The sequence below is a fragment of the Tachypleus tridentatus genome, chromosome 3, assembly GCF_004210375.1.
Source record: "Tachypleus tridentatus isolate NWPU-2018 chromosome 3, ASM421037v1, whole genome shotgun sequence".
Taxonomy (NCBI): Eukaryota; Metazoa; Arthropoda; class Merostomata; order Xiphosura; family Limulidae; genus Tachypleus; species Tachypleus tridentatus.
In genome coordinates, this window is record NC_134827.1 from 94622768 (window position 1) to 94903003 (window position 280236).

The following is a 280236-nucleotide window of genomic DNA, read 5'->3' on the forward strand; positions in this document are numbered from 1 at the left end:
CGAATAGTGGGATTGACCGTCACATTATAACCCACGACCCTCAGATTACGAGTCGCACGCCTTAACACGCTTGGCCATGCCGGGCCGCTGAGGAAAGTGATTTGTTTTTATATATACGAACTGAACTATAAAGATGAAATGTATTTACAGTGTAATGTATAATATCAATACTTGTAACATAACATGATATTTTAGGGACGACGAAGAACCTGTTGGCCCATCTTGACTGTTCTTTCTTCTGAAACTAAACTAGAAACAAAACTAAGAAAATTAAAAATATATATAATATAATTCTAAAACCACCCCTTATTATTCATATATCTGTCTAGTTTTCCTTTAAACGTATTTAAATGTACTGCTTCCACAACATCCGAAGGCAACCTAATCCATAAGCCAGTCACCCTGTCTGAAAAATAAAATTATCTTAGCTGAAGACGGTTTCTACCTTGGCTAAATCTATAATTTTGTCTCATAATTTTATAATTATCACTGTTAAGTACGACAATTGTCGATACATTTTATAGAACAGAAATTTGTGTAAACCAAAGAATAAGTTTAATTTGGTTGGCGTTAAACACAAAACAACACAATAAGCTATCTGTGCTCTGCCCACCACGAGTATCAAAACCCGGAGTTTACTGTCATAGGCCTTCAGACGTACCGCTGAATCACTGATTTGCTTGTTTCTTTGAAAGCAAAGCCACATTGAGCTATCTGCTGTTTCCACCGCGGGGTATCAGACCGCGGATTTTAGCGTTGTAAGTCCGTACGCTGATATCTGTCTCACGATAAGACCTATCAGATGGCCCGACACGGCCAGGTGGTTAAGGCGCTCGACTTCTAATCCGAGTGTCGCTAAACATTATAAACATGTATACTTGACTAAACACTATAAACGTGCATACTTGACTAAACACTATAAACATGTATCCTAAACTAAATACTATAAACATGCACACTTGACTAAACACTATAAACATGTATACTAAATTAAATACTATAAACATGCATACTTGAAAATGAAACAGGAACTTTAACCGCCTTGGCTAATCACTGGGATACAAAAAAAAAAAAGACTGACTGTTTATGATGTAACAGGAGATTGACCTGTAACCTCAACATACTGTTATGACTGAGAGACCGATTATGCTCTTACAAGAAAATCAATTTATCTTTCAGTTAATTTCTTATCCTTTGGCCCCTAGTGAAACGGTTTGATAATTATATTTATCTTTCGAGTTTTATTCGTGTAGGTTTCATTCAGTCACAAACTAGAAATCGGTTAGACTGACTCTTCTGTATGACTTTCGAAATGATATTGGTATATATATATATATATATATGTCAGTGTGTTACCATTTTCGCAGCTTACGTAAGAAATGAAACTGATTTACATAACGGTTTCCGCTGCTGACTTCTGAAATAACCTTTCTCCATTTCGGTTTTGTATCGTTTGTTTGTTTTTTTAATTTCGCGCAAAACTACTCAAGGGCTATCTGCGCTAGCCGTCCCTAATTTAGCAGTGTAAGACTAGAGGGAGGGCAGCTAGTCATCACCACCCACCGCCAACTCTTTGGTTACTCTTTTACCAACGAATAGTCGGATTGACCGTGACACTATAACGCCCCCACGACTGAAAGGCCGAGCATGTTTGGTGTGACAGGGATTCGAACCTGCAACCTTCAGATTACGAATCGAACGCCTTAACCCACCTGGCCATGCCGGGCTTTTCAATTTTGTACAGTTTTTATAACTTTACGACTGTTTTTATTAAATATCCAATATTATCAAATTTGCAATTACAAAGCATGAACTTTCTAATTACAAATGCTAATATGAAAATTACATCTAGTAAAGGCGAACAATATAATTAATGCCTGATCATTTAACTAAGTGATGCTTCCAGATTCGAAACAATAACAGGAGGTTGGCAAGATTCAGTTAGCGGGCTAGTGGGTCTCACAACCAAAATTAGATTTTCTTATCTTTGCGAGAGAGGAAACAAGTTTACAAAATAGTTAACGTATCAGAAGACAAAAGCAGAATCGAAGTCAAAAGAAGTTCTGAAACAAATCTTAACTGAAGTTTGAAATAAAATATGTGAAAAGAAAAATTTATATAAACGCAGAATGAGAAAAAAATTCAGTTTCTGTCAGACCATTTTGGTTCTTTGCTGTAAAGAAGAGTGTCCTGTCTTATATGTTGGAACGTAGAACACAGATAATCAGAGTCTGTGCCCTCTTGTAAGGCGCGACTCTAGTAGTTTATACTTTATGTTTCTACTTGTGAAGCGCTACTCTGATTCGTGTTCTATGTACTTAATTGTAAGACACGGCTGAGTTGATCTGTGTTTTACGTTTTTTTATTTGTAAGACACGACTCTATATGTTCTTGTGCCCACTTGTAAGACAAGCCTGTGGCAGTCTATTCTATTTTTCTACATGTAAGGCACGACCACTGGCGGAATGTGTTCTAATTTTCTATTTGTAAGGCACAGCTTCAGTGCTCTATGTTTATATTTGTAAGGCACAGCTCTAGTGCTCTGGGTTCTATTTTCCCACTTGTAAAACACATCTATAGTGATATATGGTCCTACTTACAAGGCACAATTCTGGTAGGTTTTTCCAAATTGTAACGCGCGACTCTGATGTTATGTTTTCTTACTAGTAAAGAAAACAGTGTACTATATTCCTGCTTTTAAGGCTCGACTTTCATAGTCTATGTTCAATTTTCTTACTTCTAAGGCACAAGTTCAGTGTTATGTTTTTCTACTTGTAAGGCAGAAGTTTAGTGTTATGTTTTTCTACTTGTAAGGCACAAGTTTAGTGTCATGTTTTTCTACTTGTAGAGCACAAGTTTAGTGTCATGTTTTTCTACTTGTAGAGCACAAGTTTAGTGTCATGTTTTTCTACTTGTAAGGCACAGCTCCGAGTTCTAATTACGTTAAACTGTTAGAAACTATAATGATTGAAGTATTGTATTATACACTTCTCTTACACAATATGAAAATTAAATAAGGAAGAAACTAAACAGTAGTTTATAACATCTATATAGGCCCCGGCATGGCCAGGTGGGTTAAGGCATTCGACTCGTAATCTGAGAGTCGCAGGTTCGAATCCCCATCACACCAAAAATGCTCGCCCTTTCAGCCGTGGGGGCGTTATAATGTGACGGTCAATCCCACTATTCGTTGGTAAAAGAGTAGCTCAAAAGTTGGCGGTGGGTGGTGATGACTAGCTGCCTTCCACCTAGTCTTACACTGCCAAATGAGGGACGGCTAGCACAGATAGCCCTCGAGTAGCTTTGTGCGAAATTCAAAAAACAAACATCCATACATTAATATTAACAGAGAAGAAAACTGAAATTCGAAAGCAAATTCAATGATATTTTCATCCTATAAATTGAATGAATGGTTTATTTCAAGGTTTTTTTTTTTCTTATGTCGGTTTTGCTCTTTTATTCCATTATTTGCTAATCTATTGGAGTGAAAACATTACTTCGAGGCATAGTTCCACATCCACGAAGATCCGTTGCTGTTTGTCTTGTTGTGTTTTTATTCACTCCTTATGTATTTGTGCAACAACCGTATGTAACAGGCTACTTTGTCCTAAAATTATTCAGTGTAGCTCTATATTTTCAAAGCTTGAGAATGTAAGAGGCTGTCAATTGAGATTGATGTTCCGATTAGGCGGCTACTAGTAAAACTGAAAAAAAAAAAAACTCCAGTAATGTCAAGCCTGTCTCAATCTCAAACCATCACTTACGGAGAGATGCTCTTGAACAGAGTTTGTACTGGCAGCCAGATGGGCAGAGGAGCATGCCCCACTGGTTAAACGACCACATTCTCATGAGGTCAGCCTCACAATGTCTACAGTTATTCATCACACACTTTTCAAAATGATCCCCTTTTTTTTTTCTTCCTTTTCTTCAGACTTCTGCTAATAGCGGCTACAGAGATTCGTCTAAAAGAAATAATGCCCAGCCAATAGAATTTGACCTGAAATATTCTGACACGATCATTGGCTATTGAAACTCGAGATACTTTAGTCGTTGGCAAGTGTTCTAAGCGCTAGTACGAATATAACGATTCCCACACATAAACACCACAACAGAATAAGAATAGGTTTGATAATTTATTCTTTTCTTTGATAATAACACACATTATCACGTTTGCAGTATTTATTTTAAATGTTATAAGCGGGAAAAGAATATATTGAATACGTTGTTAAAAAAAATAGTAAGTTTATACGTAGGGAGCAAAAAATGTTACTTTCCAAGAAATTACTTCAAGTAAGAAATGGTTATACAACCTATGTAAGAGTGAGACCACATGCCGTCTAATATGGTTATACAATCTACGTAAGAGTGAGAACACATACCATCTAATATGGTTGTTTATACAACCTATGCAAGAGTGAGACCACATACCATCTAATATGGTTGTACAACCTATGTAAGAGTGAGACCACATACCGTCTAATCATCACAAACGGTTTCATAAAATATGTTAAAAAAGCAGCTAAATAATAATATTACAGGCGATCAAGTAATATGCCAAGACAAGCCACCATGTTAAAACTGTTATTTATTACGAGCTTTCGGCGACTCCGATAGAGGGCCGCAAACTTGCAATAAATTAATTTTAATGTGGTGGAAAGTCCTAGCGTATCATTCAATCTTTCATTAATCCATATTACGAGATTTTTTTTATGAAGACATTTATAGATAGTTGGATAAATATATATAATATAGATTCCCTCACCCCCGTTAACTAAGTTCGTTCTTTTGTTTCATACAAGGAACGTATGGAGAATGCCTATCAAGTGTGTTATGAACACAAAACAGACCTACGTAATTTTCATAGTTCAATACGTCGGTGTTCAATAATATAAAAAGGTTACTCGAATGTGTATTTATATTCTATATCGGCGTGTACTAGCATATAATGTGGTTATCGTTCCTAGCAAGATACGGATGTCGTGTTAAACACAGCAGAGCCAAAGAGAGCTCAGTCTGTATGAAAAAAGAAAGTTACTAACGTTACATAGCATCGGTTATCTGCAGTGAAGATAAATATGTTATTGTTTGATTATACAGAGAGCTATATTTGAAGACCTATAAACCACGCTACAGAAAGCTGTAGCGTGCTTCTAGCGCGCGCAGCCTCCCTTAATAAGTTTTCTTTATTCATGTAGAAAATCTAATTTTACCATTTATGCACTAGGTATACTACAATAACTGTGATGTTTTGTTTAGGTAAAGACGCCAAATTACCGCTATTGTTTCCGCATGTGTACAGGGGAAGTTGTTTTCCAGGGCTATTTTCCTTCGTTAAGCAGACCAAAGAAGAGAAACAACCAGTTTAACTCGTTATTAAAAGGTTGTAAGTGATATTGAAGTGAAAAGCAGATTCGGTCCTTATCTGGCTTAATGCTTTGCTTGACTGGTTACTATAGCAACTAAGAGGGTTCGGACCGGTGAAGATATAAGAGATGTCCATTATCGAGCCCAGCATACATGGTTTGTGAACAATAGACCCATTTGATGAATCCATAAACGTTAACGTCCCACCAGGCCAATATATGCATTATGTAAAGTCGTCTGCCATTGAAATAAATAAAAAGTGTTATATTGTGAAAATAGCTAGGTGCTATTCGGAGATAAGGGAGTGTGCTATTGTAATGGAAATGCAAAATTTGCCTTTTTGTCTAATTTGGCTTTGTTTTCATGTTATTAGTGACCACAAATCTGTTGCTTTCTTCAAGGTTTTTCCTAATGAATTTCTTCAAGTAAGATTGGTGTTTTATCCTACTCAGTGCTTGATCCTACGTCCAAGTGTGTGTCAGAGAGAGGAAGAGAATTCTGATAACTGGTGTTTATTTAGTTCCAACTCCAGAAGCTGGGTGTGTGAAATCTGATAACTGGTGTTTATTTAGTCCCAACTCCAGAAGTTGGCTGTGTGAATTCTGATAACTGGTGTCTGTTTAGTCCCAACTTCAGAAGTTGGGTGTGTGAAATCTGATAACTGGTGTTTGTTTAGTCCCAACTTCAGAAGTTGTGTGTGTGAATTCTGATAACTGGTGTCTGTTTAGTCCCAACTTCAGAAGTTGGGTGTGTGAAATCTGATAACTGGTGTTTGTTTAGTCCCAACTTCAGAAGTTGGGTGTGTGAATTCTGATAACTGGTGTTTGTTTAGTCCCAACTCCAGAAGTTGGGTGTGTGAATTCTAATAACTGGTGTTTGTTTAATCCCAACTCCAGAAGTTGGGTGTGTGAAATCTGATAACTGGTGTTTGTTTAGTCCCAACTCCAGAAGTTGGGTGTGTGAAATCTGATAACTGGTGTTTGTTTAGTCCCAACTTCAGAAGTTGGGTGTGTGAATTCTGATAACTGGTGTTTGTTTAGTCCCAACTCCAGAAGTTGGGTGTGTGAATTCTGATAACTGGTGTTTGTTTAGTCCCAACTTCAGAAGTTGGGTGTGTGAATTCTGATAACTGGTGTTTGTTTAGTCCCAACTCCAGAAGTTGGGTGTGTGAATTCTAATAACTGGTGTTTGTTTAATCCCAACTCCAGAAGTTGGGTGTGTGAAATCTGATAACTGGTGTTTGTTTAGTCCCAACTCCAGAAGTTGGGTGTGTGAAATCTGATAACTGGTGTTTGTTTAGTCCCAACTTCAGAAGTTGGGTGTGTGAATTCTGATAACTGGTGTTTGTTTAGTCCCAACTCCAGAAGTTGGGTGTGTGAATTCTGATAACTGGTGTTTTTTAGTCACAACTCCAGAATTTGGGTGTGTGAATTCTGATAACTGGTGTTAGTTTAGTCCCAACTCCAGAAGTTGGGTGTGTGAATTCTGATAACTGGGGTTTGTTTAGTCCCAACTCCAGAAGTTGGGTGTGTGAATTCTAATAACTGATGTTTGTTTAATCCCAACTCCAGAAGTTGAGTGTGTGAAATCTGATAACTGGTGTTTGTTTAGTCCCAACTCCAAAAGTTGGGTGTGTGAATTCTGATGACTGGTGTTTGTTTAGTCCCAACTCCAGAAGTTGGGTGTGTGAAATCTGATAACTGGTGTTTGTTTAGTCCCAACTCCAGAAGTTGGGTGCGTGAAATCTGATAATTGGTGTTTTTTAGTCCCAACTTCAGAAGTTGGGTGTGTGAATTCTGATAACTGGTGTTTGTTTAGTCCCAAATTCAGAAGTTGGGTGTGTGAAATCTGATAACTGGTGTTTGTTTAGTCCCAACTCCAGAAGTTGGGTGCGTGAAATCTGATAATTGGTGTTTGTTTAGTCCCAACTTCAGAAGTTGGGTGTGTGAATTCTGATAACTGGTGTTTATTTAGTGTGTGTGAAAGAGAAAATGCTTATTATTGGTGTTTAGTCTGATAACTGGATGTGTGTGAAAGAGAGAGGGAAAGAAAGAGAGAATTATAATAATTGGTGTTTAGTCTTACCTCCAGATGTGTGTATGAGAGAGAAGGGGAGAGAAAGAGAGAATTCTGATAATTTGTGTTTAGTCTTATCTCCAGATGTGTGTATGAGAGAGAAGGGGAGAGAAAGAGAGAATTCTGATAATTTGTGTTTAGTCTTATCTCCAGATGTGTGTATGAGAGAGAAGGGGAAAAAAAGAGAGAATTCTGATAATTTGTGTTTAGTCTTATCTCCAGATGTGTGTATGAGAGAGAAGGGGAGAGAAAGAGAGAATTCTGATAATTGGTGTTTAGTCTTACCTCCAGATGTGTGTATGAGAGAGAAGGGGAGAGAAAGAGAGAATTCTGATAATTGGTGTTTAGTCTTACCTCCAGATGTGTGTATGAGAGAGAAGGGGAGAGAAAGAGAGAATTCTGATAATTTGTGTTTAGTCTTATCTCCAGATGTGTGTATGAGAGAGAAGGGAGAGAAAGAGAGAATTCTGATAATTTGTGTTTAGTCTTATCTCAGATGTGTGTATGAGAGAGAGGGGAGAGAAAGAGAAATTCTGATAATTTGTGTTTAGTCTTATCTCAGATGTGTGTATGAGAGAGAGAGGGAGAAAAGAGAATTCTGATAATTTGTGTTTAGTCTTATCTCAGATGTGTGTATGAGAGAGAAGGGGAGAAAGAGAGAATTCTGATAATTTGTGTTTAGTCTTATCTCAGATGTGTGTATGAGAGAGAAGGGGAGAAAAGAGAAATTCTGATAATTTGTGTTTAGTCTTATCTCAGATGTGTGTATGAGAGAGAAGGGGAGAGAAAGAGAGAATTCTGATAATTTGTGTTTAGTCTTATCTCCAGATGTGTGTATGAGAGAGAAGGGGAGAGAAAGGAGAATTCTGATAATTTGTGTTTAGTCTTATCTCAGATGTGTGTATGAGAGAGAGGGGAGAGAAAGAGAGAATTCTGATAATTTGTGTTTAGTCTTATCTCAGATGTGTGTATGAGAGAGAAGGGAGAGAAAGAGAGAATTCTGATAATTGGTGTTTAGTCTTACCTCAGATGTGTGTATGAGAGAGAGGGGAGAGAAAGAGAATTCTGATAATTTGTGTTTAGTCTTATCTCAGATGTGTGTATGAGAGAGAAGGGGAGAAAAGAGAGAATTCTGATAATTTGTGTTTAGTCTTATCTCAGATGTGTGTATGAGAGAGAAGGGGAGAGAAGAGAATTCTGATAATTGGTGTTTAGTCTTACCTCAGATGTGTGTATGAGAGAGAAGGGGAGAGAAAGAGAATTCTGATAATTTGTGTTTAGTCTTATCTCAGATGTGTGTATGAGAGAGAAGGGAGAGAAAAGAGAATTCTGATAATTTGTGTTTAGTCTTATCTCAGATGTGTGTATGAGAGAGAAGGGGAGAGAAAGAGAAATTCTGATAATTTGTGTTTAGTCTTATCTCAGATGTGTGTATGAGAGAGAGGGAGAGAAAGAGAGAATTCTGATAATTTGTGTTTAGTCTTATCTCAGATGTGTGTATGAGAGAAGGGGAGAGAAAGAGAGAATTCTGATAATTTGTGTTTAGTCTTATCTCAGATGTGTGTATGAGAGAGAAGGGAGAAAGAGAGAATTCTGATAACTTGTGTTTAGTCTTATCTCAGATGTGTGTATGAGAGAGTGGGGAGAGAAGAGAAATTCTGATAATTTGTGTTTAGTCTTATCTCAGGTGTGTGTATGAGAGAGAAGGGAGAGAAAGAGAGAATTCTGATAATTTGTGTTTAGTCTTATCTCAGATGTGTGTATGAGAGAGAAGGGGAGAGAAAGAGAATTCTGATAATTTGTGTTTAGTCTTATCTCAGATGTGTGTATGAGAGAGAGGGGAGAGAAAGAGAGAATTCTGATAATTTGTGTTTAGTCTTATCTCAGATGTGTGTATGATTGAGAGGGGAGAGAAAGAGAAATTCTGATAATTTGTGTTTAGTCTTATCTCAGATGTGTGTATAAGGGAGAAGGGGAGAGAAAGAGAATTCTGATAATTTGTGTTTAGTCTTATCTCCAGATGTGTGTATGAGAGAGAAGGGGAGAGAAAGAGAGAATTCTGATAATTTGTGTTTAGTCTTATCTCCAGATGTGTGTATGAGAGAGAGGGGGAGAGAAAGAGAGAATTCTGATAATTTGTGTTTAGTCTTATCTCCAGATGTGTGTATGAGAGAGAAGGGGAGAGAAAGAGAGAATTCTGATAATTTGTGTTTAGTCTTATCTCCAGATGTGTGTATGAGAGAGAAGGGGAGAGAAAGAGAGAATTCTGATAATTTGTGTTTAGTCTTATCTCCAGATGTGTGTATGAGAGAGAGAAAGCTTATTGTTGGTATTTCTTCAACATGTTTTATCTAATACCGAAAATACTAAATCCCCATTCGTCAATTCATAACCGTTTCGTTTGCTTTTTCCATAATCTGTCCGGAGCGACACCGTATGACTATAACTTGTAAGACAAGTTTAGCAGCACTAAGTCAAAAACACTTCGATTACTTAACCATCAAATTATAATTATTGAGTTATTTTTATGCCGACAACTGTAAACCATTTTGGTTACTTAAGTACTAAATTACCAAGTTTTATATATCAGCACTTAATTCTCAAGCTACTGACATATACCGTTCACTAGGATTGGATTCTTATATTATATTATATAGAGTAATTTTATATTTTTTACATGTTAAAACATTCAGAAATACGACCGAAAACAATCTTATGAAATCGCTTATTTTTTTAGGAAAACCGCGTAGAAATCCCCACAGTAATGATAGTATTTTGTTACGTAGTTATTACTCGATTCCTGTAACAAAACAAATTATGGCAAAAAATTTAGAAACATATGTTTAAAAAACTGTTATACGTCGGTAACATTACGGCCTGTATTGACTCGGCACAGCAATGACGTCTTTAGCGGTACAAGCGAGATTATAAAAGTTTTAAGAATTTTAACAACGGCAGTTGTTTGGGCCTAAAATCAGGCAGACTCTACGAGACCACTCTTACATTATTATAAAACAACGGTTTTGTCCGCACACATGACGTCTGCGGACGATCGGCAAAACTCTGGAAAGTTAATAATTTATAATAATATCTAACACAAACTCCATTAAACAGAACGAAACATTCATAGCAACGTTTCGTAACCATTGTTACTTAAAGCGAAAAACAGAAGAAAGATATTTAATAACTGTTATTATCTCTAATAATGTACGAAAACTTAATGCTATTTTGAGAACATTATCAGTACATAAGGTTTCTGTCAATATTAGAACAGACAGTAAGTTATACGATCTTGGAAATGTAACAGGTTCTGAATAAGATAACAAACAAAGATCCATCAAAACTGAACATATCGTTAATCTCCCAGGCAGAATCAGAACGAAGTTCCAGATAAAGTGTAACTATTTTAACCCTTCACAGAGTTCCTGAAAAACTCTACCTATTTTTACTTTTCACAAAGTTTCACATAAACTCTACCTATTTTTACTTTTCACAAAGTTTCACATAAACTCTACCTATTTTCACTCTTCACAAAGTTTCACATAAACTCTACCTATTTTTACTGATCACAAATTTTCAGATAAACTCTACCTATTTTTACTCTTCACAAAATTCCAGATAAATTGTACCTATTTTTACTCTTCACAAAGTTCCAGATAAATTGTACCTATTTTTACTCTTCACAGAGTTCCAGATAAATTCTACCTATTTTTACTCTTCACAAAATTCCAGATAAATTGTACCTATTTTTACTCTTCACAAAATTCCAGATAAATTGTACCTATTTTTACTCTTCACAGAGTTCCAGATAAATTGTACCTATTTTTGCTCTTCACAGAGTTCCAGATAAATTGTAGCTATTTTTATTCTTCACAGAGTTCCAGATAAATTGTACCTATTTTTACTCTTCACAGAGTTCCAGATAAATTGTACCTATTTTTACTCTTCACAGAGTTCCAGATAAATTGTACTTATTTTTACTCTTCACAGAGTTCCAGATAAATTGTACCTATTTTTACTCTTCACAGAGTTCCAGATAAATTGTACTTATTTTTACTCTTCACAGAGTTCCAGATAAATTGTACCTATTTTTATTCTTCACAGAGTTCCAGATAAATTGTACCTATTTTTACTGATCACAAAGTTCCGGATAAACTCTACCTATTTTCACTCTTCACAAAGTTCTAAAAAACTCAAAAGTTCAACTTTTGAATGATTTTAAGTCAGCGATACGTTGAATCCATTCTAACTGTAGTTAACGTAATTTTTGTGAATACATGTTTTGTCAGGTGCTAGTAGAAATAGAATAATATTATAACAATATAGTGTCATTGCTTATGACCAAAATTCACAAAAGTTTAATAATAACATATATAACATAAACTTACACAGTTTTGCAATGTCATCTCTCTCGTATAAGATTTTTACAAAGCTTTACTTTTGTTGTACAGTTAACTACTACCAAGGAAGAAATGACGTGCTTTTCACTTAATGGAAAATTATTACTATTGGTACATTTCAAACAAATTAACCAACCACCTTAAACATCGTTTTTATACCTCCTAGGCTCGGAAACCCAAAATCAGTTATAAATATTCTGAAATAACAATATTTTAATGAGATATATCGAATTACTGCTTAGTAACGTTATTTACTTTACGGCAGTTTAATTTTAAAATATTGTATTTTTTTTTGGGGGGGTATATTTCTTCTTCCACTGGTTCTTTTCACTAATTCCATTGTTAATATAAAATTCATAATGTTGAAATTTGATGTTGCATTATCAAAGATTGTATCACGTCCTCATCAGAGTCGTGTTTAGTGGTTGTTCGTTTTTTTTTTAAGTGACAAAATGTATATTTTAATTGTGTAAAAGTTTTATGTTGGATTTCTGATGCATTTTAGTAAATTATTTCAGTCTTTCACAATTATGTGGCGACCTGGCCTGGCCTGGCCTGGTGGTTTAGGGCGCTCGATTCATAATCTGATAGTCGCGCGTTCGAATTCTCATCGCACAAAACATGCTCTCCCTTTCAGCAGTGGAGGCGTTATAATATTTCGACGAATCCCACTATTCGTTCAGAAAAGAGTAGCCCAAGCGTTGACGGAGGGTGCTGATGACTAACCGCCTTTCCTCTAGTATTATACTGCTAAATTAGGGACGACTAACGCATTCAGTCCTCGTGTAGCTTCGCGCGAAATTCAAAAGAAATAAGCTGAACTCACTAGTAGAATTTAGTCAATCTTTTCATTTATGAAAGACAATGTATTTCAAAAAATTAGTTTTATATTTATTAACACTCTTTAAATGTGATTCACATGTTAATATAATTCATCTGATAGAACCTTTAACATCAAAATATTTCACAAGTTCACCTTTAATTCAAGCCCATTAAAAAAGAAAGAAATACTTTAGCCTATTTGGAGATGTTCTCTTCTTTTTTCTACTTGTTGAAATCTTAACTGTATTAAATAGAAACAGAATAGCTCATTAATTGGCTGGCAAGCAGTGTTCTGTGTTATCTCCCACATGGTTATGTTGTATACTTTGTTGTCAGGGAGTTCCTTAAAGCTATCAGCAGTCCACATAATCACATTTATATCAGTGTATAAATACTAATTAAACCTAGCAGCCCTTGTGCAGGCGGCCACACATCCAAACAGAGATGCTTCCCAGGGCTGCGTAAACAAACATGCTGGTTTCTCTAATTGCCTGTTTATAATGCGTACTGGTATGAAAGCTGGGAAACGTCAAGAGAAGCTCTACGAACGCTTTTAACTTTTCGTCGACTCCAGATGAACGTGCGCAGTACAAAGCGTTTAAAGTTGCTTCTACTAACGAATATTTATCAATAACTCTGAACACCCCTTTCCTTGTGAAATGTCTCTCTCTCAAGAGCACGAATGGAAATAGGAAAAAGTAACAATAATATTTTGACGGATGGAAATCCTGTTTAGAAACTAGTCCTAAACTTTTTTTTATCGTGTATGTCGTCAACTTGGTTAATTCTCTATTTTAAAAGGTCGAAAGTGTTTCAAGTTAACTGTTTTCTTCTCTACATTGTTGATGAAATACGTCAGTACCACACAGAAAAGACTTGCTAAGCCTTAATTGGTAACGAGAACAAACAGGGAAACAGTCTGGACAGAATTCCAGTAAAAGCTTTGATGTTCAGTTTAAAGTCACACATTAAATTGCATGTTAACAAATGAAATGGAATTTCACCCAGGACCAAAGATAAACTGTTGAAATATGACAAGAGAAAAGTAGATAAGTTCAGATTTCTTTTTCACACAAGATCAAAGATAAACTGTTGAAATTTTGGAAGAAGGGAGTAGATAAGTCCAATTTTGGGTGTGTGTGTTGTTTCTTTTCTGTGTTTTTACGCTCCATTAAGAATCATTTATATCGCTGCATATGCTGAGCTTTGAGGTGGAAGACGTTCGGTGACAGCCATCTGTTTGTTTCTTTGATTACATATTGCCTATAAAGTGGTTAACTAATATATAATATGAAAATAAAAATGTTTGTAGTTGTAGGTGTTGCTATAAGGAAAAAAATCAATAAAGATTTCATCCCTATTGTTATGTATTGTTAGGATCTTTCCAACAACTAGAGACTTCGTCAGAAAGATCTTTGGAACATTGAGAAGCAATAAAACTATGGCAAGTTGCTGCAGTGCAGTAGTAAACCTATTTTATTTTCCTGGAATCATTCTCCTGACTGTAAATGTTTGGTTTGTTTTGAATTTTGCGCAAAGCTACACGATGGCTATCTGCGCTAGCCGTTCCTAATTTAGCAGTGTAAGACTAGAGGGAAGGCAGCTAGTCATCACCACCCACCGCCATCTCTTGGGCTACTTTTTTACCAACGAATAGGGGGATTGACCGTCACATTATAACTCTCTCACGGCTGAAAGGGCGAGCATGTTTGGTGCGACGGGGATTGGAACCCGCCACCCTCAGATTCTTAACCATCTGGCCATGCCGAGGCCTTTTTTAAGAGTCTTATTGTATCGTCACTTCTGCACTCCCTGTTGATGTAGTTTCTTCTTTCGACTATTATTGGACAATAATGTAAGATAATTATATATTACAATGGAAGGTAAAATAATTTAATCAGATGAAAATATTCAAACAAAGCAGATGTGGTTATAAGATACAATTATAGAGTGGAACTCGATTTATAATCGAAGTAATCAACCAAATACAAACTCTTAAAATAATAAGTTAGTGCTATAGCAAACATTTCTTCTTGTGTCTTTTTTTGTTATTTTTGGCCACCTTTTCTTCCGTCTGTATCTGTTTTACCTTGTAGGGTTAATTTAGTAATCTTTCCTGCTGAAATAACTGGTTTTCGTTACTGTTCCTTAAGTGGTATAATATTTTCTTGTTTTAATCACGTTTCTTTCACAAAGCAGTTTTTAACGATATATATAATTACATAAATATATTTTTGTTTTCCGAAATACGTCTATGCACTGCATTAGAATTCGTTTCTAATAACATATAACAATTAAAGAACGTATCAGTGTTTTATATAACAATTAAAGAACGTATCAGTGTTTTATATAACATCTTGTATTCAGTCTATGGTGTTTATCAATAAATAAAGCATTTTTTTAACTTTGATATAGTATAGGTCAGTTTAAATTAGTGCGTGATTTATACCTCAACGAGACGGTTCATAATTGTGTATAGTGTGGATATCATTCAGTGTTCGGAAATGTAACTTACGTTCCAAAGGAAAACACTAAACAAGTAACTGGAAATGTGTTTCCTAATAATATATTTTTTATTATGAAATAAATTTATTATATATATATTATTATACTTCTTTAATAACCTAATATTTTTTGTACTTTTACAACAAAAGCAATTAATAAATAACACATACTATCCAGGAACAACGTTTGTGTTACATAGTGTAATAACACATACTATCCAGGAACAACGCTTGTATTACATAGTGTAACAACACATACTATCCATGAACAACGTTTGTGTTATTAATAACTTATCGTCTCGTCTTTGTTTCTATTCCTTAATCATAAAACTAAATATATTATAATATATAACAAAGACCTGTGTTGCTTGTCAGTACACTGAGTAACTAATAATAAATAACTGAATATATATTATAACATATAAGAAAACTAATAAAAACTTGCATGTATAATTAATATGTGCAATTACATTTTCATATCACAATCCCCGTCAAACCAAACATGCTCGCCCTTTCAGCCGCGTGGTCGTTATAATGTTACAGTCAATCCCACTATTCGTTGATAAAAGACTAGCCCAAGAGGTGGCGGTGGGTGGTGATGACTAGCTGCCTTCCCTCTAGTCTTACACTGCTAAATTAGGGACGGCTAGCGCAGATAGCCCTCGTGTAGCTTTGCGCGCAATTCAAAAACAAGTATATCACAAAACGACATTGTTTAATTAATATGAAAGCACCGTAATATTAAATAAACGTTTGAATGAATTAAAATTTTGAAATGATTAACAAAATTATCACAGACAAAAGAAACTAACTACGATAATTTTCAGGTTTACAACGTCGTTGGTCTTAAAGCCATTTGCAGATAATACGAAATATTAATTCATCAAAAAGATCTTAGAAAGTCTTAGATTATTAGAAATAATATTTTATTTTTATAGATTCTATGGAAAGATGCGTACTAGAATGCGTACGTCTTTAGAAGATGACCTAAGAAGGTCGAAACGTGACGCCCGGCATGGCCAATCGTGTTAAGGCGTTCGACTCGTAATACGAAGGTCGCGGGTTCGCATCCCGGTCGCACCAAACATGCTCGCCCTTTCAGCCGTGGGGGCGTTATAATGTGACGGTAAATCCCAGTATTCGTTGGTAAAAGAGTAGCCCACATAGTGCTAAATTAGGAACGGCTAGCACAGATAGCCCTCGAGTAGCTTTGCGCGAAATTCATAACAAACAAAGGAGACGAAACGTTGTTCTCTCCTTATCAGAAAAGTATTATTATCCATACCAGCCGTTCTGAGATACACTAACTAGTGAAATGTTTTAGAAGTAGCTAATTAACCAACACTCCAACCGAAATAATATAACTGGTGAAACATTACAGTTGTGACTAGTTCACCTATCTAACAAATGTTGTCTTCCTGGTAAAATGCCTTGGGAGTAGGAATTAACGAATCGTCTGGTTGAAGTATTATTTACTGTATTTTATGTTAGAAGAAACTGTAAAAATACTATGACACGCTAGTTACCTAGTCAGCCCTGTAAAGAGATATGTTACTTCATAAGTACAATCTCACTGGGAGAGTAAATTGTTTACATGGTTTCTGGATAATCCTTTGTATTTATGATGAAGCATCTCACTGATAGCTTATTAGCAAGCTGGAGAACTTAAGACGGTGAAATTATTATAGCTATTATAGATTTAAATTAATAACCTTCACGTTTTCTCACGATTGTGTCAGATCACCAGAGTTACCCTTGTTGGCTGGTAACCACAGTCACCCTATATTTTATCTTATGTAACATTGTCAATAAAGCTGATAACCACAGTGAATATGTTTTATTGTGTAACATTTTCAACAAGCTGGTAATTACAGTCAACGTATTTGTTATCTTGTGTGTCATTTTCAACAAAGCTGGTAACACAGTACAATCTGTTTTATTGTGTTACATTTTCAACAAAGCTGGCAATCACAATTATGTTATGTAACATTTTCAACAACATTGATAGCCGAACCTGTCTTGTCTTATTTAATCTACAGATTACAAACAAACAGAACTTCATTAATAAAAATTTAGTCTGTTTTTTTTCGAGATCAAAGTATATATTTTTATTTAACGAAGTGGTTAAAACCATATCATTCTCTTTCATGTCCATGAAATATACAAGATTCGTGTAGATTTCGTCTTATAATTAACAGCCATGACTGCTTCTCGCCTACATATACATATATTTCTCTTCTTAATGATAAAACCAACCTTGAAAATTTGTACACAGTGTAAGTTCGTTAGACTATCTCTAACGTAACGGATATGTGGCGTATACACAAGGTTTTCTTCTCAACCCCTACATGAAAATAAACAATCATTAAACCTCCCAACAAAATTGCACGTGACCTTCAAGTAGATGGTAGAGATTTTGATTTGACTTTGTTGTCATGTTCTTCTTCGAATTGTGCTAATCTAGCTGGGTTTTTTTTTCTTATCGACAATGTATCCAACATTCCTATAAGCTTGCAGCACAACCGGAATGTTTAAACACCCTCGATAATAGCTCTGTGGTGTGGTTTCGTAGACGTGCCCAATCAAAGTCGAATGTTTGACTTCATCTGGCCTCCAGTATGTTAAAACAAAGGGCTGGAATAGATAGCTAACAGGTTCCTACAGGATTCCACCAATAGACGCTCTTCCACACCTTCATAATTACTGGTCTTCAGGAGGATATGACGTGAATTCATCATCTCGAGATTATGATAGGGCCCGCACTGGCTCGTCTCTCTAAACCAAGGGATTGGACCACAGAGTAGAATGAAACGATACATTACAAGTGTCTGACTTCATAGAGGCTTGCCCATTTTGGGATTCTTATCATTGCGTGTAATTGTAGGCAATATTTTATGTAGCTTTGCCTCTTGTTACGAAGGCACACCCCACTGCTCTATCACGTATAACTTTTACTAGTGGGTGTCATGCACAGATCGGTCAAAGGAGGGGCGTGACAATGCCACAGTTAAAACTGGACATATCCAGCCATGAAATTAACTTGTTACATACGTTATCTTGGAAAATGTGAACTAAAGTTGGTCAGATGTCTCAGAAGGAAACGACAACAGAAACAGTGAAAATGTTTTTTTTTTAAACCTGAAGGTATATTTGTCGTTTTACAGTAAAAAACAAACAAACATCACCATTACACTCACCTTTCTTCAATCTGCTTGCTTCATATCACTGATCATTACCTATCACTTCAATACCAAAATTACGTTTTACACATTAATAAAAATTTATTCGCGCTGTTACTGTATATCGTATATCCTTAAGTGCATGCAGCACTTCACTCGAAAATCTTTCCTTATCACTTTTGTTTATCACTTCCCCTTAGCTGTCATTGCATTCCAAAAGTTCTAACTTACTTATATATATATATATATGTACCCTTTCACACTGTTATTACATTCTCTTTACCATTACTTGCCACTTTACTCGAGAAGTTCTACTTTACTTATATGTACCCTTTCATATTATTATTACATTCTCTTTGCCCTTAGTTGTAACTTTACTTCAGAAGTTCTGCTTTACTTATATGTACCCTTTCACACTGTTATTACATTCTCTTTGCCCTTAGTTTTTACTTTACTCTAGAATTTCTCCTTTACTTATATGTACCCTTTCAAACTGTTAATACATTCTCTTTGCCCTTACTTGTCAGTTTACTCCAGAAATTCTAGTTTACTTATATGTATCCTTTCACCTTGTTATTGCATTTTATTTGCTCTTTGCTGTTATTTCTTTCTAAAAGTTCTAGTTTACGTAGATGAACCCTTTCACACTGTTATTGCATTCTCTTTGCTTTTGTATTGCTTCACTTCAAAAGTTCCAGTTTTCTTCTCTGTACCGTATCGCGCTGCTATTACATTTCATTTGCTCTTAGCTTTCACTTATTATAATAATTTTTATGTTTTCCAGCCAGCCAGATTCCTTTACATCTTTACTAACACTCAATGTAAACAGATGCTTTTAAATATTAAATGTTTACATTCAAAGCCAAGCGTTGATTCTTCTTACTTGTATCTATTTACAGAACATGCTACATATTTGCTACTGTTTTTTAACTAATAAAACTAGATACATTTAGAATAGTGTAATATTTGTATTTACATTTAATAAAATGAATATGCAGATTCATTATTAGAACTATCAGCTCAACGTTAACTATTTTTTCCAGTGGATAGGTTTGTGTAAATAATTTCCTAACAATACACACAAAATATGTCATTTATTGTTGTTTTTACTCTGTATGTTAGACCTTATAGATAAGTGAAAATACACGCTAAACGAGTCATTTATTGTTGTTTTTACTCTGTATGTTAGATCTTGCAGCTAAGTAACAATACACACTAAACGAGTCATTTATTGTTGTTTTTACTCTGTATGTTAAATCTTACAGCTAAGTAACAATACACACTAAACGTGTCATTTATTGTTGTTTTTACTCTGTATGTCAGATCTTATAGCTAAATAACAATACACACTAAACGTATCATTTATTGTTGTTTTTACTCTGTATGTTAGATCTTACAGCTAAATAACAATACACACTAAACGTGTCATTTATTGTTGTTTTTACTCTGTATGTCAGATCTTATAGCTAAATAACAATACACACTAAACGTATCATTTATTCTTGTTTTTACTTTGTATGTTAGATCTTACAGCTAAGTAACAATACACACTAAATTGAAACTGTTGTTATGTGTGGTTTCACTTTGCAGAATATTTGTATTCACACCTTAATAATAATACACATTAAAAGGTACATTTACAGTTATCTGTTTCTTTTTATTCTATAGTATAATATTAACTTTACGATATCATTCTACTAATGTATGTTATTATAAGTCAAGTATCATTTTGTGTTTTTTTTTCTGAAACCTGTAGTTGACTATTATATTTTTTTAAAGTCGCATTTCGGACTTAGCTGGCTTTTGAAGCTTATGAATACATTTTGTATGTTTACATAATCTTTATTTATACATAATAAAAGTTTATTTTTAAATAACGAGTGATTCTGGCTTAAGTTCTAAATTATGTATTAAACATCCGCACTTTATAGGCTCATTTGTGGAAGAAATAAGTTTTAGAATTTTATCACCTTCAGGTTTAATTTATTTATATTATTTTACTTTTCATATAACTTAGGTGCACAGTAACTTCCTAACTTCTTGATAAATTCATTTTATTCGAAGTGTCTTTTAAATTAGAAATGTTTTATTGTAAACCCCTCTAACTGGAATAGAGGTGACTATAAGCTATCAATCACGCCATATTCAGTGCCGAATGTCCATCCTGATCTTATACAACAAACATAGTAGTGGTTGAAACTGTATTTCTGTCACTGTTTTCATGTGAAATATTCCAAATGTAATCTTCATCAGTTTTCTTTATTTCACTAACTACACATCAGAATTATTTGTTTTCGTTTGTTTGTTTTCGAATTTCGCACAAAGCTGCTCGAGGGCTATCTGTGCTAGCCGTCCCTAATTTAGCAGTGCAAGACTAGAGGGAAGGCAGCTAGTCATCACCACCAACCGCCAACTCATAGGCTACTCTTTTACCAACGAATAATGCGATTTACCGTAACATTATAACGCCCCCACGACTAAAAGGGGTGCGACCGGGATTCGAACCCGCGACCCTCAGATAACGAGTTGAACGCCTTAATCCACCTGGCCATGCCGGGCCACACATCAGAATTAAAGTTAGTATTTACTTCGCAAGTTACGGAATTTAATTTATTAAACAAACACCAGAGGGACACAAACCTAACAATTTTTATTGAAATTTCTGTGATATAACTTCTATCAACGTGGAAGAATACACCACAGGGATAAAAAAGTACCATATGTTTTTCATTATTACTGATACTAGAACACGATATGAATATCATGGCTAAATATGTATCACTTTCCTTACGAGTGTCTCATGGTTATATTACGAATTCAGATGAAACATTTCAAGGAAACTCATTTTCTTTATTCGGAGTGAAATCATTACCAGTAAGCGAATGATGAATCCAGATGAAAATTTCTATCGAAAATTCAACATTCTTTTCACGAAAAGTAAAACACTGAATTGCCGCTACCATTCATTGAAACGTGAATCCAGAGGAAACATTTTATCGGAAACTTAATATTATTTTCAACATCTCGTTTTCTATAAATATCTCATTGAATAAAATATCGAAGGAAGTCAGGAAAATGTCTTATTTTTAATGGTTCACATATGTTTGAACCTAACTTACTTATAACTGGGAATAAATGTGCATTTTATAATAATACTTTTATAATTAATTTTAACCCTAACGTATGTAATTGGATTAATTAAGAATGAAAAACAATTCGTGCTTTCAGCGACATCTAGCCCTCTGGTGATTTTTTAAGTTATTTTTATTAAATACTAATATTTATTCGTATTAATATCGGGATATCACTTTATAGTTTAAGTTCTTTTAGGTTAACTAATAATAGCATAATGTATTATGCTATTGAAATGTTCAATTATCATTCTGTCAGCCTCAGAGTGGCACAGCAGTATCTCTGCGGACTCACATTGCTAAAAATAGGCTTCAATACCTCTGTTGGGCAAACCTGTTATGCAGTTTTATGCTTAATTCCAAGTAACCAATCAAAAGCAAGCAAACAGTTCCTTCAAGAACACTCGTGATTTCCAAAATGTTGAGACATTTTATTTGTTTTTATATAAAATCAACTCTCTGAAATGTTATTTGAACTGGCGTTTTATTCTTCGCAGAATTTCATTCAACTTAGAAACCTGTATTTTTTTATTAGTACTGGTCTTTCACGATTTTTCAGCTCAATAAACACTTCTTGTAAGTTCTGGGCTTATAACGTTAACATCCAGGGGTCGATTCCCGAAACGGAGAAGGCACAGATAACCAATACGTTGTGCAAGTTTGTGTTGAAAACCGAGAACAACAACCACACTGCACAACAAAGTTTTTGCTTATTGAACACTGTTGGATGTTCCTTATAGATCACAAAAATCACATCCAAATTTGCCCATCACGTACCGTTTCATCGAAATCTTCAGTTTCACCAGGACATTGCTACAATGGAAAAACAATGTCAGGACAACTGGAATCCATCAATGCTTGCTGACTATTGTTGGACACTGCAACGTGATGCATCGGACATTGAATACAAACGAAAATCAGAAGCAAAACACTTTTAATTATGTTGAACTTAATAGCGTATTAGAAACATAAACGCAATTAAATACGTTATTGCCGGTAAACAGTTAACTGACTATTTCTCAGAGTTCCTACGTGATGAAGCAAAACCAAAACTATATTTATGTATACCCACCAGGTACCTGTCACAATCAGCAAAAACTTTTCAGGAAGCAAAACTTTTCAAACAAATTGTTGTGCAGTGTTATTAGAGTTATAAGTCAAACAAATTGTTGTGCAGTGTTATTAGAGTTATAAGTCAAACAAATTGTTGTGCAATGTTATTAGAGTTATAAGTCAAACAAATTGTTGTGCAGTGTTATTAGAGTTATAAGTCAAACAAATTGTTGTGCAGTGTTATTAGAGTTATAAGTCAAACAAATTGTTGTGCAGTGTTATTAGAGTTATAAGTCAAACAAATTGTTGTGCAGTGTTATTAGAGTTATAAGTCAAACAAATTGTTGTGCAGTGTTATTAGAGTTATAAGTCAAACAAATTGTTGTGTAGTGTTATTAGAGTTATAAGTTTGATGTTTCAACTCCTGATCCAGGTTCGAGAAACATTTATTATTTTAAATTTCTGTTGACGTCTACTAAGTCCTCACCTGTAATTTAATTTGTATTATCACCATTGTGTTTATTAATAATAACACGACGCAAACTAATGTGCAGGAAATGTGTTTTCATTTGCCAGTATAATTATGCTTGTAATTTCTCAGAATGTGCCACACAAAATAAACATTTTAAGGGGGGTGAGAGGATTATTTATATTGCTCACCTGATCACACGTGTAACTATAGATTTCAAGAAAAAATTCCACGTGTTTCCTTTCATGTTAGCCCCCCGCTAGTACAGCGGTATGTCTACGGATTTACAACGCTAAAATCAGGGGTTCGATTCCCTTCGGTGGGCTCAGCAGATAGCCCGATGTGGCTTTGCTATAAGAAAACACGAACACCTTTTATGTTAGTAACAAAAATGGAAGGCCCGGTGGTTAAGACACTCGATTCGATTCGTAATCTGAGAGTTGGGGGTTCGATTTGCCGTCGCACCAAATATGCTCGCCCTTTCGACCGTGGGGACGTTATAATGTGATGGTCAATCCGACTATTTATTGGTAAAATAGTAGCCCAAGAGTTGGCGATGGGTGGTGATGAATAGCTGTCTTCCCTCTAGTCTTACACTGCTAAATTAGGGACGGCTAGCGCAGATAGCCCTCGTGTAGCTTTGCTTGAAATTCAAAAGCAAACAAATAATGACAAACATGGGCTACCTAGAGCCACGTGAAAGGGTACATGTATTGTACTGGATCCGCTAAGGCTGAGTTTCATGAAATAAATAGAATAAATCGTTAATGACATACAAAATTTGTGATTGTATGTCCCCAAATTAATCCCTTCTTTTGTCTAATAAATTTATTTATTACAACGTAAAATTATTTAAAAACCAATAGACACACACAGACTATATAATTGATATTTATCATCCATTACCTTTTTAATGCGGTGTTGAAAAGATAATACGTAGATTACCATTTCATTAAGACAAATGAAAGACGGGACGTTGTTAACCTATTGGGAGGACCCTTCCCCCTTACTTTACAAGACAGTAAGACGGTTTCTTAATGTTCCAATGTAGATAGGTAAATTTTTTTATTAGTGGTTTTTGATTACAAAAAAGAAAACATAACTGAACTTTAAGAGTCAAGCACATTCAGCAAATAACAAACAACTGAATAGCATGAATTTGTTTTCGACATGAAAACCGTTATTAAAGTCGCCGGAATGGTGCCGAGTTTAATTTGGAATGATCTCATCTTTTTATGCATCATCACGTGTCTGCTTAGAAGTGAAATAAAGAAATTATACACTGTGTTCAGGTTCACAGCAAAGTAAAGAATGTTTGTGCATCAGATAAGAATGATATAAACAGAAAGGCTCGGTAGGTCCACGTGTATGGATGTTTTATTCAGATCACAAGGCACCTAAACGTTACAAAAATACATAAATACAATAAAACACACAGGATACAACAACGTCACTGTGATCGAACCTTCAGCTCAGAACAAGCTGCTCGTTCGTTTGTTCAACTCAAAAAATGTCTTTTCAATACACAAGAATACAAATAACAAACTCGCTATTCGCTGAACATTTTATCATACGGAAAGACATATTACGATAGTTACAGCCTATTTAATGAACATATCTAGATTCTCCCAAATTTACAAGTATGCATGCTTCTTATTAAAAGATGAGTGCTAGAGGGCGTTGTCTGATTATTGGCCTATGTATGGAGATAGAGATAAGGAGAGATAGAAATGTATTTTTCTGATACTAAGGCATTTCTTTGTTTGCAAAACGAATTTCGTGAGAGTGTTAAGCCTTTTTTTTTTTTTTTGGAAAACTAAAACGGCCGAACTCATTTTGTCTGTGTCTACATGATTTTTCGTGTTTAATGTCTTATCACTCTATCTCCTATTAAGGCGTGTCTTCCGGGCGTGGCTGGCAGATCAGGTCGTGTTTCACCAGGATTTTCCATTTCTGTGTGTACTTCATATTCAAACCCGCCTACAGGAATTAATTCACGTTATGATATCTTAGTCATATGTGTAAGAATTTCTAGAATAAGAAAAGCGATACCCAATAATAGTACGTCCTTCAATCGATGACTATTCGTGCAGAGACTGGATCTCGTAAAGCATTTTTTGTCACGTAAAATAACGTAAATTGATATCGGAAGCTACACCGGAATTTGTTATCATGCCAAATTTTAGTTCCACACTATTCTTTTTATTGGACCAACTTAAGAAACATTTTTCTTTCTACCATAACAAATTGTTAATAACAAATGAAACGGATGAATGCAATGATTACCAACCAACGAAATGTTATTTTTAAGTAAATGAGTGAAAGAACTCTATGAAACAAGGCTAAAGACTACACAGGTCTTGTCGCAATGAAATGCAACCAGGCATTCTGTAGTGCAGTCTCTTTTGTACATAATTATGTTTGTATGTGTGGGTTTTTGGTTTTTTCTGACAACACGTTTTGAGTTTTTCAGCGCATATACACTACAGGAATCAGTTAAACAAACCATAAGGTAAAACAACGAGAAACAACTTAAAATAGTAATCTGACCCGAATCTTCGGGCTTGGCACACAAATAAAAACATAATGAAACAATGGTGAATTCAAAGAGCTATGTCAAACCACAGTAAAGTTGCTAATATACTACACACATGCAAATGATTTACTAGTAGCTTATTTACATGAAGAGGGCAATTAGTTGCCCTGCCTCGTCAACCATCATTTCACATTATGTCTTATACAAAGGTACCGGTGTGACAAACTATCAAACATTTGTTTTTACCTTTCTTTCCTTGCGTATTTCTAACACAAACATTACAAAATCAATTTCGTCTCATGCGTGTGACATTTACTTAAGTTAACCTTGATGGTCAATAGAGAACTCGCATCTCACATCTTATTCATAACTGTCTGAAACTGGAAAACTTCAATCACTACACGAATAATGGCTGTGGAATAAAAACTGAGTCATATTAGGTTTATGGACAAATGGTCCCTCTGGAGTACAAGAACGGAAAACGTTTCCTCACATAACGTTCGCTTGAAGGTGTGTGTGTGTGTGTATGTATGTTTTTCTTACAGCAAAGCCACGTTGGGCTTTCTGCTGAGTCCACCGGTAGTTTGGATTGGTTTGTTTCGAATTTCGCGCAAAGCTACACAAGGGCTATCTGCGCTAGCCGTCCCTAATTTAGAAGTGTAAGACCAGAGGGAAGGCAGCTGCTAGTCATCACCACTAACTCTTGGGCTACTCTTTTACCAACGAATAGTGGGATTGACCATCACGTTATAACGCCCCCACGGTTGAAAGGGCGAGCATGTTTAGTGCGACGAGGATTCGAACCTGCTACCCTCAAATTACGAATCGAGTGCCTTAACCACCTGGCCATGTCAGGCCTCCACTGATAAAATATGTACCAAGTAAAAACATTTATAAAGTAATGTTAATTTGTGAGCTGTAGTTTATTATTGTCCTTGTTAAGGGCATAATTTAACGTCTGAGATAAGATACAAACATATAGTGAAATAGTTTTTTTACAATATCTCCCTCTACCTTATAAAAGCTAAGTTCATTTTGAGATGTGATAAACTAACACCAACTACGTATTTGATTAAACACACAAAACCCCCTTTTCCTCTCTCCCTATGTTTTACTTATAGGTTCTGGCCTGGCATAGCAAGGTGGTTAAGGCACTCGACTCGTAATCTGCAGGTTGATGGTTCGAATCCCCGTCCAACCAAACATGTTCGCCTTTTCAGCCGTGGGGGGCGTTATAATGTGATGGTCAATCCCACTATTCGTTGGTAAAAGAGTAGCCCAAGAGTTGGCGGTGGGTGGTGATAACTAGCTAGCTGCCTTTCCTCTAGTCGTACTCTGCAAAATTAAGGACGGCTAGCGCAGATAGTCCTCGTGTAGCTTTAGGCAAAATTAAAAACAAACCAAACCTATAGGTTCAGCCAGAAATTGTAAGGTATGCCAGAAAAATAACTGGGAGGTGGCGCTTAACATCATAAAATACTGGAATGTCAGTAAACTAAGGTACACGTTTTGCTTATATTCATGTTTACGATTACACTTTATCAGTGAACTTTAACCTTGAGTGTTATGTTGGAAATAAGACAGTTCGACTGTAATCAATGGAGTGTGTCCGGGTTAGAGAATCTAATCGTAAGAGTTCGACCATGTTTTGTGACGGGCGTGAAATCTAACGTAAATAATTTTGTGCCAAGGCAAGGAAATAAGGGATTTTTTCTAGGAATATATCCAACAAAGAATACTGTATGAATGCGTTTTAACTCCTAATTTTGTCAAATAATATAATGAAAACATATTTTCTTCGGTACAAACATCTGTCTCCAATAATGTTTCAATTTTTGTGAAAGATATTAATATATCAGAGTGCCATAAGAGAGACGAGTTTATTACACGTACCTTAAAATCACCTTACATATAGTTAACCAAAATCAGTGAAAATCATTTTCACTAAAGAAAGGGTGTTTTTTACAAGATAGCTTGCAATCAGAAAAAGGAACACAAAAAAGAAACAAGTGCAACGTTCGAAGAGCACTTCAATAAACATAAAGTGAACATTATTGTGTAGTATTATTGGCATTTGAAGTAGCCCCCTCAGATGAACGTAGTATTATCATAGTTTAAGGAAACCTCTTCATCAGCATGTAGTATTATCACGGTCTGAGGAAATCCCCTCATCAGCATGTAGTATTATCATAGTTTAAAGAAACCCCCTTATCAGCATGTGGTATTATCATGGTCTGAGGAAACCCCCCTCATCAGCATGTAGTATTATCATATTTTAAAGAAACCCCCTTATCAGCATGTGGTATTATCATGGTCTGAGGAAACCCCCCTCATCAGCATGTAGTATTATCATATTTTAAGGAAACCCCCTCATCAGCATGTAGTATTATCATAGTTTAAGGAAATCCCCTTTTCAGCATGTGGTATTATCATGGTCTGAGGAAACCCCCTCATCAGCATGTCGTATTATCATGGTCTGAGGAAAACCCCTCATCAGCATGTAGTATTATCCAAGTTTGAGAAAACCCCTAACCAGCATGTAGTATTATCATAGTTTGAGAAAACTCCTGAGCGGCATTTGGTATTATCAACATTTGATGAAACCCCCTAAATTACGTGTGTGTTTCATTAAGAGATGGATTATATCATACGAAAAATATACTATTGAGAATAAGCATCTATAACTGTTACACTGGTCCTCAGTTTCGTATTGATATTTATGTTTATAAAGAAAACTAAAGTAAATTACTTTCAAAACTTTGAAGACTTCTTTATCAACATTTCATTCTATATTTTACTACTCTCATCCTACACTGATCTGAGTGATTCATCTGATCGTCTGTTTATCCTTTTCTGGCCTCGCACAAGTTTACGGTTTTGTTTTTTTAATACTCTTTATGGCTTATCGTAATCTTGTCAGTTCTTGGTTCCAAAAATCTCTGAACGTCTTAACTTGATCTCTCAGCTTCTAGTTTCCCGACTTCAATTACACCATGTTCTTTGGTTGTCTAAGTGGTATTAATTATTCTATGATATAAATCAAACATAATGCAATACGTTATTAAAACACACGAAGAGACTGAACGTTAATATAGAACTCGGTTGGTTTTCACGTAGTCGGTTTTTTTTATTCAATATGTTAAAATGTGGAACATAATTCTAAGGACCTTAAACGTTACGTGTCCAATTTATTCACACATCTCGTGGAACTACGGGTACCATATACTCTACTATAATCGCCGTTTCACAATTCATGTGCTTCTACCATAAATTTAACGGGTACCATATACTCTACTATAATCACCGTTTCACAATTCATGTGCTTCTACCATAAATTTAACGGGTACCATATACTCTACTATAATCACCGTTTCACAATTCATGTGCTTCTACCATAAATTTAACATTTATTTCACAGAAGCGAGCCTATTTTCATTGTCTACGTTAACACCTACAAAGCTAAAGAATGAAGCTAGCCATCTTCGTAAGGTGATACAAAACATTAAATACCTTCAAGGTTTTGGACAACTATAACTTCAGCCAACTCATTTTAAACGCTTGCTGACCAAAACAATAATGTACATTTTTTTTTTTTTTACAATGATATATAAGTAGACTCGAGACATCACGTACACAGACACGTGAACAGTGGGAACCCTAAGGAAATTGTTTTTTTTTTCTAGTCTTACGTCAAGCGCCACCTGTACTTACTAGCAGCTATATTTGTGACAACAGGCTACGAAATTCGCTTGCACTGTGCGCACAGAAAAACAACAAACAGACAAGAGTTAAACAAATCAGCAAAGCACAGGTCAAGTATACCAATAACTCCTAGTTGATCGACGTGTTTTACGTTGTCATTTTTAAATGTTCGCTTTATTTTCCTTTTCTGAGTGACACGTGCCACTTCACATGACTTTGTTGTATTGGGTTCATTACTGTCAAAGTTTCCATCACGAGTGCAGCTGTAACACGTGGGACATCTAGCGACACAATGGTCGTCATTTGGCTTCTTCTTCTCAGAGCGACATCTGGCAGTCTGTTAAAAACGAAACATCTGTTATTTCTGATTAAATTTCAAATTATTACCACAGAAACAGATTATACGATTTTTTGCTTCAGGTATTTCGAAACTAATATTGAAAATATTATACCAGTATCGAAAATAAGTAAAGCAGGTATTCAATATGTTTTATTAAAAGAAGGGAAGGTAAATATATATATCTATATTAAACAACTAATCTCAGTTGATTCGTGTAATTAACACTAAATAATGTAAAGAATATATTCAGTAATTTAGTTTATTACTTATTCCTTGTATAACTGTCATATGTAAACCAAGATAGATACACATTAACAACAGTACGTGTGTTATTATTAAACTTATTTGCAATAATAAATTACATTTTTCATCTGTATCCTTTATCACGTTTTATGATTGGTAATTTAACGTTCTCATGCAATCTATAAACAAACATTACGTCGGTTTATGTAACCTTTTTTTTTTTCATTGTTTAGCGAAACGTTTCCACGTTTCCATTAAGAACAGGAGATTACAAAGTGCGGTCTTCGTTGCCTTAGGGATAGAGTTTTTGTTCGATGTTCGATGATCGTTAACCGACATATCAAATCGCATATAAGGCGTACGACAAAATTAGGAACAGGAGGGGGGGGTGAACGTAAAAGATTTAAAAACTTCATCAAACATCAGATTATTTGGGGCTGAAAGGCGTACGACGAAATCGTCACGTGTTATTACATTTATCACAAAGAAAGGCACTTCATTAATCTGTTTCTAAGTTCTAACTAACTGTGCATCGACGGCGAAAGGCTTAAAACCCGGAGGACTTTTGCTTTCTTTTTAAGTTGATTTTCATTGAGAAAGCACCTTAAATACATTATTTTATCTCGTTGTAAAATGAGCCAGGCCGTATCAAAGTGTCATAAATATGTGTGTGGCTTATCTTTGTTTCTTGAGGCAACAGTAACTGCTTTACTGTTGCATATAAATTAAGGGTATCTGTGTAAAGAGCTCTGAAAAAATGTAATGTTTTTGCATATATATATATATATTTACTGAATATACATTTTCTGAGATGAATAAAAAAGTAACAAGTAAACTCATTCCTTCCTACACTGGATGCGACTGCCGATGTCGCGTTTTTCGTAGTTGTGATTAAAGAATACGTGATAAAACTACCACGCCGTCTTTTCGCAGATGTAAGCCTATGCATAATGTCTCATTTAGAAAACTTCCTTGGCACAGGTAAGCCGTCCACCTTGGAACAGCCCACATTACAACTGATATATGTTCACTAATTGAACGTTATATCTACTACATTAAAACGGGATCGCCACACGAGTTTTGAATAATGAATATTTGTAATATTTACAGTGTGTAGGCACTTCTTAGGCCCGGCATGGCCAGATGGGTTAAGGCGTTCGACTCGTAAGCTGAAGGTCGCGGGTTCGAATCTCCGTCCCACCAAACACGATCGCCCTCTAAGCCGTGGGGGCGTTATAATGTGACGGTCAATCCCACCATTCGTTGGTAAAAGAGTAGCCCAAGAGTTGGCGGTGGGTAATAATGACTAGCTGCCTTCCCTCTAGTCTTATACTACTAAGTTAGGGACGGCTAGCGCAGATAGCCCTCGTGTAGCGTTGCGCAAAATTAAAAAGAAAATTATTCTATTATTATGATTATCCGTATAATGTTAATAAAATCCTTAGGTTAAAGAAGTCTTGATAGGTATGAATAAAAATCCTACACCTTTCGAAAGGTGGAGCTTCAGTACCAGCCCGTAACTTCTCAACTCTATTTGTTACTGTTCTCTCTCTTTATTTATTTATTTATGTTTTTCACTATAACAAATTTTATTGTTTGTTTTTTGAATTTCTCGCAAAGCTACTCGAGAGCTATCTGTGCTAGCCGTCCCTAAGTTAGCAGTGTAAGACTAGAGGGAAAGCAGCTAATCATCACCACCCACCGCCAACTCATGGGCTACTCTTTTACCAATGAATAGTGGGATTGGCCGTAACATTATGATGCCCTCACGGCTGAAAGGGCGAACATGTTTGGTACGATTGGGATTCGAACCCCGCGATCCTCAGATTACGAATCGAGTTTCTTAACCACCTGAATATGCCAGACCTTTTTAATAATCGAATTCTTGTACACTTTAATATTAGTCTAATACAGACAGGTTGAAATATGGTAATAATAAACATTTTAAGTTCACTCTATTTGGACATAAGTACTTTGTTAAATCATTTAACTTCTCAATATCATTAATGGTGTGAAACCATCCGTATCAAAAAACGTTATATCCTGACGCGGTTCCCTCTTTGGAAGTATATACAACTTGTCAAAATATGGCACCTCAAAGGTAATGCCTTAACAAACTTGAACTACTAGCATTCTCTGTTAAACAACTACAAAAATCTTTTTTTTTTTACAAAAAGTAAAATTTGAAGTCCCATTATTTGATTAGAATAGCCTAAGAGTTGGCGGAGATAGCTATTGAGTAGCTGCCTTTCTTCTAGTCTAACAGTTCATAATGAGGAACAGCTAGTCTTATATTTGTTTGGAATTAAGCACAAAGCTACACAATGTGCTATCTGTGCAATTCCTACTATGGGTATCGAAACTCGGTTTCTAGTGGTATGAGTCTGTAGACACAGAGCTGCGCCACTAGGGGGCAGAAACAAAATGAACATGCAATAAATGTTTGAGCAACAATTTAAAACGAACAAACAAGTAGTCTTTATCAAAAACATTACCTAACTCCACTCTAATTCGATTTATGCCCTTAGCGGAATAAAACAAACTAAAGTTTAATTAATGAAATTCTGAGTTTTTATTAATCATATTCGAAAACATTTATGTTTTTTTAAATGAAGTCAAATAGGGGGCAAAAATAAAGATATTTTCTAAGATAGAATGTTGTTACCTTGGTTTTTTCTTTCACTCTCATTTCGATTATGCCTCTCCTTCTCTAATTCTTCAGCTAAGGACTCTAGAAAACACCAAATTTATGCATATAGAAAACTCTTACAGGCGAAAGGTATATAGAAAATAAAATACATATCACGTTTTACATCTTTCTAATTGCCCCAGGTGGCTCGATGGTGACTCGGGTTTTCCTTTACTTTTATGGTGATAAGTGTATGCAAATAAAAGTCCTCATAGATATTGTTTCAGGCCAACAAACGATATCCCACGTGGTACTTGTGATTGGAAAATTATCAGACGATTCTTAAGTTATGCTCACTTTACCGAGTTTACAACATTGCTACGCACCCTTTTAAGCCGGCGGGGTATTTATTACCTTTTCAGACCCTGCACTGTGGCGGGTTTACACTCGGATATCCCCAAGGAATGATACACTGAACATGAACAGCAAAGGCATTTAAATTTAATAAGCAGCAAGTTATGGAGAAAATGGCTTTATAGCAATGGCGTCCATCAAGTAAAAGCCGTGTTCACATTGGAAACAACGTACAGAATCTGAGTAGTTTGACAACTGAAAACGTGAGATACGTGTTTGCGTAGAATATGATAGCACGTGTTTAAGTTATTTTATCCTTTGGCGACTAGAAACAAGTGAAAAAAATAACAGTTTTCTTTTCCTTCGCGAACAACTTTCTGATTTTTTGTTGCAAACTCACTTAACGGACAGAAAATCATTTTACAATTTTTAAAATCTTACGTCAACCCATTTGTGTGTCGTGAAGCATGCATGCGGGCCACTTTTCCAGCAGTTGCCAGCTGTCAAGACGGGAATACCATTAGTAATCCTGTTAAAAGGGTATCAAATAAGCTTTCTTCACATCAAGAATGGATTCCACATGCAGATGGCACTCCAACGAACCACGTGAGACAAACGGGTAAAAAAGAAAGAACCCACGGTGCATAAATGAAATCATTTTCTAGTGCCGACTAGCGTATGAAGCGATCATCGGTAATACAAGCTGCTAGAGGCAGCCATTACTCCGCTAAACGGTTGAACCGGGAAAATTAAAAATCACACTCTGCTTACGAAATTCATAAATCATTCCATACATATACACAACATTATACGGAAAAACCTAAGTACGCGAGAAAGGAAAATAAAATAAAGCAAAATTGGCAACAAAGAGAACACAGCGTATTACTCTTGTATCAAGACATCAAGTACGCGAACACCACAACCCACAATATTTGTAAGCACATGTTTATATACATGAGCCATTCGATCGTTTAGTCGATACAGCCGATCAGGAAATTTGACTAAAACTCGCAATTTCAATGTTGAGCTTCTGAACTGTTTCTCATCGCGCACGAATACATACAAGGTGTACGAATTTACCGTGAGTTGTCTGATGATTTTCTTAAAAGCTCTGCGGTTAAACGTTGGTTTTGTTATTAGTGGGTAAAATGACGTCAGAATAGGTTGTTACAAGGGTAATCTGTTTGTTTGTTGTTGTTGTTGTTTTCAAACAGTTTCCTTCTTTTGTTTTAGAAAGTGTTACCAAAATACTTTTACCCATTCAACAAAATAAACAGTTTCGGTTATCTTACCATTTAACAGACGCAAAGTTTCGGCTGAGGTATTGCGCAAAGCATCTTCATAGTGAGAACGTTTTTTCATTTCTACCTCGAGCTGTTCCTGAAATCTTCTACGTGATCGTTTCTCCCGTCGAAGGCGTTTCTGGTAGATAACTAGAGAAAAACAAAATTCATTTGTTTGTAACACAAAGCTACGCGATGGGCCAACTCTTGATCTATTCTTTTACCAATAAATAGTGGATTGAACAACAGATTACAATTCCCCCCGTGGCCGAGAGTCCGAAAATATTCGGTGACAATAATTCGAGCCCGCGACCCTCAGTCCAGCACCATAATAACCATTATATAATATTGTCATACAGTTTATTCTACACACAACGTGTACTAAAATAACAACACAGAGCAACACTTATTATCACTGGTATATCATGCCGAGATACATCTAATATTAACACCTTAAAACAACAGAATGCATCTTTGTAGATAGCACGATAAAGGAAAAAAATGGTCAGAGAAAGTTTCCCTGTTTTATTACACTATTATTCTATTATTATTATTATTACACTATTATTCTATTATTATTATTATTACACTATTATTCTATTATTATTATTATTATTATTATTACACTATTATTCTATTATTATTATTATTACACTCTTATTCTATTATTATTATTATTATTACACTATTATTCTATTATTATTATTATTATTACACTATTATTCTATTATTATTATTATTACACTATTATTCTATTATTATTATTATTATTACACTATTATTCTATTATTATTATTATTACACTATTATTCTATTATTATTATTATTATTATTACACTATTATTCTATTATTATTATTATTATTACACCATTTATTATTATTACACTATTATTCTATTATTATTATTATTATTACACCATTTATTATTATTACACTATTATTCTATTATTATTACACTATTATTCTATTATTATTACACTATTATTCTATTATTATTACACTATTATTCTATTATTATTATTATTATTATTACACCATTTATTATTATTATTCTATTATTATTATTATTACACTATTATTCTATTATTATTATTATTACACTATTATTCTATTATTATTATTATTACACTATTATTTCACCCAACGAAAAATTCGGAATTTAATAATACAACACTAGTATTAGAGAATGGAAAAACAGGAGATGTATGACAAAATATTTAATAGTTGAACAGCAGACTTCACTATTTTATCATCACCCTGATAAAACTTCAAATATAACTACTTTTATTGAAGAAAAAAATAGCTTGGCCATCAGAGCTCTGCCTAAAGAGTTATTAGAACAGTTGAAATTTTGTAAGAATGGGTTATGCCTAAAGAGTTATTAGAACAGTTGAAATTTTGTAAGAATGGGTTGTGCCTAAAGAGTTATTAGAACAGTTGAAATTTTGTAAGAATGGGTTGTGCCTAAAGAGTTATTAGAACATTTTAAATTTTGCGAGAATGGACTCTTTCTAAGGAGGTATTGGAACAGTTGAAATTTTGTAAGAATGGGCTGTACCTATAGTTATCGAAATGGTTGGAGTTTATTAAAGTTGAACCCATGTCATATATGTTATCAAAACAGCTTACGTTTAGAATTCCTTAGCTTCTTGTAATTTTGAGTTCATATAAACATCATCAAGAAAATGTTATTTCCATTTTAGTTGTAGTTCAAGCTAACCTTGTGTACTAATGGCAGATATTTACAGATCAGATGTTCATGACCATGTTCTACTTTGCAGAATATTCATATCTTCCATACATGTTGATTTCAGATGGATTGTTCTTTGAATTGGTTTAGACAGTGTCAATAGACGATCACTCTGTTTTCAATTAAATCATCCAACTAAAAGTATCGTACATGGCCCGGTACGGCCACGTGGTTAGGGCGCTCGACTCGTAAACTGAGGGTCGAGGGTTCAAATCCTCATCACACCAAACATGCTCGTTTTTCCTGCGATGGGAGCGTTGTAAGTCACGGTCAATCCCACTATTCGTTAGTAAAAGAGTAACCCAAGAGTTGGCGGTGGGTAGTGATGACTTGTTGCCTTCCCTCTAGTCTTACACTGCTAAATTAGGGACGGCTAACGCAGATAGCCCTCGTGTGACTTTGCGCGAAATTCAAAGACAAACATAAAAACAAAGTATCGTGCAACTGTTTCTTCACTGGGTTTCCTGTGGTTTAAACGTTAATAATGTGTAACTATAGGATAATACTAAGAATTGGCATTGAGAAACGATTACTACTCTTACTCAGCCTTACATTAAACGAAAGTCCTCGTGGACATTGGATATACCAAGTACGGAGCGGATACGGTCTTTTTTCATTTTCATTCAGATTTTATTAATAATTATAATTGTTGATGGTCATAAAATTAACTGCGCTGCTCATAATTATATTTATAAAACAACTTGATCACGATACGAAGTTTGTTATTCAGTGTTATTGGTTTGGTTTGAATTTCGCGCAAAGCTACTCGACGGCTATCTGAGCTAGCCGTCCCCAATTTAGCAGTGTAAGACTAGAGGGAAGGCTAGTAATCACCACCCACCGCCAACTCTTGGGCTTCTCTTTTACCAACGAATAGTGGGATTGACCATAACGTTATAACTCCCCCACGGCTGAAAGGAAGAGTATGTTTGGTATGACCGGGATTCGAACCCGCAACCTTCGGATTACGAGTCGAGTGCCTTAACTATCCGGCCACGCCGGCCTGTTCATTGCTATATTATAAAACAAATAAAACAACCTGATCACGAGAAGGCTAAATGAACCACGACTTTCAGGTATCTTCGAATATTGTAAATGGCCTCAACCATTCATTCACTATGACAGATTATCAAGGTAAACACATAAATAAAACTACACCCAGTACACTTTCACACCTAAGGTGTATAAAAACGTTGATGAAGAGAACTGATAACTCGGTTGTCAGCTCGACCTGGTGTTACTTTTACTATCCAGAATAAATGGGTTCATGGTTCACATTAAAAATAATAACAAAATAATAATTTTTTCGTTTTGAATTTCGCACAAAGTTACACGAGGGCTATCAGCGTTAGCCGTCCCTAATTTAGCAGTGTAAGACTAGAGGGAAGGCAGCTAGTCATCAACACCCACCGCCAACTCTTGTGCTTCTCTTTTACCAACGAATAGTGGGATTGAACGTCACGTTATAACTCCCCCACGGCTGAAAGGGAGAGCATGTTTGGTGCGAGCGGGATTCGAACCCGCGAACCTCAGATTACGAGCCGAACGTCTTAACCCACCTGGCCATGCCGGGCCTCTAAACTAATAATAATTTTACATATTACGTATATAATGCATATTCCATTTGTCACGGCAGAAACTAAACCAAACGCTTGACATAAAACAGACGCTTCTCGCAGTATGCTATTAAAAACGTAAAGCCTCCAGATAGGTACTCCCGATTCCACAGTGCATTATCATACAAAGAATGTACGAATGACGTCACATGACGAAAGAGAACTGACTGACTGAGGAATATGGGAAGAACTTCCGATGACCACGTGGGATGTCATCGTACTTGCTGAAAACAGTGTTAGAAAATAATCAAACCGAATCCGGGAGGGAAGGTTGCTTACGAAGTCTATCTCCTTCGACTTGTAAGTTTGCCGGTCATTAGGCCTGCAGCCACAAGCCTAGGCCGATAAATTATGCAAGGAAAAGGGAGTGGAGTGCCGGGATAATGAGGTAGCTAACCAGGGGAGTCGACCTGAAAATTCTTTCTTCAGACATTTATAGTGAGCCTAAATCACGCATGAAGCGGTTGAGGCAATGAGCATTGCTTGCGGTCCGTGGTGGACCACGTTAAATCGGGACTTTATTTTTATTTACGAGATTCAATCGTGTTTGTATTACCATTTTACAGTTGGCTTCGTCCGCACAGAAAGGTTGGAATGAAATTTGAAGCGAGCCTACCAAATGAAAAACGTGCCTTGTTCCTACAAATTTCACCGCTTATAAATTGCGAGAACAAAGTGGGCAAGCGTAACGGAAACCCCTGGAAGCAATTTGGTATCCGTCGTGTGGAATTGACAGTGATTGTAATGAATATTTCATTTTTAAATTTTTACTGCTCGCTGATCTGTCGGACTCTGGGGAAGCACAATCCGTTTTGTTACCTGGGAAACTGTGATAACGTAGACCACACTGCTAGCTGACTACTAAGGAAGACGTCCAGGCTTGCGACGCATATTTTTTTATTTTGTTTATTGAACATAAGATATGCCCGACATGTAAGACAAAAATCTGTTTTTTATCATCTTGACATTTTCTCGCCTATTATGACACACAGTAATGAACATATGAAGACTGTGATTGGATAGACCTGGTCTCCATGTGGTAATCATAGTTTCATTAAGTTTCTTTGTTTTACAGCAGGCGAAAACAGACAATAACACTTGAGAATAAGCAAGACAAGTGAAGAATAAACTTTATTTAAGATTATGATTGGATAGGCCTGATTACCACGAGGTGATTGATAGTGTCACTAAACTTCTTTGTTTCAAAGCACGTGAAAGAAAAATGGCACTTGAAAATAAACTAGAAACGTGAAACATGAAGCACTGATGAATAGCATACGAAATGATATACATATTTATCTCTGTTAAATCATTAGCAATGTTACCATAATTTCAGCGACATTTTAACAAATCGTCAGGCGTTGGACAAAATAATTGTTTCGCTGCAAGTTTTTCGGTTTATTTCTGGTATCTGATATGAACTGATGTTTGTGTAACACTTTTTTGTATTTCAAATGACGTGGTGTTTGTGTAACAATTTATTATATCTGAAATGACGTGGTATTTGTGAAGCACTTTATTATACCTAACATGAAGTGTTCTTTCTGTAACACTGTTATATCTATCATGAACTGGTGTTTGTGTAACACTTTATTATATCTGAAATGACGTGGTATTTGTGAAGCGCTTTATTATACCTAACATGAAGTGTTCTTTCTGTAACACTGTTATATCTATCATGAACTGATGTTTGTGTAACACTTTATTATATCTGAAATGACGTGGTATTTGTAAAGCACTTTATTATACCTAACATGAAGTGTTCTTTCTGTAACACTGTTATATCTATCATGAACTGTTGTTTGTGTAACACTTTATTATATCTGAAATGACGTGGTATTTGTGAAGCGCTTTATTATACCTAACATGAAGTGTTCTTTCTGTAACACTGTTATATCTATCATGAACTGTTGTTTGTGTAACACTTTATTATATCTGAAATGACGTGGTATTTGTGAAGCGCTTTATTATACCTAACATGAAGTGTTCTTTCTGTAACACTTTTATATCTATCATGAACTGTTGTTTGTGTAACACTTTATTATATCTGAAATGACGTGGTATTTGTGAAGCACTTTATTATACCTAACATGAAGTGTTCTTTCTGTAACACTGTTATATCTATCATGAACTGTTGTTTGTGTAACACTTTATTATATCTGAAATGACGTGGTATTTGTGAAGCACTTTATTATACCTAACATGAAGTGTTCTTTCTGTAACACTGTTATATCTATCATGAACTGTTGTTTGTGTAACACTTTATTATATCTGAAATGACGTGGTATTTGTGAAGCACTTTATTATACCTAACATGAAGTGTTCTTTCTGTAACACTGTTATATCTATCATGAACTGTTGTTTGTGTAACACTTTATTATATCTGAAATGACGTGGTATTTGTGAAGCACTTTATTATACCTAACATGAAGTGTTCTTTCTGTAACACTGTTATATCTATCATGAACTGTTGTTTGTGTAACACTTTATTATATCTGAAATGACGTGGTATTTGTGAAGCACTTTATTATACCTAACATGAAGTGTTCTTTCTGTAACACTTTTATATCTATCATGAACTGTTGTTTGTGTAACACTTTATTATATCTGAAATGACGTGGTATTTGTGAAGCACTTTATTATACCTAACATGAAGTGTTCTTTCTGTAACACTGTTATATCTATCATGAACTGTTGTTTGTGTAACACTTTATTATATCTGAAATGACGTGGTGTTTGTGTAAAACTTTATTATATTTGAAATAACGTGGTACTTGTGTAACAGGTTATTATAACTGGCACATAGTTGTGTTTGTTTGGACTGTTTATTTGTTATGTCTCACATGAAGTTGTATTTGGTTAAACACTGGTTACCTGTTACATCTGGCATAAAGCTATGTTTTTTTAGCACTGTTTATATGTTGTATATCTAGTTTATGTCAGCACTGTTTATATGCTGTATATCTAGTTTCTCTCAACACTGTTTATATGCTGTATATCTAGTTTATGTCAGCACTGTTTATATGCTGTATATCTAGTTTCTCTCAACACTGTTTATATGTTGTATATCTAGTTCATGTCAGCACTGTTTATATGCTGTATATCTAGTTTATATCAACACTGTTTATATGCTGTATATCTAGTTTATATCAGCACTATTTATATGCTGTATATCTAGTTTCTCTCAACATTGTTTATATGCTGTATATCTAGTTTATGTCAACACTGTTTATATGTTGTATATCTAGTTTATGTCAGCACTGTTTATATGCTGTATATCTAGTTTCTCTCAACATTGTTTATATGCTGTATGTCTCAAACAGTACAGTTTGTACAAACTGTTTACATGCTGTATATCTAGTTTCTCTCAACACTGTTTATATGCTGTATATCTAGTTTATATCAGCACTATTTATATGCTGTATATCTAGTTTCTCTCAACACTGTTTATATGCTGTATATCTAGTTTCTCTCAACACTGTTTATATGCTGTATATCTAGTTTATATCAGCACTGTTTATGTGCTGTATATCTAGTTTCTATCAACACTGTTTATATGCTGTATATCTAGTTTATGTCAACACTGTTTATATGCTGTATATCTAGTTTATGTCAGCACTGTTTATATGCTGTATATCTAGTTTATATCAGCACTGTTTATATGCTGTATATCTAGTTTGTATCAGCACTGTTTATATGCTGTATATCTAGTTTATATCAGCACTGTTTATATGCTGTATATCTAGTTTCTCTCAACACTGTTTATATGCTGTATATCTAGTTTCTCTCAACACTGTTTATATGCTGTATATCTAGTTTCTCTCAACACTGTTTATATGCTGTATATCTAGTTTATATCAGCACTGTTTATATGCTGTATATCTAGTTTCTCTCAACACTGTTTATATGCTGTATATCTAGTTTCTCTCAACACTGTTTATATGCTGTATATCTAGTTTCTCTCAACACTGTTTATATGCTGTATATCTAGTTTCTCTCTACACTGTTTATATGCTGTATATCTAGTTTCTCTCAACACTGTTTATATGCTGTATATCTAGTTTCTCTCAACACTGTTTATATGCTGTATATCTAGTTTCTCCCAACACTCATCAACTTCATCATAAAGCCTTAATGGCCAGTTTCGATGTTATATCCCTCTTTACAGAAGTTCCAACCACTGAAGCCTGCAAGATAGCCTTAGAACTCTATATCCGAGAGCCTAACCCATCTATAGACATTCCCAGCAACCAATTAGCAACCCTCATAGAATTCACCACGATAAAGACAAACTTCATGTTCAACAACCACAACTATATACAAACAAATGGCCTAAGTATGGGCAACCCAGTATCACCAGTTCTAGCCAATATTTTTATGACACAAGATAAAACACAAGCAATTAACACAGCATTACATCCACCACTATACTGGTATAGATATGTAGATGACACGGTTGCGGGATTCAGATCTACAGAACACACACTTAAATTTTTCAATCACATTAACTCTATACATCCCAACATTAACTTCACATGTGAACAGGAAGAAAGCAATCAAATATCATTTCTTAACCTCAAAATTACAAGAACCGATACACAATTCAAAACAGAAATCCACCGAAAAATCGCCCATACTGGACTATACATTCCTTGGGACTCAGCACATGAAACAAAACAAAAACTCAACATACTAAGAAACCAAATAAACACAGCCATAAAACTATGGTCACCAGATATAATTAACGATGAATTAGACAAAATAAAACAATACTTCATCAACATCAATAAGTTTCCTCCACAATCCGTAGAAAACATTATACACACACACCAAGACAGAAAGCAAAATCAACCAACTAAAGTAAATATATCTCACGATTCAAAAAATCACGAAACCATATACTGCTGCATACCATATATTTCCAACATCAGCAGAAAACTAACCAACACTTGGCAAAAACTAGTAACAAAATATGACATTCCAGTTAATACCAAATTTATTCAAAAACCAGGCACAAAACTAAGGTATATACTGTGTAAAAACTACACTGTCAAACACAACACCAACATTATTTATAAAATACAATGTGATAACTGCCACGACTTATATATTGGAGAAACAAGTAGAAAAATAGAAACTAAAATCAAAGAACACAAAAAGTCACCTTCACACGTTTTCGAACACTGCAAGTCAAATAAACACAACATAACCATAGAAAACACTCAAATACTAAATAAAGAAACAAACATAAACAAACGCAAAATTAAAAAAGCCTTACTTATACAACAACTCAAGCCCAAAATAAATCAATATAAAGGAACACCTTTATACCTATATTAAATATAATAAAATAAAATTATATATTCAAACATCTAACACCGCCCTCTGCATTCCGACACTCAATTACACAACCCCTTCCAAACATGTGGTCAGCTTCCGGTCAGTTACCTCAATCTTTCTTTGTGAACCTGACGATGACCGAAGAAGGTCGAAACGTTGTTCGCTCTTCTACGTAAAATATTTTCTCAACCCAAACGAGCCGTTTTTGCATATAAGCTGTAGTTTATGTTTACACTGTTTATCTGCTGTATCTGATACGAACTACATACAGCTCGTAGGAAAAATTTTTAGTGTGTTATTCTGGGTCTTTCTTGGAGCATTGTTTGTATAAATAAGATGAAATTACTGATACATCTATCCACTTAGTATTGTATCTATTTAAAGTTTTGTTAAATGAATAATAATGACTTCTACATGGCATTGTTATATAAAATTCATTCCTAGTAAACCTACTTCAGGCTAAGTCCGTCTTTTAAGTCGGAAATATGAGCATATTATGCACGATTTTGTTTGTTTTGGAATTTCGCACAAAGCAACTCGAGAACTATCTGTGCTAGCCGTCCCCAATTTAGCTGTGTAAGACTAGAGAGAAGGCAGCTAGTCATCACCACCCACCGCCAACTCTTGGGCTACTCTGTTACCAACGAATAGTGGGATTGACCGTAACATTATATACCCCCATGGCTGGGAGGGCGAGCATGTTTAGCGCGACGCGGGCGCGAACACGCGACCCTCGGATTACGAGTCGCACGCCTTACGCGCTTGGCCATGCCAGGCCAAATTATGCACGAATCAAACAAGATAGTTTTAATTTTGTGTAATTAATGCACCGCACGCTAGAGGGATTGTTTCACCCCATCACACAGTTAGACCAACGAAGGCCACTCTAAACCGAACCAGTCTCCTTTTGTTTTAGAATGGCGGGAAAGGTGAAAGTTACTTTGCATAGTTGTGACGTCATAGAATCATAAAGAAATCTTACTTTCAGACGGCTGGAACTAGCCGGACTTTTCTACCGTCTAACGTTTGAATTAAAAAAAATGAAAAATGCCAATCGTGGTTGGGCAGTCTCGTACAACAGACAGCAGGAAAATCCTGGGGTAACTTTCGTCAGCGAGGAGTTAATTTTATTTTGAATTGTTCTAAATTTCGCACAAAGCTACTCGAGGGCTATCTGCGCTGAGAGAAGTTTGTTTGTTTGTTTTTTGAATTTTGCGCAAAGCTACTCGAGGGCTATCTGCGCTAGCTGTCCCTAATTTAGCAGTCTAAGACTAGAGGGAAGACAGCTAGTCATCACTACCCACCGCCAACTCTTGGGCTACTCTTTTACCAACGAATAGTGGTATTGACCGTCACATTATAATGCTCCCACAGCTAAAAGGGCGAGCATGTTTGGCGCGACGGGGATGCGAACCCGCGACCCTCTGATTACGAGTCGCACGCCTTATCCCACCTGGCCATGCCGGGCTGAGAGAAGTTAAACGTAGGACTAGTGGTATAACCGGAAGAAACGAATTTCCAAGGCTACCTGTTCTTATTTTCAGCACCGAAACGATAGACTTGAGACACCTATTGTTGTTGTTATGATGACGAGGTTAAACAGATACACACTGTTGTTATTTTTGTTTTGTTTTGATGTTGGTCAACGTTAACTCTAGAGTTATTGATGGGTCATTTTACTTCAAACACATTCCTATCAACTATGTAGGTTCCGAACTGCAATGACTCTGTTGGTTATAGGATTCTTAATAACAAGCTAGTCACACAAAAATGTAATTATCCTAATAACATAGGAGTCACACAAAAATGCGTAACTATCCCAGTAACGTGCGAGTCACATAAAATACAGCTATCTTAATAACATACAAGTCACTGAAAAATGTAACTATCCTAATAATATACGAGTCATTAAAAAGTGTAAATACCCTAATAATACACGAGTCACTCAAAAATGTAACCAAAATATTTTCTATATTTAGATTCGTCACGCTCACTGCGGTGAGTCAAAGGTTGGTCTACAAACTAGAGAGAATGCAGCTAGTCGTCGCCACCCACCGCCAATTCTTGGGTTACTCTTTTACCAACGAATAGTGGGATTGACCTTCTCAATATAACGCCCCCACGGCTGAGAGGGCGAGCATGTTTGGTGCGACGGGGATTCGAACCCGCGACCTTCGGATTACGAATTGAGTGCCTTAACCACCTGGCCATGCCGGGCCGGCATCAATCACAGAATCTATTCTAAAACACGACGTCATATTTTGCCAGTGCGTTTTTGTTTTTTAAAGATTATCCGCTACAAATGTGTGATTCGAATGTTCACACTCATCAAACTGTGACAGGTTTAATATACACACCTACAAACACATTAAAACTAACCATTCGTTTGCTGCTACCACACCCACACGCGCAAAAATTCGCGAATTTTTTCTTCCGGCGAGCCATTCGTGATGTTGAGCGCAAAATGTTTGCATGACATGTTGTCAACAGCAGCTGAAGGATTATGAAAACTGAAACGCAGACGTGTTAAACAGAAAAAGACTCAAAATTAAACATTAGTAACATACAATGAGTGCAGAGATTGGACAGCTAAAATTCAAACCCACCAATCTGCAACTGATCATCAAGTATCGTCTGTCTCGCTCACCTCATTGGTTTAAACGGCACGAATAGCCGGTTGTAGTCTGGCTTTAGTGTGTTACACTGCGAATCGAAAGCCCGAGGTTCGCACCCAGCAGTTACAATGAATCTCATTATTTTATTTTTACCTTTATGACGATGAGTACCATTGTACCATTTACAAAGTGTCTGTCCCCCGGTAGTACAGCGGTACGTCTACGGATTTACAACACTAAAATCAAGGGTTCATTTCCCTTGGGTGGATTCAGTACATAGCCTAATGTGGCTTTGCTGTAAGAAAACACACGCACATAAAATCTCTGTCGTTCCTCTGGTCAGTAGTTCAAAAATAACCGACCGTTAAACCAGAACCTTAAAATATCCCTGAACTAGACATTTAGCCTACATACCCACAAGATGCTGTTCTAGTTTGAAATACCAATACAATTAGTAGAAAACAAATATGTAAAATTAAAACCGACTCACTATTACTTAAGGTAAAAATGTTTTCGAAATGATAAAAATAATTAACAACGGCCAAGTGGTTAGGACACTCGATTCATCACTTGAGGGTCCCGGGTTCGAATCGTCATCAGATCAAACATGCTCGCCCTTTCAGTCGTGGGGGCGTCATTATATGACGGTCAGTCCCACTATTCATTGATAAAAGAGTAGCGTAATAGTTGGCGGTGAGTGATGACTACTAGGTACCTTCCCTCTACTCTAGTTTCACACTGTTAATTAACGGACGGCTAGGGCAAATAGCCCTAATGTAGCTTTGCGCCTAATTTAAAACAAATAAACAAGTTTCATCCTTTAAGTCCTCGTTAGTGAACACCGCCACATTAAAAGTGGTTTAAAATGAAATCCTCATGGTTTTAGTCAACGTTAATATATTAACCCCACCAAGTAGATAAACACTTCGAAAGATGTAATTATTAATCGAGTTGTAGTTCATGAGCTTCCTGGAGCACACAATACGGACTACAATTTGAGGAATTTGTTTAAAAAGCTTATTTGGTTGCCAAATTAAAAACGGTTATATGACACAATGGGATGTAGATTTCTGATTACATTACGTACAACAACCATTTGGTAGTTTAGGAACTCAACAATGTGCCAAATATTTCATTGCAATGGTAAATTGTATTGAAAAACACACTGGGGAAAACTGAATTAATCTATCGAACAGTATCCGTAAAGACGTGTTTTTTTTTGGGTTTTTTCAAGCAAGATCATACGATAACTTCAAATATTGTTTGGGAGATAAACTACCATTAAATATCTAACGTGTAATTAAAACTAGTTAGTAAAGAAACTAAATTTTTCATTGTTTTATCTTTAAAATTCCGTTCATTTCGCCAAGAACAGGTTTTTCATTTTCTTTTGTCGTATTATGCTTCTCACATAACTTACTTTACAACGCTAAAATCAGGAGTTCGATTCCCCTCGGTGGACTCATCAGATAGCCTAATGTAGCTTTGCTATTAGAAAACACACACACACGCATAACTTACTAAAACGTCATATATGTGACAGAATTTTCCGTCTACGTGTCTGGTATCACAGATTGTGAAAAACGAATTTAAACAATTTCGATGAATTAGGCAGAAAAGCTTAGGTGGATCTCCTAAACAATGACTTTAAATTAAACGGTTTGTTTGTTGTTGTTTTTTAATTTCGCGCAAAGATACTCGAGGGCTATCTGCAGTGTAAGACTAAAGGGAAGGCAGCTTGTCATCACCACCCACCGCCAACTCTTGGGCTACTCTTTTACCAACAAATAGTGGGATCGACCGTCACATTATAACGCCCTCACGGCTGAAAAGGCGAGCATGTTTGGTGCGACGGGGATGCGAACCCGGTACCCTCAGATTACGAGCCACACGCCTTAATCCACCTGGCCATGCTGGGCCAAATTAAACGGACATGCAATCGGACGGACGATTCGCGTTATTTCATCGCGAATTTTGTCGTCCTGATACCGAAACTAAGGGGGCAAATGAGTAAGAAGGGCATTAGAGAAAAAAAAAGCGAAACCTACTCCAAATGGAAGTGATACGTAATGAGAGAAAAGTTTTCTGTGATATGGCTCAAAATAATGGTTGCACTATTTTTTTAAGCGGCACTGCCGGGTACCTTTCCAAGTTATGTATGATGCATTCTTATTAACAAACGTGTTACTTTTTACAATGTACTGCAATCTTTCACAAGTAGCGAGAAGACCCTTTTATTTCAAATGAGGCTATATTCTCTTAAACTAATCTATTCTATACGCAGGCTTTCCAGACTACATGTACATGTGTAACAGTGCGATATCAATACCGTATGTTCCTTTCTATTGTTTACTAGCAAATTTTCGTTTGCAGAATATACGTAAAGCATTGTTCACGTGAGTCGGAAGTGGTCTATTGGTTAGTATTCCGAACGGTGCATTTGAAAGTCCTTTAGGGCTATGGGTGTGTTATAAGAGTGATTGTCAAACCCAGCAGTTCGCTACTCGGGCTGACAAAAACAACAACATTTTCCTTTCTGAACTATGCCCGGCATGGCCAGGTGGGTTAAGGCGTTCGACTCGCAATCTGAGGGTCGCGAGTTCTAATCCCCGTGAAACCAAACATGCTCGCCCTTTCAGCCGTGAGGGCGTTATAATGTGACAGTCAATCCCACTATTCGTTGGTGAAAGAGTAGCCCAAGAGTTGGCGGTAGGTGGTAATAACTAGCTACCTTCCCTCTAGCCTTACACTGCTAAATTAGGGACGGCTAGTGCAGGTAGCACTCGAGTAGTCTTGGGCGAAATTCAAAAACAAACAAACAAACCTTTCTGTGTCATAATTTTTCATAACTCACAACCATACATTATTTTCCAGGTTCTGTTTATTTCGGTATTTATTCACTAATAAATATTTAACTTAGATTATATTTATTCATTGATCACAATAAACTGTTTATTGGATTATTTTGTTTGTCTGAACTTAAGCAAAAAACTACACACTGAGATAAATATCTGTGCTCTGCTAACCACGGCTATCAAAACCCGGTTTCTAACATTGTAAGTCCGCAGACATATTATATTTTGTGTTCATTAGCTAAATATTATTTACCCGTGATCCTTTGTTCACTATAAACTGTTAGTTTTTAAATATAGATCCTTATTACCTCATATTTCTATCTCAAGGTAGTTCTACGTTTTTCATTATCAAACGCTAGTTTTACGTTATTCTTATTATCTGAATGTTTTATATTATGTTTCTTATGCTTCCAATTAGTTTCTCCTCACAGTGGCTCCGCGGCAAAGTTAAGAGCCTATAACACTAAAATTAGAAGTCCGATTCATACGCGACTAGTTGTCAGGACTTGAAAGGCTTGGATTCTTTTTGAGTAAGAACAAAATAAATCGCAATTCTCATTTAATATTTTGAAGAACAAACCACATTTGATTTTGATAAAGCTTTAGTATTTAGATTTAAGATTTATTATTTGTTTAAGTACTATTTAGAAACGCCCCCCAGTGGCACAATTGTATACCTAAAAACTAACGCCGCTAAAAAGCGGGTTTCAATTGTGTAGCTTTGTGCTTAATTCTAAACAAATAAACAATTTAAAAATATCTAAAATAATGGTTTTATCACTTTTGTGGATATATATTTATTGTAAGAGAAAACGACTAAATACCTACGCTAAAAGTGCTACAATACAATATGATTAGCACACGAGAGATAAGATTATTTTTTTCTTCGGATGTAAGAAGTGTGTCAAAAGTCAAGAGTTAATGTGCAAAATATTATATTCCTGTAACGGTTGGGCGTATTAATTTTGTGTTAACGACGTTTAATAACATTGCAGTTAGTTCTGTCTTTTGATACATCGTTTAGTGGGTTTTGTCGCTAAAAAACACAATTACATATATTAGTTATACAGATCTTTACGTAATGATGCATCATTATACTAACTTACTTCTCGTTCTCTGTTCTTCCAGTAATTGCTTTTCCAGGTTTTCGCGAAGCTCACGCTCCCTGGTTATTTCCACTCGCAGTTCCACTGAAATAAATATAAAAATATTAAGTTTTAGTTTCTTTATCACAATAAATATTCCTATTCCTATTTGAGAATTGCACACGTCCTTAAATATACTGGTTTCGTGTCTGTGGAAAGATTAACATATATATATGTACAAGCAATATGCAGCTGTTATTTCCATATTAAGCCCCCTAGCGGCTCAGCGGTAAAACTGAGGAATCACGCCGTTAAAATTCAGGTTTCGATGCCCGTGGTAAGCGCAGGCTCGATCGACCACTGTGTAGCTTGCATATAGTAACGGACAGATCTCCATATTGCTTTGCCAAAGTTTCCAAAGATGGGATTTTATTTTAGGACGTCAAAACACATATTTCACTGCAATACTTAACATAGTACTAAGTTTGAAATACAGTTGAAAATTATATAACGTAATATATATTTATGTAGTTTTCACATGTAGATTTTGGGCTTTGTTATAGAAATTAACATGAAAGCAGTACCTTACTAGACCTACGTTATATTAGCACATTGACAATTTTATAACAGAAACAGACATATAATAACCTGTTCTGTGGTTATTCATGTATAGGTATTTCTTTTTTGAAACTAACCTTTTTCTAAGTTAAGTTGTCTTTCTTGATGTCTAGCGTTGTCAGCAGCCATTTTTAAAAGCCCTTGAATGTTTCTTAGTAACGTCTCTATTGAAAATACAGCCTGGCCCATGGTGGCGTTTCCATCATTTTGGAACGGCAGTCCATGATTGGATGTAAGCCTATCTGTATTTGCTGTGCTGCTGACGTCGGCGCTGTCACTATAATCTATTAACACAAGAATGAATTAATTTGGCACTGTATACTTGATGCGTAATTACCTACCTGTAAGGCAAGCATCATAAATATAAAATATCGAGTACCTAAAATACATGCGTGCATGTTTATGAAATGTTTCACAAAATCATTAGGATAAATTTACGCACATCAACTCTTGGTGATTTTACAACAACAAAACAAAAATATATTCCCTCTATTTAGGAATGGGGTACTTAGTGCCCCGATAAACATGAATAATAGCAAACTCATCAAATTCTTAATATAAACACAGAAATCAATAAATAATTATTAGGCTTAGCTAAACACATTTTTCTCATTTGCGTCATTCTATTTTCCAAACTCTTTCATATATTTTTCCTTTGTTAATTTTTCGTGAAGTTCGTAATGTATTCTTGTTTCTAAAAAACTGTATATCTCGTCTGTCCATTCGAGACAAAGGTTAATTACACAGTTTTAGCACTGGTTATTTTTCAATACAAACTATATATTCTAACTGAAGCAGCTTAGTTATATATATATATATTATTCAGGGTGATTTACTGATATCTTTGCTTTCCAGAAACCGTTTCGGTCCTATCTCCAGATATCATTCCCATCTTTATTTTTCTAGACTAATTACTTTCGTTATTTAACTCGTATGGATTTGCTACGTGTTTTTGTTTAACTTTTATCATTTGCTTCCTAACCACTTCACAATCAGTGTTACTTCATACAGATTTCCCATAAAGACTCTTTCGCCGCTAACAGTTATTCAGTCTATTTAGTGTCACCTTTTTTTTTCGCGCAAAGCTACTCAAGAGCTATCTGCTCTAGCCGTCCCTAATTTTGCAGTGTAAGACTAGAGGAAAGGCAGCTAGTCATCACCACCCACCGCCAACTCTTGGACTACTCTTTCACCAACGAATTCTGGGATTGACCGTCATATTATAACGCCCCCACGGCTGATAGGGCGAGCATGTTTGGTTCGACAGGGATTCGAACCCGCGATCCTCGGATTAAGAGTCGAACGCCTTAACCCACCTGCCATGTCAGGCCTTGTGTCGCTTCTAAATTAATATATTTTTTTCTTTTCTCAATCTAGAGTGTTTAGTCTCTCATTTAATTAGGTGGAACTGAGGTTCTTCTCTTTCGGCGTTACGTGTTTTTGTAATTTTCCTGCCTTAATTTTCTCCCATAAATGATACACCTGTTATACAAGCTCATAAAGAAAAAGTAACTTACTTTATTATTAACTATTTGCTGTCCTTCTTTTAAAGAAAAATGAATCATATTGGATCCATAAGTTGGATTGCAAGTAATTTTTGTTGTTATATGTAAAATATTGTATTTTACGATTATTACTGCAGGAAGGTGATATCTTTACCTCGTTCTCGTTCGTCATCTTCGTCAAAATCTGTTTCATTTTCATCTTCGTCGCCAAAATCATTGTATGCAACGTCACTTCCGCTGTGATCGCCACCAGCGTGGTTCGGACCTGTAATTCCAAGTCTGCTGCTGTTCTGGGATAGGTTTAGGACCGGACTGTGGCCATTTGTGGTGGCACCTGTTTAGAATAAAGTGAAAGAAACGGATTGTGGTCATTTGTGGCGGTACATGTTTAGAATAAACTGTAATAAACGGACTGTGGTTATTTGTGGCGGTACATGTTTAGAATAAACTGTAATAAACGGACTGTGGTTATTTGTGATGGTACATGTTTAGTATAAAGTGTAATAAACGCTAAAGTAGCGTGAATATGTGTGAAACTTAGATTCAGGTTTACAAAGAGGAAACCAAGAAGAAGACAAACCCAGGGGAAACGGGGGGACTATAACTAAAATTATCAACTACTTAAAAAGAAAGGCGGGGTTAATACATAATTCATTTTGTAACGTCAATATTTTTTTATCTACCTTTAACCTCCATCCCACCAAGATGCAACTGTAATATCAACATGTTTCGCGAAGAGCCAGACGGAAAACTGACTGGGCTGCGTATTGCAACGTCTGAAGTTCGAGTGTAACACACTCGCTACATTCAGCTGTAAGCACATTATAAAACTGACAGTCAGTATCGTTACTGGGTTAAGAGTCTTGTGCAAGCGGCGAGAGCTTATAATAGGTTACCTTCAACCTTTTAAATAGTTCTAAACTAGTGGCATCTATGTCTGAATCTCAGAGCCTTAGGCCTAGCCGTTTGGCTCATGAGTAACATAAGGCGGAAAATACCTGATATCTAAACTGAAGCAAGCCCCGATCTTTAAGCTCGCCCAGGCAAACATACAAATGTAGACAGGGCCCAGTAATTTTAGAATAATTATTTTTCATTTGGAAACAGTAGCATGTTGGTTGCTACCACAAACATCGTCGGACACTCGTTATAAATAACCTGGTCATTTCAAGTGAAACTTCATTTTCGTGAGAGAGATATCCACATCTGGGGTTTAAAAAGTAATATTCCTGTTATCTTTGGTGTGGATTACTTTTCACTATTCTACGTTTCATTACATTTGCAGCGTCCTCTATAACAGCTTCTATGAACTGAAAAGTATATCATGGGTATATATATGTATTTGTCTTATAGCAAAGCCACATAGGGCTATCCGCTCAGCCCACCGAGGGGAATCGAACCCCTGATTTTAGCGTTGTAAATCCGGAGACATACCGCTGTACTAGCGGGGGGCCCATGGGTATATTGTAGCTGCAATACCAAGAACTAATATCACGATATAATCACGAGAGTTTTATCGTTCAATGTAAACTGATGTTTTTAATTTCTCATTTTCAGAACACTCTTGTTACGCTTGGTAGCAAAAGTATAGTCATTATAATCCTAAATACATAATAGGTTGATTTTATAAATACAATGTAAGTGTCGGACGAATAGTTTATAAAACTTCCGGACGCTAGGTGCAAAAACAAAAATATTTTCTTTGGTACTTCAACGTATAGAATGAATTACGCAGAAAGCTTCATTTGCCGGACGCTAGGTGTAGAAACAAAAATATTTTATTTGATACTTCAACGTATAGAATGAATTACGTAAAAAGCTTCCTTTGCAGGACGCTAGGTGTAGAAAGAAAAATATTTTCTTCAATAACCTGTTTACGTGGTTTCTTCATTATCGTTGTGACGTCATAGAACTAGCTAGAATTTAAGTGGTCCATTTTTTATATTGTGACATCATATTATATACTACCATTTAATCAGGTTACGTTTATTATCTCATGACATAACAGTTCAAAATGTAATTATCAACCCAGTCACCTTCTTTCTAATTTTTCACATTATATGCTTACCATTCAAGTAACTTGCTTGCTTTAACCTTTGACTTTCAATATTGTAATGTTTTTCCTTCCCTCCGACTGCATCAGAACGTTCATCACGAATTCTGAAACATTATACAGTAATACTCATATGTACTTTATATTACTAATAGTGTACTAAAATATATTAGTAAATATTCTATCATTAACCTATTACTATTATAAAACAATCTGGAAGCAACCTACGCAACAATTGTCTCCAGAATAAAATACGTGGAAGTACTTAAGTAAGGAGCGCAATTGGTTCCAGTATCATTTTCATTTTATGTTCTTCACACAAATACCCGGTATTATTAATATTTGTTCTAATGAATACATAATTAATAATATAAATCATGAAGTTAAATTTCTTCCTCTGCGCAGGAATAACCTGATGTTTATTCACTTCTAATATATCTATAACTTTATAATTATCACTGAAAAAAGTTCCTATTATTTCCACCAGAGAGGCTACTTCCAAAGTGGACAAGTCGACATACTGTATTGGAATAAAAAAAACATAAATTATTAAAAAGATCCGTAGTATAAAAATGTAGAAACTCTCCCGCCACAAACTTGGCAAATATCTCTGTCTCTTTCTCATGTTGTGCTAATAGTTTGTTTGTTTTTTTGAATTTCGCGCAAAGCTACACAAGAGCTATCTGCGCTAGCCGTCCCTAATTTTGCAGTGTAAGACTAGAGGGAAGTCAGCTAGTCATTACCACCCACCGCCAACTCTTGGGCTACTCTTTTACAACGAAAAGTGGGATCGACCGTCACATTATAACGCCCCCACGGCTGAAAGGACGAGCATGTTTGGTGCGACCGGAATTCGATCCCGCGACACTTAAATTATGAGTCGAACGCCTTAACCCACCTGGCCATACCGGGTCAAGCTAATAGTTAGCATGTCCGAACTGTAAATTTGAGTATGTATGTTCGCGCCTCGCTGATGCACAAAGAAATACCCGGCATGACTAGGTGGTTAGGGCACTCAACTCCTAATCTGAGACTCGCGGATTAGAACCCCTGTCACACCAAATATCCTCGCCCTTTCAATCGTGGGGACGTTATAAGGTGACGGTCGATTCCAATGTTCGTTGGTAAAAGAGTAGCCCAAGAGTTGGCGGTGAGAGGTAATGACTAGCTTCCTTCCCTCTAGTCTTACACTACTAAATTAAGGACGGCTATCGCAAATAGCTTTCGTGTAGCTTTGCATGAAAATGAAAAAAAAAACAATCAAACAAACTGGTGCACAAGCGCCCTCTACATTTCCGGGGTAGGGGCGCATATAACAGTGGTGGAGGACTACATTATCTGCAAGGTCGGCGTTAGGTACTGTTAACTGGCCAGTTTTCCTACCTCTAGTCCGTAATTTATCAGTGATAAAATCTAGGTTTACAACTAGTTTGGGTTATACCCTGTTCCTGTGACTGTAAGGCAGTGCATCAACGTTTATGTTTTTTTTTATATAATTTCGAGAACAGTCATGACATTGTAAAATCAAACTGTCAACGCAAATCCGGACGCCTGGAGGAGAAGTTTGTTCCTAACTTTTTGTTCCTTATAAACGTTTTTTTTTTCGTTCTGTCCCAGTAATGTACTGATATAGTTTACCCACAAATCCATAAATATAATTGAAACTTTCTAGTTCGCGATTTTTATCACCTACTGGCTGAATTCCGGACCTATCGGATTACCAGTAAAAGTCTACACTAAAACGAACCTTATTTCAAACGAAAGAGGGAGAAATTGAATAGCAAGTTTCGTTTAATGATATTGCTATGTGCTTATCTTTTCAGATTATTACAGGTTGAATTAAGTCACTTCACAGAAGATTGTAAATATAACGAAATAAATAACATTTTAACGTCACAACACTGACGTTACACATAACGACACCCTCACTGTCGTCATTTTAGCCATTTATGTCAGACAGAAATGTTATACATCAAAATTAGTCTTAGAGCATCTGAAATATATTGAAAGGATTTTCCAGGTTCATCAACTCTAATCTAATAATTAATTATATTTCACTAACGATCTATTCTGATTGCGTGTACAAAATTTGAGCCCTCTCAACAACTAAAAAAAGACAGTTTGTCCGGTAATATTTTATCACACGCAACGGACAACTAAGTAAGAAACCCTACCTAATCAAATATCTTTTGTATTTTACTTACAGAGTCAGGTAATAGCGCATATGCAGAGAATTTTCAATTAATGTAGGCTTAGTAATACTTTTTTCCTTTTGAAACCGTAATCCGAGGGTCGCGGGTTCGAATACTCGTCACACTAAACATGCTCGCTATTTCAGCCGTTAGAGCGTTATAATGTGACGGTCAATCCCACTATTCTTGGCGGGTGGTGATGACTAGCTGTCTTTCCTCTGGTTTTACACTGCTAAATTAGGGACGGCTATCGCAGATAGCTCTTGTGTAGCTTTGCGCGAAATTCAAAACCAAAAAGAAAACAATCTTTTGAAACATTTCGCAACAAATAAAACTACTGTAACGCCCTCAAGTGATTCGTTAATAATATTTTCGTTCTTCGGGTTATGAATGACAGCAATTTCAGTTCTCATGCAATACCAAAAAACTTCATATGGGGACAGAGTGATTGAGTCTGTTTCATTCATAAACAGGACAGAACACATGGGGACACGTGGTGGGGGACTTGGATGAACAAGAGAAAACTGATGGAGGAGGCCCCACGTGACAGCGTCTGCATCGCGCGCAGGAAAATTACACGTGTTAGCAGGGTCGTAAGCCACAAAGAACCTCTTCCTTTGTTAACATTGGTTAATACCAGCCATTAATCTACACGTTGCTTGCGTTGTTCACAATTCCAACATCACATACACTCACTTTGTTGTAAAACGACTCTTGGTTTTATTTAAACCAACAAAAAATAAGAATTTCGTTTCAACGAATCCTCCGTTTTTGGCGTTGCGATAGTTATTTTTAACTTACAAAGTTTCGGGATTAAAACACCACAGGTTAATGGTGGTTAATCTCAGAACGAGAAAATGATTTAAGCACCTTAATTGTTAAATTTGTTCATGGAAACACCTTAACCCTTCAGTGGCTCAGCGGACTTACAGTGCTAAAAAACGGGTTTCGATATCCGTGATGGGAAGAGCTCGGATAACCATATGTGTAACTTCGTGCTTAATAAGAACAACCTAGTTATGACATGAAGACGAGAGACTTTCGAAACGTCCTCCTCTACATCTGTTTCTCCACAACAGGCAGTTGCCGTCCATTCTACAAAGTTTCATTATGAATACTCTGCCTAAACAGTCTATGAAAAAATGATTATGAAATTTATTGATGTCAGCACTTTAGTTGTTAAACTAAGCTTAATTTGTTTATTTTCACACATAAGTTAAACAGTTTTGCTATATGTGATATGCTTTTGAATTTCGCGCAAAGCTACACGTGGGCTATCTGCGCTAGCCGTCAGTAATTTAGCAGTGTAAGACTAGAGGGAAGACAGCTAGTCATCACCACCCACCGCCAACTCATGGGCTACTCTTTTACCAACGAATAGTGGGATTGACCGTCACATTATAACGCCCCCACGGTTGAAAGAGCGAGCTGTTTGGTGCGACCGGGATTCGAACCCGCGACCCTCAGATTATGAGTCGAACGCCTTAATCCACCTGGCCATGCCGGGCCACACATCAGAATTAAAGTTAGTATTTACTTCGCACGTTACAGAATTTAATTTAGTAAACAAACACCAGAGGGACACAAATCTAACAATTTTTATTGAAATTTCTGTGATATAGCTTCTATCAACGTGGAAGAATACACCACAGGGATAAAAAAAAAAGTACCATATAACGGGGATTCGAACCCGCGACCCTCATATTACTAGTCGAACGTCTTAACCCACCTTGCCATGCCGGGCCGTTTTGCTATCTTCAGAATACACAACTCGATGAAGTTTCCATACTATTGAGCTAGGAAAAAAAAAGTTCTTTAAACAGGTCTATTAGCATACACGTATTATGACACGACTTCTGACGTTCGGCTTTCATACACACATAATCACGAGTTTCGTGTCTAATCTAATAGTGAGCTTACGTAGGTTTCACTGATACCATTAAGAGCTTTTTTGTAATTTTTTTTCGAATTGCTTCCATGTCTGAAGGCTTATAACGCTAAAAAATCAAGTTTAGATATTCACGGTGGCCATAACACAGATCGCTCGTTTTCTAGTCTTTTGTTTAATATTAAAAAAAATTCGAATTAAAAAAGTACAGCTATGAACATATTCTCGTACCCTCGAGTCAACCAACTGAATTAGAATTGAAAATTAGATAAAAAAGAAAGAAGAGATAGTGTAATTTATTTCTAAGAAGAATTTTTATTTTAAGTTTTACATTTTAACCTTATAGCATAATATTTTTAGTTGTAAAGACTTAACTGAGAAATTGAGGCCCGGCATGGCCAGGTGGATTAAGGCGTTCGACTCGAAAACTTAGGATCGCGGGTTCGAATCTCCGTTGCACCAAACATGCTCGCCCTTTCAGCCGTGGGGGCGTTATAATGTTACGGTCAATCCCACTATTCGTTGGTAAAAGAGTAGCACAAGAGTTGGCGGTGGGTGGTGATGACTAGCTGCCTTCCCTCTAGTCTTAGACTGCTAAATTAGGGACGGCTAGCACAGATCGCTCTCGCGTAATTTTGCGCGAGATTCAGAACAAACAAACCAACATATTTGTGTGGTACGTACTTGTCCTAATAACTTTAGTTCAAGGACACATTTTATAACACCATTGTTTTCGTTGTATTCTTTTTTATACTATTCCACGTTTACATTATTACTTAATCAATGATATTTATATTACAATAACTCTTCGATTATATATGTATGTGTGGGTGGGTACCTATGTATGCATACACATATACAATATAATTTTAAGAGATCAGTATATGACATTCATACACACCTGTCCACGAGTGTGTGTTTTTTATAGCAGAGCCACATCGGACTATCTGCTGAGTCCACCGAGGGAAATCGAACCGCTAATTTTAGCGTTGTAAATCCGTAGACTTACCGCTGTACCAGCGAGGGACCCTGTCCACGAACAGAGAGCTATGTATGCATAGGTATTTATAACTCGTTTAAAATGCATGAATTATTTGTTGTTACTATTATTTGTTATTTTGTTTGCTGGAGTTAAACGTTTCCACAATTGAAATAGAACTAATGAAACTTAGAAGGAATTACTCTTGGAATCTGTGACATTTTACCAAAATAACAGAAAATGGCTGCTAACAAAAGCTCTTCGATTTTTATATCGTCGCCTCAATTTTATAATATTTTCCCTTTTTATTTTTTTTTCCCCCCTAATTTCGTAACATTTTCAGTGGCTCGGTAGTTAATTTGTAGACGTATAACGTTATATGTACATAACGTTTAATTTACGATACCAATGGTTTCTCTGTTCAAAAACAGTTCACTATGTAATATATTAAATTAAAATTACTTCTTTATAACACAAGTTGAACTATCCCTCCCTCATCAAACAAACACTCTACACGAAGTTACAATATATCGATCTCTTGTTGTTTCATTAGCTTAATGAAAACCTTACAACATTTTCCAGCTACCTTTGTCCTTGTTTCACGGGTGTTATAAATCAATAAATCATGTCTTAACCAGAAAAGAGTGCGTGTGTTTCTAAGCTGTCAACTAGCTGCTAATCTTTGTGTTGTGTCTGTTTATATGCACATTTTCTATAGTATCTTGTAGCTTCAAACTTACTTCTGAAGAAAGTGAAACGAGGTACGTAAAAGAGCCGTTCCAACGTTTGTTTTCTAGGAGGAGTTGGTAAAGACATAATACCAAGTCTTGCTACACGTTAAGTCCAGAGGTGGGCGGATATGTCAGTCCTGTAATTCCATGCAGATATTGTGGAATTTCGCATTTTATTTAATGACGTTCGCTTGCCTGACATAAATGAAAGACTTAATAAGACTAAACAACCAAGGCAGGGTAAAGTTTAAAAGGAATAAATGTATATTCCGAGAGAGTCTTCCTATTTGCATATCAATCCTTCATCTCGTTTGAGGATAAATAACTAGGTCCGGGAATTAGCGGAGAAAGTTAGCGTTTCAGAGAAAAAATAAAGATTTCTGGAAACTTAAGATTACCAAAATGACAGCAGTACCTTCTATTAATGCATTTTCCTAGTTCATAACCGGCCAAGGGTGACTGGATAAATTTGCACTATTTCGCGATGATCCGTCTTTGCAGTTTCGAGTAATTAAGCTAGCCTGACACTTGGGAGCGCTGTAAAACACAAATCGACCAATGGCAGCGCCTCTGTCTTACGAAGTGCCACTCCGATGATTAATGTCTTCGCTGAGTTGATTTCCCTTTTTGTTGTCGACTAGGTCCTGACTGTAATCCATCATTCCTCCAGCTTATATTAACTGGCAAGCAGATAAAAATCCGACCAGAAGCTCAACTGCAAACTGGTATTTTTTCATTTGTTTGTTTGATCGACTACTTTTCCGACCCATCTGTCGAATACGAAGAAACCCTTTTATTTTTTTTTACGAAACTGTTACAAATACGACATGTTAGTTTCGCTGAGGAGAGAGGGAAAAAAATGTTTTATGCGCATGCCTTATTTCTTTTATTGTTTCTAAAATGAGGAAATTACATAAATAATGAAATCGGTTCTTTATATTTGACGATGCTCAGAGAAACCCCTGTTTATTTTATTACTAAATGCATGCTTGTTGTTTCGCTATTTAATTCAGTGCAATAAATCTTGTGTACTATTATAACACTTTGAATCACAGTAATTGATATCTCTATGTTCACTTTCCTTAGAAAGCCGGTATGGTCAGGTGGTTAAGACACTCCACTTGTAATCTGAGGGTCGCGGGTTCAAATCTCCGTGGCACCAAAGACGTTCGCTCTTTCAGCGGTGGGGAGGTTATAATGTGCAGTCAATCCCCCTATTCGTTGCCAAAAGAGTAGCTCAAGGTTTGGCGGTGGGTGGTGATGACTAGCTACCTTCCCTCTAGTCTTACACTGCTAAATTAGAGATGGCTAGCGCAGACAGCCCTCGTGTTGCTTTGCGCGAAATTCAAGACAAACCCCATCTTCCGTAGAAAATGAGATTCGAAAACAGCTAAATTTTGATTATAATTGTGTTTAAGCAATACGATAAACTCGATAACGACCTAAGCAGTGGCATAATTTACCCGAGTATCATTAATTAGTGTATTTTATTCTTTTGGGATGCCCATTTTATTAGTCGTTGTGAGAGAGACGTGGCAGGATAGAGAACTCGCCGAACGAAAATATTTACTTCTTAAGAGAGAAGTTTATGTGTCACCAGTAGAGATATCTTTAATCAGAACGATCATTACAGTTAACGTCCTTCAATGTTCATATGCAAAACACCTAACCAGGCCAAAAAACACATAAACAAAAAACCCTCTACTGTCCTGCTTTGAGTGTGTGGGACTCGTAAAGAAAGTTGCCTTACGACTACGGATATTATGGAGGAGTGTTTGATGTCGCATCCATCAGGTGGGTTCTAAAAAGACTTGTCTGATCCACTAGTTAGGTTATAAAAAGATCTGTCTGATCCACTAGTTAGGTTCTAAAAAGACCTGTCGGATTCACTAGTTGGGTTATAAAAAAGATCTGTCGGATTCACTAGTTGGGTTATAAAATGACCCCAGTCTTATCCACTAGTTAAGTTCTAAAAAGACCAGTCTTATCCGCTAGTTAGGTTCTAAAAAGACCCCAGTATTATCCACTAGTTAGGTTCTAAAAGACCAGTCTTATCCACTAGTTAAGTTCTAAAAAGACCAGTCTTATCCGCTAGTTAGGTTCTAAAAAGACCCCAGTATTATCCACTAGTTAGGTTCTAAAAAGACCAGTCTTATCCGCTAGTTAGGTTCTAAAAAGACCCCAGTCTTATCCACTAGTTAGGTTCTAAAAAGACCTGTTGGATTCACTAGTTGGGTTGTAAAAAGACCTGTCTGGCCTATTTATTAGGTACTAAAAAGACCTTTTGTATCCACTAGTTGGGTAATTGTTATGAGTTTACGAGTTACCTGGTGATAAAGTTGACTTTTCTATGAACAGAAATAGACAATGTTTGAAACTAAAGACACTTCAGTTGTAAACTTCCTAACTTTCACGTTTATCCTCGTTGTCCAAGAACATTTGATCTATGATCACGTCCTCTTGTGGTAATATTTAACCATATGGAAACAAAAATAACTTGCACGGTTTGTCAAAATATCTGTTCAGTTGTGCAACCTTATACTGAGTTGTTTAGAGAAATATTTAGCAATTTATAATAGGCCTAACTTCATTTTTTATATATAAAGTAGTGCATAGGATAATTGTTCCAGAGGAAGTTAGAAATAATATAAATTTAAAAATCGAGCACTAGAGGGCGTAAATGTAACTTAAGTTTCATGCACTAAATTTATAAACGCAGCTCATACAATGAACAATAAGAAATGTTCGTTATATAAATTATTATCTTTGACAAAATAATAAAATCTAAAGTTACAAATGAATAAATTTTATGTGCTACCAGAGGGCGCTAAAAGGACCTTACTCACAACATGAATGACTTTCATCAGGGGAGCGTAAGTATGGCCTAAAGTTATAAACGTAATTTTCTTAAGAAGGCACAGAACAAACTTGGTGTTCAGGTTAATCCGAAGATCACCTGAGAAGGACGAAACGTTGTTCTGTACTTTATTTTAATTAAAGTGACAACACTCATACCAGCTGTCATGAGAATACATTTTTACTTCAAGTAGGGTTTTCGTCATCACGAAACTTGGTATTCATTTTGTATAACTTGTAAAAGTGTGTGTGTGTGTATATATGTTTTGCAGTTATAAGAAACGTCATGGAAGTATTTTAAAACTTTCAGTTGTTGAGTGACTAGTCTACGTATAACACCACAACTCATTCTGCATAAACTCCCTTACAACTCTAATATAATAGAGCTAAGTAATTTTCCTACTTTGTTTGAATTAACGTTACTTCCACACGTAGTGAACTTACTGTAGAGGTTGTTTATTAAATCAAGCACTGTAACGTTTCTGGCGAAACGCATTAGATAAACATTTTATTCCTGTTAACATTTATATCATGTTATATGATGTGTGCAATAAAACTGAAGGCCCAGTATGGCCAGGTGGTTAAGGTTCTCGACTCGTAATCTAAGGGTCGCGGGTTCGAATCCCCGTCACACTAAACATGCTCGACCTTTGAGCCGTGGGGCGTTTAATGTGACGATCAATCCCACTATTCGTTGGTAAAAGAGTAGTTCATGAGTTCACAGTGGGTGGTGATGACTAGTTACCTTCTCTCTAATCTTACAATGTTAAATTAGGGACGGCTAGTGCAGATAGCCCTCGAGTAGCTTTGCGCGAAATTCAAAATAAACAATAATCAGTCAAAATGGTTCCCCATGAAATATTATGTTTTTAATGTTCTGTATGCTGGTATTTACTATCAAAGCTGTACGAAGGTTTCAGTCAATCGCTAAACCCTCATTAAAACACGATAATCACGTATTTGTAATAAACACAATAACTGTATCCATATTTTATACAATCTGAGACAAACTAATGAGAAACATTTGAAAATATTTCAAAAACAATGCACGATGGAGAGTTTATTTGAAGTGAAGACAGCTTGTTGTCATCACCCACCGTCAATTCGTGGGTTACTCTTTGACCGTCATATTATAACGCCCCCACGGCTGAAAGGGCAAGCATGTTTGATGTGACGGGGATTCGAACCCGCAACCCTCGGATTACCAGTCAAGCGCCCTAACCACCTGGTCACGCCGGGCTGTAAGGAAGGTTTGCATTATATCTTTTTGTTAAATCATATTTTTTTTCCAACCAAAGAATATCATTTCACAATTACTCTGGGTGTGTCTCGTAACATGTATAGAAAGCCGTGCAGAATTTGCACTAGAAAGAATACGGTAACAAGGAAATTGACACCGGGATATGGACACCAATGATTCCACAAATACAATGGGCGGGTAGGCAATCTAATACTCGCATGTAAGAAAAATGAATTAGTCTTTCCGAGTTAATACAACGTTCGCTGTCTAATTATATATATATATATATATATGTATGTGTGTGCGTGTGTAACTAAAAGCACATTAGCACAGATTATCGCCCCCTCCCCATCAAAATTAAGACTCTTAAAAGTTGTAATTACACGTGTGAAAAGTGGTAAGACCAGGCTGAGTGTCTTTGACTCGTGTATATCTGTTTGCACTACTTAATTCAAATGGTTAAAATACAACTTTCTGGGTATTTTCATATACTTTTTACGACATTTAGTGGTAAAAAAAAATCTCTCAGTATTCTTCTTAACTTAGGCAAATGGTTAGCCGCTAAAGCATGTTCCAAATTTTGAGGCCATAGGCGCGTTATGAAAATGAACGTGAAATCCCCACTATTTAGTCAGAAAAGAAGTGATCCCAGAGATGACGGTGGGTTCTGTGAAGTTCTGAAACAAACACGATGTGCTAAACTATGACAACCATTTAACATTCCTAAAGTTTGTTTTTTTTCAATTAAAAAACAACAACAAACCAACTGTATACTTACCTGTTCGAAGAGTGAATGTCCGATCCATGTCCGGTTTTATCTTTGACGCCAGCGCCTTCGCTTCGGTGTGAAAGTCCATGAAGATGAGAATGACTAGATGGAACTGAGAGGGATGGAGATATTGTGCTAGGAATCATGCTGTGGTGCGACACCTGGTGGTTTAATGCCATAAATGGCATTGGACTGATGTGTGGAGGAGCCCCTGCCGCTGCCGCCGCTGCTGCTGCCACCGCTGCCACCATATGCTGGTTATAGCCATTGTGAAGCAATGACGCCTTGTCCAAATGGTCGCCTGTATAGAACAAGGATCTTTAGAGACACTTTAAATCCCAAAATTACCATATAATGTTGATAGTGTGGGCCAAACTTATAAACGGAAAGGATAATGTTATTAACTTTGTTGGTAAATGTTGAAGCCCATATTATCCCATCACCTTATTTTCCGTATTGACTATGTGTATTTGTGTATTTTTCTTATAGTAAAGCCACATCGGGCTATCTGCTCAGCTCATCCAGGGGAATCGAACCGCTGATTTTAGCGTTGTAAATCCGGAGACATACCGCTGTACTAGCGGAGGGACCGTATTGACTAATTTAGGGGTCTTTAAATATCTTTATTTTGAAATTATTACCATAAACTTTCAACAGATGTTGCACTATAGCACAATAGCTAAATACAATTCAGTATGGTTTTTCAAGAGTAACTTAACAATGCCGACAACAGGTGGAGGGTTGTGCTCAAATCCGTAGAAGTATTTCAGAATAACTTAAGTGTTTGTGTTTAAAATTAATAAAGTTTATACTTATAAACAACAAATCTATAATGTTAAAAAATGAGGTTCAGGATCCACCGCCAGGAAGCGCAGGCTTGTTCCGTGGAACTTAATTTACTTGCCAATTTTTGTTATTTTGTTTCTTATTCTCATCACCAGGAGTTTATGTTTAAAACTTTATGACACAATTCCTAAAAAAAAGAATTTTGAAACATTACGACACTTGTTTAGTAAGGACGATGTTGTTCTGTTTGGTTTATATTCTTGTAGGTTTGTTAACTTAGTACCATTAACCAAAAGACATACTCTGATAGAACAAAGTAGTTATAACTACAATTTATTAGTTATGCCTACAGAAGCTACTAGACGTAATAAACTGCTGAGTACTGTGGGAACTTTTGGCTGTGTCAGGAGATGGGGGGCGCCTATGACATGCTTCAGTTCCTTACAGAGTCAGGCCTACATTTATACACATGTGTGTACATAGGATATGGTAAACAGTACACGGTACAATTTTATATGTTTTACTACATCGACCTATGTGTTTGGACAACCTCGTACGTCAGTTGGTTATGACCATATTATTCTTGTATATTTCATGGTCTTATCGGTCCACTATGAATCTTAATAGCAGGATACGCTGTAAAATTCCTGTTAAGGCCAACCTTCAATTAAAGAGTTCAGTGATATACAGCCGACAAGGGAAGAGTAATCATACCTATAAAGCAGAGCAAACGGCAAATATTTCATATGTCCTGTAATGACTTCTCCTACGTCACATACGCAAGTGCCGTCTCTATCTTGTGCTGTATATTTATTCTGGCGTCAGCACATCCAGGTTACGTGTTCTTCAACAGCTGTACTATCTAGTGCACAAAATTCATTATAAAATTGGATCTTTCACAGAAGTGCCATATAAACAGTTGTAATATGCTATTTCTACTTAGTTATTAGCTCTGGATTGGTATGGTACAATAATTTTCCACCAGAGGACTAAACGTTATGAGGTCCTTGCTGTTGAAACAGGTAACAAACATACACGGATCTCACTTCTGAGTGCCTCGTATTGACCAAACGTAACAGTAAATCAATTACACGTTTGTTACTGACAAATTTCAACTTATGTTTGTCATACGATACTCAGTCAACATGGCCACACGCTAATTGTTACCAATAAGTTGACAATGGACGGAAATATGACAGATACATCTGTAACGGAGAAGGATTTCATTCCAATGTTTTATTATCCTTGGTTTACTTCTAGCCAAAATATATTAAGGCAAATGAAAAAGGAAACAAAAAACAAACACCAAAACAATTAACACGAAAGTTCGCGTTATGGATATGGTATTCAAAATATATCGTGACTGTATAAACATACGAATATAAATGTGGCGCCATCTTATAGATAATTTAAAAATTAATTCCCAGAATTCTACTCGCTAATTCGTTGAGCAGTATTGATTGAAAACCACTTACGCCACTTTCAACTTTTCTCTTTTGAAATATTATGTTTGCTTTCTGGGGAGAAGACTGAAATTCTTGAAGGAAAGATGGAAATTGTCATTCAAACCTTTTAGAAAGTAGCCCGCATATTTCTATTGATGGTATGAACCTTTATTGTAGCTCAACCAGTCAACCCACATAACTTTTTTTCTCCAAACGATTAAGAGGATTAGAAGGAAAAAAAAGAGCTGACCAACAATATGTTTTCATAGAGGGCGAGCAAATATGTGCATCAGATGCGCGAAATTCAGTTTGATCACATCTAAATATTTCTGTACAAATGTTTTCACACAAGAGTGTGACAATGAGGTGATGCTATGCCAATTGAGTAAAACATGTTTTGAAAAAAAAGAAGAAAAACCGTGCTTTGTTTAATTCGAAGTTTTTGAACCGATAAATTATTAAGGTGTACAGTTACAAGATTTAGTGATTCGGGATTCGATTCGGTAAAAGTTTCCGCGAAAAACGTTAAACCTTTAGAGAAATAATTCTCTAACTGTTCGATATTTAAAAAAACCAAAAAAACAAAACGAACACATCTAATTTCGAGAGTAATCAATTAGGATTTTTATTAGAACACCAGAAATCTTTGGGATTCCCTAGCAAATGCAAAACCTCGTAACGGACAAATCGTGACTGATTTTCTGTAGGCCCTGGCATGGTCAGGTGGTTAAGACGCTTGACTCGTAATCCGAGGGTCGCGAGTTCGAATCCCTGTTACACTAAACACTCGTCTTTTCGGCCGTGGGAACGTTATAATGTTATGGTCAATCCCACTATTCGTTAATAAAAGAGTAGCCCAAGAGTCGGCGGTGGGTGGTGATGACTAGCTGCCTTCCCTCTAGTCTTACACTGCTAAATTAGGGACGACTAGCGCAGATAGCCCTCGTGTAGTTTTGCGCGAAATTCAAAAACAAACTTTCTGCACCCCGACACACACATTTCACACAAAGCAACTATATAGCTTTGTGTGCGATAGATCCTTACCCATGTTTTGTTTTAATCCAGAACAATCAACAAACTACACATAAGAGCACTCACTAATGGTCAGCAGCTGACTCATCATGCACGATAATTATTGAAACGGAACGCTATCTACACCAGGAGAAACTGGCAAAAGACGACAGCTTTGAACTGAAGTTCTGCACGTGTCGGAAGTGATGGCACAATACGAACTGCGCGCATCACGCAGATCGTATGTCACGTGCAGAAAAATTTCAGAATTGATTCAAACGAAAATTAACCCGTTTGAGGTTCGGAATAAATGGAGAGGGTTAGTAATCTGTTGTTTGGGTTTGGGGAAGAACAGTGGATGATGTTATCTCTGGTTTCGTCCATTTAGTTTGTAGGAGAACATCATGTCAATAAGAACACGTGAAACACCAGATTTGTTTTTATCATTGGTGTTATTCGCAAATCTAGTTGTCTTTTTCCTTCGTCTGTATAAAAAAATCGCCTTCAATTAGATACAGAACTTTAAAACGAAAACCGAGTTTTTGACAAATATTTACATGCTAAGAAAGGGATGCAAGTGTCGGTGTTCTCTGTCATTTTTAGGGTTTAAACGCAACATTCGTTTCTTTGTTCTTATGCGCAAAACTACACAATGGGCTATATGTATCCTGCTCGCCGCAGGTATTGAAACCCGATTTTTAGCGGTAATAAAAATGTAAGATGTTTTTCTTTTATATATTTTACTCGTAAATCCGATACACAAACTACATGAATGATCAATCTCCAGTGAAGACACTATAATTTGAAGACAAAACACGTCTCCAAGCTTAGCTGTACGGAACTAAAGGCTAGTTATAATTCTAGGGCTAAATACAAATCTGTGTGCCCGGCATGGCCAGGTGGGTTTGGGCGTTCGACTCGTAATCTGATGGTCGCGGGTTCGGATCCCCCGTCACACCAAACATGCTCGCCCTTTCAGCCGTGGGGGCGTTATAATATGACGGTCAATACCACTATTCATTGGTAAAATAGTAGCCCAAGAGTCGACGGTGGGTGGTGATGACTAGCTGCCTTCCATCTAGTCTTACACTGCTAAATTAGGGACGGCGAGCGCAGATAGCCCTCGAGGAGCTTTGCGCGAAATTCAAAAACAAATAAACAAATCTTTCTAGCGAATTATCAATCAAATTGTGTGAGCACGTTTTTATCTTAGCTCCTTTGTAAAATAGTCAATAGGCATCTGTGTGTCTCTCACTCTGAGATCTGTAGCAACAAACAATATGGCTGAGCGAAATAAATTCTTATTATTTCATCTTCTGTTTTAGAAAACCTTATAATCGGTGTTTAACTCGAAACAGGCGTGGGTACAGTGTATAGCGAAATAGGGTTTTCTTAATGCGACGTAAACAGTGCTAAACTTTATTACATTAGACATTGAAAAATCACCCACGCCTTTTTGAAAACCTAGCATACAGTCTGAAGTTTCAACCTTATCACTTTCAACCACGCGCGCCTCTATTTTAAAAATTACTGTCAAAATTGAAGGATCGGATATTCGATTTCTGTATGTTTAGAGCAGAGTGTAATTGATATGGTTGTATCTAGTCTCAACCCAGATGTACGAAAACGACCCTGTTGTGCCGCTCGATTTTTGTTCATAGTTCGAATTAATTTAAATATGTATATATATATATACATATTTGTCAACTTAAGTTAATTTGAATCTAACACTTGCTTTGTTTGTTTGTTTTTTTAATTTCGCACAAAGCTACACGAGGGCTATCTGTGCTAGCCGTCCATAATTTAGTAGTGTAACACTAGAGGGAAAGCAACTAGTCATCACCACCCACCGTCGACTCTTGGGCTACTCTTTTACCAACGAATAGTGAGATTGACCGTCACATAATAACACCCCCGCGGCTGAAAGGGCGAGCATATTTGGTGCGACCGGGATTCGAACCCTCGCCCCTCGGATTATGAGTCGAACACAACGCGCTTGGCCATGCCGGGCCATACAGAAGTGCAATAAATAAAATTTGTTTGTTTGTGTGCATTTGCAAATAACGTTAACACGGAATTCGTGTATAACAAAGTGTACAATTTTAATATAAACTCCGTGTCACTTGTACTTGATTAAGCCATAAGAAAAAGGAGTGTGTTTAATAAACACATACGTGAGAAACGATAGCATAATTTTCATCAGTTGTGACAGAGCCCTCTGTTACTTTTATCACGCAACAGTCTGCAGCGAAGGCAAAGCTCTCTGTTACTTTTATTACGAAACAGTCTGCAGCGAAGGCAAAGCTCTCTGTTACTTTTATCACGAAACAGTCTGCAGCGAAGGCAAAGCTCTCTGTTACTTTTATCACGAAACAGTCTGCAGCGAAGGCAAAGCTCTCTGTTACTTTTATCGCGAAACAGTCTGCAGCGAAGGCAAAGCTCTCTGTTACTTTTATCGCGAAACAGTCTGCAGCGAAGGCAAAGCTCTCTGTTACTTTTATCACGAAACAGTCTGCAGCGAAAGGAGATGTGGTTCGTGAAACTCCGACCATTGCGGTAAACAGGAATTGGACGCCTGATTAATGGCTGTCTTGGAAAACGAAACGACCAACTCAAATGTTTAAAGCAGCCACTATAAAACATTGAGTGAGAATTGTCGAAAATGAAACTTAAAAATAAGAAACAGTATTTCGCGGAAATTCGTTAATAAAACTATATTAACTGTTTCGTAACATGTTTAATGAAATGGGTTAGCATGGAAAATAATTATTAATTCTAAGACTAAACGTTTAATCGTCAGAGGAGAATGCTTACCAGTTATGTGTCCGTTTTCATAGCCATGATACCCTCCGTCAAGCCTTCCTTTCTTCATTAAACTTGTTGGTGATGCGGGCATGCCAACCATCGAAGCCCTCTTCGGTGGTCTTCCAGGCCTGCAACTGGACAGTCAGAAAACCCGTTACGTCGAAAAACACAGGGGATTGTCCACCCTTACTGGGGTTGGGGGAATAAATCTTTACACCAATCTCTTTCCTTTAGAGATGCTAACTGTTGGACAGAACCATCAACGAGATGGTTAAAGTTAGCGTTTAAAATGAGGTAAAATTTCTTTAAAACAAAGTGTGGACAAAGTATGACACCATTTCTCACTATGAATCCCTTAATTTCATTATACTTCCTGACGATAAATTATATTTACAGAAACATTAAGCTACTGACTGGATATGTTTTCTTTATATACCTTTTATGAGTTACTACAAAAATCTAATACCTTTTGGTATTTCCAGTTCTAGAGCCATAATCCGTTTCAAACAAAAACTAAACGTTTCAAATATTCCTATTTATTTTACAAAATTATTACGGGCCTTTTGAGACAGAGTGGTTCAAAAATAAGAGCATTGTACTTGTTCCCACCTTTGTTTGTTCCGTATTAATATATATATAAACATAGAACATTGAATAAATAAACATAAATATACGATGTATGTAAAAATATCTGGAGACATCACTTTGTAATCCTGTTCATTTTACTTCTTCGTCATGCTATTAGACCTAGTTTTGAAATTATTACGTATAGAATAAAAAAGAGGTTTACGTTTAAAACAACAAATAAATATTGCATCATTAATTTCTCGGAAATTATTGTGCACAACTGAACCATGAAAACAATACTGTTGTTGAAGTCACTGTAGAGAAGAACTACACAGAGGAATGAACAGAGTTGTTGGGGTTATTCATTGTTCATAAAAATTGAATTAATAAAACAAATACTGAAGCTGGGGATTATTGTCTCTAACAAATACTTCAAGCTGGGGATTGTCTATAACAAAAACCTGAAGCTGGGGATTATTGTCTGTAACAAATACTTCAAGCTGGGGATTATTGTGTATAACAAATATTTGAAGCTGGGGAATATTGCCTATAACAAACACTAAAAGCTAGGGATTACTGTGTATAACAAATACTTCAAGCTGGAGATTATTGTGTATAACAAATATTTCAAGCAGAAGATTATTGTCTATATTAAATACTTCAACCTGGGGATTATTGTGTATAACAAATATTTGAAGCTGGGGAATATTGCCTATAACAAACACTACAAGCTAGGGATTATTGCCTATAACAAACACTACAAGCTAGGGATTACTGTGTATAACAAATCCGTCAAGCTGGGGATTAGTGTGTATAACAAATACTTCAAGCTGGGGATTAGTGTGTATAACAAATACTTCAAGCTGGGGATTATTGTGCATAACAAATATTTCAAGCAGAATATTATTGTCTATATTAAATACTTCAACCTGGGGATTATTGTGCATAACAAATATTTCAAGCAGAAGATTATTGTCTATATTAAATACTTCAACCTGGGGATTATTGTGCATAACAAATATTTCAAGCAGAAGATTAGTGTCTATATTAAATACCTCTAACCTGGGGATTATTGTGTATAACAAATATTTCAAGGAGAAGATTATTGTCTATATTAAATACTTCAACCTGGGGATTATTGTGCATAACAAATATTTCAAGCAGAAGATTATTGTCTATATTAAATACCTCTAACCTGGGGATTATTGTGTATAACAAATATTTCAAGCAGAAGATTATTGTCTATATTAAATACTTCAACCTGGGGATTATTGTGCATAACAAATATTTCAAGCAGAAGATTATTGTCTATATTAAATACCTCTAACCTGGAGATTATTGTGCATAACAAATATTTCAAGCAGAAGATTATTGTCTATATTAAATACCTCAAGCTGGGGATTACTGTGTATAACAAATATTTCAAGCAGAAGATTATTGTCTATATTAAATACCTCTAACCTGGGGATTATTGTGCATAACAAATATTTCAAGCAGAAGATTATTGTCTATATTAAATACCTCTAACCTGGGAATTATTGTGCATAACAAATATTTCAAGCAGAAGATTATTGTCTATATTAAATACTTCAACCTGGGGATTATTGTGCATAACAAATATTTCAAGCAGAAGATTATTGTCTATATTAAATACCTCTAACCTGGGGATTATTGTGTATAACAAATATTTCAAGCAGAAGATTATTGTCTATATTAAATACTTCAACCTGGGGATTATTGTGCATAACAAATATTTCAAGCAGAAGATTATTGTCTATATTAAATACCTCTAACCTGGAGATTATTGTGCATAACAAATATTTCAAGCAGAAGATTATTGTCTATATTAAATACCTCAAGCTGGGGATTACTGTGTATAACAAATATTTCAAGCAGAAGATTATTGTCTATATTAAATACCTCTAACCTGGGGATTATTGTGCATAACAAATATTTCAAGCAGAAGATTATTGTTTACATTAAATACCTCTAACCTGGGAATTATTGTGCATAACAAATATTTCAAGCAGAAGATTATTGTCTATATTAAATACTTCAACCTGGGGATTATTGTGCATAACAAATATTTCAAGCAGAAGATTATTGTCTATATTAAATACCTCTAACCTGGGGATTATTGTGCATAACAAATATTTCAAGCAGAAGATTATTGTCTATATTAAATACTTCAACCTGGGGATTATTGTGCATAACAAATATTTCAAGCAGAAGATTATTGTCTACATTAAATACTTCAACCTGGGGATTATTGTGTATAACAAATATTTGAAGCTGGGGAATATTGCCTATAACAAACACTACAAGCTAGGGATTATTGCCTATAACAAACACTAAAAGCTAGGGATTAGTGTGTATAACAAATATTTCAAGCTGGGGATTAGTGTGTATAACAAATACTTCAAGCTGGGGATTAGTGTGTACAACAAATACTTCAAGCTGGGGATTACTGTGTACAACAAATACTACAAGCTAGGGATTACTGTGTACAACAAATACTTCAAGCTGGGGATTAGTGTGTATAACAAATACTTCAAGCTGGGGATTACTGTGTACAACAAATACTTCAAGCTGGGGATTACTGTGTACAACAAATACTTCAAGCTGGGGATTAGTGTGTATAACAAACACTACAAGCTAGGGATTATTGCCTATAACAAACACTAAAAGCTAGGGATTAGTGTGTATAACAAATATTTCAAGCTGGGGATTAGTGTGTACAACAAATACTTCAAGCTGGGAATTAGTGTCTATAACAAATACCTCAAGCTGGGAATTAGTGTGTACAACAAATACTACAAGCTAGGGATTACTGTGTACAACAAATACTTCAATCTGGGGATTAGTGTGTATAACAAATACTTCAAGCTGGGGATTAGTGTGTATAACAAATACTTCAAGCTGGGGATTAGTGTGTATAACAAATACTTCAAGCTGGGGATTAGTGTGTATAACAAATACATCAAGCTGGGGGGATATTGTGTGTAAGTTCACTAACAAAACAATAATTATAAGAAGCTTATTGTGACCTTGACAGCTTACTTTGAATCGAGCATATACAAAACAGAGACTATAATATCCACTTTTTATCACGACAGAATGACATTATAGGAGAGGTAATAACCCCCAACATTGGCGCATGATCTGATATCAGGAAAGTGTTAACACTCAACACCGAAAATTTGCCAAGAATACGTAGTTTACATACATACACACTTCTGTATCTTTATACATTAAGATACCATCTTGTCCAGAATTTTGCAAGTGTAATCTGTCTGACCATAGGTTTGACTGGGTGGTTTACAAAAGTTAACAACAGCTAATAACGACTTATGTATTAACGGTACTCTAGTAACTTTAATAACAGATCATCTATGCATTCAAATAAAGATAACAGTCAAACTTTAATTAAGATTCAGAGAACCAGAAATATATGATACACATAAATCAAAACTTTCTAGTCCTAATGGTATGTTAGGAACATTTGAACTTTGGAAAACAAATGGATGGAAGATCTTTGACGCAGGTGGTAAGGTCTCACAAGGGCTTTGTGGAAGATTGTAATTGTTTTTGAATTTCGCGCAAAACTACTCGAGGGCTATCTGCGCTAGCCGTCCCTAATTTAGCAGTGTAAGACTAGAGGGAAGGCAGCTAGTCATCACCACCCACCGCCAACTCTTGAGCTACCCTTTTATCAACGAATAGTGAGATTGACCGTCACATTATAACGCCCCCACGGCTGAAAAAGGCGAACATGTTTGGTGCGACGGGGATGCGAACCCGCGACCCTCAGATTACGAGTCGCACGCCTCAACCCACCTGGCCATGCCGGGCCATTTTGTGGAAGAAGGCCCTGTAAAGAGTGAAAGGGCGGATGTACACAATTCACTATCTGTTCTCTACCCACTACGGGTATGGAAACCCGGTTTCTAGCGTTGTAAGTCTGCAGATATACCGATGGGGGCAAATTTCATCAATACCAAAGCGGGTCACAGTGGGAGAAATCTTTGGTTATTTTCAACTTTTATTCAGATGTCAGGTAAGGTCACTATATTAGCTCTGCGTATTCCAAAACTCTCGAAATATTTGTCATGGCGTAAGAATACTTTGTGATCAGTCTCTGAAATGACACCGAAAACGGCCTCTTTTCATTACTGACTCATGTCTTAACACAACAGTTGATCACGTATACCCACGTACGTGATGACAAAGGGTACCAGACACGTACGTATTCATAAAGGCCCTGTCGTACGATTAGGGTGGAACAATATGCCCTTACTCTAGGGGCCACCCAGTAATAAACATTCAGCAAGAATACACTCAGGAGTCTCTGTAAAACAAGTTATTAACAAAAACTAAAAAGATAAGCAGTATATTTACCTCTCGTCTGCAAATAACTTTATTTAAATGAGGGGCGGAACCTGTTATGTCATTAATAGGTACATACTCATGCACACCCACCTATAAGCCATTTCTGTACTTCTCAGTGAGTTTGTGTCCGTATCGTAGGATGGACACCTACGTATTAACATCTAGAGAAATAGATAAACGAATAAAAGATTTGAAAGAAACGTTTAGAAATTTTAACCAATGCAAGGACGAAAAACCTTAAAATTAGTGAACAATTAGTGATAGATTGGTAGATAACACCATATCTCACGCGCCACCTTGACCAAACTGTGACGTACTATTTTTAAAAGGAAACGTTCTAGTTAACGACCGCTTACAGAGTGGTCAGTGTTATAAATGAAGAGAAGGATATAATAGTTTTGTTTTTCATACACAAAATGGCACACACTTCACAATTATGTAAAAACATTATTAAAAGTTTAATCCCCTTTGGGTTGCGTTCATTATATACAACTTGGAACTCGCGTGCGAACAGAAAAAAAAAACACAACAAAAAACACAAATCCAAATCATTGTTCACGGCTGCGGATGCTTTAAAGGTTTGTGTTGTCATTATGAACCACGACAATGAACCGATTTGTTCGAAATAAAATGGCTGAACAGCAGTTTCAATAAAAGTACTGTTTTTGTGTGCGCTTTCGCTCGTGCGCACGCGCGTGTGTTCGTATTGGGAAAAAGAGGTGTGCTTTATTTGTATCCACACGGAATTGCATGTGGAGCAACATTCAATACAGGGTTAAGTTAGCAAGCCGTTCCCTGTCATATCCAAAATAAATAGAAAATCAAGCAGTTAACGATTAGCTATTGACGAAAATCACATGTTGTTATTACCTTGTATTGATGAAATTAATGTGTGTGTGTTTTCTAACAGCAAAGTCACATCGGACTATCTGCTGAGTCCACCGAGGGGAATCGAACCCCTCATTTTGGCGTTGTAAATCCGTAAACTTATCGCTAGTACCAGCGGTGAATATGAAATTAATAAAAAAAATATTTCTGAAAATAATAATAATAAAACTTATATGCAATCATATTACCACGTACTTTCAAAAATTACCAAAGGCTGTTTTCTGGCGGATTCATTGACTTTTCATATCTTTATCTGTACGAAAAACAATTGGAAGTAACATTTACAAAAAAAAACACAAAAAAACAACATAAAACAATCGTAAACTTAGCATCAAATCTTGGACACAGAGAAGAAGGTTTTCCGGTAACCGGATAGTAAGGTATAACTATGAAGTCTCACGATATCCGGATAGTAAAGAATAGCTATGAAGTCTGACGATATCCGGATAGTAAAGAATAGCTATGAAGTCTCACGATATCCGGATAGTAAAGAATAGCTATGAAGTCTCACGATATCCGGATAGTAAAGAATAGCTATGAAGTCTCACGATATCCGGATAGTAAGGTATAACTGTGAAGTCTGACGATATCCGGATAGTAAAGAATAGCTATGAAGTCTGACGATATCCGGATAGTAAAGAATAGCTATGAAGTCTCACGATATCCGGATAGTAAAGAATAGCTATGAAGTCTCACGATATCCGGATAGTAAAGAATAGCTATGAAGTCTCACGATATCCGGATAGTAAAGAATAGCTATGAAGTCTCACGATATCCGGATAGTAAGGTATAACTGTGAAGTCTCACGATATCCGGATAGTAAAGAATAGCTATGAAGTCTGACGATATCCGGATAGTAAAGAATAGCTATGAAGTCTGACGATATCCGGATAGTAAAGAATAGCTATGAAGTCTGACGATATCCGGATAGTAAAGAATAGCTATGAAGTCTGACGATATCCGGATAGTAAAGAATAGCTATGAAGTCTGACGATATCCGGATAGTAAAGAATAGCTATGAAGTCTCACGATATCCGGATAGTAAAGAATAGCTATGAAGTCTCACGATATCCGGATAGTAAGGTATAACTGTGAAGTCTCACGATATCCGAATAGTAAGGAATAACTATGAAGTCTCATGATATCCGGATAGTAAGGTATAACTACGAAGTTTCAAAAAAGTCTAGATATGTGAAACCCATGATATCCGTCAGTATAATTGTTAGGATAATCCGAATATGAAGTCTCAAAACAGTCTAAATATGTGAAACATTATGATAGTCCATATGTAACATGGACACAAACAACGTGGCGAAACTCCAAAATATTCTTTGATATAATTACTAAGCATTATAGAATGGATGGCAACTGCCTGTTGTGGAGACACAACAAGCAGTTGCTGTCCATTCTACTAAGTTTCATCATAAATACTGTGCCTAAACAGTCTATCAAAGACTTACTGAACTCTTTCTAGCATTACACAACTACAGATCCACTATTATATAACTGACCATTTCAACCACTAGAAGTACACAATTACAGACACATTAATACACTGTCTATATAGGTAAGTGAACATTTCAACCACTAGAAGTACACAATTACAGACACATTAATACACTGTCTATATAGGTAAGTGAACATTTCAACCACTAGAAGTACACAATTACAGACACATTAATACACTGTCTATATAGGTAAGTGAACATTTCAACGACTACAAGTAAACAACTACAAACTATTACACTGTTTACAAAAGTAAGTGAACATTTCAACCCATAGACATAAATAACTACAAAATATTACACTGTTTACACAAGTAAGTGAACATTTCAACCCATAGACATAAATAACTACAAAATATTACACTGTTTACAAAAGTAAGTGAACATTTCAACCCATAGACATAAATAACTACAAAATATTACACTGTTTACACAAGTAAGTGAACATTTCAACCCATAGACATAAATAACTACAAAATATTACACTGTTTACACAAGTAAGTGAACATTTCAACCCATAGACATAAATAACTACAAAATATTACACTGTTTACACAAGTGAACATTTCAACCCATAGACATAAACAACTACAAAATATTACACTCTTTACAAAAGTAAGTGAACATTTCAACCCATAGACATAAATAACTACAGACTATTACGCTGTTTACACAAGTAAGTGAATGTTTCAGCCACTACAACTAGTAAACAACTATAGATTATTACATTGTTTACACGAGTAAGTTTACATTTGAACTACTAGAAGTAAACAACTACGGATTATTACAGTACATGTGTTACATTAGGAACCGTCAATGAATGCATTTGTTGCTTTATGAGTGTTTAACGAATTTATACTTTATAAGCAGCTGATCGATTTTCATATTTAAACATCATGAACAACCAACTGATATAATTTTAACATTGTGAAGAGGCAGTTATTCACTTGTAACACCATGTAATATCATGTAACATACGTTTCCACTTATCACATTTCTCGTCTATCAGTACCTTACGACGTGGAAGTTTAGTGTTAAACTTAAGAATATATAGTACTCATGTCCCCTTTGTGACATAATCAGATTATAAATACTGATCAAGTAAACACTAACTATTTATCATCTGTTTTTGTAAATATTTTTTTGCCAGTGAAATATTTAACCTATGGAAAAGCCAGTGTGTGTCACGTCAAGCTTGAATTCTCGAATCAGGAGGAGTTATAAAATCTAACAATCATTTATCCAGATAGAATACTGTTCGCTCATTACGATTTAGTGACGGAGTGGAAGGATGCCGTGAGGAGGTAGGAGGTGACGTGAACCCTTATAAGTATAATGAGTGTTGGTATCATAAGCCTAAAGTAAGGATGTAGCGTGGAATTACCTAACCTACAGCTGAGTGCATATACTTTATCATTATAGAAAATAAATTAAGCTGTTTTCTGTTAAATTACTAACGTACTTAATTACACACACGTCTTTAATCTTAAATTAAGAAATGCACAAATATTGTTCCAATCTATACACTTCATTTCATATTTTCAATACAAAGACTAACAACAATATTACCTTATACTGTTGATTCTAAACAACGTTACATGAAAGGTATTGTTCGAAAGTAGCGTTACCAAAACCTACGGGCTTCGCTATATATTAAAAGTTGTTAATATAACCGACTTCCATCAATAATTATTCGATAAATACAATTAATTTCGTGAATAATCTGATTTTTTTTTATTAGCTCATAAAGGAATTTACCGACATTTGACTGCTTCAACTGCACTTTTCTGCTTCTTTGTTGGTCAAACTAGATTTCGCAAAATGTATATATTTCAGTCAGCTATGTATGTATGAAGTGTGAGGGTGGGGTTGGTTGTACTTACCCCGCCACTTTTAACGCTATACACCAGTCTATATATATAAAAATGAGCGTGTTCTAGACACTAAAACCTTCTGAACTATCAAAACACAGATGTATAAAATTATCACAAGCATGTTCTTTAGAAATCAGAAAATTATTTGTTTGGAAATCACGGAACCCGAGCAGACACTATCACAGCGCCATCTAGTGATTATAGATGACAACTTAATTTTTTATAGTCAGATTTTACTACTCAAAACGCTGTCACAATCGTATCACAATTGTTCGATACCTTTTAATTAAAATGGAGTAGCACATTTACTTTTTAATGTATACGCAAATGTTGTTACGATATTGCGTAAAATGTTTCGGAGTGGGTTTACCGATTGTTAAGTTTGTTTTGTTTTGTTTTGTTTTTGAATTTCGCGCAAAGCTACACGAGGGCTATCTGCGCTAGCCGTACCCTAATTTAGCACTGTAAGACTAGAGGAAAGGCAGATAGTCATCACCACCCACCGCAAACTCTTGGACTACTCTTTCACCAACGAAAAGATTGTTGGGTAATAGAGAATCCTGGAGATAAAAAAGCGTACTCAACTTATTATGTGAGATAGTTAGACAGACGGACTGACAGCACAGAAATAAAATGTGATTACCGTACATACACATAAGTTACCTAATAATATTCTACCCACAACATAACGCTTCAGTGAACGCAACTTTGACATATTTTTTGTAACCCTTTGGCTCCTGTAACAGATTTCATCGTAAGGCGCACTCTAGAGACGACAAGTAAAACCGGTCTGCCCTAGGATAAGAAAAGTGTAATACAGAATGATTACCCTGTTCGACTAGAGGAAGCCTATCTTAATCACGGGGTTCTATGTGTGTTCATAACAATGATAACATTGTGATTTTTATACACACACACACACACACACACCCCTTGTTGTTATACTCAGAAATCTTTATTTTTTTTTATCTGTTCACATTCTAAATGTATATAAAAATTAATTGTAATTACTTAAGAATATCTGTAAGTAAATTCCTTGAGAGTTTTTTTTTTTTTTGCTGGTGTTTTATTGCTCATTTGTGAGTTTATAATTATTTTAGACTTATGTAAGAATAAAAACTACAGTACAACACTACGAATCACGTGGGGTGAATACCATTGTATTTCAGCTAAAGCGTCACGAATCATTTAATTTTTAATCTTTTAAACTATTAGACAATTTCATTTAATATTACTATTTTTATTTTCACAGAACCTGATCAATACAATGTTATTGTGTTTTGTGTGGACTAACGTGTGCTCGTAATTCCTTTCTTTTATTACTTCCTTAAATTCCGGAAAGGTCAAGCCAGCATGACCTTGGGGTTAAAACGCTCGACTCACAGTCTGCTTGTCACGGATTCGAATCCCAATCATCAAACATGCTCGCCCTTTTGGTCGCGAGGCTTTATGATGTGTCGGTCGTTCCCGTTCTTCGTTGGTAAAAGAATCGTCCAACAGTTGGCGGTGTGTGATGTTGGCAAGTTGCCTAGTCTCCAGTCTATCACCATTGAATTAAGAACGGCTAAAACAGATAGCCCTTTGGTAGCTTTGCACGAAATTCAAACCAAACTCAACCAATATTCTTGTAATTTTTGGATTACTAGTTCTAAATCAACAGGAATTGTCCAGCCCGATTTGCAAGTTGTAGCACACAGAAATATTTCAAATAACCCTGCGTGGTTTTGGGCGAAAGCTAGTGGTTCCTAGACTGTTAATAATCTTAATAACCGTTCATCACGTACCACTAGGATTTATCTTCGAAAACAAATTTCACATCAGGTATAAACAGTACAAAAATTCTGCACCTGTGAAAATGCCTATACTATTTCGCATAAATAGTATAATATTATAACCAATAAGTCAACATCAGGAACAAATCACTCAGTGACGTAACAACAACGCTAATAATATAATCTTAGTGGTTTACAGAGGTAAAAAAAAAACTCATCTGTCATCACTTGTAAACATTGTTGCTTGTATTTCAATAATCTGACAAGAAACAATTCCCCATTACTGTCTGTAGCCTTACAACTCTATTTACACCGATTTCCACATCTTTCACCTGCACGGTATATTGGAAACCATTCTATTCTCGTGTAGAAACGAACTAGAAAAATCAGTGCACCGTAGGTCCTAAAGTATATGCTTAAGTGTTTCCAATGTGAGCACGCGACACTCGCGAGGTCTCCACCGTATCACATCAAACCGGCTGTGTCCCGGTCTTTACAGTTCATCGTCCAACTTTTTATTTACCTTGTCAAGGGGAATTGATAGGAATTTTGTAGTGTACTTTTATACGGTTGACAAGTAGAATAAACATCTGTTTCTTGCCTCAACAGCACGAACCTCACCAGGTTTGGCGTTTCCAGGCTGCAACATTTACAGCCCTCAATAAAAGTGTGCCTCGTTAATTGCAGTTATAAATTGGGGTCGTACTGTTATTTCTTTTTATTTTATGGTGCGTATGTGTGCGTGGGTAATTTATGAGAATAAATTTAAATGTATATTTAGTTACGTTAAGATATAGTAAAAAACAAATTCTCAAAAAGATAAATAGTATAAAAACTATTTGTGAGTGAAACCACTTTCAACTTGTACGTAAAAAAATGAATAGCGTTTCCTCAATAACATTGTTCAATTTTACTTCAAATTGGTGTCAGTAAAGGGTTTATTGTTGTTTTTACTTGTTCTTCAGAAAGTTTTACGTCACTAACCCTGAAAGTTATTGACTGATAGTTTCGTGTTTTCACTGTTCTGGATCTTGAAAACGCTGTTATCACTTTCTCTGCCCACCCGCAGAACCCCCGGTTAAGAAATAAAGTGGTTGAACAGCCTATTTAATCGGGTAATAAAATCATTCAGAAGGTTTGTGGCCTATTTGTATTATTCACGTGAACACAAGGTCGTAATTTCAGTTCTACTGTGCTAAACGTTTCGGCACTGGAAACGTTAGCTACACTGTCTTCTAACTACGTCATAACTTGCTTCTAGAGTTTTCTACATCAACCTGCCACTTTATTTTCAAAACTCGATACGAGAGATGTTTGCCAAGGTAGCAGACCCGACATGGCCAGTTGGGGTAAGGCGTTCGACTCGTAAGCTGACGGTCGCGGGTTCGAATCCCGGTCGCACCAAACATGCTCGCTACAAAGCTTACTGAAATTAACACAGTTCTCAATGTTTACTGAACATAGGTTACAACAAAAATATCTTAAAGTCCTCATTAGGTCTGTTGACTATCTCTCACGTAACCATCGACACTAACTAAGGTCTTGACGCAGCTGTAAAACCTGTTAAATATAACATGATTCACAAAATCCTGAACTTTGAGATCTTCTCAAAGCCTGTTATTAACATATAACTGTGGGTAGATTTACAGCTCTACTATTGGTTTAGGTCAAGGTCCGGCATGGCCAGGTGGTTAGCGCGCTCGACTCATAAACTCTAAGGGTCGCGGGTTCGATTCCCCGCCCCAGCTGTGGGGCATTATAACGTGTGGTCAATCCCAGGGCCGTAGATTTTGTACACCCGAGGGGGGGGATGATTTTTGCAACCACTTATGTGGACTGTTCAATTTGCAAATTGGTAATCTCTACGTGAACGTGAAAGTTGTAAACATGCAGTCACAAAGTAATCTTGTTGCCACGATACTTGCATATATACTTAGGCCTACTGACTGATACTTACGAACTATCGCTTAGATCGAAAAGCTTAGAAGCACGCCTATATTAAAGATGTACATTTCGGCTACTGAAAAAGCCTACATCTAGGCCTAATTATGTAATTCGATTGGTAAGAACACGAGAATCACAAGAACAAACACACAATTTGTAGGCCTGTGATGCAATAAAACAATTCAACAGACCAAACTGTAGGGGGAATGATTGTATGCACCATACCCCCACCTAACATGAAGGGGGGGACGTATACCACCCATCCCCTCCAGGATCTACGCCCCTACCTGTTAACTCTCAGTGAATCCTCAACAATGTTAGCTAACTTTTAAAACGTTTCAAAAGATTCAGTTCTTAAATAATCCTCAACACAGAAGATTTAATTTAACCCTTAGATAATGTTCAACATAGAGGACCTTAATTTAACCCTAATCCTCAACACAGGAGATTTCATTTAACCCTTAGATAATGTTCAACATAGAGGACCTTAATTTAACCCTAATCCTCAACACAGGAGATTTCATTTAACCCTTAGACAATGTTCAACATAGAGAACCTTGATTTGACCCTAATCCTCAGCACAGGAGATTTCATTTAACCCTTAGATAACGTTCAACATAGAGGACCTTAATTTAATCCTAATCCTCAACACAGGAGATTTCATTTAACCCTTAAATAACGTTCAACATAGAGGACCTTAATTTAACCATAATCCTCAACACAGGAAATTTCATTTAACCCTTAGATAATGTTCAACATAGAGGACCTTAATTTAACCATAATCCTCAACACAGGAAATTTCATTTAACCCTTAGACAATGTTCAACATAGAGGACCTTGATTTAACCCTAATCCTCAACCCAGGAGATTTCATTTAACCCTTAGACAATGTTCAACATAGAGGACCTTGATTTAACCCTAATCCTCAACACAGGAGATTTCATTTAACCCTTAGACAATGTTCAACATAGAGAACCTTGATTTAACCCTAATCCTCAGCATAAATTACTTTGATTTAATTCTTCTACAATTCTCAATAGGAAAGATATTGATTCAATCTTACATAATCCCCAACACAGTAGACCTTGATTTAACCTGTAGTTAACCCTCAACACAAAGGATCTCGATTTAACCCTTAGTCTTCAACACAAAAATATTGATCTAAGTTTTTAAAAAATTCGTTTTTACAAATACTTTTATTCCGAAACATCTTGACCTGAGATGTTTTTGTTGTCGTTTTTATAAAATAAGTTACACTACGTCTTATTATCATTGATAGCGTAGAAGCAACCTGTTCTGATTATTTAACACGGACGTGAGTTTCAGTCCTAGAAGTTGACGAAGGACGAAGAAACGTGGAAATGTAAGTAATGAATAATTGATTGATTGATTGTTTTGAATTTCGCACAAAGCTACTCGAGCTAACCGTCCCTAATTTAGCAGTGTAAGACTAGAGGGAAGGCAACTAGTCATCACCACCCACCGCCAACTCTTGGGCTACTCTTTTACCAACGAATAGTGGGATTGACCGAACATTATAACGCCCCCACGGCTGAAAGGGGGAGCATGTTTTGGCGCGACGGGGATGCGAACCCGCGACCCTCGGATTACGAGTTGCACGCCTTAACACGCTTGGCCATGCCGGGCCAAATCATTTTGAACATTTATAAACTCTTATTATTGCGCACAGCAAAAAAATAAAAGAAAATTTAAAAAATCGCGAAATACGTTAAGAAAGGAAAAGTGCACAATGAACAAAGAACACACTACTTAATAATAACAATACTCATTTAAGGAGTAGCTACCAAACATGGATAAAAATATATGTACATGTATCTTAATGTCACAATACACACCAGCAAAAACAATATGAAAAGAGACAAACATTCATCATTCTTTTTATACCCACAAAGCCATGAGAACTAAAAGTGCAGACGATGTAGGACTTGTACAGCAAGTAAAATAAAAATGTCGAAGGTAAAACTACCAAAAAGTAAACTACAGATATATATATTTAGATAGATATACTGTTGTCGATACAACGTTTCGGGCAATGTCCTTCTTCAGGTATGTTGTACAGCACGTGATATAGACACACCGTTTATTAAAATATCTGATGCAACGAGAAACATGGATATATTACCTACTAAAAGTCTCACCTAATTAGGCCTTGTACAGCAAGTGATGTGAATACAGAGTCTACTAAATGTCTCACCTAATTAGGCCTTGTACAGCAAGTGAGTGGATACACAGTCTACTAAAAGTCTCACCTAATTAGGCCTTGTACAGCAAGTGATGTGGATACACAGTCTACTAAAAATCTCCCATAATTAGGCCTTGTACAGCAAGTGATGTGGATACACAGTCTACTAAAAATCTCCCCTAATTAGGCCTTGTACAGCAAATGATGTAGATACACAATCTACTAAAATCTCCCCTAACTAGGCCTTGTACAGGCAAGTGATGTGGATACACAGTCTACTAAAAATCTCCCCTAATTAGGCCTTGTACAGGCAAGTGATGTGGTTACACAATCTACTAAAATCTCCCCTAACTAGGCCTTGTACAGGCAAGTGATGTGGTTACACAATCTACTAAAATCTCCCCTAACTAGGCCTTGTACAGGCAAGTGATGTGGTTATATAATCTAATAAAAGTCTGATGTAGACCTGCAGAGCATGCGATACAGTTACAGTGTCTGCTGAAATCCTGATGTAGGTCACGTGCAGGATGGGTCGTGGATACACCGTATATACAAGCCAATCCAATTTATTAATCATGCAAAAAGAGGTGCACTATCTTCTACCGTTTTATTTAACTATAATCTGAACAGACTCCTGAATAAAATCATTTATACGTGTGAATAGTTAGCTTGTTTTTGTTTGCCTTTCTAAAGTATTCGAATTTATCTATGCTTAATGGGTGATTAAAAAAACAACAAAAAACTTTTAGATATGAATAATACTAGTCGTGTATAGGTATCAACTGAACTAGTCAACAAAGCCCGAGGAAACGACGTATGGGTTGGGCTCTAACATTGAGTTATTATTTCTATTGGAAAAAGCGCGTGGTAAAAGTATCCAATAAGAACAAAACAAAACTCTCAGCACAAATCAAGTAGAAAAATAATGTTGACGTTCTTAAATACGGCTATAGAAGCAATTACAACAAGCTGTTGTCTCTCACCCCAAAAAAAAAAAAAAAACATTCTGCCTGGTATGTGGTTGCAAACAACTGTAGCTAGTATAGAGTTGCGTAACTATCTATCTGTGATAGTTAGGATGGATGAAAAGAAATGATGTCCAGTTTCTGTGAAAAGGGAAATTACAGCATTGGAGACTACATAATAACTAACACTTTAAAAAACACAAGGTATTCTGGGAAATAGAAGATGAGTCACGCGCTGGAAAAACAAAGGATCTAAAATCTTTCGGCGATTCAAAAACACCCTGGTAGGACTGAACAAAAGATATGATAAAACCGATATAACCACGCCATTTATTTTATTCGTTAACACTCAGATACAAAGATAATTGGTCACCAGTTCTGACGACACAAAGAAATGCGAGAGTTATAAGTTGTTGTTGTTTTTTTTAATGAATTAAAGTGAATTTACGGAGTTAAAAACGTACTATTATAACCTCATCTACGACCTCGTTACAAAGCCAGCAGTGCGGTACACAGAGACGGTTTATGCGCACTGTACAGTAAAACAAACGTTAATATTATGCGCACAGCGTCACTTAAATGAACACAAACTTTGGTATGGCCTTTTCAGTATATCATAATTTTCCACCTAATCTGGCTGTAATGATTGAGTCATGACCAATACTATGGAGCGCTGATTAAAAAGTAAAATATTTACTGCTAAGTTTTGTTTCGTTTGGATCGTTTCAGATTACGATGTTCTACATTTGGCTACTTTGTATTCGTTATATAAAAATATTTGTAGCATGTATTTCTTATTCTTCCTTCTTTATAAGTAAAATCGATGAGAATTAAAGTCTTTGTTGTGAATACTTTAAGTAAAGAGTATATATAAACCCCAAAGGTTAAATAATCATACCATTTACAGCAATTTGCATACCGAGAACTGAGATATACCCTAAAATATATTGAAAATTCAGACAGAATTGGAAACATAAATTACACGAGTCGGAAGTGAAACTTAAGAATATGAAACTGTACATGTTATAGGTCAAACTTAAGAATATGAAACTGTACATGTTATAGGTCAAACTTAAGAATATAAGACTGTACATGTTATAGGTCAAACTTAAGAATATAAAACTGTACATGTTATAGATCAAACTTAAGAATATAAGACTGTACATGTTATAGGTCAAACTTAAGAATATAAAACTGTACATGTTACAGGTCAAACTTAAGAATATAAAACTGTACATGTTACAGGTCAAACTTAAGAATATGAAACTGTACATGTTATAGGTCAAACTTAAGAATATAAAACTGTACATGTTATAAGTCAAACTTAATAATATAAAACTATATGTACCAGAGATCAATCTTGAGAATATAAAACTATACATGCTATAGGTCAAACTTAATAATATCAAACTGCACGTGTTATAAGTCAAACTTGAGCATATAAAACTATACATGTCGTAAGTCAAACTTGAGAATAGAACACTGTATATTAATAAATAAGAGTTTAATGTAAGGAAAAAACTGTACAATTAGAAGTTAAACTTGAATTTTAAACACAAAAGTGTACAAGTCAGAAGTTACTTTTAAATAAAAATAAAAACTGCATAAGAGAGAAATCAAATGTAACAATACAAAATGTACAAATTATAAGTGAAACTTACCTTTCCAAATAAAATTGCACAAGTCAGAGTTGGAAATCAAACGGAAGAATATAAAGCTAGAGCCAGGCTTAAGTATACTAAACTATATCACCGTAGTCAGTGTTTAGCAAAACTGTTATGAGAAGTAAGATTGGAGTATCTAAATTTCTGAAGCGCTGATTTTACCAATACAACGTTGTGTACTGTGAAATATCCTGAATAATTTAACAACGTACAACTAAAATCTTTAATTAAAGTCTCAGGAGGAAAATGAATGTTAACATTAATTACCAGCTCTAATTATAAAGAAACGGAAGCCCGGTAAAACCCTTTCCCCATACCCCAGTGACACACCGGCATACCTGCGGACTTGTAATGCCAGAAACGGGTTTCGATACTCGTGATGGAACTATTCATAACCCATTGTGTAGCTGTTGCTTTAACATAAAATAAACAAGCAAGTTCACTGTTTTTTGTTTGTTTGTTCGTTTTCTTTTGAAATATATATATGTTAAAAGGTTTACTGGTATTGCTCGACCTTTATACGATATAATACTTTCTTATAAAAACGAGACATATATATTATTAATTCTTGATCTTCTGACCAGGAGGATAGTCACCAAACAACACTCACCGCTACAAGGGCTTTGTCTGGCTCCTTGAACCGAATAATAGGACTGACTGTTAGTTTTGTAGCAATTCATAACTGAAAGTGAAGCATCACGGTTCAGGCTTTGGGCCTTGCGATCCGCAGACCAGCACGCTTACCACCTAGCTAAACTTTATCCACGTGTTTTTTTCTAATATTAATCTATGTATTTTATACCATAGTTCACAGCATTAGTGGAAAATCTGGGGATATTTTTTTTTGTAAAGATAGCAAACAAACTAAAACTAAGCCACTTTAAGTCAGTTATTTTTTATCATAATTTATCAAACAAACTAAAACTGAACTACTATCTGTCAGTTATATTTTATTCTAACTAACAAAACAAACTAAAACTAAGTCACTATATGTCAGCTATTTTTTATAGTAATTTATAAAACGAATTAAAACTAAATTACTGCTTGTCAGTTATTTTTTACTCTAATTTAAAACTGCATGTGATATAAAGTAAAAAATAAATAAATGAATTCCTGTTTCCTCTCGGGAAAGAAAGACAGCAGTTAGTTCTTTGTTTTACACGGAACTGGTGTTTATGTTTTGTTAGATAAGATCTGAAAATGTAAAGCTTGCACTCCGTCTTGTTTCTGTTCCATCATCGCAGGTGTGAGCCCGCACGAGAGAGGGTATAGGCCTAAAGTTAGCGTATAGTTGTGGCTGCCATCTGCCGCGTGTTCGGTAACTGTTGTCTTGGTGACATCTAGATGGGAGCACAGCAGGTCTCGACTAAAGAGACACTCAGACAAACAAAGAGGAAGCAGGGGAGGAAAAAAAAGGAAGAAAAAAAAGAGCTGTCACGTCCTGCACTAATCAAAGAAGGCATTCTGTATATTCAGGTATTGTCGTCAAACGAACCGTTATTAATTGACCTCAGTCACATCCTCTGACTTGAAAAAAAAATTAGTATAAATGTGTATTGGTCACCGACGCTGACGTGAAACTGACACTGTGCTCCATAATAAGGATTGTAGGTAAAGCTTTTCTTTTATGTGATTGGACACGCACACATCGAACGTTATTGTTATTAAGAAGAAGTTTACAGTTTAAATCACTGATTATTCTAAAAGAGAAATCACTTCTGAGTTTTTCTTCGTGCGAAAAGAAATGCATGGTATATTTTTTTGGCATGAGCACAATGGGCTACCTGTGGTGTGTCCACGGCAAGTATATAACCTAAGTTTAGGTTTCTTGAAGGGCAAACGTACAGATCTGCATAGTTGTCAGTTGCTTACGTTTTAAATAGATTAATTACCAACGAAATAAAAGAAAGACGGAATTAAACTTTATCAAATTTTCTGTTTAGAACCCGAGCTTCTAAACACATCATTAAAATGCAAATTCTTAATTAGACAACCATTATTGTTTTGTTTTTAAAATGTTTGATTAAAGTTTAAATAAAACTCTCTAAGTTATAAAAATCGTCGACAGATGGCAGTAAAGTTCGTCTGTAAGAAAAATAAATGCTAAGAAATTATCTCTGCTAATTATAAGATGAGGACAAAGCTACCATAACAGAGAATCTAACACCTCTTAATATTTTAAACACGTGTCAAGCATATAAAAGTGGCACAAAGAGTTTGGAAGTTATTCCACATAAAAAAATAAATACTACAAACTGACCCAGGTTTTCAGTGATGTCGAGAAACCCACTTGTTGAGAAATTTATATGCAAAAACGGCTCGTTTGGGTTGAGAAAATATTTTACATAGAAGAGCGAACAACGTTTCGACCTTCTTCGGTCATCGTCGGGTTCTTTGTGAGGTTTTCTTTAAAACAAATAGTGCTGGAAAAGGTACATTAAATGGAGGTTAACCGTGAATCATTCGACAAACTTGTTGTATGGTGAAAACTAAGTAGTCCAGTTATTTATGAAGTATCTTTATTGTTGCATAGTGAAAGTAAGTAAACAATAAGATGTAATACCGGTGTATACAGCTAGCTAAGTTAGAAACTATTTCAAGCCCAGAGTAATATAAATACGTACATAATTCTGAATTCCACTGGTTAACAAAAACAATACGTGGGGAAATTACTCCAGTTTCAAGGATCGACGTCATTCAAAGGTTTTTATTATTAAGCTAAAAACTTCAAAAGCGAATACTTGGATAAATAATGACATCACATCCGGAACTGATAAAACAGTTACAGGTTTGAAATTATACAGGTTTCTTTTGAACTTCGCGCAAAGCTACAGGAAGGCTATCTGCGCTAGCCGTCCCTGATTTAGCAGTGTAAGACTAGACGGAAGGCAGCTAATCATCACTACCCACCGCCAACTCTTGGGATACTCTTTTACCAACGAACTATATAATATAATCAATGACATCACATCCGGAACTGATAAAACAGTTCCAGGTTTTAAATCATACAGATTAGTAGAAAGTAGGACAGACGAGATCACTCTATAGGTTTAGCATTAACGTTAACACTTAAGTAGCACCTCATTGAAGAACATAAAGGAAACTTTTTTCACAGCAATTATAGGTCAATAGAAAGAAAATGGCGTATGTTCACATTTTGTCCGCTAGGATCCTGTCTAGTACATGAAATATATTTTCATATGAAAATAAAGTAATCACGAAAAATAATTTAAGCATGTTGGGAGACTTTTCTCTTATTTTTAAATAGTTTATCATTTTCTAGTATTATTTCTGAAAAAGAAATCTACAACTGAAAAGAACATTAAAAAAGAAAAGAAAAATCATTTACCAAATCACCATATTCATGGACTTCATTGTTAGATGGCACTGCATCCCAAGTGGGTTAAGGCGTTCGACTAGTAATCTGAGGGTCACGGGTTCGAATCCCCGTCACACCAAACATGCTCGCCCTTTCAACCGTGGGGACGCTATAATGTGATGGTCAATCCCACTATTCATTGGTAAAAGAGTAACCCAATAGTTAGCGTTAGGTGGTGAAAACTAGCTGACTTCCCTTTAGTCTTACACTTGCTGAATTAGGGACGGCTAGCGCAGATATCCCTCGCGTAGCTTTGCGCGAAATTCAAAAACAAAAACAAAACAAATCATTGTTAGACTTAGTTATTAGTACGTAAACCGTCTTCATACAGTACTGCAAGGCATGTAACAATATCTAAGCAATACAAACGGAGAATTATTGACATACCAAGGTCAAACGTTTGAGGACATATTGAAACAAAGCCATATGGTACATAATAGGCAACATAGTCGCCACTTAAAATAAACAATTTAAAACATTATTATGCAATTACGTGTTTTATAACACATTAAAATAACTCCCTTTTATCTGGGGACAGGGGTGGATTGGAAACTAAACTTTTACCGAGACGAAAGGTTAGTCCACGCCTGTCTGGAGATACTTCTGGGATCATAAAGGTCATTCTGGGCCGCCATTTTACTATTTTATTTTTTTGGTCCCGTTTTGTTTATCATTTGTTTATTCAGTAATGTATTACTTTTTGTTTTAGAAATAACGAACCAAAATATCTAACTACTATCATAAACTATATGGAATTGTCTTACATAGTTAAAGCGGTTAAGTTTCCTAAAATGCCTGTCTACGACAATCTAATTTCTTATGAGAATTTTATTTTGGTACACAACACCTTACCGTTTTCTAAATTGACTCCACTGACCTCAGTTATTTATTTCTATGTATTGCAACAAAGTAGTACTTCAGTGACCCCTCAATGGTACAGTGGAATGTCTTCGGACTTATATCTCTAGAAAACGGATTTCGATACTTGTAGTCGGCGGACCACAGATAGCTCTTTGTTCAGCTTTGCGCTCAACTACAAACAACAACAACTGCTCATGTACTCGCTCTTACAGTGATATCTGGTCACTGCTCGTGCCTGTCCTACTTCGATGCACGTGCAAGCAAACAATGTTTCGTTCTTATATAATTCACTGATCAGATTCTGTTTGAGCAAAAGTATTTTATTTGTTAGGGAAAACATCATACAATCTAAGTGTTGTGGACTACAATAGTAGAGATAATAGTACAATACGCCAAGTACTAGAGCTAAGACTCACAGAGATTTTGGATCACTGTAAAAACTAAGCTCATTTATAAAAAAAACTTGTTTATAACATCGGCTAATAATACGTCAATATATATTAACAATGTTAAACTCAGACTAAATATATCAGTAAGCATTAACACTATTAAACTCAAGTTCAATATATCAGTAAACATTGACACTATTAAACTCAAGATGAATACGTCAGTAAGCATTAACACTATAAAACTCAAGTTCAATATATCAGTAAACTTTAACACTATTAAAATCAAGATGAATATGTCAGTAAGCATTAACACTATTAAACTCAAGTTCAATATATCAGTAAACTTTAACACTATTAAACTCAAGATGAATATGTCAGTAAGCATTAACACTATTAAACTCAAGTTCAATATATCAGTAAACATTAACACTATTAAACTCAAGTTCAATATATCAGTAAACTTTAACACTATTAAACTCAAGATGAATATGTCAGTAAGCATTAACACTATTAAACTCAAGTTCAATATATCAGTAAACATTAACACTATTAAACTCAAGATGAATATGTCAGTAAGCATTAACACTATTAAACTCAAGTTCAATATATCAGTAAACATTAACACTATTAAACTCAAGTTCAATATATCAGTAAACTTTAACACTATTAAACTCAAGATGAATATGTCAGTAAGCATTAACACTATTAAACTCAAGTTCAATATATCAGTAAACATTAACACTATTAAACTCAAGATGAATATGTCAGTAAGCATTAACACTATTAAACTCAAGATCTGTTCCATAATCGTGGATGGTGTTATTAAACTTAGCCAGGCATTCCCAAGCACTTTATCTTTGATAACTGTATTACGCATAAGAAATAAATACACTTATAAAGCGTTGAAATACAGTGTTTAAAACATTTAACTTGTTACTTCACGAATTGAAATTAAAGTTATTACGTACTCTAGGAAATCACGAGCTTAGAAATAGTTATATAATGAGTTGATCACTTATTTTCTTTACTAACACGTGAATTTCAGTGAAGAAAAGATGATATATAGATTTAATTCATTCTGAAGTCTTGTAGGTTATTAGTGGCGGGTAAAGGCCTGTACATCGCAAGCAAATAGCAGTTGTATCCGGTATTATATATATGTCATGAAACCAACGATAGAGTCTTCGTTCGTTTCTTCATCAAGCATTATGCGACGAAAACAGCTTACGTCAACTAACTCCACATTGCGCTCTTCAAAATGATACCAGAGATCCCAGAGTTTCCAGATCAAAAGAACAGTTAAAACGATAAGAGAGCCTGGAATCGCTAAAAAAAAACTCTAAACGAAAGCGTTCGTAAGATAATTTTTGACGTACAAATAGACTGACGTACTTAGGCGAGTGCATTACTTACCTATCATTCTATCGTGGTGAATGTTTAAAAAAAGAACATGTTACTTAATCATAGAGTGTGATTTGTTTAAAACGTAACGTGAACTTCTGTATGCTAATTACAATACGTTATCTTTGCAGACAGTGAACAGATTCTGTGGTTGTGAAACTAACCGTGTTACTTGTTAATTCCAGACTCGAATAATCATAACACGTGTACACCACGCTTGGCTCGGTGACAAAGACATGTGTTTTACAATATATTTCTCATTTGTCGTGGCGCGAAGCTAACCCCGTAACAAGGACTTTCAGTCTGTCTAGTCAGGAATAGACGCGGTCGTAACAGCATTACCGTGTCTGTTTCTTCTCTGATAGCGGGAACTGATACCATCATATTGCACATCGGAACATAACTTTCTTAGCTATACATCTGAGTGGCTCTTGGAATTATCGACGAGAGCTGCAAATGCTAAATGTTCTAGCTCTTCTGTCGTGCTGTTCTCATCTCGGGATGCCTTCTCAATAACTCACGTGTCTGCCAGTAACTCATCCGGGTGATAATACTCAGCAAACCGAAGCAACTAATCCTTGGCGTTCTTTCCTTATCTCGCCACTTAGCCCGGACGTACACCACGATTCTCCAGACAGAAAACGAGGCAGCTTCCTTGAGAAACAGCGCTAGTGAATAAAAGTCCATTTATCCTATAGACTGGGCCGATTTGTGAGCCAATTTTGGTGATTGAAGAGACTCCAGAGCACTATAGTATTATCAGTTGAAAGCCTGGATTGACATTGGCCACAACTTGGAGCGACTCGTCAGATGCACTTCGGACTTCGTCTTGGTATTTTAGCTAAGCCCCTCTGTATAGTTTGATAGAAAACACCACTGAACAAGAGAAGACAGGAGACAATCTCATCGTTCTACTGACGTCTCTACAATCTGGGTATCATCGCAAAGCATGTTAAGGAGGAAAAACGCCATTTCTTTGACATCGGTTGCTATGTTTAATCATGTTGAAAAACAAAACATGAAAAGGTGGCTCGGTTAAGACTGATTTTAGTTTTATTTCACACAACACCAGTAAACAGTTTTCGTTTGTTCGAAGATAAAGTAACGGATTTCGTATTCTGGTACATCGTGAAAATATACTACTGCTAGTAGTCTGACGATGGTGAGAGTACAGTGAGGTAGATATAATACACAAAACTGACACCACCTCGGAACCTAAATACCAGTTTCTTTATAAATAATTTCCATAATCATGATACATATATGTCTGCATATAGATGGCGTAAGCTTCATAAAAAAGGAAAACAAAAAAGATTAACGTAACCTGATTGGATAATTGCTTTTCAAACATGAATATGTTTATACATACATAAAAACACGGAAATGTATATTTTTCTTTCATGTTTTTTTAATTAAATATATTGAAATTGTACCTCTACCCATCTTTATCACGGTTTTAATGCAGCGTGGTTATTCAATTAAAGGTTGAATGGTATTCTTCCTGATGTCGAATGTCTATGTGGCTCCACAGTCTGGTTTTGGATAGATAATTAAATTCTGTTCCCATACTGATTCAAATGTTTTATGGAACCATTCAAGGGTTAATATTTTATTGGGTTGAGGAATAATTCGTGAGCGTTTTTTCAAGTTAAAAAAATATATTCATACATGAAACGCTTTCGCAAAATATTTCATGTCATTTGGTAGATAATTTTTTGCTCTAATAGATGGTGTGTTTGATTTTCATATGTCTTTAATTTTTGCTTTCATTTTCAGCTCATTAAATGGAATGTCAAGTGGACAAAATCGAGCATTTTCGACACCATCTGCTTCTCGCATTTAATTTCTTGCAATTTCGTTTAAAACAATGCATACTATATACCTAGGTATTAAATAAAATAAAGTATCATAATAAATGTTTTGGGTGTAATGTGTTCATGCATTGAAGTATTGTATAGTCTTGCATGTAATGCTTGAATGAAATTATTTAAAAACGCTCACGAATTATTCCTCAACCTAATATTATACAGTCGGACCTAGCTAATGCCCTAGATGCATGTGTATAACAATCTATTTCATGTACATGCAATGTGGTCAAGTAGAAAAACAGCGTGTTGACTGGTGGTTTCAACAGGAGATAAACAAATATTGCAAGAAAGAGAAAAAGTCAGTTCCATATACTAGTGTAGACGTATGATTGAAGTTTTATATGTTATTGCGGTAATTTAGAATGTCTTACACCACGACGGTGTAGACAATCTCACATATTCCCTCTGGAGCCTCCAGTCTGGTAACAATTTCTGTGCACCATGATTCTGTAGATAATCTCACATATTACCTTTGAAGCCCCCAGTCTGATAATAGTTTCTATGCACCATGATAGTGCAGATAATCTCACATATTCCCTCTAGAGCCCCCAGTCTGGTAACAATTTCTGTGCACCATGATGATGTAGATAATCTCACATATTACCTTTGAAGCCCCCAGTCTGATAATAGTTTCTTTGCACCATGTTAGTGTAGATAAATTCTCGTATTCCCAGTCGAGCCTCAAGTCTGGTCACAGTTTCCGATTATGATGGCTAGAAAAACATCCCATCTGTTAATTCTACGAAGCGTTACTCAGTGTTTGTTTGTTTTGTCATTATTGCTCTGTTTAACTGTTTACATTAAGTTTGCTTTCACTTTGGAATGATGATGGAAAAATACTAATATCACAGAGTTTTCTTCGCAAACACAGCTAACGTAGAACATTTCAGAACCATCTGATGAGATTCGTAGACAAGCGCAAAGTTATCTAAATACATTCATAGGGGATCCACGTCTTTTGAAATGTCTAGTTCTAATAACAACGCGCAGATAGCTCTCGTGTAGTTTTGCGCGAAATTCCAAAACAAACAATCTAACAACAACATTTTAAGTCCGGCATCGCCAAATGGTTAAGGCATTCGACTCGTCATCTAAGGGTCGCGGGTTCGAATCCCAGTCACACCAAACATGCTCGCCCTTTCAACCGTGAGGGCATTACAATGATACGGTCAATTCCACTATTGGTTGGTAAAAGCCTAATAGTTGGTGGTGAGTGGTGATGACTAGTTGCCTTCCCTGAAGTCTTACACTGCTGGCTTAGGGGAGGCTAGCGCAGGTATCCCTCGTGTAACTTTGCGCGAAATTTAGAAACAAACAAACAAACAACATTTTATCGTTTGTGAAACTAAAGAATACAGACATACTTTCCAGAGATTCTTGATTCCCATTAGTTCCAGTTGTTCTGCTAAGTAATTTCAGCAGATAGCCCGATGTGGCTTTGCCGCATGAAAAACACTCACATATGTTTGTAATAATTATTATTTCCAAGAAAAGGTTGAGATGACTAATGGTGTCGTCATATCGATTTAAAAAAAAGGAATATAACTCATTTATTTTGTAGGATCAGTCATTACGACATAATTGTGAAAATCACACTAAGCCTAACTACGTTATTGGTTTCAATTGTAAAGCACAGACTTACAAAACTTCGTGAGTAATACACTTATCAAGCCTGAATTTTCCGAACGCTAGGCCTATTCAACGGTGATTGGTCGAACACGTAAAGTATAAAAGAAAAAAGCACACGCATGTTATCGAATTGTCCATAAGAATGTAATCACGCAGATGTGTATCTTAGTAATACATCATATTATATCTATATACACCAATGTGTACATGTAATACACATATACACATATATATATATGTATAGACTACGTCTGTTTTTTTCCTTTTACGTCATCATTAACCAAGCGATGATAGTTCACCGCCAACACTGTTTTTTTTGTTTGTTTTTTTAGCAGTGTAAATTAACCAAGTAAACTGCACTTGTCTGACCTTTTACTGAAACGAATTTTCCATGGATACATTGCTTTCCATAATAAAGCTATTATATTTGTCTTGCATTTGACACCAAGCAGAAAACAGGCACTACAGGGCGTGGTACATATTCGAAGAGACTCGACTTACTACGTGAAACTATAGTAAGTATTTGTTGTATCTTAACTGCTTTTCCCTTCATCTGTCTCTCTTAAAATGGCTTTAAACGGAAATGTATTTAGCAACTTCGTCAGTTGAGTTAAAAGTTCATAAAATACAACATAACTAAAAATGAAATCCCTAAAAGGACTGGTTTGCTTCGAATTTCGCACCAACCTGCACGAGAGCTATCTGCGCTGGCCGTCCCCGATTTTGCAGTGTAAGATGTAATGCTCATCACCACCCACCGCTAACTCTTGGGCTACTGTTTTACCAACGAATAGTGGAATTGACTGTCACATTATTATGCCCCCACGACTGAAATGGCGAGCTTGTTTGGTGTGTCAGGGATTCGAACCCGCGATCCTCAGATTACGAGTCGAGTGCTTTAACCACATGGCCATGCCTGGCCTGGAAGGAAGGTAATAGGAATTACGTTCGAAGACGTTCTCATAGAAAAACTTATGTTAATTAATTAATTAATCACGATAGTTACAGATACGTGTAAGCATTTTAAACCAATCTTTTTGTAACGGTTACTTGCAAGGTTATTCTTTTCCAATGCTATTTATTGTAGAAGTAATGTTTTTTACACCCTTCTTAAGAGCTATTCTTTTCTGATGCTAGGATTAATTGCTTTTAACATAATTATTCCTTTCAAAATTCATTCGTCACACAACTGTTTTCAAACTGTAGTGTGAAACTATTCAAAGCAATATTCAGATGACCCGGTATGGCCAGGTGGTTAAGGCGCTCGACTTGAAACCTGAGGGTTGCAGGTTCGAATCCCCATCACACCAAACATGCTCACCCTTTCAGCCGTAGGGACGTAATAATATGCCGGCCAATTCCACTATTCGTTGGTAAAAGAGTAGCCCAAGAGTTGGAGGTGGGTGGTGATGACTAGCTGCATAACCTCTTACACCGCAAAATTAGGGATGGCTAGCTCAGATAGCTCTCGTGTAGCTTTGCATGAAATTTAAAAACAAACAAGCAATACTCAGATACTTAAACATATTCACCTATTCTTTACAATAATGAACTCTGTTTTTATATCTATTTATTCATCTATAGCTGCGAGTATACCACAAATAACTGTCGTGTAGCTAAAACAGTTATCTCTCTACAATGATTAATATAACTACAACAGCAAGGAAAACATTTTTGTAATCAAATAGCAAATTAAAAAAAAAAAATTCTGTCCATTCGGTTCCAAACTGCCGTTATAGACCTGGCCATTGTGTCCCTAAGAGGAACGTATTTGATTAGTTGTTTGCGTTCCTACTGGATGATGGTGGAGAGTATTTTAGCTTGTTGACTCTTGTTAGGCGAAAAACAACAGAGTGGACAATATTTCCTCACTCATCTCTGGTATCAAACCCTGAATTCTAACGTTTTAAGCTCTCAGACCGACGAGCCTCTGAACAGTTACTTGTTTATCTGCATCTCTAAAGCGTGTTGTAATTACAAGGGTGAGCCTTCTGCAACAGCCGCGAAAACTTTAACGTAGGCAAAGCCCTTAAGGCAGAACGTCTTGCTTGTTTGATGATAAACACAGAATAGTCTATCTTTACACGACTGATATGGAAACCTGATTTTTAGCGTTATAAATCCTTAAACTTACCACTCAACAGCTCCTTTTCTTCCCTTTGGGGTGGGGTGGGGTGGGGGTTAGGGTATTGAGGCAGAACGAGCGCGCTATGTGTTATATTGTTTGTTTAATCTCAAAGCATCATTAATACAGAGATCACGTTTATTCGGAAAACAATTGGTGTTAACTTATATTAGTTACAATATAAAACAATAAACATTGCAACAGAAGTACTTTCTTTATTAGCGATATCTGCGAACACAGCTTGATTAATTATTATGTCTTGATATCGACGTGTTATTTGTTCTTTGTATTTTTGTTATTATTTTTAAGAATAGCTAAAAACACCAGGGACACTGTTGGTAATGTTATAGATAAAGTATGTTAATTCTATACCCACCACCAGGAGGTTTACGACTTGTCTGTCTTTGTTTTCCTTTCTTTTTTTTTTCTTTGTTTGTCCAGTGCCCTTTCCTAAGCCTTGCTATTACTGACGTGTTCCGTTGGAAATTATTCCACACGTCCAAGGTCCTAGAGTTAATCTTTCGATTACCGTTTAAAGGATATCGCTTGTTTTTCGTCAGAGAGTTATCCGATGTCATCTTACAAGCAGCGAAAGAGTACACTAAATTCCATCTTAATAAACATTTATCGAGATACACGGACTTCCGTCACACATATCTGACACATTGGTCAAGACAAGGATTAGTGTCTCTCCAATTTTCTGTGGATGTTTCGTTGCAAAATGCGAGGTCGGTTGGAGTCTTTTTTTCTTGAATGCTAGTGAGTTTCTCAGCATAAATATAATTAATATAACAAAATAAAATAATGAGTTATATGCAACTTTAGGGTCAGTGACAGAAGAAGCATCACCTTGAAAGTATCAATAACTTACAGTTGCTTATTGTTAACTAATATAATATTCGAATTCAGATACTGATTAATCTTATACCTTACAAATGTTTATATTTTTAGCTTTAAACTCTTGTTAAATTTGCTGTTTAATGTTCCATATGATGTTTAAAACCGGTTGTTGTTGTCTCTAATAATTTACATACATATGTATTTTGAATTCTCGTAACATTCACACCGTACAATTGTTGACTGCTTGTTATATATATAACGTTTAAATATATTTATTGTTCTGTCCCAATGTCCATATCTCGTTATCTTTTGACTTTCACAAAATACATTTTAAACAGCTAGTTACATTCTCGTGTAACATATATGGAGCAGTTAGGTCATTATCACACACATTCAACAGTTAGTTATAGTTACATATTACACACATTCAACAATAAGTTATCGTTATCTATCACACACATTGAACAGTTACAGTTATCTATCACACACATTCAACAGTTAGTCATAGTTATATATCACACACATTTAACAATTACAGTTATCTATCACACACATTCAACAGTTAGTCATAGTTATATATCACACACATTTAACAATTACAGTTATCTATCACACACATTCAACAGTTAGTCATAGTTATCTATCACACACATTGAACAGTTACAGTTATCTATCACACACATTGAACAGTTACAGTTATATATCACACACATTCAACAGTTAGTCATAGTTATCTATCACACACATTTAACAGTTAGTCATAGTTATATATCACACACATTTAACAGTTACAGTTATCTATCACACACATTCAACAGTTAGTCATAGTTATATATCACACACATTTAACAATTACAGTTATCTATCACACACATTCAACAATAAGTTATCGTTATATATCACACACATTGAACAGTTACAGTTATCTATCACACACATTCAACAGTTAGTCATAGTTATCTATCACACACATTTAACAGTTACAGTTATCTATCACACACATTCAACAGTTAGTCATAGTTATATATCACACACATTTAACAGTTAGTTACAGTTATGTATCACACACATTTAACAATTAGTTACAGTTATCTATTACACACATTCAACAATAAGTCATAGTTATCTATCACACACATTGAACAGTTACAGTTATGTATCACACACATTCAACAGTTAGTCATAGTTATATATCACACACATTGAACAGTTACAGTTATCTATCACACACATTCAACAGTTACAGTTATCTATCACACACATTCAACAATTAGTTACAGTTATCTATTACACACATTCAACAATTAGTTACAGTTAGCTATTACACACATTCAACAATTAGTTACAGTTATCTATCACACACATTGAACAGTTAGTCATAGTTATATATCACACACATTCAACAATTAGTTACAGTTAGCTATTACACACATTCAACAATTAGTTACAGTTATCTATTACACACATTCAACAGTTAGTCATAGTTATATATCACACACAGTTAGTCATAGTTATATATCACACACAGTTAGTCATAGTTATATATCACACACATTCAACAATTAGTTACAGTTATCTATCACACACATTCAACAGTTAGTCATAGTTATATATCACACACATTCAACAATTAGTTACAGTTATCTATCACACACATTCAACAGTTAGTTATGGTTTCATATTACACACATTCAACAGTTAGTTATACTTATCTATTACACACACTCAACAGCTAGTTACAGTTAACTATCACACACATTCAACAATTAGTTACAGTTATGTATCACACACATTCAACAATTAGTAACAGTTATCTATCACACACATTCAACAATTAGTTATGGTTTCATATTACACACATTCAACAGTTAGTTATACTTATCTATTACACACACTCAACAGCTAGTTACAGTTAACTATCACACACACATTCAACAGCTAGTTACAGTTAGCTATCACACACACATTCAACAGTTAGTTATGGTCACACATTACACACATTCAACAGATACTTATAGTTATCTATTACACACATTCAACATTGTTATAGTTATCCATCATGGGCCTTCAGCTGTTGGTTACAGTCGCTTATGACACAAATCATTGAGTTAGTTATAATTACCTATCACAAACTTTTAACACTTAGTTACAATTACCTATCATAGGCTTTCAATAGTTTTTTACAGTTATCTCTGAGATATTTCAGTGTTTGTTGAATTCTTGAAATATTACAACTGAAAGGTGTACTTGTTTGCTTAAGTGTGTAACAGAAGGAAGTAGTTATGTTGTAGAATATTAGAAATTGTAAACTGTTAATAAACTCACAAACATTCAACTCTCAGTTGCTTGTTCTACGTTTTTTTTGTCAGTTATATGTAATAAGCTGTAACAAACTTTTGTTGTAATTATCTGTTGCAGAATTTCGAGAGTTCTTGTCATATCTTAGCACAAACTGTCAGTTGTTTGTTGTTGTACCTGATAAAAACAATTTCGCCAATTTTCTGTGGTAAAATATTATAACTTTCAGCACATGTCTGTAGATAATTATAAATTTTGAAGAGTTACTTGTAATGACTAAAAGAGTTTTAACAATTATATTTGATTAAGGATTACAAACTTTTGATAATTATTCGTAGTAACTCGTCGTAAACTTTCAACAGTTGATTGTACTAAATAACTCGTTACAAACTTTCAACGGTTGTTCATAGTAACTCGTTATAAACTTTCAACAGTTGTTCGTACTAACTTGTTACAAACATTCAACAGTTGTTTGTACTAAATAACTATTTACAAACTTTTAACAGTTGTTCGTAGTAACTCGTTACAAATTTTCAACAGTTGTTTGTACTAAATAACTCGTTACAAACTTTCAACAGTTGTTCGTAAGAACTCGTTATAAACTTTCAACACTTGTTTGTACTAAATAAACTCGTTACAAACTTTCAACACTTGCTTGTACTAAGTAACTCGTTACAAACCTTAAACAGTTGCTTGTAGTTAACGTTAGTGAGTTTTTATAAACGGTTATATGTTGTGAGTACCTACCCACTTTGTGTAGTGGTGACTGTTAAAAATTAAACAGTAATTTCAATAATCTGTTAAAATGTTCTCTTCGAGTGGTCGCCGAGAACTAAAACGACTAAAGAGGAAATTCATCTTTCTAAAAACTGCGTTTCAAATACACTGAAGTGGCTTGAAGTATAAGGTGTTATTCTGGGGTTGCACATAAAGCTGTAATACTTTTCTAGACGTAGCTAATTTGCACAAAACACACAACAATTTCCTTTTCTACAACGTAACGTAATTTTCTCTTCAAACACTTTACATAAAAAAATGTATTTTTCTCACCGCCGTTTCGTGAGAATGACCGGACTTTACTGTTCATTTGATACGTACTGATACACAAACAAGATATTCGTAATTTCATATACTCATTCACATTTGTTCAGAGTACGAAGAAAAAAACGTCTCCAAGTGTTTTAAAGTAACCTATGAACAACGAAGAAACGCAAAGCAAAGTTACAGCCTCAGGTCCACTTATTACGTTGTCAAAACGCCACCAAACGAGCGATTTCGCCAAACTTTTCATACATACATCATCTATATATGAATATATATAGATAATATATATATGTTATCTATATATGAATGTATATAGATTATATATATATATATACATATGTGTGTGTGTAAACCTATGTCAAAGGTAAGAAAACTGCAATGTAACCCATAGCAGGTCTAATCGTTATTCTGTTCGTGTTCAAAGGCTTTTACAACCGTCAAGTTGATTTATAGTTTTTCCGTTTCGTGGAGTTCTTCGGTATAATTTTCATCAACGTCTGAGTTCTGGCCGAAGTAAAGCCACAAAGCCTTCGAAACTCTTCAACCTGGATCGTGTGGGAAAGGTGAGGGCTCGAAGTGAACATGATCAAAGACAATTACATAGTCTTGAAGAGTTAATACTTAAAAAAAAAAAAAAACTTAACACAATAACCATATCAGAACATGTTTTCGGAGCAAGGGCTTAGCACCGCCCCATTACGTATTTTAAGTAGGTTGGTTGTTTATTAGAAACCAATCAGAGAGAAGGAACTATGACCAACAACATTTGTAAATCAATGAACGTTGGTAAAAATCACGTCGTAACATTGGAGGTCGTGAAGTATTAGGTGCCATCGCAGAAGAACGTGACAATTACAAAACGCTCTAAGAAACTATGCGTGGTATAGCTGACTGAGCTCACGTGTGTATATTTATATGTATATTATATGTAAAGTTTGTTTGGTTTTTTTTTATTACAAGCATAGCAAGTTCTTCCATTTCGCGAAAACGAATGTTTGACTAGCAGGTAAAAATGTACACGTTTGACTCAAGAACGTTGGTGTGTGAGACTATAACTTACATAGTTTATAACATAGCGCTAAGTTACAGCATAAAACATAACATACGTTACTTGTCTTCGCTAATTTTCGAAGCATGTAAACTGAGTTATGACAAACTCCGTTTTGTTTCCCCTGCTATGCTTAACCCTAATGTTTGGACGTAGCCTTGTCGTTAACATGTTGGGCTATGGATTTGAAGGTTGGACAAATAGTATTGTTTTGTTTTGAATTAAGCACAAAACTACACAATAGACTATCTGTGCTCTGTCCACCATGGTACCGAAACCAGGATTTTAGCGTTGTGAGTCCGCAGGCATACCGCTGAGCCACTGGGAGGCGACAAATAGTGTCACTCACTGAACATACCCTACAGTTTTAGCTATGATCGCGTTATAAAAGTGTCATTCAGCCCCTTTATTCGGTTCAAAGTCTTTGTGACAGTAGCTGTTCCCCTGCTGGTCAATAGCTCAATATTAGAAACGGTTATATCTTAACCTTAGTGATTTCTGACCTGACCGTTTATCACACGTTTTTATAAGGTCCAATTTAGGTTGAAAATTCCAATTGCAATTGCTATAATTAGGGTTCATATTTTTCACTGTTAGTGTGTGTATTTTATCATGAGGAAATAATAAACATTGACAAAGTATTGTTACATGCGGGTTTTTATTAACCCTAATGTTGACACCCCATCACTTTCTGAACACGAACAACAGAAAACTCGTAGAAAAAATTATACGCACACACCTAGACCAACGAGAAACAAACAACAATAAATCTCAAGATACAACAAACTACAAAACTTTATACTGCTGCATACCATATCTTACTGACATCAGTGAACACATAACCACCATTTGGAAAAAAACTTATAACAAAACACAACATTCCAGTAAACACCAAATTTATTCTAAAACCAGATACAAAACTAATGTCGATGCAATGTAAAAACTACACTGACCACACCAACATTATTTATATAATACAATACAACAACTGCCACGACTTCTATATTGGAGAAACAAGTAGAAAAATAGAAACTAAACTCAAAGAACACAAAAAAACACCTTCACACGTTTTCGAACATTGCAAGTCAAACAAACACAACATAACTATACAAAACACCCAGATACTAAGAAGGGAAACAAATGCAATATCAAATAAGCTCTACTTATACAGCAGCTAAAGCCAAAATTAAACCAATATAAAGGAACACCTTTATACCTATACTAATTAATAACCTAACATCCAACTGTAGTCATCCTGGCGAGTTATAATTAAAATTTTACTACAAGTCTTTTAAAACTTTTATTATTTTACATTTTGAAAATAGCCATAACGTCAATTAACTCGGAACCAGAAATGGAGAGGCCAACTTCAGGTGACTATCGAGTTGTGATAATTGCAATAATGCTATAGAAAGTCCTTTACAACTTTATTACTGTAGTGTTTTATCTTACCACTGTACACTAGATGTAAAAATTAGTTTTAATGCTATTTATGTTTTTTGTTGTTTTGTTTTGTTTTGTTTTACCTTAATTTCCTTTTATGAATTTTACTAATTTTACTTTAATTTTAACCTTTTACCAGATGTTTGGCGCAGATAGCCTAGTTGCTTTGCGCCATAAAACACCAAACCAGCCAACCAACCATCCAACTGTAACGCCCCCTACAATCCCATACCCGTTTATACTTTCCTCCCTAAGACGTGTCTGGTCACTTGCAAACTCTCACTTTCTTTACCTAAAGGTGACCTAGGAAGGTCGAAACGTTGTTCTCTCCTTATCAGTAAAAGTGTTAATACCCATACCAGCCGCTCTGAGATACATTTTTATTTCAAGTGGGTTTCTCGTCATCAAGAACAGAAAACTCAGTTGTTTGACCGTAGCTCTCGCCCAAAGGCCCAGCATGGCCAGGTGGGTTAAGGCGTTCGACTCGTAGTCTGAAGGTCACGGGTTCGAATCCCCATCGCACTAAACATGCTCGCTCTTTCAGCTGTGGAGGCGTTACAATGTGATGGTCAATCTCACTATTCGTTGGTAAAAGAGGGGGCTTTTACCAACTCTTATAGAGTTGGGCTCCAAGAGTTGGCGGTGTGTGGTGATAACTAGCTGCCTTCCCTCTAGTCTTACACTGCTATATTAGGGACGGCTAGCGCAGGTAGCCCTTGAGTAGCTCTGCGCGAAATTAAAAACAAAACAAATAAAAGCTCTCGACCTCTAACTGGAGTTGTATCGAGCCTGTATATCATGTTATTTCAAAAACTATTTCGTACTTAGAACAAGTTTTCTTCATTTGGTGAACCAATGCAACTGAATCAATGGGAGGTTCTAATTAAGGAGTTGGTATTACAGAATGCTTTGTGCTCATGACTTTACACTAATGATTAGTTTGAAAATTTTCGTCTTCCATTCTAAACTATTCCTAAGCCTAAGACAATTTTTCTTCTTATTACGTTTTCTACTATTTTAATTTAATATCAAGTTGTGTTTGTTACGTCTTCATTATTATTAATTTTAGTTCAGACAAGAACGTATGGTTTGTGTGTGATAATCTACCTTAATGAATAACGTTGCACTAACCTTAAACAGTTTATATTACCATTGTATCCCATGATCGCTGTCCTTGATACTTGTTACTGTGTCACTTGGATAGTTTTATAATGTTCTAGTTGAGGTCTGTTGCTGCAACACATGGAAAGTACCTTCCTCGTGGACTACAGATCTGACACATGAAAAGCCTTTCAACATATTTGTTGGGACTTGCTACTGTGACACATGCAAAGTTCTATAAGCGTCTTTTTTGTGATCTACTCCTGTGACACAGGAAAAGTCTCATAACTATATATGTGGCACATAGAAAGTATCATTATCGTGTTTCTTTTTGTACACTGCTACTGCGACGCAGGCAAGGACACTAAACTATCTTCCCTGTGACACATTGATAGCCTGATAATTGTTTTCCCCGTTGACAATGGCTCAGAGTCTATCTCAAATACATAATTATTTTTATATCTGTGCCAACAATGACTGATAACGAACTCCACATCAAACAGAAGAGCTAGACATTGAAAAACCAATCTCGTTTGTTTCTTCGTAAAAACGTATAACTGTCAGTTCACTCTACCACTTTGAGCAAAATTTCGTATTTGTTACTCCCAACAAGCAAATTTCGGCAAGTAATTATGCTTCTGTTGGCTATAATTCACTTTCGGACATACTCCTAAGGATTTTTTGTTTCTTTTACAACTGGGTCAGAAGCTTAGACCTGTTTTGCTGCTGTAGAAGCCATGATTTGATGGAGTGGAGGTATAAAGTGATAATTAATGATCAACCTATAAGATCCTATAATAGTTATCTTAATCTTTTTATTCTAACTTTTCACCTTTTTAACCTCCAGTTATGATGTTCATTTCAGAATATTTATTTGTTTATTGTAAGCCATTATTTTGGACCGAAAAAGTCAACTACAGATGGGAAAATCATAAACCCATCAAATATAACAGAACTGACAAAGTGTCTAACCCTCTTTTCACTATAGGAGATGGAAGCCCCTTTGTTCTGACGCCTTTCTCATTTATTTCTTGGCACGGCATGGCCAAGCGTGTTAAGGCGTTCGACTTGTAATCCGAAGGTCGCGGGTTCGAATCCCGGTCCTACCAAATATGCTCGCCCTTTCAGCCGTGGGGGCGTTATAACGTGATGGTCAATCTCACTATTTGTTGGTAAAAGAGTAGCCCAAGAGTTGGCGGTCGGTGGTGATGACTAGCTGCCTTTCCTCTTGTCTTACACTGCTAAATTAGAGACGGCTAGCGCAGATAGCCCTTGCGTAGATTTGCGCGAAATTAAAACAAACAAACAATTTATTTCTAAATTCTCGGATTAAGAGCTGTAACAACTTGGAAAATAACTATGAAACATAAATATGAAGATAAAATTGATTGTTTGGTTTATGCGTTGTACAAATTGTTTTGAGCCCAAACTGTGATGGAACGTCAGAGTATTTAAAACAATTCTATTATTAGTTTCATATCAACGTATACAGAATATGAACCATATATATGATTTAAAGCGGCCAATATTTGCAGCATGTCTCCGCCACGCAATCCTAAAATGGTAGATTTTTACATCATGAAAATCGTAAAAAAAAAAAAAAAACAGAAAAATCAAAAGTTGTCTATACATCTGTTCGGAAAATTATATATTTGCACCAAATCCCAAGTAAATTGGCCGAAATACAGCGGAGGAATTGTCAAAAAATCCTAATAGGATGCTCGTTTGTTTTTTAATTTCGCGCAAAGCTACACGAGGGCTATCTGCGCTAGCTAATTTAGCACTGTAACACTAGATGGAAGGCAGCTAGTCATCACCCCCACCGCCAACTCTTGGGCTATTCTTTTACCAACGAATAGTGGGATTGATCGTAACGTTATAACGACCCCACGGCTAAAAGGGCGAGCATGTTTGGTGGTGAGGGGAATTCGTTGGCACGTATTTTAACGTACATGATATTTTCAAAACGTTATGGCTGACAGACATCATACAGAATATCCGAAAAGTCTGGAATCATAAACACTTCAATTAATTCTACAGAAGCTGATTCACATGTTGTCCTTGTGTTTCGAAATAAGTTTGGATTAACAACAGAAGTAACTCGACCTTCTCGTGCATTGTAAGCGCCATAATGAGTTACGTCTCTGAAATTGAAAGTGTTTGCAAATCACGTATGGTTTGAGTCTTTTCGGTCATCTCGCATATCTATTGTACTTGTGTAAAAACCTAGTCATATTTGGTGTGGGCGATACGTTCTGTTGAACACAGATGTGTTAATGTATTCTAACGTGCAAATCTGTTACGGTAGGAAAAGTTAACCCACCCACCACGCAAAATTCATAATCCTATAAGAAGTATTGTCGTTGTTGTTTCAGAATTTCTTCGCAAAGATACAGAAGTGGCTATCTACACATAGCCGTCATTAATTTTCATTTGATGAACTGGAGGGAAAGCAGATAGTCAATAGAACCGACCGCAAACTCTTGGACTGTTTCTGCCTGATCAATAAGTGGAATTTGACCATCAGTCTTGTACAAGAAGTGAACAAAAGTTAAATCGTTCCGTTGTATCTCAGAAAGGCTGGTGTGGGTATTAATAATTTTACTGATAAGCAGAGAACAACATTTCGACCTTTCTAAGCAATAATACCCATACCAGCCGTTCTGAGATACATTTTTATTTCAAGTGGGTTTTTCGTCATCAAATATTAAATCATTCTGTTTTAATTATACGTCGTGTGAGCGTATAGCCTACCACAGTTGTAGCTACTTTTACTTAACACTACTTCTTCGACCGGAATTTTCAATTTCACACAATAAACCAAACATTATATGCATCTGAAAGGTAACGTGAGATTGTCTGAACATTTATGGTGCCCCCCGCTAGGACAGCGGTATGTCCACGGATTTACAACGCTAAAATCAGGGGTTCGATTCCCCTCGGTGGGCTCAGCAGATAGCCCGATGTGGCTTTGCTATAAGAAAAACACACACAATCATTTATGGTGCAATATTTTCATTCAAACGCTATAATGTACTGACCATAGTTATCTACTAGCATCTATGATTTAGGAATATCCATTGTCCCTAAATTTCTGGTTAGATCACGCCACTGGGCGTCTAGATAACAATGTCGAACTATTAACGACAGAAGGAAGAACGAAATTGTACGTTAGTTTCTTTTCTCGAGGCCTTTAGGCTTAGCACAGAAGGGAAGGGGAGGTATACATCACTGCTTATTCTGAACACATCAGAAACAAAAAAATGACAGAGGACGTCAAGCGCACATTCCAAAGGTAGCGTAACAAACAACAGAAATTTCCATATGAAACTGTAATTAATTACTTTGCCCCCCATGTAGAGGCAAATTCGTCTATTTTCTCATCATTTTCATTTAGCGCAAAATCACCATTATTCATTATAATATTCAATTTGAATTGCATTTCTCTAGCGAATTATCTCATTCAAATGCTTTCAAACACGTTCTGCAGTGATGAGTAAAACCATGTACTCGTTTTGGAGCTTCTAATATAACGTCCTCATAACTTCAAAACGTAGTAACTATCAGCTAGCCGAAGAAAAAGCCAGAAACAAGCCTAAATTGACACTGAAACATGTCATAAATGATTTGCGCCTACAATACACCGATCTGCATATACGAATGCACAGTTTAAAGGGATAATTTGCTCAGCTTCGATTATATATATATTTGATAAGCTGATCGACATTCAGATTGAATAAAAACGTGTATATTTTTTGTATTGTCGTAAATGAATATTTTAATCAGAGTGTTTATTTAGGAAGGCAAAACATTTCCCTTTCTTTTCAAGTACAACTTTATTTTTAAAAAAATATTTTTTACTTAACTGACGTGCTAAACTTCATCTTAATTTTTTTAGGTGCCCTTTAATTATGCAAAATTACATTAGAATGCATAATATAATCGACGCCTGCTCTATGGATTTACAACCCAAAAATCCGGGATTCGATTACCAATGCAGATAGCCCATTGTGGCTTTGCTTTTTGAAAAAAACAACAAAAAAAAAACCATTAAACAAACAGGCGACATCTGGTGAAGAAACGACTTTTTTGTTTTCAATAGGCTATTATATTTAGATAATAAGAAATAATTTTGACATCTTTAACAGAATTCAATAACTTTACATAATGATTTCTTATGAACTTATAGAAGTTGTTATGATATAAATAAATAAGCTTAAAATAGGCAAGAAGTTGAACTCTCTGCGAACTATACCGAAAAACAGGTCCAGGGTTAGTTTTACTTCCAACTCCCAGTCCATAAGTAATAAGCCTAAACAACTTTTTCAACCCTTGAGAAACCAGTACACTAAATTTATGGTTTATGGGTGACGTCTTTATGACAAACATGCCTGGCCAGCCCTCCTGCATGTACTTTGCATTTAATTACTTATTCGAACACACATTTAGGTTGACAAAATAGGTGCTTTTACTTCTATGTACATAGTCGTTTATGCAAGGACGGATATTTTATGCAGTATTTAAATACTCTTCGTGCGTCTATTCGTTTGTGAGGAGTGGATAATAAAATTTAAAAACCGGTAGGCCTAATTAAAGAAATAATCAAGTTTTAACCAATAACTGAATCCCTATTTTATACACAGTTTGCCTGAGGTTAATAAAAATTAAACAAAAATGTATTTCTTCAAATTATCCAAGATAGCAACAAAGCAACTAAGTCAGACTACATATATCTAAAATAAGTTCGTTTGTTTATGGTACCAACCCTCTACTGTTCTACCTAATTAAAATAACGAAGTACACAATTAATTCATATTCATATCGTAAGTTATAACGCAGTAAGTCTGAAACATAAACTATAACAATCTAGGCGTCTCTTTTTCACTGGCATACTAGTATGAGTACCTGTACACAGGTCTGGCTTTGCAGACGCCAGACTTGACGATGAAAAAGATTGTAATACGACTTACCCTATTAAAAGCTAGGCCTAACTGAGTGACCTCATCCTATGTATTAAAGGCAGAATTTTCGTACCGCTGAACTTGTTGATGGTCACAATGATTGCCTGCACACTACTCCCTATAATCCCAAATGTCTTTGGAAATTACTAATTTACTTTTGATAACGTTTTTAGAAACCATATTCGAATTTATATTGGGCCATACCAACAGGAAACGTGACGTACATTGGAAGCGCTATAGGCCTTGATTAGATACCTTAAGTAAAGACGTTCTCAAGTTACAGTTGCGATAAAAATCGTTTAATGGTCTGAAAGCTTCTCACGATTTTGGAATTAATCATCAAAGAACATAAACAGTGACTTTTTACAAGAATATTTCGATAGAACTTTAACGCGAGTACGTGATAAAGTATTAATACGAAACTCATGCAGAATAAACGTCGACACGTTCATTAATTATACGATTAACTATCTTCGCGTATTTCTAAAGTTTTGATCATTGAGGGCGTTATCCTCTTCAGCATAAAATTTAAAAATTAGAGCATTAGTTTTGTTTTTTCTCTGCAAATGCAATATACAACTTACACTAAAACTATTACTTTCACCTATTTTTAATAAATCGTTTGTTTGTTTTGAATTTCGCGTAAAACTACACGAGAGCTATCTGTTGCACTAGCCATCCTTAACTTAGCGGTGTAAGACTAGTGGGAATACAGCTAGTCTTTACTACCCACCGCCCACTCTTGGACAAGTGGACTTATTATAATGGACAGAGCTGGATAATTTGTGCGACTGAAATAAAACTCAGATTTTTCTCAATACATATATATTTACTCTTCACGATTTAGTTTATGGAGAATTTTAGGGCCGAGTATGGCCTGGTGATTATCACGCCAAACTGTAGATCCGCGGATCCACTAATTGCATCCCGTTTATTGCAAGAAATATATGCGCTACTCACTTAGCAGTCATGGATATGTTATAAGGATGATGATCCAATACCATTATTTAGTCGAACAAAAGTAGCCAAAGTATGGGTGCTGTTGACTAGTTAGTTACTTTTGCTCTAGTAATAATAGGCGGAGCCACTGTATTTCTGAAATACTTAATAAAACGAAGATCCGTAAAAATTGTTCTGGCTCACTGGTACTTTAAAGTGTGACTTTGTTGAAGCTTTAAATTTGCACATTAGTAATGTTATTTTGCCTTCGTAAGATTTATCAAATTATTTATAGTTTATTATAATAACTTTTATATTAAGATATTGTTTTAATGGCTTCTATACAATATGGAGTCGTTGCAGCTTGAAATAGTCGATTTTAGAAATAAACGTTGTTACCAGTCTGTATTTCACTATCTATCTTTGAGAAGCCACCGAATTTATTAATCGTCTTGTTCAAACATTAAATATTGTGCAATTATACGGAATATAATTACATTAATTATAGGTGAGATAGGTAAAGCTACATTAAGCCTATCTGCAATAACCATCGCTAATATAACAGTAACGGACACTAACAGGGAAGGTAACTAGTCAACACCACTCACTGAAAACTCTTGGGCTACTATTTTATCAACGAATAATGGGATAAACTGTAACATTATAGCGCCCCTACACCTGAAATGGTGAGCATGATCGCGAGTCGAGCGCCCTAACCACCTAGCCATGCCAGACCCGTAGAAATGAGGTAAGATAAGTTTGTAATGTGAATAAAACCGTGAAAGCTTTTGATACTGCAGCTAATCTTAAAATAATCCATGTAATTTTTTGTACTGAAATAAATTTTACATACAACTTCCTTAAAGAATGTCTTTAAAAGATTTGTTTACATCAACATTTTACTACAGAATGCATTTGTAACGTTTCTGGAATGAATACAAACGTATTTCCTAAAATGTAGAAATCCCCCCACCCTTTAAAATGGAGATGGAGTGATGGTGTTTCTTCTTTCCAGCTTTCAGTGACCTTTCAGCACAAAAATCGAATAAATTTCATTATCATTAGTAAGGTCATTTTTGTTTTAGGTTCTTTAGAGTCTTACAAGTTTCAATCTTATTACTTTCAAGCATGTATTTCATTTTTAGAATGTGCAACTCTGGCGTTTTCCCATCTATAAATTTTGGCATGTATGTTGTCCTACCACAGAAGGAAAGAGTCACGATTTCAGGTTGGGGGCGTGGACAGAAGGCGGGTGCCTGGGGATGATCCACAGCAGTTCTGGAGGGGTTAATTTTAACTAGTGTGGTATTAGTGTTCCCCCCACGTCTTAAAAACAACGAACCAGCTAAGCCAATTCTTACTTATAACCTTGTTTTTGTAGGCTTACAAGCATCTGCTCTGTACTCACTCAAATGGGTCGCCAACTGTTGTATTATTGAAAGAAACTATATGATTCTAAACCCATTTCTTATGTTTAAAAAAGCTCGTATAAAACTTCTGTAGGAAATAATATTTCACCCTGAGAGTGTTTGAAATTCAAATTTATAAGAAAATTATAACAGATAAAGATAAACTTTCAGTGAAAAATCAATGTGACATATATTAGCATACGTAACCAGGAATGTAGGTTTCCATTTAAAACCCATAACTGACGTATTACAATTGTTCAGTCAAAATTATGTTTCACTATACAAAGAGTAAAAGCTTCAGAAAAACAGAATCTTTTCAACGTAACCCAAAACAGTTTAGTTAGTTACAAAACCCAAAAGAATATCAACACACTTCGAATGAAAAAAAAAGAAACACAATAAGTGTTAGGCCTAATCCACATCTGAATTATACGAGCATGCCACTAATTGAGTAGCCTTGTCCACAAATAATAAAGAATAATATTTTGAGCAAATTTTGTGCGAAAACTTACATATTTTACAGCACAGGACTAAACTGTCTTGTGGTGTTTCTTAAATATTACATTACAGATCTCCAAATCGAATAAATAAAAATGCATTGAAATTACACTTTCTTTTTATGAGTCATAACACGCAGCGTTTGGTTGAAATATAATCTTGTTTGATGTTTGTTTGTTTGTCTTTTGAATTTCGCGCAAAGCTACTCGAGGATTATCTGCGCTAATCGTCCCTAATATAGCAGTGTAAGACTAGAGGGAAGGTAGCTAGTCATTACCACCCACCGCCAACTCTTGGGCTACTCTTTCACCAACGAATACTGGGATTGACCGTCATATTATAACGCCCCCACGGCTGATAGGGCGAGCATGTTTGATGCGACCGGGATTCAAACCCGTGACCATCTTACACTGCTAAATTAGGAAAGGCTTAACACACTTGGCCGTGCCGGGCTCAATCTTGCTTGAAACACCAGTGACATCTGTTAGGAACAAATAGTATTTCTTACCTTTTTGTAAGATGTCGTTACACTTTGAAGTACAAAAGGATTCACATTTCATCGTATTCGTTACTATATACGGACACAAACTTAGCATTCTTTACGAGTTGTTATTTACATTTAGTAAATGTGATAATAATAAAGTTTATTTGAAGAAAATCAAGTATTTATATTCTCGCAGTCAAATTTATCAGATATTACAATGTGTAAATGGATAAATAGAAAAGGAGTCATCCACAAGAAATCTAGAAGAGATTTGAAATCTATGCTGACGAGATTATAGCTTACTGAAACGGAGGTTACCCCTGCTGAGAAAACTGGCCATTTAGCCGCTTTTGAGGAAAACTAACGTTGTTTCTCGAAATCTAGTGTAAAACTTATCTTGTTTCATGAGTGTATTGCTCAACTGTCAACTTGTATTTTTAATTGTCGATCCAGCAAGTTCAACCCTTTGATAGGAACATTGTTTACGATACAAGAGTTCTGGACTGAGTTCAGCTAAGAGACACAGCTTCAGGCTTTTGAAGCTGCCTGTAGATATATATTATTTACAGATTTCAAAGATATTGGCTTTCACTGAGACTTCGTGTTGAACAACGAAAAAAACGAAACAGCAGACGAAGTTTTTGGTTATTTTCCTACATATATATGTATGTGTGTAAGTTTGCTGCATAGGGTCTATATACTGATATATATTTACTTTCAGGTGTCTGTCAGTTTTCATTTACTGTGTAAAAATTGTTTAAAATTCAGACCAAAACTTCGAATGTGTAGGAATCAATGTTTAGAAATTCAACCAGAAGTGTGAGGTAGAACCAGTGGAAGCACGTGCTATACGTGAGAGGAGTGTGTGTATTTCGTATAGCAAAGCCACACAGAGCTATCTGCTCAGCCCACCGAGGGGAATCGAACCGCTGATTTTAGCGTTGTAAATCCAGAGACATACCGCTGTACTAGCGTGGGGCATACGCAAGAGGAAGAAATTAGTTTGTTTGTTTGTTTTGAATTTCGTGCAAAGCTGCACGAGGGCTATCGGCGCTACCCGTCCCTAATTTAGCAGTGTAAGGCTAGAGGGAAAGCAGATAGTCTTCACCACCCTCCGCCAACTCTTGACTACTCTTTTTACCAATGAATAGTGGGAGTGACTATCACATTATAACGCCCCCACGACTGAAAGGGCGACCTCAAATTACGAGTCGAGCGTCTTGACCATCTGGCCATGCCGGGCCTCATCAGGAAGCTTTAGAATATCAACACAAATGTTAAAGTGTGATACGTACACTACAATGTTTAGAATTTCAACTGACACTGTGAGACATAATATGGATACCGGGTAAGCGAAGGGCTGTTTTAGACGAACGTTGGTCTGGCTCAAAATTCAAAACCGTAGCGATAAAAATCGTTGCGTGTAGAAAATACATTCACTAACACATCTGTCGTCTTACGTAAATTAATGCACGAACATTTGCTGAGCATGTCTGTCCACAATCCTACCTTACAGAAGCAGTTTATCGTTCTTATTTTAAATCTTGTTTAGGTAACGATGACGAAAAAAAAACCAGCAAAAACTCTTGATATAAAAGGCATAAAAGTCAATCCCTCTGGACAGCTCTATGCATAGAATGTCAACCTTCGTTAATCCTCGGACCAAAGATATTGTCTCTCTGTACTAACCCGAGATTTCCGGTTAGCTCGTAAAACCGAAATCTAAAACTGTCCGGCTTTAATCAAACAGGCGCAAGGATACAATTGTTTGTTTTGATCTGGACGACAAACGTCCAAAATTATTGAACAGGTGAAACGATAAAATCTTGACAAGAAAGTAGTTCGTGATTGATGAATCTGAGTTGTTTCGCGGTTACTCTTTCTTTCTAATCCCGCTTCGTCATGAAAAACGAATTTTAAAGTTGAGTTTATCTATAAACTGAATGACAGAAAGTGGTCGTAAATAACTACGAAGTTCATTCTGTTTAGGTTTCGTTATTTAAAGCAAGATGATCAACAATATAGTCAGAAGCCAAGCTTATCGAGTTACTCAGAGGTGAACCGCTACGAAACAGTCTTTGGAAGTAATTAATGGTTTTGCAACATCTTACACATTCCGTTTTACAAATGCTTCAATCATTCCGCCTCATCAAATAGTTATTAACGGAAGTGTAAATTACTTATTACTAGCTGCCTTTCAGCGAACCAACGTATATCAGACGTAAAATCACTTTTAACTTTCATGTTACATGAATGTTCAAAGAAAATTGTGAACTCGACTTAAAGATTTATTCCAAGCCCGTTCAGAAAAAAACAACAACAAAAAAGCGTTGTACCCCTTTAAGATGGCACGTTATACATCGTATATTTTATGACGTTCTTTTAAGAATTTGTTAATTCACGTGCTTTACTTAAATAATGTGGTATATATATATATATATATTGGACACTCACTGATCTTTATTAAGTAAAGTATAATAGATATTAGCGCGTTTGTTTATGGTAACTAAACCCAAAGCTACACAAAAGGCTATCTGTATTTTGCCCACCTCAGGTACTGAAACCCCTTTTCTAACGTCTGCATACATACTGCTGTGCCACTGGGAGGCCATTAGCTCAGTATTAAACAAGTGTACTTGTCTGACTCTTCGTAAAAAAATGTCAGGTTATTGATTGGATTTACCTGTTTTTCGTGCCGATACTTCCAGTTATTTTAATTGTATAGGAAATGTGATATCTTGTGCACTGTTTGCAAAAATGTTAAACTCTTTAAAATAACAGAAACGGTACCTGAGAAATAATCACTTTTTGGCAACTCTATAAAATAACAGAAACGGTACCTGATAAATAATCACTTTTTGGCAACTCTTTAAAATAACAGAAACAGTACCTGAGAAATAATCACTTTTTGGCAACTCTATAAAATAACAGAAACGGTACCTGAGAAATAATCACTTTTTGGCAACTCTTTAAAATAACAGAAACAGTACCTGAGAAATAATCACTTTTTGGCAACTCTTTAAAATAACAGAAACGGTACCTGAGAAATAAACGTTTTATGACAACTCTTTAAAATAACAGAAACAGTACCTGAGAAATAAACGCTTTATGGCAACTCTTTAAAATAACAGAAACGGTACCTGAGAAATAAACGTTTTATGGCAAGTCTTTAAAATAACAGAAATGGTACCTGAGAAATAAACGGTTCATGGCAACTCTTTAAAATAACAGAAACGGTACCTGAGAAATAAACGTTTTATGGCAACTCTTTAAAATAACAGAAACAGTACCTGAGAAATAAACGCTTTATGGCAAGTCTTTAAAATAACAGAAACGGTACCTGAGAAATAAACGGTTCATGGCAACTCTTTAAAATAACAGAAACGGTACCTGAGAAATAAACACTTTATGTCAACTATGAGTTAAATCTGGTGATGCCAAAATATCATTTTCGAAACAAGAGTTTTGTGTTATCTCAGTTTATGTGTTCTAACATAAAAGCTTTGGTTTATAAACATTGTAATATATATACTGTATTTGAAAGGTATATTTATATGTTGACGGTTTTCCGACACAATATTTTTATACTTATGGAAAATTATCTTAACAAGCCAATGTCTGAGCTCTTCGATGGGTCAGCGGTAAATTTACGAGGTTATAACGCTAAAATTTGTGTTTCGGAGATATTCCATCGTGTAACTTTGCGTTAAAATAACAACCATCTACCTGACTTCTTGTAACATAACTCCCCTTTTTTACGAGACATTCTATCTACCAAGATCGTCCTCCGCTGGTACAGCGGTAAGTCTATGGACTTAAAAAGCTAAAATCAGGAGTTCGATTCCCAACGGTGGACTCAGAAGATAGCCCGATGTGGCTTTGCTATAAGAAAACACACACACATATTTATTGTAACAAGATCACTAAATGCTCTTTATTTCGGGCTCGGCATGGCCAGGTGGTTAAAGCATTCGACTCGCAATCTGAGGATCCCGGGTTCGAAACCCCGTACCACCTAACACGCTTGCCTTTTTTAGCCGTTGGGGCGTTATAATGTGACGGCAATTCCACTAATCATTGGTAAAAAGAGTAGTCCAAGAGTTGTCGGTGGGTGGTGATGACTAGCTGCCTTCCCTCTAGTCTTACACTGCTAAATTAGGGACGGCTCGCGCAGATAGCTCTCGTGTAGCTTTGCGCGAAATTTAAAAAAACAAACAGAACCCCATTCTAGAATATATATATATAGCGATAACTGAAAAGAAAATATTGAAACTTTCGTATTTTTCAACTCATATCGTTTGATCAGAATATTTACCTTTTTTGTGTGTTTATCAAAGTATCTGACTTTTGTGTATTATCACCATTATTGTTACACAAAGTATCTGACTTTTGTGTATTACCACCATTATTGTTACACAAAAAATATGACTTTTGTGTATTATCACCATTCACTTATTATTACACAAAAAATCTGACTTTTGTGTATTATCACCATTCACTTACTTGTTCACCATTGTTCAGCTTTATAGTTTCTTTATGTTTATTAATGTTTTTGAACTGATGTTTCATGAGTAACCACGAATGATAAGGGTTGTCCTAAGCTCCAATCTTATCATCCACGTAGTAAGTGCTAATGCTTTATTGCATAAAGAGTATACCGTCTTCGATACCTGTCAAAGTCAACTTACACAGGTGGAAGAAGTGGAAACGATCAGGATGTATTGGAAACTGGGGGAAGGGGGGTGTAGGAAATAAAGAGGAGGAGAAATAATACAAGGATAAATTCCTCTGATGGCTGTGCACGTGCAAGTTGATCGATACAGCCAAACACCTGTGAAACATATCATCTCTCCTTGTTAAGAGACCTGTAATTTACCAACAATCCCCGATGATTTCTGGACTCAAAATGCCCACCAGAGGCTTGAATGACAGCTAACTTTAACTCGTTTAACGTTGCGTGGCCTTGTTTTATCATCTTTAACAGACAGGTAGTCAACTGATACAGTTTAACATATTCTGTCATAATTCTCACCGTAGAATGAGTTATGTTTAGATATAAGACACTTTCGACTCATCTTTACATGTTTAATTATAGCTTCATTGAAACAGTAAATTAGTTTACATAGAAAATAAACAACTGAAATGTATTATTTATGGAAGATAAATTAATATTCTGCAAATTGAAATTTGTTCTTTTCATAAGTAACACTTCAACACGAATCATTTGGGTAAGCTAAGGTTAATGTTATAAGCTATTCTCTGATTGTTTTTCACCTAATTTTCTATGAATGAAATAGACTTTTCATGAGATATAAACCTCGGCTTCCAGGATGTTTTGAAATGGAAATACGATCCATTTTTGTCGGTTTACTCATGTCCAACAATAAAGGTCATCTCACCCACCTAGATTGCCAAAGTGTATATAAAAAACAGCTGTTGTTGCCTGCTAATTACAATTCTCTTTGTAATACAATTACCGCATCATTCTCGTAACTTTATTTATTTATGAAAAAATATATATATATATTGATTTCTCGAGATTTTAGCAAAACAACTCGTTTTATTTCACAAAGAGCAGGTACTTTCGTCCTTTCCTTCCTACGCCAATACGTTCTCCTTGCACAATGCATCTAGTGTGGTCAACTTGGCATTTACATTCACACTTTAGGAAAGGAACACGCAGTACCGCGTTAAGGTAATGGTGGGCCCTTGGCAAAGTAAAAGCTATTGGACTTCTCATTGCTTTTAATAAAATATCGTACAATTTGAGAAAATGAACTTATTAGCGATAAAAATTAAAGAAATAAAAAAGATACATATTTCTTTTAAAAAACTGGTCCATTAATATTATTAGACATTACATTTTTTATTTTTTTATTATTATACCCTAAATTCGCGGTGGGCTCACGAGGGCAGTGGGCTGTGGGAAACTGCCCATTTTACCCATTGGATAAAACTGTCCTGAGAACTCATCCAACGTCAAGAGGCTTCCATGCATATTATACTCCAATTGCTCTTATCTTATATCATTAACTTACCCCTGTGACACCGTATGTCTGTGGACTTATACTGCTAGAAACCGGGTTTCGATACCCGTGGAGTGCAGTGCACAGATAAACCACTGTGTAGTTTGGTGTTTAACTACAAACAAATACACCATCAACATTCAGATGAATGCTCTCAAACAATAGAGGGTAGTCATGTGACTGTTTAATACAGTGGTTGGTAGAGAGTAGTCATGCGACTGTTTAATACAGTGGTTGGAAGAAGATAGTCATGTGACTGTTAATACAGTGGTTGGTAGAGGGTAGTCATGTGACTGTTTAATATTTGTTGGTAGAGAGTAGTCATGTGACTGTTTAATACAGTGGTTGGCAGAAGGTAGTCATGTGACTGTTTAATACAGTGGTTCGTAGAAGGTAGTCATGTGACTGTTTAATACAGTGGTTGGTGGAGGGTAGTCATGTGCCTATTTAATACAGTGGTTGCTAGAGAATAGTCATGTGACTGTTTAATACAGTGGTTGGTAGAGAGTAGTCATGCGACTGTTTAACACAGTGGTTGGTAGAAGGTAGTCATGCGACTGTTTAATACAGTGGTTGGTAGAGAGTAGTCATGCGACTGTTTAATACAGTGGTTGGTATAAATTATACTGATATTTAACACCTCCATATTTGTTAACATTAGGGCTAGAGCACCAAACGATTAAAATCTAACTTTATTTTTGGCATGATGGTATCGTATATCAACAAAATAATGTGTGAGTGGCAATAAATAATTTTCAAATGCTAGTAATTCATTTGAATAATTTTACAATATCTTCCACATTTCATAGCTGGAAACTTCTGCTTCAATACATCTGGCCATAAAAACTCTAATTAGAATTTCTGTCAGCATAAACGATACAATAAAATTCTTTCAACTGGAAATTTTAACCGGAATTTACCATTTAATTAGAATTTCTAGCTGGTGACAGAACAAATTCAAATAATTATACTTATCAACACCACATTATGAACTCTCAAACAGTACTGTGACGTCTTAAAAAAAACGTCATGTCTCGTTAACTACGCAACATGAGCGACCCCAAGTAACTATTACTAGTATATTCACCCAACCCTGACGTTTTTAACATAAGCGTGGATAATGCGAAGTGGAGCTTTGAAAAGACATAAGTTTTGTTTCCTGTGATTTCTTAGGTCGCATCTTTTTATTTACATACATGAACAATTTTTTGTACCTGTTATTATATAGAATAGGTGGCGCTAACTAGTTCCTTCGGAAGTTTGTTTGTTTTGAATTTCGCGCAAAAATACTCAAGGGCTATCTACGCTAACCGTCCCTAATTTAGCAGTGTAAGACTAGAGAGAAGGCAGCTAGTCATCACCACCCACCGCCAACTCTTGTGTTACTCTTTTACCAACGAATAGTGGGATTGATCGTACAATTTTAACACCCCCACGGCTGAAAAGACGAGCATGTTTGGTGCGTCAGGGATTCGAACCCACGACGAGTCGAACGCCTTAACCCACCTTCGGAAGTACATTGAACAATTATGTGTTTTTTTTTATTCAAATTTACTTTGGTTACTTACCGACAAAATTCGGCAAGCTGTTACCCCAGTAAATAAATATATTCACTTCGTGCTGCGTTTTCCTTGTCTGTTTCAGACAAAGTTTGATCTTTGTGTTTCATAATTATCTAAATCACTAATAAAAGCAGTTTTCTAAGAGTGGTCGTTACGATGTAAGACAGAACAAGTTTTGTCTCTCAGTATAGCGTATAGCTAAGATATACATATAATCCTTGTGTATTAGCAGAGGACTGGGCCGTTAAAAGTCACATTTATCAAAATGAACGAGAGATCAAAGATTAAATATATTCGAATATTTTGTTTATTGTGCGTTGCTTTGTTAAGGAGACTACAAGCTAAAGAATCGAAATACAAAAAAATATATTTTATACAGAAACAATAATATCAACTATTTTGATGGATACCACATGTAGTAGTGGTCAACAAATGTCCATTATTACTCAAGAAGTCAAAGGTCAGGGTCCAACACGAAAGCCTCTAAAGGAACGGACTGGTTTGTTTTACTTGATGTTTTCCAAACGATAGTAAGTACAGGCTACTCAGCAAGAAATACTAGCGAACTTCACCAAGAAAATATAACGTGGGAAAACTTGCCTTGACAGATCGATTAGGCCACACTGGTTCTTCATTAAAAGAGTATATGGGCGAATGTTCTGCAATTTGTCAAAAGTGGTTTTACAAAGAAATAAATGTAGGTTTACGGATGCATGTAAAATAGGCCTGACACGGCACACTGTCACGTGATTTAGGCTGTTGTTCAGCTTATACAGTGAATCTCAGTGGCACTGTAACTTCCAACTTATACAAGTCTCGCACCCGGAATCTGACTGTACTCTTATTAACCTGTGAAACTGAAATCTCGATTGTACCAATTTATTCATTATTTTAGAATGTGATCTTAATATTAAATACGGTTAAAGTTAGGGTAATATCGAGCTAGCAGCGCGTGTCAGTGAACAATACTGGCTTCAGCGTTATACAAGATAAAATGACACGTCTTCCCTTACCTATTTGTTTTAGGAAAGAGCTTTTTGTAGTTTGTGTTATACTGTAAAATATATTAATAGCTTCATCAAAACATAAATTAAAAAATGTTATTAACAAAAGTGTTTTTATTGAAAATCCTAATAAGAATATTTCATGCCTACGTCTAATAAAAGCGACACAATGAATACATTCCGAGTAGAAATATGGGAAATTCCAGGCGTAATATTGACAGTAGAGTGTATAGTATAATATTACCCTAAACGTAACTTTAGTCCTACGTATTAGTAGTGAGTGAAATTATTTGTTAAAGGGCGTAATATTGACAGTAGAGTGTATAATATAATATTACTGTAAATGTAACTTTGGTCCTACGTATTAGTAGTGAGTGAAATTATTTGTTAAAGGGCGTAATATTGACAGTAGAGTGTATAATATAATATTACTGTAAATGTAACTTTGGTCCTACGTATTAGTAGTGAGTGAAATTATTTGTTAAAGGGCGTAATATTGACAGTAGAGTGTATAATATAATATTACTGTAAATGTAATTTTAGTCCTACGTATTAGTAGTGAGTGAAATTATTTGTTAAAGGGCGTAACATTGACAGTAGAGTGTATAATATAATATTACCGTAAACGTAACTATGCTACTATATCAGTAATGAGTGAATGAGTGAAACTAAAATGGTTTCAAAACTGATACATTAGAGTATCGAAACGTTTAAACAGGCATGATTTGAATAATAAAATGATTATAAATATTATGTTTATTACTAGCATGTTCCAAACATATTACACTATACTGGATAATTTTATGTTTTTACCTGTTACGATATTTAATACAAAGAACATATGAACCACATCGATAAAGTTAATGTTTAGGAAGTAAAGAAATTTCATTTTTATCGTTACTCGAATTATGCAAGTTTATTTAGCTTTGACATATTTTTAGATGTGCATGTCTTTCAATCTACGTTAGGCCTCATACATAAACATATTTTGACTTGATGTAGTTACGCAGAAGTCAGTTTGGTTTGTTTTGAATTTCGTGCAAAGCTGCACGAGGGCTATCTGAGCTAGCCGTCCTTAATTTGACAGTGTAAGACTAGAGGGAAGGCAGCTAGTCATCACCACCCACCGCCAACTCTTGGGCTACCCTTTTACCAACGAATAGTGGGATTGACCGTCACATTATAACGACCCCACGGCTAAAGGGGGCGAGCATGTTTAGTGTGACAGAAATTAGAACCCTCGACCCTCAGACGACGAGTCGAGTGCCTTAACTACCTGGCCATGTTGAGTCCGCAGAAGTCGATTACGTTATATTGAAATTATTTTCGAGCCTCATCACATTTTCAAATTCCATGTCATAATGTCCGGTCTTGCCACATCTAACGACCGTACATCCTGACAATATCCCTGCACTGTAGTTTCCATTGCAAAAGGCTCCGTCGTAGCTCTGTGCTGTCTAGTAATGCACGTCACTACTCCCTAAGTTTTCAGAATCAATCTGGTGCACTAGGACAACGATTTCCGATCGAACAGAAATACGTAAAGTCTGCGTCCGGCGACCTGACCTCGTATAGCATTGCATTCTTCCAGCAGTATATGGTGGAAGCAGTTTGTGTACACGTGACTTATGTCGCTTTTCCAGGTGGAGGTTCTTCTTAATTACCTTGTGTACTGTTATTTAAGGTACAGGATGGATTTGGCTACTGACCTCTATGTTCGTGGATTTTGAAGCTGCTATGAAAAACCACTTTTTGATTGCTACAGCTGTGATAAAACTTATTGCAAGTCTCTTTGTGGACGGTTCTCCTTTCCTAAGTTTATTCAAGTTCCTTTGTTTTCCAGTTCCACTAAGTACAAGGAACGTCACCATCTTGGTAAATCAAAATCTCCGACGTGAATAAAGTCTTTATGATCTGAGTGTATGAATATTTTGCATCTAAAAGGCCCTTCTCACGTTCGATCAATCATCTGTAGCGTCAGACTATCTAAGTACCGACAAATAATGCCAAAATAAAGTTATGATACATGTCATCGCATCACGACTTTATACCGACTTCTCATGACTCGCTGGCTTGTACATTCATAAACGTTTTGACCTAAATGCACTCCGTTCTTTGGAGCTTTATGTTAACTAGACAGAAAGTTGGAATTTATATCTTTGTCTTACCACAACTGGTAGTATTTACGTGTAATTAATTCCAAGTATAAACGATGTTTTTACACGTTCTAATGTGTTTTTTTTAAAAACTCCATCAGGATATACACACTTGTATTTCAACGTAAGTAAATGTTGTTCCGTCCTCACCGAGAAAAAGTAACAAATTACACTGATCATCCGGAGTGTTCTAATTTCCTGCAAATAATACCTCCGCCAATGTTACCTCTGTTCTATCCGTCATAGATATGACGTGTCTCACGCTAATGTAAGAACCAATCCTGACTGTTTAATTCCAGTAATCCAGATTAATAACGACATGCATTACCTCCATCATAATAGCTTCACTTAGATTGATCCACTTTATAATAAAACTATAAAGGAATCTAAGAATAGTGCCAAAAATGTCATATTGTGAACATAATCTCTCAACACAACTTATATCGAAACATTATCTAAGTCGAACAATATATATTAAATTTATAGTTTTAGTTTAATTTGGTATTCAGACTTAATGACTGCCTGATTGGCCTATCTATTTTATAATTATTTATTAAGAAAAACTTCAGCATTTAGGACCATATGTGAACGTATTTGTTTAATAACTCTGCTGAGGAAAAAATCTTTCCTGGATATTCTGTATGGGAAGGGTGTATGTGAGCGCGCTTTCTTATAGCAAAGTCACATCGGCCTATGTGCTGAGTCTACCGAGGGAAATAAAACCCCTCATTTTAGCGTTGTAGGTCCGTAGAGATACCGCTGTATCAGCGGAGGACGTAGAGTAAAAGGAAAAAAATCCCATAGTGATATCGAACATTATGCATGCACATCGCTATAAAATGTACACTATTCATTTGTTTGTTTGTTTTGAATTTCGCACAAAGCTACTCGAGAGCTATCTGTGCTAGCCGTCCCTAATTTAGCAGTGTATTGTTTGTTTGTTTGTTTTGGAATTTCGCACAAAGCTACTCGAGGGCTATCTGTGCTAGCCGTCCCTAATTTAGCAGTGTAAGACTAGAGGGAAGGCAGCTAGTCATCACCACCCACCGCCAACTCTTGGGCTACTCTTTTACCAACGAATAGTGGGATTGACTGTCACATTATAACGCTCCCCACGGCTGAAAGGGCGAGCATGTTTGGCGCGACGGGGATGCAAACTCGCGAACCCTCAGATTACGAGTCGCACGTCATAACATGCTTGGTCATGCCGGGCCCATTTGTTTGGAGTCTTGAAGTCAGTTTAGAACGTGTTCCATCTTGTTTTTGTATTCCAGTACAGAGATGTATGGAAATCAATAGATGATATAGTACTGGAGTCTATCCCTAGTACATAACATTTATATCTCTCTGTTTTATGTTTTATGTATCTTGTAAATAGGTTACTAAATAATTCAATACACTTAAAATTAAAAGCTATTTATGTTGAAAATACCACACATTTGGCCTAAAATCCAATCCAATCCAGATTATAGTAATAAAAGGCCAGACGTGAGTAGACAGACACCCATATCTGAAATAACAGATTCTTCTGAAACCATACATACAACTGGTAAACCATGTGTGGATTAATACTTTTGCCTTATACAGGACAATAACGTTTGCATATTGTATGGATGAATTCAGCAATCTTGGGTTGAAGGAATACTTTCTATTCTTGGCATAAAATCTGTGTTACGGTGTCCTGGAGCATGGATTTACTAGGAAATTTTCACTGGAATCGGCCGGGGATAGCCCACTTATTCTCTGAAGGTTACATGTCATATGACTGGTCAGGCGATGCAGAGTGGTGATACCCATCTCAGAGGTGTCTATTTACTCATGTCAAGTCCCCAAATGTATTTAAATTTATGACCTTTTAGTTTCGTTTTTGCTTGATATACACACTTAACTTGATCAATGGTATTTTACTTTCAAAATGGGGAATTTCTTGTCAAGTACGGCATGAGTATGACAGAAATCCTAAATATTAAATGAATTGGCCAATGATGAGGTTAGTTCACAGAATGAATTGGCCAATGATGAGGTTAGTTCACAGAATGAATTGGCCAATGATGAGGTTAGTTCACAGAATGAATTGGCCAATGATGAGGTTAGTCCACAGTATAAAGGTTTAAATTCATTGAAATATACTACTATTTATATTACAAGGCAGTGGCTTCAAGGTTACAAAATAATATATTAACCAAGACGCTGGACAATAATGTAAAAAGTAAGATCTATAGTAACCATGAGTCTAGACAATAGTTTAAAATGTATGAATCACTATAGCAACCATGACTCTAGACAATGATGTAACAAGTAAGATCTATAGTAACCATGAGTCTAGACAATAGTTTAAAATGTATGGATCACTATAGCAACCATGACTTTAGACAATAATGTAAAAAGTACCAAACACTATAACATCAATAACAAAGGAAAATGTCCTAGACAGTGTGAAACATTAAAACAATGGTCTAAAACGTATAGAACATTATAACAACTATAATAGTAAACAACAGGCTTAAAACTGCATAACATTGTGACAGTTATGACCTGAGACAGTGGAATATGTCAATAATGACACTAAAATTACGTATAATGAATAATAAACATGATAGCAATAACAGCTCCAGCTAGAGGCCTAAAGAGTACAGAACATTATACCAACCATGACACTAGGAGATGATTTGAAACAAATGTAACATTATACCAACCATGACACTAGATGATGGCTGGAATCAAACAGAACATTATACCAATCATGGCACTAGACAATGCCCTGAAGCAAACGGAACACTCTACCAACTATAGCACTAGACGATTACATTAAATAAATGGAACTTTGTACCAACAATGGCACTAGACAATAGCCTAAAGTAAATGGAACATTATAGGAACTTTTGGCTCCAGAATATAAAGTATACAGAATATTATAGTAACCATAGCATCAAACAATAGCCTTAATTATACAAAACATTATAGCAACTGAAACACTGGGAAAATTATCGTAAAGGATACGAACATAGTGAGAATTATAACATAAGAGAAAACTTGATAAGGACTTTAGTCCTGATAGCGAAACACAACTTGTTGCACTAACCTTTAAAGCATTTTGTTTCAACTTCCACGAACATAAGAAACCCATGAACACCTTACTAAAATAAGTAGATTCATGTTCTATAAGATGCACTGTAGTAACGCTCTCATCTGTGAAGTAATATAATTAATTATACCGTGAAAATAACATCCGTGTTGCTGCTCTAACATGTACTGATATGTAGCTACAACCTTGGGTTATTGCACTGGTTGCCATCTAGTGGAGTGTATGCAAATGAAACTGGTAAATGCCGGTGCGCCTATCAGACCGTTCGATGTCTATTTCCAGATTGTGTCACAGAATAGTAGTTATTTGTTCGTATGTTCATGTACGTTTTACCCTTTTCATTAAAAAAAAAAAATTCTCATTGCGTTACACACAACCAGTTCACTTTTTGATCTCGCTATACGTACTACTGTTTTTATACGGTAGCAATAAGTAACTCTTAGTTTAAGTGTATTGAACGTATTGAATCGACAGTAAACCTATTAACCCTCAGAACGAATAAAGTAATATTTCGTAACTGAATTAACATCAATGTACAAATATTTATGTCAGAGTAAAAAAAATAAATAAACACCCATCTATATCACGTCTGTAAATAACATGTTCATCTGAGTCCAGGTTTGAAAGAATGTGATATCTGTGTTAACGTATGTCAGTCAAGAGTTATGTTTGTTATCTGCTATGCGATCTCCATCGTCGTGTAAGACTAAGTTACTACGATAAGGTTATGTTAGATTTCTTATCTGTTCTACGAAACTAATATAACAACTACCTTATCCCAAAATGCTTGAAAACTACCCTTGAAAAGGATATTTGTATTTCACGTGAAAACGCGGAGACTTGTTTGTGTTGAAATTAATATTGCGCGTGAAAATGCTGAAACAAATACTGTATTACTTGTGTTCGAGTTAATAGTGCATGCGAATAAAAAAAAAGACAAACTATGTTCTCACGTGCAACGTGAGTTAAACCCAAAGAACATATTGTTTGTTTCAGTGTTTTCACCTGAAAATATTAATCACTTAAAAACACGGAAATTAACAATACGTTTTCATTGGTTTAACTTACGTTGCACGTGAGAACGCTTGAACATATACTGTCATATTCAGGATAATATTGCACAATTAAATGCAATAAGAGATTTTGTCGAGCACTAAATTGCGTACGACAAAGTGTTTAAAATAACCGGAACAAACTGCGCACATTTCCTAAATGTGTATTCATTCATTAAGCTTTTCCGAAATTTAAGAAGCTCGTGCTGATACCTTCATTTATATTTATGTTTAATTATATTCATATATAGTTAGTAAGATTATTTACGACCTGGCATGGCCATGTGGTTAAGGCACTCGACTCGTAATCTGACGGTCGCGGGTTCGAATCCCCGTCATACCAAACTTGCTTGTCCCCTCTCAGCCATAGGGGCGTTATAATGTGACGGTCGATCCCACTATGAGTTGATAAAAGAGTAACCAAAGAGTTGGCAGTGGGTGGTGATGACACTCTGCTAGTCTTACACTACTAAATTAGGGACAGCTAGCGCAGATAGCCCTCCTGTAGCTTTGCGCAAAATTCAAAACAAACAAACCAAACCAAGATGGTTTACAAAAATTAAACAAATTTGTGCATTCTACGAAACCGAATGCTGTTTCTTCCCAGTAATACTTTTATATATAATTTGAAAACATTTTGCAATGTGGTATGAGGCATAACTCTAAAGAACCTAAGTCAAAAAGTTTGTTTCTGCTTCCCATTGATAGGCAGACTTACCAAATCTCTTTAGTTTTTAAGATCAGCGACACATTATAGGTTCTGTGAATAGAATTCTCTCACCGTGTTTTCAAATATGCAACGATATAATCAATGTTTTGGCAATCGATCAGCTAAATCGAACAGCAAATGTGACACAGAAACGTACAAAGAAAGATATTATAATTTACTGTAAAACAAATAATAGTAAGAAATAAGACGCAATGATAAAAACTACTTATAATAACGGTTATTAGGGTTAACACAGATAGAAAGAAGGTGAGAAAAAATAGTTCTTGGTCATAACTGTAACATATACTGGTAAATACAAAGGATCAGAAAAACAAAAAATCACAGAGAGGAAGCGTGAGAGGTAGAAAAGATATCGTGACCTTTAACTTATATATATATATATATATGTGTGTGTGTGTGTGTGTGTGTGTGTGTGTAGAGAGAGCATCTCTTTCTCTCAGTAGGTAGAAACTAACAAGTCTTTTCCTGACCTCTATACACGCACACATCGGTTCAAGTAACTTATAAATACATTCACTAACTTGTAAATACATTCACTAACTTGTAAGTACATTCACTAACTTGTAAATACATTCACTAACTTGTAAGTACATTCACTAACTTTTTAAATACATTCACTAACTTTATAAATACATTCACTAACTTGTAAGTACATTCACTAACTTGTAAATACATTCACTAACTTGTAAGTACATTCACTAACTTTTTAAATACATTCACTAACTTTATAAATACATTCACTAACTTGTAAGTACATTCACTAACTTGTAAATACATTCACTAACTTGTAAGTACATTCACTAACTTTATAAATACATTCACTAACTCTCCACTTTATCATTTACTTCATCTATTCTTCTTAAATGCTTTAAAATTGTACGTTTTTATCATTAACAGGTTTGTCTCTATATTGTGCTCTATGTGAACATCTAATCCGTGTGCCGCAACTCCTAATCTGATCTTTAACGTTAAAGTTACAATCTTTTTGTCCCCAACAATTTTCTCCCATTTTTGTGTTCTATGTGAACATCTAATCTGTGTGCCGTAATTTCTATGTTAATCCTTAAGTTTCTGTCTCTTATGTGTCGTCGTATGAACGATCGTAAAGGTAAAGCAGTAGTTTTTTTGTTTTTTTGTTTTAATGAAAAATATTTTCGTTTCCAGTCCGTAGAGTTAACAAGTAGCATAATTAAAATATTGTGAGCAAATTCCGACTATTTGTCAATTTATGTTATTATTTATTTGATTTTTTAGTGCAAACCTACAAAAATTGCGCTTTGTCCACCGCGAGGTATCGAACCCTGGATTTTGGTTTTGTAATTCAGTAAACGTACCGCTGACCGCCAGGGCTTAACTTATACAAGAACTTTCTTGCTGTCATTAAACCTAAAATGAATATATAGATGATATTTTATTAGTACATATTTTGGCCGCATATGTGTCAATGTTTTGCTCTCTAGTACTTATTTTTACTTACTTGTATTCTTACTCGCACGAGACAACTCGCTCCCTAACCTGTTGCGTGTAACGCAACCTGCTGAGGGTTTGTGAAATAAAAAATGACAAATGGAATAAATATAAGACGAAAAAGGCAAATCTGTATTAAAAATGTCGCTCAGTGCGGCCTACCTGGCAGTTGTGCAGTCTCTGTAGAGAATGTCGAAGTTTTTACAGGACAATAGCTTGCAGCGGTTCACGCCGGGCTGAATGGCTCCCAGTCCCCGCAAGATTCTGACCTGCTCCACGTTACACACGATGGGGGTGATGTCCAGCCGCTTCAGTTTGGTGTACACTGTGTGCAGTCCTCCGACCAGGTGTTTCAGGAACAGTTCAAAAGCCTGTGGTAGACACAGCAAGTATTCGTCATTCGCTCGGAATGCGGCCACTTTGGCACCGCGGTAATCGATCAGACGACACTCGTGGGCCGAGTCTGCAGGGATCCCCGGCGGAGAACCTGTGTGTACTGGGCGATCTGGCCGACCACCATTACCTCCACCGTACCCATAGTTGCCCGGCATAAGGGACCAAGGCATTCCTGTAACGGTTACACCAGCCGAAGTGTGAGCGATGTCGAGCCCTGACTTCATTCCTGCACCTACCATACCAGCCACCGTTGAAGCAAGAGAAGCGGGTGTAAACTGACGAAGGGCCAGATCTGGGAGCAGGTTGCAGCCAGGTGGGCTTGTCGGGGACGGGCTAGAGCCTGACCCCTGACCAGGTGAAGCGACTCCGTTCAGGTGACCTGGGACGTGAGGGTCACCGGATATGAGAGTGTGAGTTTGTGCTGAAGGAGTGGTGGAAGAGTGACCAGCACGAGGACTCGCTCTTTCTGAGCTGACACATGCAGTTCCTGGACTCATGCTACACTCCGAAGGTTTAAGCTTGGCTTCAGGTAAGGAGGCAGTTCCAGTGCTGGCTGTAACTTCCATTTCAGTTCTACTCTACATTAATGGCGCGCTTAACATACCTTAGTCACAAGAGTGGCTTGTGCATTCAGTCCATCGTACTTTCTCAGTGCACGCAAGGACACCTCACGAGCTCCAGTCTCGATATGCTCGTGCCCCGCCACTCACAGCCTTCAAACGTCAAAGCCTGTGGCTCCCAACGCAACTGATTCGCCGCGCGAATTAGCGATTAAGCGTCAAGACAGAGCCTAAAGTTGTAGCAACTAGATGGACTATTACTTGAAGTGTAGCTTTCCTCGACACTAGCGCGAGCTTGCCAACGCCTCTCTGTGCCGGGGGCGCTCTCCCACAGTTGACGACCAATGCGCGTGCTTGTTTAGAATATAGGAAAGAAATCTGCCTGTCACACATCTGGATTTATATAGACACATATTTAGGTTTTAAGTAGGTGGTACTGTTGCATGCAACCGTAGCATGAGCTACAAAGCGATTTCATTTTCTGTTACACTTCAGGAACTGTTGCACTACTAGGTAACGTTCGATTTAATTCAAAACATTAATGCTGGAGTTAGAGCGCGAAAAGCTCGTAAAATTGACTAACATCTAATAGAAGAATGCCAGTATGGCATATTTTACCCTAGCCCATAACAGATTATATTTCTGAAATAGTCTTAATGTGTAAAACATTTAATTTCCTGTAGATCACGATGTAGTCGCCCTCTATTGTAATATTCCGTATAAAATACTGATAACTCCATTCACGTGATACAAGTTTCTAAAGTTTGATTAATTAATAATCGAATTCCTAACCTAATAAAATAAGCATGTAAGTGTTTATAAAAAAAAATTTGTGGTTAAAATTTTGAAAAGACGTTAAAATTGTGACCAATTCTGTCATTTATATTAACCACAAAGAAGCATAGCTAGTTTATACTTTCGTTTTGTTTATGAAAGACAATAAATCGAACCATCGAGTAATATTCGTCAACTTGTATCAACAACCATGTTGAAGAATACAGTACATTTATAACTATTCTACACATGTTTTGGGGTAATGGTCTTTCTTCTCCGCACACACTTATATATATACATACGTGAGTGAAACTTTTGTTAGTGAATAATTATTTGTGTGGTGTGTTCCATTTTTTTAAGTGGATAACCAATAAAAACGCTGACCGTGTCACTAACATCAAGTGTCCAGAATGGCTAGGTAGGTTAAGGCGTTCGCCTCGTAATTTGTGGGTCGCGAGTTCGAATCTCCATCGCCAAAAACAGGTCGCCCTTTCAGCCGTGGGGGCGTTATAATGGACGGTCAATCCCACTATTCGTTGGTAAAAGAGTAGCCCATGAGTTGGTGGTGGGTGGTAATGACTAGCTGCCTTCCCTCTAGTCTTACACTGCTAAATTAAAGACGGCTAGCGCAGATAGCCCTCGTGTAGCTTTGCGCGAAATTCCAAAACGAACTAACATCAAATGTCAAAATACTTTCACCCTCCTTCTCTGCGCCCGTTGATTTTTTTTTATTGTATTGGCCTTTTTTATATTTACATTTTTATATTTCCCTATTACGTGTATTGTAATCGCACATTCGTTTTTAATGTAACTTGATGCTAAAAAAAAAATCTATTGTACGTCGATGAAATAAAAATATTGCGTTAGGTGTATTCAGTCAAACTTAACGTTATTAACACAGTTTAAGCAGCTCGCAGGTGGGTGTCAGTTTCTTATCCACTATAAAAGCGCGTGTACTTCATAACCACTCCAAACGTACTTTAAATCTGTCAGAAAGATTGGATTTCCTCCATGTGAACAACTGACTTTTTTTTTTGCATGCTAAACGCTCTTTATCGAAGTACAGCTAAAAGAAGGATTCAAGAAGTGTGGGGGGAAGGGGAAAGTAATATTTTATCTTCAGCAGCCTTTAGATTGGCCATGCTGGCAGCTGCTATAGGGACCACAGCTGGCCATAAGGCATACGTGTGCGTCGCTGATAACTTCGAGGGTATATTTACCCTGCAGAAATCGCTCCGTTTTCACTAATCATTATTGACTTTTCTCTACTCTACCTCAGTTATTCATCAAACGCCTCGTTCTCTTTACGCACACGAGTGTATGTAGATAGTTCCAAGTATAACAAAATGTCATCTTACACACTAGGCCGAAACAGCACCGCTGGTTTTCAAGAACTGTTTGTATTAGGCCAGATCCGATTTCCGGAACAAGTTAAATCAATAAGCCGGATGACGTAAGCGGAAACCGAATAGTTGACTCAAACCGAAGACTCATCCTATTCTGATGATGTACTAAAAAAAAAAAAAAAGTTTCGATTGTGATAAGGTTATGCTGGAATAGTAGTGCACTGTCAGATACAATCAAATGAAAACTGTCATTGACCATTGTATGCAGACATGAACATTTCTATAATCTGTAACAATACTTTAAACTGAACCATAAACGTAAAATTCAGTAATCATAGACACTGGTTAGTGTCACCATACTGATCATGTATTTAATTAAGCCTAACACAGTGGTGTTAGGATGTTACATATACTGTCCACTTCTACAAGTTTTAACCTGGTAAAGCTAAGATGCTACATATACTGTCCATTTCTATAAGTTCTAATCTGGCAGTGTTAGAATACTACATATACTGTCCACTTCTACAAGTTCTAATCTGGTAGTGTTAGAATACTACATATACTGTCCACTTCTACAAGTTCTAATCTGGTAGTGTTAGAATACTACATATACTGTCCACTTCTACAAGTTCTAATCTGGTAGTGTTAGAATACTACATATACTGTCCACTTCTACAAGTTCTAATCTGGTAGTGTTAGAATACTACATATACTGTCCACTTCTATAAGTTCTAACCTGATAGTGTTAGGATGCTACATATACTGTCCATTTCTATAAGTTCTAATCTGGTAGTGTTAGAATACTACATATACTGTCCACTTCTACAAGTTCTAATCTGGTAGTGTTAGAATACTACATATACTGTCCACTTCTACAAGTTCTAATCTGGTAGTGTTAGAATACTACATATACTGTCCACTTCTACAAGTTCTAATCTGGTAGTGTTAGAATACTACATATACTGTCCACTTCTACAAGTTCTAATCTGGTAGTGTTAGAATACTACATATACTGTCCACTTCTACAAGTTCTAACCTGATAGTGTTAGGATGCTACATATACTGCCCACTTCTATAAGTTCTAACCTGATAGTGTTAGGATGCTACATATACTGCCCACTTCTATAAGTTCTAACCTGATAGTGTTAGGATGCTACATATACTGCCCACTTCTATAAGTTCTAACCTGATAGTGTTAGGATGCTACATATACTGCCCACTTCTATAAGTTCTAACCTGATAGTGTTAGGATGCTACATATACTGCCCACTTCTATAAGTTCTAACCTGATAGTGTTAGGATGCTACATATACTGCCCACTTCTATAAGTTCTAACCTGATAGTGTTAGGATGCTACATATACTGTCCACTTCTACAAGTTCTAACCTGATAGTGTTAGGATGCTACATATACTGTCCACTTCTACAAGTTCTAATCTGGTAGTGTTAGAATACTACATATACTGTCCACTTCTACAAGTTCTAACCTGATAGTGTTAGGATGCTACATATACTGCCCACTTCTATAAGTTCTAACCTGATAGTGTTAGGATGCTACATATACTGTCCACTTCTACAAGTTCTAACCTGATAGTGTTAGGATGCTACATATACTGTCCACTTCTGTAAGTTCTAACCTGGTAGTGTTAGGATGCTACATATACTGTCCACTTCTACAAGTTCTAACCTGATAGTGTTAGGATGCTACATATACTGTCCACTTCTATAAGTTCTAACCTGATAGTGCTAAGATGCTACGTATACTGTCCATTTCTATAAGTTCTAATCTGGTAGTGTTAGAATATTACATATACTGTCCACTTCTACAAGTTCTAACCTGATAGTGTTAGGATGCTACATATACTGCCCACTTCTATAAGTTCTAACCTGATAGTGTTAGGATGCTACATATACTGTCCACTTCTGTAAGTTCTAACCTGGTAGTGTTAGGATGCTACATATACTGTCCACTTCTACAAGTTCTAACCTGATAGTGTTAGGATGCTACATATACTGTCCACTTCTATAAGTTCTAACCTGATAGTGCTAAGATGCTACGTATACTGTCCATTTCTATAAGTTCTAATCTGGTAGTGTTAGAATATTACATATACTGTCCACTTCTACAAGTTCTAACCTGATAGTGTTAGGATGCTACATATACTGTCCATTTCTACAAGTTCTAACCTGATAGTGTTAGGATGCTACATATCCTGTCTGCTTCTATAAGTTCTAACCTGGTAAAGCTAGGATGCTACATATACTGTCCACTTCTACAAGTTCTAACCTGATAGTGCTTGGATGCTACATGTACTGTCTACTTCTATATGTTCTAGCCTGGTAATGTCAAATTATTACACATACTGAGTGCAATTTGGTTGTGTTAAAATACAACATATACTGAGATGAGTTCTAACCCAGTAGTTTTAGGCTATTACCTACACTTACTTCCTCTGTAAGACCCTAACCATAACATTAAAAATACTGACTATATTTTTTTATATAAAAAAAGACGTGATAATATTAAGAGAAGACGTAAGTCGACCTCTTCTGTTAGTTCTGTCCAGAACATTAAGTATGTTGACGCAATGATGTTAGATAAAAGACTACATAAATTATCAATGTCATTTGCTCTTGGGTTTTGTTTGAACTCGCAGAAGATATTTTGCGTTAGGACATAAAATGTAATAACAGTTTTGAGAAACTAAGCTTTTAATAACAGGAAATTACTATTCTTTGGGAGTAACTTCAGGTCAAGGTTCCGATATTACGAAAGAAAATTAAAATATAAGAAAACAATTACTTCTTGAATATTGATAAATGCAGTGCAAAACATTTTAACGTGATTTGCTTTATATAACATTGCCAACATATCAGAACTCACGATTACGTTATCTAAACAAATTCGAGGTGAACAGGAGATTATATGGAAATCGAATGATTCATTAGCTTAACGAAAATGGGTGTAAAAACACACATCAGGTTTTGTTCACCTTACATTTGCTGCACCTTCACAGACATCACAACTGATTCAGTTCATTACAGACAGGTGGATCTATAAAGTCGCTTCAGTCGAGTTCGATTTCCAATGTTTAAGTCCACCCCACCAAACAAATAAATTTTTCTCACTTTTGTTTCTGCTTATTCTTATCGATTAAAGCATGTTCTCTGTTTGCAATAATTCATAATTAGCAGTATTAGTGGAAAGAGGGTCTTTGTTTTATTACAGTCAGTACATTTACCAATGGCCATAATCCTACTAAGACTTGTACGTTTAACGTGTACGAAATACAGGTTGTGTTTTTATAGTTATAGCAAAGATACTAAAGGTATCTGCCGCATTCTTTTCTCTCTATCAGCCACTCTAAGGTGTTGACTGTCACTCCTATAACCTACCCACAACTTAAAGTACGGGAATTATTTTATGATATCGTACGGATTTCAACTCAGCTCGCAAATTACGAAATCGAAATATCACGAAGTAAGCGAGTGTCTTCGTATTCTTAACAAAGGGCTTCGTTAATTATAACAACCGATGGAGTCTGGCCGCGAAATTAGATGTGTGTGTGTGCGTGTTTTTTTGTTTTAATATCCAATTTCTCTCTGTCAGATTTTTTTTTCTGCGTTTTGTTTCCCGCCATATTCCTAGTCACACCAGTAACCCTTTAGTTAAATAAGTCCATTTAATTTTAGGCCTAGTTATTCCTAAAAATACATCTCACAGCTACTTAAAAGCCCTCAAACATTTGTTTATAAAATATCACAGACAACGAACAAATGTATCTATAGTAACCATACTGTGGATGCGTACTTCATCTCGCCTGGCAGGCTCGCCATGGCCAGGTGGTTAAGGCACTGGACTCGTAATCCGAGGGTCACGGGTTCGAATCCCTGTCACACCAAACATGCTCGCCATTTTAACCGTGAGGGCATTATAACGTTACGGTTAATCCCACTATTCGTTGGTAAAAGAGTAGCCCAAGAGTTGGCGGTGGGTGGTGATGACTAGCCTCCTCTTCTCTAGTCTTACACTCCTAAATTAGAGACGGATAGCGCAAATAGGCCTTGTGTAGCTTTGCGCGAAATTAAAAAACAAACAATCATCTTTTCTTATTGCAATTTTAACCACTTTTTCAAATGTTTCCAAACAAATTGATCGCTGACGTCATCATACAACAACAATAATTCAGTATGGTGGTTTATTAAAGGCTTTTGGTATACACATTTCGTTACTACCAGCCTGGAACATAAACAAAACATAATGTGTTATGTATCAAGGTAACAGAGAAACACGTTCTATCATCAGTTTGGATGCGTTATTTTCGTACTATTTTTATTTTTGTATATATTTTGTTTATTCTTACTTTTTACGCTATTGTATTAAAATTCTCGTTGTCGAATATCGAATGCATAACTTCTACGCTAGAGGTCACTAGCATACAAGCCAGCTTCATCTGGTTTACATCGTTGAGTAACTTCGTTTGTTGATACAAGGCACAAAGTTAGGTTTCCAGACATTTAAAGACGTTTCATAGTTTCATAATAAAATTTAATTTGTATATCTAAAGTTGATGAAACATTAAAAATACAGCACTAAGATCTTAATGGGCCAATTTATTTATATGTAAATGTTGAGTAAACTTTAAAAGGTACTATTTTCGCTACGGTGTTAGTCAAACCGTAATGCTCTAATGGTTTATGATCCTGATAAATTATTCAAGGTTTTCTGTGTACATAGCTGTGTCTTGTATGTCACATAAAAAGACTGAGTGTCGTGTTCTTTTTGTATGCAAGTACAATTTAAAGACAACTTGGTATCGAGTCTACTTTCTACATTAATTGTCACAGGTTCAAAACAGTTTGTTGTCGAGTTCGTCTTCTATGTAATTACAAGTTCAAAATAGGTGGGTCACTCTGGGAGTCGAGTTCATATTGTGCATAACCAAAGGTTCAAAACAGATTGGTGTAGAGATTATATTTTATTTAACTACTGATTCCAAAGAGCTGTGTGTCGATTTTACATTGTGTATAACAACAAGTTTAAAACCAGGTGGTGTCTAATTTACGTTGTTCGTAACCCAAACTTTAGAACGCTCTGGTGTCGAGTATAACGTACTGATACCAAACATGCTCGCCCTCCCAGCCGTGGGGGCGTTATAATGTTACGATCAATCCCACTATTCGTTGGTAAAAGAGTAGCCCAAGAGTTGGCGGTGGGTGGTGATGACTAGCTGCCTTTCCTCTAGTCTTACACTGCTAAATTAGGGACGGTTAGCGCAGATAGCCCTCGAGTAGCTTTGCGCGAAATTCAAAAAATAAATAAACTTACTTATAATTAACATTTCAAATCAACTTGGTTTAAGCCTATCTCATACTAAATCATTTGCTCACAATAACTTCGTGTCGATTATATTTTGTATATGTACCTCAGAGTTTAAAACGGTCCCCCGATGACTGTTTTGAAATTTACTGAATAATTACAAACAGCGACCAACCAAAACTTTTCCACGCAGCATGATTAAAGCACGAGTTATCTTGCATTATAAGTGTCTGTGAACTGTACGAAACGTGTTTTGTGGCGGGTAACATCTATTTTCGTTGTGTTTTTTTTTCTTTCCAGAAGCGCCTACTTTGTTTATATTAAAGTATGACAGGCTAACTAATCATTTCTCAGACGTTTCAAAGCACTTGCTTACTGACGAATAGCTGTAAGACATCAGTTAAGTATGTTGTACATGAACGAACTAGAACCACGCTGCTTATGTTCTTAAGGCGTTTTAAACATCACACAACATTAGATTATTATTCGATATCTTTCTATCTCCCCCCCCTTCCCCCTATGCATGTTGGTTCTCTTTCAGCAATTAAAACCTTCTCACAGTTAGCAACTAAACGTTTCGAAGACCTACCCACTAAGAAAAAAAAAAAAACAGTATTAAATAATCTATAAAACTTTGCTATCGTATCATAAAGTTGAAACTGCGGTATCTTTATTTAAGATTCCTTATTGGAATTAACATTTTTCGCTCGAGGTAATCCCTGGTTTTCTGATCCAACAAAGAGGATAATCCGCTCTTATAAAGCTGTCTTTAGCCTGCGAAGATTGAATCCGTCCAGTTTTATAAAAGGAACTATATTTCTACACAGATCAACTGCTTTCACACAAGTAATCAATAAAGTTTCAAAGTTTCAGAATAAAGTGATCTTTTCACACAACTTGTTTTATATGGAGGTTGTTCGCTTTACGTCACGTAAGCTGGTTAGTGCTTTTAATTAATGCAAATTTTCCCAGATAGAACAGCGGTAAGTTTAGAGATTTACAACAGTAAAATCTGGAGAGCGATTCCTGTGGTGGTTTGTTTGTTTGTTTTTGAATTTCGTGCAAAGCTACACGAAGGGTATCTGCGCTATCCATGTAAGGCTAGAGAGAGGGCAGTTAGTTATAATCACCCATCGCCAATTCTTGGATTACTCTTTTATCAACAAATAGTGGGATTGACAGTAACATAATAACGCTCCCACAGCTGAAAGGGCGAGAATGTTTGGGTGATAGGAATTCGAACTCACAATCCTCAGATTACGAGTCGAGCGCCCTAACCACCTGGCCATACCAGCCGTCCTGTGGTGGGCATAACAGATAGCCCAATGCGGCTTTGTTCTAAAAACAAAGGGATATGAATCGAAATTGTTCACTTTATTATATTAATTAAAGTGTTGTTTGTTTGTTTTCATCAATGAAAATTTGTTCTCTTCGCACTATATATTATCTTAATTAAACTTCATAACTCTTAGCAAGCAAACTGATTAACAGAATTCTATCAATGATAATTAACTGGTTTCATACCATGCAGCTGATCAGTGGCACTTTATCAATGGAATTTTTTCACACCATGTAGACTGATCAGTGATAAAATGTTGATGAAATCCAGTAACTTTCACCCAACTAACCAGCGCGATTTTATCAATGATTTGTTTGTTTGTTTTGAATTTCGCGCAAAGCTACTCGAGAGCTATCTGCGTTAGCCATCCCTAATTTAGCAGTGTAAGGCTAGAGAGAATGCAGCTAGTAATCATCACGCACCGCCAACTCTTGGGCTACTCTTTTACCAACGAATAGTGGGATTGACCGTCACATTATAACGCCCCACGGCTGAAAGGGCGAGCATGTTTGGTTTGACGGGGATTCGAACCCGCGACCCTCGGATTACGAGTCGAACGCCTTAACACACTTGGCCATGCCAGGGCCCTTATCAATGGACTGTTTTTATATCGTGTAAATTAATCAATAAACGTTGTCTCTTTTTATGACTTATAGCTTTTGATTAGTAAAGTTGTGGTAAAAACCTGTGCCAATTTTCAAAAACACACTGTAGCTGCTATCAGTGTAGTTTTGCGAGACATTCTCTGATCTCCTTGTGCCTGCTTACCAGTGAACTTTTGTAATAAAACTGTTTCGCTTTTGCCATCTCTCTAGCTGCTACTCAGTGAAGTTTAGGTAGGAAACTGTGACTGCTTCTGGACTCTAACCCTGGGTCTGAAAAAACAAACAGAAATCTAACCCTTTTTCAAATGTTTTAAACGACAATCGTCAAAAGATCAGACTCGTCCGAAACGAACCACGATCATAGGTTCACTACACCACCAAGTGATTCGGTAAAAGATTTTACGTGGATTCTATTAGAATCTTGTTTATACCATCAAATGCAATTACGTTTCACTGATTATAAAATAGCGATGTATGGATAGGGATTTCTAATTATATACAGAAGATAGCGTTTGCCTAAAGAGGACCACTAGCTATTAAAGGTAACGCCCTATGTCTATATATTGATTACAAAAGGAGCTTTAAACATTGGCCCTGGCTCGTCTGAAGAAAAACATAATAATAAGATTACCACTGAATTTAGTCCGGTATGGCCAGGTGGTCGAGGTACTCGACTTATAATATGAGGGTGGCGGGTTCGAATCCCCGTCGCATCAAACATGCTCACCTTTTTGGCCCGGCATGGCCAGGTGGTCGAGGTACTCGACTCGTAATACGAGGGTGGCGGGTTCGAATCCCCGTCGCATCAAACATGCTCGCCATTTCAGCCGTGAGGGCGTTATAATGTGATGGTCAATCCCACTATTCGTTGGTAAAAGAGTAGCCCAACTGTTGGCGGTGGGTGGTGATGACTAGTTGTCTTCCTTCTAGTTTTACACTGCTAAATTAGGGAGGGCTAGCGCAGATAGCCCTCGTGTAGCTTTGCGCGAAATTCAAAACCATTGAATTTATAAACTTAAAATGGATTTTACATTTCATTTAAGTTGCACGTATAAGTAAATATAAATTTTGTTTTTAAGTATATGCAATAAATAACACATTCCCAGTTCTTTACCGCACCTGGTTTATAACAGTATTTTGTTGTTGTTTTCAGAATTTGTAACTCGTACTGGAGAGATTTAGATAACTTGTTAATAAAGTTAGGAAAATATTTTTCTTTCAGCCAGTGTTTCACTTTGTAGTTTTATAAGGGTTAGTAATACAATAACAAATATTAGCCTTTATGAAGCCGCAATGGTGAAACGTTGGCTTAATTTTTTTTAATGTTTATTATTATCCGAAGAGTGCAGTTTTTTCTAACTTTATTCGCTCATAACAAACTAGTGTAATATGATATCTTACGAAACTAAAAATTAAGTTTACATGTATGTTTCACTTCCTGTCCTGTTAGAGACCCGGTTCTCTGGCAGAGCTCTAGATTTCGGAAATGTCGAACGGGGCTCAAATCCGTGCGCACTGCAATATACTCTCCTTGCCCTAAAAATGTGAATGCGTTATAAGAGTGATAGTCCTTAACGTGTGTGGTAAGCACTAGGGTCTTGCTGACCGGCTACCTTCCTTTTGGTGAGTGGTTCAAAACTAGGGATGACGTTAGACAGTCTTGAGTAGCTTTATTATAAATACAAATATATCCCTTTCTTATACCTCTTAGAAAACACGTACTGTGATATACCTCTATGCAGTTTACTGTAGCATATTGTAGTTTCTTGTTTGTATCTTTCGGAAGTTTGGCACACGATAACTAAAAGGCTGAAAGGATAGACTAGTAGTTAGTCAATAAAACCCACCTCTCGTTCTTCGAGCAATTTTGTTTGACTGAGTCGTGAAACTTGGCCTGTCATTCTTATAGCGCATGCGCGACCCCAAAGTACGGAGCATGTTTTTCTCTACATCGAGTCTCCCGCTGGTACAGCGGTTACTCTGCTGATTTACGACGCTAAAATCAGGAGTACGATTCCCCTCGGTGGATTCAGCAGATAGCCCAATGTAACTTTGTTATAAGAAAAACACACACTCTACATCGATCTGCGAACCTTGAATTCACAGTTCGTGTACGCTAATTACTACGCCAAGCTTAGCCTACGTAATTTGTATTAAAAACATTAAGCCTAATATACCTTTCTTTGCAATGAGGTGAGCTTAGAAAATATACACTTGTTATTCGTTTAATTCAACTAACGTATGCGAGTTAGTATGTAAACAAAGAGAAATTTTGGTTAAGATAGACGAAATGCTCTTTTTTGTTGTTTTTTTAAACCTAGACTGCTATATTACGCAATAACGCCTCAAATTATTCTTTTCAGAGCATGCCATGTATTATAAAACTAACCAAACTTACCTCAAAGTTAAGAAACAAATAGACCAAGCGATTTTAGTTATGAACTACGTGTTTCAACTCATAAATCGTGTTATAAATTACACCATTAATGTTACACTGCACGTGGCTCCCTTGTATTTATATACCTTGAGCATTGTTAGGAACATACGTTCCAGCTCTTTACTATATTCTAACAATTAATCGTGGCTTATCTTTGTATAACCAGCTGGATAATTATTAATATTCACTCTAGCTGTTAAGACACAATGAAACATCTCCACCGAGGTGAACTGTACACAGAATAATGATAGGTTTGGGTAATGGTCTGCTCCTAGATGTTTGGTTTAAAATAACCTTAAAATAGGTCGCTAGGCTTAACGTTTAGCGTTCAGAAACAACAAATGAATCAGGGGTGGTCAAAGTAAGTTCAGATATGCTTGTGCTGCCATCTGTTAATTAATTCTTGAAACTCTTGTTATCGAAACAAAGATTTTCAAACAGCAAAAGTTTCTTAGCTTTGATCAGGATATTTAGGAATAAACAAAACGTATCTAATTGGAATGATACTAAACAAAGTTTAATATAATCATTTGTGTTCTGTAATTTGAGTTTTCTAGTTAAACGACAGAAATTATGATGTTTTCCAAACGTGTTTAAAAGTTCACAAGATTTTGTGACCTCCTATGGATTTGCGGATCCAAACAGCTCAGGTTCAAAATTCAGTTATAATGTTTAATCATATTAGTTCATTCTAATGACACAATGAAGTCTATCAGTTTTAGGTTTTAAATGCAAAGCTACACAATGAGCTATCTGTGTTGTGCGCACCACTGGTATCGAACCTTGATTTTTAGCGTTATAAACCATCAAACCTACTGCTGAGCCATCAGAAGGCATATAATTCACAATTCTTCCACGTTTATGATACCGTAAAGAAGTCCTAAGTTTTTTTAACATGCATACACACTGTCGGGCTTAATATAACATACATCTCTGCCATATTAGTATGTATAGTGTATCTAATTTCGTAATGATCTGCACTGGGATAAATTTGCCGATAAAAAAAAAATAAAAGCTCAAATTAGTGTTTAGGCTTAGGGGATAACGCATCTTATATACTGACGTCCAATGCAGCTATTTATCGGTAATGTTTCATGTGCGTTCTTTGCGCGAGTATACTAAATACGATTGAAGAAATGTTCGCTAAAAAACAGGTGTTGTTTCGTTTAGGATAAATAACAGTTTATTTTGGATTATCTCACTTTTGAGCAGATGTCGGGCAAAGAACCTAACGTTTCCACCGTTTGAGAAATGAAAATAAACGTGTCGTTACTGTTATCAAGTATACATTTATTACACTGTACAACAAAGTTTTTGCTTCTTGAACACTGTTGGATGTTCCTTATAGATCACAAAAATCACATCCAAATTTGCCCATCACGTACCGTTTCATCGAAATCTTCAGTTTCACCAGGACATTGCTACAATGGAGAAACGATATCAGGGCAACTGGAATCTGTCAATGCTTGCTGACTACTGTTAGACACTGCAACGTGATGCACCGGACATTGAATACAAACCAAAATCAGGAGCAAAACACTTTTAATTATGTTGAACTTAATAGCGTATTAGAAACATAAACGCAATTAAATACGTTATTGCCGGTCAACAGTTAACTGTCTATTTCTCAGTTTCTACGTGATGAAGCAGAACCAAACCTATATTTGTTCATACCCACCAGGTACCTGTCACAATCAGCAAAAACTTTTCAGGAAGCAAAACTTTTCCAAAAAAATTGTTGTGCAGTGTAATTCAACTAAAAATGCATTGTTAAGTACTTTACAAAGATATGTGAACCTCCCAAATTTCATGACACTCCAAAGATACATCATTGCAGCGATGTAGTTTCTGTTTTTTTCCAGCAATGGTTTTGAAAAGAAGTTTATTTGTTTGGTTCTCGAATTTCGCGTAAAACTACGCGAGAGCTACACGCAGTCAGGACCCTACGTCACTAGTTTTGAATGAATAGACTGCAGAGAAGGTAAGAAGTAACAATACTCGCTGCCAATGCGCGAGTTGCTCTTAACATAACATTTTCGGACAATATAAAGCCCATTGGTCCACCTCAGCTGTCTCATTCACTAATCTAAACTCATATTACTAATAAATAATTTTCCTTAAACTGATTTAAGCTTACTGCCTCTAGAACATCCGAAGGCAACCCATTCCAAAAAATAACCACCCTGTCAGAAAACCCATTCCAAAAGCTAACCACCCTCTTATAAAACCCATTCCAAAAGCTAATCACCCTGTTAGAAAACCCATTTCAAAAGCTAACAACCCTGTTAGAAAACCAATTCCAAAAGCTAACCACCCTGTTAGAAAACCCATTTCAAAAGCTAACAACCCTGTTAGAAAACCAATTCCAAAAGCTCACCACCCTGTTAGAAAACCCATTCCAAAAGCTAACCACCCTGTTAGAAAACCCATTCCAAAAGCTATCCACCCTGTTAGAAAACCCATTCCAAAAGCTATCCACCCTGTTAGAAAACCAATTCCAAAAGCTCACCACCCAGTTACAAAACCCATTCCAAAAGCTCACCACCCTGTTAGAAAACCCATTCCAAAAGCTAACCACCCTGTTAGAAAAATACAACTGTTTTATCTGAAAATGGCTCCCAGTCCTAATATTCTCGCTGTTAAATATGATAAAAATGATGTATTAACAGTATCAGTTAACAGTATCAGTTTCCTTCAGAATCTTAAACACTGTAATCAGATCCCATCTAACTTTCTTCAACAGAAAAGAGTTGGACAGATTTCAGTCTCTCCTCATTTGACAACGCGCCATCCAAGGCATCATTCTAGTGAACCTTCCTTGAATCCTTTCCAACAATTCAACGTTTATTCTAAGATAAGAATCCCAAGACTGAACATAATATTCCAAATGTGGCCTAACCAGTGACATGTACAATGAAATGTTTGTTTTTTTTAATTTCGCGCAATGCTGCTCGAGGGCTATTTGTGCTAGCCGTCCCTAATTTAGCAGTGTAAGACTAGAGGAAAGGCAGCTAGTCATCACCACCCACCGTCAACTTTTTTACTAACGAATAGTGGGATTGACCGTAACATTATAACGACCCCACGGCTGAAAGCGCGAGCATGTTTGTTGCGACGGGGATTCGAATCCGCGATACTTGTCGAGGAATCACCTATAGCTAAGGATAAGGAGGTTATCGTTTGCATCCTTCTGTGACCCTTTTGGCTTCCATCCCTTCAACTGATCCTCATCTGCAGAAGCCAAGTGCTGAAACTCCTTGTACAAAAGAATAGGAGTATCAGAACTAAATTATCTGCTTTTCAATTCTAATACTAACATTTCTAACTTTCTGAAAGCCATTGTTAGCTGATGTATCCCTTACATGTAAATACCTTAGCTCTTGAAATTATACTGACGTTTCCCACAATCTACCTTTCTTCTTATCTATTGTCTATACTTTTATTAAGATACTTCCAACTTGTTTTCCATATTACAAACTCTACATACAAATTGCGCATCTACATTACTAGCTTTCTTAAAAGTAAATGCCAGTCCTGAGTTCCCAAATAAAACCTAGTTATTGCATTCATTACCCCTAACAAACTGTGAATGCTTAGCTCCTACAATCGTCTTAGCCATTATTTTTACACTTAAAGCTTGAAAATAAATACTTAATATCAGATACCAGTAACCTACTGTTACAGTTAAGCCTAACGTTTAAAAACCAAAAATATTATTTTTTTTATAACTATTTCGTCTTTACACTAAAGCAATGAAATTTATCGTTAATTACATAGAACTTAGAAACAGAACTTATTAATTTATTGGAACTAACAATATACGTAACAATGATAGCAAAATGTATTTACCCTGATTTATAACCTATAGTGTAAGTTCAATTTAAACTAACAGATCTAAGTTCAAGCAAACAAATTAATTCTTAAAACACCAAGAGACAATAAACTAGTTTTTAGATTGTATTTATTTAATAAAACAGTGTATCTTCCCTTTTCCACGATATACCTAAATGTACCTAAGCCTGAAGTTACATGTACTAAGTCTAGTTTCACGTTGTAGTGAAATTTAGGTCACTAAACGCTAAGTTAAAACTTTTATCGTTTTACTTCTAATTATCCAAATCACTATATCTAGTTATTACTTTGTTATTTAACCCAAATTACTACAAACTGTGATATATCAAAATGTGTAGTATGAGATGACTCACCCTTGATAAGATTTCTGATGAAAGAGATATGTCAACTTTTTCAATAAAGTATTGAAAGTCATGTATCGACTTGGTAAGGTATCTTAATGACACATTTAATGATAAGAACGTTCGAATCGCAATTCGGTGATCGAAACCTGTCGCCGAACACTTGTTCTTCGGCCGTAGGGACGTTATAATGTACGTTAAATCCAACTATTCACTTATAAAAGTAACCCAATAGCTGGTGGCGGGTATTGTTGGTTAGCAGACTTCCCTCTACCACTTTATAACTGGGGACGGCTAACGTTGACAGCCCACGAATAATGGTCACTAAACTACCATAAACAAACAAAATATATCCATTGTGGTTTAGAAGTAATCTTGTGTAACAGGATTACAAAATAGAAAATACTGAAAACTGTAAAAATACAATGTCCGAAACAGTTATACTGTTGGCATGGAAACACAGCGTCTTCTTCGCTTTCAACTGTAAACGCTTTAATTAACTGAGGAACACCCTGGATATCCTGTAATTATAAGTAATGTTATCCTAAATTGTTTGACAGTGTTCTTAACCCTGAAATTATTCTCCATTTCTCTCCTACTTAAAGACAAAAGTCTGAGGATAACATTTTGCAAACTTTCAGTGATTTAGTCACGTTTCGTTTTTACTAATTCGCCTTTAAGGTCAAAACTTACCCGTATCCAAATATCTAAGTTCTGTAGGATTCAAACGACACAGTTACAAAACTTCTCAAAATATTAGATTTTTGAATCATTTAAGGAAGAAACCAAGACAAGCTTTATAACAAAAAAGAACAAAAACTGTTACGTAGAATATAAATATATCAAGAAGAAATAATTAAAACAATACACCATTTAACGACATATGGTTTTCATTCATTTCTTCACTGACACTACCAGGTATAAAAAAATAATGGCTTAACTTGTCAAGATGAATGTGTTTCGTGGAGATTAATCTCGAATTATTTTGTTGCTTGAGTTTAGAAACGAAACGAAAAATAAACCCAGAAGAATAGACAGAGCAAATTTCTATTTATCACAAATTTGTACTTTCAGGTCTTATCGATGACGCAGTGCATTCTGGCAGCATTTGTTGCTGGTTATAAATAGTCTCGTTTGTTGAAGTTTCTACTACATTTTGTACATGGATGTCAGAGAAAAATCGCTTTATTTTTATCTACATTTTGAATACTCTACAAAATCAAAGCTTTTGTAGCTCTATGTGAAGCTAGAAGTATAAAATATTTTACACCTTCCCAGAAAACACAAGTTAGGCTTAACATGACGTTTTTAATTTCAAACTCAACTTAGAAAGTGTTGATAAAAGTACCACTCGTTTACGTATATATAGTACAATCGTACCCCTTGGACATTTAATATATTTTTTTAAATATCCATACATTGAGGATTTTATTGATTATGAATGAAGTTTTATGTCCAGTAAAATGATCATTTTGAACACTTTAAATCTGTCGGCTATTCTGTAGCATTCGGAAGTTCGCGTGATCATAATTTTTTTTTTTTAGATGTACCATCTAGGCCTAGAATATGCTAATAATCCCACAACAGAGTTAAAAAAAAAAAAGTACTGTTTAATGGTTCAGAATATAAAAGTGTATTTTATAATAGCAGGTTAGTTATGGTCTTCACAACAAAGCCTCACAGCTACCCTGACAAAACATTTACTAACAGGTGATCTTTGTCTTACGTTTTGACATTTACAACACAGAAAAAATCACATTTTTTCTGGGGTCTTTTCGTTGCTTTTTGGTCTAAAAAATATATAATTTTTCATATAATATGAAGGTTTTCACCCAGTTTTACCAAACATTGATTAAAGTTTTTGTTATCTGTCAAATTGAAATGATTTTCTCGTCCACCATATTGTGAACTTTGTAAACCGAAGTTGAAACCTAGTCTGTTTTTGGATTTGCCAAATGGTACTCAGCTATCCCTTGTTAATGCGTCTTGTGTGTTTTTGCTGAATTTCGCGAAAAGATGCTAGAAGTCCTTAATTTTGAAATTCGTTTGTTTAGAATTAAGCACAAAGCTACACAATGAGCTATCTGTGCTCTGCCCACCACGAGAATCGAAACCGATTTCTAGCTATGTTAGTCTGCAGACATACCGCTGTGCCATTGGGAGGCCACTATTTTCGAAGCAATAAAGTAGCGTTATTTTGGTAAAACTGAACTGATATTTGACAGTTTCTCTTATAATGCATCCATGGCCCCAAAGTGTAGGGCATGATTTTTTAATATTTTTTGTTGTAGTGGGGCGTGAATTATGGAATCTCTTATCCACGGTTTGAGAGGTTAGTCACTAAGCTTCACTTGGCCTAAGTATTGTTTGAAGTGTCCTTTATCGACCATAAACAAGTATTTGAAGAGCAGGCAACGTTAACCCAGGAAATAATTTTTTTATGTATTATGTACGTAATAAAGGAATATTGGTTTGATTTGAATATCGCGCAAAGCTACTCGAGGGCTATCTGCGCTAGCTGTCCCTAATTTAGCAATGTAAGACCAGAGGGAAGACGGCTAGTTATCACCAACCACCGCCAACTCTTGAGCTACTCTTTTACCAACGAACAGTGGGATTGACCGTCACATTGTAACGCCCCCACGGCTGAAAGGGCGAGCATGATTGGTGCGAAGGGGATTCGAATCCGCGACCCTAAGATTAGGAGTCGAACGCCTTAACCCACTTGGCCATGCAGGGCGACTACCCTGTTTAGACACGGAGGGCTGAACAAACCTGAAAATAATATCTACAGTTGTAGATTGGTATTTGTTCCCTCTTTTTTCTTTTCACAAATACTAATCCCCACATTTGATAAATAACTTTATCAGTTCATTCGGTTGATAAACGTTAGAAAGAAAGAAAGGATTTTCAATTATTGATTTCGATCTCTTTCCGTACTTTAGTTTGTAAAGTTAAACACGAACAGAGTTTTAACGTTTCTTTTATTAATTGTAAGTTGTTACTGCTCTAAAGTTTTGTTCTTGTCCTGCTGAAGCCAGTCTCTGTAATATAGCAATGATCAACGTTTTTTCCATTGTTGGACAGGAAGTCAGTGTGGGGGAAGTTTAGGACCGCTGCATGTGTTGAAAGCCGTAGCCTGCTGTCGACAAGTGCTATGAATATTAAAGACTTGACCTTCCGGTCCAGAGTTACGTAATGTTTTCGAATGTTGAACAGCCAATGTAACATTAAGATTGTTTAAACTTGACGCAAATAACTCGGTAGTTCCACCAACCGATGAGTTATCACTTCTCAAGCATGTTTCTCTTTCATTGTTTTTTCCCAGAAGCAATCATTAGTCTTTACAACCTACGTACAAAAATACTTTTAACTACACGAACGAAACGAGACGTAATTTTAAGTCGAAAAAAACAAACTGTGGTTACTTACATGTAACATACCATGTTTTTAGTGTTAAGCCTTGTTGTATATTTGTTTGTCTAACCACGATGGCTCAACCACGGTTATCTATATTAACGTATTAAGACCAACAATTTCAGCTAATACTTGATTCGTGACAAACCCTACAGATATTATCGTTTCAATTAAAAACTTTAAATAACGAAATGAGCTGCCATTCATTGACGTTGTTGAGAGGCTTACTAGCGCCCTCAATGGCTATTTATTACACTACGTAACACAAATTGTGTTCCTGGATAGTATGCGTTATTCCTTAACTGCTTATGTTGTAAAAGTACAGAAAATGGCCATTATTCCCTTCAAACTTTGCTTTTGTGACCTGGATAATGAAATTTAGAAATTAACCTATTTTATATGTAAAAACAGGCAGATTTACACATTTTCATTTACATAAGGTCTTAATAAAACAACATATGAATCAAGATTTACATGTATTTATACTAAAGTTATACAAAAATGTTTAGAAGTGAGTAGTTTTTTGAGATTAGCGACTGTAATGTAAATCACTTTCACGTATCAACCCCCAAATATAGTCTCCCATCATGTTTTCGTTATACGATCTCAGGTCACAAAAGCAAAGTTTGAAGAGAAAAATAGGTCTTTTCCATTTACTTTAGGCCTAAACAACTGGGATTAACACTTTCTGCCCAGGAACAAGAAAAAGTAAACATTTTGTTACATAGTGTCATCTTTTACCGTTTTTTATTTTCGTATATGTGCGGTAGACGCCACCAGACGGCTGAAAATATTTGTGTGATAGACGCCGCCAGATGGCTGAAAATGTTCGTGTGATAGACGCCGCCAGATGGCTGAAAATGTTTGCAAAGTAAATATGTTGAAAATAATAATAATAATAATAAACTGGAAAATGTCTCCGAGACATTAATATTTTATAAAAGAAACAGTCATTTTAAATTTTGTATAAATATTATAAAGTTGGTTTTAACAGTTACTGCATTAATTTGATGATAAAACAACATTTGTTACTCGCTGCCGTTTTTTAAAATATAAAAAGTATGTCATCATTAACGATACTTAGCAAATCAAAAATAAAGTAACAGATTTAGTTTACATTCATTTTTTTAGCCCCGCTGGTACAGCGGTAAGTCTTCGGAGTTACAACGCTAAAATCAGGTGTCTGAATCCGCTCGGTAGACCCGGCAGGTAGACCGCTGTTGCTTTGTTATAAGAAAAACCCACACTCCAAATTTTTGTCAACTTCTGAATCGTTTTTGTCACATCGAAAGTTAAATATTAAGCAGCATCACCTGGTGAGAGAAAATGCATAGATCTTTATCATTAATTATCAATAACTCTTCTGACACCAACATTAAATGTTCCTGTTTCAGTAGTAGGACAAAATCACGATTTTTCCTTAGCTTGTTTATTTGTTTGTTTTTGAATTTCGCACAAAGCTACTCGAGGGCTATCTGTGCTAGCCGTCCCTAATTTAACAGTGTAAGACTAGAGGGAAGGCAGCTAGTCATCACCACCCACCGCCAACTCTTGGGCTACTCTTTTACCAACTAATAGTGGGATTGGCCGTCACATTATAACGCACCCACGGCTGAAATGGCGAGCATGTTTTGGTGCGAAGGGGATTCGAACTCGCGACCTTCAGATTACGAGTCGAACGCCTTAACCAACCTGGCCATGCCGGGTCCTTTTCCTTCTCGAATTTACAATCAAAGCAAAAGCTTATTGTTTGAATTAACTCATTTATTTACGACTAAGCACAAAGCTAAAAGCTACACAATGTGCTATCTGTGCTCTGCCCACCACGGGCTTTGAAACCACGTTTCTAGCGTTTTAAATCCGCAGATATTCTGCTGTGCCACTGGAGGGGGACGAACTCTTTTGTTTAGAGAGAAATAAAAATTCATTATATAAAAATTAAATCGTTACAAGAGATTGTTAAACAAAACACGAAACGTGTTTCTTTTTCCGACCCTGTCACTAGTTGTTGCTTTTTATTCAAAATTTAATAGCGACAGTACGGTCGTATAGGGCTTCAGAACTATTGTGTAAAGTATTCCTAACAATAAGGTTTAAAATATTAGAACGCCAGACTAGGTGACAAAGGAAAATGAATGGGGGCGCATTTATGTGAGTATAAGGGAGAAACAGAAAATAGTGCCGACTGAATTTCTCATCGTGTCTGTGATGGATGACTTTCCTATTAGCGGAAATCAGGCAGAAATTTTAAATCGGTTGAAAATATTTTACGAATGCCCTCTGGTGGAGAAAGAAGTGGGAGGAGCGGACAAATTTATCCTGTTTGTAACGCGATATTTTGTTACTTCTCAAAGGCTATGCAATACTGCAGAACCTTATATAAAACAGATGGAGGACGAGAATTGGACGGACGATGAACATGAGAATGATGGTGAACAGCGTAACTACAACTAGAAATCGAATCACATAGAAAAATATGACCAAAATTATTATATGCACTTCAGCTACGAAGATGTGTAATCTTGTTACTCAAATTAAAAAAAAAAAAAACTATTTAGTATTTATTCAAATTCCAAAGTGTAATTGCTCTATGTGTGAATTCTTACAGTCAAGCCTAACGTTATGATTTAGGGTAAATACTACGTTAGCCATCTAAAGCTCGCCATTTTCCATAATTCCTATAACAAAAATGATTTATTTTTGTGTCAGTTCTCGTAATGTAATTATTCATTTACTAACTACAATCTGTAGCGCTAAAAATGTAATGTGGACGTAGTGGTAAAACACAGCATCACATTAAAACACACCTTGTAAAACACAGCATCACATTAAAACACACCTTGTAAAACACAGCACCGTACTAAACACATCTTGTAAAACACAGCACCGTACTAAACACATCTTGTTAAACAGAACACCGTACTAAATATCTTTTAAAATAAATCACCACACTAAAACACACTTTATAAAACAAAGCACCGTACTAAAATACACGTAGTAAAATAAATCACCACACTAAAACACACCTTGTAAACTGAGAACCATACCAAAACACACTTTGTAAAGCAAAGAACCGCGTTAAAACACATAGAAAGGAAATGTTTCTATTGAATTAGAATTTGATGGTGAATCAGTTTTTCCTTTCGGATTTTGTTTTCCTGTTAACAGTAGAATACAATTATTGTGAAACCCAATGGTTTATTCTATGTGAATGTATATCTAAAAAAAAATAACATCCAATATACCTGAGAGATATAAAGTTCCTGCCTTCTGTTTTAATAGTTTGCAATCACGTAGACATCCGAGTTTGAAACAACAAAATGTGTTTGTCTGCTACGTGACATTTTTTTCCATCCATTTGTTCCGAAATGAGGACAGCAGGTGGTCAGCCTCCAGGCTGCCGTCGTCACTTCACAGGAAGCGATATTAAATACGCGGTTAAGCATTAACTGAAACATTTGTTGTAACATTGCTTTGAGCTTATTTTCCGTGGCTAGAGGGCGTTCATGCTCAGTTGAGTGCAAAACTCCTGACTTCATTGTTACGTCACATGAGTTCTCTACTACTTTGGTGATGTCGCATAAGGGTTCCTAGCCTGTTAGGTGGGGGGAAGTGGGGGGAGACTAAATAAAAGGATTTCAGCTTTCCTGGTCGAGCTTTTGTCATTTCGAATCAGTCTTTTCTCCGTTAGGAGTCGATGTACGTGTACAATCAACTTATTTGTAACGAAGTGCAGATAGAAAGTTTACGGACGTATAAATACCACCAGGGAAAGTTTTTTTTATTCTTTTGTCCTTAAGGAAACGAGCTAAGAAAATAAAAGACATCGCACAAACTAACCATTAAAAGAAACCGACTTTTTTTAACCAGCAAAATAAGGCCGCTCGACAAAAGAAATATAAGTGTCCTGACCTTCACTTTTGAACTTGAGTCACTGCTTTTTATACGCAATTTTCTTTCTGTAATATTAACTTAATTATTATAAAATAATATTTATTGCTCATGTAAAACGCGAAATACTTTCAGGCGTTCGTAATAAAACATAAATCATAACTATAGGTCTCTCCAGTAGCAAAGCGGCAAACCTGAAGGCTAAAAACTGCGTTTCGATATCCATGGTGGGCAGAGCACGTGTAGCCCATTATGTAGCTTTGCACTTAACAACAAACAACCAAGAGCACAATATAATATAAGATACTCATGAATAATTACTTCTCTTTCATATCTATATGGTAACACGTGCTGAAACCACCTGCCATTATGGTACCAGCGTACACCAACAAACAAAATTAATTTTAAAACAAACCTATAACCCTGTTGCGTTAATAAGATTGATACTCGTTCTTCATGGTAACTCAGTAACCATATACGTTCAGAAAATTAATCTTCTTTCTTCAGTTTTCAAGGTAACGCAATGACATACTACTTTCATAAGTGAACTTTCCGTCTTCATGGTAGCTCAACAATACAAATTATATCAGAAGGTTAACCTACCTTCTTCAGAATGTCTCAAGAATCCGAACTCTTGAAGAAGGTAGGTTAACCTTCTTCAGGGTAACTCAACAATCCGAACTCTTGAAGAAGAGTTAATCTACCTTCTTCAGGATGTCTCAACAATCCGAACTCCTGAAGAAGAGTTAACCTACCTTCTTCAGGGTAACTCAACAATCCGAACTCTTGAAGAAGGGTTAATCTACCTTCTTCAGGATGTCTCAACAATCCGAACTCCTGAAGAAGAGTTAACCTACCTTCTTCAGGGTAACTCAACAATCCGAACTCTTGAAGAAGGTTAACCTACCTTCTTCAGGATGTCTCAACAATCCGAACTCTTGAAGAAGGGTTAACCTACCTTCTTCAGGGTAACTCAACAACCTGAGTTCTTTTATAACTAGTGTATAATAAAAATAATCCGAAACTAAATTATTTTAGAACAAGCTTTATCTCTGCACGCAAAGCATTCAACACTTTCAGATGGTTACGTACTAATGATAATTTACAATTTAACCATTTTAAACGCGTTGGATTTTTAAAGTTTAGCGACATTCTATCAAATCATTACTGTTGAGAATATATCGAAGTCCCATTGCTGCAAACTCGCGCTCCGCACACTGAAGCCGTAGGCGCGTTATAAAAGTAACATTCAAATTCCTCCATTGAGTAGATGGCCCAAAAATTTGTAATTGGTGCTGATGATTGCTCTCAGTCCAAAATTAAGGATGTCTAAAACAAGCATCCGAGTAAAGCACATTCCTTTTCCATTTTTCTTACTTGTGTCTCTGTGTACCTCGAAGACGAAGACAGTCAAAGGAAATATGACCTCATCGGTCAGGTTTGTCTTCTGACTGGAAAGATTCGCCCACTTTTAAATTATCAGCTTTCTTTATACGAAGCCCAGCATGGCCAAGCGCGTTAAGGCGTTCGACTCGTAATCTGAGGATCACGGATTCGAATCCCCTTCGCACCAAACATGCTCGCCCTTTCAACTGTGGGGGCGTTACAATGTGACGGTCAATCCCACTATTCGTTGGTAAAAGAGTAGCCCGAAAGTTGGCGGTGGGTGGTAATGACTAGCTGCCTTCTCTATAGTCTTACACTGCTAAATTAGGGACGACTAGCACAGATAGCCTTCGAGTAGCTTTGCGCGAAATAAAAAAAAAACAAACTTTATACGAAATATGTCAGATTTCATTTCACTATCAATGATGTTGCCCTAAATTTATATCCTTCTCAAGAGTGCTTTGTATATTAAACCAGATGTCGCTTCTATTTGGAATGTAACTGGCAGTCACTAGAAGATGAATCCACGAACATTCCTCTGAACATTTCTTTTCTTGAAACATTATGAATTAACTAACTTTTAGATGTTTTCAAATGTTCAAACAGAGCTCAAAGCTCTCATTGAATTGTCTCTACAACTGGAATATGATTCTTTGTGAGGAAAATCTTAATAAAATGCTATTATTTGATAATTGTCTCTGCAAAAAGCTATTTATACGTAAAAGAATAAAAAAAATATAAAAATTAGAGTGACAAATAGCGGTATATACGTCATTACAGTCTTTCAGTATAAAAGCTACATGTATGTTTTTTTCGTAATAGAATGACCTGTCAATCTGGAAAATGTTACGGTTGTCAGATCATAAAATGGCTGAATATGGTGCGGTGCAGGTTCACATAAACCGATGTTGTCTGGAGTGGATGTTTCAGCCACCTAGCGACAACCCCTTAAAAGAACCGCTTTGTGTTTTCTTGAAATCCGATCCGAATGCAATATTTACAGATGGCGAGGATTAAACCACGTGTTTGCTTTTCAATCTTTACTCGTTTCACGTCGGATTAAATAAATATGAATTTTCCCATAGGGCAGATTAAGTAGCGGCCAACCCATCAGCGAGTGGATATATTTAAATCTAAGGAAACTTGGAGTTGCAAAGCACTCTCGAACCCAGACCTGGCTGTAGAATGTAAACACTCGCACCGATAACTGTATACAGATTACGAAAGTGTGCTCAGTGTTTGTAGTACTCGTGAAACAAAACTGTCAACTGCTAACGACTTTAGGCTCTGTATACGAAGGAGATTCGTGGGTACTGATTTTTATCATTCTAAAGCTTGCCGCATTATATTTATAGTTCAAATAACATATGTTATAGTACAGTTCCTATTGTACGGACGCACCTTTACTGCTGTGTAAGTAAACACGTATTATTAACGTCACCCACCTTTCCACGCAGTTTTCAATTTGTGAACGCTGAAGCTCTGTTTTAGTTTTACGCAGCTCGGTGCGGTTCAAAATACAAGTTTTCTTTCAACATAGCACACACGGGACTTTGTGCGAGTGTTATATGCACTGATATTTATACAAAAGGTAAAACTGTTGTCGAAATCTGGAACGTGAACAGTTTAGAAAAAATTTAACTTTGTACTAAAAGTACGCATCGAATGCAATAATACCTTTCATAATAAAACAATGGCGCAAGATGCTGTTCAAAAATTTCCCCTTATTATTATTGGAGTTAATCTTGCGCTTCTTGAGTTTCTTGCATTTTTTTTTTTTTTTTTACTTATCAAATGATAGAACAATGAGGAGAAACCGAAATATTTCCGTACGTATGCATCAAAATTAAAACTTAAAGGGTTGTAAGTCTCACGTATCGCAGGTAATGTCTCATACAGCACAAAAACATTATATGTTAAAATTAGGGGTTCGATTACCGTGATGGAGAAGCAAGCACGTTGTTCAGCTATGTCCTCAACAAACTAATGTTGGTAAAAACGGTGTTGATAGGTAGATATTTAGCTTATGACTGTTATTGCAGATAAGTGTTGTGTTTTTTTATAGCAAAGCCACACGGGGCTATCTGCTGAGCCCACCCAGGGGAATCGAACCCCTGATTTTAGCTTTGTAAATCCGGAGATATACCGCTGTACTGGCGGGGGGCGTATTGCAAATAAAGCTGCTTCTTCCCGAAGCGCTCAACAATAAACTTGAGGGTTTATAATGCTAAACTTATAAGCTCAATGCTTGCGTAGCGCATATAAATAATGGGTGAATATCTAATACAAAAATATTAACTTATATAATCCTACGACCCGTCCACATACTCCGTTAGTTCAGTAGTGGGCTTGAGAATTAATAGTGCTCGAATTCGGGGTTCTATCCATGCGGTTACCACAAGTCCCACTGTCCATTGTGCAAGTCTGTGCTGATCAAGTTACCGGATGTGAAAAGTTACGTTAATTAGCAAATATAGTGGTAAAACAAACTACATTCCGAGAAAATAATTTCTAATTAAATTTGCATTAAAAATAAACATAGTTCACCTTTTGTTGGATTTTTTTTTCATCAATAACGTTTTTTTATTGTTCTGAAAAGAAAAACAAAAAAGTCTAATCGTCTCCTCATAGATGGTTTCTCCTTTAAGACTCTAAATTGTCTGATGTCTAGCAAGGAAACTTATACACTAAGGGCCCAAATGTGACTTAACATAAGATATGTAGTAACACGGACTGAAATGAATCTCTGGTCACATAAAGATATATAAACCATCCACCTTTTTACAATTTTTTAAAGCAAACTCTGTATTTAATGTTTTATATTATGGTCGTAATAAAACAGTGTCTAACAGTGCCTTAAGGCCCGGCATGGCCAAGCGTGTTAAAACGTTTGACTCATAATCCGAAGGTCGCGGGTTCGAATCCCGGTCGCACCAAACATGCTTGCCCTTTCAGCCGTTGGGGCGTTACAATGTGACGATCAGTCCTACTATTCGTTAGTAAAAGAGTAGCTCAAGAGTTGGCGGTGGGTGGTGATGTCTAGCTGCCTTCCCTCTAGTCTTACACTGCTAAATTAGGGACGGCTAGCGCAGATAACCCTCGAGTAGCTTTGCGCGAAATTCAAAACAAACAATCAAACAGACAGTGCCTTAAATAAACGTGTACAACGAACAAGGAACTTAGAAACAAAAATCAATTAGGTCCCGAAGGCTGAATGTAAAACTTAGCACGAATTATACACATCCTTCTTAGAAAAACAAGATAAAAAAATAATACAGTTATGTGTGACTGCCCGAAATCAGAATGGTACGTTTGCTCTCACCATGTATAAATAATCCTTTGACACTATAAGTCAGAACTTTGATAGTTCTCGTTTGCCTTTAAGTTAGCTAACTTAATAATCCTATAATTCAGACTTGAACAGTATATATATATATGTATGTTTTTATAGTTTTATAGTAAGGCAAACGTACTAAGGCTGTCTAAGTCTGAACCACTGACCAGATGGAAAACAGTCAGTAGACAGAACCCTACAAATGTCATCCACGCCAAGGGATTATCTGCCAATCTCAGATGTAACCACGAGAAATATTTTGTTAAGTATTGTACATATTATTTTCAAGATTGTCCCAGTTACTTGTATCTGTTTATAACTGAGTTGAGCCTAGAATATTTAGCTTGCATCTGTGGAAGTACATAATCACATCTAAACTAGTTCTATAAATGTTAATTTGTTCATCAAAATAATAGATAGCGTCACACATGAAACAGTAACATAGCTTACAAATGGAAACGTTTTATACTGTGTTGCACTGCATGTTTGTTGATCCGAAACGGATAGACGTTGCATAGCTTTGAGAGGATAATTCTAAAAACAATAATCAATTAATTAATACTTGTTAATCCGAGGCTTTTAACAGTATTAAACTAGCTAAATTAACAGCAAGTTAATGGGATTTGGTAATTATTTATTCACGTTAAAGTAAAATAACTTGAAACATAAACAGCATAGGTGTAACTTATAGTTTAGCGTGCCGAACTGTGCATCTAAAGGTCCAAGGTTTACGTCTCGTTGCCGCAGAATCGCGCTCAACACTTTAGAGACTTGAGTGCATTATGATATTAGCGGTCAAACCCTACTATTTAATACGGTAGGCCAACGATTAGAGGTATTTACTGGTGACTAGCTGCCTTCTCTCAAGTTAAACAATTCAACGGCTTGTTCCTGTGCAGCTTTTGTGAATTTCTGAAAGAAAAACTATTACAATCAGAATAACAATCTTTTAAACATAATTACAGTTGAAATATATTTTATTATAATAGTAATTAACTTGGGAATTTATAATATTATAATATATATACATATAGTCTACTGTATATTAATTATATTATACCGTGACACATATCGACTGCTGTATGTTAATTATATCATACTGTGACACAAATCGTCTACTGTATATTAATTATTTTTCCTGTGACACATATCGTCTACTGTATGTTAATTACATTATACTGTGACACATATTACTGTATATTAATTATATTATACTGTGACACATATTACTGTATATTAATTATATTATATTGTGACGCAAATCGTCTACTGTATATTAATTATATTATACTGTGACACATATCGTCTACTGTATGTTAATTATATTATACTGTGACACAAATCGCCTACTGTATATTAATTATATTATACTGTGACACATATCGTCTACTGTATGTTAATTATATTATACTGTGACACAAATCGCCTACTGTATATTAATTATATTATACTGTGACACATATCGTCTACTGTATGTTAATTATATTATACTGTGACACAAATCGCCTACTGTATATTAATTATATTATACTGTGACACATATCGTCTACTGTATGTTAATTATATTATACTGTGACACAAATCGCCTACTGTATATTAATTATATTATACTGTGACACAAAACTCATTCGAAACTAAAGCTCGTTATAAAATTATCTCTCGGGTCACAGAAAAGAATTTATGAAGTTCGTTTTTAGTAAATTAGTTCAGGACAGAGTTATGAAACTTAACGCAAGTGAAAATGTCTTTGAATAAACACAATATAAATAGTACTCGTTGAGATCTGTAGTAACACTTAAAACCTCTCGTTGTTTTTTACCAAATTTAATAAAAAAACATTCAAATTTTCTTTAGATGTATGCTGAATAGGTAAATAAAAGTTACTATAAAAAGTGTGATTCGGAAATGAGATACTGAAGTGAATTACGGCGAATTAAAAAGTAGGGAGAAAAACTTCTAGGCGCATATTGTGCACGTGCGTATAAGCAAGTACAACCGTATGCACGTATCTCTCTTTATTTTAGACGGTCTATAATTTGTATCACTTTCATCACGCATACGGTTTAGTAACACTGTAACACTTTTAGTTTCGGTCAAAAAACGGTTGTTGTTGGCTTTTTTCACATGATGCGCGTGATATGTTTTTCGAACGTGGCAAGCGTCGTTTAGACTGCACGTGCGGTTCGAACAATGCCGTAGATGGTCGTCAATGTGAGTGTAACCACACAACAACAACAAAAAAGCTGCGTTTTCTTGACATGAAAGACTTCTCTTCCAAGCCACTGACAACAATCGCAGATGACACTCCAGTTGGGTGTAAACCATGTAACTGACTGTTACGAACTTTCATTAACAGTAAAGATGTTTAGGGGATCAAAATCCCGTTTACTATCGTCCATTCCGTGATTCGAACAAATCTTTCGTCGCCCTCCGATTCTTTTCAGTGACGTTTCTAGAGTATGGTCTGTAGCGTGTGTAAGAGATTGGATGCGGTTAAAGAGGATAACACACAAGTTCAGGTAATCCTCGGAAATCAGAGAACATCTGTCTGCCACGAGAGAAACAGACCGAAACTTCTTATTCAGTAGCATGAATGGTTTCCTTATCTACCTTCCTAAGTTGGGGTCAAACCGATATCCCGTCTTATCGTCATTTCATTACTTCTCAAATCAAGTAGCTTTATACGTGAAACTCGAATTTTTTCTCTCAAAAAAGAAAATTAGGTTTTCTTCTACTCAACGGCTGTTTCTGACATACGCTGACCTGTGATTCAAAACCGGTTTTTTTTTTTTTTTCGGAACTATACAAGTCTATAATACAGGAATTCATGACAAAGTTACCAAGAGTTTATTTACCACTCGTACATACGAAGGGCACCATTGTATTCATTAAGCCTAAGAAAAGTAGGCTGTGAGAACAGGAAAGAGCGTATGGAATTGAAAAAGTAACTGTCCTTAAGGGACTTGTAATCCGCAAGAATACTGGAAAGAATAGAGATCCGTATGCGTACATTAAACCGATAGCGTTTCTAACTCATGACGATCAAAGTCGTTCAGTCAATCCATGCAAACAGAAAACAAAGCATAAACGTTTGGTGGATACAGTCAGTAATGTCACTAGCAAAGACACGGCGTGGCCAGATGGTTAGCTGAGGACGCTCGATTCGCAACTGTGGGTCGCGGGTTCGAATCCCCATCACACCATACCTACTCCCTCCTTAAGCCGTCAGGGTGTTATCGAGTGACAGTGAATTCCACTTCAATTCAGTTACTTTATAACATTCAAAGTATCGCATGGAAGGAGTTTGACCCCGACCTTTAACTCTTGATAAAGTATTCTAAAGAAATGTTACCTAGGCTTATCGATGTAAGGTTAGTCTTTCCTTCTCAATCTCCTAGCGATTAGCCGTTAGATACAATAGTATTGTAGCTTTTGTACAGAAGTGAATGACGCTCGATTTGTCGCCTTAAAATATTTATATAACGGTTGTTGTTTTTTAAACAACCACAACATTTATTCAAACTGAGCAGTAATAGACAGTTTGGAATACATCTTTTTAAAACGACCAACTTGGGCAAGTATTTATTTATTGTTTTATCTATTCCTTTTAAAGGGACTTAAACGCCTCCTTGTGACTCAGAAGTAACTTTACAGGCTTACGACCCTAAAAACCGAGAGCATAGATAATTCATTGTGTAGTTTTGCGCTTAAAAAAACGTTAGTAATAACTAACTAGAAACCTAGAGTATGTAGAAAATTTGGTTTATTTTGAAGTTCGCCTAAAAGCTACTCGAAGGCTATCTGTATATTTCCCTAATTAAACACTGCCAACTGTTGGATTTTTTTTTTGCTAACGAACAGTAGTATTGACCGTAACATGTGAAAGCCTCTATGGCTGAAAGGGAGAACATGTTCGATGATGAGGATTCGAACCCCTGACACGCAGAACGAGAGTTTGACAACCTAACAATCTAGCTATGTCAGGGCCCGGCATGGCCTAGCGCGTAAGGCATGCGACTCGTAATCCGAGGGTCGCGGGTTCGCGCCCGCGTCGCGCTAAACATGCTCGCCCTCCCAGCCGTGGGGGTGTATAATGTGACGGTCAATCCCACTATTCGTTGGTAAAAGAGTAGCCCAAGAGTTGGCGGTGGGTGGTGATGACTAGCTGCCTTCCCTCTAGTCTTACACTGCTAAATTAGGGACGGCTAGCACAGATACCCTTCGAGTAGCTTTGTGCGAAATTCAAAAACAAACAAATAAACAAACAAAGCTATGTCAGGCCTAATAACAGCTTTAAGTAATACAACAGAATACAACATCGAGGAATTGTTGCAACAATACACGGGATCAGTAGCGTGACAAATGAAGGAAAGGGTAACAGAATGAGCAATATATATATATATATACTCTTATAATTTTATATCGAGCAGTTTCGTTGCTAAAATAAATTAAATTCAGGGTTTACTTAAGTTTCAAAAGCGAGGGAAAGATGATGGCTGCTGTATGGTATCCTCTGCGAAAACAAATCTGAAGACTCTTGAATTTTATTTAGAGATTTGTTTATCGTTGATTTAAGCTGGGTGCCAGTACGGCTTAAGTACGTTAACCTACAATGAAAAATACACTATTGCTATTAAAATGTGAGGGATAGATGTCGCCCGAGTAAATTACTCTTATGATTATATTCGCTTGTTTGTTTGTTTGTTTTTGAATTTTGCGCAAAGCTACACGAGGGCTATTTGCGCTAGCCGTCCCTAATTTAGCAGTGTAAGACTAGAGGGAAGTCAGCTAGTCATCACCACCCACCGCCAACTCTTGGGCTACTCTTTTGCCAACGAATAGTGGGATTGACCGTCACGTTATAACGCCCCCACGGCTGAAAGGGCGAGCATGCTTGGTGCGACCGGGATTCGAACCCGCAGCCCTCAGCTTACGAGTCGAATGCCTTAACACACTTGGCCATGCTGGGCCATTTATGTTCGTTACCTATTATACAAAATAAATAACTAAATTCTTTAAGATGGCACTCCAAAAGTATTTTCATCCAACGTTTGTTCTTGTTGTAGGGATAATTCAGTTCCTAAATGAATTGCACTGTTGCTTGTCGTATTGATTTAATGTTCTACAATGTCACTGGCATGCATCCATATTTTCTTACTCAATGGATCTCACGTGGTTAGTGAAGTGGAGATGAAGTCACAACTAATTCTGCTTACATTCCTCGCATAGCTATATAAACAACATTCCTAACTCGGCATTCATCAGAGGGTGGTTGGCTTGTAGAAGTTCTTATTGTCAAAAGAAAAGTTCATGATTTGAAGTCTTAACCTAAACATTGGACGATACGGATTGTACGCATTACTGATTTGAAGTTTTAACCATCACGTTGGACGATGTCGGCTATCTGTGATATTAATTTAAATTTTTAACCTACATTATGGACGTTGTTGATTATGCACATTTTCCGATAGTAAATGTTACATCTTTACATATAACAAAAATAAAATAACCAAAACCGTTCGTTTTGATTATCCAACTGTTTTTGTGGGAAGAGGTATGGCACTATCCAAGTATTTAAATATTCACGTGGTATACTAGATGGATATCGACTATTTTTTGAAGGTATTGGATCTTTTTCGGTTTTACGGATAGCAGCATTATAGTTGCTACATATTGGAACACTAAAATATAAATTAAAGATGCTATCACAAGGTTCCCCAGATGGTAATCCCTGATGCTTATAAAATATAAAATACAATTCACTCATTTCTTGGGAATCATTAGAGTGAATTGGGTAAATCGATAATTGTGTTTAGAAAGCTGCAAAACTTTAGCAGTTGATTCAACACACAACATTATAAATCTCTCAAAGATATCAAATACATTTCGACTAGATTTTCATGGTTTGATTATTGATGATGTGAGATAATTTTCGGCTAAACTGTTGTTATTTTTTAAACTGAACAGAGAATGCCAGCTTACATTATGGTCAATGTTTTAACCTTGAAGACCGACAATGTCATTTATCCTTTTTTTTTTGTATGGACCATTAAGAATGTCACTGACTTGGATAAATCTTCTCTTTGAGATAATCTAGGATTATCTTGGATAAATATTCTCATTGAGATAATCTAGGATGTCACTGACTTGGATAAATCTTCTCATTAAGATAATCTAGGATGTCACTGACTTGGATAAATCTTCTTATTGAGATAATCTAGGATGTAACTGACTTGGATAAATCTTCTCATTGAGATAATCTAGGATGGCACTGACTTGGATAAACCTTCTTATCGTGATAATCTTGGACGTCACTAACTTGGATAAATCTTCTTATCGTGATAATCTTGGATGTCACTAACTTGGATAAACCTTCTTATCGTGGTAATCTTGGATGTCACTAACTTGGATAAACCTTCTTATCGTGATAATCTTGGATGTCACTAACTTGGATAAACCTTCTTATCGTGGTAATCTTGGATGTCACTAACTTGGATAAACCTTCTTATCGTGGTAATCTTGGATGTCACTAACTTGGATAAACCTTCTTATCGTGATAATCTTGGATGTCACTAACTTGGATAAACCTTCTTATCGTGATAATCTTGGATGTCACTAGCTTGTTTTTTTATTGATTCATCCACTATGAAATAACAATTGACTAAACTTCTAATTTTGATTAGTTGAGAATTTGTGTTTTTATCACGAGAAAAATACCCTAAATTTGGTTTATGTTCAGGTAACATTACATAATACCTGATTTATCATATTTCTTAAATTCGCCATCATGATTTATATTATGGTCATTGAAGAACAGTAGTAGCAAATACAATTTATAACGATCTAACGCATGTCTGTTTTAAATTCTACAGTAATGGTGTACTGAACCAACTGCGATCGGAGTTCCTTCGATGAACGCTATAGCAACACAAACCATCACTAGATTAGTTTTCTGATCCAGTGAAGTTTATGCAGCACATCGATTTAACTTGACATAAAAATACTTACAGGTTACCAGCACGATGTCCCCCGTTAGTTCTGTTTCACGTGACTGCATCACATTCAACAGCCCCAGCGAAAGTAACAAGTGCTTTGACTGTAGAACTGCAATACCCATTTCATGTTTCATCAAAGTTTAGTTATTTTAACAAAATGGCGCAAAGTCAAATCACTGTTCTAAACGTACTGTTCCAATCTATAAGATTCTATGAGATTATGATAAAACAAATAAATACTAAGCCTATATAAAGGGAAATCTTTTTAATTTTACGAATATGTTTCATATTGTGGTGTCCTCGTCTTTTAGTACCAATACACTAATTTCACAAACATAGTCAACACAAATAAACATTTATTAAGGTTTCATGTGGAAAGGTGCACATTCCACCTGATATTCATATTATGAAAAATTAGATAAATCGCCAAGAGTAACAGTGATAAAATTATAAATAAATTAAATATTAATTTTCGAAATGCTACATAAGTTCTCTTCAGGCCTACCATCCACAATTAAGTTGCACAGTAAAATCGATAAAATTCACGCCAGATGCTTTGGTAGACTGGTGTGGATTTCACGCAAAGATATTCGAGGATTATCTGCATAGGCTAGGAGGAAGACAGCAAGTTAGCATCACTCACCGCCATCTCTCGGGCTACTCTTTTTACCAAAGAATAATGAGATTGACTGTCATCATAACGCTGTCGCGGCCGAAAGGTCGTGCATATTCGGTGAATGGATCTGAACCCGCGACCATCAGAATGCAATTCGAATATCTCAGCCACCAGGCCTTGCGAGGACTACGCTAGTAGAAAATAAAATCATAAGTCTTTCTATTATCTAATTCTAAATATTAGAATTGTTGTTATTGCTACAAGTTACTTGACATCTCCTTGTGTGCAACGGTTGCTTACGACAGATTTTCCTCTCTGTAATTAACAACCCTAAATTCAAGGCGGTTATGCCAATCAGACTGAAAATACCAGCTATGAAAACAAGCTAACTACAGATGCTTTGCACCAATATATCCTTTAATTTCTTCATTGTGGCTTAAAGTCAGGTGTATACATAAGTAATATTTCAGATCAGTCTTTCATCGCGAACGTGGTACTGCCGAACAGGCCTTTCCAGTTCTTTGTTTTAGCGTTAAGATACACAACAGGCCATCTGTGTTCCCTCCATAGATTTGAACCAGGATGTATAAGTTCGTAAGGTTTCTGCTAAATCACTAGAGGGCAAATATTAATTTTATTATTTCACTTTTTCAAAGGAAAAACACCTAAACAACGAGTTTTTGATTTACAAAATTTGCTTTATTAAGCAAATATTTGTTGGTCGTTGTTTAGCGTAAAGGTACACAATAAGTTACGTGGGCTTCGCTCATCACGAGTATTGAACCCTGATTTTTGGTGTCGTATGCCTGCAAACGTGCTGCTGAACCAGTAGGGTGAGGAGTTCGAGTTTAAAGGGACTTCAAGACTATAAAACGTGCTATAAAAGGAGTACAGGAGAAGAAGGAGCAAATATTAATTTGACACGACAGGAGATCATTTTGTAAGACATGATCAACCATGCGCTAAGTTGTAGCCTCTCAAAATCTGACAGTATTTATTGGTTTGGAAAACTATGATAAATACATTAGTATTTTGAAAAAAAAAAATTATATGTACAAAGACATGCTGTTTAATTCTATTGATTCTTCTGATATAAAAGGCCGGCATGGCCAGGTGGTTAAGACACTCGACTCGTAATCTGAGGGTTCGAATCCCCGTCGCACCAAACATACTCGCCCCTTTCAGCCATGGTGGCGTTATAGTGTGACGGTCAATCCCACTATTCGTTGGTAAAAGAATAGTCCAAGAGTTGGCGGTGGGTGGTGATGACTAGCTGTCTTCTCTCTAGTCTTACACTGCTAAATTAGGGACGGCTAGCACAGATAGCCCTCGAGTAGCTTTGCGCGAAATTCAAAAAAACAAACAAACAATTGGTGTCACTGAAAGCTCCCCGAAGGTTTTCTGCGTTAGTTGACCATCACTTTAAAGGCTTAGCATGGCCAGGAGGTTAGCGCGATCGACTCGCAATCTGAGGATCGCGGGTTCGAATAATCGTCCCACCAAACATGCTCATTCTTTCAGCCGTGAGAGCGTTATTATGTGACAGTCAATACTACTATATAGTGATAAAATAGTAGCCTAAGAATTGGCGGTGGGTGGTGATGACTAGCTGCATACCCTCTCGTTCTTAACTGCTAAATTATGGACAGCTCGCACAAATAAATCGCGTGGACCTTTGCACGAAATTCAAAATAAACAAACTCTAATCTGAAGTGATAGATCGAAGTCAGCTGGTCGATTCAACCCACCGTCAAAACCTAAGCTACTCTAATCTAATCGCGGGATTGGACCAACGGCCTTAAAGTGGGCCGCGTTCTCCCTTGAGAGGGCCCTAGTAATTATTGATTAATGACTTTGAATCAGATATATTGGTGTTTCATGTCCAGTTGCCACAGAGACACAATTTGTACTTTGCGGCCGTGGATGTGCTGTATGATGTTGGTCCACACTAGCAGCATCCCTTTAGTCTACCAATTCGAAATTTATGGCGGTTTTGAGCAGGTAGTCCTTGTGTACCTTAATAAATAAACAGAATCGGATATAATCTATTAAGTTTTCAAACATATACATATTTTTCTTTCGTTTGCTTAATCTCGGCATGGCCAGGCGGTTAAGGCACCCGACTCGTAATCCGAGGGTCCCTTTCAGCCGTGGAGGCGTTATAATGTTACGATCAATCCCACTGTTTGTGGCCCGGCATGGCCAGATGGTTAAGGCACTCGACTCGTAACCTGAGAGTCGTGGGTTCGAATCCCCATTACACCAAGCGTGCTTGCCCTTTCAGCCGTAGGGGCATTAGAATGTTATGGTCAGTTTCACTATTCGTTGGTAAAAGAGTAGCCTAACAGGTGGCAGTGGGTGATAAAGATTAGCTGCCATCCCTCTGGTCTTACGCTGCTGGCCCAGCATGGCCAGGTGGTTAAGGTACTCGACTCGTAATCCGAGGGTCACAGGTTCGAATCCCCGTCACTCCAAACATGCTCGCTCTTTCAGCCGTGGGGGCATTATAATGTGACGGTCAATTCCATTATTCGTTGGTAAAAGAGTAGCCCAAGAGTTAACGGTGGGTGGTGATGACTAGCTGCCTTTCCTCTAGTCTTACACTGCTAAATTAGGGACGGCTAGCCAGCCCTCATGTAGCTTTGATCGAAATTCAAAAACAAACAAACAAACAATTGTTTAATTAAAACACATAATATTTAGCAGCTTGTCTGCATTGCTTTGATTTTATACCTTAGCGTATATGTTATCAAAATGTTCGCCTGTGTTTTCTAAATGTTAGCAAACACAGGAGGAGAACCGTACTAACTCTTTCTATTAGTGCAAATTACACCAAAGTTATTCCCATTTTATAACCCTTGATGTGATTAAACTTTGGCATAGAGCATATTATTAAGAGGTCAACGGAACATGTTGATAACAACCAGACAAACTGAGCTGATCAACCTATGACATGGAACACATTGATAACAATCAGACAAACTGATCTGATCAGTCTATGACACTGAACACGTTGATAACAACCAGGCAAACTGATCTGATCAGAGTATAACATAGAACGCATTTTAACAGCCAGTTGCAGTTTAACTTAGCTTAACCAGTAGAATGAAACCGATATTACATCAAACAAGGACCAGTAGTAAGTATTTATTCCTTTATGATTTATCTTAACACGAACTGACTTGTATACTTGGGGTGTGAATTTGAGAGCTCGTGGTTTGCGTTGCCTTTCTCCAAATTCGCACTCGTACACTGAGGTCATGGGTGCCTTATAGGGCTGATGATCAACGCCCTCTATTTGATTAGAGTAGCCAGTGTTTCCTTTCCCTCTAGTTTAACAGTTCAAAACTAGGACTAGCCAGGGGACAGTATAAATGTAGTTAGATTAACACAAATCCAACTAGAATTTAACAAAAGTACTTGAATTTAGGCTTTGTTTCAAACAAACGTGTCCGTTTTGTAGTTTTAGAACTAAAATTCAATCTTCGTTAAAGTTTTGTGGCTTTGGGAAAATTTTAGCCAGCTTTTAATCTGGTATCACCTGAACGTCATAATTGTGTTATAAGAAAAAGTTTAATTGAAACTGGTCATAATGTAACCATTTCAAATTTGGTACACAAGAAAATGCATACCTGACTTGACATGTTCAGCTTCCATGATTTGGAGTCATCTTTCAGCTTACGTGATTTGGAGCTATTACCTCTTCAAAAAGTAGTAACCCCTTACAATTACATTTATGATATGAGTAAATGCAAACACGTGTCTGCCACTATTAACCTAATAATCTCAAGTCGTGTTGGCGAAATATTCCTTTTGTTGGCATTGAAGGTCGTAGATAAACGGCTGCTCCCCACCTGTATCACAAGCTACTTAACATTTAGTTAAAAAATAAAAGTTATCTTAGTGACATAGTTTTGGCGTGTCATACATTTTGGTGAGCAGCGGAATACTCATAATATGCTTGAGCTAGAAAGTGGTCTAACGTGATGTCACTTTTTTATTGGTTTAACAGTTTGAAGAGTAAAATCATACCTGAAAATTTATTTCCATATGACTATTATGTAGTTTAGTAGTTGTATGTTAAATGAAACAGCTGATTGTTATGTTCAACAGTCGTATGTTGTATTAAACAGCAGCTGATTGTTGTTTTCAACGGTTATGTTAAGTACTTGAGTGTTGTATTAAGTAGCTGACTGTTGTGTTGAACAGTTGTGTGTTATGTTAAGTAGTTGAGTGTTGTATTAAGTAGCTGACTGCTGTGTTGAACAGTTGTGTGTTATGTTAAGTAGTTGAGTGTTGTATTAAGTAGCTGACTGTTGTGTTGAACAGTTGTGTGCTATGTTAAGTAGTTGAGTGTTGTATTAAGTAGCTGACTGCTGTGTTGAACAGTTGTGTGTTATGTTAAGTACTTGAGTGTTGTATTAAGTAGCTGACTGCTGTGTTGAACAGTTGTGTGTTATGTTAAGTAGTTGAGTGTTGTATTAAGTAGCTGACTGTTGTGTTGAACAGTTGTGTGTTATGTTAAGTACTTGAGTGTTGTATTAAGTAGCTGACTGTTGTGTTGAACAGTTGTGTGTTATGTTAAGTAGTTGAGTGTTGTATTAAGTAGCTGACTGCTGTGTTGAACAGTTGTGTGTTATGTTAAGTACTTGAGTGTTGTATTAAGTAGCTGACTGCTGTGTTGAACAGTTGTGTGTTATGTTAAGTACTTGAGTGTTGTATTAAGTAGCTGACTGTTGTGTTGAACAGTTGTGTGTTATGTTAAGTAGTTGAGTGTTGTATTAAGTAGCTGACTGTTGTGTTGAACAGTTGTGTGTTATGTTAAGTAGTTGAGTGTTGTATTAAGTAGCTGACTGTTGTGTTGAACAGTTTTATGTTATGTTGATTAGTTGTCCATTATGTTTTGCAGGCAATCTTATTTGAATGACATGCGGCACTAAATTTTTTTTTTAAGTTGTTAACACCGGATATACGCCTGAATGTTGTATTAGGAAAACAACATGTTTGGGTGTTGTAACAGTTATCAATACACTTAGGGATTATTCGATAAAATTAAGTTGTTGTAGATAATATCCCTTTTTTGTTTAATATGCCATTTTGGAATGTTAAGCAATACAGAAAGAATACCACTAAATATATATATATGTGTGTTTGTTATGATATATATATATATACATAGCTAGTGAATGAAATGACAGAAGGCTGTGTAAAATAGGTTAGAAGCAGCTGGTTTAGAACAAAGCTTTAGTATAACGTTGTTTTATATTATTAAGTTCAACAAATCTCATCAGATACGCCACACCTCATAGTGCTTGGAATAACAGAGCTTGCAAGCATTTCGCACGAGCCGTACACCATTTATAAACATATATATAAGTATATACTTTCTTTTTTCTCCACGTGGAGTAGAATGAGTGAAATTATACAATTAAAAAAAAAATCGATGTTCATTGGAAACAGTTTCTTTCCACTTCACTGCTCATGCGTAGTTCCCAACTTGTGTGTATGTGTGTAGGGGTATAAATAACTAGCTCATACGTGGTTCCCAACTTGTGTGTATGTGTGTAGGGGTATAAATAACTAGCTCATACGTAGTTCCCAACTTGTGTGTATGTGTGTAGGGTTATAAATAACTAGCTCATACGTGGTTCCCAACTTGTGTGTATGTGTGTAGGGTTATAAATAACTAGCTCATACGTGGTTCCCAACTTGTGTGTATGTGTGTAGGGGTATAAATAACTAGCTCATACGTGGTTCCCAACTTGTGTGTATGTGTGTAGGGTTATAAATAACTAGCTCATACGTGGTTCCCAACTTGTGTGTATTTGTGTAGGGGTATAAATAACTAGCTCATACGTGGTTCCCAACTTGTGTGTATGTGTGTAGAGGTATAAATAACTAGCTCTTACGTGGTTCCCAACTTGTGTGTATGTGTGTAGGGGTATAAATAACTAGCTCATACGTGGTTCCCAACTTGTGTGTATGTGTGTAGGGGTATAAATAACTAGCTCATACGTGGTTCCCAACTTGTGTGTATGTGTGTAGAGGTATAAATAACTAGCTCATACGTGGTTCCCAACTTGTGTGTATGTGTGTAGGGTTATAAATAACTAGCTCATACGTGGTTCCCAACTTGTGTGTATGTGTGTAGGGGTATAAATAACTAGCTCATACGTGGTTCCCAACTTGTGTGTATGTGTGTAGGGGTATAAGTAACTAGAATCTTAGTAACCCCCACATTTGGAATTAAAACAACAACAACAGATACAAACGATTATTAGGTTCTTAAACCTTATTCGTATCAATCTTGTTTTAAGAGCAAAAAAAAGAAACGACTTTTAAGATGATTAACGCCCTCTGGCGATTAGCAAGTAGATTCATCTACGTGTAAGGCCCTTATAAAAGAATTAATTTGGATGTAGTTCAATTGTATTCAATTTACAATATTAAAACTTCGAGGCGATTAGCAAATACATTCGTCAAGGCTTAACTCAGCTATCAGTGATTAAATTTGGATGTGTTTTACTACTTTCACATTTTAGGCGAAAAACGAGTAATATTAGTATCTCTCCGTCAGTTCAATTTACAGGGACTCTTGTGGCCCTGGAATGCCCATTGAATGGTCCAAGGTTCGAAACGTGATACTCTGCTAACCTATCTTTGCATTTTCAGACGTGGGGTGTAATAAGTACAACAGTCAATTTAGCTATTATTTATAGATGGCCGGTACTATTGACCCTTACACCGAATAGTTTGTTTTACTAAATAGTTAACCTCCAGATTTCAAAAGATAGATACATGAACCTATTTAGTAGGACAACAGACAGTGGTCAAGTGTCCGAGGATTGTGGTATTGCTTCTATCTTTTGATTGGGTAACATAAGTTGCTCTAGGAAATTCACATTAGTTATATTTATTTCAAAAGCTGTAATTATTCTGAACCCTGTTGGAAAAGAACCGTTACAAATTATTTAAAGAAATATGATATATTTATGCCAACATTGATTCACCAAAAAAACCAACAACAAATACCTCGTCTTATTAATTCGTTATTTTTTAGAGTACGTTACTTGTTATGTGGACTAGGGGTGGCTAAACTTTCAAAAGATTCTCGATACGATGGGGCCTGGCATGGCCCAGCGCGTTAAGGCGTGCGTTTCGTAATCTGAGGGTCGCGCCAAACATGCTCGCCCTCCCAGCCGTGGGGGCGTTATAATGTGACGGTCAATCCCACTATTCGTTGGTAAAAGAGTAGCCCAAGAGTTGGCGGTGGATGGTGATGACTAGCTGCCTTCCCTCTAGTCTTACACTGCTAAATTAGGGACGGCTAGCACAGATAGCCCTCGAGTAGCTTTGTGCGAAATTCCAAAAAAACCAAACCAAACCAAACCTCGATACGATACAAACGCAAGTTTTGCTAAGAAAATTCAAACAACAGAAGTTGAAGAAAGACTAGTTAATTCGATTTTAGGATAGTTAAGTGAGAGAAACCTAATAAGTTGTTATCCATGAAGTCCAGCCAAACTGGACCCTTGTTACTGGTAGAGTGCATTATAGTTCAGGGCGGTTTTTCCCTTGTTTATTTTTTTTTTACATTAGTAATATTGATGGAAGCATAAGTAGTAAATCGGGAAAGCTTTCTTAAGTATTGGTGATGATGTGTAATACTACGTAATGACTTGGTTCTATTAATTACATGGCTGCAAAGTTTCAGTTATCACAGTTTATATCACACGTTCAGTATAGATGGAAACGCACTCATAACTGTAAATGAAGAACGTTATTTTGGCACACATGAGTCACCTAAAACAACTAAGCAGTGCTTTGTTGTTATTATTTCTATTATTGTTCTTGTATTTCTTATATTTAGTATTTACGGATAATGCTTACGAGGCTGTTTGGAACCACTGGTAAAGCAGAAAATAGCTAGTCGTAGACACCCCATCACTCACCATCCACGCTAATGGATTAACTGTCTCTCTTATAACGCACTCACAGCTTTAAGTGCAGAGAATACTTTGTGGTATCACACAGATTTGAACCTCGACTTGCCGGCTCCGAAATACAAAACTCGAGCCTATTACTTCATGAAAAATAGCCCGGCATGGCCAGATGGTTAAGACACTCGACCTGTAATGTGAGGGATATTGGTTCTAATCCTCGTCAAACCAAACATGCTCGCCCTTTCAGCTGTGTAGGTATTATAATGTCACGACCAATTCCACTATTCGTTGGTAAAAGAGTAGCCCAAGAGGTAGCGGAGAGTGATGATAATTAGTTGCCTATGTTCACGTTCCGTAGAGACCCGGTATGGTCAGGTGGTTAAGACACTCGACTCGAAATCTGAGGAGCGCGGATTCGAATGTCCGTCGCACCAAACATGTTCGCCCTTTCAGCCGTTAGGAGGTTACTATGTTACAGTCAATCCCACTATTCGTTAGTAAAAGAGTAGCCCAAGAGTTGGCGGTGGGTGGTGATGACTAGCTGCCTTCCCTCTAGTCTTACACTGTTAAATTAGGGACGGCTAACACAGATCGCCCTCGTGTTGGTTTGCCCGAAATTCAAAAAAAAAAATTAATTTTTCTTTTTTTTTGAAAAATCATATTAAAATTCTAATAATAATAATAATAATATCTTTGTTATTGACACAGGTAAAAAGGTGGAATAATAATAATAAAAATAAAACAAACTTTAATACTGGTGGCGGAAATGTTTCAGAATGTCAACCTGTTAACCTAGTCTTACCTAATTAATATTTCTGTAATACAATGGAAGGTGTACATCCTCCGCCATATTGGTATCCCACGTGGGCAAAGGCGATGTAAAATGATTAAACTTCAAGTTTCATCTCAAAATAAGCCTAACTTATTGTTTAAAATCATCAACAAGGCAACAAGCCATCTAGAATCAAATGCATTTATTTGCTCAAATTGACGAAAAAAGTGTTACAAAGAGACCTTGTAAAAATAACATTAAATGTGTGCTTACCCTTCTATTCATTAAATATAATAATCATCATCCATTCGCTTCAGCGAATAATAGCGTATTAGCTATTAAAATGAAATGCTAAACTTCTCTGTTATTAGAATACAATGCAATAACAACAAATATGAACCTAATTTAAAATTATTGAATGTTATAAAAGAAGACACCGTGGAAATGAAATTATTCGTTAAAATCTTGTGACGCGTTAGATTTAAGAATCTTCGATAAAAAGACAATTTAAGAAGTAATGTACCACATGGACAATAAAAGACGATTTAGTCCTTTTAGGATGACTTTCCTTGAAACATTGACCCTTGAGAAAATTAAAATCTACTTATATATTTTATGATTGTTTGTTTGAATTCCGCACAAAGCTACACAAGGGCTATCTGCGTTAGCCGTCCCTAATTTAGCAGTGTAAGATTACAGAAAAGGCAGCTAGTCATCACCACCCTCCGCCAACTCATGGGCTACTCTTTTGCCAACAAATAGTGGGATTGACTGTAACATAGTAACCTCATAACGGCTGATAGGGCGAACATGTTTGGTGTGAAGGGGATTCGAACCCGCGACCCTCAACATTACGAGTCGAGTGTCTTAACCACCTAACCATACCGGGTCTCTACGGAACGTGAACATAGGCAACTAATTATCATCACTCTCCGCTACCTCTTGGGCTATTCTTTTACCAACGAATTTAAACAATGAAATATTATGGATGTTCCCATACTATTAAAACAAATAACCGATGTGTTCTCTGAAAATTTGCCGTAAGTAATGCATTCACGGATATGCGCAGTTTTGTCAAACTTGGGAAGTGAGGACATGCCAGAGTTTACGGCCAATTATAATTGATAAAGCATTTTTGCTGTTTATTTTCAAATGCTGGGGAGGGGGCGAAATACTTTTCATGTCCTCTCTTTGTGGACACCTCTGAATATATCAGTAAATAACTAATTGGTTTACATAACTAGGTAGCTTACTGTCAGTCTGGCATGGCCAGGTGGTTAAGGTACTCGACTCGTAATGTTGAGGGTCGCGGGTTTGAATCCCCGTCACACCAAACATGCTCGCTCTTTCAGCAGTGGGGGCGTTATAAAGTGACGGTCAATCCCACTATCCGTTAGTAAAGATGTAGCCCAAGAGTTGGCGGAGGATGGTGATGACTAGATGCCTTCCCTCTAGTTTTACACTGCTAAATTAGGGACGGCTAGCGCAGATAGCCCTCGAGTAACTTTGCGCGAAATTCAAAATAAGCTTATTGTCCAAATATTATATCAGTAATTAAAACATTTAGTTATTAAATCAGTTATCTTGTCAGTAAGATAAACAATAAAGATTTCACTTTAGTAGACATTATTTTAGGAGCATCTCTATCAAAAGAACCCTGTTGATACAGTAGTAGGCCGACGGATTTACAACGCTAAAATTAAGGGTTCGATTCTGCTCGGTGGACTCAGCAGATAGTCCAATGTGGCTTTGCTATAAGAAAAAAAAATCACACTCTATTAAACTCCAAATTTATCTACAGCATTATATTTCATTAATAATGTTATTCCTATTGACTTTGGTGGTTTCACAATACAGTTAAACTTTTGTAGTTTCACAGTACGCCTAAATGTTCGTGGTTTCACAATACACATAAAATAAACAAATTATAATGATACTGATTTTCAATTGGCTGCCTTCAATGGACGCTGTGCAAGACGTGTAATATTAGGTTGAAGATTTTAAATTGAAATATTATTTCTTATGAAACCAAAACTAGAAATAAAAGGCTTCAATGTTAAAAACATGAAACCTGCCATAATGCTTCGTTACATTTTGTCTGAGTACTTTTTAAAATTATTTATTCTACTGATATTTTAATTTTATAAATAAATGACTCGTATAACACCAAATTTAGTTTTTATTGCTATTGTTATTTCCCCGAAAAGGGTCCGAAGGCCTTCTAGAGAGGTTACCTGTTTTAACTACTCACGCCACTTTACAGTAGTGCGTTATCTGTCAGTCACCTAGTAGATGCCCCCCGCTAGTACAGCGGTATGTCTCCGGATTTACAACGCTAAAATCAGGGGTTCGATTCTCCTTGGTGGGCTGAGCAGATAGCCCTTTGTGGCTTTGCTATACGAAAAACACACACACACTTAGTAGACGCTAAAATGTTTTATATAATAAACGCTTAACGTCGCAGTTTCTACTATCGTGACGTTAGTAAAACGTGCGCATGCCATGAATCGCGAGAAGAATTATGCATTCTCTAGGATACAACAGTATGACGTATAAACTTCAAAATCAAGAAGTTAAAAAAATTGTATAGCTCTTAATTTTTGTTTTATTTATTTTTTGAAAGAGAAAACTCAGAGAACCTGCGAGTGTACATTTAGTTTAATTGGAGTCTCAACATTTCGTCTTATAGCTCCTTCAGGAGCGATCCACTAAAACACAAGCCAACCATAAGTGGCAGTACAAAACATCAACGGGTTTAATTAAATAAAAAACTCGAATAGATTCTAAGCGTTCTTTAAAAACAATACGTGATGAGGTTTAATGTTGATAATTTAAATTGTTTCCTCTAGTAGTTAAAAATAACTATTAAATATAAAGATCAGATAAAAAATGCTACAAGTGCCACTCTTTGGCCCTGTTTTTGTGGTCGTATTTGATGGATGAAAGTTTTGTTTATAAACCAACGAAAGCTTTGCACTTTCAAGCTGCGTTTTAACTGTTGCACAATATATGTGTAATCTTATTTTGGTTTATACTTCTGTAATTTACTTAATAAATAGTTAACTAGTGATTATTGATACTACAGTTTGAGTTAATAAATATATCTTTGTAACATAATTTTCAGATTTCGCTGAAGATATAAGTGTCTTCCGAAATGTTTGGACAATGTAAATAAATTGTTTGTTTTTTGTCATCCGTCTTCATCTTTATTATTAACGAACTCCTCACGAGCCAGTGGATGATAACAAAACTAACCAATCCGGTTTTTCTTCAATTTAAGCTGGATTTTTATTGGCTAAAAAGAAGGCATTTTTCCACAGTGTTTCAACGTTTGGGTTGCGAAAATTGATTTGAAGTGGTAAAGTGACCGAAATTCGTCAGTTAATCACGAGCTAAGAGGACAAGCACGAGAAATGTGGACAAGCTGAGGTAGTCAGAACAGTTTAGAATTGTATTGGTAAATATTGTGCAGCAAGCTGAGTACAGTATTTTGCCTATAGCTGCTTTAAAAGTGTTCCTGTCTACTCATCCTACTCCTGACTATCGTGATGCTTCTATCTTCCTTGCCGAATAGCAAATCACTTGTATCTCAGTTGAAAGCTAAACATAAAAATGAGATGACAGAAACATAAGATGTTGTGTATTGCTTAATTAAAGATGCTGAGAATGTGGCTTTATTTATGTATACTGATTTTATTGCCAGCGTGAAGACCTTAGGACTAACTAATATGGAGTCTTGATAATGCTGTATTTCACTTAAACGTTTATCAATTAACAAACGAAAACTCGTCTCGAAGTTGTCTCAACAAAACACGTCCAAAACCAGTTTCTTTAGGAGTTTCCGGATTGAGCTTAGTTTTAATATGCAACAAATTATAGTGTAAAGACAAACCTTGGCTCCTGAGGGACGTGTTAAACCAACTGAAGCTTTGTACTGTCAATAACGGTTTGTGTTTCACTGGAACACTCTTAGAAGAAGCTGTAAGGCGAAACGTTAAGTGTATGTACATTAAAACATAAACAACAACTAGGCTTAGTATTATAAGGTCATTTATATCAAGAATTAATACGCCTCTTATGCTTCAACAATTAAGTAATGAGATAGTACCGATACGTTTAAAATCAGTATACCTAGTTAATATCATGGTTATTGTTAATGTGACATTGTTACATTGCGAAACTACACAGTAGGCCATCTGGGCTATGCCTAACGCGGGGAATCGAACCTCGAATTTTAATATTGCAAGTCTGAAAACTTACCACTGCCTAAACGGTGGTATTAACATCATAGAGACATCAAGCATTAACACGAAGAGTAAACATTTTAATGATGTATGAAGAACTAAGATTACAACAGTGATGATATGTCTGTGAGTGCGTGTATTAACACATAGAGAGATGTATATTTACAAGGAAAGAATTAATTGGTTTATGTGTAAACCAAACGCCTCCTGGACAAACGTAAAGAAAATGAAACAAAAACTATGGCTTATAACAATGTAGGCCCAGTATGGTCAGGTGGGTTAAGGCGTTCGACTCGTAATCTGAGGGTTGCAGGTTCGAATCTCCGTCACACCAAACATGTTCGCCCTTTCAGACGTGGGGGTGTAATAATGTGACAATCAATCTCACTATTCGTTAGTAAAAGAGTAGCACAAGAGTTGGCGACGGGTGGGGATGACTAGCTGTCTTTCCTCTAGTCTTACGCTGCTAAATTAGGGACGGCTAGCGCAGATAGCTCTCGTGTAGCTTTGCACGAAATTAAAAAAACACAAAAACAAACAACAATATATCTTTTTGTTATGTTTTCGATTTTTTTCTACGTTTCGAAACATTTTTTTTAAATGCTTATGTCTCCCGGTTAGACAGCGCTAAGCCTTCGGATTTACAACGCTACAGTCAGGAAATCGATTCTCCTTGGTGGACACAGCAAATAGTCCGATGAGTCTTTGCTATAAGTAAAAAAAAAAAAAACACCTAATTTTAAACGTGAATTTTTTTAAATGTTCTCTTCATACTTACAACGTTATAATGTGAGGGTCAATCCTACTATTTGTTGGTAAAAGAGTAGCCCAAGAGTTGGTGATGTGTGGTCAGGACTAGCTTCCTTTCTTCTGGTCATTCACTACTGAATTAGAAATGATAAGCGCAGATAGGCCTTGCGTAGCTTTGCGTTTAATTCACAACAAACCAAGTGAACGAAATAACCCCCAAATTTAAGTTCATTAGGAAAACTAAACTTTAAACCTTGAGCTAATGCTTTTGTCTCAATGGCAGTCATAACATAGAATAAAAAAATCATCAGATTTCTCCGAAAATGAAACAAAACCAAACTGACTCAGATTATTTGGTTTAGTTGCTGACCTGTAGCCTGTAATAAAATTATTTTATTTTATGTTTCAATGAACTGTAATGAATGTATAAAATCCAGCTGCCCTACTTAATATTCCAAAAAAACTTAAATATGTCTATGTGTTGTCTAGTGAAAGATTTATCCAATCTACTTTTTACTTAATTTCAAAGTTGAAGCAGCTCATTCCACATTCATATTGCTTAGAATAAAGAAAGTTTATAATCGAAATCTTAAAATTAGGAAACTCAGGAATCGCATTTAACCGTTCAGGTTCATTCAAAAACTAAAGAAGTAATTTATTGTTTGACAATTTCAGTGATACTTTTCTCTACTGCTAAAGATTGTTGATAAACGTTTACCAAATATGTATTATAAGTTCAATAATGGATTTGTGTACTGGAAACCGACAGCTAGTCGTAAGCCTACAGACTACGTAGTATGGTCCCCACATAACTGATTAAAATAATTTTTATTTTATTTACAAACACCCACACTAAGACAAAATACTCCTTCGTTTGGTCGTGACCTTTCGGACTATGTCAAATCCCTCTCCAGATGAGAAAAAGATAAAAGGGCTTAAACTTTACATCTCGTAGCCTGACCTCCAGAATGACTGTAGTTTTATAAAGTTAGAAACCGGATTTCTATATCCATGGTAGGCGCAAACAAAGCCAGTTTTGTAGCTCTGTGCTTAATTACAAACAAATAACTATACATTTTATAGGCTTAAAAATAATCTGACTGTTGGTCTCAAGCCTCAGTTTGTGAATCAGAAGACTCTTTTATACAGAAGTTTTTTTCATCATTAACCCTACCTAGGATCTACAGGCTTCTATTATGATTAACCCTAACAATGTTATGGAAACATCTTTCATTATTAACCCTGTCTAGGATAGACTTCTTTCATCATTAACTCTAACAAGGATATGGAGGCTTCTTTCATCATTAACCCTACCTAGGATCTACAAGCTTTTATTATCATTCACCCTAACAATGATATGAAAACGTCTTTCATTATTAACCCAAACAAGAATATGGAGGCTTCTTTCATCATTAATTCTAACAAGGATACGGAAACTTCTTTCACAATTGAATCTACCTGGGATTTGGAGAGTTCTTTATTCATTAACCCTACCTAGGATATGGAGACTTCTTTCATCATTAACCCTACCTAGGATCTTAAATAACCAAAGAGTCTGACGTAAATTTCATACGTTTTCTTCCCCAATGGGACAACGGTAAGTGTTTGGATTTACAACTCTCAAATTAAAGGTTCTATCCCTGTCGGTGGACTCAATATAGAAAAGACACCCTAGTGTATTTTGATTGTTATAGTAAATAGTACGATCAACCACAGTGATCTATGAAAGTACTGATGCAAATCAACCAAAGAGTTGCATACTGAACAATGCTGAAATTTTTTTGTGTTAAAGTTATTTCACTAAATAGTGTAATTAGCCTCAGAGCTAATAAAAGCACCAAGCACATTTCCTGGAGATAAATATGGATATATTCTGAAAACAAACGTCAATAAGAAACACAGCAACTGTTAAAATTCATTAATGGTAAATATCTTAGCTCAGTTCCAATAGTTTGTCCGTTCCAAGCCTAGAACTTTGCGTGATAGTTAAAACTTGCACTGTTCGTCCCAAACGATAAATAATATTCTGTGTCATGACATCAGTCTTTTCTAACGCACGTAGAATAGACAGGAAAACAAAAAGATGGAAACAGTAAATGGTAATATTCTGTATTAAAAGGTAAGAACCTAAGAGTTTTGTGTGTGTGTTTTCAATACACTTGTCACGTGCTTAAAACATAATGTGATGATAACTTGCGTTATTCTATTGGTTATAACTGTAATTCACGCCACACTCATAAATAACCAAAGGCTTTATTGTTTTGCTTAAGTGACATCATGTGGTGAAGACAATTAAATGTATTCCATGCAGACTTAATGGGTAGTTATGGACTCCTGTGGGTCGTTCATTTCCATTCTAAACCCTAAAATATTACCTACCGAGTGAACTACATGGAATTAACATTAATCTACTCTAGAATGTTCAGGTTTCTAGAATCGGATAAAGAGTAAAAATAGGTGGTTGGTTGACCGAAGTTCACGTGAGTCAATAAATGAGTAATTTATTAAACTTGCATGATTTTTAGTGATAGAAATAGAGGCTTTAGATATTTTAGTAGCAGGTGTTCTTTACGGTGAATGTTCAAACTATGAAAGTTTTCATCGGGACTTGGATGTAAAAATTGTTTACTGAATAATAAAATAATGTTTTTATTCGTTTACAGTCTTCGATTATTTACATATATTTATAAACACTTGCCATTTAAACGTTTCGACACTTTAAATAAATCAAAACCCATACTAACGACGCCTACTGATACAGATTATGAGAAGTAAAAACTTATATTAGTAATGCCTACTGATACAGATTTTGATAAGTAAAAACCCATATAAATAATGCCTACTGATACAGATTTTGAGAAGTAAAAACCCATATTAATAATGCCTACTGATACATATTTTGAGAAGTAAAAACCCATATTAATAATGCCTACTGATACAGATTTTGAGCAGTAAAAACCCATATTAATAATGCCTACTGATACAGATTTTGAGAAGTACATACCCATATTAATAATGCCTACTGATACAGATTTTGAGAAGTACATACCCATATTAATAATGCCTACTGATACAGATCTTGAGAAGTACATACCCATATTAATAATGCCTACTGATACATATTTTGAGAAGTAAAAACCCATATTAATAATGCCTACTGATACAGATTTTGAGAAGTAAAAACCCATATTAATAATGCCTACTGATATAGATTTTGAGAAGTAAAAACCCATATTAATAATGCCTACTGATACAGATTTTGAGAAGTACATACCCATATTAATAATGCCTACTGATACAGATTTTGAGAAGTGCATACCCATATTAATAATGCCTACTGATATAGATTTTGAGAGATATCTTTTTTTTTAAGAATTTGTAATTGTAAGTCGACACCTCGTTTTTATAAAGACTAAAAAATAAATTCGTTCTGAGTAATTTGTTTAACTGTTCATTGTTAAGCACAAAACGATACAATGGGCTATCTGCGCTCTTCCTACCTCGAGTAATGAAACGCGAGTTTTACTGCTAGCTTTCAGACTATTTTGCTGAGCCACCAGAGGGCCTTCTGCAAGACCATATTTAATATATTGTTTCTTATTGTAATACATAAAAGATGCTTGTTATTATGTGTTATTGATATGGCGGGTATAAGTGGTTATTGGTTTCATTATATGATATAGTGTATGAATAATGTAAAGATCAATAAAAACCCAATACCAGATGTAATAACATCAGGTCTGCTAGAATAAGAAATGTCTGGAACTGATAGTAGTATTCTAAACAGATGAACTCATAAACAGAGGATCAGAGTTTATTGGGAAAGTCACAATGATTCATCTGCTAGAAAGTTAAGGTGTTAATGGTATCACTTCGTTAAATAGACAGTGTAGGTGACACAGAATGAAACCAGCAGGCTAGAAACAGCCAAAAACGTTCTATATGTTTATTGGTAGAGGATTACACTTGGAGCTCGTCAGATCGTAAAACTTAGACCAAAAGTGCACGCACAGAATTTGAAAACTACGTGCGCAGTATTTTAAACGTTCATTTATCAAATTATATGAAAATTATATCTTTTAAATAAATATTCTACATACCATAAATAAATGGAAGATAAAAGTGGAGCATAATATTTATAAAAGGAGCAAAATGAAGGTAAAAAGTGCATCTGGAAAAAAATTAAGAAACGTTTGTTTAAACCAGATGGTTGATGGTTGTAGAGTTCACAGGTGATAAATCACTTTCCTTTTCAACCATTCTTTTATATGAGTCCCTCAATGGGACAGTGGTAAGTCTAAGAATTTACAACGCTAAAATAAGGGTTTAGATTCCCATCAGTGGATACAGCAGGTAGGCCCTGCATGGCCAGGTGGTTAAGGCACTCGACTGGTAATCCGAGGGTCACGGGTTCGAATCCCCGTCGCACCAAACATGCTCGCCCTTTCAGCCGTAGGGGCGTTACAATGTCATGGTCAATCCCACTATTCGTTGGTAAAAGAGTAGCCCAAGAGTTGGCGGTGGTTGGTGATGAATAGCTGCCTTTCCTCTAGTCTTACACTGCTAAATTAGGAACAGCTAGCGCAGATAGCCCTCGAGTAACGTTGAGCGAAATTCAAAAAACAAACAAACTATAGCAGGTAGCCCGATGTGGCTTTGTTATAAAAACAGTCTGTGAATCTCTGTTGTAGTACGTATAAGTCCCAGAATCTAAATTAACTCAACTGTACGGCAGGTGGTGGTGTATCCTGGTTCCTTCCACCTGATAACGAACTAAACAATTACTCGATCACACTTTATTAAAATAATTGTAATGTTTGTATTACATTATTGTACACTTTAATACTCAAAATTATATCACATGATGCTGTGTTATACTATTCTGAATTATATTATGCTGTACTATGCTATGCTAAATTAACACGTAATAAATCCAACTCATCTGAACGAAACGTTGTCTATCAGACTACAGACCAACAGGTAATAAGTCGGACTCATCCAAACGAATTGTTATCTATCAAACTACAGACCAACAGGTAATAAGTCGGACTCATCTGAACAAAACGTTGTCTATCAAACTACAGACCAATAAGTAATAAGTCTGACTCATCTGAACGAAACGTTGTCTATCAAACTACAGACCAACAGGTAATAAGTCGGACTCATCTGAACAAAACGTTGTCTATCAAACTACAGACCAACAAGTAATAAGTCTGACTCATCTGAACGAAACGTTGTCTATCAAACTACAGACCAACAGGTAATAAGTCGGACTCATCTGAACAAAACGTTGTCTATCAAACTACAGACCAACAAGTAATAAGTCGGACTCATCTGAATGAAACGTTGTCTATCAAACTACAGACCAACAGGTATTAAATCTGTCTCCTTTGAATAAAACTTGTTATTCAAACTACGCAGTTTTCCAGTCCTAAAAGCTACACTTCTGAAATATTTATATATTTATTTCTCTAATTTTTTGCAAACATTTTGAAGTTTTATGTTTATCACAACTTTCCTCAGACTTTTTCTGTCATATTGTACGTTATGTTTTATTATTAAATTGTTAAAACTTGTTTTACGTTTTCTAGTATTATTCCAAAATATTTTGTTTGTTTGGTCTTTAATATTGCATTTAACCTAAGTAATTCTGCCATTTCTGTTTCTTTATATCATTTGTTGTTTCTCAAGTTGTTTACACTTTTTACACATCTCCTGTTCCTAAAATACAAAACTATTTTTACTCATTTACTTTTCCTGAACCACATAACACTTTTCACACGTTTACTTTTCCTGAACCACATAACACTTTTCACACGTTTACTTTTCCTGAACCACATAACACTTTTCACACATTTACTTTTCCTGAACCACATAACACTTTTCACACGTTTACTTTTCCTGAACCACATAACACTTTTCACACGTTTACTTTTCCTGAACCACATAACACTTTTCACACATTTACTTTTCCTGAACCACATAACACTTTTCACACGTTTACTTTTCCTGAACCACATAACACTTTTCACACATTTACTTTTCCTGAACCACATAACACTTTTCACACGTTTACTATTTCTAAACCACAAAAATGACTTCTAAAATGTTGCATTTCGGTATTGTTGCTCCCTATATAGATACGTTTGTAAAAGGAATTCCCACAAATCATATACTTTCCATTAATTTGTGCCTGACTAGAGATACGTGGAATGTGTTGTAAGTTTGGTTTGATTTGTTCTGGATTTCGCGCAAAGCTACACAAGGGCTATCTGCGCTAACCGTTCCTAATTCAGCAGTGTAAGACTAGAGGGGAGGCAGCTAGTCACCACCACCCACCGCCGACTCTTGGACTACTCTTTTATCAAAGAATAGTAGGATTGACCGTCACATTATAACATCCCTACGGCTGAAAGGGCGAACATGTTTGATGTGGCGAGGATTCGAACCCCAGACCTTCTTTATTACGAGTCGAGTGTCTTAACCACCTGGTCATGCCGGGCCTGCCTTATAAGTAGACCATATTTTTATCTATTAGTATTCGCAATGCAAATAAGGCCCTTTTGAGGAAAATTAACACAGAATATGGCAGAAGTCTTTGTCGACATGTATTTATTGGTGACTACTGTTAAAAAGAAGAAATATTGAAAGCGGCCACCGATATTTAAAAAAGAAAAACGTACGGAACATCTGGTTTCCTTTACTTCAAGGTCTTTTTAACAGCGTAACTGATCATTGTATCAAATCTTAAAATTCAGCCCTACTATACTAACGCTTATTCATCAAGGCGTTGGTGATTGTGAGTTAGCTATGAATGTGTAGAGACATGTACTCTTACATGAAAGCGTTCTCTCAATAGCGACAACACCGATAAAAAAAAAATGAATATTCGTCAAAAAGAAGATAAAAATTCTATGTTGATGGACGGACTTGCCATAAAACGAGGGGTACATATGAATGGAGGTAAAAATGGTTCACGTTTGTCTCTGACAATTTGACAGCTTTGGGTAGACGTGGCCAATGGACAAAGCATTGGAAACAATGGCAAGTAAACGGAGAACCCGCCTTTTGAGGTTTTTACCTCCTTTCAGTTACAGAAATACGACCGCTAGGGCGCGAAAGTTTATTCATCGGACGGTATCCTTTTTCTAACGTTTTCGATTCTATGAATCTGAATAGATTTTGGCAACGTTAGTTTACAATGTGAGGACAGGTAATAAGAGAACGTCACCAGTTCCATGTAAGAATATTACTGAAGGTTCCACGTATCATCCACCTTGGATTGTGAGTAATAACAAAAAAATGTATCTCGCCGATGAATAGCGGCCGATTTGGGAAACACCTCCGAACATTCTTAGAAATGACCAGTCACAAGAAGCTGTTTCCTAGAAACGTTCCTTTGTTTGTGCTAAAAAAAAAATGGCTTATTTCTAGCCTACAAAAAGAGTGAAACATTTGTCATAATGGCGCAAAAATATTTCTTGAAAGGACATTTGAAACTTAGCATCAGCTTAGGCACACAAAATAATACGTTTTCTCAATCTACTTGTCTTACGCCCTGACAGCTTTCAATTCCTCACTACCCACAAATATGTATTGGCCAAGTCCATTGAATAACAACAGTACGAATTTTTGTTTATGTAACTGTTACACTTTTACGAGTTTTTTATTTTTTTTAAAAGCAGTAGAAAGAACGAATAACATTTGCGAGAAAATACATTCACTATATTAACCATAAAGATCTGTATATAGACCTGATGGTCCGGCATGGCCAGGTGGTTAGGGCACTCGGCTCGCAATCTGAGGGTCGCCGTTTCGGAGTCCCATTACATCAAACATGCTCGTTCTTTCAGCCGTGGGAGCGTTATAATGTGACGGCCAACCTCACTATTCGTTGGTAAAGGAGTAGCCTAAGAGGTGGCGGAGCTGCCTTCCCTCTTGCCTTAGACTGATAAATTAGTTAAACCTCCAATGTAGTAGTTTTTATGCCTCTACCACAACTTAATCAAACAGGCTTTCTAAAATTTGGCATTTGTTGGCCCTTGGTGCACGTGAAACTATATAACGAGGTCTGTTTACCGAGGATCTTAGAATCGTAAATTTGTGAACTTACCGCTGGTGGCTTTGATTAGAATTATCGGGGATGTTATATTTCTAACGTTACTGTTAAAAGTTACCATAATGTTGGATTTGTTTATACTAGCCTGCACGAGGGAATATCTGCCCATAACTGTCCTGAAGTTTGAAACTACAAATAAAAGAACGCATAACTTCTCAACAGAATCCACCGCCAACTCTTCGCTGATATTGTTTGATGGACCTATTCGTCACTTTTGTAACAGATTCATTGTGCGAAATGCATTTCTTTTTGTAGTAACAGGTCACGAACCTTCAATCCTTGGATTCACAGTCCAGGCATACTAACATTACACCACGCCCTACGATTATAGAATAATCAGATGTAGAGAATTTTCTTCGTTTATTAGGTAAGATTATACTTCATATAACACCAATAAGACAGGATGGGGCTTATTTTTATTGAAGTGATTTCTATAAAAGTACTAATTTCACAACATTAGTTAGCTAAAAGTCCCACAAAACCTGACGATAGTAACATATTAAAATTGTTTATTTTTCTCTGTAAGTGCTTTAACTCTGTTTTTAAATTATATCATGTCTTTCGAAATCTTACATCTAAAACTGCGATCAAAACAAAAAAAAAGTTAACGTTTGGTTTGAATTTTGCGCAAAGCTACACAAGAGCTATCTGCGCTAGCCGTCCATAATTTAGCAGTATAAGACTACAGGGAAGACAGATAGTCATCACCACCCACCGCCAACTCTTGGGCTGCTCTTCTACCAACGAATAGTAGGATTAATCATCACATTATAACGCCCCCGCGGCTGCAAGGGCGAGCATGTTTGGTGTAACAGGGATTCGTATCCACGACCTTCGGGTTACGATTCAAGTGCCTTAACCACCGGGCCGTTTATTTTATGTGCTATTTCAGTAATTAGAACTTTCGGTCGCACCAAACATGCTCGCCCTTTCAGCCGTGGGGGTATTATAATGTGACGGTCAATCCCACTATTCATTGGTAAAAGAGTAGCCCAAGAGTTGACGGTGGGTGGTGATGACTAGCTGCCTTCCCTCTAGTCTTACACTACAAAATTAGGGACTGCTAGCGCAGATAGCCTTCGAGTAGCTTTGCGCGAAATTCAAAACAAACAATTAGAACTTTCATTGATATATATATATATGAAGAAAAGTAAAAATATCCCACCGTGCCCCGCTGTGGTAAATCAGCAACTGACACGAAAACTCTTATAATTAATAAACAATTATTTACAAGATTACTTCAAAAGTTTAAATTACAATTTAATCTGACTGCACACCAAACATATTTCTTGAAACATCTAACAGAAATATCAGATGACACGAATGAGGAACAAATTATACAGCAACAGAGCTCTCATTATTCTAAGACTAAGTTTAATTCTGCTTTAACCACAAAAACGGTGGATTACAATCTAGTATTATGATGCTCTCAGCTTTAATGGCTAAGTGCAATAACTACTAAATATATTGACTTATGAGCACTCACACAGAGCCTTTATGACAACAGGGTTTCTTTGAACAAAATGATCGTAACCCCCAAGCTACCGTGTCTCAAGCATGACAATTAGATATAAATACCGTTCAAGGTACATTGTATTATAGATCCAATGCGTGGTTATTAGTTTCATGATATATATACCGTATGATCCAATGGACTTAAAATTATGGCATGTATCCCACAGTATGAAGCCTTTAGTTTGGTTGTAGAAAAACATTTTAGGTTAATTGTAATTCATTAAGTTTCGGACGAAATGGCTGAAAGGTTTACACAATGAGATGAACTGAACAGATAAGCGGTGGTCAAGTACAGATCTTGTCGACAACTTTGCTGTTAATCTTAACAGAGAACAACAAGATATATTTGAACAAAAAGTCATCTCAGCAGGTGTGTAACTTTTCTAAAACCGTTATGAGAAGAAGTGGCCAAACCAAAAGGATGAATTGGACATTACGCTTTAAGGAGAATCCAAGTGTTCAACTTACTACAGAAATACAAGTGTGCTACTTACAGGAATTCAAGTGTGTTACTTACAAGAGAATCCAAGAGTTAACGTACTACAGAAATACAAGTGTGTTATTTACGGGAATCTAAGTGTTCAACTAACTACAGAAATCAAAGTGTACTACTTACAGACGAATCCAAGTGTTCAACTTACTACAAAAATACAAGTGTGTTACAGGAATAGGAATTATAGGAATCCAAAGTATGCTACTTGTAGATGGATCCAAATGTACTGCTTATAGGAATCCAAGTTTGCTTCTTATAAGAATCCAAATTCGAATTATATGGTAACGATTTGTTCGATGGCGCAGAGAGAGAGCAATTTCATAGTTACTGTAAAACATTTACAGTGAAGTATAGGAAAGTCTAGTACAACTTTAGGGCTGCATTTCGGCCAACAGTACCGGGAAACTATAGCAAACTGATGGCAGCCTGACTGCTGACAAGTACAGTCTATTCTCTCAGGAATACGACTAATCATACAGCAAATACAAATCGTACAGCCAATCTTGTAAGACGATATTTGACGCTAAAATGAACAAAAAATTGAAATACAACTGAGCTGAACTGTGGGAAATGATGCATAATATTTTAAATGACATTTCACAATCGTACTCTGATGAAAGATAAGATAGCATGAAAAGAGAGTGTACTTCTCACATATAGAATATGTTACTTATTCGCATTTCTTTCGTATTTCAGGTGGTAGTGTTTGCATAATTTATTAATTCAACGTATAATTTTCATTCGTTGTTGTATTTGTGCAGTTCTTCCGTGTTTCCATAATCATTGGCCCGGCATGGCCAGGTGGTTAAGGTACTCGACAAGTAATCTGAGGGTCGAAGGTTTGAATCACCGTCACACCAAACATGCCGTGAGGGCATTGTAGCGTGACGATCAATCCCACTATCTGTTAGTAAAAGAGTAGCTCAATAGTTGGCGGTGGACGGTGATGACTCGCTGCCTTATAGTCTTATACTACTAAATTAGGAACAGCTAGCGTAGATAGTCCTCGTGTAGCTTTGTGCGAAAATTGAAAACAAACAAACCATAAGTATTTATTTTATTATATATATAAACATTCAATAAGAACTTATTTTTTATTTCATAATTCAAACCACACTATGAATAACTTCACCTTTCTTTGATGCCTTTCATTCTCTAAGTGTAGGTGTTTATAACTTGAGATAAAGTTTTACAATTCTAATTCGAAACCCTTTGTTTAAACCTAAACCCATCTTTAATTTAACTCACTCTGTCTTGAAACATTATTTCCGTTTTTATGAGTTTGTCACGGAAAAGCTAGCATGAATACAAACAGTGATAACAATCTATTTCACCAGAAACAAATGGGAACCCTGAAAAATAAACTATTACCATGCATCAATGCTACAAATTCTTTAAATTCTACATAAATTTAGCTTTAATAAAAGACGACTCAAAACCCCACACACATAATGCACATGTGAAACCTAGTCTTATTCATTCGGTTTTCTCTTTTCAAGGGCTAATATTGAAAAGTGCGATTGTTTGAAACCGATATAACTCAATGATACATCAAAATAGCTTTGGTTTCATGTATATTTCATTAACTTAAACAACTTATCCGCTGAATATTTCAGAGAACAAATTAGTACCATCAATGATACATTTTCTTCAATTTCTATAAAAATATAGGTTTGCTTTGGCGAATTAAAAAAATAACAGTAATTACTTCAAAACCCATGCGTTCGCTTTTTGTTATTATTATCGACGTACAATATCATTTAGCTGTTAATATTTAATAAATTCCGACTTTTTAATATGTTATTCGAACTTAGAAATTTAGGGAACGGTTCTTAAAATGTTTACTGTTAATTGATTCGTTAGACTTGTAGGCTAACTGTAGAACAGACGCACAAAGAGCGTTTAATGACGTTGCTGTCGCCCTCTAGTTGTAATATGTATAATTAATATATTAGGGAAAATATATATGTAATTTATTCCCTCAGGTATTTATTTACAGTAATCAAAATATTGGCAAGTATTACTATATTTTGAGACCCGTAAATGTTTCAGTTTAGTTGACAGAATATTTATTTTGAAAGTTTAATCCAACTTTCTGTAAACAATGCTTAACAAAGTGAGAAAATCTAACGCGTGTAGATTTCCGCAAAATCGCAATGACTCTCCAAAGTGACCGTTAACAAGGACCAATAGATGTTGACATAACTCTTAATAATATTACACAAGTAATTTATAAGATTCAGAATATTTTAACGTGCATTACTACCTCTGATTTTAGTTACATATTTCGCCATAAAAAAATTTAAAATATTTCATTTCAATGTGACGTCATTCTTTCTTTTAACTTCAATAAACATAAAAGACACAGAAAAAAAACAACAACTAATTTCCACTTTCTACAATCCACGCACATTTTAAAGTTTCCCAGGTTTAAGCTGCTCTGTGTTTAGTCACATGATCAGGATATATCTCTATACTACAAATTATCCTAATTCACTTTTAATTGATTTTGAAAGTCGTTCGAGATCGCTTAATGGATAAAAAATAATAAATCATAAAATAAGTCAGTTATTTCTAATAAGTTTTAACAAGTCGTTGAATGTTTTATTTCGTGTTAAACTGCAAAAGTCTGGTCAGTGTAATTTATAAGAAGAAATATTAATTAATACTGTAATGAACGTATATATACACATAGCTTTACACGCTAAATGTACACTAGACATTAATTTAAAACTTGGTATTCCCTCCGTAAGTTATGTCGTCTTAAATTACAAGACAAAAGCTTATATTGTAACTCAATAACGCTCCTATACTTTCTGTCATCCTTGTGATTCATTGCTTGTTATGACCTTTTATAAGAATATAAAAATTTCCATGCAACAAATTACGTGAGCAACTACAAACAAAGGGAGGAATCAGTGAGGAACCCGTACCGTGTCAAGTCCAATTTCTCTTGGAAGGATGTCGCACGCTAATGGTCCTCGTGCTAATTGAGAAGTCCAGTAAAAATATGTTGCTTATTTGCCCAAAGTCATGTTTCATTTGACTTGTACCTTCAGAAAGCAGAGGTCCTGGTTTTTAGACTGCGCCGTCCTACATTTTAAACATTTACGTAGACAAATTGAAGACGACAGTCATACAACTACTATAACTCGTTCGACGAATACGCGCATTAAAAGTAATTTCTACGTAATCAGTTTAATTAAACTTTGCCGTCGCTGACACGTGCTCGTTGTAATTGGATTAATATTGAAGTATAGAACAACAATTTTCCTGAGTGCCTTGTGGTTCTGCATAAGGAGACATCTAAAACATGGGCTAGAAGGACAGTTTCAGCAGCAAGACTCGCTAGGTACTTGTCACAACTTTAAATCAGCTAATATTTATTCATTTCCTAGCTTTAGTCCCCGAAATATATCCTAACTCGAACATGAAAATCACATTAAGGTTCTTAAAGAGAAAAAGACCAAGAAACACTTAATAGATTTAATAATTTTAGGCGATTAGTTCCGAAACTCAGTTCAAAATGTGCAAAACTATGATTGATTTCTCAAGAGGTAGTCAATAGGTCGGTCAGAATTAAAGTTTCAACACTACATGCTTCAAAAGAGACAACACAATATAGGAAGGTTGTTCAAATTTTAGACCACCTTAGAATGAATGTTCGTAACAATATGTTAAAGAAAAAAACGTTTAGGTGCCACAAGTTTATGAATACTGCATAATTCAAATAATTTTTAATACCATCCTGCCACAACAGTCCAAAACATATTTGTATTAAGGTCTATTCACGTAATTTTTTTAAACTTTCGTACACGTGTTTTCCATGTATTTATAACGTCCTTGTTAACCGGATGTCGAAAGGCTGTAAACATATACTAATTCTTTTGTCAAGACATCTGGCAATTGTTATATTGTACAAGCTTATACCTATTTGGCCCTATGTCTCTGTCCACTCTTTTGGACGTAACAAACCTGTCTCTAGATGTAACAACTCAGTAAAAGATTAAATAATTTTGGAGCCGAGTGCACCAGGGAAGTTTACATCACCCCATTTTTAAACTTCCTGTTCTTGTTCTGTGTGCACATGATTATTCTTCCTGTCCTTGTTTTGTGTGGACATAATTATTCTTCCTGTGCTTGTTTTGTAGGGATAGGTTATTCTTCCTGCCCTTGTTCTGTGTGGACATGATTATTCTTCCTGTCCTTGTTCTGTGTGGACATGATTATTCTTCCTGTCCTTGTTCTATGTGCACATGATTATTCTTCCTGCCCTTGTTCTGTGTGGACATGATTATTCTTCCTGTTCTTGTTTTGTGTGGACATGATTATTCTTCCTGCCCTTGTTCTATGTGCACATGATTATTCTTCCTGTTCTTGTTTTGTGTGGACATGATTATTCTTCCTGCCCTTGTTCTATGTGCACATGATTATTCTTCCTGTCCTTGTTCTGTGTGGACATGATTATTCTTCCTGTTCTTGTTTTGTGTGGACATGATTATTCTTCCTGCCCTTGTTTTGTGTGGACATGATTATTCTTCCTGTTCTTGTTCTGTGTGGACATGATTATTCTTCCTGCCCTTGTTCTGTGTGGACATGATTATTCTTCCTGTCCTTGTTCTGTGTGGACATGATTATTCTTCCTGTCCTTTTCTATCCCAACAAACAGGAAGAAATCACAATATAAAAGTTTTGTGTTAAAGCTTTCATATTCTTCTGAATATCTCTTTGTTTTTTATCTTAACTTGTATTTCCTTTGCTGTCATGTGACAACCTAAAATAACACATTGGTACAACCAAGGCTGAACAAAGAACAAAACGTTATTGAAATGTAATGAAGTTCGTAATAACATTTACGAACTAGAGAGAAGGCAGCTAGTCATCACCACCCACCGCCAACTCTTGGGCTACTCTTTTACCAACGAATAGTGGGATTGACCGTCACATTATAACGCCCCCACGGCTGGGAGGGCGAGCATGTTTGGCGCGACTCGGGCGCGAACCCGCGACCCTCAGATTACGAAGCGCACGCCTTAACGCGCTAGGCCATGCCAGGCCCTACGAAAATTACGAGAATACATCTCATGTGATCATAAATTTAAATAATCTTTGCTACTTTAATAATATCCGTAAGCTAGGCTCGGCATAGCCATGTGGTTAAGGCACTAGACTCGTAATCCGAGGATCGTGGGTTGGAATCCCTGTCACACCAAACATGTTCGCCATTTCAGCCGTGGGTGCGTTATAATGTTCGGCCAATCCCACTATTCGTTGGTAAAAGAGTAGCCCAAGAGTCTTTTAAATAAAAGTTTCTAATTAATAAATATACGAGAAAATATTTAACACGTGAAAAGTTACAAAGTATGAGATAAGCTCTTATGATAAATTATATCATACACCATTCTAACAGCGCTGGACTACAACAGCTCCAACGTACGTCTAGCAAATTCCGATTTATCATAGATTTTACACAGATCCGAAGTCCAGTAAATCTTCGCTTATGACAAGTTGTGTATAGATCGGCAGGTAGCAGCACATGAGTACAACAGTTCGAGTAGATGTCAGTAAATACCAACGAATGATGATATATATAAATATATATACTGTACAGATTCACACTGGGTTACTAAACTATAACTAAACCTTTAGTAAATCCTCACTTATGACAGGTTTTGCTTCGACTTTACAGATCCTCAGCTGACAGTGTTGGAATACAAACTTCCACCAGAAATCCACGTCTGATAAGTTATTTTTACACTACTGATTTCCTCTAAAAGTGGTAAGACAGGCCCGCTTAATAACGGGAGATTCGATAAGATATGTATTGCAAAATAGTCAGAAGTCGTGATAAGTGAAGAGAGATTAAGTACAAAAGTACAACTAAAGCGAAGAATCTTCATTAAGAGAAACACAACTAACACTTGCTCTCACTAGAGACTTAGTTCTGAGGATACTCTAACTCTGTGATTTCAAGTTCTAATATATCTTTCAAGATCATGATTTTACGTTACCTACTTAATTCATTAACGACAGAATGATCCAGATCATCTAGTGCCATTCATGTGACTGTTCATTACTCAATAAGGCACGAGAAAGGTCGTAACCTTTAGAAGTTATTTGAATGCCAATAGAAGAGATACCTGTGTATCTCAGAACAGCTGATATGGGTATTAACACTTTTATTAATAAGGTGAAAACAACGTTTCGACCTTCCCAGGTCATCGTCAGGTTAAGAGATGCCCGTGTAGCTTCACACACAACATAGGTCACCATGCAGTTGCCTCTTCAATAACAAATATTTTTCCAAGTTGATAGTTAGTTTGACAGTAATAGAGGAAACATAAATACTAAAGACTCTCTAGGCTTTCAAAACCCAATTATTGACCCAAATAATTTGTTAATAAGATGATCACTTTTGATGACTGCTTTTTAGGTCTTTTTAACTGTTTAGGTCAATTATATTAGCAGATATTCTGTAGTTATTTCCTTAAACCACGCTGTTGTGTAGACGTTTTTATAATAAATGAAAATTAATAGAGAATTTTAAAGTCATAATAAAATACTTAACGTTGACCATAAATTTTCACACACATTAAACTAAATATACCCTAAGCTGATGAAAGCAATGCATAGTTTTCACACATTAACATAGCTATACCCTAAACTAATGAGACCAGTATATAAATACCACAGTTACATGAAAATATTCAACCTTTTTTTTTTTACAACGTGCTGTTAGGCTTAACTAAGAATCTTAAATGCAGTAGGAGTATGTACATCAAACTGTCTTAAAGCTTAAGAAATAATCTACTAGCAACAAATATCCTAAATAACCATCCTTGGTGATACCTGTCTAATCAGAGATATATTCATTAAACATCTTCATCCACTATGAAACTGTTAATTTTGTCATTCCCAAACTACCTTTAATTCCTCATAAATCCTCTTGATAATCTAGATCAAAGTTAAGTATCAATGTCCAATTTGTTTCTTAAGCACAACGTTGCACAATGGGCTACCTGTACTCAGACCATCTCAGTAATCGAAGCACGATTAATGATCATTTAAAGTAACCGTTTGAGCCACCGGAGGAAGGGAATATGGTCAACATTCAATACAACCGAAAATTTCACGAAGTTCAGGAGCTGACAAGAACATCACGTCAAACCAGCAAAAACATCACGTCAAACCAAAAAGAACATCACGTGAAGCCAACAAAAACATCACGTCAAACCAAAAAGAACATCACGTGAAGCCAACAAAAACATCACGTCAAACCAAAAAGAACATCACGTGAAGCCAACAAAAACATCACGTCAAACCAAAAAGAACATCACGTGAAGCCAACAAAAACATCACATCAAACCAAAAAGAACATCACGTGAAGCCAACAAAAACATCACATCAAACCAAAAAGAACATCACGTCAAGCCAACAAAAACATCACGTCAAACCAGCAAAAACATCACGTCAAACCAAAAAGAACATCACGTCAAGCCAACAAAAACATCACTACAGAGATTATCAGGGTTAAAAAACCAAAACGCTGCAGAGCTTTATCAGGAACTTGTGTTATGATATCAGAGTACAGAAATAAAATAGAAATAAGTGTTACAAAACCAAGTAACAAGAGACAATAGGTGATCATGAGTCAGTGTTACAAAATCAGGTAGCATGACAGAATAGATAGTCAGGAGACAGGGTTACAGAAACAATAACGTTCTAGACAACTTGATCAAATATTGATGTTATAACACCAGAAAGCATGCTAGGAAAGATGACCAAGAATTAATATCACAAAACCAGCTAACATGCTACAGAAGATGATCAGAAACCAATGTTATAAAGCTAACTAGCATGGTACAGAAGATGATCAGAAAACAATGTTAGAAAGCTAACAAGCATGGTACAGAAAATGATTAGGACACAATGTTACAAAAGTAACTAGCATGCTATGAAAGATAATTAGGAACCAACGTTAAAAAGCTAACAAGCATGCTACAGAAAATGATCAGGAAACAATGTTAGAAAGCCAGCAAGCATGGTACAGAATACGATTAGGAACCAATGTTACAAACCTAGCTAGCATGGTACAAAAAATGATCAGGAACCAGTGTTACAAAACTAACGAGCAATGGTACAGAAGATGATTTGGAACCACTGTTACAAAACTAAATAGAATGCTACAGAAGATGATTAGGAACCAATTCTACAAAAGTAACTAGCATGGTACAGAAATTGATCAGAAAACAATGTTAGAAAGCTAACAAGCATGGTACAGAAAATGATTAGGAACCAGTGTTACAAAAGTAACTAGCATGCTATGAAAGATGATTAGAAACCGACGTTACAAAACTAACCAGCATGCTACATAAGATAATTAAGAACCAACGTTAAAACGCTAACAAGCATGCTACAGAAAATGATCAGGAAACAATGTTAGAAAGCCAGCAAGCACGGTACAGAATACGATTAGAAATCAATGTTACAAACCTAGCTAGAATGGTACAGAAGATGATCAGAAATCAACGTTACAAAACTAACCAGCATGGTACAGAAGATGATCAGAAACCAATGTTATAAAGCTAACTAGCAATGGTACAGAAGATGATTTGGAACCACTGTTACAAAACTAACTAGAATGCTACAGAAGATGATCAGGAACCAACGTTACAAAGCTAATTAGCATGCTACATAAGATGATCAGAAACCAATGTTATAAAGCTAACAAGCATGCTACATAAGATGATCAGAAACCAATGTTACAAAACTAACTAGCAATGGTACAGAAGATGATTTGGAACAACTGTTATAAAACTAAATAGAATGCTACAGAAGATGATTAGGAACCAATTCTACAAAAGTAACTAGCATGGTACAGAAAATGATCAGAAAACAATGTTAGAAAGCTAACAAGCATGGTACAGAAAATGATTAGGAACCAGTGTTACAAAAGTAACTAGCATGCTATGAAAGATGATTAGAAACCGACGTTACAAAACTAACCAGCATGCTACAGAAAATAATTAGGAACCAATGTTATAAAGCTAACTAGCAATGGTACAGGAGATGATTTGGAACCACTGTTACAAAACTAACTAGAATGCTACAGAAGATGATCAGGAACCAACGTTACAAAGCTAATTAGCATGCTACATAAGATGATCAGAAACCGATGTTACAAAACTAACGAGCAATGGTACAGAAGATGATTTGGAACCACTGTTACAAAGCTAAATAGAATGCTACAGAAGATGATTAGGAACCAATTCTACAAAAGTAACTAGCATGGTACAGAAAATGATCAGAAAACAATGTTAGAAAGCTAACAAGCATGGTACAGAAAATGATTAGGAACCAGTGTTACAAAAGTAACTAGCATGCTATGAAAGATGATTAGAAACCGACGTTACAAAACTAACTAACATGGTACAGAATATTATCAGAAGTCAATGTTACAAAACTAACTAACATGGTACAGAATATTATCAGGAGTCAATGTTACAAAACTAACTAACATGGTGCAGAATATTATCAGGAGTCAATGTTACAAAACTAACTAACATGGTACAGAATATTATCAGGAGTCAATATTACAAAACTAACTAACATGTCTTTGTTTTTATACATGAGAATGATACATAAAATTAACTTTTTACTCGGGTGTCTTTTCTATTGTTCAGCTTGTTACACTTAAGAAATAGGCTGAAAATACAAATTAATATCAGTTACCACTTGTAACTTACGTAAATATACATATACAAAATAGGTTCGTATTTATACATCCAGTACTGGGGTGTTACAAGATGGAATACAGCTTTTAAAACTCACAATAAGTTAGTTGTTTTCATTCCGTTGAATAGTAATTACATTTTACATTTAATAATGAAAGAAGGTAAAATGGTTTTTAAGTAAACATAGCGGGCGATAAATACTGTGATAAGAAACGATAGTTTAGAGGTATAACAATCCTTAAAAAGTACATCAGGAAACGTAAAAGTAATTACCAACTAATAGATTTTATTACGCGTAATGGTAATTAGATTTTATCTTTAATAATCAGTCAGTATAAAAGTATGTGCAGTGCTTTTATTTGTCCTTTAATCACCACAGTGAACCAATGTTTATGTAATATTTGAAGAATGTATAGTATTGATATTGACAATCCATTCTTCACAGCGACAAATTTTCATCGTTCTAAACTATATATAGTTTATTGTATTATACATAGATGGCGACACGTATACTATTACGGTTCTCAAGAGAAACTATATTACAGTACACTTTACATTTCTTAAAATGACTATCAACGCATTGGCAAAATTAGTAATTTTTACTATGATAACTTCTAATAAGTTTTATATTTAATAAGTAAAAGTATAGTTCATTTAGTTATTCATAGGTAGCACGGAATATCTAAAAGTTCTTAAGACGAATTCTGTTTCAGGAGTTTTAGTATTGCCTTAAGTTACTTAAGTTGGTAATTAAAATAATCATATGGTTATAAGTATAAACGTAATGATAAAGGTTGAGATGTTAGTAGAGTATATTATATGAAAATTAATAGAAAATATCGGATATTTAAAGTTATAAACTGAAAATTATTCTTTGGGTTTCCTAAATAGAGAAATCGATAAACAAATCATAAAAATGAGAAGCTATAAATAATAGATGAAAAAACTATTAAATTACGTCAGTCACACAAATAGTACATAAAGTTCTAGCCTATTACATTAAACATTTTCGACAAATAAATTAAGCTGTGTAACCTGAAAATCGAAGTCTCCATGAAAACAAAATGTTAAAGTAGCCATAACTAATAAATAAATTACTACTAAAAGTAGGTAGAGGTAAGCAAAGCGGGGGATAGTTTGTAATAAATACTAAGGAATATTAAGCTTGTTATAATAGGTGATAACTCGTGAAAATTACCAAAGAAAGTAGGAAGGTTGAATAGAAACTGGGCATAACTATTGCAGAACAGAAGCGAGTAGACACAGAGATAGGCAATGAAAAACACGTATTAAAGTGAGTTAATTAAAATTTATAGTAACTAGTACGAAAGGTCTATTACAGTTGGGTATAATTCGTGAAAACTGGCAAAAAGGTTCAAATAAAATTAGATGATCTGAGATTTTTGAAGAATGTGGAGCAGAAGGGTTAAACTTATTTTGTTAAACATGTGGAGTGTTCAGTGTTAAACATGTGAAGTGTTCAGTGTTAAACATGTGGAGTGTTCAGTGCTAAACATGTGGAGTGTTCAGTGTTAAACATGTGGAGTGTTCAGTGCTAAACATGTGGAGTGTTCAGTGTTAAACATGTGGAGTGTTCAGTGCTAAACATGTGGAGTGTTCAGTGCTAAACATGTGGAGTGTTCAGTGTTAAACATGTGGAGTGTTCAGTGCTAAACATGTGGAGTGTTCAGTGTTAAACATGTAGAGTGTTCAGTGCTAAACATGTGCAGTGTTCAGTGCTAAACATGTGCAGTGTTCAGTGCTAAACATGTAAGATGAACATTTGTGAAACTTAGTTTTAGAACAGCAATGGAGTTGGCTCGAAAAATCACGTAAGCAACACGTTAACCTGAAAACTTAACATTATGACCACGAAAGGGAACCCTTCGACTCAAAAATCCATTTTGATTAATATGGGTATATCTTATGATAGCAAAGTTTCAGCATAGAACCCACTAGGTGGCTTCTTGTGAAAATAACATTGAAAGAAGTGACATGAAGAACATAACCAGAAATCAGCGTCTTGAAAATAACCCTGAAATTTTGACCAACAAAAGAATTAGTCACAGATTTATATTTAATTTATTATTTACTAACTGGTGTATTTACTTTCGCTAATTTATGTATTATTTTCTTTTAAGGTTTTGACCTTTTTCCCTCCGTGGAGCTCCCCGCTAGTACAGCGGTAAGTCTACGAATTTACAACGCTAAAATTAGGGGTTCGATTCCCCTCGATGGGCTCAGTAGCTAGCCTGATGTGGTTTTGCTGTAAGAAAAACACACACGCTCTCCGTGAATATTAATAACTCCATTTGAGTTAAACACACATCCATACGCCACACTCTATGATGCTTTGTTCAGAAGCTTGGCTCGAAAATGAAGATGGGCTATATATATTTACGTATAAATTTCGTATTCTTTTTTAACCTTTAGTATATTCATACGTATAGATTGGAATCATTTAGGAATAGGAAACTCAACTTTCACATCAAAATTAATATTGATAATTGTCAAATATGCTTTTTAGTTTACGGTTTACTTTGCATGATGTTATTTTCGTTTCTTAAGAACATTACATAAAATACATGTGACACTTTATTATACTCTTCCTTTTTGAATTGATTTTGTTATATCTACTGGAGGTAATGCATTCAGAAAGAAACACGATTCTGTTGTCTTCACGTTTAAATATAGAATTACAATCAACAAACGTACATATCCGTACATGTCATTGTTGAAAACGAAGACAGAAAAAACATCACTTCCTTTTAACTCCCCAGTTAAAACCGGGTTTCGATACGCGTGGTAGGCAGAGTACATATAGCCCATTGTGTAGTTTTTTGCTTAATTCTAAACAAACAAACACTTCCTCTTAAGTGTGGCCAACTTCCTCCACGATCACAAACACTTCCTCTTAAGTATGACCAACTTCCTCCACGATCACAAACACTTCCTCTTAAGTATAGCCAACTTCCTCCACGATCACAAACACTTCCTCTTAAGTATGGCCAACGTCGTCCACGATCCTGTGAGCCTCGTCAGATCAGTTTAGAAAATTGCAGATGTGGATTATCAACTCATTTGCGTGCACCTATTTTAGAAAAACTGTTTGTCCGGTAATATCACCCGACATACCATCCTTGGTGCACCGGTTTCAGGAATATTAGCTGAATCCTTGATTCAGCAGTAGACCATCCTTGATAAACCTTCTTCAGGAATATCGGTTGTCTGGAAATAGCGCCTGACAGACCATCCTTGGCAAACTCGTTTACCAAATATCAGTTGTCTGGAAATTCACCCAAGATATTATACTTGGCAAACCCGTTTTATGAATATCGATTGTCTGGAAATGGCACTTTACAGACCAAGCTTAGTAGACCACTTTTAGGAACATCATTTGTCCGGAAATGGCACTTTACAGACCAAGCTTAGTAGACCACTTTTAGGAACATAATTTGTCCGGAAATGGCACTTTACAGACCAAGCTTAGTAGACCACTTTTAGGAACATAATTTGTCCGGAAATGGCACTTTACAGACCATGCTTAGTAGACTCGTTTTAGGAACATCGGTTGACTGGAAATGTCACCCAACAGATGATCTTTGCGAGTACCCCAAAGATGAGAGTTCTAGAACGCTAAGTAAGAAATATTAACCAAATAGGAAAGGTTTATGTATCCGAATTCTCAACGAAGAATAAGGAATGTTTTGAAACACTGATAGAATATTGGTAAAACTTACGTAAAATGAAAGAGAGAAGAAATGGAGAAAAAAATGGAAACAAAAAGAAATATGGTTCATAAAAAAAATTAAAGAAATATAAAATCCGGAGAAAAATCCAGGAAAAGTTTAAAAGAATTTTTTTACAAGTAGAAATAACAATTCTCAGGAGGAGGATAACAACAAAAAGGTGAAAATAATTTATATCACAACACAAGAAAATTAAAAATAAATAGCAGTTACAGTAAAACAACACTAGATGGCACTCTAGAGAGGGTAAATGTGTTTAAAAGTCAGCAACTATAAAAAGGCTTATATAGAAGAAAGTGCAATATATATATATATATAGATAGATATAGAAAGTGCAATGGAATTGAAAACATAAGGCATAAGATTGTTTGTTTTGAATTTCGCGCAAAGCTACTCGAGGGCTATCTGTGCTAGCCATCCCTAATTTAGCTGTGTAGTCACTAGAGGGAAGGCAGTTAGTCATCACCGCCAACTCTTGGGCTACTCTTTTAACAACGAATAATGGGATTGATCGTCACATTATAATACCCCTACCGCTGAAAGGGTTAGCATGTTTGGTGCGACCGGGATTCGAACCCGCGACCCTCATATTACGAGTCGAAAGCCTTTAAGGCATAAGAGAAGATTCTAATAATATAGTGTTTTGTTATATTTGTTCACAGATAGAAGCTTATTGTATTTTTTATTGTATTTATATATATATATATGTGTGTGTGTGTATTAAGCAATGTAGAGTCTGGAAAAATTCCTTCAGTTATGAAGTCTGGTCCCATTGATAATAATGTATGTGTAACAGATTGTCAATAACTACACAAATTAGTATTATTACACAACATTTTATCCTTCATTAGTTTCCATTTTATGTCCTCCTCTGATACAGCGGTAAGTATACGGATTTACAACGCTAAAATCAGGGGTTCGATTCCCCTCTGTAGATTCAGCAGATAGCCCGATGTGGTTTTGTTGTAAGAAAACACACATGCACTCTATTTAATGATCGTGTTGCGCACCATCTATCGGCAAAACACGTAACATATTATGTTTCTAACAGCGACCAGTTATTAACCTACTAACAATTTTATTCTACTGTTTTAATTAAGTCGTATTTAGTATAATAATAACACGCTTCCGTTCTTTTATGAATATCCTTTTTTTTTCAAGTCGAACAGCAGGTAAATTTGAACGATAAAAGAATCTTTTCATCCTATTGTTGTTTACATCAACTAACATTACGGCCCGGCATGGCCAAGTGAGTTAAGGCATTCGACTCGTAATCTGAGGGTCGCTCGTTCAAATCCTGCTCGCACCAAAGATGCTCGCCCTTTCAGCCGTTGGGGCGTTATAATGTTACGGTCAATCCCACTATTCGTTGGTAAAAAAAGTAGCCCAAGAGTTGACGGTGGGTGTTGATGATTAGCTGCCTTCCCTCTAGTCTTACACTGCTAAATTAGGGACGGTTAGCGCAGATATACCTCGTGTAGCTTTGCGCGAAATTCAAAACAAACAAGCAACTAGCATTAACATGGTTTCCAGCTTTATCTTTGTCCACAAAGTAAAAGAGCAATGTATAATAAATAATTTACCTCGCAAATATACAATACATTTATTCTTCTTATCTTTAACATTTCCACTTGTTTCACTCGAATTTTATTCCTGTCCTTTCATACAAATATTGGGGCGTCAGTTTTTCAAAAGAAATAAAAATAGGTCTTAGAGAATGCTGCATTCTTTAGATCAAATAATGTTTCCCATTGAGTATTTTCCAAAAATAAGAACGAATTATAAATGGCGTCTAGTGAATGAACTCTTATGCTATAAATGACGTTTTAAAACCTTTTACTTTTATAATATTTCATGCTGAGTAAATATTAGGAATGTCGATAGATAACGCTAGCGCTCTGAATAATTGAAACTAGCAATCCAATAAAATTCTCTACCATCTAACTTAAATAAGTACTGTTTTAATCGTAAAACGATAAATAACATACATATATTCAGGTTTAGGGTAGAAGACCAGACAACATATAAAATAAATGAAAACATCTATTTTAGATCTCTCTGAGTGGCTTCTTGGTAAGCTTGAAGGCTTATCATGGTAAAATTCGGAATTCGATCCCGGTACTGACAGACCTTGGCTCAGCTTGTGCTCAACAACAAACAAGCTGTTTAGGGCTAGTGGACGAAGTTAATTATGGAAAACAAACGAAAAGCTCGAACAATTCGTGTTGCTTTTGTTTGAGCGCAAAGAGCTTTAAGTGCTCTGCTCACCACGGGGTTAGAAACCCGGTTTCTAGTTCCAGTTCTTCTCTGCTACATTTGTAAACCTGCTGAATAACAAACAAGAAATTTTAATCACGTGCACACGTATCTACGTAGCTACTCACGTTACATTGAAATGAGGTAATTGTAACAAGACGTGTTTCAATGAAATAACCAGTTATGTATGACGAAATTTAAATTGTATCGGTACGATTCATTGAGGCTAATTTAATACGACTCCTTACGTGCTTTGTTCGATTCTTCACTCTTTTCGTATTATTTAAAAAAGGTCGTTGTCTGATGCTGAGTATTTTAAGATGTTACTTATTATTCAAATTAGTGGTTTAATACCGGCGCAACTGATATTAAAACATTGGGTAAAACTATCAGTTTTCTATACAAAAAACACAAGTAACTTCAATATAATTAATAGTAAAAATTTTAATGTCATTTCTCTTATGACTCACGTGTTTAATACTGATGAGTGTGTGTGTTTTTCTTATAGCAAAGCCACAGAGAGCTATCTACTGTGTCCACCGAGGGGAATCGAACCGCTGATTTTAGCATTGTAAATCCGAGAACTCTCTGCTGTCCCAGCGTGAGACTACTAGTGTGATCGGACATTAAAATCTGGGTAAAACTATCTGTTTTCTATATAAAAAACACAAGTAACTTCAGTATGATTAATGACATTGATTTTAATTCAGGCCACACGGTAACACATATGTGTGTGTTTTTCTTATAGCAAAGCCACATCGGGTTATCTGCTTAGCCCACCGAGGAGAATCGAACCGCTGATTTTAGCGTTGTAAACCCGGAGACATACCGCTGTACTAGCGGGGGGCACGCATAAGGGAAAAACAGCTTTGATATTTGATTTGAATGTCATATAAATTTAAATTAAACTTTCAAAACTTACAAACATAAAAAATCATGTGAGTCAAAACTGGTAGACAAGATGTCGTATTAGATCTTCATACTTGTTTGCATAAAGTGATAAAAAAAACGAAACTGTTAACTTTGACCTCTTGATGTCATAGTGATGATGTGAAGTAGACTCTCTCCATACCAACACCCACTTTAAATTTTAAAACCACGCCTCTGACATATCATATTGATTTCATTCACGAGTCAATAAAACACGTGAATTTAAAACATCGGTTAAAGGCAAAAACACAAAACCCTCTATCCCTAAAGATAGACGTTTATTCATTATAAGAAATTTTTATACTGCTTTCATATACCCTCTAACCCTCAAGATGGACGTTTATTTATTATAGGAAATTTTGTATACTGCTTTAATATACCCTCCTTCCTTTTTCTTTTTTTTTTTGACGTTTTTGAAACGACTTTGTAAGTTGGTTTACCTCGGGCACCGTAAGAACAAAGCCTTGCTTTGCACGGGGATTTGTTTGACCCTAACTGACCTGATTCACAACAGGTTCACTTAGTTGACATCATTCTACAACCTTCATGATTACATACTAGAGAAATGGGTCAGAGGTCGTTGTTCGCCAAGGTACAAATGTCACGGACTATGACGGATTAACTTTCACTTATCGGGTATAACAACTCATCACATGTATAACATACTTTCTGTTCCGTCTGTTTCCTTAGAAGGCATGCCATCTGGTGACTTATAAACTACCTGTGAGGGGGGCATTACTCCATTTAACTTCTTTCGCGATATTGCCAAGCATGCTAACTAAATACAAAAATAAGTTAGGGTCTGAAAAAAAAAAGACAACTTGGCGAGTTAACAACGGGCAACAGTTTTTGCTTTTAATAAGAACGTTTTTGTGCAAGAAAAATTAGGAGATTCGTCACTAAAAACGTTTAACAACGAGGCAAGTGAATTCTGAAATATGTAAAAAAGCAAACGCAAAAAATCAAGTTTAAACATTAACACTTGTATAAATGACAACATCGAAATCATATATTTGAAATACAAAACTTATGAAGCCGTAGCAAACAAACAATTTTTCCCCCGCTTCCCAGTTTGCTAATTTGTAAGTCTGGGGGCTTATAACGCTGGAAATTGGTTTTCGATACCTGTGGTGGGCAGAGCACAGCTAGTCCATTGTGCTGTTTCGTGCTTGATTCTAAAGTCTGTTTTTGCTTCAGAACTGATTATTTATTTTACAAGTTATAGGTAACATCAGTGATTAGATACAGTCAGTTTATTTCGGGGTATTCAGTTTTGATCTGTGCCCAAACACAGTATACTATACGATTGAGCAAGTAATGTAAATATGATTTTGAATGTTCAAATCAACAACTCGATATAAACAACAGTCGATATAAACTTGCAGTTGGACGTAATATATCAGAACTTATTTTGACACGTTTCGGCTTTTTAGCTAGTTTGATGGGACCAGATCAGATCATAAAACATGTGTTCAAATCAAATATTTATACTTTCGAACAGAAGGATATCCTTTGTGTTTAACGTCATTAGAAATCAAAAGAATATGGATTACTTTAGGAAGCCAAGACCAGTAAGAAAGAAATCTGCAAAAAGTCGTACTCCATTCGAGGTAAGCAAAGTGTTGAGTCTTTTAACAGCCGATAATCCACGAACACAAATAACAGTGAGAAAGCTGTAAACGTGATCCATGCAACAATATGTAACATAACACAACATCGTCGCATATCTCAAGAAACTGGATAATTAAACTGGTATTCGTGCTATTCCATACGAAGTTATTCTATTCAATTTGCCAGACGTAACACATTTGGAGTTCTATGCGATTATATCGTCGAAACAAACGTGCCAGGAAACTATCGTCCTCGTATATTATATGGATTATGGACAGCAAGCAGAGAGTAGTGTTGTGCTTTTCACGTGACAGACTTACAACGGAGTCTTTCACAATAGAAACTACGTTGCAGGGCTATTCTAAATGTGTATGGTAGTCAGATAGAACATGACTGAACGAGAAGAGGATCTAATATTGTTTTAATATAATGTACTCAGCCTAAATACACATAAACCAAAAATCCATGTTTCGATCTCTGTAGATACGATTTTTTTTCCTACAATAATCGCAACTTTTATAACTCTTCAGCTGGTAAGAGAGTTGGTTCTATAGATTTCTGGTTTATGTGTATTTGGGTTCCATTTTATGTAATAATTTCTCCCAGTTAAAAGGTTTTGATAGTTCTAACTCATACTTTTGTAACATTATTCGCCTAGCTAAACGACATTTGCGACATCACCAGCTAGCACAATCATGATTTGATTTATATTATTCACTTCTTTGTGAGCTAAACGTCTAGTTCAGTCTCAAAGGTTTAAGTATACCCATCTATAATTTAGAACTGTTGAAAAGGGTCGGGCAATAAAGCAACCAGTCCGGCATTTGCCTTCTAATAGAGGGATTGGGGGTCACTTTTATAACGCACCCACAGCGCAGTATGTTTAATGACATATTTATAGTTTAAACTTCGTACCTTTCTTTACGTAGCTCGAAACGCTAATTATTAGGTCACGTCCAACCCATACGGTTTATGGGTTTTATGAAGCAAAAACAGCACTTAGAGTATAGCGCAAGTTTGTTTGTTGTTGTTGTTTTTTGTTTGGATGTATACATTTTTTTCAATTTTCTCGCTCTTAAAGAGCTCTTATACCGACAGCTATCAGCTAATACTGTTTTGTTTGTCTTGTTCGAATTTCGCGCAAAGCTACACGGGAGCTAGCTGTACTAGCCGTTCCTAATTGAGCAGTGTAAGACTAGAGGGAAGGCAGCTAGCCATAACCATCCACCGGCAACTCTTTTACCAACGAATAGTGGGATTGACCGAAACTTTATAACGCCCCCACGGTTGAAAGGAAGAACACGCTTGGTGTAACGAGGATTCGAATCCCCCGCCCCTCAGATTACGAGTCGAGCACCTTAACCACCTGGCCATGCTAGGCCTAGGTACAATAGAGCGAAAAATAATAATAATAAGAGAGAGAGAAGTGTAAGTAGGACTAATTTTTCGTTTGTTACACTAACTCTGTGTATTCTTTCATTTAAAACACTAGGGATGTTTATGTATTTATTTGCTCTTTTCACACCCTGTATTTATCGAGCTTAAAGACAAGTGTAAATTGATTCACATATGAGGACAATGTTGTATCCACATAATAGATCGACACTTGACTTAATTTTGCTGTCGTTCGTCGATACAAATTTGATAATGTTGACATCTACTGCTGTCGTTTCTTCTTAGCTCGGGTTATTTATTTGATATTATATCTTTATTTGTTTGATATTACATCTTTATTTGTTTGATATTTTATTTGTATTTGTTTGATATTACATCATTATTTGTTTGATATTTTATTTTTATTTGTTTGATATTACATCTTTATTTGTTTGATATTACATCATTATTTGTTTGATATTACATCTTTATTTGTTTGATATTACACCTATATTTGTTTGATATTACATCATTAGTTGTTTGATATTTCATCTATATTTGTTTGAAATTACATTTTTATTTGTTTGATATTACACCTTTATTTGTTTGATATTACACCTTTATTTGTTTGATAGTATATCATTATTTGTTTGATATTACATCTTTGTTTCATATTACATCTTTATTTGTTTGATATTATATCTTTATTTGTTTGATATTACATCATTATTTGTTTGATATTATATCTTTATTTGTTTGATATTTATATCTTTATTTGTTTGATATTTATATCTTTATTTGTTTGATATTTATATCTTTATTTGTTTGATATTATATCTTTATTTGTTTGATATTACATCTTTATTTGTTTGATATTTATATCTTTATTTGTTTGATATTTATATCTTCATTTGTTTGATATTTATAATTTCCGATATAGTGAAAAATTATTCTATTAATTTCTACACTTGTTTCACGTTTTCTCGCCCGACAGGAGAATGTTTCTGCCCTTGATTCAGTAATACTATTAGATTTCAGTAAGGCATATGCGATTTCGGTTTGTTGTGAGTAGGATTTCAGTATACATGATTTCAACATATAGTGTACATGATTTTAGTATGTCGTGTATTGAATTTCAATACATAGTTTATATAACTTCAGAATATAGCGTATGTGATTTCAGTGTGTAGTGTACTGATCGGATTTCAGTATGAATCATACGTGTTTCCTGGGTTTGTATTATTTCATTAATGGCGCCTATAGCAATTTTCCAAACTTCTGACACACGACGTGTCGACAACCTTTTGCTACTGTTGATGCTGACACAAACAAAACTGTTTTATTTTCTTTATCGCTCCACTTTCCCTTTCATTTTTGAAGAATTGGGACACAGATCAGTCTGATGTAACAGTTGCTAATACCTGATTAACTGTTTCTCCTTTTTCGTTACCCCACGACCGTGTGCCTCTGACTTACGTAATAGAAACTGAGGTCAACCACCTTTCCATAAACTCCTTCAGATTGTGACCCATCTGGAGTCTAGACTATTAACTATGTTTGTACATTAACATCTGCAGGGGTTCGATTTTCTATTTGAACGTACAAGGTAAATGTGATCAAGAACCGGATTTAGGCCCTTTTCAAGAATAGCCGGCTATTGACCCACTAACAGAATCAGTGTCTGTTGTAACTGAACTGACCTCGTACAGTAAAGACCCAAGCAGTTTTAGAACTCTCACTTGTCACTACATGATCCGTCAACACATATTACAAAAACAAGGGTTTATTGTATAAAAACACAAAGCTACACAACAGGTCATCTGTGCTCTGTCCACCACGATTATAGAAATCCGGTTTCTAGCTGTGTAAGTCTGCGGATATACCGCTGTGCCACTTGAAGGTCAGGAATAAGGGTTACGGAAAATATTTTTAAAATGTTGCCGAGAATCAACTTAAGGTAAAAGTGATGAAAGTTATTGTTTCCGCCACGGTGTCAAAAGGCGGAAAACATTTTAAATGAAACTGGTCGAATGTGGCCTGGCCAGGAATATGAATCCGAGAATTCCGAATTCTTGTCTCGTTTTCACAAAAATACGTCCAATCCTATAGAATTGTTGATGCACTATAAGAAGGACGGCCACCCAGATAGACAGTAGTAACCTGAGAGTTGGCGGTGGGTACTGTTAGTAAGCTGCCTTCCCTCTAACCTATCAGTCGAAAATAAGAGACAGAACATCTTTGTTCAGCTTTGCGCCTAATTCTTAAACAAACAAAATACATTGGAACACGAAACACGTAATCGCTTAGAACATATTTCTCGTAAATTATGTACACATTTGCAGTATTTAAAAACACGAAAATTGATTCTACAAGAATAAAAAAAACGACCCTTTAAACATTCCAGCGTTCATTTTGTTACAGTTTGTAAATTATAAAATATTTTATATAAAACTGTTCAAACGTTTCACTAACTACTACATCGAACCATCTTAAAACTTCAATTTACCTGGTTTTTTTTTTTATTATACCATTCACAACCGTTACAGTTTCAAACATAACATTATGTTCAGTAGTTTTGTGTTTTTGCCTGTTACAAAACTTATTGTGAAGAACATATGGAAAACAAAAAGAATGAGTTAAATAACACATCTTTTATCTGAGACACACAGGAGACCCTATTAATAATTAGTATATTTAGTTGTAATATTGGTGGTATATTTTGTTTTATTTCTTTGCTGTGTGTGAGCCATGTTTTGTTAGATACCGTATACCTAATAAAATCATAGACCCACATGCAACAAATAGTTTAAAATAAAATTGTTTCAAGACTAATCAATAGTTTTAGGATTAATTTAACAAGCGACCGGAGCAACGTCTATGCGTGAAATTAGTCATTTTTATTTGAATGTTCAAATACGGTTTCTTTTGAAATTCGCGCAAAACTACACGAGGACTGTCTGTGCTAGCCGTCCCTAATTTAGCAGTGTAAGACTAGAGGGAAGGCAGCTAGTCATCACCACCCACAGCCCAACTCTTAAGCTACTCTTTTGCCAACAAATAGCGGGATTGACCGTAACTTTATAACACCACACGGCTGAAAGGGCGATAATGTTTATTGTGACGGGGATTCGAACTCGCGTCCCTCACATTACTAGTTGAGCGCCCTAACCGCCCGGCCATGCCGAGCAATATACAAATACCAGTCAACATACAATGTGAGTGAATGCATGTATAAAACTCACGTGGTTACACCCTCCAATCCAGCAATTACTGACTTCCTATTTTGCTACAGGGTATAAATATAGTAGCTAAATGTATTTTACAAACATGTGGTGATACATAGAGTACCACTACCAATGCTAACATTGCAGCAATATATTTTTGTGCGCCAGTAATATCGAGTATATCTAATTCGATTTTATTATTCATCAGGATCTCTGCCAGTCTGTCTTCAAACTGTATTTCTTTTAATCGGAAAAACAATTATCCACGAAATCTTGGGCGTGGTAAAACACATTAATCGAAAGGACTTAGCTTAACGAGTTGAAAACTATGGCTGTTCATCCGCAGCTAAAAATGTTATACGTAATATAACATTGATGGGTTGAATGATAAGACACCGTAATAATACTGTTGGAATGAGTCAAGAAAAAAAAAAAAAAAACCAATGCTCAACTTTCTTATTATCACATCTTTATTTCATTCACTGTGTGTTAAAATCCATTAATAAAATGATATTAACAATGACTGGTGACTATTTCGCTTCGTTGTACGTTTGATTTTTTTCGATACAAAATCTCATACGACACTTATTTCCTTTCAAAATACAAGTGTTCTAATGACAAACAAAATATGGAAAGTCTGTATACACAGGCTGTAGAAGGAAAATACAATACATAACATCAACGACTGGGGGCACCCTACTGACTTAGGTAACAGTGTCCATTGAGTTCAAATATCAAACACAGGCGTCCTTTGTCTCTCCTGGTTATTTAAGAGGAACACTTCTGTAACGGGTCAAAACGTAAAAGGGAGTGTGAGAGGGGGGCGGTATGCTCCCAGTACATCTTCCCGGTTCTGCCACCTATGTTTGTATACATTTATATCTAACTCTTATGGGTGCAACTTTTATTATCACATAGTAGCCATTGTATGTATTTTGTTCCATGTGCTACGTTAAAACTAATTATTTTCTTCGGAACTTCCTACAAGTTGTTTTATGAAGGACGATGTAATGGTAAAATATTTTAAATAGTCGTTTATTTAACTTCAGTTGGACGTCAGTATAACTGAACATTTACCGTTGGTGGAACATGACAATGACAAGAATGTTGTGACAAAATGCTACCTTGGGTCGCAGCTTTTGTCTAATACAAATAAACAATAACTTTACAATATCGTGATGATAAGTTTTGAATTTGGCCATGGGAAACAATTATAAAATATACAAAGATATTTCACATTTTATTTACAGACATAGGACCCTTAAAACTTGGTAAACGCTTTCCTTTCGTTACTTGACCAAAGTAACCTAAATATAACAAATAAAGCCACAATCAAAATTAAGGTAATTGCAACTAAGCCTAATATAATATATTCTGCTACTTGGATATTGAGAACAAAACCAATAAATCCGGAGCTGTCTGACGATTTAATATCATTCGTTGAGCAATAAGAGGCCGAAAGATCATTTTCTTGAATAGAAGGGACAACACTATACCAAAATGCAACATCTCTATCATTATCAGATGGTCTTACAACATCATTTTTTAAATCAGCGGTAAATTCAAGAACCTCTCGCTGGGTGTCGCTGTACTCAGACCATTTGGAGTTTTCTTTGGCGTTCAGTGGATTGGGATTACTGAAAATGAAAACGTCAAAAACCAATTAATTATACTTTATATTTAAAAAACAAAATCCTTAAAATTTTAATTTATAAAACACTTAAGCATGTCTAAGTTACATTAACTTAAAATGATTATTCGCATTCTTTTCTTTAAAGATGTCGGTTATCAGGGGTTAACTGCAACACAGTCCATATTTGAACTTTTACTGTAATTTTTATAGAAGTATTACATATACTTAATGTGTTATAATAAGACAATCCAACTTACCCAGTGTTAGCAAAATGTGAGAAAGCTGTGATAATTCTTCTACTCAGTTTCAGTTCTTCATCTGGGACCTTCGACAACTGATGCAGTAAGCCAAAGGTGAATAAAACATCATCACCGTGGGCAGCCTGGATAAAATCTGGATGAATAGAAAAGGAAGGTCTGTGGGCAAACTCGTACATGAATACCTTGGATTTTCTTTGTTGGGCCAGAAGTCTGGCGAGCTGTTCTGTATGGGCTGTGATGTACATACTTCCGCAGAAGTCCATGTAGCTGTCTCTAAGTTTGGGACTCTTTAAGTGTTGGTACTCGTGCGCTACCAATTTGTTGATGACTGGATCGTCTTTCTTCAGAAAATCTTGCAAATTATTCTCCAAAAGCTGCTTAAAATCTTCAACTGTGAGCTGTCCATTCAGAACCTTTTGATACATTTTAGACTTTTGAGCAAACAAAGATAGAAGACATAACGAACCTTCGTCACTGTTGACTCCAAGAATCACGTCCACAGCAGCATTGTTACCTTTATTTACTACGGAAAGTGGATCATCAGTGAGAAAGTGACCATCAATAACTGGTCTCCAGCGTTGGGGGACCATCAAAGACTTATTAAGTAGGACTTTGGCAGGGATTTCTTGTAGACATTGAATTACAGTGTTCGAAGTAGAACCACAATTTAAAGCCTTAGCTAACTGAAGAGTAGCATTGAGAGGGTGATTATCAAAACTCCATCTACCAGTTGCCACCCCACTTTGCAGAATAGCCCTATGGAACAGCTTGTTGCCACCTTGGTTTAATGGGGAAGCTAAATGGGCACTGATACTCATGGCACCAGAAAATCTACCAAAAAAAGTTACTTTGTTGGGATCGCCATTAAACTGACCAATATTCTGCTGGATCCACAAGAGAGCTAGCCGCTGATCCAAGAGTCCCACGTTACCTGGAGCCTCAGGAGATAAAGTAGACAGGAACCCGAACACCGATACTCTATAGTTAACCGTGACCACGATGACCTGTCCCAATACAGCTAGAAACGTTCCATCAAATTGTGTAGCGTCTGCGTAGTCGAAACCTTCGCCTGGCAACCACACCATCACTGGTAAAGCGCTCAGATGCCTCCCGGCGGGAACATAGATATTCAGGTTCAAACAATCTTCATTCATCACTGGCTGATTGTTATAGTTAGTCAAGAGAAGAGGACTGATTACTTCCTTCAGATGAGGCGGCTGGTAACATACCGGACCGAACCTGGACGAGTCCCTTGTAACAGTTGTTTCATCTTTGTCCAGGGACTGAGGAGGCTGGAAGCGCAGTTCGCCTAGTGGTGCCTTAGCATAGGGAACGCCAAGATATTTATTAACGTGTCCAAATGGCGTGTCAACTGTCGTGCCTAACAGATTACCAGAAGTGGTTTCCACAGAGCTTGTAACGCTGGTCATTATTCCAAAAATCAAGAAAAACAGCCAAACATGAAAATTAAATTCCATTTCTCCTTTTTTCTCTGTCTCTCTCTACTTTTAATATCGTATTCACTCTTTCTCTACGTTGTCGTTGCTGCTACGAAATCTGCTTGAATATTGAAAACTCTCCGTCCCTTCTGCTCATTTTATAGGACTTTACCCTGCCCTGGAAGGGGGGGGGGCGATTTATTTAGAATGAGTAGCGAATCCTGTCAACGACCTCATTCACCTGTTGAAACTGAACTCTTCCCTTCTATCTGCACGTGCAGACTCCGCCCACCAGTAGGGCATGCGCCCTTGCAAACTAAATAAGTAGCTAGCCCCACGTGATAAGTGTTCGCGAAAAAAAAAATGTTTGTTCGTACGTCTGATTCTTTCATTGCCACGGCTGTTCCAAGAAAAACAGTGATTGGCTGAGAAAGGGTTCATAGTGTGATGGCTGTTTCTCTCAGGGGCAGTAATGTATGTGGAAAGTTCTAAACCGCCGCTCGCAAGTTAGATTTGCATCGTTAGTTGACGCTTATTAATATAAATATTACAAAACAAAATATGTTTATACTGTTTACTGTTAAACATTTAGTTAGGTGGTTTAATTGTTTATTTACTTTTGTTTCTTCCTCATATAGCAACATTTCTCAGAATCGGAACTCTTTGCTCACAAACTGGCTTAGAAATATAAGTGATAAAACATAGATTAGATATGTCATTTTTAAGTAAAATATAAAACTAACCCAATGACCAACAACTCAATAAATAATGTCAGTATTTCAGTTTTCATTAAGCGCACACACAAAACAAACTTGTCTACTCACCGAGTTCATTTTATTGAGATATGCAAACATTTGCAGGGCATTAGTTTACCTAGAGCTATTGAAATAAACAATTAATTAATTTACCAAATTATGGTAAAATAAATCACACTAATTAACTAAATAATTAAAAAGTTTATGAACAGAACTTTGGACACAGGTTGGGAAGCTTTCGTAAATCACAGTTTATTAGAACTAGCTAGAGGCGAAAGGAACATTTAACACGATGCTTAATCCACTTGATTTAACCCTAAAGAGTTCTAAGGTCAAGCTATTTTAAACGTTTAACATTATAACTTTGATCTGATTCACTGTGTGCGTTATACGGTATCTGATACGCCTGGCAGCTTTATGAGTAAAGCAGAAATATGAGACAATAGTCAGCTTAAAAGTTTCAAATAAGTAAGGTGTACTAACTGATTTACTGAGTTAAGAAGTAGATAAATAGGATGTGTTAAGACAAGGCTTAAGAGCGATTCGTGACGTACTAAAATAAGGCACAATTCACTGAGGTATACTAAAACAAGGCTTAAGACAAATTCATGAGATATACCAAAATAAGTGACATTAACTACCTCATTGAGAAGTACTAAAAAAAACAAAAATTAATTCATTGAGTTATATTTACTAAACCAACTCACAAACGTCGTTCAACTTGATATACTAAAATAAGATGAGAAATTATTTCCATGCTATGTTTCGGATTAATAATAACAGTTAATTTACTGAGCGAAAGTAAAATATAAGACTCCCTCTTCTGGGTTAAATAAAAATACGAAAAAAAGTTTGTTTTGTTTGTTTTTGAAATTCGCACAAAGCTACTCGAGGGCTATCTGTGCTAGCCGTCCCTAATTTAGCAGTGTAAGACCAGAGGGAAGGCAGGTAGTCATCACCACCTACCGCCAACTCTTGGGCTACTCTTTTATCAACGAATAGTGGGATTGACCGTCACATTGTAACGTCCCACGGCTGAAAGGGCGAGCATGTTTGGCGCGACGGGGATGCGAACCCGCGACCCTCAGATTACCCTTAATACGCTAGGCCATGCCGGGCCCGAATAACAGTTTATAATACATGCAAATCAAACATAACCAAATATATTTTTTTAATATGACAAAAGAAATGTCCGTTACAGAGAGACTGATTCTTCAATTCGTATGAAAAAAATGCACGCATTTGTTTGAAGTGTCGAACGTGTGTCATGTATATATATATATATATATATATATATTCTATAATAACATATCGTGGAGTAAATCGCACACTTTATGGACAGCACCTGATAGATAAACAAATCGTAACTTGTAGCCTTTGTATTTGTTTTCCTTGGTATTACTGTCATAGTATACAACAAAAGTATTTAACTGACAAAAAATAAGAAAAAAATAAAGATTGGTTGATTTGTTGATTTTGGTGTTTTATGGCGCAAAGCAACTAGGCTATCTGGGCCAAAATTAAAGATACTGCACTTGTACTGTCTAAAACAGGTCAATAGGCCTAACGGCTATACGAGGACGAAAACCTAACTTACTTTCATGACGACCCATTTTACGTAGCAGTTATCTAAATTAGCGGTAGTTTTCTTAACCAATAAGGAATCTATAACGTATAAAACTAAAACTAAACTGCTTTAACTACGTTGGTTAACCACTTTTTATTTAACCAGTGAAATATATTAATGAATAAGGTTAACATATATATGGATGAATAATTATATAGATTTTTATATTTGAGCCAGTGCAGGCCCGGCAGATCGTGCAACAGTCGAACTGACATTTTGTCACAGTAAAGAAAGGCTTTTATAACATTAACTTCAGAAATTGTTTCTGGGTAAGTTGATAGACTTATAGTGGTTTGCATGAATCAGTATAACGTTGCATAACAAACTACATGTGTAATCTAAGAATTTGTATGCTTGTGTTTGCCTAGAGCTATGGTGAATACAAGTACTAGTGAGCACTGATTTTTATGATTCATAAAGATGTGCTAGCAATAATTAACACTTTCAAAAACTGTAATAAAAGCACAAAATTTAATCTCGTATCACCTAGTTTTCAAACATTTTACCGGCGTGATTTGCACACTACTGTTGCCTACACACTACTGTTGCCTAACCTATCCCAAAATGTTTCCTCTGCCCTGTTTTATCCACAAACTTCAAACACTAAGTTAACTTAAAATAGGAAACAAATAAACATTTTACGTTATAATCCTTAAAACTGTATAGTTCATTGTATGAAGCAATGCTTCACTCATTAATGCTAAATTTCAGAAGAGCCCATTATCAACAAGAAGCTAACGTGAGAATGAATGCTGCTTGACCAGTAATCGAATTTCATTGACCAGTTTTGTCACGCAGGAGCTTTTATCTTTTTAAAATATAACAACGTATTGTATTTTATTCAATTTCGGATAAGAACAAACTGGAGACGATAGCGGTAACAATAAACTACAATAGAGGCCGCTGTGGTCAAGTTTATTAACTTCTCCGTGTCAAATATTTTGTTGATTTCAAAATCCTGTCTGCGATTCGATTAAACCAAATTCGGAGAATTCGGTGGTCATCATAGAATGTCAAGGTTTCTGTCATTCAAATAAGAACCGGGATTTTATTCTGTTAAATGGTTTGAAGAATTAACACACAAAAAAAAAGACGCTCTTTACCACCAAAATAGCTCATCTCCCAGTAGTGTTCGGTCATGTAGAGTCAGAGTTTGACAGATTGACAGGATGGTGTTCTTGTTAGTTTAAGTGTTCATATTTAGGCAGGTTCTGCACATAGTTACACAACACCTACAAGTATGCTTTGTTGAGCCAACAGAACTCGCGAAAACCGCGGAGAAATTGGCTTTATAAAGCTGAGAAACTAGGTTTTGTATTGCGATCTTCTTCGAGGCCTCTGTAATGCTGCAATAAGGTAGGATCTAAATCCAGTCGATTAAGTTATCTTAATTAAAGTTTATCTTTCTTCCTATTACCTAAATACACCACATTAAATCAGAAACTAGTTTCCTATTACCTAGAAGTATCATGAGCGGGCTGAAGAGAAATCCATTATTTCTGAACATTTTTTATTATCTACCAAAATGCCTATCATGTAATGTTGTCATTGCATTTCGCAGCATGTGCGACCAATTGGAGGTGGGTTTTATCAACCAGTGCGAATTCGGCTACGTTGATAGGCAATTAAGACTCCAGATATCGTAAACAATTCAATTCTATATTTAGAATTTTAAAAGAAAGAAGAGTACCAGCAGGACTTTTTTGAGAATTAGTCCATCAAACGTGTCTCCCTGACTCGCTGACTGGGTATTAAAAGAGATACATCTCATTAGCTTATGATAATTAACTTGGTAATAAATATCCTACTACATTAATAACATTAGTTGTTTTATTAAATTTTAACACCTTTTCAATGGAAAAATGGCCGGTCGTAGCCTAGTATTGGCTTTCCGCAGTTTTCATCCTAATGCCACAAAATCGCGCTTTACGCTCGTAGCCGTGGGTGCGTTGTAAGAGTGCTGGTCAGATTCCACCATTCAATTTTAGTAGTCAAAGAGTTTGTGGTGATGCTGTTGACTAGCTGCCTTTCTTCTGGTCTGTAAACTCAAGATCAGGAACAGCCCCAACTCAGATACCTTTTCACTATAGCCCCCCCCCCCAGTGGCACAATGATGTGTCTGCTGACTTACAACGCTAGAATCCGGTTTCAACATCCTTGGTTGGCAGAGCACAGACAGCCCATCGTGTAGCTTTGTGCTTAACTTCAAACAAATAAATCTTTACGATAATTTGCGCAAGTTTCAAAATAAACAAATAAAGAAAGAAGAAAACTAAACGAAAAGCAATTCAATAAACAACATGTTTGCCTCCCGTGTGGCTTAGTGGTAAGCTTGCAATTCTCTCACGCTGAAATAGGGTTTGACACCCTCAGTAGACACATTACCCAGATTACACTTAAGGGTAAATAAATTAATTCAAGAATATGAATGTTGAGAAAACGGCAATTCTATGAACCATCAGTGCAATTGTTTCTAAAGCACTGTGATTATGTTATATACATTTCATTTCTTGAAAACTCTGTGTATTTTAATGGTGTGTTAAATTTGTCCTCTAACAATACCCGTTGAATTTTGAGCTTTTAGATACGTCACGATAAGAAGTTATGATTAAAAAATTTCATTTTAAAAGAATTCTAATGTTACGAAGTTCCGTGTTTCATTCCATATCTTTGTTTTAAAAACTAGGATGTGTTTAATTGTTTATATTTTTACTGAATATTAAGATACGTTTGATTTGTATTAAAATTAAGGTGCGTTTTAATGGTTCTCTTCTTTGTTGAGTTTTTGTAGTTGGGGGTTGAATTTCGCGCATTGACCGTCACTTTATAACGCCCCCATAACTAAAAGGGGAGGAGCATCTTTGATGTGATGGGGATACGAACCCGCGACCCTCGGATTACGAGTCGAGTACCTTAACCACTTGGCCATGCCGGGCCTGCTGAAAGGTAAGAAAATTGTTTACTGCTAGTTATACCCTACTGAGAAGTAAGAAAATTAAAGGTAAGATTGCATACTTGGTTTTAAAGTGTAAAAAAAATAAAATGTCTGGGTTAGACAATATTATTTTTCATGGTGTAAAATGTATAGACATAACAATATGAATATTTAAAGTTATAGTGTTGTTTTAGAAAAGTTTATTTGTGTGTTACAATTTTTGTGCAAAGATACACAAAAGACTATCTTTGCACATCCATCCCTAAGTTAGATTCTGATAGAGTAGATGGAAGTTAGCTAATCCACAGTGCCCAATCGCCGACACATGGGCTACTCTTGCCTGATCGAATGGTGAGATTTGACTGCTACTCTTATGGCACATTCACAGCCCCAGTATGTTGTTTGGAGCGATAAGTCATGAACAATTACTTTTAATAGTGCGGTCACGCACTTATCACAGCACTTTCTAAATTTACAAGAACACTTTGTTTGAAAACTTTCCCATCATGAGCCACGGATTTTCATGTGTTTTGTTTTTCTTGGACAGCCTGTTTTTAAGCGCCTTAAATGACCTTTATTCAACCCTCTTTGATCTCACTTTTCGGACAGTCTCATAAGTCATAACCACATAAATATGAATAAATAGTCAAATTACCCAAAACATGGAGTTATTAGAAAAGTAATGAAATTGTGTCACTTATAAAGGCTTCCAATCGCTTTCAACACAAAAATAATTGTGTAGCTCTGCGCTTAGTAACAACCAAACTCTACACAGATCTATTACCTAAAGTAACAGGACTTTTCTTTTGTTGTTAACTTTAATTTAGTGCAATCGAAAAAGCAAACTTAACTTTAAAAAGTTCAGCCTTGGTCAGCGTTGTTACCATTGGTATATATTCTTCTCTGTGAACAAGGACAACTTACCTAACTGTTACGCACCCATATGCTTAACTTACATTATATGGTTCATAAACAGAATATTAAAAAACAGAAAGATGTTGGTTTGTGGCTAAACTAACCGGCCTTGATCATGTCGTTCACTCAAAGATTCCTAACATGTTGTCAGTGATTATTTTCATTTAGCGAAGGTCGGCGGCGGAGATTGCGCACGTGGCGGTGCATATTCCAAAGAAACATTCTTTTTTTTTATCGTCTGCTGGGTTACATTATGTAAGCCTTTAACGCCGAAATTTCAAAGTACTTTTTATTATATACTGCATAAGACATTAAGAGTTCCCGCTGGGACAGCGGTAAGTTTACGGATTTACAACACTAAAATCAGGGATTCGATTCCTCTTGGTAGACAACAGCAGATACCCCGATATGGTTTTGCCAAGAAAAAAACACATACAAACATAAAGATCAAAATATAAAGCAATTGTCCCCCACTGGGACAGCGGTAAGTCTACGGATTTATAACGCTAAAATCAGGGGTTCGATTCCCCTCGGTGGACTCAGCAGATGGCCCGATGTGGCTTTGCTATATGCAAACACACCCATAAAACAACTTATAAAATCTAAGTAGCGTAAGCGCTCAGTGATTCCTACCCGCCAAGAATGTACTTTCTCTCAGTTCTGACGAACACAAGATAAGTGGCGTTCAACCTATCAAAACGTTTTTCTTTCAAAAAGTTTATTTTTATTTGTTACTTTTCTGGACGCTTATCGTGGATACAATAGTAAGGGTAAACTTCCACGGTGTTTTTTAAAGATTTGTGGTGTCGTAAGCACCTTAGCGAAGTTATATCAAAAATACAGATTAGTTAAAATCGAATAGGCGACGAAAATAGATTTAAATAATGGGTTGAACAATCGCCAATTTATATATATATTTAATTATTATTATTAAAAGACTTGTTTGTTTGTTTGTTTTGTTTTTGGAATTTCGCACAAAGCTACTCGAGGGTTATCTGTGCTAGCCGTCCCTAATTTTGCAGTGTAAGACTAGAGGGAAGGCAGCTAGTCATCACCACCCACCGCCAAGTCTTGGGCTACTCTTTTACCAACGAATAGTGGGATTGAGCGTCACATTATACGCCCCCATGGCTGGGAGGGCGGATAGCAGTCTTCGTTATATCATAGAACCTAGTCGAATTTTAATACCCTTGATGGGCAAAGCACAGACAGCTAATTGTGTAGCTTAGCGCTTAACAAAAAGCGAATTCTTTACAAGGATAACGTTATCTAAAATAACAAACTACAACTATACGACCTAACAAACAACACTAGCTCGATACGTCATATTACTTTCAATAAAAAATATAAAAAACATGGCGATTATTCAAGCTATTATTTAATTTTTTATATCATAATACAGACAATTATCACATGCAAGGTTTTTCAAGTCAATGAAGTTTCAAAGTACACCGATTTTGCATGAATAAACAACAACAACATGTACTAGTACCAACTTAACTCCTTATTGTAACATTACAAATGTAATTATTGCATACAGAATAACTACATCAGTTCACCACGATTAACACAATATTTGACGTTATAAATGTATTTCTTGATCAAGGCGATTCTTGATCAATATCAGTCAATATGTGTACTGATGGGCCCTTCCCACCAACAGAACACAATATTTATCAACATGAAACACACGCACAACGCTCTTCGTGTTGCAAATATACATGCTTCCTGGAGTAGACTTTTCACGAGCGTTGCAGGACGTTTATAAATGTTAATGCTGTATTCGTGGTGATTTGAGTGATATAATTCTTATTGTGTCTACTTGGTAACAAAAGTATATTGATAATGTATATATTAATTTCCACATATTCTGTTTTGCTTTGATTACGACGATTTATTGGCACTCTTAGAAAAATATTATTACCTCCAATACGATTCGCCCCCCCCCCACTAGTAGAGCGGTAAGTCTACAAATTTACAACGCTAAAATCTAAAATCAGTGGTTCGAATCCCCTCGGTGGGTTCAGCAGATAGCCCGATGCGGCTTTGCTATAAGAAAACACAAACCAATACGATTCGCTCCCCGCGAGTACAGCGGTAAGTCTACAGATTCACAACGCTAAAATCAGGGGTTCATTCCCCTCGGTGGGCTCAGCACATAGCCCGATGTGGCTTTGCTATAAGAAAACACAAACCAATACGATTTTGACTAGTTCATTAATATGCCTATTTTTAGATTTCTCTATTGTTTCTTAGATCATAATATCAACTAAAAACAACATATTAATAATACAAGCGTATATTTGCTGTAAGCATCATAAACACAACAATCTTTCAATACGCTATTAAGTCTTGAATTTATAACTAAACTGACTTAATTTGAAAATATTCACTAATCGTCGCTTGAGATCTTCCTTACGAGAGGCTTAGAATAATGTCTTACTGGCGCTCTAAACTGTCCCACCAAGGATCTCGATGTGTCCCCATACTGCAAATTTGTCTTATTTTCCCTCCACAGTGACACAGCGGTACTTCTGCGGAGTCCGCACCCCTGAGAAATTGGATTTCGATACCCGTAGTGTGAAGAGAACAAATAGTACTGTACGTACGTTATACTGAAATATCTTATTTATGTTATTTTTATTGCTTCATATACTAAATGGTCTCCTCCAGCTTTCCTCATATTCAATTTTCAATGATAACGTAAGTATGTTTTTACTAACAATACACTTTTCTGTTTGTGAAGTTTTTCTGAAGAACACAATGATAACGCTAATAGTTGTTATTAATAATACACTTTTCTGTTTGTGTAGTTTCTCTGAAGAACACAATGATAACGCTAATAGTTGTTATTAATAATACACTTTTCTGTTTGTGTAGTTTCTCTGAAGAACAGAATGATAACGCTAATAGTTGTTATTAATAATACACTTTTCTGTTTGTGTAGTTTCTCTGAAGAACACAATGACAACGCTAATAGTTGTTATTAATAATACACTTTTCTGTTTGTGAAGTTTTTCTGAATAACACAATGATAGCGCTAATAGTTGTTATTAATAATACACTTTTCTGTTTGTGTAGTTTCTCTGAAGAACACAATGATAACGCTAATAGTTGTTATTAATAATACACTTTTCTGTTTGTGAAGTTTTTCTGAATAACACAATGATAACGCTAATAGTTGTTATTAATAATACACTTTTCTGTTTGTGAAGTTTTTCTGAATAACACAATGATAACGCTAATAGTTGTTATTAATAATACACTTTTCTGTTTGTGTAATTTCTCTGAAGAACACAATAACGATGTCAATATGTTATCTATATTTAGAATATATACTTTTCCGTTTTTGTTTTTTTCTGTTAAAACATGCATTAAAAATCTTTTCCTGCCTTTATCTCTTTGTATTTAAATTTATAGAAAACGCGGCCACGTTTATTTATGTCAAAACAACGCCAGTATTACGCACATAACGTACCAAAGTCGATATAACATACATTACTTTGTTATATTTCTTATTCTTAGAGATAATACTAAAAATCTGAATGTAGAGAGGAATATATATATTAAACACACGTTATCTACTATATTGAATATCGACAGTCTCTCGTTTACTTTATTTATCATTAACCATACAGCTGCACGTGAGCTATCTGTTGTGTGCCCATCGTGAGTATCAAAACCCATTTTTTAGCGATATAAGCCCTCACTCAGTTTCTTTCCATCATAGCTGTTATTAATTAATTATCCGAAATTCTATAAACATTACTTGCTTAAGCCTAAACTAATTATCTGACGCATATAGGTTTGTGTATATTATATTTACCTGTAGAGGCCCGGCATGGTTAAGTGGGTTAAGGCATTCGACTCGTAATCCGAGGGTCGCGGGTCCAAATCCCTATCGCACTAAACATGCTCACCCTTTCAGCCATGGGAGCATTATAACGTTACAATCAATCCCACTATTCGTTAGTAAAAAGAGTAGCCCAAAAGTTGGCGGTGAGTGGTGATGACTACCTGCCTTCCCTCTAGTTTTACACTGCAAAATTAGGGACGGCTAGCGCAGATAGCCCTGTAGTAGATTTGCACGAAATTTACACACACACAAAAATATTTATCTGTTGGTCTTCCAAAGAAATATTTTACCTATTTTCATAGAATATCATCTTATCATACAAAACTACGTATTCAAGTAGCACAAAACATTTTTATTGTAATATAATTAAATTATATTAAGATATTGTCAACAATGCAAGCAGGAATGTTAAGTAACAATAACAATACTCGTTTACAAGTCATATTTTTACTGCATATGTGTCATTGTTAAGCGCCATAAAAGGGTAAAAATGACCGAAATGAAGAAAGAAAAAAAAGGCATATTAACTATTGTTTCTGTAACATCGATTTAAAAATACATAATTTAATTCGAAAGATGTTGAAAGCTACAGAGAAACGTTTTAATCCTTTGATTCGTTACAGCGATGTATTACTTAGTCGTTTTATACGCACGTTGCTTGAAATTGAGTGTTCGTCGTAAATGTTGCAAGGGGAGACACGTGGCTTAATCCTTTTTTGTCAGTGCAAACAAGTACTCAGAGTCTCAGGAATTTGGGTCATGGACAAGCAGGTTATTGACTTCAGTCAACATATCAGTTAAGGCACGAGTGTACACACAGGAACTGTAATATGCGTAAGTCGTCCTTGGTTTCTGTTTGAACTATTTACTGTCAGACTGTAAAATTAAAGTTAATTAATATGTTTGTTTTTGAATTTCGCGCAAAGCTACTTGAGGGCTAGCTATCTGCGCCAGCCGTCCCTAATTTAGTAATGTAAGACCAGAGGGAATGCAGCTAGTCATCACCACCCACCACCAACTCTCAGGCTATTCTTTTACCAACGAATAGTGGGATTGATAGTAACATTATAACGCCCCCACGGCTGAAAAGGGCGAACATCTTTGGTGTGATGGGGCTTCGAACCTGCTGCCCTCGGATTACGAGTCGAACGCTTTAACCCACCTGGTTATGGCTGGCCTAATTAATATGAAAACGTTTCAGAGATTTGTGGTTTGTAGCGATATATAATTTATGTTGTTTTCTATTGCGTTAATTTGTTCGTAGCTAAATACAGTTACACAATGGAGTATCGAAACCCAGTTTTTAGCGATATGGTTCTTCAGACCTACTGCTGAGCCACTGTAGAACTTATCTGTGACTATATTCCAAAGGGAATAGTTTCAGAAAAAGGAATAAATGTTAAAATACCATTATTGTGATTGATCGCGATATCCCCTGGTGTTGAGGTGTAGAATTACTTGAAGTGTATATATTATCTTAAGAATTAATTAGGTTGTTCATTCGAACCTCAACATTCTACACTATTTATGCATCAAATGGCTTGTAATCCATCGCTTTACGTTATCACTAACAACACACGAGTCACACATAAAAGGAAGTTAAAAGAAAAATATCACCATTTTGTGTTTGATTTCGTTTTTTCAATGAGTAAAACTATATACGACGATGACATGAAACTTTAATACAGTGACGTATCGACCGTCCTGAGTGCTGGTTGGCTCTATAGTAGAACTTTGGATTTCGTTCGATACCCTACACTTTAGCTGTGGGTGCGTTATAAGTGTTTTAACTAGGGACAAGTAAAGAGTGTTGTCCACAGAAACATTGCGTTATAAGAGTGACGGTCAATAACGTGAATGGTAGGGCATTGAGTGGCTGCTTTATTCCCGGTTATCTGATCAAAGTTAAGTGATGGGGGGAGGTCTCCCACGTGTTTGAATTTTAAGCAGTTTTTTTACAATAAGTGTAACAGGCAAAAACGTAGAATTATCTAATATGATGCGATATTAAACAGTTCGGGAAGTGGGTGGTTAGAGTGCGTCATGTGTGTTAACAAACCACCATTGGTTGGACAAAAATACAATATGAGTGATCTTTCTTTTCATATTCAAAGAATCATTAGCAGAAACAAAATATATTTTGACAACACAATAAAGTAAAATATAAAATGCGGAAGTGTCATATAGTTCTGCAGATGTATAAAAAATTTGATCTTTAGAAAATACCAGTTTATTTCCTCTCTAAAACTAGATCTTTGATTAATCTTTACCAATTACCTATCCTACGAAAATAAAGTATTGTTTTAGTATACTCAGGTTTCTATTGGATTACGGTTAATGATCCGTCAGTTAATGTTTCCTATCTCTCATATCACACGTTTCATTCGGTTTATTTTTCACCATTAATGGCTCATAACTACATATTTTAATAATCAAACGTTAATTAATCTGACTTCTTATGTACATATACAATGTATTAGAAAGTTGGTATCAAGATGAAATCTCTTTAAATAAGTTTAAAAGTGGGAATATTTGTTTTTGAATTATGTTTAAAAGTAATCTGAGAGCTACTTACACTAACTGTTCCTAATTTAGAAGTGATATAATAGAGGGAAAGCAGCTAGTTAACATTAACTCTTGGGCTACTCTTTTACTAACAAAAATGGGATTGATCGAATACTATAACTTCTCTGTGGCTGAAAGGGTGAATGTGTTTGGTGCTTGGATTCGAGCTCGCGACCCGCAGATTGTGAGTTGTATTCTCAAGACTACTGGTATTGGTATCAAAACTTTAATTACAATAAAGTGCAGCACCACGTTTCGACCTTCTTAGGTTTTCAAAGTTTTCAACTTACCGAGAAGGTCGAAACGTTGTTCTGTATTTCATTTCAATTAAAGTTTTAATACCCATACAAACAGCCTTAAGAATATATTTTTACTTCAAGTGGGTTTCTCGTCATCATGAGATTGTGAGTTGAGTCGAGTCTCCTAGAAACCGGGCCAAAGCGGAAAAAAAAAGAAACTATTCTGGTTTCTTTTGAATTTCGCGCAAATGTACACAAGGGCTATCTGCGCTAGGCGTCCCTCATTTAGCAGTGTAAGACTAGTCATCACCACCCACTACCAACTCTTGGGCTACTCTTTTACCAATGAATAGTGGTATTGACTGTCACATTATGACATCCCCACAGCTGAAAGGGCGAACATGTTTGGTGTGATGGGGATTCGAACCCGCGATTCTCGGATTACGAGTCGGGTGCCTTAACCACTGGGCCATGCCAAATTGTTGAGTGCGTGTGCATATATATAAATATATATACATGTACGTATACAGCCACAATGTCTGTTTACATGTAAATTAATTACATGATTGAATCTCTCAAGTCCAATAACAGTTATTGCACATATTACTACTTAGAGTTGAGTTACTGATCTCCAGTAACCACTGGAGATGTTTTATCAAAACGTAATTACCATTCGATAAGCTATTTGCTAGAAATATTCATTCGATAATTTATCTAATAAAAAAAGTTAATCCAACGGTATATTAACAGATCTTAAACTACGTTATCGTATTTACTCTCGTCGATAGTTACCTTGGATTACACAAATGTTGAGAAACAGGACCACACGAGAAAGGAAAGCATGAAAATAATTCAAGTTACTTTCCAAGTAGTCTCAATGTATCTTTGGGTGTAAATATTTTGAAGTACTCTGATGTATTAATAAAATAGACGAGTGATTCGTTTTTTGCTGTATCTCCAGGATCTACACACATAATACATACCTATGTACGCTAACTTCACATTAACAATTTGAAAACGTTCCAGCAAATCACATTATCCATGGAAACATAACATATACCTTAACTTCATCAGTTCACGCATGTGATGCCTCTTTGTTTTTGGTGTATATGGTGAAATACTGGATAAATTAATATTTATTAGGCCCACGCTAGTACAGCGGTATGTTTCCGGATTTACTACGCTAAAATCAGCGGTTCGATTCCCCTCGGTGGGCTCAGCAGATAGCCCGATGTGGCTTTGCTACACAAACACACAATATTTATTATAGTGTAAAATTTAAAAAAGTTTCGAAAAAATACCAATTGAAACTTTATAAACTATGCTTACTTTACTTAGTGAATTCAATTTAATATTTCAACAACAGTTAGAAATTAGCCACAAATAACGTACCTCTGCCAGAGTTGTTTAAATGAGCGAGTACCAAAACAACAGTTACAAATTAGTTAAAATAATGTCCCTCTAACGGTGTGTTTCAATTAATGAAAACTGGAACAACAGTTAGAAATTGAATAGAAAGAATGGTCCTCTACCGATGTGTTTTTAATTAATGACAACTAAACAAGACAACTTTCACGAAAATTTGAAAATACAAACGAGAGAATAAAAAACAAAAAACCCGCTCAAACCCAATGACCTTGGACACAAAGGTTTCTGTTTGAAACAAAAAATTAAAAGTTTTCTCACAAATATTACGGCACAACTAACCAGCTGATCACATTACGCTGTTGGTTTGTGTTACAAAAGTGTAAATAGTAATAATCCAGAGCATTTCAAGTGAAATAGAGCAAAAATATTCCTAGGATGCTAGATAAAGAATGTAATGTTTAGAAAATCTAGAATAGGCCTAACAATAATATCTTATGACAATTTTAAGTATAATCGTGCTTAGGCGTTCACACCATAAAATACAGCGGTAAGTATAAGAATTTACAACGCTAAAATCAGGGGTTCGATTCCCCTTGATGGATTCAGCAGACAGTCCAATGTGGCTTTGCTATAAGAAAGACACAACACACCATAAAAACGCCGAATTATTTATTTCGATTTATGCTGAAACAAAGTTTGTTGTCTCAAAATTCCAGAAGGTGGCGGTGGTAATATTCTTTGATACTTTTTTATCATATGTATACTTAAGGTTAAAAAATGCTGAATAGTCAGTTAATCAGTCAGCTTTTTTTAACCATAAGTATACATTGAATTATTATTACAATAAAAAGTCCTTGTCGAAAGATGCTAACACGATCATAATAAAAGTTTATATCCCTTAGAGTAAACTCCAATAAGTAATTCGAACAAAAAAAAGAAACCTATTGCGATCAAAATACACTGAAAATAAATAAGCAACGTATTTCATTTATCTTCAGCGCCCCTATTAAAGACTTAATGAACAATTATTTTATTCAAATTAAGATGTTAAAACTGTGAAAAATGACGCGAGTGTGCTTGTGTGGAATAAAACGTTTGCTTTCAAACTATTATTTTGTGTCTTCTCAAGAAATGTAATTATTTTCAAAACTTGTTTATTTATTAAATTAATACTTACATTTTGGGGACTTGAAATTAAAGGGGTCGATTTAAATTTTTTGCAGTATTTTAAACAATTTTTCAAATTTCAGACAAACATAATGGACAAACGAAAATATTATAAGAGTTCTGTTTATTACTAAGAATAACCTATGGTTCGAGTTAACCCTAAATACATATATTTATTACGTTTTAATCACTTAAACGTAAATGCTGCACATAATTTCCTTCTGGAATCCACTTTCCTGAAAATTAATTAATCTTTAAAGGTATGTAAAAAATACATACAAATTAATGTATTGTTTTTTAATCAGGTAACCCTAAAATTAATTACAAATGTGTTGTAATCGAATGTTTCTTTTATACACTTAAAAAAACTTTTGTTTAAATTTGTTTGAAATGTAAGGTCAACAAATCACCTCGTGCTTTTTTTTAATTTGTTTTAAACTTTACTAGGCCCATACTAACTATCCAAGAAGTAAATAAAATATAAACCCATGGGTTTTAATTAGACGAAAATGATAGCACACCGAGGAATTTCTTAGGTTAAAAAAATTAAAATTAAAATAACTCTAGAATTATGTTGTAAACTGCACCTGTGGTTTAGCAACTAGCTTATAACAAGCCACGTGCGGTCAAGGGCCACGAAAGGGTGAACAAACTCAGGTGTTTACAAAGAAATCTCCAGAAATGTTGCGTAAACCGCCATTGAATAATCCGTTGCGTCATTCCAATGACGACTGTTCGAAAAGGTCAAGTATAGTTCAAATACAATTGGACACATATAGAATCGTGAGAACAAGTTACATCAGTTAATATGAGTAAATAATCAGCATTTATATTGAGCAGTATTTTAAAATCTCTAAGCCTTTTGTGACTCAGGGGTAGGTGGGTAACACCCTCTTTTTTTTTTACTTCACCACACCTTTGCGAAATGTGACGCTGTCACTGACCTATCAAGTAACCTTCAAAAATATTTACTGATGCTGTTGTAACTTGAGGCTTCCGTTACTAAAAAAAAGTAGGGGGGTAATCAGTTACTCAAGGCAATCACTTAGGGGTTTAAACAACCTCAGTCAGGAAAAGGGTAAAAAAGATAAAATGGTTTAAATTGGGTAGACCTGTAATATGACATGATAAGGACATTTAAAATATATTTATTTAATGAAAAGAGAAACACCGTAAGACGCCATATATGAAATTCATTATCATAAGTCTTATCAGGCAGTAAACACTTTGATTACCAGCATAGGTATATTATATATATATCAAAGTTTTTGATCTGGATTATACTTCTTCTGAACATATATTAATCCAGAATCTAAAATTCGAACATTAATGTTTGGTTTATTTACTTTGCATACCACAGAAGCTACTTAAACCAACCAATGATGGCAAACTTACAATGTGTTGATCATACATGAAAATGTTTGATATCTTGTTAATTGGGAAGCTATTGTAACTAACTTGTATTTCGTTGTATTACGATATTTACGCAAACAAAACATAATGTCATTTTACAAGTCAGGAGTTAATATGACGTTTTCAATTACATTAATGTAACGTCTAAAAGACTTGAAATTTTACCAATTACTTAAATTGTTTCTTAAAGAGTGAGCACTTATCCTTCACTGAATTCACAAGAATGATTCTATTAAGTGATTATTAATATTACGTTAATTTCACAGAGTGTTGTAGCAAAGCACTGAGTCGCTCAGTGCTGACGTGTGTTGTAATGAGTGTTTACACTTTCCGCCGTTTCTAGACGAGTCTTTATTCAAGCCGTTTCTCGCAATTCCAAATAATTATCTAAAATTACAATTAATTATTAATTACTGCACACCAGTATTACAGTTAATCCCACTAATTACAGAATATCACTATTACAGTTAATTACTGTACATCAGTATAACAATTAATTCTTCTAATTACTACACAATAGTATTACAGTTAATCCCACTAATTACAGCATATCACTATTACAGTTAATTACTGTACATCAGTATAACAATTAATCCTTCTAATTACTACACACTAGTATTACAGTTAATCCCACTAATTACAGCATATCACTATTACAGTTAATTACTGTACATCAGTATAACAATTAATCCTTCTAATTACTACACACTAATATTACAGATAATCCCACTAATTACTACACACTAATATTACAGTTAATCCCACTAATTACTACACACTAGTACTTTTGTTTTTTCTTATCTTTTCAGCATTGCTGACTCCAGGGTTCCGTGAGTGGTGAGGCGAAGAGACGACTAGCCCTATAGGCCTGGGTGGGAATTTTTTTAGGGTAAGTGGGAAGGTATAGCAATAGGTTATAAGAAAAAGTATCTTTCTTTTTTCGAAATGTTTTCATTAATACTTCGGAAAAGACAAACAAATTTCGAAGTGGCGTCCGACATCCTTCGACTCTCCTTCACTTTGTCGTTGCTTCCCAGATGAGTGCTTAATAACCAAAAGTAATCCGGTATTGTGTTCTGCTGAGCAAATTTGGACCGATTCCAGTTCTAATCCCATTCGAAAATTATGCATGTTGTGATGAATAGCAAGCATGTTGATATTGACACAGAACGTTTTCTACAGACACACGTGTTTCAATGATATTCTGTGTTTAAACGTTGTGGTGTTATTTTAAATTTGTTGTTTTTTAGGATTATAGCATATCATTTTATTGTTGCCTGTTCGATAATTATAGTGTATGAGCCAGGTACCTAAATCTGGCTGACATTTATAGTGTATGAGCCAGGTACCTAAATCTGGCTGACATTTATAGTGTATGAGCCAGGTACCTAAATCTGGCTGACATTTATAGTGTATGAGTCAGGTACCTAATTCTGGCTGACATTTATAGTGTATGAGCCAGGAACCAAATTCTGGCTGACATTTATAGTGTATGAGCCAGGAACCACATTCTGGATGACATTTATAGTGTATCAGCCAGGTACCTAATTCTGGCTGACATTTATAGTGTATGAGCTAGGTACCCAATTCTGGCTGACATTTATAGTGTGTGAGCCATGAACCAAATTCTGGCTGACATTTATAGTGTATGAGCCAGGAACCAAATTCTGGCTGACATTTATAGTGTATGAGCCATGAACCAAATTCTGGCTGACATTTATAGTGTATGAGCCAGGAACCAAATTCTGGATGACATTTATAGTGTATGAGCCAGGAACCAAATTCTGGATGACATTTATAGTGTATGAGCCAGGAACCAAATTCTGAATGACATTTATAGTGTATCAGCCAGGAACCAAATTCTGGATGGCATTTATAGTGTATGAGCCAGGTACCTAATTCTGGCTGACATTTATAGTGTATCAGCCAGGAACCAAATTCTGAATGACATTTATAGTGTATGAGCCATGAACCAAATTCTGGCTGACATTTATAGTGTATCAGCCAGGAACCAAATTCTGGATGGCATTTATAGTGTATGAGCCAGGTACCTAATTCTGGCTGACATTTATAGTGTATGAGCCAGGAACCAAATTCTGAATGACATTTATAGTGTATGAGCCATGAACCAAATTCTGGCTGACATTTATAGTGTATCAGCCAGGAACCAAATTCTGGATGGCATTTATAGTGTATGAGCCAGGTACCTAATTCTGGCTGACATTTATAGTGTATGAGCCAGGAACCAAATTCTGAATGACATTTATAGTGTATGAGCCATGAACCAAATTCTGGCTGACATTTATAGTGTATCAGCCAGGAACCAAATTCTGGATGGCATTTATAGTGTATGAGCCAGGTACCTAATTCTGGCTGACATTTATAGTGTATGAGCCAGGAACCAAATTCTGGCTGACAATTATAGTGTACGAGCCAGGAACCAAATTCTGGCTGACAATTATAGTGTACGAGCCAGGTACCTAATTCTGGCTAAAAGTTATAACTGAGGAACCATTTTTCATGACGAGAAACCCATTTGAAATAAACCTAGATGACCTAGGAAAGTCAAAAAGTTATTCTCTGCTTATCAATAAAAGTGTTAATACCCATACCAGCTGTTCTGAGATATAAGTCAGGGACCAGTTTCTGGCTGACAGTTACAGAATATAAGCCAGGAACCTAATTCTGGCTGATCATTATCATCCAAGAAGGAAAATGCTAACAACGTTGTCAAACGAAAACATCACTGTCGATCTATCCAATAGCAAGCAACACAGTTAAAAAAGACAACAAACTTCCATACTCTATAGTTAAGTGTTTCACAATAATTATGTCTAACATATTTTATATCTCGTGAAAGTAAATATTTCTTTCCAAATATACTTTATGGTTTATGTTGCACATTATATCAAAACATCAAATAATTAGAATATATTATATTTTGAACAATGTTTTTATTAGTACCGTCATTCATCGGCCCGGCATGGCCAAGTGGGTTAAGGCATTCGACTCGTAGTCTGAGGATCGCGGGTTCGAATCCCCGTCGCACCAAACATGCTCGCCCTTTCAGTCGTGGAGGCATTATAATGTGACGGTCAATCCCACTATTTGTTGGTAAAAGAGTAGCCCAAGAGTTGGTGGTGGGTGGTGATGACTAGCTGCCTTCCATCTAGACTTACACTGCTAAATTACGGGCGACTAACGTAGATAGCCCTCGTGGAGCTATGCGCGAAATTCAAAAACAAACCCTCATTCATTAAAAGAATTATAACTAATTTTTCAGTGTATGTCCTATGTGATGTGTGCCTATTTTAGTGGCATCTGCTTTATTAAAACTCTTTTTAAAAACTATAAGACAAGTTCTATTTTACTATTATTTGCCACATACCCAGTGGTACAGCGGTATGCCTGTGGAGTCACACCACTAAAGACCGGGTTTCGATACCCGTGGTGGGTAGAGCACATAAGAGGGCTGTTCAAAAAATATGCGGACTGACGTCATAAAACAAAATGTACTTTAGTTAGAAGTTACAGGCCTGGGACCCCATCAAAATACTCTCCTCCCCAATGCACACACTTATCCCAACGGTGTTCCACTTGTTGAAACAGTCCTGGTACGCTTCTTTTGTAATGTCCTCCAGCTCCTTCGTCGCATTTGCCTTAATCTCGGGAATCGTCTCAAATCTTCTTCCTTTCAAGGGTCTTTTGAGTTTGGGGAACAAGAAAAAATCGCAAGGAGCAAGGTCAGGTGAGTAGGGTGGGTGGGGAAGAACAGTGATTGAGTGTTTGGCCAAAAACGCACGAGTTCTGAGGCACAAATTTCGCAGCAACGCGGTGCATCTTCAATTTTTCGGTCAAAATCTCGTAACAAGATCCAACTGATATCCCACAGTCTTCAGCAAGCTCCCTGACAGTCAGACGTCGATTTGCCCGCACCAGGGTGTTGATTTTGTCGACGTGCGGGTCGTCAGTTGACGTGGAAGGACGTCCAGGACGCTCATCATCTTCAATGGACTGTCGACCATCCTTAAAACGTTCATGCCACTTGAAACATGCCGTACGCTTCATAGCAACATCGCCGTAAGCCGTGTTAAGCATAGCAAAAGTTTCAGTCGCAGATTTTCCAAGTTTAACACAAAATTTCACAGCAAGTCGTTGCTCCTTCAGGTCATTCATTCTGAAATCCGCCAAACGAAAAAATCGCACTTCACTTAAAACCGCGTAGATAATACACAAATGAAGATATCTGCAATCGGGAAATGGCGTCGTAATCAGCTGATCTGTGCGAACCTAGCGACACCAAGCGGATTCCCCTGGAACCAACTGGAGCCGCGCAATTCAAACAGTCCGCGTATTTTTTGAACAGACCTCGTATAGCCCATTGTGTAGCTTTGTGCTTAATTCAAACACACCAAACCACATTGAGACAACAGCTTACGAACTTTATTTGTATATGCGTTTTGCATGATAAATATGTTGCTTAATATAACCTCATCTTGGCCATCTGGCGATTACAAAATCTCTCATTCAGTTTGATAATATGAAATATTATTTCGTATTTCATTAATAAAAATAATTGTACCTACGAAAGCAATTGGTAATGACATCTACACGTTATTTGAAATATGTATACTTGTTTAGTCTATGGGAAATACTTTAATATGTAGAACACATTATCGAAATACAGAATTGTTATCTATACGATGGATGACTAAAGATACGTTAATAACGGTGTATTCCACACACCATAGCTACGTATATCACTTTTGAACAAACATGTTAGTTACGGTCTATTCTACACATTACTTTTGAACTCAGCAGATAACCCAATGTGGCTTTGTTTAAGAATAATCTTAACCGCCTATTCGATTTTTTTTATCTTTGTTCGGACAATAATCATCGATCTGTGGAATAAATCCTTTCCAAATGGGAATCCAAACACTTCTCTGAAGACTATGTATCCTATACAGTAACGACGACCCACTACAGCTGCATAAGTCCAGCCATTTGCAACGAGACCTGATTCAATGCAAAAGTCTTGTAGAACTGCATCTTAGAAGCGCTTTTAAAGTGTTCCAAGGGAACTGCAGTCCCAGAATGATATTACAGTATTTCTCTCTGCAGATTTGTCAAGCGTTTAATACGTTGCCATTGTTAGGAAAAAGTACTTTCCGAATTATTCGGTTATTATTATATACGGTAATATTCCTAGTGTGTGTGAGTATTTTTCTTATAGAAAAGCCACACTGGGTTATCTACTGAGCCCACCGAGGGGAATCAAACCTCTGATTTTAGCGTTGTAAATCCGTAGACTTACCGCTGTACTAGCGGGGGAGCTATAGGTGTGCTTGTCATATTCCTAGTGAAAAGTACCAGACTAATAAATACTAGCACACATTTTGGTAATGTCCATAATAAAAAAAAAGGCCTTTCATTTAATACCACTTACAAATTCATCCTAATTTGGTAACAGCACAGCTACTTGGCTCATACGCTACTATTGCACAATCGCATTCACTACATTGTACCACATGCCACACACTCATATATATTTATATTGTTCAAGGTCTAGTTCACTTCTCTCGTTACATAACAGTGGCATGAGTTAACGATAGCTTATTTGTGTTCAACCAATAAGAAAATTAATATGAAATCAACTACTGCTCATGCTCTATCTGTGGTAAACAAGGCACTTGCTACATGGGGATGTTATTGATTTTGTCGTGAAAAAAAATTCATATCTTGTTTCTTCATTGACTGAAAAGGTTACTAAAAATGGGTTTAGGGTTCACTTCTCTTTCATTATTTTTATGCCGATAAATAAAACACTAGGAATTACATTAACGTTGTAACGTACTGTGAACGTACGTATAAATGTGCGAAACATAATCAAAAACGAAACTTTTAGCTTAGTAACTTTGGGAGCTTGTGCAGACTGCAACTTCCTGTTGAATGAAAATGAGTCGACGTTTCAGCTTTGGGACGATAGCTTTCTTCAGAACCTGAAGAAGGAATTTTTCAGGTATTAAAGAGAGCCTCTGCATTGAAGACGAAACGTTGTCCATTTTCATATGTAGCTCATTCTCGGACCTACCCTTTATAAAGTTCCTTCGAAACGACAAAGTATAATTTAAATTTACTTGTTTAGGGCCATAAGCTGTTCGAATACAAATTATGATCTATAAGTCTAGAATTTCTTATCTCAACGAATGTAGCTATCGTTGTTACACTTTGTTGTATATATTATACAACTCAACTTCTCGGTTTATAGTTGTGTTGTCCCTGTACTCCTTGTAAAATTCGAAATTCAACTAACGATGCGAATTTCGACGTGATTGTAAAACAACAGACACAAGCAAGTTAACCCACGATTAACAAATTACACTATGTAACACAAATTGTGTTCCTGGATAATATGCGTTATTTCTTAATCGCTTATGTTGTAAAAGTACAGAAAATGGCAATTATTCCCTTCAAACATTGCTTTTGTGACCTGGATAATGAAATTTAGATATTAACCTATTTTATATGTAAAAAACGGGCAAATTTGCACATTTTCATTTATATAAGGTCTGAATAAAACAACATATGAATCAAGATTTACATGTATTTATACTAAAGTTATACAAAAATGTTTAGAAATCAGTAGGTTTTCGAGATTTGCGACTGTAATGTAAATCACTTTCACGTATCAGTCACCAACTATAGTCTCACATCATGTTTTCGTAATACGCTCCCAGGTCACAAAAGCAAAGTTTGAAGAGAAAAATAGGTCTTTTTCATTTACTTTAGGCATCAGCAATTAGGAAATAACACTTTCTGTCCAGGAACAAGTAAACGTAAAAATTTTGTTACATAATGTAATATTTAATTATGGTAGAATATGGACTCACGAAAATAAAACTAGCAAAAACGCTGGTACGTGTTGGATATGGACTTGCCGTGTTTTATGTAATATTTTCTTGTTATTTGTTGTTGTTGTTTTTGCATACTCACACTGAGGCAACAGTTGGAGCTCAGTAGCTTTAGTTGATCCGTATGTATAGCAAGTATTTCCATGGTTACGAACTAAAACGAAATGCGCGAAGGTTACCGTGGGGCTTTTGCTGTGCCAGTTTAATCTGGAATTTTTTCCCTCCCTGTCGACAACCTAAGAAGAAATTCCTCGGAAGAGAGAACCAGAGTAGCAAATAAACCTTGAGTCATGCTATGTTTATCGATCAATCACTAATAAGTTATGTTTAAAATATCTATGTTGTTGACTACAAGTGCGAACAACACACACTGGGGTACTATAACACTAAAAACACTGACAGGGAATATTTATGCCAATTGTAAATTCGACATCAAATGTAATATATTTCGAATGAGAAATTTTAACTTTCCTTCAACAGATGGCACTGTATGATGCCCGGAAGGAAATTACTTTCAATCATACACTTTTTTGTTTGAATTTCGCGCAAAGCTACACGAGGGCTACCTGCGCTAGTCGTCTCTAATTTAGCAGTGTAAGACTACAGGGAAAGCAGCTAGTCATTACCACCCACCGCCAACTCTTGGGCTCTTTTACTAACGAATAGTAGGATTGACCATCACATTATAAAGCCCCACGGCTGAAAGAGCGAGCATTTTTGGTGCGACGGGGATTCGAACCTGCTACCCTCAGATTGCGAGTCAAACGCCTTAACCACCCTGGCCACGCCGGCCCTTTTACTCCTTTAGTTTGGAAAAAAATATCACGTTTACGTCAAGACCAGCATTTATTACACGTCACTTAATATAAATATGATAACTAATATGATATTATACAAATTATAGGATAAAAACAAACATTTTTTTTTTAAACTATGCTTGTCGACTTTGTAAAGGAAATGTTCGAATTAGATTTAATTAAATAACAGTAAGACTTAACAGTAATTTATGTATATTATACAGTAATAAATATATATATATTATCAGAAATATTATGTATGACTGATAAAAGGATTATTAGTAATGTGTTTAAATTCTGAGTTAGAAACGTATCATTATTTACAATCATACATCTTAGGTTAATTTTTTGTAATTATTTCCTCTTCTGTTGTTGTCCGTTTCCACCAAATTACCTCTTCATTTTAAATTACGCTATGTGTTTGCTCGACATGAAAGTGTAACTTTTTTTTGCTAGAGTGAACAGTTTATGTTGTAAAAAAAACGGAACATATCGCATTGAAACTAGAGTATTTTATCCAGTGAAGATGCTAAAACTCACAGCATAATTATACAAACAGTGTGCATAATAAATTCAGGTTTAGTTAAACGTGTTAGTAAAACAAAGCCAGCATCAGCACATGCTGCTTGTACGTTTAAATAAATGAAAAATTTGTGCGTTGACCACAGTCCTTACTGCACTATTCACAATAGGCTTATCATAAAACGTTTAAAACAAACAAATCCAATAGTAAATTAGGCTACCTGACACTGCAGACTTTAAAATCATAAAATATTGAAAACAAACAAAGCGAATAGTGAATTAGGCTATCTGACACTGCATACTTTAAAATCATTAAACATTGAAAACAAAGAAACCGAATAGTAAATTAGGCTACCTGACACTGCAGACTTCAAAATCATAAAATATTGAAAACAAACAAACCGAATAGTAAATTAGGCTACCTGACACTGCAGACTTTAAAATCATAAAATATTGAAAACAAAGAAAGCGAATAGTGAATTAGGTTACCTGACACTCACAAATGGACTCACGAAAATTTTACACGAAAAGTATGCAATACTTTAAAATCATAAAACATTGAAAACAAACAAACCGAAAAGTAAATTAGGCTATCCGACGCTGCAGACTTAATTAACTTTAGTACTAAGAACAAACTTTTCCTTAAATGGCTGAAGCCCACGTTTTCTAGCAGTAAATTACCTTCAAGAGCAGTTCAAAACTACCAAAAATTACAGAATTTATGTCTTTGTAAATATAAGTCTGTAACTCGTAAACTATCAACGAATGAGTAATTTAAAATAAAAATGTAAATTAACAATCTTCTAAGGGAAACAGCAGGTGCACTACATCACCGTATTTCAAACCAGGAGGCCAAACTTTACCCCTAGTACTTTTGGTTCCCGCGCTGTTGTTATAATGTTGTCAAACCTTTATGTAAATTTCTTTACGATAAAGAGTCTATTTTAAAAATCAATTGCTTTCTTAATTTGTTAGTAATTGTAAATATGAGTAATAACAATACTCAATTAGTCTTTTGTCAAAATGAAACAGGTAATTCGTTCTTCAGTTATCTTATCTTGGTTAAAATAAACATTTAATGACTCTACTACAAACCCAATGTAGAACATTAAGACACTGTACACAGGTTTAAGTAATTACGTTTATAGAAATGTAGCAGTGTTTAATTGTATCCTATTTTAATATTTTGACGAGACTTTTTCTGTCATTATTTGGCCCGCTATGACCGAGTAGTTAGGGCGCTCGACTCGTAATCTGAGGGTTACGGATTCTAATCGCCTCCACACCAAACATGCTCGCCCTTTCAGCCGTGGGGACGTTATAATGTTACGGTCAATTCCACTATTTGTTAGTAAAAGAGTAACCCAAGAGTTGGCCGTGGGTGGTGATAACTAGTTACTTTACTTCTAGTCTTTTACTGACAAATTCGGGTCGTGTAGCTTTGTGTGAAATTCAAAACCAAACAAACAAACCAACTGTGCATAAATAAACTTATGGTCGGAGGATGACGTCACTTCTCCTTCCGACAGGAAATGTTCGTGCAGTGAATTGCTAAATGATGTAGAACCAAAAAACCAAATTTTGAAGAAACCTACAATTTTCTTGGAGACCTGTGCAAGCAGAACAGTGGACTATGACCCTACGACAATCGGGAGCAACGGTTTCATCCTCAAAGTGAAGAATGACCACAAAAGAAAATCCTTCAACCCCCTCAAAAAAAAACCAACAGCATTGTAATGAAACGGAGTAGAGTTCCTGGTTCAAATAGCATAATAAACAAGTGCTTGAAGTTGACAGAACGTTATAAACTTTCAGACACTCATCAAAATTGAAGGGTTGTTTTACGATAAACCCCAAAACGGTCAGATAATGTGGAACAACAGTAGTTTTGTTCAAGCTCGCAGATGGAGATTTTTGTCCTCTTCCTTTAAACCTAATTTTCGAAGCCAACGTATAGTGGACTTGAGCCTGTGAAAAGTTTGTAAAGACAAATGGTCCAAGACTGACCTCGCTTTCCTTCACAGAGGCTTGCCGTAATGAAAATTTATACCAATATAGACGCAAAATGTACTGAATACTGCAGTAAACTTACAGAGTCTCAGATTGGTCATTTGTATTCGTTTTTGGGAGTGTGATACACAATATCAGCCATACAGATTTTTAAACTTTTTCTATTATTAGTTAACAAATATCCGCCAATTTCATTTTCATGTTTTCGATTTTGCAGTATGTTGGTTATGATATTTTCTGTGGATCTTGATTGAATACAGAACAGTTGCATTTATGCAGAATGTTAGTACTGGGGTTTAGATGGTCATTCTTAAGATCTAAAACACGGTATGGGAAGTATTTCTTATTACACTGTATTCAGATTCAAGGGAATCTTTGTCCAGGACAGGAGGAACTAGATAGCTGCAACCCCAAACACATCAACATTACCTTATAAATATTTACTTAATTCAAAACACACACGTTTTCTCTTGCTATTGCTACGTAATAATAATTAATTTTGTTTTAAATATTATGATGTATTTTGTTATTAAACACAAAGTTACACACTCGGTTGGCCCGGCATGGCCAAGCGTGTTAAGGCGTACGACTCGTAATCTGAGGGTCGCGGGTTCGCATCCCCGTCGTGCCAAACATGCTCGCTTTTTCAGCCGTGGGGGCGTTTTAATGTTACGGTCAATCCTACTATTCGTTGGTAAAAGAGTAGCCCAAAAGTTGGCGGTGGGTGGTGATGACTAGCTGCCTTCCCTCTAGTCTTACACTGCTAAATTAGGGACGGTTAGCACAGATAGCCCTCGAGTAGCTTTGTGCGAAATTCAAAAACAAACAAACAAACACACTCGGTTTCTAGTAGTATATGTCCGCAGACATACCACTATGCCATATGGCGGTTAAATATTATGAAAAGGTGTCGTATGTTGTAGTTTTAGGTTAAGTAGTTAGGGATTAGTATCTTGCTAATTGGGGGTTAGCCATTTAATTCAACTGATAGAACACTCGTCTCACATGATAGTAATCCTGGGAACGATTCCAGGAGATGCTAAAAGATTGATTAATAAGTGCTCAGTAAAAGTCTAAATGCATCAATATGTCTCGCTTCTAGCTATATTGCAGTCGATACTGGAACGTGATAAGGAACCTTTGTACTTTAAAAATCAGACAGTCATGAATCTAAAGACAAGCGCAGGTTTCCAATATAATTCTAGATCTTAGATTTTTTATAACCAAACATTTTTGTCCTGACAACAACAAAACAATTAAAGGCATGTTGTTTCTTTCTCTCTCTCTTTTTTGCCTGCATGTGCGGAATTTTAATCTGTATATCACTGACACGTAGCACACTTTGCAAAACTTTCTTAAGTGTAATCTCAGGATAAGATGACTCATTAAAAACTGAGATAATATAGACGTCGCATTCCCTCTGTGTTTACGTATAAATCACACCAATACTGCCTGTAATTAGACTGAAATATTAGGTTTTGGTGTATATTGTATTTGGAAAGAACTGTCCCCATTGTTAACAAGATATTGATCTTAAACTCCTACTTACTTCAACATTTATTTGTCTAAAGTATTTATTCGATCAATAAAGTGAAGGAGTTTGGAATATTGAGGAACACTTGAAAGTTAGGGAGGGTGAAATGTTAACGTAAGTTCTTTCTTCATTCACCTTTTCTGTGCTTCCATTTCCGTTGCTTTTGGTCCCATTTGGTAGTTGTTTATCACTTGGCCAAGGCCAAAACCCTTTCATATCCTTTCATTCCACTCTGTTGTCCACAGTAGAGGTGGGTCAGCAGTACAACCCATTCATGCAGACAGTGTAAACAGTCCCTCTTGCAAAAATCCACGAATCCCAGGAATGGTTGTTTTGTGTGTTCCAAGAATAAAGAAAACGGATGTGACCAGCAATGGTTCATTGATTTTTGTTGAAGCAGAGATTTTGCTATTTAATTGTATAAACTAGCGGATTGTACTTCGACACTAGGTCAAACATTGACCTTGGTTATTTTGGTCAAGGCAAACCAAGCTCGAGAGCAATGATCAGCAAACAAATAACTTGGTATCCACCATACTTTACAAAGAAAACGAATTTAGTAAAATAAGCAAGTATTTCTTTAATGTTACGGTGTATAATTGTAACAAAAAGACTTCTTTTTTTCAGAGCTGACCAAGAAAGTGATTTAAAAAAACTGAAAAATACCGCATTAAATAATTATTTATTGTTTCGTAAGACATTACTAAACACCAGCTACATTTCTCGAAAGACCAAATGCACAAACTTAAAACCGATGTGAAAATCATTAGTCTTATCGTTTTCTATATATTGTATAAAGTTATACACATATAAACATGTATATATTAAATAAAACAGTTTAATAGTCCAAACCTAACAAAAACTAACAGCTAACCCTAGGGACATTGTTTTGATTTCAAGTGTATGAAATTATACATGAATTGTAGAACACACTTATTTTTTTTATTTATGATATTTTAACATAACTTTTACTCGCGGTGTTTGTTGTTTTACTTTGAAGTCAATGAAATACTCAGACTGCAAGTTTCTTCTGTATAATAGTTACTAATTCTGCTAACAAAATATATATTTTTTTATTTTGCTTTTATGATTCATGAAACAAACGAGAAAAGTTATGAAACTCTAAATATGTTCCATCATACTTCTATGAAGTACGTAACATATTTGTTACCTGTTTATAGTCATAAAATCAATATATAAATAATATATTAAAAGTAATTCATTTATTTTAAAAGCACCATGGGCAGATTTCATTTACCGCAGAGAAAGTAGTAAATAAATTATGTGTTACGTAATATTTGAGGCCTGGCATGACTAGGTGATAAGGGGGCCCCAGACTCGTAATCTGAGGGTTGCGGGTTTGAATCCCCGTAACACCAAACATGCTCGCCCTTTCGGTCGTTATAAAGTGACGGTCAATCGTTGGTAGAAGAGTAACCCAAGGGTTGGCGATGATTAGTTGTTTTCTCTGCAGTCTTATACAGCTAAATTAGGGACGACTAGCGCAGATAGCCCCAGCGTAGCATTGCGCGAAATTCAAAACAAACAAACGTAATATTTAATTCTAGTATATAGATTTGATAATTTCTCATTATTTTTATAACAATTTATTATAATAAATCGTGTGTGTGTTTTTCTTATAGCAGAGCCACATCGGTCTATCTGCTCAGCCCACCAAGAGGAATCGAACCCCTGATTGTAGCGTTGTAAAGCCGGAGACATACCGCTGTACTAGAATCATCCAGTGATTCTGTGTTTAAAATTTGTTTTTAGTCATATAAATAAATAAATAAAATAAGTGATAATAGTCACATCATCGTGATTCTGTTGAAATATTAACAGAAATCATTTGACACAACTTATTATACTAAAAGGTCTCTTACATGTAAAATATTTGATATTTATACAGACAAGAATGGAAAATGATTTCCTGCAACATATCACAACCACCGTTTTTCTAATGAAGAAGAAATACAAAGATCTTTGGTAATTCATTCAGTTAAAGAAGAAATGAAACATCAAATCTTCAGGTTATTTATCCAATTAAAGTAGGAAAGGAACGAAGAGGCCTTAGGTTATTTATTTGGTGAAACAGAAGGAGAAACACGGAATACTTGGGTTATTTATTCAGTTGAAGAAAAGAAGAAACATAGAGACCTTACTTTGGGTTATTTATTCAGTTGAAGAAAAGAAGAAACATAGAGACCTTACTTTGGGTTATTTATTCAGTTGAAGAAAAAAAGAAACATAGAGACCTTACTTTGGGTTATTTATTCAGTTGAAGAAAAGAAGAAACATAGAGACCTTACTTTGGGTTATTTATTCAGTTGAAGAAAAGAAGAAACATAGAGACCTTACTTTGGGTTATTTATTCAGTTGAAGAAAAGAAGAAACATAGAGGCCTTACTTTGGGTTATTTATTCAGTTGAAGAAAAGAAGAAACATAGAGACCTTACTTTGGGTTATTTATTCAGTTGAAGAAAAGAAGAAACATAGAGACCTTATTTTGGGTTATTTATTCAGTTGAAGAAAAGAAGAAACATAGAGACCTTACTTTGGGTTATTTATTCAGTTGAAGAAAAGAAGAAACATAGAGACCTTACTTTGGGTTATTTATTCAGTTGAAGAAAAGAAGAAACATAGAGGCCTTACTTTGGGTTATTTATTCAGTTGAAGAAAAGAAGAAACATAGAGACCTTACTTTGGGTTATTTATTCAGTTGAAGAAAAGAAGAAACATAGAGGCCTTACTTTGGGTTTTTTATTCAGTTGAAGAAAAGAAGAAACATAGAGGCCTTACTTTGGGTTATTTATTCAGTTGAAGAAAAGAAGAAACATAGAGATCTTACTTTGGGTTATTTATTCAGTTGAAGAAAAGAAGAAACATAGAGACCTTACTTTGGGTTATTTATTCAGTTGAAGAAAAGAAGAAACATAGAGACCTTACTTTGGGTTATTTATTCAGTTGAAGAAAAGAAGAAACATAGAGACCTTACTTTGGGTTATTTATTCAGTTGAAGAAAAGAAGAAACATAGAGACCTTACTTTGGGTTATTTATTCAGTTTAAGAAAAGAAGAAACATAGAGACCTTACTTTGGGTTATTTATTCAGTTGAAGAAAAGAAGAAACATAGAAGCCTTGTCTCGGATTATTTAATCACTTAAAGTGTACTGTTTATGTTGCGATATTTTTGCTGCATCATCATTTGCCTTCAATGGAGGTGACTGACTGGAAGAGCATAACAAGCAAACGTGAGAAGTGACTTAGTCATTAAGAAGTTATAAATGAACGGAAAGAATCAGAAGGAGGACTAGATGTGTCATATATTTTTAAAATAATTTGTAATTGGAACTTAAACGGAACATCAGCGAGTCTTATATTTCGAGAAATCTCAATTCTTCTAAGCGAATAAGATAATGCTTTTTTTTTCTGATTTAGATTTTAATGTGATTGATGTCGTAATGGTAGAGTATATGTCTGAAAATATTAGAAACTTAAAAACATTTTCTCGGGAAAAGGATTCCAATTGAACTGATATAAGTTATACAGCTATTCACAGCATCATTGTATTGGATAATCAGCCACAGTGAAGAGGCAGCAATGGCTGTTCAGTTTGTTTAGGTAGATCATGAATTAAGCTGAAATTAAAATATATGAAAGAACTGCTACTATAAAAACTTCAAAAATTAGGACACATTTTTCAAAACGCGAAAGAATAACGGTCGACCTTGAACCTAAACTCAACAGGATTCTTCGGGTCATGCACTCACTAATTCAAGCTTGTGGTTAATGATGCTACAGCATCCTGTCTTAAAGCTCTACTTTTTGTTTGGTTTTTAAATTAAGCACAAAGCTACACAATGGGCTATCTGTGCTCTGCCCACCACGGGTATCGAAACCCGGTTTTTAGCGTTGTAAGTCCGCAGACATACCGCTGAGCCACTGGGGGTCCTCTACTTTTTGATTCATTCAAAGTTTTTTGGTCTTCTGTTCTGGTTCTACAAAAAGATGAGATAGTTTCAAGAAGGCTGTAACTGACATTTTATTTCAAGTTTCTTTTCGTTTATTTGTTTGTTTGTTTTGTGAATTTCGCACAAAGCTACACGAGGGCTATCTGCGTTACCGGTCCCTAATTTAGCATTGTAAGACTAGAGGGAGGGCGACTAGTCATCATCACCCACCGCCAACTCTTAGGCTTCTCTTTTACCAACAAATAGCAGAACTGACTGTTACATTATAACGTTCCCACGCCAGAAAGGGCGAGCGTGTTTGGTGTGATGGAGATTCGAACCCGCGAACTACACCACCTGGCCATGGCGGGCCAAATTCGTTTCTTTGATGTAAAACGGTAAGTTCATAAAAAAAATATTGAAAATTCCCTATGAAGAAAATGAAACTTTCTAATTTTGAAGCTTTATATTTTTAACGCGACAGACATCTCACGCAACACGCGATGGCCAACTCAGAGACTCTCAGTTCAATGATGGCCACCCTAATTTTAATCTGTTGAGAAAAGGGCGTGTAATCAGTGAGCAGCAACTGCCGCCTAAACGAATATTTTTTGAATTTAATAACGGAATTGGCTGTCACCATTTTAAAACACTTTTTCCACACAGCTGAAAGTGAGGGCATTTTCCGCAGCACACTGCGGCTCGAACATTTCTATTCGTAGTTATGCCTGACACAGTTTCGGAAAGAGCTGAAGAAAAGGTGAAATTGTAAACCATCGCAAAAAGGGAAATATCGATGTACATCTAGAAGTTAGTGATGTTAATCTATTCGAACATAGGTGGTAAATTAAAACATTTAAAACCTAAAATTTAATATATATATATATAAAACTTTAATTTAAATTTTAACGGTTTCAAAGTTTATTGTAAATATGAGCTTATAATTTACGTTAAGAGAACGTGATTATTTGATACAAATATATGGACATCAGAAGTAGCGGATATACGAAATTTATATCACGTTTTCAGTTTCACGTTATTTGCTTAACTCCTTTAAAATTAGTTTCTAACATCCATGAGAAACTACATTTGTTTCAGAACTATAATGTTACTTCAATCTATGAAGAACGGTGTGTAAGTGCAAAACTATTATGTTTTGTTTTTTAGAATTTAGACTGATTTTCTTCATTATGAACTCGTGTAGAATGATTTTTAAATCTAGTGTTCAGGTTTCAAATCGCATGGAAAAAAAACAAACCCTGCCGTAATATCATTTATACTTTTATCATTTAAATGTTTATGTGCTAGAGGTTTGTTTGTTTTTTTGTAATTAAGCACATAGCTATGCAATGGGCTACTTGCATACCACGGGTATTAAAACCCGGTTTCTAGCGGTGTAACTCCGAAGACATACTGCTGTGCCACTGGGGAAGGTATGCTAGAAGAGCTTAACAGAGATCAAATCACAAATTTTCCTTTTACGAATTAAGGAAACAAAAGCAGACAATAAAACACTTGTCCGATTACCTCATAGACCGAAATAGACGATATACGATTTGTGATTTTATTTTGACAGAAATAAGACTTTAAATAAATTGCAATGTACGTAAGACGGAGCTGTAGAACTCGCAATGCCGTCTGTGTGTGTGAAACTTACAAGAGATGGTTTATTATCAGCGTTACGATTCACATAATGGATGAAACTGTACATGAATCAGCACATCTTATTTTCCCAACATTACCTCTAAAGTTTTGTTGTCACATCTGAAAATACCAAAATAATGCATCTTGCTAACGTAGAAGACCCAAACTGATACCATTTTAAGCGTCTATTCCCCTGGAGTATACATATTATAGTTTATAACCCATTTGCTTTGACTCTTTATCTGTATTTAGTCTTTTCTCATATTCATAACTTTGGTTGGTCTTGTCTCATGTTCATGACCTTATTTAGTCTTTTCTTATATTCATTACTTTGGTTGGTCTTGTTTCATGTTCATGACCTTATTTAGTCTTTTCTCATATTCATAACTTTGGTTGGTCTTGTCTCATGTACATGACCTTATTTAGTCTTTTCTTATATTCATTACTTTGGTTGGTCTTGTCTCATGTTCATGACCTTATTTAGTCTTTTCTTATATTCATTACTTTGGTTGGTCTTGTCTCATGTTCATGACCTTATTTAGTCTTTTCTCATATTCATAACTTTGGTTGGTCTTGTCTCATGTACATGACCTTATTTAGTCTTTTCTTATATTCATTACTTTGGTTGGTCTTGTTTCATGTTCATGACCTTATTTAGTCTTTTCTCATATTCATAACTTTGGTTGGTCTTGTCTCATGTACATGACCTTATTTAGTCTTTTCTTATATTCATTACTTTGGTTGGTCTTGTCTCATGTTCATGACCTTATTTAGTCTTTTCTCATATTCATAACTTTGGTTGGTCTTGTCTCATGTTCATGACCTCATTTAGTCTTTTCTTATATTCATCACTTTGGTTGTTCTTATCTCATGTTCATTACCTTGTTTCATTACTTTCGTTGGTCTTGTCTTACGCTCATCAACTTACGTTATTATGTTTAATACCCAATACAAGTAGGATTATTTTATTACTGATTGTTTTACCTGTGAAGTAAAGCGGCCTAACTACAAAATAGAAACCTCCTCCCATAAAGAAATAATTTAGCTCGATAATTGTAGTTACAATTCTGGTTGACTGATATTATTGTTGTAACAAAACAGTTCCACCGACTTTCAGTTCAAATTGATTAAAGTTATGTCTCTCAGTGTACTGATTAGCCATTCAATTTTTTATCTTGTTTCTCACCCTTTAAAATGACAAGTTACATTTAGTACTTACTATTTTCTAGGATGGATGAAAACAATACAAGAGTGCCTAAGTAATGGGTAGCAAAGTCGGTTAAAAGTATCACGATCTGTGACTAACCTATTAGAATCTGCGTGAGACTAAAAATGGATGACCTAGTTAACTACTAGAGTCATGATACAGGGGATAGCGTGTTGAAAGGTATCACAGGCTAGTTGATATAGTTATAATCAGTTATAAATCTTATAATACAGTAGGTGAAGCAATAGAATGGATCATAGTAACTGGATTACGCATTCGATTGTGGGCACCACGGTACACCGGATAACCCCTTTAAGTGTGAGTGTTACGACGCCGTGATTAACGTGGTCGATTATTTGTTTACTTGTTTGTTTTTAAATTTCGCACAAAGCTACACGAGAGCTATTGCGCTAGCCGTCCCTAATTTAACAGTGTTAGACTAGAGGGAAGGCAGATAGCTAGTCACACCACCCACCACTCACTCTTTGTCTACTCTTTTACCAACGAATAGTGGGATTGATCGTAACATTATAACGCCCCACGGCTGAGAGGGCGAGCATGTTTGGAGCGACGGGGATTCGAAGCTGCGACGCTCAGGTTACGAGTCGAAGACTTTAACCACCTGGCCAGGCCGGGCCAGGTCGATTAGTAATCCCCCGAAACGATGAATAACGAATGCATAGCAACGTGAGCATTATCACGTAAGGATTAACACCAATTGATGAAGACTTTCAAGAAAAAGCAGATATAACTTATCAGGATGTGAATAAAGTGGATAACAAATGATTTGCTGCTTAAAAATCCCATCTATCAGAACTTGTCTTTGGACATTATCCTCTTACGACGTGTTTCAACGAAGATTTTTTATCTTGTCACCATTAAAGTTGTGTACAAGATAAATATAACTGTACAGAAATGTACGGTACAGTCGTAATTTACTGTGATTTAACGAATTAGCATCTAAATTAGTCACTTACAATTAGAAAAATGAGAAGAAAAGTTGGTTAGCGTGTTATAAGGGAGGCAGTCAAGAAGGAGTCCAGCAATTTGAAATCAATCCAGCGACTGTAGAAAACAAGGTCAAATACGCAAGTCTGAAACAAACTGGTGCCTTAAGTTGATAGAATAATGCATGTCGGTGCCTTCAGTTGGTGGGATATTGCAACCTCGGTGCCTTCAGTAAACGAGCAACCGCAAGTCCGTGTCTTTTGTTGATAAGTTACTGTCAGTTGATGCCTTCAGTTTACTGGAATCTCCAAACTGGTTTCCATGTTAAGCTTTATATACTGTTGTTACAGGAGCAAAACGTTAAATATGAGGCACTGAGAAGGAAAGTCGTTTGTGTGTATGTTTGTTTTGGTGCCTGTAGTCTGTTCTTCGAAGTCTCCGAATTAGCACGCGTGTAGTTTGTAATCGTTGTTTGTTGTAACTATGCGTGAGTGAGTGTTTTCACAAGTAACTGTAAACACATAAAAATAGCTGTGAAGCCTAATCCATCATTCGGCTCACCAGTTATCACTGAGTTATATCCGTTTCGGGGAATTCTATCCGTCATCATCAATCCTGGACAAGTGCAAATCCAGAAAAACAAGACGATTCAGTTTCTTATAGGCTTATCTGCTGAATAATTTAGGATAAATTTATAGTATCAACATTACTTTTTTTAAAAAAAATTCTTTATAAATAAAGGTTCACTGTGGTTAATAAAAGACTAAAACACAGCATTTTGTAACAACATGGTGTGTGTGTATCCACAACCTGCGAGACCAGATGCACATAAACGATTGTGGATGTGATCAAGATGGAAGATCAAAATTAATTAATTAAAAATTATTGGGGAAGGGGGGTCCGGGTGTTACTTGTAAAACTGGTTAGGAACTGTAGTTCAAGTTATCAAGGCCAGAAAGAGGTAAACGAGTTATGGAGTCAAACTGTTGTTGCAGTTCGACATATTGTAAATATTTTATAATATAAAACACTTTATTTTTATAAGATAATTCTGAACTTAACCCTAAAAGCAATGTGTTTTTATTTTTCACTCTGAAGCTAGACTGTGTTTAATATTCCACATTTTTATGTAATGTTGCTTATAGATCGGGAAACTGAATGTCATTACTTAGTCTTGTCCATATGAGTTATTGAATAAATTTTAGCTGGATATTCGGACTAATTCGTGTAAGCTCAGTTTTGTTACAACTCATGTTAAATATAAAACTTTAGTAAGAGTGTGATATCAGCTAATTAGAGAGCGTTTCACTCAAAATATCTAATTGTAGTACTTGCACTACAAGTATAGCAACGTGTTTCTATTTATTTTCGTTCAACCCTTTTTTTCAGCCCACAGTTTAGCAACTTGTTTTTATTCTCTTCAAGAGCTAATATCGCATCACACTGAGTAATCTTATGCTTCTACTTATTGCAACGTTCGTAACAGAGCATTGACCAAAAATAGGTTGAAGTAATTATAAGAAGGATAGTCATTTCACAAAACGCTTGTGGGAAGAGTGCAATGGATGCTGATCTGCGTGGGACCTCCCAAGTATGTTGTAACTTGCGTATATGTGCTTCCAAGTTTGTTTGGTGTGTTTTTTGCTGGGGGGAGATGGCCTCTTCACTCACATTTTGTGAAAAATATATAGGAGATTCCTATGTTAATTAGTAGGATTAACTGAAACCCTAAGATGAAATGTACTCCGGCAGCAGACTTAAAGAATAAAGCGCTAGAATTCTGGGTTCAACCCCGCAACGAAAACAGCGCAACAAGTTCACTCCGCAGCTTTGCACTAGAAACAAAGAATGTGAATGAAGATACAAAATAAAAATACCACCTGCTCTGAATTTGCTCAAGCCAATAAAAATTTGGAATACGTGAATCTTGAGAAGCGTAACTAGCACTTTATTCTGAGACCTGCCTTCGAGGAATTTCATGACATGAATAAATCTCTATTGGTTTTTACAGAGAAGAAAGTTGGGTTTGCGACATGAATGTCAAAATTCACTGCTCATGGAGCACGTTCCGATGGGCGACCTTGAAAAAGCCATTCACAGAAAACATTAATGACATAAAGTTTGTTATGATGATGGGTCGTCTCAGTGTCTGTGGGGTTAAAAAAAATTGTGGAAAGGGCCTTCTGTTACAGACCCATCGCCTGATCTTTCACGAGGTCATTAATTCGTTGGCCTTCATTTCCCGTGATGTAACAAATCTTTATGGCAAATCGCGTGATTTAGTACGTAGTCAACACATCGAGATTCTGTTAAGCCCACAACTATGACGGTGTCGTTTTATAAAATAAAGGCAGGAAAAAAAGTGTTTCTATTTCTATTTTTAATTTATCGTTTAGTGCTGAAAATTTGACTTTAATGAAACAAACATAAAGTTTGGGGGACAGCAATGGAATATATTTCTGTCACCTTTTTCTGCTCTGACTACATCCGTTATAATCAAGATATGTATAACAGTTTCGGAATCTTTGTCTTTCTCTTTCAAATACTATCATCCCAGTCAGATGCACCGCGTTGTCTTTGTGAGTCTCCATATTTGGTTCCTAAAATTCATAATGTGTGTGTATATATAAGTATGTATAATGGTGATTTCAAGATTTACGAAGAAATATAGATTGAATGATTTATGGGGAAAAAAATCAGAAAAAAAATAAATTACAACAAAATATTTTAAAGTCTTTGCGCTGAAATGACCCAAGTGAAATTAGTGACCCCGTTGTGACGAACTACAGGCCAGCAGAAAGTGACCAACACCCTGGTAATTATTAAGAGTATATATAAGTTATTTAACATAATGGTTCTTTTTACTTTCTTGAGAATAACAAAATTTGTAATTTCTACCCTTTGCCTCCAGATTATTGCCAGAAATAATTACAGTTTATCTGACTGAAAGGAAGATTGCAACCTATGTCAGGTGATCACGGAATCGTTTAGAATTAGTTGGTCTTAGTAAGAAATGACCATATCAGCTGTTGTCGAATTTGTTTCGTTTCTCTGTTGCTCACCTGATAGGTGTCTTCCATCCCGAAACTTGTTGTAACAGAAAGAGAAAGTGATGCACATTGAGTGCTGAAATGAAACACAACGTCTCTAACATTATTAACAGTGCAAATACTGCTGTTTATGTCTCTAACATTATTAACAGTGCAAATACTGCTGTTTATGTCTCTAACATTATTAACAGTGCAAATACTGCTGTTTATGTCTCTAACATTACTAACAGTGCAAATACTGCTGTTTATGTCTCTAACATTACTAACAGTGCAAATACTGCTGTTTATTTTTATCAGTGTTTTTGTCCTCCTTCTTGCTAGTCTATATACCTTTTATGCTATTCTTTTCTCTTAATTTTTCATTTTGTTCAGTCTAATTTTTAACGATTACTGCTTCATTTAAATTTTCAGCCCACCCCCTAAACCTGGTTGTGGCTAACTATGTGCTGTAATACTCCTAAACCTTAACGAGGGCTATCTGCGCTAGCCGTCCCTAATTTTGCAGTGTAAGACCAGAGGGAAGGCAGCTAGTTATCATCACCTACCGCGAACTTTCGGGCTACTCTTTTACCAACGAATAGTGGGATTGACCGTCACGTTATAACGCCCCCACGGCTAAAATGGCGAGCATGTTTGGTGCGACGGGGATTCGAACCTGCGACTCTCATATTACGAGTCGAACGCCTTAACCCACCTGGCCATACCGGGCCGAAACAGATTGACTAACAAAGAATAAGAACAGACAACAAATTATAAGAAATGAAATTAAACAAGAACATAAGAAAGTTAACAAATTTTAATTGACTGGTATTATAGATGATCAATAATGTTGGTCAAACATGACATCAAAAGGATGTATGAAAACAATTTGACTGAAAACATCAAAATTAACAGTAAGGTTTGTTTTAAGTACATTAATGGTAAGCAAATTGTTAGAATGGGAATAGGACCCTTGAAAGGTAATAGAAATGGGTTGTATTTGATTATTATGAAATGGAGTTACTTCAGTTTTTATTAATGAAGACTTAAGCAGTATTCCTCATCTCGAGTTGAACAAGACAACTGAATACATTTTGAGATTTTAAAAATTAAATTGAGAAGTATAAAGAATAACAAGGCTCTTGGGCCGGATAATATTTCCTCGAAGGTTGTAAAGGAGATGAAGGATTGGATATGTGATCCACTTGCCACAAATTTTTTGTAAGACCTTGAATACACGGTAGGTATCAAGGGAAGTGATAAAATTATCCCTGTAATTATGGACCCGCTAATCTTACGTCAGTTGTGGGAAAAGGTTTGGAAAGTCTGATAAGGATACTTTGCAAAGTCATTTAACAAAGTATAGAATTTTATCAAATAGTGAACACAGCTTCACTAAGGGAAAATCTTGCGTTACAAATCCCCCATCATGCATTGAAAAAGGTTACTGCATATGTAGATGAAGATAAACGTATATATTTGTTGTATCTGGATTTTCAGAAAGCATTTGACAAAGTAAAGAAACGTATCTCTGTAATTGTGAAGGATAAGTTAACTGAATAGAAGAGTAGCTTGATGTAAGAAAGCAGATGGTTGTTATAAATGGAGTTCAGTCAAACTGGATTAATGTTACAAATGAAGTACCTCAGGACTCATCTTAGGACCTTTGTTCCTTTTGATTTACTTCAATAAAATCGATGAAGAAATGATCAATATTTTACTTAAATTTGCTGATGAGATCTTGGGTTTTGTTGATCGTTGCTGCTTTGCAAAAGGACTTAGATAATTTATTGAGTTGGGCAGATAGATGACAGATGGGTTTCAATTATGATAAATGCAAGATATTGTGCGTGGGTTATTACTATTTGAATTATAATTTAGATGGAAATAACCTTAGCAGTGTCATGGAAAAAGAAAAAAAGGAAATTGGTGTGATGGTTGATCAGTTTCTTAAGCCATCGAAGCAGTGTGCTGTTGTCATTAGTAGGGCAAATATGATTTTAGGTAGTATCTACATAAACATTAAATACAAGTATAAAATGGTTATAATTTAACTGTATAAGTCACTGATTATGCCGCATTTGGAGTATTGTGTTTATTTTTAGGTTCCTTACCTCAGGAAAGACATTGAACTGTTGGAGATGGTTCAGAGGAGGGTTACTAATATGGTACCTGGGATTGTAGGGTTGTCACATGAGGAGAGGTTAAGATCCTTAAAATTGTTTCCTCTTGAAGAAAGGATCGTTACGGGGGATCTAATTGGATTGTTTAACATCATAAAAGGAATTGATAATGTTAACATTAACAGCGAGAATTATGGAACTTGGAGGCACAAATATAGGTTTAGGTAAGGTAAAAACTGTCATAAAACAAATAGGGTGGTTGGCCTATGGAATGGATTGCCTTCGGATGTCGTAAAAACAGTAAAGTTGAGCGAGTTTAAAAGAAACCTTCATAGGTGTGTGAATGATAAGGGCTGGCTTTATTTTTTTGTAATTTATTTAATAACTTAAGTTTGGCTTGGAGGATCGGACAACCGAGATAAGTCTCTTGTTGTCCCTAAACATTATGTTATATCTTTAATATTATAACTTTGGAAGTTAGCTAGAGGACGTATTAATATAAGAATAGATGGCAGGCTTAATGAAATATTTAGAAGAAGGTTCAACATCAGTCAGTAATGTAAGCAATATTACAGGATGAATTACTGAAACAAAGAGAGAGATAATTAGTCAGACACTGGTTTGTTTTTTTCAGTTTTGATATTGACTACTTGCAGAACTGTACAAGAAAATATATTTCTTACGTTAGGTGAGGTATTTCCGTTTGAGTGTCACTTGTAAAGTCACTTAAACCTATAACTTAAAAGTTAGAAAGTGTACTAGCCTATAAAACAATGTTGAGAAATTCAAATGTATTCTTCACCAAATAATTTAAAAGAAGTCGCCAACCTAACAGTAACGTTACAACAATATGTACATGTATGAAGTCTTTGCTTTTAGACTGGTTGTTAAATAATAAAGAAAAAATAATCAGAGAAAATGCTTCCATAAGAGACCAACTATTGCATCTTAACCTTTAAAAAAAAATGCTGGCATATCCATGTGGTTAAGGTACTCGACTCGTAAGCTGAAGGTCTCAGGTTCGAATCCCCGTCACGTCAAACATGCTTGCCCTGGGGACGTTATAAGGTCAATCCCACTATTCGTTGGTGAAAGAGTAGCCCAAAAGCTAGCGGTGGGCGGTGATGACTAGCTGCCTTCCCTCTAGTCTTGCACTGCTGAGTTAGGGACGGCTAGCACAGATAGCCCTCGTGTAGCTTTGCGTGAAATTTAGAAACAAACAAAACCGTCTCTTCATAGAAATAAACAACCTTCTTGCTTTAAGTATCAACAAATCGAAGCAAACATTTAAAACATATATAAAAAAGTATTCGTCCTTAACCGTTACATAAAAACCTTGGCCTAAATTTTCTACGAATACTTGTTTGCAACGTTTTCCGTCTATTCTTGTTTATAGTAAAAGTCGAGACTTCTATTTTATATCAACCATGACCTAGTTATTAAAAATGTACATCCGGGGTTAATTAAGCAAAACTCGTAATATTCAGAAGACGATGTTCCAAGCAGTCATCACTTTGACGACGGGTCAAATTTGCCTTCTACTGACAAGAGAAAATTAGCGCAAGGAGATGAAATATAAACACAAATAAGTGAAAATATAAAAATAAAGTTCTCCTTCAGCAAAACATACAGTTATAAACATTTCGGTCAAAACGGCTTAGCTGTTTGTTGAGCTTGACTTATTGAAATTCTACAATGCTAATGACTTTCTTTGGAAAGATTCTGCTTGAGTGCCACAGCTCGCCCTAGTACCGTGAGAAGCCCAAAACTCGCCCCAGAACCGTGGTAAGCCCAAAACTCGCCCTAGTACCGTCATAAGCCCAAAACTCGTTCTAGAGCCGTGATAAGCCCAAAACTCGTTCTAGAGCCGCGGTAAGCACAAACCTCTCCCTAGAACCGTGGTAAGCACAAAACTCTCCCTAAAACCGTGGTAAGCCCAAAACTCGCCCTAGAACTGTGGTAAGCACAAAACTTGCCATATAAACATGGTAAGCACAAAATTCACGTTAGAGACATGGTGCTAATCTTCTAAACAAATAATACGCAGCACAATACGAGATATAAAGACAACTTAAATTAGTAACAAAATAATACACACAGGGTACCAGAAAACTGTTGCATTTTACTTCAGTTTAATATTTTCTTTTATTCTTGCTCTACAACTAATCGAAGGCATTTTAACCGATACATGAGTTACGCGTATGTACGTTTAGAAACCGCTGTCAGAAAACATGTTTATTCTTTGCACTTACAAGGGACAGTCTTATTTTTGAATCACCCTGTATACACCAAAGAAGTAAAGGTTTGTAAATGGTAGTAAATAAATATTTGTATTCACTTTTTAACCAACAGATAAATATTCTTTATATACCGAAAATCATGGCCTCACTGATGTGTAACTTTTATTTTTCAACATCATAAAACGTTTTAATTTGTTCTTCAATAATAAAAGAAAATATAATTGGAGATCACCTTCGCAGGGATTCAGTATTTCTGCAATACAACAGTCGCGGGTTCGAGTCCCCGTCACATCAAACATGCTCGACCTTTCAGCTGTGGGGGCGTTATGAGGTTACGAGTAATCCCATTATTCGTTAGTGAAAGAGAAGTCCAAGAGTTGATGGCGGGTGGTGATGACTACTTGCCTTCCCTCTAGGCTCTCACTGCTAAATTAGGGGCGGACGGCTAGCTCAGATAGCCCTCATGTAGCCCCCCCCCCAGTGGCTCAGCGGTATGTCTGCGGACTTACAACGCTAAAAACCAGGTTTCGATACCCGTGGTGGGCAGAGCACAGATAGCCCATTGTGTAGCTTTGTGCTTAATTAAAAGAAAAACAATAACAAAGTATTCCATTTATCATTACAAGTATAAAGTTTGAAATGGCTGATGTGATTGGAAAGTGATTTACCCGAGACTGCTACGATTCTATATTAACCCGCATGGTTTACCCGCAGCACATTTCAACTTTGAAAATGCGCAAATTAAAGAGCTTCTTAAACTCAGCAGGCTCAAAAAGCCAAATCCTGGAAGGCAGTGCAAAGATAAAGTCCCGAAATTTATAAAAAAAAATCCACTGCCTTTACCATCTCAATTAATAATTTGCAGGCTAATACAGCTGACCAAGTAGGAATATGTCTTTGAAAATAAGTTATTGTGTTTCGCATATTTCCGTCTATAAGGATTTGTCAAGCAGAAAATTTGAAAATAACTTTAAAATATAATAAAGCCAAAGTTCTAACCAACCTAGACCTGGCATGGCCAAGCGCGTAAGGCGTGCGACTCTTAATCCGAGGGTCGCAGGTTCGCGCTAAACATGCTCGCCCTCCCAGCCGTGGGGGTGTATAATGTGACGGTCAATCCCACTATTCGTTGGTAAAAGAGTAGCCCAAGAGTTGGCGGTGGGTGGTGATGACTAGCTGCCTTTCCTCTAGTCTTACACTGCTAAATTAGGGACGGCTAGCACAGATAGCCCTCGTGTAGCTTTGTGCGAAATTCCAAAACAAACAAACAAAATCTAACCAACCAATACCTAAAAGGGATAGCCATATATAAACAAAAATGTTGTTTTAGTGAAACACTAGAAACAGCTTAGTCATTCTCTATACATATATTGTTACTAGATTATAATTAATTTTCAGGAAACGTTTTCATAAAACGTCTATTTAGATATAATTTTGAAATGGAGAATTAACCAGTTCTCGTTCTATGGGGAGGGGGCATTCAATTTGTATTTAGCATTAGAGTACTGTGAATATAGTACGATTACAACTGTTATGTCATTGAAGAAATATTCGGATATTTATTTTGATAACATGAGACAGGCTGAAACTTTTGTTATGCATACTCAAAATAAAATGTTTCTCTGATCGAAAACGAGAATATTTTTAACAAAAAAAATTATTCTAGCAAGTGGATTAACAGGTTGTTCAATAAGAATTATAATTCTCTAGATGCCAATCCTGAAAGTTAAACTCGAGGATCCTTCACGGTTAAGGAGAGGGAATTTTGACTGCAAGGGTTTCAGGTCTCATTTGAAGGTTTCTTTGCCTAACTGGGAGGGACCTTGAAGATCTTGGCGTCCTCTGATGACCTCAGTCCTAGGTATTGCCGTCCAAAACAGGTCTATAAGCGTTGCTCATTGTTAACTCCACACTGTCGGTGACAGAGTTGGTAAATGGTCGAGTGAAAAATATTCAGGTCAGTCGGGGCTAGGATGACAAGTGCACTTAAAGAAACGGCTCAAGGTCAATCGTTATTAAAGGTTGATGGCCTTTCTATGTGTTTCTTATGTATAATATATTTACAAACACACACACGTATATACATAAATACCGTGATATAACGAACTATTTTTATGTAGCACTCATTGAACGAATAAACGGCCTTTGTGTCCAATAATTTTTTGACAATGAAAACAGAAAATATTCTACGTCAATTTGAATTATTAGAAAGAAAGAAAAATGATTAGTTTAAACACGATGTAGTAAGTCAAGGTTGTGGTATGATATTCCAGGAATGACTTAGAAACACATGTGTAGTTTTCATCATCTCGTAAACTGAAAAAGCTTTACGTTTTCGAATATTCGCACAAAGCTATGCAAAAGCTATCCATGCTAGCCCTCCCTATTTTGTTTAGAACACTAACCCGAGACCATGGCTGGTTCACAGGGAGCAGATTGTGCGATTATGGAATTATTTCATTGCGAAAAGTATTTCAAATTACCAAAATATTTTTTCGTTTTCGAATACAGGTTTTGAGATACGTGATACTTGTTTTAAAACAGAGTTGTAAAACATTTAAAAAGGAGTACAGGAGAAGAGGGAGCAAGTGTTAATTTGACACGACAGGAGATCATTTTGTGAGACATGATCAACCATGCGCTAAGTTGTAGCCTCTCAGAATCTGACAGTATTTATCGGTTTGGAAAACTATGATAAATACATTAGTATTTTGAAAAAAAAAAAAGTATTTTTTACATATACAAAGACATGTTGTTTACTTGCATTGATTCTTTCCTATTGTACACCTACGCCCGGCACGACATGGTGGTTAGGACGCTCGACTCGTAACCTGAGGGGCCGAGGTTCGAATCCCCGTCACACCAAACATGCTCGCCCTTTCAGCCGTGGGGGCGTTATAATGTGACGGTCAATCCCACTATTCGTTGGTAAAAGAGTAGCCCAAGAGTTGGTGGTGAATGGTGATGACTAGCTGCCTTCCCTCCAGTCTTACACTGCTAAATTAGGGACCGCTGGCCCGGCATGGTCAGGTGGGTTAATGCGTTCGCCTCGTAATCTGAGAGTTGCGGGTTCGAATCCCCGTCGCACCAAACATGTTCGCCCTTTCAGCCGTGGGGGCGTTATAATGTGACAGTCAATCCCACTATTAATTGGTAAAAGAGTAGACGAAGAGTTGGCGGTGGGTGATTATGACTAGTTGCCTTCTCTCTTGTCTTACACTGCTAAATTAGAGAGGCTAACGCAGATAGCCCTCGTGTAGCTTTCCGCGAAATTCCAAAAAACAAAAAATAAACAAAACTGAGACGGCTATAGCAGATAGCTCTAATGTAGTTTTGCGCGAATTTGAAAAAACAAACAAACTTACTTAATAACTTACGTGTTCGGAAAAATGTGTTTGTTTCGTAACTTTTATTTGGTCCGTTGCTTAGAGCGTGAAGCACGTGTGTATTATCATGAAAAACTGAAGCTTAACCCAACATAAATGCTGAAATCATTTGTTAGATTTAGTTTTCTTACATAACTCTTACCATTCGAGTGAAAAATACAGCAAAAAATTTCGAAACGACCTTGGCTATTTATTTTCTTACCTTCAGGGATAGAAAACCGTACGGAAGCCAGGCGTGGGTCATTGAAACTGTGGAAGATTTTTAAGAAAAAAAAACCAGACAGAAGCATTTACTTAGGTGGCGCTGAGCGATGACCTGTCGAAGGTGTAAATACCATGACAGTTCTTTAAGCACAGTCAGGTCAACAGTGTCTTTTTGATTCACTGTCTGCATGAGGTTTGGCATGTCTTATCTACTTATCTATCCTTCTGTGAATCTGTCTGAAAATTTCAGGTCAAAGAACAGACCATAACTAGTGAACGATCCTGGGGTTTATAACCTTAGTTAAAAGTATAAAAACGATATTTATTGCTGAGTGATGACTGATTAATTAACCATTCTATTGCTCAAAATAAATTCAATGTAAAATGTATGTATGTTCAAATATAGTCATGAGTGTCTTAACACTTTTTTCTGTGCTATTAGAAAGGACATTCGTCTTCTTAGCAATCAGGTCTTTTTTATCTTAACATTTTTTCACTGTATTATTGGAAAGGACGTTTATTGTGTTAGTGTTGAAGCTGCGAACTTCAGCATAGGTGATTTTAGTCTCATAAACAAGTTGCAAACATGGAATATTTAACTTTAATTTTCCCGAAGTTTTCCGTAAGTATTTGCGGCCTTGTATCAGCGAGTGATTTTGTAAAAGTGGTCCAAGGCCATTCAGTGCGCACGAAGCTGAGACGTCACACAGGGCTGGTAAATTGTGTATATTGAAACATTAAAAAAATAGTATGAAAAAGTTTACCGTCATTATTACAGGAGAAAATAGGCCCGGCATGGCCAGGTGGTTTAAGGCACTCGACTTGTAATCCGAAGGTCGCGGGTTAGAATCGCCGTCATACCAAACATGCCACCCTTTCAGCTCTGGGGGGCATTATAATGTGACGGCCAATCCCATTATTCGTTGGTAAAAGAGTAGCCCAAGAGTTGGCGGGGGTGGTGATGACTAGCTGCTTTCCCTCTAGTCTTACACTACTAAATTAGGGACGGCTAGCACAGATAGCCCTCGAGTAGCTTTGTGCGAAATTCAAAAACAAACAAACAATATACTTTTTATATTCGTATGAATTTAATTAAAACTAAAATGCATAATTATGTAATAGTGAAGACTATAAATATTCAAAGTTATCACTTTTTGGCTCGGCGGTTAACGCACTCGACTCATAATATGAGTTCATGGGGTCAAATCTCCAATAAACATGTTCGCTCTTTCAGCCCTGGAAACTTTCTTTATTATAACATGAGACGTGGTTTTATGTTTTTGATCTGGTTTGTTTGTTTTTTGAATTTCGCGCAAAGGTGCACGAGGGCTATCTGCGCTAGCCATCCCTAATTTACCAGTATAAGACTAGAGGGAAGGCAGCTAGTCATCACCACTCACCTCCAACTCTTAGGCTACTATTTTACCAACGAATATAGGGATTGACCGTCACAGTATAATACCCCAAGGCTGAAAGGGCGAGCATGTTTGGTGTGATGATGATTCGAACCCGCGACCCTCGTATTACGAGTCGAGTGCCTTAACCACCTGGCCATGTCGGGCCTCTTACAAGTTAGTGACAACTGGCTTTAAGTTAGGTCTTGAAGCTCCAAAAACAACAGAGCTAATTAATAGACATTACAATGACTGGAACCAAAGAAAACATAGAACACCATTTAGTAAATGTACTAAACCACCTTTTTCGTTTGTTCTTCTATTTTTTAAAGTTATTATTACGTAATATTTTTTTACTCTTGTTGCACTCCACGAATTATAATAAAAAATCCCGAACGTTTCTTAAAGAGGTTATACAGTTTAGGAATGCACGAAAGTTGTATTTAACGCACGAGGACGCCACAAGTCAATCAACAAAGTGAGTGTTTTTTTTTCTCTTTCATACACACACATATCAATGCAACAACTGCTGCGACTTCTATATTTGAGAAACAAGCAGAAAAATAAAAACCAGATTCATAGAACAAAAAAACACACCTTCTCACGTTTTTAAACATTGCGACTCAAATAAGCACGACACAACCATATAAAATATCGACATACTAAGTTGGGAAAAAAATACAAACAAACGACAAATCAAAGAAGTCCTACATATACAAAACTCGAACCAAAATTAAACCTTATGTCTATATTAATTAATAACCTCAGTTCCAACTTTAACGCCCCTTACAATCTCGTATCGTACCTGTTTGCACTTTCGTCCTCATGACATGAGCCGGGCAACGGTCAGTTGTAAACTCTCTTTGTTAATCTGAAAATGCCGAAAGAAGGTCGAAACGTTGTTCTGTACTTTATTTTAATTAAAGTTTCAATATCCATACAAGCCGTTTTTAAAATACAATTTTAGTTTTTGATAGGTGAGAGGTCAGAGTTAATATAATATGTTTACTATTTTAAAGTTTTATATAAGAGCTATCTTGACGTACAGGTTGGAAACTCTAGACAATGTTATCTATTCTCTAAGTAGTTCATTTCAGTTGGTAAGTTTTCTTTGTTGGGGCGAAGTAGGATATTTTCTCTGATAGGTGAAGATCATATGTCACGTGTGTAGACATGTTAAAGAAATGTGGTTTTCTATATATACTCGTGGTAACTTATTTTCTCTGATAGGTGAAGATCATATGTCACGTGTGTAGACATGTTAAAGAAATGTGGTTTTCTATATATACTCGTGGTAACTTATTTTCTCTGATAGGTGAAGATCATATGTCACGTGTGTAGACATGTTAAAGAAATGTGGTTTTCTATATATACTCGTGGTAACTTATTTTCTCTGATAGGTGAAGATCACATCTCACGTGTGTAGACATGTTAAAGAAATGTGGTTTTCTATATATACTCGTGGTAACTTTTTTAGTTTCCTTTTTTTTACATTAAGGTCTAAGAAAGGGAGACAACTGTTAGATTCTATTTCATGTGTGAAAATTATGAGGTTGGTTCCTAATGTGTTTAATAATTCAATGAAATTAAACAGTGTATTTCTTCCGTATGCTAAAGATATTCTCTACGTATCTTAACCAAATTTCAAGTTTTTTTATATGTGTGTGAATTTTCTTCCAAATAGTTCTTCTTTGAAAACAGACCATGTAGAGGTTACTACGTAGAGCAGAAAGAGGAATTCCATCACTAATCTAGAACATGCTAACAAAGGAAAGAATCAACCAAGAGTCTTAGAAATCTGATTAAGATAGGTAGACAATATCTTTAGTACGTGGTCACAAAGGAAAGAATCAACCAGGAGTCTTAGAAATCTGGTTAAGATAGGTAGACAATATCTTTAGTGTATAGCGCCAAATCAAAGAATCAACCAAGAGTCTTAGAAAAATCTGGTTAAGATAGGAAGACGATATTTTTAGAACATGGCAACAAAGAAAAGAAACAGCCAAGAGTCTTAGAAATCTGGTTAAGATACGTAGACAGTATCTTTAGTATATTGCGAAAAGGAAAGAATCAACCAAGACTCTTACAAATTTGGTTAAGATAGAATTGTTTGTTTGTTTGTTTTGGAATTTCGCACAAAGCTACTCGAGGGCTATCTATGCTAGCCGTCCCTAATTTAAAAGAGTGAGACTAGAGGGAAGGCAGCTAGTCATCACCACCCATCCCAACTCTTGGGCTACTCTTTTACCAACAAATAATGGGATTGGTCGTCACGTTAAAACACCCCCAACGTCTGAACGAACGATCATGTTTGGTGTGATGAGGATTTGAACCCGCGACCCTCGGATTACGAGTCGAGTTGCCTTAACCACCAGGACCCTTTTGATGTAGATCTTAAGTATAACTTCTATTGCAGTAACTTTGACAAATGTCCAAATTAAAGAGATAATATAAAAAAGTACTTTTCTTTTTAGAGTTCTCTAAACTCAAAAAATAATTCTAACGTAAAAACCCCAACCGAAGAAAAGCAGTCTAAACTGAAAAGATAGAATCACCGTAAATAGCAAACACCAACGAAAAAGTTGTTTTACCAATCTTTAATAAATATATCTCGCCGTGAATTGTAAAACAGTCATTTCGTGGAGAACTAAAAATTACATATAAATAGATATATATAGAACGTCTTAGAAAAGCTTCGAGTCGTTTATTAGTCTACCGAACAAGAAAGGTTGAATTTTATATTGACTTTGATTTCTACCTTTAAACAACTTAGTAAGACCAGGTGGAAAGGGCGCGAGAGTCGTAATCTTAGGGTCGATGGTTCGAATCCCCGCCACCCCCAACATGCTCGCCCTTTCAGCCATGGATACATTATATTGTGACGAATAATTAGTTAGTAAAAGAGTAGCCTAAGACTTGACGGTGGGTCTAGCATAAAAAGGCCGTAGAATTGGCGTTCCATTTAACCGCATGAGAAAGCCTGTTAAAAAAAATGAAAAATTTGAAATTGCACGCTTTCTTCAAATAAATTTTGTTAACATTTTGTGTACCTATGTATAGTTTTAATGTCAATTTTTGTTCTTATTCAAATAAATATAGCATAAACAGTATAATAACTTTATTCACAAACGTCTTACTTCTCTTGAGTCAAGCGAGTACGATATTCCGTTCAAAAATTGTATATAATTATGGAAATACATGTCCACTGTCTAAGCCGGAAATTTTACTCAATCCCGTGCGATTGCGCCTTAGACAGGTTTCACTGTAATTTGAAATTCTTCGCTAATCGATCAATAACAAACGCATCAACTAATTGAACAATTCAGTGATTATGTATTAACTGATTATCTTATTGCTCCACAACTAGTTCACTTATTAACTGGTTCTGGTATTTCTGTTATTCACTTATTTCTACATAATACAATAAATTTCTAAATTATTACCTCATCATGACGATTAGTTTCCTCTATTAAATAAATATATACAAATAAAAATGAGAAATATGTCTTACAACAATACATAATAATATTAATAGGAAATAATATTCTATAGTTAAGAAACTTATTAGGCATACGTGTCCGAATTAATATATTATTGCAATAATTTCATAACTCAACCCTATTTTTTTTAATCTTCTGGTGCTCAATAATAAACTGGAAATATTATTACACTAAAATTCTGTGTTAATTTCCTGCGTTAGCACATTACAAAGAGCCCATCGTTTAGGTTTGTGTTAAATAAAATACTAGAACTGTTTTTTTTTCTTTTCTCGAATAAAGCTTCGAAATAATTTATGAATGCACAAAAATTGCAAGTTATTTAAACGTATTACACGTAAATAATATTATCTACAACAAAGTTTTACTCAGCCGTATTATCAATCACTTAGTAGATAAGAACTAATGAACTAATAATATATATTGTCTTTAAACATTTACTGTAATGTTATAAAACATATTTGTATGATTTAAAAGATAAAAATAACTGTTATAAATACGAATATTTCTCAACTGCGAAACCATAAAAAAGACGTAGCAGTACGAATTAATGTTGGCTCTCATAATACACAACAGAATATATAATTTACAGAAGCTTAAAACATACTTTTTCGCAATAAGTATTTGGTAAATGCCCCCTATATTCATAGACATTAATGGCTAAGACCTCTGACCTGGATGTTTAGCCCATTGTAAAAATAAGATGTTTGTTTTTTTTGTTTGTTGAATTTCGCGCAAAGCTACTAGAGGGCAATCTGCGCTATCCGTCCCTAATTTAACATTGTAAGACTAGAGGGAAGGCAGCTAGTCATCACCACCACCCGCCAAACTCTTGGAATACTCTTTTACCTACGAATTGTGGGATTGACCGTCACATTATAACGCCCCGATGGCTGAAAGGGTGAGCATGATTGGTGCTATCGGGATTCGAACCAACGACCCTCGGATTACAAGTCGAACGCCTTAACACGCTTGGCCATGCCGGGCCTAGATAAGATGTAGTTCAGGTATTTGTCAAACAGCCAAAACGTATAATATGACAGTTTACGTCATTTTGTTTGTAAGTATGCCTACCTCAGCCCTACATTTTCGTTTTGTTTTGTAATTACGCCACTGCTGTCAAACCTTTTCTATTTTTATATTTTGACAAGAGATATCGAAATAATCTTTAACAATAACTTCTACCTTATTGTGAAAATATTATTAAGAAGAGAAACGTTAGCATACAAAAAATAAAGCCTACATTGGCACATCTGAGTACTTACTAGAGACCAGGTAAGACACAAATAGTCCATTGTGCTTAACTCCAAATTCACAAATAAAATTTCTCAAAACTTATGAAATTAGGGCCTTATCGGTGTTTTCTAGAGATGGTACTAAACCTTGAAAAGAAAAAGAAAATGTGTTGAAGTAATAGACAAATATGGCTGTATTATTTTCCTGTGATACTGACTGTCCAGTTGTTTTGCGCCAATAAACGCTAAACAACCAACCAACCAACCAACCTGATAATTACTTTATGATACCAAAGTTTCGTTTACTTTATTTTTGGATACGACATTTCGATCAAACCTCCTTCCTGACCATGTCAAATAAATTAATACGTCATCTCCAAACAAGCCGTAATTGGTGAATAAAAACTGTTCAACTTGCCAAGATGAATAACGTGGAACATCTGATGCTTCTTGTTATCAAAATTCAGTGTGTTTCCGCTTTAATTATATCTACATATACGGTTTTAAAGTTCCGAGAGTCACAAGAAATTCGGGTTACATTTACGAAAGTTTCCAAATATGCTAGCGCACTCTAGTTTTGTACAGAGTAACTTAAACGAAATTATATTTGTCAGCTAAATATGATGCTTTTAAGTTTGTTTGTTTTTAATTTCGCGCAAAGCTACACAAGGGCTATCTGCGCTAGCCGTCCCTAATTTAGCAGTGTAAGACTAGAGTGAAGGCAGCTAGTCATCACCACCTACCGTCAACTCTTTTACTAACGACTAGTGGGATTGACCATCACATTATAACGCTTCTACGACTGAAAGGGCGAACATGTTTGGTGCGACGGAGATTCGAACCCGTGACCCTCAGATTACGAGTCGAACGCGTTAACCCACCTTACCATGCCGGGGCTTACTTGATATAGAAAGCTGTGTTAACAAATAAAATAGGCTTAATACTAAATTGTATGTATGTTTCTTACAGAAAAGCCACATTGGGCTATCTGCTGAGTCCACTGAGAGGAATCGAACCGCTGATTCTTGCGTTGTAAATCCGTAGACTTACCGCTGTATCAGCGGGGGACTGATACTAAAGTATGAAAACTATTAAATTAATTTGCGCCCTCTATATGCAATATGCATTGGTGTAGGAAGGAGGGTGCTTAGCCAAATATGCAGATTTTAAAATAAAATGTTAAAGTTGCTACATAAGTCAAATAAATAAAAAATGAGGGTGGTTCCGACATGTTAAAAATTAATAATTTCAATAATATTTTAAGCAGCAACTTGTACACCCAGCTCTGCCCTTGGTAAAAGCCCGCTAAATTCGGTTAAAGTATATAAGTGAACTTTCAGTCCATAATGGGCCTTTCTTTTCGAAGCTCTTATACTGCACATTAAACATCTTAACTAAATGTTTTGCAGATTATTTTATGAAGATTCTACTGCTTTATTTTTTATTTTTATTTTTAAACGTGAAAAACATGGAAAACATGAACAAAATTTGCTAAATATGAGCAAATCTCCACCAGGATTTTCAGGAACGTTCATTCTCCAAGAAAAATCGTTGAAAGACGAGGGAAATGGATCGGAAGCGAAAAGGCGTAGTAATAGTCGAGAAACTTGGCGGAAATGGTAAATCAGTTGTGTCACTTCTTGTTCAAGGCAGCCCAGTTCACAGTAGAGATGTGATCAGTCCATTCAATTTAATTATAATCTTGAATTTTGTTTTCACGAAAAAATATATTCTGCATCAACAGGTAAGAATTCTCTAAAATATTTCAGTTATGGAATGCTTATCTTATTTAGTCCTAAGTGATCGTTCTAACCCTAATATAAACCAGTAGTTAGATATTGTGAAAAACGAAAAGAGAAGTTAAACAGCAACAATATTTTACTGTCTTGCATTGTAAACAACCACTGCTACTAACACCAATAACACAATCCACAACTTCATTTACAAAGTTACACTCTCTTTTACTTATGAAGTAGCAGTACGTTCACAACCACACGGTAAACAAATATCTCATTGATTTGGTTTGTTTTGAATTTCGCGCAAAGCAACACGAGGGCTATCTGCGCTAGCCGTTCCTAATTTAGCAGTGTAAGACTAGAGGGAAGGCAGCTAGTCATTATCACCCACCGCCAACTATTGGGCTATTCTTTTACCGACGAATAGTGGGATTGGCCGTAACATTATGACGCCCCCACGGCTGAAAGGGCAAGTATGTTTCATGTGACGGGGATTCGAACCCGCGACCCTCGGATTACGAGGCGAACGCATTAACCCACCTGAGTTGAGTGCCTTAATCCCTTGGCCATGCCAGGTCCGTACTGTTTGTTTTACAATTTCGCGCAAAGCTATGCGAGGGCTATCAGCGCAAACCATCCGTCCCTAATTTAGCAGTGTAAGACGAAAGGCAGCTAGTCATCACCACCAACCACCAATTTTTGAGCTCTTCTTTTACCAACGAATACAGGGAGTGACACTCACATTATAACGCTCCTACGGCTGAAAGAGCGAGTATGTTTGGTGTGATGGGGATTCGAACTCGCGAATCTCAGATTACGAGTCGAGTGCTTTAACCATCTGGCCATCACGGGCCCACAATATACTGAGCAATATGAATTCGTTTCTCGATGTAATACTGACTTAAAATAAGTATCTAGGCAACAGTTGTAACAATAACTAACATCTGTAATTAAAGTTATTAATCATACAGAAATTAGAAAAATATAAAAGACGAAACGATTACTTCGGTATAATAAGCACAAATAAAATAAAGAAATAATATTAAAGAAAATGTTCATATTCCAAATGATAATTTTACGTGAAAACCATGATTTGTCTTTGATGAGTGGTATCCATGCAGTAATAAGTGACATTTGTTGTGATTAATATACGTAGGTGATCCACTGTCTTGTGCTTAGATGGTAACATTTTTTTTTTATTCTTTTAATTTATAACACTTGGTGTTAGTGTAAAAACAGTACAATGGAGAAACACAACACCTGTTACAGGTAAGGTTCAAAAAACACCAAGAAAGAAATTAAGAACTTTGTCTTAAACACATCAGGCGTAACTTTTCGCGTTCAAGAAAACGATCATGTATTAGGCTTAGTGAATTGGAAACAGACTAGATGTAGAAATTCTGACATTATTAGATAATGCAGTGTATCAGAATATGGCAGACGTGTTGGCTACATTAGGTCAGCCCAAAAGTATTAGAAATTAAATGTTTTCCCAATGTGCTACAGTGAGAAAATATTTTTTCACGTCAAATCAAATTGTCAATTGTCTATAATCACGTGGTATGACGTATTACGCTTTTTTTTTGTAATAAATTTACTGGGAATCGTTCTCAGAAAATATTAATAAATTGTAAATCAAAGCACGTAAGAAGTAGACATGGAAAGTGTTCTCCATATTTTCATTGGTTGATCTGTAGTCCCATAATATTGAATATGATATAGTTTCAGAACCTCGATGACGAAATTATAAATATACAAGATTACATTTTGGAGTTTTCAAGGGAGTGGACAAAAATTTAAAAGACGAAACTGCCTAAACAAATATCCAAATTTTCACACGTTTTTAAATATGTTCTCATACAGTTAGAAACTTAAACTTGTGTAATATTAAAATTTGATTCATGGTTTAATATCAAGTTCGTTCGTATAACATTCGTAGATTAATTAATATTTGATTATAGCTTACTAATACTTCCTAACGTGCCCAATTTGACCTGCCCGCATGCTAAGGGTTAATCACGCACGCACCTAGCTAACGTGCAATCAGTCATAGGCACATTCACATTCTCTTCCTGAGCGTAGGAAACATTAGTTCCTTATATTTCTTACTATTTCCGATTTTCACGGTGAAATCTGCTCATCGACTGAAATGTATGATCAAAACTACCACACCATATATTCATAATCTTAGGAAAAGCAAAGCTCAAAGACCAGAAGTGGCATTGGGTCAAAACTCTGAAGATGGGACATATAACATATTCTTAATATATATGATATATAAACCAATACCGACTGAAAACCCTTAACTGTATTATTACTACAGTTAGTAAAATACTTCAATCTGGCATGAAACTTCGCAGTATTCAGGCCCGAGATCTACCTCCATCTGTTCCTATAAGCATACCCCAATAAACATGTTCAAGTATATAAATAACATCCCATATTAAAATTATTAGTTCCCGTCTTACCCTGCACATGCAACCATAATGTATAAAGTGCAAGTATACCTTTCTTATGTAACATAACTTTATAATTTGAAATAATTCTGTATTAAGAGTGAATTATTTCATGTAACACCAGAGGACCTGCGAAGTTTAGCAGCTATAATCAAATTGAGTGTTCGATTATGTTTCCGTTCTTGGTAGATAACAGATTGCACTATGTAACACATGGTGTTCCTGGATAATATGCGTTATTTCTTAACTGCTTATGTTGTAAAAGTACAGAAAATGGCCATTATTCCCTTTAAACTTTAATTTTTTGACCTGGATAATGAAATTTAGAAATTAACCTATTTCCTAAGTAAAAACGGGCAAATTTGCACATTTTCGTTTACATAAGGTCTGAATTAAACATATGAATCAATATTTACATGTATTTATACTAAAGTTATACAAAAATGTTTAGAAGCGAGTAGTTTTTTCGAGATTTGTGACTGTAATGTAAATCACTTTCACGTATCAGCCTCCAAATATAGTTTCCCATCATGTTTTCGTTATACGCTCCCAGGTCACAAAAGCAAAGTTTGAAGAGAAAAATAGGTCTTTTCATTTGCTTTAGGCATGAGGAATTGGTAAACACTTTCTGTCCATGAATAAGTAAAAATTTTAACTTGACGATGACCGAATAAGTAAAAATTTTGTTACATAGTGTTATTTATTGCACAACTCTTTATAAATACATCTGTATTTTGGAGTAGAGCATGAATACACCCGTTAAGGTTGTTTTAACGTGTGCAATATTATACGTTAGTACCATTGGCCATTTTTATTTCATATATTTTTAATCTGTCAGCAGCAGTAAATGACAATCCTGTATCTCTTCACTTACTGTTTATTTGTCACAATCTTTCTTCAACTCCTTATATTCATTTAAAATAAACGTACAAAAAGTGTAAATTTTGTAAGATAAATTATTTCATGTTTCTTCAGTGCGATTCATCATAAAAGAACTGAGCACCGGAGTTTATGTCAGATACCAGTTACAGATAACTTCATTGCATATGGTTTTCAGAATTAGAATGTGTCAAAACATGATATATTACTACAGGTTTGCAAAATTGAAAATATAATTTATTCTTATTTGTTTTAGTGGCGAAAATTTATGAAGTCAATCACGTTATAAAAGCATCATAAGAGCAAGATAGATCCTGATACCTTACATAAATAGCATTTCCCATCACAGGAATATGAGAATTGTGTCACTTATATAGTAGCTTCTTCCATGTAAACTTCATGAACATAATATTAAAGATTGAAGCATGGGCAAGTAGTTAAGAAACTCGACTCGTAATCTAGGGGTCGTGGGTTCGAACCCCCGTTACACCAAACATGCTCACCCTTTCATCCGTGGGGGCGTTATAAAGTGACGGTCAATCCCACTATTAGTTGGTAAAAACAGTAGTTCAAGAATTGGCGGTGGGCGGCGATACGTTGTCTTCCCTCTAGTCTTACACTGCTAAATTAGGGACGCTAGCACAGATAGCCGTCGTGTAGCTTTGCGCGAAATTAAAAACGAACAAGATTAAAACAACTCGACATGTAGTACATGGTGTCACGTCTCCAGTAACCTTTCAACAGTAGTATGTCACATTCTATTCTTCTCCATACACGTTTCTTGTTTTATCACTTTAATATTTAAAATATTTGAAGGTGTAAAATAGTTTTTGTAACCGGTTCAGAAGTACTTGAAGTTTACGGTTCGTTACTCAGAGCAGCTATGAACAATTATACATATGGAGCATTGGACATAGTTGTAGAATAGGAAAACAAAAGAATCATAGGGTTGTTCCTATGTAGAAAAAGGAACGTGTTCACCCAAATAAAATGGTCAATAACCAAGATGATACTAGTTAACACCTTTAGACAAATGTGGATTTAACTTTCTTACACAAGCTAAGACTGCCCCATAAAACTAGTAAATTTACATATTGAGGAAACTTTTATAGCCTTCAAGTTGAGCACAAAAGTATGATTTCTCAATTACTGAAAATACACCGTCATACGGCGTGTGATGTCATGCATTAACACAACAGTACCATAAAAACATACAAATTGAGTGCCCTCGATTGCTTTGCATCTCGAGATGCCAAGTGTTAAATTGGAATATCTACCATGATTATTTTAACACAACTTTACATATTACCATTTTTATCATTCCTACATACACTTGCTTTGTAGGGACATCTCATACCTTTCAAAGTTCCTGTAATCTTAAGTTAGGGGCAATTAATTTTAATTAATACCTTTGTTAGTAATTACTCAAAATAACTAATTTTTAATCACTTACTACAGGTTAATTAGTAAATATCTTTAGAAAAACCAAGTTATTTTGTAGAAAAGAAATTTTTGATTTAGGTTAAAGTTAAAATGTGACCTGACATGTTGAGGTTCACTAATATTATAAACTACAAACATAATTCACTTATGGCATGATTGCTTTAACAAACAAAACGTTTGGGAAACTTAATATTTATTTTATGATGAAACTAAATTTTGGTTGTTGAATAACTAATATAAGTGTTTGTCAGAAAAGAATAACCACTGAATTTTAACAGTAACTATTCAGTCATTTTTACAAAATTAGTTTAATAATTACCAGCTGGAGCTGCAAAACTAAAAATGTAAAACGAATCTGGCTGTCATTAGATGCTGTTTAAATGGACTGGGACAGCAAACTTTATGTACTGCTTTCTCAGTTTGCCCCCATTTTGCAATTTCTTCAAAGCTGTATCAAATGTAAAGTACTTCAACAAGTTTTACTTAATATATAGTTACCCATATCATAAACTTCACTTTTATATACCTAAAGTGAGTTAAGTTTCTCATGCTGACAGAATATATGAAGAAATTCAAAATACCTGTAAAGATTCCAGATACCACTGTTTAATATTACTTCTAAAACTTCAATTTCCACTTTGCTCATTTCACTTTCTGCAAAACAGGTCAGCTATTAGCAATAGAAAAAATTGTTTTCAAAATCTACAGAGCTAAGTTGTGTAGTCCATTATTCAAACCTAAATAACTTAAGTTTAAATTTGCAGGGATCAGACAGAAAACCAGATGACTTCGTTGGTTG

At 35.8% G+C, this 280236-nt stretch overlaps 2 protein-coding genes across 4 annotated transcripts; both read right to left on the minus strand.

Annotated features, from left to right (window-relative positions):
- Window positions 1-24357: 24357 nt before the first annotated feature.
- On the minus strand, window positions 24358-134114 carry LOC143247504 (dachshund homolog 1-like). 3 transcript variants are annotated; one of them, XM_076495741.1, is made up of 10 exons: window positions 132958-134114; window positions 70235-70359; window positions 64188-64479; window positions 53539-53630; window positions 51625-51804; window positions 50043-50249; window positions 49369-49452; window positions 34095-34235; window positions 32485-32550; window positions 24358-29573 (listed from the first exon to the last, which is right to left on the minus strand). In XM_076495741.1, the coding sequence occupies exons 1-10, from the start codon at window positions 133755-133757 to the stop codon at window positions 29554-29556; spliced, it is 2007 nt and encodes a 668-aa protein (XP_076351856.1). In that variant the 5' UTR covers window positions 133758-134114; the 3' UTR covers window positions 24358-29553. The 3 variants fall into 3 exon arrangements, with proteins under 3 accessions (XP_076351856.1, XP_076351857.1, XP_076351858.1); XM_076495742.1 differs by having other exon boundaries at window positions 70235-70353; window positions 132958-134113; XM_076495743.1 differs by lacking the exons at window positions 64188-64479; window positions 70235-70359.
- Window positions 134115-216569: 82455 nt separating this feature from the next.
- Window positions 216570-219580, minus strand: LOC143247505 (acetylcholinesterase-like). Its single transcript, XM_076495744.1, has 2 exons — window positions 218008-219580; window positions 216570-217754 (listed from the first exon to the last, which is right to left on the minus strand). Exons 1-2 carry the CDS (start codon window positions 219486-219488, stop codon window positions 217379-217381), a joined length of 1857 nt encoding a protein of 618 aa, XP_076351859.1. The 5' UTR covers window positions 219489-219580; the 3' UTR covers window positions 216570-217378.
- Window positions 219581-280236: the final 60656 nt, after the last annotated feature.

What these genes read in the sequence shown, in the direction of transcription:
- LOC143247504 (XM_076495741.1), bottom strand. Translation starts at nt 133,757, where the DNA reads ATGGAAGTTACAGCCAGCACTGGAACTGCCTCCTTACCTGAAGCCAAG. An exon ending in GGAAGAACAGAGAACGAGAA is followed by an intron (nt 34,236 to 49,368) that starts GTAAGTTAGTAT and finishes GTTTTTCTCTAG; the next exon opens with TTATCTACCAGAAACGCCTT. An exon ending in AACTTTGCGTCTGTTAAATG is followed by an intron (nt 32,551 to 34,094) that starts GTAAGATAACCG and finishes GGTGTTTTCTAG; the next exon opens with AGTCCTTAGCTGAAGAATTA.
- LOC143247505 (XM_076495744.1), bottom strand. Translation starts at nt 219,488, where the DNA reads ATGGAATTTAATTTTCATGTTTGGCTGTTTTTCTTGATTTTTGGAATA. An exon ending in TCACATTTTGCTAACACTGG is followed by an intron (nt 217,755 to 218,007) that starts GTAAGTTGGATT and finishes TTTCATTTTCAG; the next exon opens with TAATCCCAATCCACTGAACG.